Raw genomic sequence first — 288,358 nt, forward strand, 5'->3', positions numbered from 1 at the left:
AAAGATTGAAGGCAGAAGAAGAGGACATCAGAGGATGAGATGGCTGGATGACATCACTGAGGCAATGGACATGAACTAGGGCAAACTTTGGGAGATGGTTAAGGGACAGAGAGGCCTGGTGTGCTGTAGTCCATGGAGTCAGACATGACTAGGTGACTGAACAACAACAAACATTAGCCTGAGCAACTTGACAAGGGGAGAGTGTCTGACCAAATAAGAGCCAGTCACAGGTTCACCAGTGACCTGTGACCTGACATAGAAGACATGGAAGAATTGGCAGGAGAGCCAAAGCTGAAAGTTCCATGATGAAAATATTGCACAACAAAGTGGAAATTATAAATAAAGCGTGCAGAATCAGGAAGATGCCTCCTATGCCTCAGATTCCTCAGCTCCCAGCCTATCTGTAGCCTTATGATAGAAGTTGCTTTCTTTGTTTTGTTTTTTTCTGTTTGAAGAGGAAGCGCAATTAAAATTTGGCTTCTCACTCAAAGATGTATTAGCTGTGTGACCTTGGACAAAGTACTTAACCTCTCTGATCTTCAATTGCCTTGTCCGTAAAAAAGAGATCATAAAAGCATTTATCTCAGAAACTTGTGCTATGGATTCAGTGAGATGATGAAGTAGATAGTGCTGACTTTAAAAAATATGCACAACATAGACAGTTGTGAGTTAAGTTTTACTTCAGGCAAAACGAAAGCTATAGCCCAGGAGACAGCATTGCAGATAGCTCTGAGAAACTGCTCCAAAAAGGTAGAGGGAAGGTCAGTATATATATGTGATTTTGGTGAAAGCAGAATACATGTACTCAAGCACATTATTTTTTCATAAGGTTTCTGCTAGTCACAAGGAGCAGATGTCACCATGAAGGAATTTAGTGCTTTTCTAGATATGAGGAGATGCAAGAATTGGGCTCATAAAATCAGCTCCTGAAAATATCTAACTATCTGAAGACCTGTTCTGCCAGTTTCTCCAGAGAGCAGAAGGCCTCATTCTTCTCTCCACTCTGAACTCCCTTCAGGGGTGTTGAAGGTCAGCAGCTGCAGCAGCACCTGATTTAATCCTTCTAGAGGTAGATGGCGAGTGCCTGTGGCAAGTACCAATTTGTAGTTGACAATAGTGTTACTCTTCCACCGATATTGTCCTCATTAAGAACAACCAGCCTGGTGTAAAAGAGATTGTGACTGATTAACCCCACCCTTTGGGCTCCAATCTTTTGTGGAAAGAAAAAAGGCAGAGAAGTCTGCTCAACCCCCCAAACTAGGCATTATTCTCCAGTGCTTTCATCATAACATGGAAGAGGAAAGGTTTAGTCGTATGAAATTGTCAATGTTCAATTCAATGTTTTACAGACATCTTGGTCCATAAAAGTGGATTTCCATGTGGTTCAACCTCAAAAAAGGGAGAACCCCCTAAAAGCCAAGAGCCACAGGGATTACTGGACCCACACATTTCTCCCAGGAATTGGAATTGGGGCCTAATCAAGGTCTCTTCCCCAGGCCCCAGGAAGAGACTCCTGGAAATGTGTGTGCCCAGAATGATTTCAGAATCTACAGGGCTGTGACTGCCATGTCTCCTTTTCTTGTCCCTTCAGAATGGAAATGTTTCTCTTGGGCTCCCCCGTCCCATTTCACCACATATAGTGTACCTGTGGTGGCAGGTAGCTAGCTGCTTTGGTTCACAGATCTCTGAATCAAAACAAGTCAGTTCCATCTTCTCTGCTGACGAGAGTTCCAGGCATCACACAGGTATCTTGGGCTTGGAGCTTGAGCCAATGGCTTGCTTGCCTAGAGGAAAGTAGGTTCTACAAGTTGGGGTGGGTGGGTGATGGAGGGGAGCAGTATTGAATATATGATGACCAGAAGGGCAGACTAGGGTAGAGTATTTTATTGGTCATCAATGTCCCAGCCCCTTGAAGTTAGTCCTGGCCAGACAGCTTACTTTTAGCTAATGAAACGTGAGTGAAACTGACACGTCATTCTAGGCAGAAACTCTAAGAGCTAGTTTGTGCTTTGCCACATTCTTTCCTGCTGAAGTGACAACTACAACCAGACAGAAGAGGCTCCAGAAGCCTAGGTCCTGGAAAAATGAAAACATGTTCCCAAGCCATGACCAGTGGACCTCATGCAGGTAGCATGAGTGGGAAATAGACTTTGACCATTATAAGACCCTGGAATTTTGAAAGTGTGTGTTACTGCAATGTAGCGGGCCTATCCTGACTGATGAGATGGTACACAAAAGGTTTAGCACAGAACCTAGCTCAGAATAAGTGCCATCATGATTTTTCTTCTATCTCTTGAAAGCCAAGGGATCATATTATTAATAAAAGGCCTGGAGGCAGAAGGCATGATTTTGATTTGGTAAAGAATTTGACATAATGGAGTGAAGGGTACATGAAGGAGAGTAGTTATCAATGAACGTGAAAAAGGGGAGGCCAGATCATGGAGAACTTGGACTAGAAACCATATGTCTGGCTTAACTAGCATAGAGGATACAAAATAAAGTCACCTTTTAACATTCCAGTGACTCTCAGACCCCGTCTGCCCAGAACAGAAAGAGTGTCTTTCTTCACTTCTGAGACTTACCCCATAGTCTCCCCACTCACCCCAAGTTAAGTCTGAAATCTTCAGCAAGCATCCATTGGAGTTACTGTTATCTCACAAAGATCAGAAAAGTGAATCTGTCCACCAGAGGGAGGGCCTGGGTTTCCCTGCCTCACAGTCTCACTGCTGCAAACAGACTGGCCAAGAGGAAGCAGTGTGAAATCAACAATTGACAGAGCTCACTATACTAAAATGTAAACCTTCCAAATGACAACAGACACCATAAACAAACTAAAAACAAGCAATAGCCTGGGAGAAAATATTTGCAATTTATATAAGAGATAAGGGATTAGCATCCAGAATATATAAAGTATTCTAACCAATCAATAAGAAAAAGACAAATGGCCCAATAGAGCACTCGGCAAATGATAAAAAAAAAAGCAAAAACAAAAAACAGTTGATTTATGGAAAAGGAAATTCAAATGGCCAATAAACTTGAAGAATGTTCAATTTCAGTAGTAATCAAGGAAATAAAACATTAAACTACCATGAACTATATTTTACTCATCAGACTAGGGAAAAAAATTAAGTTTGATATTAAGTGTTAGTGAGGGTGTGTGGATATGGGACCTCTTGAATAACGTTCATGACAGTTCAAATTGGCACAACCACTTCAAAGGCCAACAAAGTTTTAGTCTCTCCCCCAGAGAAAATGTCTGCACGTGTGCACGAGAAGGCCTATGTTAGGTTGTTTACTGCAGTATAGTTTGGAAGAAGGAAAAACTGGAGAAAACCTAAATGTCCACCAACAAGGAATTAGCTAAATAAACTATAGCATGGCCATCCTATGAGGTACTGAGACAGGAAGGGGGCAGGGGCACAACCATTAAAAGAATGATATAGCCTGGAGACCATAAACTGATTGGAACTACATTGGCCCAAGATGGCAGGTGAATCAATTTCCATTAGACTTTGAGCCTCAGTATACGCTGAGCGCAGAAGAATTGATGCTTTTGAACTGTGGTGTTGGAGAAGACTCTTGAGAGTCCCTTGGACTGCAAGGAGATCCAACCAGTCCATCCTAAAAGAAATCAGTCCTGGGTGTTCATTGGAAGGACTGATGCTGAAGCTGAAACTCCAATATTTTGGCAACCTGATGCGAAGAGCTGACTCGTTTGAAAAGACTCTGATGTTGGGAAAGATTGAAGGCAGGAGGAGAAGAGGACAACAGAGGATGAGATGGTTGGATGGCATCACCAACTCAGTGGACATGAGTTTGAGTAAACTCCGGGAGTTGGTGATGGACAGGGAGGCCTGGCATGCTGTGGTTCATGGGGTTGCAGAGTCGGACACAACTGAGCGACTGAACTGAACTGATAATACTCCTTGTAACACATTAGCATGTTTTCCTTGGAAGGAAAGCTATGACAGACCTAGACAGCACAGTAAAAAGAAGAGACATCATTTTGCTGACAAAGTTCCGTGTAGTTAAAGCTGTGGTTTTTCCAGTAGTCATGTACGGATGTGAGAGTTGGACTGTAAAGAAGGCTGAGCACCAAAAAATTGATGCTTCTGGATTGTGGTGCTGGAGAAGACTCTTGAGAGTCCCTTGGTCTGCAAAGAGATCAAACCAGTCAATCCTAAAGGAAATCAACCCTGAATACTCACTGGAAGGACTTCTGCTAAAGTTGAAGCTCCATATTTTGGTCATCTGATGCGAAAAGCTGACTCACTGGAAAAGACCCTGGTGCTGGGAAAGATTGAAGGCAAAAGGAGAACGGAGTAGCAGAGGATGAGATGGTTGGATGGCATCACTGAGTCAGGGGACAAGAGTTTGAGCAAACTCCAGGAGATGGCGAAGGACAGGGAGCCTAGAAAGCTGCAGTCCATGGGGTCGCAAAAAGTTGGACACAACCAGTGAACAACAACAGCAACAAGCAAGCAAACTAAATGACAGACCATGACAGTTCCAAGGCCACCCATAAAAGTCACAAAGTGGGCGGCGGCCCAGTTCCCAGTAATCCCCACTCCTTCCCCAAGTAGCTGGAATACTCCTCTCACTCCTTAGCCTGTGAAATTACCCAGCCCAATAAAGCTGACAACCCCATACCCTATGGGGCCTCTCTTCCCTTCCAAGGTGGCTGGTACTCTGTCTAGGGAGTGTGTTTCCTCCCTGAGTAAACCTTTCACTTCACTATGTTTTGCTCTTGAATTCTTTCCTGTGAGAAACCAAGAACCCACACTTGGCGGCTGTCCCAGGGACTCAGATGTGACCTGGAATGTGACCATTTTCTCAAGCTGCACCCTCTTCCCCGCAACAGTACTCTGCGACCGGTTATGGGAATGAGATAAATATATGACGTAACATGAAAGGATGCTGTTGGGTGAATAAAACGAGTGGCAAAAATACATAAAGCAGGAAACTTTTTAATGTAGAGACAGGAATAAATACACATGATAATTTTTAATAGATATAAATGCATAAAATATCTGCGAGGGTGATTCAAAGGGGAATGAGTAGCAGCTGCGGGAAAGGCCATCGTGTGGTGGTGATGGGAAGGTGTAGACACACGGTGGTAATGGGAAGGCGTCAAAGGGGACTTGAACTTTATTGTCAATAGTTCTGTGTTTCTTATGGAAGAGAAAGAGCAGAAGGCATTTATGGACTGCTTGTGTGATTAACTGTGAATCATTTATAAAGGGAAAAACCAGCTATGTGGCTCGTGAACCCCCTCCCCAGTGGCATTCCCACTGGCAGAAAGACAGGAGGCAGGAGCACACATATCACCACCACTGACAGGCACTAATAATGGGTGTCTTCAGGTGCCTGTCTCGAGAAGGGGGTGAGGAACTGTGGAACCCTCAGGAGGTCACTGTGATAACTGCCACCACCACCATCTCAGTGCTTCAACACCACAGAAGTTAACTTCTCACTTAAGTCACAGCTCAGTGCACATGGGGAGCGGGGAGGGGAAGCTCTGTTCCACACAGGTGCTTGGCAACCCAGGCCCCTTTCATGTTGTGGTGCCTTGTCTTCCTCTGCAGTTGGCTGCTGACCCAAGAAACAGAGTGGAGGACTGCTCAGGAGACTTGTAGGGGTCAGGCCCGGAGTGACCATATCTCACATCCTACTGGCTGGAAATTAGTCATGTGGCCCCATCTGACTACTAGGGACAGTGACTGCAGCCATGAAATTAAAAGCTGCCTACTCCTTGGAAGGAAAGGTATGACAAACCTAGACAGCATATTGAAAAGCTGGTGTGCTACCATCCACGGGGTGGCAAAGAGTCCGCAGGGTCGCAAAGCGCTGCTCACGACTTAGCACCTGAACAGCAACAAAACTACTCGGGAAGCTGCAAACTGTAGGCTTGGTGATCACAGAGCAGTGTCTGCTTCACACCAGCTCCCGTTTACATAGATGTTTTGGGACACACCTTGGCCTGCCTCTGGCAATACTTCCCCCCACTCCCCTGCCCCTCCCACTGCCAGCTGAGGAGGGGTTTCCATCTCTGACCATCCTCTGAGTCTAGACACACCCTCTGCCCTCACCTCAATGTCTTGGCCCTGGAGAGAGGTCCCTCCCCAACCCCATGTCCAAATGCCCATCCTATTCTTAGTCCAGTGGGATGATGGGGTATACAGGTGAGCAGAGGAGACACATACAATATTTATGAACCCCATTCTTTGCCCCCCCCCCCCCCCCCGCCGTAGATGCATAGTATTTGCAACACCACTTAAGCACAGATTTCTGGTGAACCCACTTCATGCAATTAGAAGCTGCCCATAGCCCCAAGTGGTCACACTTTTCCTTCGAGTAAGAATTTGCTTGGAACATAGAAAGAAGGCAGTTGTGTTCTAAGTAGTAATATGAACTACCAAGCAACCCTGTCACATCCTTTGGTATTCAAGCTCCTTTCCGGTATTAGCCCACCACTTAGGTTGTAAGCAGTGACTGGAAGGAAAAGATAGAGCAACTACAGTTCCTCTTCTTCTCCGTACTTCCTGCTTCCTCAGTAGGCTCAGGGTGGATGGTGCTAGCAGAATGTGCATATCAAGAAGTAAATGAGAAGCAAAACCAGTTGAGTTTGTTTTGTGCAGCGTCCCTATTATTCTGGTAAGAAGAAATTCATCAGTCTACGGCCAAATATGTGTGTTGTTGTTCAGCTGTTGTTCAGTTGCTCAGTCATGTCCGACACTTTGGGACCCTATGGACTGCAGGACACCAGGCTTCCCTGTCCTTCACTCTCTCCTGGAGTTTGCTCAAAGTCCATTGAGTCAGTTATGCATCCAACCATCTCATCCTCTGTCACCCTGTTCTCCTCCTGCATCCAGTCTTTCCAGCATTAGGATCTCGTCCAGTGAGTCACCTCTCTACAACAGGTGGCCAAAGTATTGCAGCCTCAGCTTCAGCATCAGTCCATCCAATGAATATTCAGGATTGATTTCCTTTAGGGTTGACTGGTCTGATCTTGTTATCCAAGAGACTCTCAAGAGTTTTCTTCAGCACCACGGTTCAAAAGCATCAATTCTTCAGCGTTCAGCCTTCTTTATGGTCCAACTTTCACATCCATAAATGACTACTGGAAAAACCATAGCTTGGACTATATGGGCCTTTGCTGGCAAAGTGATGTCTTTGCTTTTTAATACACTGTCTAGGTTTGTTCATAGCTTTTCTTCCAAGCAGCAAGCGTCTTTTAATTTCATGACTGCACTCATTGTTCACAGTGATTTTGGAGCCCACGAAAATAAAATCTGTCACTTTTTCCCTGTCTATTTGCCATGAAGTGATGGGACCAGATGCCATGATCTTCATTTTTTGAATGTTGAGTTTTAAGCCAGCTTTTTCACTCTCTTCTTTCACCTTCATCAAGAGACTCTTTAGTTCCTCTTTGCTTTCTTCCGTTAAAGTGTTATCATCTGCATATCTGAGGTTGTTGATTCTGCCTATGAGTTAATGCTCTTATATATGCATTACAAAATATAAAGTAAAATTCATGCTAGTAACTTTAATTGTGTTATTTCTTTACCTAGAGCAGCATTAACTAGCAAATAAAAATATTAAAAGTCAAGAGAGATCCCACTGAAGAAAGAAAAAAGCTGTGTATTTTAATATTTTTTACTGCTCTTTCCCCCTGTTTTTGGAATAAGGGGCCCAGGTTTTCATTTTGCACTCACCCCTGCAAATTATTTTGCCAGCCCTAAGGGCAGAATTGTGCTTTGGGCCTCAAGACCCGGGAAAGTGTGTGCTCTGGGGGAGGCATTTGGGCTCACTTGCTTCTTGACCAGGTGGTCCAGCTCTTGCGTAATTTGACCCTGTCTCTGACTCTGGAGGTAGATTCCCCCACAGTTCAGATAGGCTTGAGCCAGTCTGCTCCAGTTCAGAGCCCAACTCTGCTACTTTTGCTGGCTGTGTGATCTCAGGCAAGTTACTTGATGTCTTTGTGCCAGCTCTTTCTTGAATGAGGATTATGATAGCAGTACTCACCTCAAAGAATTGTTGAGAAAGTTAGGCAAGTTAATACCAGCAACATGTTTGGTATAGCACATGGAACCTACAATTGAGACTCAGTTTATGTGAACTATTATTATTACACTGTTTTCCATGATTTTGCAAGCCCATGGAGGAAGTCTCTGGGTGCCCTCTCCTCCTGTGTCTTGGTGATGCTGAAAGATGGGACCAAACTCAGTCCCCGTGCTGAGGAAGTGGACTCACCAACAGGAAGTGGGCTTCTGGTCTGTGCATGTGGGATGTGCTGATGAGCTCTGAGCAAGGCTGTGAAGGCAGCAGTGGGCCTGGGGTGGTGTTTGGGGGCTGCCGGAGGTCGCTTGATCTCTCCATGTTTATCTCTAGGTCTGCCATAACAAAATACTACAAACTGGGTAGCTTATGGCAGAAATTTATTTTCTCAGAGTCTGGAGGCAAAATGTCTGAGACTAGGGAGTGGTGGGGTTGGTTTCTTCTGAGGCCTCTGTCTTTGTCTTCCCAACGGCTGTGTTCTCCCTGTGTTCACGTGGTCTTCCCTCTGTGTGCATCTGTGTTCAGATCCTCTCTTATAAAGACACCAGTCCACACTGGATTAGGGCTCATCTGGGGACTTTAGTTGACCTTAGTTACCCCTCTAAAGCTCTGGTTGCAAATACAGTCACATTCTGAGTTCCTGGGGGTCAGGATTTCAACACGTGGATTTGGTGAGGGACACAGTTTAGCCTGTAATAATGTCTGTGAATGCGTGGCGGTTCTGTGGGTCCCTCTCATCACGTGACTGCACACCTGTGGCCCTGTGTCAGTGTCTGTGTGTCTGTCTGAGTGTCTGTCCTTCAGAGACTGTCCGTGTGCCTCTGTGAGGCTGGGTCTTGGTGGGCCAGACCTGGTTGACTCTGATGGCATTCCTCATCAGCCTGCTGGTGTTGTGTGTCCTCCACGAGTTGGTCTGTACGTAATCTGTAGTTACAGAGTAGGTCTGTAATCCAGGGTGTCATAGGTCCGAGGGGCGGGGGTGAGGATGTGGGAGCTCCCGGGCGGGGAGCTGGATCTCCTCATCTCTGGGTCTCTGTGCAGGTGAGTTCTAATATGTGTGTGTGTGTGTGTTTGTGTGTCTGTATGTGTGTGTGTGGGTGTGGGTGTGTGTGTGTGGAATGCCTAGGGAACTAGATCTTCTCATCTCTGGGTCTCTGTGCAGGTGAGCCCTATCATGTGTGTGTGTGTTTGTGTGTCTGTGTGTGTGAGTGTGGGTGTGTGTGGAATGCCTAGGGAACTAGATCTTCTCATCTCTGGGTCTCTGTGCAGGTGAGTCCTATTATGTGTGTGTGTGTTTGTGTGTCTGTGTGTGTGAGTGTGTGTGTGTGTGGGTGTGGGTGTATGTGGAATGCCTGGGGAACTGGATCTTCTCACCTCTGGGTCTCTGTGCAGGTAAATCCTATGGCGCACACCTGTGTGTATGTGTGTCTGTGAATCTGAAATCTGACCAGGCATGCGGCTGGCAGGCAGGATTTGAAAGGAGGGCGGAAGGATCGTATTAATTTGAGATTTGGAAGAAGACAGTGTGTTTACAGAAGCGGGAGAACAGCGGGTTAAACATATGTTGGCGATCACGGTGAGACAACGGCAGCTGAGGCTGGGCTGGCTCCGGTGTGAATTCCGTGGCATGCTGGCGTCTTTAAAACTGTCACAAAACCAGACACGGAAGGGAACAGTGAGACTGAGCTGACTCCGTGGGGGGGGGGGCAGGGAGTAGGAAGCCGAGGCATCTGGGAGGTGGGGTCCCCGTGAGGCCACTTCATCTCCACCTCCACACCAGCCGCAGACGGAGGGTGAGGGATGGGGGTGGGGGCACTCACTCTCCCCCCACTGCTTTCTAGCTGAACGGAGTCTGCTCCTGGAGCCCTGGAGCCCTGGAGCGGGTGGGACCCTCCCATACAGAGCCCCCACTCAGGCCGTGCTGTGCTTTCCACTCCTCACTACAGGCCTGCAAGGGAGTAATGATTATTTCCATCTGAGAGCTAGGAACCTGTGTCCTGGAGAGACACAAGTCCTTGGTCAGGGCTTTAGGGACCAGAATCTGAACTGTTCAGTTCAGTTCAGTTCAGTCACTCAGTCGTGACTGACTTTGCAACCCCATGGACTGCAGCATACCAGGCCTCCCTGTCCATCACCAACTCCCAGAGCTGGCTCAAACTCATGTCCATCGAGTCAGTGATGCCATCCAATCATCTCATCCTCTGTCTTCCCCTCTCCTCCCACCTTCAATCTTTCCCAGCATCAGGGTTTTTTCCAATGAGTCAGTTCATCACATCAGGTGGCCAAAGTATTGGAGTTTCAGCTTCAGCATCAGTCCTTCCAATGAACTGAGATCTGTCTAATTGCTCCCAGAATTTCTGGATGGTGTTTTGTTAAGAAATAATGAATGAATGAATGAAGACATGCCTGAGAGAGAGAAAGGAGGGAGGGAGGAAGGGAGAAGGAAGGGAGGAAAGAAATGATAAAACAGTCCCTATACTTTGAGGTGGAATCCATGTCCAGGCGCTAGTTCATGCCTTGAAGGGCAGTAACCAACCCATATTTTCTCCATCACACCCATCAATCCTGTAATAAATGGGGTTAAGCACTTTGATCTATTCTTTTGGAAAAATCAGTAGCAGTCGAGACAGTGGACCCTGGTGTCTTCTTGCCCAGGGAGCAGCCTTTTTCTTGGGAAACAAACAGGAAGGAGACGGTCTGAACAGAGATTCTTTTGTTCCCCACCCTTCCCCCAACATGCAGTCACCAAGTGCCAGCCTTGGTTTCACTCAGCTGTGGCCCCGGGTTTGAGTATGAGCTCTGCCACACACTAGCCTGTTCGTTCTCCTCTCTCTCCTCTTCTTACCCTTCCACGCCCTCCTTTATTTCACTGAGCAGGCTTCATGCACAGGGCTCTCAGGTTTTCTCATCACCAGGGCTTTGAGGGACAAATGTGTCCCCTGGATGTACTGCCTGGGTCTTCCTCTTGATGGCTTGATTCCTTGTGTGATTTGTAATTGTCATCTGTACACTTACACTAAGCTTGTGTCCCGTGGGTGTGCCTCGTGCCCTGGGTGGTAGCTGTAGACCAATGGGAAGCTTGCCTCCACTGGGGATCCAAGGCTTTCTTCTGGCCCCAGGTGAGGTCATTTATTAATTTTCCAGGATGTCTCCACGGCTCCAGGCTTTCTACAGGAGCATGCTGCCGCCCTGGGCTCCCATTTCCTCTTCCACTCCTGACACAGGTGGAGGGCAAGGCTTTTTGCTTCTTTCACAGGCCAGTGGGCAGAAAATTTTCCCTATAAATTAAAAAAAAAGCAGTATTTAGGTGTAATTGCTTTACAGTGTTGTGTTAATTTCTGCTGTATGGAAAAGGGACTCAGTTATAGATATACATATTCTTTTCCATTGTGGTTTATTACAGGATGCTGTACAGTAGGACCTTGTTGTTTATCCACCCTATATATATAGTTTGCATCTGCAAATCTCAGACTCACAGTCCACCCCCACACCCTTGGTGACCACAAGTCTATTCTCTATGTCTGTGAGTCTGTCTCATAGGCAAGTTCATTTGTGTCCTATTTTAGATTCCACACACAAGTGATAATCATATGATATTTGTATTTCTCTTTCTGACTTCTTCGCTTAGTATGATAATCTCTAAGTATATGTGCATGCTCAGTCACTCAGTCGCTCAGTCATGGCTGACTCTTTGCGACCTCATGGACTATAGACCACCAGGCTCCTCTGTCCATAGGATTTCCCAGGCAAAAATACTGGAGTGGGTTGCCATTTCCTTCTTCAGGGGGTCCTCCAAACCCAGGGATCAAACCTTCATCTCCTGCATCACCTGTCTTGGCAAGTGGATTCTTTACCACTGAGCCACCTGGGAAATGCCCTGGCTCCACCCAAGTTTCTGCAAGTGGCTTTATTTCATTCTTTGTGATGGCTGGGTGATATTCCATTGTGTGTGGTGGGGGGTAGGGTGTGTGTGTGTGAGTGTCTGTGTGTAGGAGGGTGTGTGTGTGTGTGTGTGTGTGTGTGTGAGTGTGTGTGGGTGTGGGTGCAGGTGTGTGTGTGTGTGTATGTGTAGTGTATAAATATGTGTGGGGGGTGTGTGTGGGGGGGGAGGTGTGTGTGTGTGTGTATGTGTGGTGTATATATATATGTGGTGTGTGTGTGGGGGGGGTGTGTGTGTGTGAGTGTGTGTGTGGGGTGTGTGTGTGGGGGAGGTGTGTGTGGGGGGGGGGAGGTGTGTGTGTGTGTGTGGGGGTGTGGTGTATCTATCTATGTGGGGGTGGTGTGTGTGTGTGGTGTATATATATGTGTGTGTGGGGGTGTGTGTGTGTGTGTGGTGTATATATATGTGTGTAGGGAGGTGTGGGTGTGGGTGTGTGGGGGTGTATGTGTGGGGTGTGTGTGGGGGGGTGTGAGTGAGTGTGTGTGTGTGGGTGAGTGTGTGTGGGGGGGGTGTGGGTGAGTGTGTGTGTGGGTGTGTGTGGGGGGTGTGAGTGAGTGTGAGTGTGTGTGTGTGAGTGTGTGTGGGGGGTGTGAGTGAGTGTGTGTGTGGGTGTGTGTGGGGGGGTGTGTGTGTGTGGGGTGTGTGTGGGGGGGGTGTGTGAGTGTGTGTGGGGGGGTGTGAGTGAGTGTGTGTGTGGGTGTGTGTGTGGGGTGTGAGTGAGTGTGAGTGTGTGTGTGTGTGTGTGTGGGGGGGGTGTGAGTGTGTGTGTGTGTGTGAGTGTGTGTGTGTGGGGTGTGTGTGTGTGAGTGTGTGTGTGTGGGGGGTGTCTGTGGGGGGGAGGTATGTGTGTGTGGTGTATATATGTGTGTGTGTGTGTGTGTGTAGTGTATATATATGTGGTGTGTGTGTGTGTGGTGTATATATATATGTGGGGGGTGTGGTTGTGGGTGTGTGTGGGGTGTGTGTGGATGTGTGTGTGGGGTGTGTGTGTGGGGGGGGAGGTGTGTGTGTGGGTGTGGGTGTGTGGTGTATATATATATGTGGGGTGTGTGTGTGTGTGTGGTGTATATATATATGTGTGGGGAGGTGTGGGTGTATGTGTGGGGTGTGTGTGTGGGTGTGTGTGTGTGTGTGTGTGTGAGTATGTATGTGGGGGGTGTGAGTGAGTGTGTGTGTGGGTGTGTGGGGGGTGTGTGGGGGGGAGGTGTGTGTGTGTGTGTGTGTGTGTGTGTGTGTGTGTACACACCACATCCTCTTTATCCATTCGTCTCTCAGTGGACATTTAGGTTGTTTTGCTTCCATGTCCGCTACTGCAAACAGTGCTGCTCTGAGTGTAGAGGGGCACCTATAAGTTTTGATAGGTAGAGTTTCTGTCCTTGTTTACTTGTAAGTGTGGCCCTTTCTGATTTCCATGACAGTGTCTTCTTGGACCCATCATAATATGGAAATGACTTGGCAACTAGATCCTTTTTTCCTTTACAGTTCGCGTGTTTGAACTGTCATCATATGTTGCTTTATCTGTGGCTTGATTCTTCCACCACAAATTTCTTTGAGGGTAAAAGTTCCCTTCTAACCTTGGGCTTTGGTTCCAATCTACAAGTTTTGAGAAAAAGTGTTCTCCAGCTCAAGCAATCTAACAGTCGTTGCAATTTCATCTTTGATCTTCCCTGGATTTTTAAGTGCTTTGTTTACTTCCCAAGGTTTCTTTTCTCTTCTTTATCTTCTGTCAGTTCTAACAGACTTTTAGAGTGGATTCTAACTAGAAAAGACAACAATAACACTATATGCAAAACAGAAAGAGACACAGATGTACAGAACAGACTTTGGGGCTCTGTGGGAGAAGGCGAGGGTGGGATGTTCTGAGAGAATAGCATTGAAACAAGTATACTATCAAGGGTGAAACAGATCACCAGCCCAGGTTGGATGCATGAGACAAGTGCTCAGGGCTGGTGCACCGGGAAGACCCAGAGGGATGGGATGGGGAGGGAGGTGGGAGGGGGGATCGGGATGGGGAACACATGTAAATCCATGGCTGATTCTTGTCAATGTATGGCAAAAACCACTACAATATTGTAATTAGCCTCCAACTAATAAAAATAAATGAAAAAAGAAAGAAAGAAAGGACAACTAGAGAGACGTCTAGAGATGGTTTATTTAAGTTGAATGTTTAAATAAACTGACAGTGCCTGATGGTCAGTACACAAGATGGGAATCCAGTGGCCAAGCTGGAACCTCTGCTCCAGGCCTGACTTAGTCATGTCACTTGGGTGATCCAGCTCCGCAAAGGTCTCAGGACCTCTGGCTGTTCATCAGGAACTTGGTGACAGAGAGCCCTGGGCAGGGCGATCGTGGTATCTCTTTCTCTTAGCAAATACTTGCCTGTGGCTCCTGGCTTTATGGCAGTAGCTCAGTTCCTGCCCATTGTGTTCAGATGGCCCAAGGCTCCCACCAGCCCCTTCCGCAGGGAGCCCCTCAAACTCAGGTCCTGCTCACTATCCCAACCCCAAATTCCCTCTTTATCTAGTCCCTGGGGTCTCCTCTTTTACTGGCTTTGAACTCAGCTGGGCATTTACATTTTGGGGGGTTATAATATAGCAAGCATTTTAATGTGTGTAGAAAAGAAGAGGGGATTTTCCATATTGACCCAATGTATGACATTAACTAGAAGTTTCTGGCATGATTGACTTTGTATCTTTGAGCAAGACACTTAACTTCCCTGATACTGTCTTTCCATCTATAAAATAAGTATGTCCTATGATAGTAATATCTACAAAATGGGTTGTTATAAGAATTATGTGAGATGGGCATGTAAAGAATTAAGCATATATGGTGCCTAGAATATAGTCAATGTCCTATAAATGGTAGGTGTGATTATCATTTCTGCTCCCGTTTTACATATAAAGATCTTGAACTCGAAGAGATGAACTTGCCTGAAGTCACTCATCTGGTCAATGGATTAAACCTCAAATGTCTGAGTTTTGTCATCCCAGGAGCTAAGCGTATGAGTGAAGTGGCCTTTAGAATGACTGGTGACCAAGTCACCATCTGAATATACCCTCATAAGGGTCCCGCAGTGAAAACTGCCTAGCAGAAGACAGGCAGTCCCCCAGATTCATGAGCAAAGTAAACAATGGCTGTTATTGTGAGTCATTGTGTGGGGAACAGTGGTCACACAGCAGTAGACAGCATGAACACTGTCTTGTTGCTTACTAGGCACAGTTAAGTCCTGGGCAGACATCATGGCATCATTTGTTCATCTGTCCATTTACTCAAACAGAGGTTGAGTCTCGTCTATGCCACAGGCTCTTTGCTAGGCATGGAGGACTCAGTGGTAAATAAGACAGGCAAGATAGGATACAGACAAATAAATAAAAAAGGAAAATACCTGGTAGTGATAAATGCCAGGATGAAAATAAGGCTTAATGAGACAGAGTGACAGATGGAGTCTTTTCAACCTAAGCGATCGGGGAAGTTTCCTCGGAGGCATTTAAGGTAAGATGAAGGTCAGGAGGGAGTAAGAGCTGGCAGCAGAACATGCCAGGCAGAAAGAATTGCCAGTGGAACGGCCCTACAGTGGGAGTGAGCTTGGCATCCTTCAGAGGCTGGCATGGCCACAGTGCAGGGAATGTGGGAGCAAGAGGCAGGAGAGGAATGCCAAGAGGTGTGCAGGGGCATAGCATGCAGTGCTCTGTAGACCAAGGAGAAGATTTCAGATTTTCTTCCAAATGCAATGAGAAGGCACTGGTAGGTATTTTAGCAGGGTGATGTGTCAGTAAGAATCAGTTGATGATGCTGCAATAGCAAATAAACCCCCAGATCTCAGTGGCTTCCCACAATAGAAGTTTATTTTCTTCTTACATTTAGTCTATAGTGTGTCTACAGGATCTCATCTACTTGGCACCTTAGAAGCTCAGGCTGCCTCCCGTCTTGTGACTCCAGCATCTTGTAGCTTCAAGGTCAATGTGATGTCATCTACCCAGGGACAGGTAGAAGGAGAAGAAGGGATGGGAAAGGCACACCAGATACTTATCTCCCTTAACCTGAACTAGTATAAATCACTTTGCTCATATCCCATTGGCCAGAACTAGTCACATGACCAAGCTAACCATCAGGGAGGCTGGGAATGTGAAAAAGCATACAGATCTATCTAAGAGCTCCAAATATTCTCCACCACAGGTAGTAATTTATATTGCAAGTTGGCATTCTGGTTGCTACGAAAAAAATGTGAATCATGAGTAGTGGGGAGCCAAGCTATGGTTAGATTCTGAAATGGTAGATTAACTTCTTTCCCTTTGAACTTGTCACTTGTGGCCTTAAATGCTGAGCAAAGTTTACCTCCTTGAACAAAATATACACTAAAAATTGTGCCCTGTAGGAATGTTCAGATCAAAGCTGCAGTCTGGAGTGCAAACCCAAATGTTTAGCTCACACCAGTTAGGATGGCCATCATCAAAAATCTACAAATAACAAATGCTGGAGAGAGAGTGTCTCTGTGTGTGTGTGTGTGTGTGTGCATGTGTGTATGATGTGTGTGCATGTATGATCTGTGTAAAGTTGTTGTCTTTTGTAGTATTGTTCTGTATTGTGCTATTATTTCCTTCCCATTTATAAATATTAAGATGCCTTTTTAAAATGAAATGATGGTGACACTATCTACTTAAGAGGCAAAATAACTCTTTGTTGGTTTCCAAATTAGTTGTGGAATTTACCAATCCAGGACCCCAAATTCTGGGAATCAGGGCCTTCCTGATGAAACATTTGGAATTTGTTTTGGCTTTTTATTGGAGTATAGTTGATTTACAATGTTGTGTTAGTTTTAGGTGTACAGCAAGGTGAGTCAGTTTTATGTATATATTAAATATTTTTAGAGCCTTTTCTGTTAGAGTTTATTACAAGATATTGAATATAGTTCCCTTTGCTATATAGTAGGTCCTTGTTGCTTATCTGTTTTTATATAGTAGTGTGTATCTATTAATCCCAAACTTCTAATGTGTCCCATTTCCACCCCTCCCCCACTTTCCCCTTTGATAAACATACGTTTGTTTTCTAAGTCTGTGAATCTGTTTTGTAAATAAGTGTATTTGTGTTATTCTTTTAGATTCCACATGTAAGTTATATTATATATTTGTCTGTGCATATTTGGTATTGGTGTGCTTTCTGAATTGCCTGTGAGAATCTTTTATCATCATCCAATAAGGGAGATATTCAGAGTTGCCTGTGTGAGAAGCTGCTTGAGGCAACTTACCCCTTTTCATTCAAAGAGTCATCCTCAAAACTTTCAATTTGGGAGTCACAGTTGAAGTCACCTTGGTCTTCTTTTACGGTGATACGTTAATCTCATGTCACATGCCTCTCCATGGGTCACTTGACAGGCCTCTTCTTATAAAAACTGCCACCCAGTGTGAGGCCTTTCTTCTTAGGGCTCCCAGCGTGACTTCTGTGCTCACCACGTAGCTTAAACCTGAAGCCAGAGCTTTCCAGACTCTGCACTCACATTCATTAGGTCCAGCCATGTTCCTGGGATTCGGTAACAAACAGGCAGAAATGTAATTCTGCTTATCTGATGCCACATTGGCCTTACTTTTCTCATTTCCCCATTTGCATTTCTTGTCTCATTGACAAGCACTGGCCCATGAACTATATTTGGAGGCAGCAGGCCTGGGTGAACAACAGCAGCCAAGGTCCAGAGCCAAACACAGAGGTTCAGGAACCAGGATGCCAAGAGCCAAGGGCGACCACGTAGGCCAAGGGCAGGAGTCTGGGTGGCTACAGGAGGGTTGGACACATGTCTTGGGGATTGGTGACAGGCCACAGCAGGCCTACAGGGTGAGCTGGGGGGCTCAGTGAATGCTTGTCGGGCCCTGCAGGAGCTGGCAGGACTCCACACTCTTCTCCTGCCTTCCCTCCTGTGGCGGTCTCCAGGCAGACTGACCCCCTGGTCACCCACACACCAGACCTCCTTCTGCTATTTCTGTGCTCCCTGTCCTTTCTGCCCGGTACACCCCCTTTCTGTGCCCCGACCCCACCATTTCCTGCCTGGCCAACTTGTATGCCTCCTTCAAACGGAACACGCTCTGTCTTCTTCCACACAGATAGAAACTCGGCACACCGGTGAGGCACCTCCTTTACTGCCTTAGCCTTGAGGCTCACACAATAGATGTGAGATAGGAGAGAGGACCAGGGGGCAAAGATGGCTCCCAGGTTTCTGTCGGAACAACTGGAAAGGTAGTGTTTCCAGCAGTTGAGCCGGGAAGGGGCGGGTTGGGAAGCGACCGTCAGGGATGGGGTTTCAGATGTGGTACATTTGATTAAGATGGTAACTTTTTTTTTTTTTTTGCCAAGTCATGAGGCATGCAGGATCTTAGTTCCCCAACCAGAAATCAAACCCATGTCCCCTGCATTGGGAGCACAGAGTCCTAACCACTGGATTGCCAGGAAAGTCCCTAGATGTGGTCCATTTGAGATGCTTGCTAGGCCTTCAAGTGGTTATGTTGGATACCCTTTTGGATACACATGTTTGGAGTTCAGACAGCAGGGCCAGGTCTGGGACATAAATTTCAGCATCATCAGCATAAGGCTGATATTTACAGTCATTTTTTGCATGCACTTTATGTGGAATGTGGCTTCCAGAGGCCCTCAGCCTGGCACATCAGAGCCTTCCAGCTGGCCTTGGGCATCACTTAACCCCACTGTTGCCCCTCCATCCATGTGCCCTTCATAGCAGCTCCAGCAGCACCACTCCTCTGTATATGTCCATAGCTCTCCTTTTTCACCTGTCACTGATGGCTCCATATTCTTCAAAGACCAACACATCCATCTTTTTTCTTGCTACTTTTTTTTGAAGAATGAATATTTCTATTCTCACTGTTACAACAACACTTTGACTATGTGTATTGAAACCCTAGGGCAAATTACTTCATACTGCATTACTAATATAATACCTGTGTCATTGATAAACATTTTGAAATATTACCCAAGGTGTTTTCTCCTTTAGCATATCAACCTGAGCCTCTTTCCTCTTTAAAACATCTTCTCTGAGGCTCAATAGCTCAGAGAAGTAATACAAAACAAAATCAACAACAAACAAACAAAATAGCAAAAAAAAAAAAAAAAAGAATAAAAAATAAATAAAAAAGAATTAACTTCTTGATTTTGAGTTTTCACGTTTCACATTTAAAAAATCCATAGCATCAAGGGAATAAGAGAAAAAGCCACAAATTGGGGGAAAATATTTGCAGATGACAGGGCCTGACCCGTGGAAGTAGGTCAATAGATATGAGCCTGCCCTGTGCCCTAAGTTATTGGGTTCAGGGTAGACCTGACCATTATTGGGTCTTTCAGATTCCTGCCCTCCCACCCCCACTGCTGCCCTTACATTGGAATTGGGGCTTAGACATGCTTGTTCATGTCTGCAGGTCACTGGAACTAATATGATAACAGTTCAATTCAGGTCAGTCACTCAGTCATGTCTGACTCTTTGCAACCCCATGGACTGCAGCACGCCAGGCTTCCCTGTCCATCACCACCTCCTGAAGCTTGCTAAAACTCATGTCCATCAAGTCAGTAATGCCATCCAACCATCTCATCCTCTGTCATCCCCTTCTCCTGCCTTCAATCTCTCCCAGCATCAGGGTCTTTTCCAATGAGTCAGTTTTTCACATCAGGTGGCCAAAGTGTAGCATCAGTCCTTCCAATGAATATTCAGGACTGATCTCCTTTAGGATGGACTTATTTGATCTCCTTGCAGTCCCAGGGACTCTCGAGAGTCTCTCCAACACCACAGTTCAGAAGCATCAATTCTTCGGCACTCAGCTTTCTTTGCAGTCTAAATCTCACATCCATATGTAACTACTGGAAAAACCATAGCCTTGACTGGACGGACCTTTGTTGGCAAAGTAATGCCTCTGCTTTTTAATATGCTGTCTAGCTTGGTCATAACTTTCCTTACAAGGAGCAAGCGTCTTTTAATTTCATGGGTGCAGACACCATATGCAGTGATTTTGGAGCCCAAGAAAATAAAGTCTGTCACTGTTTCCATTGTTTCCCCACCTATTTGCCATAAAGTGATGGGACTGGATGTCATGATCTTCACTTTTTGAATGTTGAGTTTTAAGCCAGCTTTTTCACTCTCCTCTTCTAGTTTCATCAAGAGGCTCTTTAGTTCCTCTTCACTTTCTGCCATAAGGTTGGTGTCATCTGTGTATCTGAGGTTATTGATATTTCTCCCAGCAATCTAATATAATGTAATATACACAGGCTATATGGTAACATCACAGCAGCCTGAACAGGGAGGAGAGAAAAGATGAGAGGCAGACACAGGAAGAAGGAGTAACAGAAGGAAACATGACTCTGGAATTGCCTGCCTTGTCACTGCAGCCTTGAGAATCCCCATTTGTTTCATGACTTCTCTTTTTTGCCGAGGCTGGCTTTAGTGCATTTCTGTTACTGATGGCCAAATGGTTGTTGACCGGCAGTAACTGAATCCTCTCTAGACTGTGAGCCTTTCAAGGGCAACACTGCCTCTGTTCATCTCTCTAAATCCAGAAGCTGGCCAGGACTCCCAGTGAGGGATTGAAGGAACAACCATTATTTATAGAGTAGCAGGGCTCTGTCCATCAGAATGTTCTCCAGGGCTCTAGGAATCCTGTTGGAGAGTTTTGTACAGTAAAGTTACAAGCATTTGATTTGGAGTTTGGCTTCCAACCCTCCTACTTACTGCAATGTGACTTAGGAAGCCCGAGTTTCCACAGCTTTAACATGCAAATCCCAGTTCCTGGTTCACAGCCTCGATATTGGTATGGAGTGAAATAATTTCTGCAAAAGTACCTAGCCCCATGCCTGGCACAAAGGAAATGCCCTGTGAATGGAAACTGGCATGATGTATAACTGCTATCGAGAACTGACCTTATCCATTCAAGAAATATTTGTTGAGTACATGCTGTGCCCTGGAGCAGTGAAGACAGAGACAAGATCCTTGAGATGTGCGCTCTCATAAAGGTTACAGTCAAAAGAAAAGGAAGTGGCTTTTCTTCATTGCCTTCTGTGTTCCGGTGCTCCAGGTCAGGCTCCTCTTGATCAGGGAGGGTATTGAAAGACTCACACTTTGGATCTGTCATGATGCGGTGCCTCTGTGTAATGAAAGCAGTTCTGCACGTGGTTATGGTTTCTTAGTTTCAACAGCACCGTTTGTGGTTATGCCATGTTTATTTTTCACATCCTTCCAGTTAAACTCTTGTGAGAGACGTTTATACACCTGTCCCACAAATGTGTTCCTCCCACCTGCCTGTCTTCTGCTCCCACAAGCATCTGGGTTCAGTCTGAGAGTGCCGATCAGATTAAACACTGTGCAGATCAGGGGAGAGGTCTGTTTAGCTAGCGAGACTGGTAACTGAGGAGAGGTTACCCTCCCTCCCTCAAGGCCGAATCGATCCATTCTAGTTCCCACGGACCCATACCAGAGAACAGCCTTCGGAGCAATGATGTGTTCATTAACTGAAAGAACACTTAAGGAGGGCCAAAAAGGATAAAAGTGATCGGTGGTGATCTCAGGTTCAGGGTGCTGGCTACTTGGTCTCCGACCTGCATGGGCTTGGCTGGCAAGCAGATACTGCCAAGCTGTTCCTGGTACTCTGCTCAGCTCTCTCAGAATTAATACTTTTTGTGATATTGACCACCCTTAGGGATCTCATCACATCTGAAATACACTGACCATGTTGTTTCCCCTGACAATAAAGGTTATATATGTTCATTATTAAAATTAAAAAAAATCTTCATGGCCTTCCTCCCTAATAAGGAAACAGTGATTATTTTTATTTTATTTTTTCCTCAGCTTTTGTTGTTGTTCAGTCACTAAGTCATGTCCAACTCTTTGTGACCCCATGGACTGTAGCGCACCAGGCTTCCCTGTCCTTCACTGTCTCTTGGCGTTTGCTCAAACTCATGTCCATTGAATCAGTGATGCCATCCAACCAAACATGATAATTTGATAGATGTATATATTGTGCAGTGACTACCACAATTACCACAACGGCACATCTGTCACCTTATACGGTTATCATTTTGTGTCTGTGACATGAGAACTTATAAGGTCTACCCTCTTAGCATCTTTCTAGTATATAATACAGTATGGTTAACTGTAGTCACTATTCTATACATTAGATGCCTAGTACTTACTCATCTTACAACTAAAAGTTTAAATCCTCCTACCCTGCCCCTGGCAACAACCAATCCACTCTCTGTTTCTATGAAATGTCTTTTTATATTCCACCTATAAGTGAGCTCAGACAATACCTGTCTTTGTCTGTCTGACTTACTTCATTGAGCATGATATCCTCAAGTTTCATCCACGTTGTCACAGATGGTAGGATTTCCTTCATTTTATGGCTGAATAATATTCCATTTTACATATCTATGTCTATATCTATCTCATACTTTCTTTATCCATTTGTCCATCACAGGCATTTAGGCTTTTCCCATGTCCTGGCTCTTGTGGATAATGCTGCAATGAACATGGGAGTGCAGATAACCTCTTTGAGAACTTGTTTTCATGTCTTTTGGATATCTGTCCAGAAATGGGATTATGTGTAGCTCTCTTTTTAATTTTCTGAGGAATCTCCATATTGTTTGCCAACGGAATAGTGATTTTTATTGGCCAGGCAAAATGGGCAACCTCAATGACTGACAAAACCAGTTCCCTAGCTTCCTTTACAGTTAGGAATAGCCAAGTGACCCATTTCTGACCCTTTGGATCACAGCAGATCTGCTAGGGAGTTTCTGGGAAAGATTTTGCTATTCACCCCATCCCCCATCCTGCCATGAAAGAAGAGGCCACGACACCTGAGGCTGGAGGAGCCACTTTGTGCCCACGAGGCAACAAACATGAGTGTAAAAGATGACCACTTGAGGAGGTCTCAAAGCATGGAAGGACATGTGTTCTTTTTTTTTTTTAATTTTTAGCTGTGCTGGGTCTTTGCAGCGAGTGAGAGTTACTCTTCATTGCAACTCATGGGCTCCCTATTGCAAAGGCGTCCCTTGTTGCAGGCTCTACAGAGTAGGCTCAATAGTTGTGGCACATGGGCTTAGTTGCCCTGCAGCATTTGGAATCTTCCCGGACCAGGGATTGAACTCATGTCCCTGGCATTGGCAAGTGCATTCTTAATCACTGGGCCACCAGGGAAGTCTAGGACATGGATTCTTATTGTCTTCATTTTCCTGTAACAAGAAGACTGGAGGTAGATACTCCTGGCCAGTAAAAATAAATGCTTATTATTCAAGCTCCTGTTGGTTGGGTGTTCTATTTTTTGCACCCAGATTCCTAAATATGCCAAAATATAGACATACAGATGTTCCTTGACTTGTGGTTCAGCTTAACAATTTTTCAACTTTATGGTGATGCAAAAGTGATCTGCATTCAGTAGAAACCGTGGGCTTCCCAGGTAAAGAATATGCCTGCCAATGTAGGAGGAGCAGGAAATGCGGGTTCGATCCCTGGGTTGGGAAGATCCTCTGGAGTAGGAAATGGCAACCCACTTCAGTGTTCTTGCCTGGAAAATTCCATGGACAGAGGAATCTGGTGGGCTACAGTCTATGGGGTCACCAAGAGTCAGTCACAACTGAGCACACACTCATACAGTCATTCAGTAAAAACCGTACTTAAGATTTCAAATTTTGCTCTTGTTCCAGGCTAGTGACGTGTGGTAGGATACTCCCTTGTGATGCTAGGCAGTGGCAGTGAATCCCCACTCTGTCAGCCACTGGATCACAAGGGTAAACGACTAGTATACTTACAGCCATTCTATAATCATACAATGGTTCTGTTTTTCACTTTCCGTACAGTGTTCAGTAATTTACATGAGCTATTCAACAGTTTTTTTAAATAAAATGGGCTTTGTGTTAAATGATTTTGCCCAATTATAGACTAATGGAAGTGTTATGAGCACTTTAAGGTAGGCTGGGCTAAGTTTTGATGTTCGGTGATATATTAAATGCATTTTTGACTTATGATATTTTCAATTTATGGATTTAAAAATTTTTTTTTATTTTAAAAAAATATTTATCTATTTGACCGCGCTAGGTCTTAATGGTGGCACACGGGATCTTCGATCTTTGTTGTGGCACTCAGGTTTTTTAGCTTTCAAACTCTTAGTTGTGGCATGTAGGATCTAGTTCTCTAACCAGGGATAGAACCCAGACCCCCTGCATTGGGAGTGTGGAGTCTTAGCCTCTGGACCACCAGGGAAGTTCCTCAACTTATGGTGGATTTATCAGGGTGTTTTATGATGTACCCCATCATAAGACAAAGAAATCTGTATTTGTTTGTTTGTTTTGCTGCCCAGCTTGTGGGATCTTAGTTCCTTGATCAGGGATTGAACCACTGCCCACAGCAATGAAAGCGTGGAATCCAAACCACTGGACTGCCAGGGAATTGCCAAGGATGATCTGCAGACACAAAAAACAGAAGAGGAAAGTCTGTTCTTGCTCCAGATGCAGACACTGTTAAAGTTTGGGAGAGATTTTTCTAAGTATTGTTTGCATATATTAGTACATATAAATAATCACAAATACATATAAAATTAATGCACTCATAGAATAAATGCATTCTGTTTTATAACCTGCTTTTTTTATTAACAAAATACCATGGCTTATTTCTGTCAGTACTGCTTTTTTATTTTAGCAACTTAATCTTCTATTGCTACACATTTAGGATGTATCCAATATTTTCTCATTATAAGCAATGCTGAAACAATTATCCTTGAACATGCATTATTAGATATGGACAAAGGGTATGCACATAGTAAATGTTGATTTATCTATCTATTAAATGTTTATTGAAAGACTAGTATATATGGCACATTTATGCTTGATGAACAGGTACTTCGGTGAGGTTTTTAGTCTGGGGGGGGGGAGACTGACAGTTGAATAAGTAAACAGACTTGTTGTTTAGTTGCTAAGTCATGTCTGATTCTTTGCGACCACATGGACTATAACCCATCAGGCCCCTCTGTTCATGGGATTTCCCAGGCAAGAATACTGGAGTGGGTTGCCATTTCTTCCTCTGGGCGATCTTCCCGACCCAAAGATTAAACCTGTGTCTCCTGAATTGGCAGGTGGAGTCTTTACCACTGAGCCACAAGGGAAATCCAAACAACTAGTAAATAGTTACAAATTGTGATAAGTGACAAGCAGGAAATGAACTGATATGGTATGAAAACACTGGGGACCTAACTTGAGTAGATGACCAGTGAAGGCCTCCAAGGAGGTGACATTTAAGCTCAGAGTTTAAGGATGAGAAGAGCCTAGGAGGACTGCTCTAGGTGAAATCCCCCAGAGAAGAAAGAACTTTGATGTTTAAGGATCTAAAAGGCAATGGATGTGACTAGAACACCTGAGAAGGAGATGAAGGGGAGGCAAGGTCTAGACCAGATGAGATCATGTAGGTCATGTTGAAGTATTTGAATTTATTTTATGGAAACTCACTGGAGAGATTTAAGAGAGGGAGTGACTTGTTATATTTTATTGTTATTATTATTTAATGATCACTCTGGTTGCTATTTTCCTTTGTTTGGATGGAGTCAAAGCCAGATCAGTAAAAAGTTCATTGAAGTGGTCTAAGCAAGATAATATGATTTGGAGTGGAATATTAGAAATATGCAAATAGATCAGTGGATAGAAACAACACATTTATAAGCAGGCATTGCAGGTGGATTCTTTACCAGCTGAGCCATCAGGGAAGCTGAACTTATACTAGTGGCCCACAATTTTATGTACTGAAGTTTTACATTATATTTTAATATGTTAGAGCAGTATTTTTTACGGCTCTATGAAGTTTACTTTATATTTTATATTCATTAATAATGTTCTTATAATAATAATTTTAAATTATTATTTAGTTTTTAAAATTTCATAGACATTTTTCCATATTTATCAAGATTAGTTTTAAAATAATTTTGCTATGTTCCATTGCACCCTACCCCCAAAATCACATTGGTTCTTTGATTTGAATTACACTAAATATATAAGTTGAATTCGGGAAATATGTCATCTTTGCAATATTGAGACTTCCTGCTCAGGGATTTGTTATGTTTTTCTGTTACCTAAGAACTTAGTTTTAGGTCTTTCAGTAGGTTTTATAGTTTTCTTTCTTATGGGCCTTGACGCTTCTTGTTAAGGTATGCCAGGTATGTCATAGTATTCATTGCTAATGGAATATCTTTTTAAAAAGGCATACTTTATAAATGGAAATCACAGGTATTTAGTGTTGTGTTTAGGGGATCCTATAAGTAATACCTTTCTTCCTTTTCTGAATCTGGAAGAAACTGAGGCATAGGAGATAAAAATACTATGTTCATTACTGATAAACTTGACTGGAAAATGTAGCTTTTGACCTGTAGCCGAGTGGGCTTGCTGTATTTCCTCCTGAAATGGATAGATTTACCTCTATAGAAAGAGGTAGTTCTGGAAATAGTCCACTTACCACATGGTGGAGAGCACATGAAAATATTTTCTTTCTGCAGTCAGCCAAATCCAAAAAGAGAACTCATAAGCATCTATTCTTGTTCACTTCCTTCTCCCAAATTCACTAGTCAGGCTTCCTCTAGGGTGGAGAGAGGCCATGTCCAGTTCAGTTCAGTGGCTCAGTCGTGTCCGACTCTTTGTGACCCCTGACTGCAGCACGCCAGGCTTCCCTGTGCATCACCAACTCCCAGAGCCTGCTCAAACTCATGTCCATCAAATTGGTGATGCCATCCAATCATCTCATCCTCAGTCATCCCTTCTCCTCCTGCCCTCAATCCTGCCTAGCATCAGGGTCTTTTCAAATGAGTCAGTTCTTTGCGTCAGGTGGCCAAAGTATTGGAGTTTCAGCTTCAGCATCAGTCCTTCCAATGAACACCCAGGACTGATCTCCTTTAGGATGGACTGGTTGGATCTCCTTGCAGTCCAAGGGACTCTCAAGAGTCTTCTCCGACACCACAGTTCAAAAGCATCAATTCTTCAGCACTCAGCTTTCTTTGTGTCCAACTCTCACATCCATACACGACTACTGGAAAAATCACAGCTTTGACTAGACAGACCTTTGTTGGCAAAGTAGTGTCTCTGCTTTTTAATATGCTGTCTAGGGTGATGGTAGCTTTTCTTCCAGGGAGCAAGCATCTTTTAATTTCATGGCTACAGTCACCGTCTACAGTGATTTTGGAGCCCCCCCAAATAAAGTCTGTCACTGTTTCCATTGTTTCCCATCTATTTGCCATGAAGTGATGGGACCAGATTCCATGATCTTACTTATCTGAATGATGAGTTTTAAGTCAACTTTTTCACTCCCCTCTTTCACTTTCACCAAGAGGCTCTTTAGTTCTTCTTCACTTTCTGTCATAAGGGTGGTATCATCTGTATATCTGAGGTTATTGATATTTCTCCCTGCAATCTTGATTCCAATTTGTGCTTCATCCAGCCCAACATTTTGCATGATGTACTCTGCATATAAGTTAAATAAGCAGAGTGATCATATACAGCCTTGATGTACTCCTTTCCTGATTTAGAACCAGTCTGTTGTTCCATGTCTAGTTCTAACTGTTGCTTCTCGACCTGCATACAGATTTCTCAGGAGGCGGGTAAGGTGGTCTGGTATTCCCATCTCTTTAAGAATTTTCCACTGTTTGTTATGATCTACACAATCAAAGGCTTTGGTGTAGCTAATAAAGCCGAAGTAGATATTTTTCTGGAACACTCTTGCTTTCTCAATGATCTCAAGATCCAAAAGTGGATTTTGTCAATTTGATCTCTGGTTCCTCTGCCTTTTCTAAATCCAGCTTGACCATCTGGAACTTCACAGTTCACATACTGTTGAAGCCTGGCTTGGAGAATTTTGAGCATTACTTTGCTAGTGTGTGAGATGAGTGCAATTGTGTGGTAGTTTGAACATTCTTTGGCATTGCCTTTCTTTGGGATTGGAATAAAAACTGACCTTTTCCAGAGAGAGGCCATGAGTCTTTCTCTAATGGAAGTTTCTCTTTACGAAAAGAAGCCTTTTCCTTTAACATTTAGGAAGACCATTGATTTTGGTTTTTATCTTATAACTAGGCGCTTTACTAAAGTCTCTAAGCTTTTTAGTTGATTCCCTTCAATTTTTATGTTTAGGTATGTATTGACATCATGAACAAATAATGACAAGTTTGTCTTTTTCCATTATTTATATTTCTAATTTTTCTTATTGTATTGGCTTTGGTTTGTAGCAATTATAGTAGGCATTCTTGTTTTGTTTCTGACTAAAATGAGAATGCCATTTCACCATTAAATATGTTTAATGGTGACTTCTCATAAGTAAACTTTTTCATGTTAAGAAGCTTAAATATTCTTCCTAGTTTATTAAGGGGTTTTTAAAAAAATAAAATTAGAAGCTATTGGTGTTGAATTTATCAAATATTTTAAAAGTGTCTCTTCTGTTGATAATATCCTGTGATTTATTTTTCTTACCAATGAAATGAATTTACAGTCACTAATGTTGAATCATCCTTGTACTTTTGGAATAAATCTTGCCAATTATGGTGGATTTTGAGTTGTTTTAGAGCAAGCTGGATTCAGACTGCTAAAATTTTATTTAGTAGTTTTGCAACTACTATATACTTAAGCAGATTGGTCTATCTATAAGAGGAATGATTCACAGGTTAGAGATTAATTGGTGAACTTTGAAAAGGTGGTCCTGGCTGAGATGAGTTTGGGAAATACCAGGTTTGTTTACTCTTGGAGATCACATAGACCTTAATAATACTTACTGTGATACTTTAAAAGGTAGACTATATGTGGCATGCAGCACTTTCTCAAGTTATTTGACTGCAGAACCTCCTTTTCAAAAAAACATGTATTAAATTCTCTGGGGACTAGTGTTCTGAAACTTGCCTGTAATTCTCCTTTTTGGTATTATCTCTGTCAGTTTTGGTATCAGTTATGCTAAACTTGAGAAGTGAAATGGGAAACTTTTTTCTTCTGTGTAACAGTTTAAATAACATAGAGATTATTTGTCCCTTAATGGTTTGCTAGAACTTTCCTGTAAAACCATCTGAACCAGTGGCATTTCTGAGTGATAAAAATGCTTAGAATGCACACACTAGGAAGGCTTCCCCATAGGACATTTTCCTCAACAATCAGTTCTTCCGAACACCTTTTTCTTTTTTTTTTTAAAGGATCAAACAGCTATTTTAGAAAAGCCTAGAATGTGTGGAAATTAGACTTGAGACATTAGCAAATTGATACTAGTCAGTCCTGCATGGTCCTCACCTCTAACAAACAGCTTGCTGGCGCTGCCTCAGAGTGCCTCGCTGGGGCTGTGCGGGGCATTTTTGGTGAAGGGTGCAGAGCTGGCACCACGGACTAGCCACTCTAGCTGAAGGCCGAGCTCTGGATCCTTCTCCTCATCCAGTTCCATTTTATCTTCTGGCTTGTACCTTTTTCCAAGGACTGTAGGGCCATAGGTCAGCTTAAACTTTCAGATACTTCCCCTAAGCCAGCTCCACAGTCCTTGCTCTGGTCCTCTGTGGGTAGCATAAGAGGGAGACAGATATTGCTAGGAATTTGGGGTCAGTTTGAGAGGCCTGCATTGGTACTGGGGACTGCGGCCAGGCTAAGTTTGTGCTGGGTCAGCTGGGTGGTTGGGGTCTCCTGAACCAGAGTGAGCTGAGCTGAAAGATTGGCCTGGGGTCCCATAAAGCATAGGAGGGCTGAGTGTCCCTGCAAGACAGGGGTGGTGTGTGTGTGTGTGTGTGTGTGTGTGTGTGATGTGTAACATGTATCCCAGATTCCAAGAGGCTGGGCGTCCCTACAAGAGTTGTGTGGGTGTGTGTGGGGTGTGTGTGTGTCCCTGTCCCTGCAAGAGGCATGTGTGTGGGGTGCGTGTGGGTGTGTAACGTTTATCCCAGGTTCCAAGAGGCCTGGGGGCTTCCGGAAAAGCATAGGAGGGCTGGGTGTCCCTGCAAGAGGGTGTGTGTGTGTGTGTGTGTGTGTTCCTGTCCCTGCAAGAGGGGTGTGTGTGTGTGTATGTGTGTGTGTGTGTATCCGTGTGTCCCTGTCCCTGCAAGAGGCATGTGGGTGTGTGCGGGTGCGTGTGGGTGTGTAATGTTTATCCCAGGTTCCAAGAGGCCCGGGGGCTTCCAGGGATGTAAGGACTGGTGTAGGGTACAGTGCTATAGTGAGGCCTAGGAGAGCAGAGGGGACTGCGGGTCCCTGGAAGAGACCAGCTTGGGGGAGGGGAAAATCGGGGCCCAGGCTCCAAGAGGCCCGGGGCTCCCTGGGGTCTGGACTGCGCCGGGGGGCCGCTGCGGACTCTTTGAGAGGCCGGGTCGGCGGCGCCAGGGCCCTCCCCGGGCTAACGGGCCAGGCCGTGTGGGAGGCCGGCGGGGGAGGCGGGGTGCCGACCGGGCGGCGGCGCGGGCTCCGGACGCGAAGGCTCCCGCTCCCTCCTCCCGCCCGAGCCAGCCTCAGGCGCCCGGCGCCTCCCCCGGAGCCAGAGCCAGAGCCGGGAGGCCCGGAGCCCGGCCTGTCGCCGCGGCCCGCGGAGGGAGCCGCAGCCGCCGTTGTCGCCGCTGCAGCCGCCAGGCCGCGCCCCGCCCCTGCCGCCGCCGCCGCCGCCGCCGCCGCCGCTCCCCGGTGAGGCTCGCGCTCGAGCTGCCGGCCCCGCCACCTGGGCCCCGGGCCCGGCCCCTTCCGCGCCGCCCGGGCGATGAGAAGCTGCTTCTGCGTGAGACGGAGCCGGGACCCGCCACCGCCGCAGCCGCCGCCGCCGCCGCCGCCCCAGCGGGGAACAGTTAAGTGAGGGCGGGCGGGCCGGGCGCCGCGGAGGCTCAGCCGAGCCGGCCCTGCTCCTCCAGGGGACGGGCGGGCGGGCGCGGAACCCGGGCCGAGGGGCGGGCGGGCGGGCGGAGCCGGGCTGCGCCGAGGCCTTGCGGGCTCCGTGCCCGGCCAGCCGCGGGGACAGGCCCGGCGGCCTCTGCTCGGCCCTGCGCGCGCCGCGGCTTCGCGTCCTGGCTTGGCCTTGCCGCCGGTAGGCGGGAGGATAGCGAGGGGACCCGGGGGGCAAGCAGCGACCCCCTGGGCCGGGGCAGGTGAGGTCGCCGAGAGCCACGTCCGTCCAGTGAAAGGTGAGGCGGGCCACTTGTGCCGGGGCGCGGCGGCCACCTGCACAGACCTGGACCGTCGTTTCACTGGCGGGGCCCGGGGTCCACTCTCTGTGGTCACGTGGGTGCCAAGCAGATTGCACCTGAGCCTCGGGCATGATCTGCGGTCTCATCTGTGACCTGAGCAGAGCAGAGAGGACAGCCAAACTCCAGGGCACCTGTCTGCAGGGTGACGTGCTGGTGGAGGCACCCAGGACCCAGAGTACCATCCTTGAAGGGTGGTGAGCCTGTTGATGGTCACGGCATGGGGATTCCAGTGCCAGTGAGGCTCAGAGGCAGGGGCCAAGTGAAGAAGGCAGACCCATGAGCATCTTTGTCCTCTTTGTTACCAACACACAACTCTTGCTAGATCATCAGCCTTTCCCAGCCATTCAAAATGATTCTTGTATTCTCTACCCCTCCACAGCCTCTTCAGCCTGGCCCAGAGGAAGGCCCACTGGAGGGCAAAAAGGGAATGCCTGTTGCCCCTTCTCTGCTCCCTGCCCCCCACTCATGAACCAGCCCTGGCTCAGTTTGCTGCCACAAGCAGACAGCAAGCTGGAATCTCTTTAGAGGCCTTTGTCTCTGATGGTTCCTTCTCAATATAATCTCATTGTACATTTCTGGACAGCTGGCTGGATCTCATCTCATTTTAACAGGGCAAGAAAATCATATCAGCTGCACCAGAAAAACCTTAGAAAAGTTAGGAGATAAGCTCAGTGGAAGCCTAGACTAACTGAAAAACTCAGTGTACTCAGAAAGTTAGCGCAGGAGACAGGTGACACCTTTCTTGCTTGTGGGAAATTGAACTGGCTATTTCAAGATGTTGTGCCTTGCATAGAATATTTAAATGGGGCCTCTGAGAGATGGGCCCTCTTCTGGGACCTGGGCACCAAGACCTGTGCAAAGCAGTTGACATAGCAATTACTGGTTCACTTGAGCCCAGAATTACCTTCTCTAATCTGCATTTTTCATTCCTTCCTTCTAGCTTTTAGGCCAGACTCCTGATTTACCCTAAAGGCATTTCTCTGCTTTGCCTCCTTTCCACTGGTGAGCTTTTCCCCCATTTCTAGATGGAAGAGTACACCATGATTAAATGCAAGGATGTCAGAATTAGACCTCAGCTTATGCCTTGGCTCTCCTTATTGTGTGTTCTTACGCAAATTAGTGAACTTTTCTGAGCCTCAGTTTCCTCATCTGTAGAGTGAGGCTCATGATAGTATCTATCTCATAGGATAAGTAAGAAGTAAGAGAAATGTAAGAAGTAAGAGAAATGTAACAGAAGTGCTCAGCTCTGTGCCTGCCACAGGGCAAGTGGTCAGTAAAAATTAGTGGTTAGTATTCAGGGTTTGTTAACTGGTTAATCAGAAGAGTAGCTTCAGTATGTTTAGTGTGCTTCTCTGTTAGTGGTTGTTATTGAGGGCCACTAGGAAAGGATGGGCACAGAAGGCAATGGCACCCCACTCCAGGACTCTTGCCTGGAAAATCCCATGGATGGAGGAGCCTGGTAGGCTGTGGTCCATGGGGTCACTAAGAGTCGGACATGACTGAGCGACTTCACTTTCACTTTTCACTTTCACACATTGGAGAAGGCAATAGCAACCCACTCCTGTGTTTTTGCCTGGAGAATCCCAGGGATGGGGGAGCCTGGTGGGCTGTCATCTATGGGGTCGCAGAGAGTCGGACACGACTGAAGCGACTTAGCAGCAGCAGCAGCAGGAAAGGATGGGAGTAGAAAGAACACTGGACTTGGAATCTTGGGATATCTCCTGGAACCTAGGTAACCCTAGGCAAGTCATGGAACCTCCTGGGACCTTTCAGAATCGCCATTTGCTTATTTATTAAAGAGACCTAAACGTAAAACCTGTCCTGTAAGGCTGAACGAGCTAAGGTATGTGAATGTGTGCGACACTGTGGGGGGGGGGGGGGATCCTCACTAAATTTAAGTGGGATCTAACCCTAACCCCTAGTCAATTAACGAGGGGTCTAAGATCCTAGTTTTGTGGGTCTGCCATTTTGACAATTTGTTGTGGGTGGGAGGGGCTGGAAGAAAAACAATGGAAGAATATCTTGCCGTACATTTTACAAAACCACACGACCACATGAACACATTGTGATCTGCTCTCAGGGCCTTGGAAGGGGTGAGTGGGGGCTGGGGTGGGGCGTCTGAATCCAAGCGTCCTGGGCCCCGCTGCCACGGCAGGTTGAAAGTGCTCCCTGCCTCGTGCTCAGAGCGAGGTGTCCTTGCCACGCTGAAAAGCAATGGTGGTGCTGGAGTCAAGCATGGGAAATGTCAAAGGTGCTGTTACGACGACGAAGATAACAAACGACTGCACGGCTGGACGTGATGGGCTTCAAACACTGCGTTTAGTTGGCTGTGGCCAAGTGAGCAGGGTCTTGTTTGCTCGTTGGGTTGTGGGAGGGGAGGCCTGGGTTCCCTGAATGAGCTGCTTCTCTGCAGGCTGTCCTGGCTCCATCTGAGGCTCTCCCTGGCCTGCGGTGCCTGGCCCCACGGGCTCTCCTTGGCCTCCTGCTCTCTGGACCACCACTGGGAATTGTGGTTTCCCTGAGTTGTCTGCACTGTTTGCAGTGGAGTTGCCTGCCTCAGATCTCTTCTCCCCCGCTGCTTGGGAGGCAGGGTGTGCTTGACATTACCTCCTTGCTGGGGACATCCTGTGGGCAAGCGTTGGTTTACACGAGACACTTCTGGCGAGATGCAGAGCTTGTGTAGGCTGAAATGTGAGAGGCCTGTGGGCCCAGAGCCCAGGGGTCACATACTTGAGCTTTGTAGCTGTTCAGACTCCCCTGAAAACTGGAGGGCCATCTTGTTGGGCCTGTGGCTATGAGATTGTTCTACACATGCAGATTTTTTTTCAGGTACTGATCGGCCCAACACAATATTCAAAAGAATATCCTTTGATCCTTTATGAGAGAGAAATAAATGAATTCTTAATGAGCTAAATATCCCTAGAATGTTTATTGAAATGCAGATCCCAAAGCCTCAAACCCAGACTTTGAATCAGAGTATCTGGGGAAGGGGCCCCAGAATCTGCCTGTTGAACAAGAATCTTAGGTTGTACTTAATGCTTACTGAAATTTGAGGGCCACAGTTATAGATGCTTTTTAAAAATACAGTGAAACACACAAAATAAAATTTGCCATCCTAATTTGCTACCTAATGCATTGATGGCATTAAGTACATTCATGTTGTTGTACAACTAATGGCTGGAACTTTTTCATTTTGCAAAACTGAAACTCTGTACAGTTGACCCTTGAACAACATGCATATGAACTGCGCAGGTCCACTTACACATGGAATTTTTTCATTAATAACTGTTGCAGTACTACACTTTCCCCAGTGAGTTGAACCCCCAGTATGGGAGGGACCATGCATTTGGAGGCCCACCTATAAGGTATATTCAGGTTTCCAACGACTTGGAGAGTTGGTATTCCTAACTCCTGCATTGTTGAAGTGCCGTCTGTGCTCATTACGCAACTCCCATTTTCTCCTCCTCCAGCATCTGGCAACCACCATTCCACTTTCTATTAATTTGACCACTCTGAGTACCTCATACCTCATATAAACGGAATCATGTAGTATTTGTCTTTTTGTGACTATCTCATTTCACTTAGCATAACAACTTCAGTGTTCATCCACACTGTAGCATGTGTCAGAATTTCCTTCCTTTTTAGCAATAGTACTCCATTGTACATAAAGACCCCATTTTACTTACCCATTTATCTGTCTGTGGATACTTGGGTTACTTCCACCTTTTGGCTATCATGAATAATACTGCTGTGAACATAAACAAATATCTCTTCAATACTCTATATCCAGTTCTTTTGGGTATATATCCAGAAATGGAATTGCCAGATCATGTAGTCATTCTACTTTTAATTTTTTGAGGAATCACCATACCATTTTCCATAGTTGCTGCATCTACTTTTCCACCAAGAGTGCCCCAGGTTTCCAATTTTTCCACAGCCTCAGCTATACTAATTTTCTGGTTTTTGCTAGAAACCATCTGGAGAGCATGGCAACCCCTTCCAGTATTCTTGCATGGAGAATCCCCATGAACAGAGGAGACTGGTGGGCTATAGTTCATGGGGTCGCAAAGAGTCGGACTAAGTGACTAAGCGTAGCACAGTAACCGTCCTCATGGGTCTGAGATGATATCTCACTGTGGATTTGTTTTGCATTTCCCTAATGAGTAATGACACTGAACATCTTTTCAGATGCTTTTTGGACATCTGTATATCTCCCTTGGAGAAAAGCCTTTTCAAGTCCTTTCCCCCTTTTTTTCATTAAGTTATTTGCTTTTTGTTATTGCTCTGTTGTAGGAGTTCCTTATAGACTTGGATTTTAACCTCACATATATTCTGTTTGTTTGTTTTTCTTATTTTATTTTTGGCTGCACTGGGTCTTCATTGCTGCATGTAGACTTTCTCCAGTTTCAGTCTATGGACTTCTCATTTTGGTGCTTCTCTTGTTGCTGAGCACAGGGTCTAGAGCACAGGCTCAATAATCGTGATGCATGGGCTTAGTTGCCCCTTGGCATGTGGGATCTTAACAGACCAGGGATCAAACCCATATGCCCCATATTGCAAAGTGAAAAGTGAAAGTGAAAGTTGCTCAGTCGTGTTCAACTCTTTGCAACCCCATGGACTGTATAGTCCATGGAATTCTCCAGGCCAGAATACTGGAGTGGATAGCCTTTCCCTCCTCCAGGGGATCTTCCCAACCCAGGGATCAAACCCAGGTCTCTTGCATTGCAGGCAGATTCTTTACCAGCTGAATCACAAGAGAAGCCCAAGAATACTGGAGTGGGTAGCCTATCCCTTCTCCAGGGGATCTTCCCGATCCAGGAATTGAACCGGGATCTCCTGCATTGCAGTCAGATTCTTTACCAACTGAGCTGTCAGGGAAGCGCGCATTGCAAGGCAGATTCTTAACCACTGGACCACCGAGGAAGCCTGGATTTTTAACCTCTTATCAGATATATATGGTCTGCAAATATTTTCTCCCATTCTTTTGTTTCTTTTGATGGAAGTTCTACAAGTTCTTTATATACTTTAAAACCCTGTAAAGAAAATATTAGGCATTGTTCCAGTTTTATAGGAGTGGAAACTTAGGCCCAGTTCAGTTTGCCTGTCTGCGGTCACACAGCTGTGTCAGAGTTGCAGCTCAAGCCCTGGTTCCTCTGAGTCCAGAGCCCACACCTTTTCTATTTCTCTGCTTTACCACCCAGCCCTCCCCTGAGCTAACAGCGTAAAGAGGCCCTGCCAAGTCCACAGGAGGTGGCGATGGCTTGAGAAGTATTCAGCTTCAGGAGAGGAAATGGGAACCCAAGACTTGGGAATCTCCCTTCCGACTACTGGGGCGCTCCTTCCTATAGATCCTCATCATTACTCAGACCTTAGAGGGAGCAGAGAAGTATAGACAGGTTTTGAACGGTTTTGTCTGTTGAAGCATTTCATAAGCTTGTTTCAGAGCCCCTCTGCTACTCACAGTCTCCCAGACAGTCCGGCCCGTTCATGCCGCCGCTGTTGCCTCGTCTTCTACCCGCACTCCTCGCAGTCCTCTGCACCCTCTATCTTTCAGGAAAGCCAGCTCCCTGAGCGCACCCCCACCCCCTGCCCCAGCAGGAGGGGGTGTCCCCTTCATTTACGGTTCCTTTCTTCGAGGACATTTCCTCCAGCCCCGTGGGTGGTGGCCATGACTTATCTGTCGCCGTGCCATCCAGCACAGTGCCACTGCGCCCGAGCAATGCATTATCCAGTCTCTGCCCCAGCCCAGACCAATCAGAGCAGAACCTGGAGGGGAGCTGTAGTTTTTACAGACTTCACGGGGAGTCTTCATGGAGCCCCCTGCCAGGTCCTCATCCAGCCCACTCGCTGGATCTAAGACAGACCCACTTCTGGAACTGCCCAGAGTACCGAGGTCCCACCTCCCTTGCTTGGCAGGTGGCTCAGCCCTGGAGTTGCGGTGTTTGTCCTGCACCAGGCATCAGTGACCCCAGCGGGGCACTCTCACCATTGCTCCTACTGCTTTACGTGCCTCCTTAGTCCAATGGAACACAGACAGTTTTGAGAGAAGGACAGGGACTTCATTTATCCATCCTCCCATCCGTCCATCCATTTATCCGTAGTCTATTTATTGATGATGCAAATTTATTAAGTATTCACTATAGACTGGTACTATGATGGGCATATACCTTTGAATAGTGAATGCTCTGCTTGGGAAAGTGTTGTAACCTTCTGAGAGGCAAGACTGTGTTTCTTTGTGTGTGTGTGTGTGCATGCATGTGTGCCCATGTGCTAAGGTCATGTCCTCGGACAACATCAGGATTCTTAGTGACAGCATCTGTCTGGCTGGGCAGTGAGGAAGGTTTGGGGTGAATGGGAGATATGACCCAGAGTTTGAATGATGGGGTGGGTGCCATAGGGGAGGGACTGGGTGCTCTTGGGAAACCTGTGTTAGGGAGGGAAAGACTGAAGGACTTACTCTGAGGCTGTTTCCCATGGATTATGACCTTCAGGTTCCTTCTTCCCTTCCTCCCTCCCCACCTCAATTTCCTTCCTTCATCAAACATCCCATGAGTACCTACTGCCTTGTTCTCAGACTTTGGACTGTGGACCAGCTGTTTCAGCATCTACTGGGATCTTATTAGAAATGCAGCTTTTCAGGCACTGAGTCAGCATCTCGGGGAGTGGGTGTAGGACTCTGTTTTCATGAATTCTCTAGGTGACTCAAGCATGCTAGAGTTGGAGAACGTCGGGCTTCCCGTCTTCATCGCTGCTCCACACTCAGTACAAGAGCGTTCCACAAACATTTGTGGGCTGACTGTTGTGTACCACATCCTGTTCGGTACTAGGGATGTGGAGATGCCCCAGGGGGAGGATGGCGAGGTCAGCCAGGTTGAAGGTATCAATGGGACACGCAGGTGACAATAGCCAGCAGGGCACCAGATACACATATCTGAGTCTCAGGAGAAAAATCCCAGCCTTGGAGGTAATTTGGAAGTCATCAGCACACACAGATAGTATGATTATATGACCAAAGAAACTCTTAAGGCCCATGTGAAAGTCAAGATTGCGGGTGGTGATGAGGTGAGGTGTCTACTGACCTGAAGCCAGGTGTTCTGACAATTCTGGCCTCAGGGCCCATTTGTCCAATGTCGAGGTGACATGTTAGCATTTTTACTCAGCAGACACTTTGGCCATCAAGCTAAGACTGTGACTGTTTCCTGTCACTGAATATTAGGCAAATGGCTGGCTGGCTCTTGGGCCTCCTGGGATGGTTTCATTTGTAGGGCGTCTGCCTTCCATGGGGGTCCGCCTTCTGCCTTCTCTCCAGGGGGCACTATGGCACTGAGACCTGATGGGAGTGGGTAGGGACGACCTTCACCTGCAGTAACTGTGAGCAAGTTGGGGTGGGGCTCACAGTGTACTGGAGAATGCCCCCTCCTCCCCAGCACCAGGCTCCCTGGTTTTGCAGAGCTGGGCCTGTAGCGGCAGGCCTTTGGCCACAGCTGTGCTATAGAACTTGATCTGGATTTATTTTGGGAGAGTGTATATTGGGATCCAGCACTGCACTGTAATTCAGCTACCCAAACTCCAGGCCCACCTCACATGGTTTATGATAAATCTGTTTGGCTATCAAATGGTTAATGCCAGTCTAAGCAGAGGTCTGATGGGGTGGATGCATTTGTACACCAGATTCTTCTATTAGAAGTAACAGACTTTTACTGGAAAAAAAGGAAGTGCTCGCCATTGTTAATTCCCTGGCTGGAAAGTTCTTTGTGATCCAGAGGAGCTTAGGAAAATACTTGCTTTCATTCCCCAGTATCTTAGCAGCCTTCCCAGCAGCCTGTGGCCTGTTGCCACCAGATCGTACTCGACAGCATTTGTCAGAACAATTTGGTTTCTGACTGGTCATTCGGCTCAAATGTCCAGGCCACAGTACAGGAGGCACCAGGAGGCTATCCTGAGGTTACAGTGGCCGCCTCTCAGCCGGTGCGCTATCCCTATGGGTGGTGCTCAGAGCCGGCTGGCTGTTTGCCTGGGTGCCGCATGGACCCTGACCTCAGCCTGCAGTCTCCTGAGGAGGCAGGGCTCTGCATGCACCACGGCTGCCTGCGGAGGCCGGGTTTGGTTATTTGTGTGTGTTGTGGCTACATGGGTGAAGCCTAGCCACCGACTTCCTCCCCTGTCCTTCTGTCCCCCGCTTAAGATTTGTTAGCAGGAAGGAACCGGTAGTTATGGGGTAACAGAGACAAGCAGGGGTTCCTGCAGCCCACCGGCACCACCAAGCTGCTGGGAAGCAGGCAGAGAGCTGCCCCATGCCGGCCAGGGGCAGCTGCAGCTTTTCCTCAGGGAGCTTTGCTCTTTGGCCATTTCCCTCGGGGAGTGAAATATTTATGTACTGCTTTTCCCCAGCCCTGCAAGCTGGTAGATGTGGGCAGACAGTTTATGTCTTTTCTGCCCTTGACTTTGAATTTCAGACAATCCGATCACAAGTTCATACTTCTGTAGAGACTTAATTAACCCACTGGTTTTGTCATTTCAATTCCAGTAGCCCTATTTAACCTGCCCCGCCCCCCAATACTTTGATATTACTCTCCTCCAAAGCTGTGTGCGAGTCCCACCTTCAGACCTGGTGGGCAGCACAGGCTCTGCTTCTGAGCCGGTCTTCCTTCCTTGCCCTGGGTTCCTGCTGTGCCTCCTTTGAAGGCAGCATCCCCTGCCCCCCAGCAGTTGTTGCCTCCCCACAAAAGTGCTTTAAACTCCTCGGCTCACACCCTACCCTGCTGCTGGAAGGGCCTTGGTGGAGAGAGGTCTGAGCTCTGTTAGTTAGGTTTTGATTTCAGTACAGGAGTTGATAAAACGAGATAAACCCCAGGCTCACAGGGCCGGGGAAATTAAACAGAGATGATATCAAAGTTCCCCTGAGTTTTCAACTGTGATTCAGTAGCTTAGTTTTCTCCCAGACTGCGGCCGGGAGGCACGCCTTTGATTCTGAAACAATGTTCAGCATCAGTTAAGCCCAGCACTGCTGACTTTTAGGGATTAAGCACACTGTCGTAGTAATTCTTTGATCAGCTACAAGGGAGCCGTGTGCTGTCTGTGTGAAGGGACTTTATAGTTAAAGTTCATTTCTCTGTGAACCTGGGGTGACAGCCTTGGTGAGGTGCTGCCGTGCCCGGGGGCTGAGACCTCCCCCGGGCACTGTTTGCTGCACACGCAGGAAGCTCTTACCCAGTGTTGTTGGAGGGAACTCATTGAGCACAGCTGGAAAAAATCCTGCTGGCCTGGAAAACACACCTCACCCTAACTGGCCCCATCCAGTCCCTCAGTCCCAGGAAGTACCACACACACACACACACACACACACACACACACACTCTCTCTCTCTCTCTCTCATTCTCACACACACACTCTCTCTCTCTCATTCTCACACACACACACACACACACACACTCATCCACACACACACACACACACACACACTCTCTCTCTCTCTCATTCTCTCACACACACACACACACACACTCTCATACACACACACACACACTCTCTCTCTCTCTCATACACACACACACTCTCTCTCTCTCTCTCTCTCTCTCTCTCTCTCTCATTCTCTCTCACTCTTCATCCCAGTTCCTCAGTCCCAGGATGTACAACACACACACATACTCTCATCCTCTCGCTCGCTGTCTCTCTCTTTCTCCCCCTGCTTTGTGGAGAAATCCTCTTGGGACGGACACAGGCACAGCTGCCCAGACTGAGGCTCTGTAGCCCCCAGCCTTGGCGATGGTCCGAGTGAGGCTGGCTGCACGCGCGGGGTAGACAGGGACCGGACGCCCTGTGAGGTTACGCCAGGAGGACCAGGTCAAGGTCAGTGCTGCCGGGGTACTCTCTACTCTTCCGACCCCGCGCGATCAGAGGTGACTCCCGGGTGCTGCTACAGTGTCATTCCTTCCCCGACGTTTCCTGGAAATCCACTCAGCTTCAGGTTGGCTCCTCCCTAGAGTTCTCAGAAATCTCAGTCTTTGTTGTCTTGTCATCTAAAACACCGGGTGAACTTTCGGCTTTTCCTACAGAGACCCTCCTTGAAGCCACAGCTGAGGCAGTAGAAGTTTCCCGCTATCCCCTGCCCCCAACTCCGTTGGCCCTGCAACTTGCAGTTGATAGTGGAGGCCCCCACCACCCGTGTGCTGTTGATTGTGTTCACATCACCCCCTTCCCGCCTCTGCAGCACGCGGGTTTCCCTCATTAGGCCTAAATTTACCTCTGTCCTCCACAAACATGGCCTTAGCTCATTTTTATTGCTGTAAATTATTTATGAGGGAAATGTTGCATCTCGAAACTGAGGTGTGAGGAAAATTAATCCCATGTTACTTTTATCTCTCAATACTTTTCTCCCCCTCGCTTCATTTACTGGGTTACTGCTAGAGAAGGGAGAGCTTTGGCATTTTAAAATATAATTGGTTCTGAGAGCGCTTTCTTGATCAGGTATGGGATGGGAAGTCCGGTCTCTCTCTGCCCAGTGTGTGGAAAGTAGACCAGACTGGGGAGGGTCAGAGGCCCCTGGGGCTCTACCTTCTGCCAGCCCATGGCATCTGAGAACTCCAGGCCTCTGTTTCTTTCCTCTAAAATAGGGATTAATATGCTTCAGTCCCCTTCCTAGGTGTGGTGTGAGCATCCGTTGAGGAGCCGGAGAAAGCTTTTTTGGTAATTGCTGGGCACTGCTCAGATGCGGGGAGGTGTGTCGGTGCGTTCTGTGTGCAGCTAGAATTTGGAGCTGGAGGTGGATGCCGGGCTGGGCAAAGAGCTGAGGAGGACGCCCGTCGTTGCAAGCAGGCCTGGCATTTTCTGCTGCAGCCCAGTGTCAGCGTCTTGCGAGACAGGTTAATGGTGGTCTTAAACACCCCCCACTCCTCTGCCCCTCTCCCCAGGCAGCTCTGCTCTGCGCTCCCCCCGACTCACCCACCCCCATTAACGGCCTCTTCGCCCCTTCTCCGAGGCCTGGCCTGTGACCCGGGCAGCCGCAGTGCCATCCCTTCGGGCCGGAGGCTCCGCGCAGCCCGGGGAGCGCCGAGTGCTAGTTAATAAATGGCCTTTTGTGAGGAAGGTCAATTGAAGTGACGGTAGAGACGCTGTTAAGAGTAATTTGCAGTCAGAAAATATGTAATTCAGAGCAAGAAGCTCTGAGTGATTGCCTCTGCCATGGATATCTTGGGCGTTTCTCATTAAAAGCTTCCTTTGCTGGTGGTGGCGCTTTCTTCCGCCGCCCCAGCGAGGAGTCATTTGTCTGTATTTCACAAAGGCTGCTGGATCCCCCAGGGCACTGCCACTGGGGGGGTGTGTGTGTTGTGGGGGGTGGGGGGGAGGCGTGCATCTGAGATGCTCAGTGCTAATGCCCTGCCCGCCGCATCCTCCCAGCCTGCAGGCCCGCCGCCCGCTGCCCGCCGGCCGGCTCCTTTGTCTGCTCAGGAGGCCGCCCGCAGCCATCTTGGGGCCCAGTGCCCGGCTGCCCAGTGCATTGTGGGAGCAGCAGCGTCAGCACCACCACCCCCCGCCCCACCCCCGCAACTTGCACGCGCTGCAGATCAGAGGAGGCGGTTGGTACCTGGACCGGGATGCAGTGACCCGAGGACGGGGCATCGCTCAGCTAATAAAACATTTCTTATTTATTCCCATGCTCCCCGCCCCCCACCTCAGATAGTAGAGGCAGCACTATTTTAATAATAATAATAAAAAAACTTACCTCTCACGTTCTTTATTAAATTCACAGCATGATATTTTAGCACTGGCAGAATCGAGTGCCTTCTGTTAATGAGTTGTTAATTGCAAAGCATTTCGGTAACCAACAGCAGGTATACCAGTATTTTGCTAAGGGCAGTGATGTTATTTCCTTGTTAACCAAGAATACCGAGTTTTCCACGTGAAGTACTTTTTGATCAGTGGTTTGCTTTGGATTCCGCTGGTGCAGATAGTGAATTCTAAACCTTCCTGACTGGGGGCTTCCCTGCGGATTCATTCAGTAAATATTCACTTAGTGCCTACTGTGTGCAGGAAGCACTGAGCCCTGTGCTTTATGCAGATAAACTCTCCTGGTAAATGAGATCTGAAAATAGAAAACGATTCAGTGATGCAGTGTGATGTTCTGCCCCCCTGCCCTTTACTTCCAGATGCTTATTTTCAGTAGAATTAAGTAAAGCTTAACTTAGTTTGACTTTTGTCATAAACAGAAGCTGAGAGTGTGGCTGCTGCCAGGCGCCTCCTAGCCTTGATCAGGGAATTAGCTCCCTGGCACTGACGAGCCTGTTTCCGGAGCCTTTCGTGGGTTCCAGGGAATGCTGGTTACACAGTGACTTGCATACCGCCCTCTGGTTGTTTCTACCTAGGAGGCTGTAGTCCTTTTTAATGGCCTCTGCCTTTTCTGATTCTAGGCTGAGAACTTAAAATATTCCTACTGGCTGCCTAGTTAGACAAGAGTGTTTGGTTTGCTTTAGCAGCAGTAACCAGCCTTGAGAGATCTGACAGACCCACAGCCAGTGGAATGTAATCGCTGCAGAAGGAGGTAGAATTTAACTTGCTGTTTTCCACTGCTGGTCCTTTTAAAAAGCTCTAGAAGTTATTTACATAAGGTGTTACCATTTTATATGCTTTCTGCTACACTGCCACTCGAGCTGCCCAGACCCACTGCTCTCTATATTCTGCTGGTCTCCTCTGGTCACATCAGGAGGCAGGCAGCAGCAGAATAATAATTTCATTTCCCTCCCTTTCTCCCAGTGTCCAACAAGAATTACAGTCATTGTTAGTGTTTAGCTTTGAGTAAGTGTCCACATGACCCTAGGATTAAACACAACAAAGGGACCCACCAGTCCTCTTGGGAACAGCAGTAACCACGTTTCTGGCCGATTACACTGGACCTTTGTGTCCGTCACCCACCCTTCTCATCTGCTTTTCGTTGAGGGCCTACTGTGTGCCAGGGGACCTCTCCAGGCCCTTCGTTTCCGGGATTCCCTTAGTTCTCACAGCATCACTGCAGCTGTCAGCGTCCTGAACCTTTGCTTGCCTGCTCACCAGCTATAAGTCATGGAGCCTGGACTCCATTGCCTGCTGTGGCCTCCATGGCCAGAGCACTTTCCTCTATGTGTTCACAAAGCTCTGCCTCCGCAACAGCCCACCCTTGGATGTAGTCATGGCTGTGGATTTGGAGGACTGTTCTTCCGCCAGGAGATGCTGTGAGGGGGAGAGATGGAAGGTGTTGCTAGATTTAACCATGTCTGATTTATCCTTAGAGAAGCTGCTGGTGTCTGTGTGGAAGTCAGAAAGCAGGGCGGGAGAGTGTTCAAAACTAACTTGAGAAGAGCAGGGGCTGGAGGTGACTTGAATTCTTTTTTTTAAAAAATAGAATATTGGTTTATATATTTGGCTGTGCCAGGTCTTAGTTGGGGCACATGGGATCTTTGGTCTTTGTTGAAGCATGTGAACTCTTAGTTGTGGCATGCGGGATCTAGTTCCCTGACCAGGGATCAAATCCAGGCCCCCTAGCATTGGGAGCGCAGAGTTTTAGCCACTGAACCACCAGGGAAATCCCTACTTGAATTCTTAATCTGAGGAAAGGGTTGGGTAAAGCCAGGGCTCCCTTAGCTGGTCCAGGTATGTGAAGTTGAATTCAGGATATTTGCCCCAAGATTCTGGTTCTGTTTGAGACTCTGTATCGCTCACTTTAAATGCTCCATTAGAATTTTGTACTTTCTTTTTCCTTTTCGGAATCAGGAGGAAGCCACCATGCCTGAAGTCAAAGACCTTTCAGAAGCCTTGCCAGAGACGTCAATGGATCCCATCACAGGAGTCGGGGTGGTGGCTTCTCGGAACCGAGCCCCAACAGGCTACGACGTGGTGAGTCAATATTCACTGATTTGGCAAATATTTGTTTCCGGTGTTCAAGACCCTCTGAACCTTGTGTGTAAGATGTGTTTCTGCCTTCTAGGAACTTAAACAGGGAGGGAAAGCATCACCAACGGCAAGGTGCGGGAAGTGTCCTGGCTGGGGAGCAGATGACCTGAGCTCATCTGGGCTGTTGCTCAGCCTTAGCTGAGTCACTTGACCTCCGTGATGGTCACCTTCACATCTATAAAATTAAGGGGTTGGATTAGTTGACTTCCAGAGTCATTTCTAGCTGTGACATTTCATGAAAAGAATCCAAGCATCTGAAAGACCCTTGGTTGTCATACATTGTCTTGTATAAATGTTATAAATATGTTGACATGAGTTTATATAGCTTCTTACAGTTTACAAAGCAGTTTTTCACACCCATGAACTCAGCTGGCTCTCACAATTCCCTGGAGGCTGGGAGGGCCAGTTGCCTTCCGTCCACTGTGCTGATCAGGAGAACACAAGCTCCGAGAAGGGAAGTAATGGAGGCCCAGTGCTTAGGAGTGGTGAATCAGGTGACTCAGGTCCGGGGCTGTGATGACCGCATCACCACAGTTTAGTAGAGAATTGGCTTTGCTTTTCAGCACACTTCTGTGGTGGTGTTCAGTAGTACCAATGGCTTGAATTGATTATAGTGTTTTTTCAGTAGATAAATTCCAACTTGGTTGGGGCTTAAAATGTGCAGAGGAACTATTGGGAGGTTTTAGCTAACAGTGACTGTTGTCATGTGTTCTGAACTTCTAAGGTGGACTTAAAAATAAATTATTTCTTTATTTTTGGTTGTGCTCAATCTACATTTCCATGTGAAGGCTTGCTCTAGTTGTGGTGAGCAGGGACCACTATCTAGTTGTGGTGTGAGGGTGTCTCACTGTAGTGGCTTCTCTTGTAGCAGAGCTCAGGCTCTCGGGCACACGGGCTTCAGTCGTTGCGGTACATGGGCTTAGTTGCTCCGTGGCCTGTGGGATCTTCCTGGATCAGGGCTCGAACCTGTGTCTCCTGCATTGGCGGGTAGATTCTTTACCACTGAGCCACCAGGGAAGCCCCTAAAGTGGTCTTATTTTTCACTTTCCTTATTTTGTTTGACGACAGAGGATGAGATGGTTGGATGGCATCACCGGCTCAATGAACATGGGTTTGGGTGGACTCCGGGAGTTGGTGATGGACAGGGAGGCCTGGCATGCTACGGTTCATGGGGTTGCAAGGAGTCGGACATGACTGAGTGACTGAACTGAACTGATTTTGTTTGGGATGATGTTTTATTCTTGCTCATTGAAAATGTATACCCAGAATAAATAAAAGAATGTAAGTCTCATTCTTCAGCACTGAAAACCTGGCACAGTGATAAAATCAGTGTCTGATGTGAGGTGTGAGTTTGGGGGGGGATGCCATGCCCAGTCCAGAAGAAGCCCTAAGGCAGGGTTTCTCACCCTTGGCATTACTGACATCTTGGGCCAGATGTTCAGATAGTGGTAGCTGGCAGGGCGGTCCCATGCATGGCGGGGACAGCATCCCTGGCCTCTTGCCACTCGATGCAGATAGCCCCAGCCCCCAGGGTGTGCCAGCCAAGAATGTGTTCAGACTTGCACACGTCCCCAGGCAGAGGGGCAGGCAGGCAGAATCAGCCCCATGGTGAACAGTGCCTGTTGCGTCAGCCCATGCTGGCTCCCATGTGAGGAAGGGGGAGCCTGTTACAATTCTCCACATCACTTTCTCAGCTGCTGGAAAGCTTATAAACATTTTTAAAGTGAACGAACAGGGGAATTTTTTTTTTTTTTTAACAAAGATTGGAGCCTTACCTGCTGCCTGACTTCAAAGCACTGTTTGAGTGTATAACTTGCCATAAAATAGAGTCATTAGGTATGGCTTTGTGCCATAAAACTCTTGAGGGAGCTAATAAAAATGTTCCTGATTTGAGAAGCCCAAGTGTCTTTTGATGAATTAGATATGAAGCAGTGTGTCGTGAATCAGGGCGGGGGCTTGGTGCGTGCCTGTCTCCGGGAGGACCATCTCCAGGGTGACTCTCCGGGTGGGGGGCGGAAACCCCAGGTCTTCTGACTGTTCCCTCGTGTGGATCTGTGTCTTTAACATTCTGCGGGGCCCCTTCGGGGTCACCATGAATGCCGGGTGAGTGGGCGGCAGATGGCCTTTGATAGTCTGGTTTTCTGAAAGTCTTGGTGAGTCTGACAGGAGCAGAATCTATCCCTATCATTTTCTCCTAACGTCGAGCTCAGGGCAGAAGAGCGCGGTGTCAAATGAGTGAGATTAATAAGCACATTTCACGGTGGGGTTGCACCAGGCATCATTGTGAAAGGTGAGCAGGCCAGGAGGCTCCAGAGGGTCAGCTCGGCAATTACCCAGGCTCCTCACGCCGAGACCAAGTGTCCGAGCTCCTCCAGAAGCCCTTCTGGGGAGAGATGCGGGAGTCCTGTCTTTGTGCTGACCGCCAGACTCTTCTCAGACGAGCATCTGCTTCCTCAGAGGTCTGACCCTGAGTTCAAGGGGAATGGGGGAGGACACCCCCCCCTTCCCTTTATCCATAGTTTAGTGGGAGGTTGACATCCAAACTGTAGTGCCAGGCTTTTGACGGTGGCCGGGCTGCAGAGATGCCGAGACAGAAGTGCGATGGCGGAAGGAGGCTCTGCTGCGGACCTCGGCCGGGGCCTCTCCGGCATCTGCTGGAGGCTTAATCCCCCCGTGCGCTCAGAGCACGCTAAGTACCGTGACACGCAGACCTGAGAGTGGATGCCAGATGGACCGCTGACCCTCGGTGGCACAACCATTTTAAAATGAGCAGAGGCCCTGGTGCTGCTGGAAGTAAAAGATGCCAAGTGTTTGTTTATAAATATTGAATTTGACAACTTCTCTGCCGGTCAGGGGATGGTTCCTCAGGTAGGGGCTGGGGATCACTTGCTAAACTTCTCAGTTTACCGTCCCTGTTTCTGCAGCCGCCTCTGAAATAGCCTCCCCTCCCTGCTCGGCAGCCACAGGCTCAGATCTTGAACGTTGCTGCCAAGGCCCAGGTCCGTCCTCTGGCCCTTCCGTGCCTGGCCTCTGCCCCCTCCTGGCTGCCTTCATTCTCCCTGACGGCGGCGTTTAGAACTGCCAGGTGTGGGGGCCCAGCCAAACTGAGGCTTGGCCTCCGAGAGACTTGGAGTTTTTTTGGTCTTTTTCTTCACTGTGCTTTAAGAGCTCCTTCCTTCCCTTCCTGAGAAGCCCCACGTGTGAATGGGAGTCTTTGCGGCATGGTGACCCAGAAGTGACAGTTTATCACCTAGTTCAAGGACTGTTCCCAGACGCCTGGGGCGGGGGGGCTTCTTGAGCTTTGGCGGGTCTCAGTCCTCTGGAGAACCCCACACCCCGGATTCGTGCTGCAGTAGGTCTGGGGTGGGGCTGAGAGCTTGCATTCTAACCGATTGCCCGCTGATGTCGATGCTGCTGGTTCAGGAGACACATTTGAGAACTGCTAGTCTAAGTTAAGTCATTCTTAAATAATATGCACCTGTGCACCCCACAAGTCTAACTCAGGAAGTGCTGTGCTAGCTTTTCCCATTAATTTCTGACGTGTCCTGATTTAGAGTTTAGGGGTTTTTTAAAAATACAAATGAGATGGTACCATTTACACTCTCATAACTTAAAAAATTAATTGTGGACTTAGCTCGATATCAGTCTATATAGATGTATCACCTCCTCTCAATAATGGATATTTATTGTTTGGCTGTTTCCTAGGTGGTGCTAGCAGTAAAGAAGCTGCCTGCCAATACAGGAGATATAAGAGGAGTGGGTTCAATCCCTGGGTTGGGAAGATTCCCCTGGAGAAGGGCATGGCAACCCACTCCAGTATTCTTGCCTGGAGAATCTCCTGGACAGAAGAGCCTGGCGGGCTGCAGTCCATAGTGTTGCAAAGGGTTGGACAGGACTGAAGTGACTTAGCACACTTGCACACCAAAATTTGGCTAATAATTCAATATTGAAGAATATTGAATTTGTTCCCATTTTTGTTTTTAATGCAATAAACAATACCCTTATGTCTGTATTTTAGCATGGTCATTTAGTGCCATAGAATAATTTCATAGGTTGAAATTACTGGGTCAGAGTGTTCACATTTTAAACTTGATAAGTGTTGCCTATTGCCTTCTAGAAATGTTGTTATATTTTGTGTTTCTGTTCTCAGGCAAGTGTTGAGTAAAGTGAAATTTGGGGGCTGGGGGATGAATTGATAAAGCCCCCCTCCCTCCAGACTCTGTGTCCAGTTTCCCATCACCAGTAAATCCAGGCAGACCTCCAGGGGTGAGGGCCTGGGCAGTAAGCAGTAAGTGGTAGCCATGGGTCTTCTCCCTAAGAGCGTCCTCCTCTCAGACAACCAGAGAGAGGACAGATACCCAAATCCTTCAACTTGGCACACGTGTCTTCCAGTCACTTCCTTCTACCGTCTTCTCCTCCAACCTCATCAACCTCTAGTTTCTCACATTTGAAATAAGGAGCAACTTTGTACCATATTTCAAAATTCTTGTGTTCCCACCTTTTTGGATAAAATTTTTCTCATCCTTCAGAACCCAGTTTGAAAACTCCTTGGTGAGGCTTTTCCTGATGTTATGCGTTTATTGCTTCTCACTTAGGCTTCATAGGTGTTTGTTGACCCCCTACTATTGTGCAGAAGCCCCGGGAATTCCAGTATCCTGGGAGGGGTTCCATCATGTGAAAGGGGAAAGGTGAGATGAGGTAGTGGGGGTGGATAAGGCCAGGTCGCACCAGAGCATTATAAGCTACACAAAGGCACTGGCCATTGTTCTGAGGGTGGTAGGAGTCATTAAAGGACTGTAAGAAAAAGGTTCTTATATTTGTGTTTTTAAAAGTTCCCTTGATGTGTGCAGAAGGAGGAGTAATTGGAGGGCATAGATAATGAGTCAGGGGCTCAGTTTGTAGGGTCTGTGTTGGTGTAGGGTGAGAGGGCAGAAACCTAACCCAGCAACAATGGAGGGACATGGGAACATGGGGCCTGGGGACCTACATGCATATTCTTTCACAGAAGAAAAAATAGGCCGAATGTTGGGAGATGGGTGCAGAGGTGAAGAAAGGGAAGGACCAGAGTGACACGAGGGTGTCTTGCTGAGCAGCTGAGTGGATGCTGATGCTCTCTGTTGGGACAGGAACATAGACAACCAGGTAAATTGAGGGTGGAAGGGGACCGCTGGTTCAGTTTGGATACACTGAGCTTGAGGTGCTCGTGTGATATCTGGGCAGGGATGCTGAGCAGCCCTAGGTCTGAAGTTCGGGGAGATGTCTGAGTGTTATCACATGGCAGAGCCTGTGCCGTCACGGAGGTGGTCCTGTCACCTCAGACTTCTCGTCAGAGTCCGCTGCAGCATCACCGATTAGGGGAGGGGGGACGGAGGCACTCGCGGGGCTGGGGCTGAGCATCCGGAGAGGTGGATGAAAACTGGAGGAAAATGAGTATTTCTAGAAGAGGTGGTCAGTATTAGTCAAAGCTCTATAAGGGGTAAATAAAATGAGGCTGAACTGTTTCTTTTGGGCTCAATTACAAGAAGGTGCTTGTGAACTTGGTGGTAGGCTCAGAAGACTGCCAGCCAGTGGATTTGAAGGGTCCCCTGAAGTGGGAGGTGAGGGTACAGATGCCTTTAAAGAAGGGAGGGTGGCAGCTAGATGGTGCCTTGGGATCAGGAGTCTTCTTGCCTTTGTTTAAAGGTGGGCAGGTGTTGAGTGTGTTTAGTCGGTGATAGGAAGGAACCAGCAGTGAGGACCGTTGACGATACAGGAGAGCAGGGGGCTGTCTGAGGAAGCAAGGCCCCCGAGGAGCCGAGGACTTGGTGTCCAGAGACTGGTCAGAGAAAAGCCCAGGAAATCGTGTGTTTTTAAAGTGAATTAATTTTTGCCTCTGCTAGATCTCCTTTGCTGCCCGCCAGCTTTCTCTAGTTGCGGTGAGCGGGGGCTACTCTTCATTGTGGTGTGTGGGCTTCTCATTGCGGTGGCTTCTCTTGTTGGGGAACGCAGACTCTAGAGCACAGCCTCAGTAGTTGGGGTGCACGGGCTCAGTTGCCCCTTGGCAACTGAGTGTGGGATCTTCCCAGACTAGAGGTCGAACCTGTGTCTCCTGCTTAGGCAGGCAGACTCTTATTCAGTGGGCCACCAAAGGTGTCCCAGGAGGTTGTGTTTGTGTCATTTTTGCTCCTTCCCAGGGCTGCGAGCTGGGAAGCCAGGCTCCGTCGTGGCCTCTGACCACCAAGTGGGCCCCCGAGGGCTGTGCGTGGACAGGTCCTCCCCTGGGTCTTTACTTCCCATTTCTTCTGTGCTTCCTCTTCTCCCACTTCCTTTCTCTCAACACTCCCATTTATTTCTGGGACTGATTAGGCAGCAAAACATTTCTAATAAACTGCTGGACCTGAATAGTTTACTTATTTGAGATTTCCTAAATAATGGGAAATTATTAAAAGACTCCGATGCTTAAACTGCCAAATGAGAGGGGCTTCGGGGGTGCTAGGAGTGGTAGTTCCTGCTCTGGGCCTGTGGACTGTTGTCTAGGGCCATAGAAAAGGATGAGTTTAAAGTGACGGATGAGTTTAAACCTGTAAGGGAAGTTCAACCTACGAAAGTGGAGGGAAGAAAAAAAGTAATTTGCCAAGTGCTAAAGCTAATTCAAGCACATTGGTATCTTTATATACAGCTCAAGAAATTTTAAAAAATCAGTGAAAGACATGCGAAGATGGTCACGATATCTAACTAAAAACATATGGTAGCTATCAGGTAGAATCTATGGAACATAATCACACATCTGGCCTTAGCAGAACTGTCACGTGAGTCTCCAGAAAGCTGATGTTGTGGGGAGGCCCAGGCCAGGCAGGAGGACCACCCCACTCCTCGGGGCCAGAGAACAGGAGACCCGTGCCTTCCTCCCCACCCCTGAAGCTCTGGCTCCACGAAGCAGATGCAGAAGCAGGTGCGGCAGCCTCTTCCCACTGCCCCCAGCTCCTGCCCCACGTGGCTTCGCTGCCCAGAGCCTGCTCCCAAGGGCGGAAATGACCGCAGACCCAAGTCCCACCACATGCTGGCTCATTTTCAGAACCAGAGCTAGTTTTCATAAAAGGCTCCAGGTGTTCCTCCCTTTTGTTCTGTGGGAAAAGAACATGAAACTGAGATTCACTGAAAACACAGAAGGTGACCTTATGGCCAGCCCTTGGGCCCTTGTCTCCTGTGGCCTGGATTAGCCAGCTTCGGTAACAGCGTCGTCCCTGCACCTTCTTGGGTGCCCGGCAGAGCCCTGGCCAGTGGAGCCACACCAGGGGGCTGGGCAGGGCCACTTACGTGTGCGCATGCCTGGCTTCCAGGAGGGGTGTGCGAGGCGAGCATCGCTGCTGTCAGGATGACGCTCAGAGATCCTGGCTTAAGTTGCCTCCTCCTAGGCTGCTCTCCCCCACCAAGTATGCATTTTGGTTTTGACCCAAAGACTTTATTCTCGCTAATGACTGGTTCCATAGTGGGATCAGTGGGAAAGGAGAGCGGACCTGGGGGGCACTGCAGCGTGCTGGCACTCCATCCTGCTCACTGCAACCTCCTATTCACCATTTACAAAGGCTCCTGACAAAGAAGCCTCACTTAGTGGATTAATGGGAAAGAAGAGGGACTTGCCTTAATCTTTCTTTTATTTTTTTTCAGTCAAACTTTTAATTTTGAGATAATTAGATTCACATGCAGTTGTAAGACATACTACAGGGAGAGCTTGTTTTTAACCTGTTTCCCCTCAACAGTAATGTCTTGCAAACTCTGGTAGAGCATCAGAACCAGGATTTGGACAGGGATATGGTCAAAATACAGAACATTTCACTTCTAAAATGTACTACCTGGGTTTTATTTTTGTTCGGGTGTGCTGAGGCCAACAGATCAGCAGAACACTGCCATTGGAAGGAGAATTTATTCTCACAGTTCAAGAGGAGGGATCCATCCGCACCATGCAGGGCCATACAGGGAGGCACCGGGGGCTGGTCAGCAGGCAGAGGAAGGGAGGGACAGGCCTGGGCAAGAGCCTTCTTTGTGGTTTCTGTGGGGAAGGCAAGGCAAGGCAGCGTAAGCAGATTTAGGATTGTCTAGTTAAATAATTTCAGCTTGCTCTGGGCTTTAAGGGTGGCCTTAGCTATCAGATAGCTGGCCTTGGGGCAATTCAGGAAAGGGAGAGAGGGTTTCAGACTGAAGGAGGCCTGAGAAAAGAGGGCAGGTGGGCATATGGCCTCAGGATTGGTTGGTTTGCATATCAAATTGTGTTCTGTCTCTAGGAATTAACTAACTCCTCTTTAACCACTGACAACCACTAATTTGTTCTCCATTTCTATAATTTTGTCTTTTCAGCAATGTTATATGAATGGAATCATAGACTGTGTAATATTTTGCAAGTTTTTTGTTATGTTTTAAAAAACTCAGCATAACTCTCTGGAGATTTCATCTAGAAAATCTATTGCGTATGTCAATAGTTTGTTCCTTTTTATTGCTGCATAGATCTAATTGATACGACTGCAGTGCAAATTGTTTAACGATTTACCCATTGAAGGACATCTTGGTTGTTTATCCAATTTGGAGCTATCATGATTAAAGCTGCTATAAATGCTTGTGCACAGGTTTCTGTGTTAACATGCCCTTTCATTCCTCCGGGATAAATGCCTAGGAGTGTACTTGCTGGTCATATGGTAGTTGGATATTCAGTTTTTTAAGAAAATGCCAAACTGCTTTCCTGGGTGGCTGGTAACCTTTTACTTTTCTACCAGTTTTGCCACTTCTTTCCCAGCATCTTTTACTGTCAACATTTTTTGTTTTGTTTTGGTTTTAGCTATCCTGATAAGGTTGTGGTGATAACTCGTCTGGTTTTCATTTGTGTTCATCTAGTGACTAACGATGTTAGAGATCTTTTCCTGTGATTATTTGCCATCTGCATTTCTTACTCATTTTCTAATTGGATTGTTTGTTTTTTACTGTTGAGTTTTAAGAGTTCTTTGTATATTATAGATGTGAGTCTTGTTGTTTGGAAACATTTTCTTCTAGTTTTCGCTTGTCTTTTTATCTTATCAGGATCTTAGAGCAAAAGCTTTAAATTTTGATGAAATCCAGTTTATCAGTTTATCAATCATGTTTTTTGGTGTTGAGTCTTAGAACTCTCAGCCTTGCCCTGGATCCTGGAGATTTTATCTTCTATTTTTTCTACACGTTTTACATTTAAGTCTGTGTTAAATTTTGACTTCGTTTTTGTGTAAGGTGTTGGATCTAGGTCAGAGTTCTTATTTTCCTCAATGCATGAACAGCTGCTTCCGTACCGTTTGTTGAACGTTGAACTGCTTTTGAACCTTTATAAAAAAAATCAATCGGGCATATTCGTGTGACTCTCCATTCAGTTTTATTCTGTGTGTCTAGCCCTCTGCCAATACTACTCAGTATTGATTGTTGTAGCCTTATAGTAAGTTTTGAAATTGGGTAAAATGTTTTCTCCAACTTTATACTTCATTTAAGGTATTGTTTTTAGCTATTCAAGTTCCTTTGTCTTTCCATATAAATTTTAGAATAATCTTATTGGAATTTAGATGGGAATTAATATGTTAAAAGGGGCTGTGGACCAACAGGGAGGTGGTTCCCTATACCAACGACAAGCAGTGCTCAGACAACACCTGTACGTGCCCTGTAGTCGAACAGTTCTGACACTGTCTACCTGGAAAAAGCATCAGCGTCCACAGGTTAAGAGCTCAATCCCACAAGACTGCACCGCCCCCCAAACTTTGGTGCTGATCACCAGCCTAGATTGTCACCTGTGTGTCTAACCAATTGGCTGTAGTTCTGGGGTTCCAATGACCTCATTCCTAAGTTCAATTAATTTGCTAAAGTGACTTACAGAACTCAGAGAAACATTTTACTTACTAGGTCATTGGTTTATTATGAGAGGATATAACTCTGGAACAGCCAGATGGAAGAGTTTATAGAGGAAGGTATATGGAAAGGGTGAGGACCTTTCATGCTGTCTTTCCTAGCATGCAACTCTCCCCAAATCTCCTATGTTCACCAACCAGGAACCTCTCCGAACCTCATCCTTTTGGGTTTTTATGGATGTTTCCTTGCATGGGTATGACTGATTAAATTAATGCCCATTGGTAACTGATTGAACCTCTAGCCCCTCTCCCCTTCCTGGAAATCAAGGAATAGGACTAAAAGTTCCCACCCTTTATTCATGGTTGGTTTCCCAGGCAACCAGTCCCCACCTTTAGGTGCTTTCCAAAAGTTACCACAGTACCATTAACCCACTTGTGAAAAGGGACTTGTTATGAATCACAAGACACATACTTCACTTTTATGGCTCTGAAGTGACTGCAGGAACTAAGGAGAAGAGACCAAATATTCTCACAAGGGACTTCCCTGGCAGTCCGGTGGTTGAGACTCCATACTTACCCTGTAGGGGCCATGGATTTGATCCCTGGTTGCGGAACTAAGATCCTGCATGCTGCATGGCATGGCCACAATTTCTTTTTAAAATATGTGTTATAACAAAAGATGCTCCCGTTGCTCTTATTATTCAGGACATTCCAAAGGTTTGGGGAGCTGTGAGCCAGGAACTGTGGGTGAAGACCAAAGATGTATTTTTTATTATAAATCACATTATCACAACCTTAAATTTATACATAAATTTGAGGAGACTTCACATCTTTATTATGTTATGTCTTACAACTCATGAACATAGTATGTCTCTCCATTTATTTATTACTTTTAAAATTACTTTCAGCAGCATTTTGTAGATTCAAGCAGATAAGCTTTGTATGTGTTTTGGTTGATTTAAGCCTAAGTGCTTTATTTTTTTATTTTGAACAATTGTTAATGGAATTGTTAATTTTGATGTCCATGTGTTCATTGCTATTATACAGAAATATTGCAGTAAAACTGAGTTTTGTATGTTTGTTTTTGGTGAATTTTAAGACCTTGCTGAACTCACTTATTAGTGTATATTCCTTGGGATATCGCTGTAGACTATCACATCATCCTTTTTTCCTTTCTAGCTGGTATGTCTTTTATTTATCTTTCTTGCTTTGTTGTAATGTCTAGAACTTCTAGCACTATTTTGATAAGAGCGGTAAGAGTAGACATCTTTGCTTTATTCTTGATCATAGGGGGAAAGCATTCAGTCTTTCACCATTAAGTATGACATTAGCTGTGGGGTTTTATTTTTTATAGATGCTCTTTATCAAGTTGCGAAAGTTTCTTTTCCTGTTTTTCTAAGAATTTTTATTATGAATGGGTACTGAGTTTTGTCAAATGCCTTTTTTACATTGATTGATATATCATGTGATTTTTTTTTCCTTTAGCCTGTTAACATGGTGAATTACATTGATCTTTAAAGAATGAACCAGCCTTGCATCCCTTGAATAAGTCCCAATTAGTCATGGTGTATAATTATTTTTATTTATTGATGAATTTTCTTCCTAATATTTTGTTTAGGATTTTTGACTCTGTATTCATGAGGGATGTTTATCTGTAGTTTTCTTTTTGTACCATTTTTATCTGGTAATACTGGATTCATAAAATGAGTTGAAAAGTACTCTCTCCTCTTCCATTTTCTGGAAGAGATTATGTAGAGTTGGTGTTAATAAAATGTTATTGTTCAGTCACTCAGTTGTGTCCGACTCTTTGCGACCCCACGGGCTGCAGCAAGCCAGGCTTCCCTGTCCTTCATCAAGTTTGCTCAAACTCATGCCCGTTGAGTCGATGAAGCCATCCAGCCATCTCATCCTCTGTTGCCGCCTTTTCCTCCTGCTCTCAGTCTTTCCCAGCATTAGAGCCTTTTCCAGTGAGTTGGCTCCTCACATCGTTTCAGCTTTGGCTCAGCCTCTTCATTCCTTCCGCAGCTATTTTTCCACTCTTTTCCAGTAGCATATTGGGCACCTACCAACCTGGGGGGATTCATCTTTCAGTGTCATATCTTTTTGCCTTTTCATACTGTTCATGGGGTTCTCAAGGCAAGAATGCTGAAGTGGTTTGCTATTCCCTTCTCCAGTGGACCACGTTTTGTCAGAACTCTCCACCATGACCCGTCTGTCTTGGGTGGCCCTACATGGCATAGCTCATAGTTTCATTGAGTTACAGAAAGCTGTGATCCATGTGATCACTTTGGCTAGTTTTCTGTAATTGTGGTTTTCATTCCACCTACCCTCTGATGGATGAGGATAAGAGGCTTGGATAGGCTTTAAACATTAGGTCAAATTGTCTAGTGAGGTCTGGACCTGGAGATTCATTTTTTGACAGTTTTAAAATGATGAATTCTGTTTTCTTACTAGTCATAGGGCTATTCAAATAATGTATTTCATATTGGATAAGTTGTGATAGTTTGTGTTTTTCAAGGACTTGACCTATTTCATCCAAGTTACCAAATTTACGTGTGTAGAATTGTTCGTAGCATTCCTTTATTGTCCTTTTGATGTTTGCAAAGTCTATAATAATACTCTGTGTTTCTGATTTTAATAGTTTGTCTTCTCTCTTTCTTTCTTTGTCTTCCTAGATAGAAGTTTGTCAACTTTATTAACGTTTAAACCAATTTTTCTTTATTTCATTGTATTTTCTATATTGTTTTCAAATTCATTGATTTCTGCTTTTACCTTTATTATTCCTTTCCTTCTGCTTGCTTTGAGTTTATTTTGCTCTTTTTCTTGATTCTTGAGGTAGGAGCTTAGGTTATTGATTTAAGAGTCTTCCTCATTTCTAATATATGCATTTAGTGCTAAGAATTTCCCTCTCAGCACTGCTTAAGCTGTATCTCACATATTTTCATATGCTTTATGTTTGTTTTCATTCTCTCCAGTATGTTTTTTAAATTTCTCTTTACAGTTCTTTGACCCATGGATTATTTAGAATTGTGTTGTTTAGTTTCCAAGAATTTAGAGACTTTTGATAATCTTTCTGTTACTGATTTCTAGTTTGATTCCACTATGATTGGTGAACACGTGAATGATTTCAGTTCTTTTCAGTTTGTTGAGGTTTGTTTTCTAGCCCATGAAATGGCCCATTTTGGCATGTATTCATGGTTACTTGAAAAGACTGTGTAGTCTGTTACTGGGTGGAATTTTCTTTAAATATCAATTAGATCCTTTTGGTTGATAGTGCTGTTTGTGTTCCTCTGTATCCTTGCTGATTTTCTGTCCAGTTATTTTATTAATTTTTGAGAAAGGAAAGTCTCAAACTGCAATTTTGAAATTGTGATTTTTTTCCTTTCATTTGTATCAGTTTTTTTCTTATATTTTTCAGCATTGTTGTTTGGTGTACACTTACCATTTAGAATTGCTATGTCTTTTTGGTGTATTGAGCATTTTATCATTATATAATATCCCTTTCTGTCTGGTAATTTTCTTGGCTCTGAAGTCTGTTTTATCTGATATCCGTAGAGCTATTCCTGCTTCCTTTTTATTAAAGTTTTCATAATATATCTTTTTCTATACTTTTACTTTCAACTTGCCTATAGAATTAGGTTTGAAATAAGTTTCTTGTAGATGTCACATAATTGGATCAAAGGTTTAAATCCCCTTTGCCACTCTCTTTTATTGATATGGTAAGGCTTAAAGCTGCCATTTTATTTTTTATTCTCTAGGGTTTTTTTCCCCTGTCTTTTTCTCCTGACTTCCTGTGAGTTACTTGAACATTTTGTAGAATTTCATTTTTAGCTTATCTAAGTGTTTTTGGGTGTACTTCTCTGTATAGCATTTTTAGAGGTTACTCTAAGTATTTCATTTTGTTTGTGTGTATGTGTGTATCTTGTAACAGTCTCCTGGTGACATCTTTTTCCTGGTTTATATGAAATGTAGAACCTTTACTCTCTTTTATATCCTTTTATTATTATTGTTCAGTCACTAAGTCATGTCAGACTACTTGTGACCCCATGAACTGCAGCACACCAGGCTTCCCTGTCCATCACTATCTCCCTGAGCTTCCTCAAATTTATGTCTGTTGAGTCAGTGATGCCATCCAGCCGTCTCATCCTGTCTACCGCTTCTCCTCTTGCTGTCAGTTTTTCCCAGCATCAGAGTCTTTTCCGGTGAGTCAGCTCTTCACATCAGGTGGCCAAAGTATTGGAGCTTCAGCTTCAGCATCAGTCCTTCCAGGGAATATTCAGGGTTGATTTCCTTTAGGATTGACTGGTTTGATCTCCTTACAGTTTGAAAGCATCAGTTCTTCAGCACTCAGACTTCCTTATGGTCCAACTCTCACATCCATACATGACTACTTTTACTCTCCCTCATTTATAAATATGGCTATCTTAAATATTTCTTCTACATATATAAAGAACCATGTCAGCAGTGTTACAATTTTTGTTTCTAATTATCAAACATATTTTAAAAAATTCAAGAGGAGTGAAAAGTCTACTTCAATTGCTCATATTTTTGCTTGGCATATTTTTTCTTCCTACCCAGTGTTTCAGAGTTCCTTCTTTTACCATTTGTTTTCTGCTTAGTGAGTGTCCTTTAAGCCTTTGTTTTAGAGTATGTCTGCTGGAGACAGATTCATTTAGTTTTTCTTTATCTGAGAATGTCTCTATTTCTGTTCATTCCTGAAGGATATTTCACTGGATATAGGATTCTGGGTTGATAGTTCTTTTAGCACTTGAAAAAGGATATGCCGTTTCCTTCTGGCCACTATGATTACCAATGAGAAATCTGCAGTCATTCAAATTGTTCTTCCGCTTGTAAGCAAAGTGTCATTTTTTCTCCATTCTTCAAAAATTTTTCTTTGTCCTTATTTTTCAGAAGTTTGACTGTGATGTATCTTGGTGTGGATTTATTTGGATTTATTTATGTGGATTTATTCTGTTTGAAGTTTGCTTACCTTCTTGACTCTGTGGATTTATGCCTGTTGCTAAATTTAAGGAAGTTTTTAGACATTATTTTAAGTACTTTTTCAGCCTCACCCTCTTTCTTCTCTCCTGGAACTCTGATGGCAGGAATGTCATATCTTTTGTTACAGTCCCATGGGTTCCTGAAACTGTTCATTTTTTCTTCAGCCTATTTTCTCTCTGTTCCTTTTGGATAATTTCTATACTCTTTCTCAGTTCACTGATTCTTTCTTCTCTGTCTTCTATTCTGCTATTGAGCAGAATATTATATTGATTTCAGTTATTGTATGTTTCAGTCCTAAAATTTCATTTTGGTTCTTCTTTTATTTTCTATTTATTTATGAAACTTTATGTTTCTTTGCTGAGACTTTTTGTCTTTCCATCTGCTCCAAGCCTGTTCATCATTGATCCGTGGAGCATTTTCACAGTGGCTGCTTTAAAATTTTTTTCTGTTCATTCTGACATCTCTGTCATCCTGACTTTGGCATATTCATTTTTTTACTTGCATTCAGTTTGAGATCTTTCTGTTTCTTGGTGATTTTCTCTGATGAGTGAGTTTTGATAGGAAACTGGAAATTTGGGGTACTATGCTACATGACGGAGAAGGCGATGGCACCCCACTCCAGTACTCTTGCCTGGAAAATCCCATTGACGGAGGAGCCTGGTAGGCTGCAGTCCATGGGGTCGCTAAGAGTCAGACACAACTGAGCAACTTCACTTTCACTTTTCACTTTCATGCATTGGAGAAGGAAATGGCAACCCACTCCAGTGTTCTTGCCTGGAGAATCCCAGGGACGGGGGAGCCTGGTGGGCTGGCGTCTATGGGGCCACACAGAGTTGGATATGACTGAATGACTTAGCAGCGGCAGCAGCAGCATGCTACACGACTTCCGATTTTATTTAAACTATTTTACCTGGCTTCTTTTGGCACTGCTCTGATTCCTGATAGGAAGTAGTAGTCCAGTTTCTCCTCTTGGGGACACCTGAGGGCTCCTTGTTACTGCTGGATGGAGGTGGGGGTTCTAACTCCCTACTAGGCCTCGGGTAAACCTCCCTGGCAGGAGTTTCTCATTACAGCTCCCCCTGTGGCCTCCACTGACATCACAGGGCTGGGGAGGGGCCTTGGTGGATGGATGGAAGTCCTGGCTCCCTACTTGGCCTTCCCTGGCACCATCTTGAGGTGTGGGAATGTCTTGTTACAGCTTGGTGATCTTGGAAGTCTGGGCTCCCTACCTCGGTTTTGCTGGCATGAGTAGGGGTGGGGCCGCTGTATTTTACACGGTGTTTGGCTGGAATCTGTTACTGCCTGTAAGTGTCTGTCTTGCTAGGATGCCCCTCTGGCTAGAGAAAGCAGCTGGCAGGGGCGGGGGCATTTTTTGGTCTGTGTCTGTTGCTGTTTCCGGGTTGTGGGCTTCTTTAGCTCCCAAGTCAGGAATGTGTCAGGCAGAAGGAAACCCAGGAGCTCACCACCATGTTGTACCTTGGGTCCCGAGGTCCCTACCTGCTTGCATTCTTCTCTCACCTTTCAGAGTCCAATTATTGTTTGTTCCATATAATGTTCAGGGTTTTCAGTTGTACTTAGGAGGAATAGGGAAAGGTATATCCACCCCATACCCCTGGAAGTGGAAGTCCTGACTCGCTTTAATTTTGTGTTAATTCAGAGTTAACTAGAGAATCTGTTTATTTCTATGCCTGTCAGAAATCTTCCCCCTAAATTTATGATCCAGCCTTATATTACATATGTAGGCAAGATATACACTGTTGCACGCCTGTGAAATACCTGAGATAAGGGTCACTCATTAATGCCCACAAGACTCAAAATGCTTCAGGGCCACCTTTCTCAAGTTTTGTGGTCCACATTTACAGTGTTGAGAGGCTGTTTGTGTGAGGATGGTGTGTATCGGGAAGAGGAGATGTGGCTGGAGTTGAGAGCTGTGGGTGGTGAGCTGTGTTTTTGAAAGATCCAGATCACTGAAAGGGAGAGTTGGTACGATGTTTCCAGATAAGGGAGGTGAGACCTGGAGGGAGCGTCTGCACTGGTGCTTGAATCGGCAGACATCCAGGGACTCTAGCAACCAGTTATGTTAGGTAACTTGCTCATTATTTGTAAAGTATTGTTTTACCTTAATAACAGGCAACTATTGTTAACAGTTTGGTCTGTAACCTTCCAATTCTTTTTCTGTGAGTTTGCAAATACCTGTTTATATATAGAGAGAGGCTGTGTAGTCTAGTGGTCAGGAGCATAGACTCTAAGCTTCCAGCCTGGGTTCAGATCTTGGCTCCTCCACTTACTAGCTGAGTGACCTTGGTCAGGGTACTCTACCTCTTAGTGCCTCAGTTTCCTCATCTCTGAAGTGGGGATCAATAACAGAATTTTCCTCAGTTTAATCCTTTCCTGGTGCAGATTAAATGCGCTAATAATGTTCATAGAGTAGCCTGAAACAGTGCCTGAGCTATGTAGCTGTTAGTATGTTGTTGTTATTATTATTTATGTAAATGCTATACATAATATTCTTTGACTTTCCTCTTTCCTTAACAGTATGTATAAGAAATCTGTCCATGTCATGTCTGGGCAAATATATCAGTCTCATTTTTTCCAATGGCTGTTTTCCTGCTGGGTAGTAAGTAGCTTGTTAACCCCCTGCTCTGCAAATGAAAACTCAGTTTTTTTGTCTTTGTAAAGCAATGCTAAGTATCCTGGTACATACATCTCTAGGTATGAGCTGATGGATCGAAAGATATGTACATTTACAATTTTACCATCAGTAGTTACTATTAGTAGCTTTTCAAAAATACTTTACCAGTTTATCTATACTCCAGTACAATAAATGACTTACAAAAGTTTCCATTTACCCTCATCTTTATCATCATTGTTTATTATCAGTCTTCCTATTTTTATCTTTCCCAACTAGGAGTTTGTGTTATAAATTTGCAGTTCTGTAAATAAGGTTGAGCACCTTTTCATGTTTAGTGGCCATTTGTGCTTTTTCTATTAATTTCCTGTTTTTACAGTTGATTCATTTGGTTGGCTTTTTCTTATTGATTTATAGGAATCCCTCATATTTTCTGTTTATTAATTCTTTGTTATACTTGTTACATATAGTTTTCTCAGACTATCATTGTCTTTCGACTTTGTTTCTAGTATCAAACTTTGGTTGGTTCATCTTATTAGTTTTTCATTTTATGTAGTCACAACTATCAGGTTTTTTCTTTTTTAAAAAAAAAATTGGTTTATTTTTGGCTGCACTGGATCTTTCTTGCTGCATGCAGGCCTTCTCAAGTTGTGGTGAACAGAGGCTACTCTCTGAGAGAGTGCTCAGGCTTCTTATTGCCGTGACTTCTCTTGTCGTGGAGCATGGACTGTGGGCCCACTGGTCTCAGTAGTCGCAGCACGCAGGCTCGGTAGTTGTGGTTTGTGGGCTCTAGAGCTCAGGCTCAATAATTGTGGTGCATGGACTTACTTGCTCCATGCCATGCAGGATCTTCCCACAGGGATCAAACCCGTGTCCCCTGCGTTGGCAGGCAGACTCTTAACCACTGGACTACAGGGCAAGTCCTGAATTTTTGTCTTTTTGGACTTAATGGTTTATGATCTGTCTAGATGCTAAAACTAGTAGGTAGAAGTTTTAGGGGAAAAAAATGTATATTTACATAGTCTCGAAATATCCCTCACAAAATACTAATTACAAAAGAATACAAGTGGGGAAACCAAGCAGATACTACCTTAAGCAAGTCATATAAGTTAACATTACCAGTAACAAATCAATATCATGTTCTCTTGACATGGTTATAAAATATTACATATATAATAAATGTGAGAGGAGAGAAGAGAGAGAAGAGCAAATATGGTAAAATGTTAACATTTCAGGGAATCTGGGTAAAGGAAGGGTATGCAGGAATTTTTTATATTATTTTTGTAACAGCTCTAAATCTTACAAAATTAAAATTAAAGATACAAAGCACCTTCCTGTCCCAGGATTATAGAAATATTATCTTATGTTTTTTTTACTAATACTTATCTTCCCTTATTGATTTGGCTTTTTAAACATCCAGATTTTATTCTGGATAAGTGTAAGGTGTAAGGTGGAGTGTAACTTATTTTTTCCAGATGTGTAGCCACACTCTGAGCACCACCTTCTACCTATCTGATGTGCTGCTGTTGTAAGGTCCATCCTCCAGTGGGTTGTGCTTGAAAAGCTTGTTTCCTGACCCAGAGGTGGAACTCTTCTCCTTAGGGACAGGGCCCTTCTGCAAACAACACAGGATGTGAAGCAAACAAAAATATTACAGTCTCCTTCTGACCTCTGCTGACCCCCCAGCCAGACCACCAGGGTTGAGGTTATGGAGTAGGAGAGAGAGAGCTGCTCTGGTGGTTGGGGGGTGGGGGGTGGGGTGGGGGGTCCTGCAAGGAATGCTGGGTAGCCCTTGCCTATAGGGCTGGGATATGAGGTCCTTGTGCCTTGTTAGTAGGTTTAATAGCAGCTCCACTGCAGCAGGCCCAGGGCCAGAGATAATACCCCAGTTTGGTCAAATTATACCACTAACAGCAAACTGTGCCCTTAACATTCAACCCTGGCTTTTGTGCTTAAATCTAAACTACTGTATTATATCAGTATGGCAACACCTTGCTTCTAGCTGGAGGCCTGCAGCCATCAACTGATTTAGGAAGCGGTTTGTTGACCAGACTTGTCGCAGGATAGCATTTGTTGGAGTCCCAAAGAGGGGAATTTTCCAGACTGTTTCTAGGCTTGCTTCTGTTCCATTAATTTATCTAACCTATTCTACAGTAACACACTGGTTTATTATTGAAATTTTACAGTGTGTGGGTTTTTTTGAAGTCAGCAGTGCCCTGGTTTTCTAAAAATTTACATGAAATTCCTGTAACATAAAATTAACCATTTTAAAGTGAGCAGCTTAGAGGTGTTTCATGCAATCACAGTTTATGCAACCATCACCTCTGTCTAGTTCCAAAACATTCAGTCACCCCAAAAGGAAACCTTCTACCCCTGAAGAAGTCACTGCCTCCCATGTTCTGGTCTCTGGCGACCAGCACTGAGGTTCTGTCTCTATGGGTTTATCTATCCTGGGTGTTTAGTTTATTTGGAATCATATAAGTATGACATCTTTTTCTTTCACTCAGCATAAAGTTTGCAAGGTTTTCATAGCATGTGTGATATTTGATAGAGTGATTTCCTTCCTTTTTGGTCTCATTTTTCCAAAATTTTTGGTTATTACAACCTATGATCTTTTCTGAAAGGACTTGAGAATCAATTTGTCAGATTCCACAAAATATTATGTTTTCACTCTCAGTACAATTGTGCTGAGTTAAACGTTGATTTTAGAGGAATCCATATATTTATAATATTGAATTTTTCCATCTAGACACATGATTTACATTTCTCTTTATTTAGGTCTTATTTTATCAGTGTGTCCTTAAGTAAAGTTTGTGGTATTCCTCATGTGTCTTATCATTTCTAGAAGTGCTTTTCTTTGGTTTCTGTTACATATGGGTTATTTTCTAATACAGATTGTTGAGATACTTGATCCACTGCATACATCTAAAGTGTTCAGTTTGATGAATTTTGATGTAGGTATGTATACATTTGTGAAACCATCATCATGGTCAAGGTGATGAGCAGGTCAGCCAGTGCCCTAGACCATGCCCAGACCAATACTGATCTACTTCCCTTTAGTGGAGACTAGGTTGTGGTTTTTTTTGCAATTTTATGTAAATTCTTTTTGTTTTTTTTTTTTATCTGTCTCTTTTTCTCTCAGATTTTTTTTTTTTTTTTGGTCTGACTTTTTGCTCTCAGAATATTTATTCTGAGGTTCATTCATATTGTTGAGCATGTCAGTAGTTTTTATTTTCCTGTTAATGAGTAGTAAATACGTCATTGAATACTTACAGCTTGCTTGTTCCTGACTCTTGGGGTTTTTCCCAGTTTGGACTATTAAAAATTAAACTTCTGAACTTTCAGATACAAGTCTTTGTGTGCACATGTGCTTTCATTTCTCTTGGGTAAATGCCTAGGACTGGATGCTGGATTGAATGGTAGATGTATGTTTAAACTTTTAAGAAACTGCCAGACTATTTTCTAAGTTCTTATATCATTTTACATTCCTACCAGCAGGACATTAGAGTTCAGTTGTTTTTATATCCTTGTCAACACTTAATATTTTCATTCTTTTTAATTTTACTATTCTAGGGCATGTGTAGTAGCTTTAGATTATGGTTTTGGTTTGCATTTCTCTAATCACCAGTGATTTTCAGTATCTTACCTTGTACGTTTTTCCATTAGTATATCTTCTTTGGTGAAGTGTTTGCTCAAATTTTTTTTGCCTGTTTTCTTATTGGGCTGTTTGTCTCACTATTCAGTTTGAAGAGTTCTTTATATATTTGAAATGCAAGTCCTTTGTTGGATATATGTTTTACAAATAGTTTCTACCAGTCTCTAGATTACCTTTTCATTTTCTTCACAGTGTTTTTGAAACTTTTAAACTTTGATGAATTCAATTTATTAATTTTTTTTGTAGTTAGCATTTTGTATTACATTTAAGAAAACATTGCCAAGTTCAGATCAAGATTTTTCTTTATAATCCCTTCTAGAAGTTGTATGATTTTAGTTCTTAACATTTAGGTCAATGACTTCTTTCAAATTGATTTTTGAATGTGTTATAAGAATCAAGCGTCACTTTTACATATAGCTGTCAAATTGTTCTAGCACTCTTTTTTAAAAAATGATTTTCTTTTCTTCATTGAATTGCTTTGGCACTTTTGTCAAAAATCAGTTGATTTCATGTACAGGTATATCACTGGGCACTACTCTATTACTGACGATCCTTCAGTTCTGCCATCTTCCACCTCCTCTCCCTCCCCCAGTCAGTAACTCTTCTTGCCTCTTCACTTGATGCCAGCCCCTGTGTGCCAGCTCTTATACTGTACTACTGTACTTTTCAGGGTACTGTGCAGTAAGCTCTGAAATACTTTTTTCATTGTTTGTGTTTGTTTGTTTTTTATGTGTTATTTGTGTGAAAGTGTTATAAACCTATTACAGTACAGTGCTATATAGCTGATTTTGTTAGTTGAATACCTAGGCTAACTTAGTTGGACTTAACAAATGTTCACATGTAGGGAACTTGTTCACATGTAAGAAACTCACTGTCTACTTGTAAACATCTTATTTAATTCCATGTCATCAGAGAATAATTCAGTTTTATGGCCTAGCATGAGTCAGCAAGAGATGCGGGTTCCATCCCTGGGTGAGGAAGATTCCCTGGAGGAGGAAATGGCAACCCACTCCAGTATTCTTGCCTGGAGAATCCCATGGACAGAAAAGCCTGGTAGGATACAGTCCATGGAATTGCAAAGAGTCAGACATGACTGATCATGCATGCATACACATGAGTCAGCAGACTTTTTCTGTAAAGGTCCACATAGTAAATATTTTGAGTTTTGTGGGCCACATATGGTATCAGTTGCATACCGATTTGTTTAACCCTTTAAAAAACATAAAAACCATTTATAACTCACAGTCTGTACACAGTCTACAGTCTGGATTGACTTAAATGACCCCAAGCCTAAATGATGATCCATCTTGGTAAATGTTTCTTTTCTCCTGAAAGGAATGTAAATTCTGCTGTTGCTGCAGTTGACAAGTTTCTGATGATTATTAAAATTAAGTTTTTCATCTCTCCTTTTCTCTGGTACTCGGATTACATGTATGTAGACTACTTGATATTGTCCCAACTATACCTAGATGAACACATGGAAGAAAATAATACAGATATAATCAGAAATTAGAAGTAAGAAGAGAGGAGAGTTGTTAATTGAGAATCAATTCTGGCAAAACGCATAATAAACTTGGCAAATATAATAGTAAAAGAAAATATAATTATAAGCAGAACTTAGATGGCAAAGAGTAAAGTAAAAGTGTAAGGAGATTTGAAAATTATAAAAGAATTTGGTGCTTAGCTCTTATGTGTAGCCCTATACAGCTAAGATTGAAATTCTTGATGAGTTAAATCATTTCTACTGCTGTTTAAAAAGAAGGAATTTGATGTCAAACCCATATCAAGGAAAAAATTGGAAAAGTCATTATAAAATTATTTCCAACAAAAGCACTAGACTCAACTCTTTTTAAGGTAGCATTCTATAAAATTGTCAACCAAAGGTAATTCCCCCATTCTGCAAACCATCTTAAAACTTTGGAAAAAGATGGGAATCTTCTCTGTGTAGCGGAAAACTAATCTTTTAAAAATATATTTATCTTATGTTCAACAACCTCATTGAATTCTTTTATTGTTTCTACTTCCCCACCCTCTTTCTTGGCTGTTTCATGACCCTTTGGATTGTTTGGGGCTGATAAGTTTATGAGTTTTATGTGATAGGAATTACATGATTGCAGATTCTATGATGTTTGTGAAGAGGAGCAAATGAGAGGGGAGAGGTTAGCAAACGTCCAATAATTCTATTCTCCACTCTTTTTTCAGTCCTGCTGAATGGTCTCCCAGCGCCTCTCCCTAACTCCATTCTAACCTGTCATTCTCACCAGTGGAAATTTTCTGAAGATCAGATTACTCACCTGCTTAGAATTGTTCTCCAACCCTCCATTTTTAGATTCAAAGGCAAGTTCATTGATTTATTTACTACTGAATGAGTAGCTAACACTCAGGAGGTGTCTATGCAACAGGTGGACCTCACTGGAGTCTAAGACGTTTTTAGATTTGCCCCTTCCCTACCTTTCTAGCCCTCCTCCTGCCGTGGAACTCTTACTTAGTTCTCCAGACCTGCTGTTGCCATTTTTGCCTTTGTGCACACTCTCCGTTCCTCTCCCTGTGGTTTAGGTTTGGGCTCTGTGTTGTGATAGTGCCTTTGTTTTCTTCCATTGCAGCTCCTACCACTCTAGTCACAGAGGCGGCGAGCGTGCCTCTCCCTGCAGCCAGGGCCCCTGGAGGCCATACGAGGTGCCTTTCACCGGTCCTGCCTCCAGCACGGTGCTCGGGTGTCCGTGCTCCAGGAGGCATGCAGCAAGCCTTCATTGAGTTGCAGTCGCTGGCTCCTTCCTGATTGGCGTTTCTATGTCTGGGATATTGGATGCCAACCTCCAGCTAAGTTATGTTTGTGTTAAACATGAATTGAAATGCAATTACAGCTGGCAGTGTGGTTTGGGGGCTGAGTAATAGAGTAAATAAGAAGGGTGTCTTCGTCCCGAGCGCCAGTTCATCTCCTTTGCTTTCCTGCCTCCTGTCATTGAGCATGACTCATGAGCAGCACGAGTTCAGCTTGTCTCCTCTTGAATCCCATCACTTTCACTCTCCCTATCCTCCTTGCCTTGTGGGAGCTCTTGCAGGGCCCGTTTGTTAAAGCCAGTCAGAAGCCCACAAGCCAGGTCTTTGCAGTCTGGTTGGCCTCCGCGACTGGCTCCGTGGAGCCTGGGCAGAGGGGCCACTCAATAGCTCTTTCTTAATTTTTATTCTTCTTGACCTCATCTCAACTCTGGGTGCTGTTGACCAATTTCTTCCTTCCTTAATATATTCATTTTCTGAATATAGAACTAACACATGCTCACTGTAGCCAACTTGGAAGATACAGAAAAGTACAAGGGAAAAAAAAATGGCTCATAATCCTACCACTCGGAAGAAATATGCTGTTAACATTTTGAGGTGCGCCCTTTAGTTTTTTCTCCCTCTGTGTGTGTGTTAGCAATAATGGGATTCTATCATATATGCTCTTGGATAACTTGCTTATTATTGCATTGTATGTTTTTGTTATGCTATTGCAGTATTTTCTTGGGTCATTGAGTATTCTTCTGTAGCCCTTCTTTCCTGAAGCACTCTCATCCCTTAGATGTGATCTTATCTCTCTTCTCCCTTGTGTTTTCCCGATTTCCCCTTCACTTGGGGTCTCTGCCATGGTGCACACATGACCCAGCCTCCTTCACTGTGAGCCCTCCTTCAGTCTGGGGCCCAGCCACTTCCTTCCCCACCCGTCACCTGCGCCAGCTTCTCTCCTTAGCCAAGCCCACGTTTCCTGCCTGGCAGACAAGCCCATCCTTCATGAGCGGCTGACACACCCTGAATATTCCCAAATTCCGCTGTCTTCTGTGACCTCTCCCCTGCCCACCCAGGGCCCCAGCCCACAGCTGCCTCTGGCCTGAACTTCCTCCCAGGTGGAGGCCAGGTTCCTCCTGGGGCTCCTCTGCCCTCCCCCACCCCTCCCATACCCCATCTGGCAGTTTCTTGGGTTCTCCTTCTGCCTCATCTTTTGCATCATCCTTTTCTGTCTCTGCCTCCCCACAGCAGGTCCTCACCATTCTTGTTCCGGATGGTCTCTTCCAGGGGGACTCTAGTCCTTCCCTTCTCAGTGCCAGGTTTTCTCCTTTAAGCGTCACTCTTAGAATTCCAGCTCCTGCTCTGAGCTCCCCAGAGACTGTCCCTCCTACACGGGGCCAAGTCCTAACTCCTACACTTCCCCTGATACCCCAGTCCAGCCGTTCCTGTTCCTCCCACGCAGGCCTCTTATGACCCCGGTCCCTACCGTTCCTGCTCCTGTCTTTTCTGCGGCTGTGCTGTCCCTCTTCCCCTGCTCCATGCCCGGCTGTCGATGCTTTATGAGACCCCCACCTAAAGTTGCCTTGGGTTCTCCTCTCGCCCACCCCTCCCTGCATCCTGAATGTCCATGCTAAGTCTGTCTCTGTGCTAGGTGCTTCCATGGATAGTATTTACCTCCCAGAATGACCACATGAAGATACTATTATAATCTCACTTTACAAATAAGAAAACAATCTCAGAGAGCTCGAGGGCTCTTCCTAAGATCACACAACAGGTGTGGATGAGCCACAGTCAAACCCAGGGATCTCCTGCCTCTCAGCGTTGTGCGCTCCTGCTGATCCAGAGTATCTCCGGGCTTTCCTCCAAGGGAGGTTCCCCGTCTTACTCACGCTTGTAAACACTGAAGCTCGTGGTGCAATGCCTTGCTCACTGTAAGTGCTTAGTAAATATTTGCCAAAAGAAAAGTAAAGACTTGTGGCCCAAAGGGATGAATTGCAGCCGAGCGATGACTGTACCCACAGGTAGAAGTCTCTACTTAAAGCCAGGTCAGGCTGCGTACCCCAGGGCAGCAGAGGAGAGACCCAGAGCATCTCATACAATTTGAACACCAGTATTTACCGAGGAAGTGTTTTCTGTGTGCTAAGTGAAGTGAAAATGTTAGTCAGTCATGTCCGACTCTATGACCCCATGGACTATAGCCTGCTAGGCTCCTCTGTCTGTAGAATTTTCCAGGCAAGAATACTGGAGTGGGTAGCCATTCTCTTCTCCAGGGCATCTTCCCGACCCAGGGATCAGACCCGGGTCTCCCTCATTATAAGCATATTCCTTACCGTCTGAACCACCAGACTAGGTGCTGGGCAAAGCACATTACTGACACTTTAAATTATTACTGCAACTGCTTGAGATAGAACCTGTTGTCTCCATTTGCAGAGGTAGAAGCTGAGACTTAGAGAGGTCAAGGAACTCAGCCAAAGTCACACAGCTACTAAGCGACAGAGCCAGAGTTTGCATTCACATCTGTCCTGTACCATAGTCCATGGTTTTTTTAAAAATTAATTAATTTATTTTAATTGGAGGCTAATTACTTTACAACATTGTGGTGGTTTTTGCCATACATTGACATGGATCGGCCATGGGTGTACACGTGTCCCCCGTCCTGAGCCCCCTCCCCCCTGCCTCCCCACCCCACCCCTCAGGGTTGTCCCAGTGCACCAGCTTCGAGTGCCCTGTTCCATGCATTGAACTTGGACTGGTGATCTATTTCACATATGGTAATATACATGTTTCAATGCTATTCTCTCAAATCATCCCACCCTTGCCTTCTCCCACAGAGTCCAAAACTCTGTTCTTTATATCTGTGTCTCTTTTGCTGTCTTGCATATAGGGTCATTGTTACCGTCTTTTTAAATTTCACGCTGCTGCTGCTAAGTCACTTTAGTTGTGTCTCTTTGTGACTCCATAGACAGCAGCCCACAAGGCTTCTCTGTCCCGGGGATTCTCCAGGCAAGAATAGTGGAGTGGGTTGTCGTTTCCTTCTCCAAAGCATGCATTCATGCTAAGTTGCTTCAGTCATGTCCAACTCTGTGCGACCCCATGGACAGCAGCCCGCCAAGCTCCTCTGTCCAAGGGATTCTCCAGGCAAGATTATGGAAGTGGGTTGCCATTTCCTTCTCCATATATATGCATTAATATACTATATTGGTGTTTTTCTTTTTGACTTACTTCACTCTGTACAATGGGCTCCAGTTTCATCCACCTCATTAGAACTGATTCAAATGCATTCTTTTTAATAGCTGAGTAATATTCCATTGTGTATATGTACCATAGCTTTCTTATCCATTTGTCTGCTGATGGCATAGTCCATGTTTTAAGCTGCTGTGCTCTCCTGCTTCCTTGGCCTAGGAGAGAAGGTATTTGGTCTTATGAGGTCTAGGTGGTCAGCCTAGAGTCCAGCCAGAAAGGGACTTTGAAACGTTGTCCATGGTTAGCAGGGACAGAGAGGGTGGTCTTGAGGAGCTGAACTAGCCTTCAGCAGCAGCTTCTCTTTTCTTCTCTTTTCCTTCCTTCTCTGTCAGCAGACACATCCTCCATAATAAAGTTCTAACTCTCCTGATTCTGTGATAGAGGATCAGTGAGCCATGCCTTTCTTTAAATTAAAAACATCTTCATGATATTTTAAAAATAATAAAAACTCATTTCAGAAAATCCAAATCATGTAGAATTATATAAACCAAAGAGCGAAAATGCTACCTTTTCTTCCCCGTAGTCCCACGCATTTTATCAACAATTTGGAGATAGCCTGCTTGGGTTGTGTTTCCCTTCTGCAAGAAATCATATTTATTTTTAATTAAATAAGGAATACAAAAGCTTCTTATTTAAAAATATCAAACAGCACACAGCCAAAGCTCAAGCACCTTTTGACCCCACTCCTTATTTCTGTTCGTTGCCATCCTCAGTTTGGTTTTTCGTCCTTTCCCCCTTCATTTGCACATGTAAATAACTGTCAGAAATACAGCTTCATGGCTTGTTCTCTCAGTGTGACTTACATCACGCAGTGAGCTCTCACTTTGTCTCTGCCGAACGATGCACGTGTCATTTAGATCTTTCTGTATCAGCGTGTGTGTCTGACGGGTTCTCACTCTCCGGTCTGTGGTGTGTGCGTAGGCTGAGCACTCTGCTCAGGCAGCCGCCTCTCACTGCTCAGCTTCAGCTTCCTCCCAGTTTTTCACTAAACAGAGCCTCAGTAGAGGCCTCTTGTTTGGATCACCAGATTTAGCAAATAAGAATACGAGATACCCAGTTAAATGTAAAAACTTTGAAATTTTTTTAAAATTAGAAAAAAATGATTCATTGTTTACCTGAAATTCACATTTAAGTGGGTGTCTTATGTTTCCTCTGGCAACACTCCTCCTTATGCACATTTGCAAGTATTTAAAGGCCCTACTTCTTTGCTTTTAAAGTCTCTTGTCTGATTTTCTTAAATTAAAAATTGTGTTACAAGGCATTTCATATATGTACAAAAGTACAGAGAATAAAGGAGCAAATATCCATGTAATCACCATGCAGTTTTTCCAGGTCTTAATGTTTCACCAAGTTTATGTGTTTTTTTTTTTTAATAAAAGAAATAAAACATTATTGGTGCCTGTGCACATTTTAGGCCCACGTGTCCTTCCTAAGCCAGAGTAACCACTGAGTTCGGTGTTTATCATTCCTGTGTATTTGTTTCCACTTTTATATTGATGCTATCATCGTATAGAAAGCTTATCCTACTGTACATATTTTCAGCTTGCTTTTTTGCTTAACACTGTTTTTGAGATTTATCCTTGTGGGTACATGTAGCTCCAGTTCACGTGTTTTTAAAGCTCTGTGGATTTTTGTTGCGTGAATATACTGTGATGTAATTATTCACCCTTCTCTTGATGAGGATTTGCACTGCTGCCAATAATTTACTACTGTAAACGGTATTACAAGCAATACTTATGTCTTTATGCTAAGAATTTCTTCTCCAGGGAACAGTTTAGGAGTGGAATTGCTAGGTCGTTTCCCCCTTACCAAAGTTAGTAAGTGTGTTCTGCAAAGGGGCTGTGCCAGCTTTGTGCCCCACTCATTTTGGTCAGATAGTTATTATGGTTTAGTCAGTGGTTTACCACGAATGGTATAAAATTGTCATTTGAAATGTGTTCTTAGCCACTTCCCTGGTGGCTCAGTTGGTTAAAGAATCTACCTGCAGTGCAGGAGACTGGGTTTGATGCCTGGGTCCGGAAGATCCTCTGGAGAAAAAAATGGCAACCCGCTCCAGTATTCTTGCCTAGGAAATCTCATGGACAGAGGAGCCTGGTAGGCTACAGTCCATGGGGTTGCAAAGAATCAGACATGACTCAGTGGCTAAACCACCATCAGAGTGGCTGAACATTTTCTCATGTGCCTTTTACATGTTGTATGTTATTTTTCTTTTCTCTTCCTTTTTTTTCTTGTTGATTTGTAGACGTTCTTTGTTTATTTTGGACATTGTCAGCTCTGCATCGCTCACAGTATGAGACTTGTCTTTTCACTGTTTTGTGTGTATCAAAGTTTTTAGTTTTAGGTTAGTAAGTTTCAGTGAAACTATGAACCATGCCGTGTCGGGCCACCCAAGATGGACAGGTCATGTTGGAGAGTTCTGACAAAATGTGGTCCACTGGAGAAGGGAATGGTAAACCTCTTCAGTATTCTTGCCTTGAGAACCCCATGAATAGTATGAAAAGGCGAAGAGATATGACACTGAAAGATGAACTCCCCAGGTAAATAGGTGCCCAATATGCTCCTGGAGAAGAGTGGAGAAATAACTCCAGAAAGAATGAAGAGACAGAGCCAAAGTGAAAACAATGCCCAGCTGTGGATGTGGCTGGTGGTGGAAGTAAAGTCTGATGCTGTAAAGAGCACTATTGCATAGGAACCTGGAATGTTAGGTCCATGAATCAAGGTAAACTGGAAGTGGTCAAACAGGAGCTGGCAAGAGTGAACATAGACATTTTAGGAATCAGTGAACTAAAATGGATGGGAATGGGCGAATTTAATTCAGATGACCATTATATCTACTACTGTGGGCAAGAATCCTTTAAAAGGAATGGAGTAGCCCTCATAGTCAACAAAAGAGTCCAAAATGCAGTAGTACTTGGGCGCGATCTCAAAAATGACAGAATGATCTCTGTTCGTTTCCAAGGCAAACCATTCAATATCACAATAATCCAAGTCTATGCCCTAACCAGTAATGCTGAAAAAGCTGAAGTTGAATGGTTCTATGAAGACCTACAAGACCTACTAGAACTAACACCCAAAAAAGATGTCCTTTTCATCATAGGGGACTAGAATGCAAAAGTAGAAATCAAGAGATACCTGGAGTAACAGACAAAGTTGGCCTTGGAGTACAAAATGAAGCATGACAAAGGCTGATAGTTTTGCCAAGAGAATGCACTGGTCATGGCAAACACACTCTTCCAACAACACAAGAAAAGACTCTACGTATGGACATCACCAGATGATCAATACTGAAATCAGATTGATTATATTCTTTGCAGCCAAAGATGGAGAATCTCTATACAGTCAGCCAAAACAAGACCGGGAGCTGACTGTGGCTCAGATCATGAACTCCTTATTGCAAAATTCAGATTTAAATTGAAGAAAGTAGGGAAAACCCCTAGACCATTCAGGTATGACCCCAAATCAAATCCCTTACAATTATACAGTGGAAGTGACAAATAGATTCAAGGGATTAGATCTGATTCGGTGCCGAAAGAACTATGGATGGAGGTTCATGACATTGTACAGGAGACAGTGATCAAGACCATCCCCAAGAAAAAGAAATGCACAAAGGCAAAATGGTTGTCTGAGGAGGCCTTACAAATAGCTGAGAAAAGAAGAGAAGCTAAAGGCAAAGGAGAAAAGGAAAGATATACCCATTTGAATGCAGAGTTTCGTGATCGATGCAAAGAAATAGAGGAAAACAATAGATTGGGAGAGACTAGAGATCTCTTCAAGAAAATCAGAGATACCAAGGGAACATTTCATGCAAAGATGGGCACAATAATGAACAGAAATGGTATGGACCTAACAGAAGCGAAGATATTAAGAAGAGGTGGCAAGAATACACAGAAGAGCTGTACAAAAAAGATCTTCATGACCCGGATAACCAGGATGATGTGATCACTGAGCTAGACCTAGGCATCCTGGAGTGCAAAGTCAAGTGGGCCTTAGGAAGAAGCATCACTACAAACAAAGCTAGTGGAGGTGATGGAATTCCAGTTGAGCTATTTCAAATTCTAAAAGATGATGCAGTTAAAGTGCTTCACTCAATATGCCAGCAAACTTGGAAAACTCAGCAGTGGCCACAGGACTGGAAAAGGTCAGTTTTCATTCCAATCCCAAAGAAAGGCAATGCCAAAGAATGCTCAAACTACTGCACAATTGTACCCATCTCACATGCTAGTAAAGTAATGCTCAAATTCTCCAAGCCAGGCTTCAACAGTACATGAACTGTGAACTTCCAGATGTTCAAGCTGATTTTAGAAAAGGCAGAGGAACCAAAAATCAAATTGCCAACATCTCCTGAATCATAGGAAAAGCAAGAGAGTTCCAGAAAAAGATCTACTTCTGCTTTAATGGCCAAGCCAAAGCCTTTGACTATGTAGATCACAACAGACTATGGAAAATTCTTCAAGAGATGGAAATACCAGACCACCTTACCTGCCTCCTGAGTAATCTGTATGCAGGTCAGGAAGCAACAGTTAGAACTGGACATGGAGCAATAGACTGGTTCCAAATCAGGAAAGGAGTACATCAAGGCTGTATATTGTGACCCTGCTTATTTAACTTATATGCAGAGTGCATCATGTGACATGCTGGGCTGGTTGAAGCACAAGCTGGAATCAAGATTGCTGGGAGAAATATCAATAACCTCAGATATGCAGATGATACCATCCTTATGGCAGAGAGTGAAGAACTAAAGAGCCTCTTGGTGAAAGTGAAAGAGGAGAGTGAAAAAGTTGGCTTAAAGCTCAACATTCAGAAAACTAAGATCATGGCATCCAGTCCCATCACTTCATGGCAAACAGATGGGGAAACAGTGGATACAGTGACAGACTTTGTTTTCTTGAGCTCCAAAATCACTGTAGATGGTGACTGCAGCCATGAAATTAAAAGACTCTTGCTCCTTGGAAGAAAAGCTATGACCAACCTAGACAGCATATTAGGAAGCAGAAACATTACTTTGCCAACAAAGGTCCATCTAGTCAAAGCTATGGTTTTTCCAGTAGTCATGTATGGATGTGAGAGTTGGACTATAAAGAAATCTGAGCACCAAAAAATTGGTGCTTTTGAACTGTGGTGTTGGAAAACACTTTTAGAGTCCCTTGGACTGCAAGGAGATCAAACTAGTCCATCCTAAAGGAAATCAGTCCTGAATATTCATTGGAAGAACTGGTGCTGAAGCTGAAACTCCAGTACTTTGGCCACCTCATGTGAAGAACTGACTCATCTGAAAAGACCCTGATGCTGGGAAAGATTGAAGGCAGGAGGAGAAGGGGATGACAGAGGATGAGATGGTAGGATGGCATCACCAACTTGATGGACATGAGTTTGAGTAAGCTCCAGGAGTTGGGGACGGACAGGGAAGCCTGGCGTGCTGCAGTCCGTGGGGTCACAAAGAGTTGTACATACTTAGCAACTGAACTGAAGTGAAGATTCATCAGTCTTCTCTTTTATAGATTTTCTTATACACGTGTTCGTTTCTTTAATAATTCTATTAAAATTATAAAGATAGCTTACATCTTTTTTGAAAAGTTCTAAAGTTTTGCTTTTCACATGTAATCTTTAATCTATCCAGAATTTGATTTTTATGTGAGTCAGAGCTCTAATGAGTCTTTTATTCTACAGTGATTGTCACATGTCTGCATGCTGTTGTTGAGTAGTTCGTGCCTTGGCCCCTGGTGTGTCAGCGACAGCTCTGTCACAGACTGAGTGTTCGTGGCTAAGAGGGGCACACCCTCCACGTGGGTGCCCACCAGCCACGAGGAGACCCTGTGCCACTGATAACCCTCTCCAGGGGGCCTGTGGAGGAGGCCCAGGGCTGTGTCCTGGCCTGGCCATCTGGGGGTGGCAGAGGCAGAAACAGGGCTCCTGTTTTCCAGGGGTGTCTCCGGGGCCCTTTGCTTTCTCCCAGCCTCGGGAACCAGTCCTCTCTGCGCCTGCAGTAACCATGGCAGCTGGTCAGGGGTGGAACAAAGAGGGCCGTTCCGTGCAGCTCCGATGTGCTCCCTTCACTCCATGGCATTTTTCAGACTGTGTGTTCTTTTACTTGTTCACTGAGACATCTGGTCAATATCTGATTGTGTTCCACCAGCAGGGCCTTGGGCTGGGTACTCTGAAAAGCACCCAAGGAGTAAAGCAGGATCCTTACTTTAAGGAACAGAAGTAATCATAAAGAACTAACATTTTTGGAATATCTGCTACATGCCAGCTCTAAGGCCTTTTTCCAAAACACTGCTTTCTTGAAATATAATTAACCTACCATAAAACCCTCCCCCTTAATAGTGTATAGTTCAGTAGTTTTTTGTATATTCACAGAGTTGTGTAATCTTCAGTTTCAGAGTATTTTCATCACCCCAGAAAGAAATCTCAAACCCATTAGCAGTCACTCCCCATCTCCCCATGCCTCCAGCCCCTGGCAACCATGAATCTACTTTCTATCTGTGGATTTGCCTTTTCTGGACATTTCACATAAATGTACAGTATCCTTTCACTTGTCATAATGTTACCAAGGTTCATCAGTGTTGTAGCATGTGTCACGTCTTCATTCTCTTTTTATGGCCAAGTAATATTCCATGGTATGGATAGATCACATTTTGTTTATCTGTTCATCAGTTGATGGATATTTGGGTTGTTGCCACCTTTTGCCTCCAAAAACTCAAGTACTTTCCTCTGTCTTACAGTTTCCTTGATATTAGAGAAGGTTTGATGCACGAAGCTGTGAGAAGGGAAGATCCTGGAAGAAGAGAGTATAATCCTGGCTGGTGGGAGCAGGGAGACCTGGCAGTGGGCTCTGTCAGCCAGGTCCTGAGTCATGAAAGGGAACCATGGGGACAAAGCCAGGAGGTCGCCAGGTGCTTTCAGGGAAGGTGAACTTGAGGAGGGAGAGATGGGGTGTGAGTGGAGGGACCAGCCTGGAGGTGGAGGGAGCCATGGCAGGCTCGGGACGGAGCCATGCATTCATTTCTCTGGGTAAGAAATATCCGAACTTTTAGCTGAAGATTGCTGGCAGACTTGAGTCTCCATTCAGGATTCAAAACAATAAGATGATGCAAATCAGATCAGAACCAAAACCCAAGAGTTCCTGGGCTCATCACCAGATAAGTCAAAAGGCTCATTTCACTTTATCGTTTTTAGAAAGCACTTTGGTCACACCTCCTATTAGAGATCCAGAAGGATGTTGTATCCACACTGGTCTGAGTAAGGGTTTAAGTGGCTCCCTGGTTGGCCACTGTCTGACCTGGGCAAAGTGTGTGTTTCAGCAGTGAATGATCTCACACTTCAAGAGCCCTTTGAACGCAACTCTTATTTCTAGCGTCTGCCAGATATTTCCTTTGGAATGTCTGCAGAATTTCCTGGCCCTTTGACTGCTTTCTGTCTGCCAAGCACATCTTTGAATTGTGGGTGGGCTCTCTTAAAACACCAGGGTGTGAACGGGTTGACGAAACCCATGGTTAGCAGTCTTTCAATAGCTTCTCTTTGGGCAAGAGTACTTGATCCTGACATTGAAGGACCTCTGACTGTTTTAAGGATTTACTGCCAGCTTAGTTGGGGAGCTGATTTACAAAGTGTTTCTTAGGTTTAAATCCAGCAGATCGTTATTTCTCATTCCATCGAATGAAGTCTTTTAAATTGTTGTTTTTTCTTATTTTAATATTAAAATTTTTTGTTTTTCTTATTATGAAAATCATAAAAAGTTAAAAGGCACAAACTTCTAGTTATAAATAAGTGATGAGATGTCATGAACAGCACGGCAACCGTAGTTATATTTACTTGTGACTGTGTCACATATTTGAAACTTGCTCAGTGAGGGTAGGTCTTAGAAGACCTCATCACACACACACAATTCTCTAAGTACGTATCATGACAGATGGTAACTAGACTTACTGTGATCACTTCACAGTGTATAGAATATTGAATCTTATGCTGTATAACTGAAACTAATATTATGCTGTATGTCAGTTACACCTCAATAAAAATAAATTTAAAGCAATAACATTAAAGAATACCCATAATGTCAACTGTGCAGAACCAAACAGCAGTTTAATACGTTGCTTTGATTTGTTTAGATCCTTTCCTGTATAGCTAACTTTTAAAAACAAAATATAAGATTGTATTTTTAAAAAAATCATTGGAGTATGGTGGATTTACTGTGTTGTGTTAGTGTCAGATGTACAGAAAGTGAAACATTTATATATATATATATATATATGAGAAAAAGTGTTAGTTGCTCAGTTGTGTCCGACTCTTTCTGACCCCATGGATTATAGTCCACCAGGCTCCTCTGTCCATGGAATTCTCCAGGCAAAAATACTACAGTGGGTAGTCATTCCTTATCCAGGGTATCTTCCCTGCCCGATGATCGAACCCATGTCTCTCATGTCTTCTGCATTCGTAGGTGGTTACTTTATTGTCTGAGCTACCAGGGAAGCCCATATGTGTGTACACGTGTGTGTGTGTGTGTGTGTGTGTGTGTATCCATTCTTTTTCAGATTCTCTTCCCACATAGGTTATTTCAGAATATTGAGCAGAGTTCCCTGTGCTATAGTAGGTCCTTGTTAGTTGTCTCTTTTATATATAGTAGTTTGTATATGTTAATCCCAGTCTCCTAATTTATCACTTTCGCCACTTTTCCCCTTTCCCGTTGGTTTGATTTGCAGACCTGTGAGTCTGTTTTGTAAATAAGTTCATTTGTATCATTTTTTTTTATTCAATCCCAAGATTGTACTTTAGAAACCATTGTGTAACTTACTGTTTCCCTTCAACTTTCCTTGTCAGGAGATGTGTGTCCTCAGCATTGTTGGAAATGCTCCAGAGTCCTGAATTATAAGGACGTCCTTTGCTCATTAGAAGTATGTCATTCACTCCCCTCATTTGCCTCTACATTGTCGAGCTTCCTGCCTCCTACCAGTCCCCTCCTGCCAGACTTTGGCCCCAGAGCCCTCCCCTTGCCTCTGTGGCCCACCCGTCAGCCTCATCTTCCCCTCGCTGCACACAGCTCTGCCTCCAGGTCTCACAACAGCATCTTCCCATCATAGGAGTCAGCACTGAGGCCCCTCCTCAGAGAGGCCCTCCCTGGTCGCCTGTCCCCTGCCTGCCTTCCCTCAGTCACTGTCCCCCTTACTCTCCTTTAGATAAGACTCTTATTACTTCTAAAGTCATCTTACATATTTGTTTGTCTACCTGTTTGTTATGCATCTTCCCCCATCTGGAATGTCCCCTGCGGGGTCAGGGACCAAGTCCATCTTGTCCAGCCCTCTGTCCTCTGCACCTCGTCCACATCTGGCACCCAGAAGCTCAGTGTGAAGGGACAAGTGATGATCCACTCTTGTGCACAAAGCTGATGGTCCCCTCAGACTCTGTGCTCAGAAGTGAAGTTCCTTGGTCACGGGACATATATAGCTTTAAGGCTTTTAAGAGGCAGCACCAAGTTAATGGAATTTAATGCTCATTTCAGGAGTAACTGGTGTGTCCATGTCCCCCTTATATGGATTGTCTCATATGCTTTCTAGTACGAAGATCCCTGCTCCCCCGCTTAATATATTATGGACATAAATCTATACATATACATACTTTGTCCTTTCTGAGAACTGAATGTGTGTCCTTCAGTTCTGCATTGGTTCTGCACTGTTGACATTATGGGTATTTTTAATGTTATTGCTTTAAATTTATTTTTATTGAGGTATAACTGACAGGCAGCGTTATGTTAGTTTCAGTTATATAATATGTGTCCTATGTATGTCCATTATATAGACATTCCATAATTTATTTAGCCACAATCCTTTGGTTCCTCAATTTCCTCATCTATAAAATCAGCTAGTAACCGATTACTACAGTAACTCATATAGGGCTGTTGTGTTAAATGAGGTAACTTACACTAATGACTTGAGAATAAAATACTTGGGGCCAGTCCCGGCACCTAGAACGCACACAGTGAATGTGCGTTGTTGTTGGGATCCTCACAGAGTTAAGAACGCAGTGAATAGACTGGAGAGTTGGTTTGTCTGTGATGAGGGTGCAGTCTCTCACACAAGTCCCTGCATCTCTTCTCCGAGCAAGTGAACCCCAGTGTGTGCTCTTCCTGAGGCCTGCTGGCTGGGGTGCTCCCTGGTCCCCATGTGCCCACGTCCTCCACCCTCCCCTTGTGTGGGTGAGCTCGTGTTCCCGTGTCCTGCAAGCTGAAGAGCAGCGTTAGAACGCTGGGCCCTGTGTGAATGCACAGGACCTTTTAAAGTGTTCCAGTTAGTCTGTTTCCTTCTCTTCTCCTGTCATCACAGCAAAGCTCTCCAAACCCATGAGCTTCCAGAACTTCCTGAGCGCTGTCTTCTCTGCAGTGTTCAGGGGTGCCCCGTGGCATCGTCTCTACAGCATTCAGGGATGCCCTTTCCCTGTGGCACTGTTTTTAAGTGGCCTGGGTGGTTCTTTGTGTTTGGGTCAGAGAGGCCTGCCTGTGGCTTGTCACCTGTCCCCAAGGCAGGGCCCAGAGGGGCCCTGGTGTTGACCCGGAAGGTGGACCGTCCTTCCCTGGGCTGTGTGGGGGTGCTCTGCTTACTGGGTGCTGAGGGGGCAGAGTCAGAGGGCACAGAGCCCCACCTCTGCTCTGACCACAGAGTGACTTTGAGTGAGTTTATGGAAGTTCACCAAGCCTCATTTTCTCATCTGTACACTGAGGGGGAAGTAGTACCCTTTGCATCGGGTAGTTGGGAGGATTCGGTGAGACTCTGCACAGAAGCTGCCTGGACCAGAGCCCCGACAGCAGTGAGTACTCGGCCGGGATCCCTGCCCCTCCGCCTGTCCTCAAACCAGGAGGCTTTCCTGCAGTTAGGCTCAGGGGTTCCTTCCCGCGCTCCGTGGGCTCTCTGGGCTTCCTGAACACACGTTTCCTTCTGAGACCGCCTCGCGGTCGTGCAGAATGTGACCTCTGAGCTGGAGCCCGAGAAGGAAGGAAGCCAGGGGCCTGGGCTGCACGAGCCAGAGGCTGAGCCTGGACCAGGCAGGCCGCTGTACAAGGCTCCGTGTGGTTCTGCCAGGCTCGGGGGCCGCGGCCCCCCCACATGCTCCTGTCCCCTGGGCGGACTCGGCAGTGGAGAAGGCACGTGCAGCTTTCTTTGGTCGTTGACACACTCTGGGACTCACTAAGGAGATGGCCGGAGCCGGGTCACGCTGTGCCTGCAGGAACATCCCTGTGGTCCTCATAGTAACAGTTTCTCTCCAGGGAGTATCTCCCCCATCCCCCCAGCACTTTTGAGTTTTTAAAATTAAAATTCACTTTTCTTTTTTTAACAAAGTGATGCCCGCACAGTTAAATCAGAGAGTACTAAGGGACTTTAAAGAAGTACAGCCACTCCGGCCCTGTCTCTGCCTGCTCTCCCTGTTTCATTCCCCAGAGGCAGTTACTTTCAGCTCTTTTAGATTTTTTCACTTCTGGTACTTCATCTCCATATTTCTAAATAATGTGATTGTACTGTTTATTTCTTGACCTGCTATCCTGCACATGTAGTTTTCTCATGTTCTCTGCCCATCAGGCAGTATCACAGTTTTGGTACATGAGTGGGCAGTGTTTATAAAGCATAATGAGGCAGTCGTTGAGTACCACTGAATCAAGTGATGCACCAGGACTGGAGGTTCTTTCTTGTAACCTTTTCCTTTTCTTGGAATTAGTTCTTGACTTGGCTCTTTCATTTGCTTACTTGTCTAGATGCCTACCGATTTTTACGTGAGAATTTAAAGTTTTTCTTTAAAGTTTTCAAGTTAGTTACTAAGTTATGTTTTCTCGCAGAGCTTCACGCCTGTAAATGCTTGACATGTCTGTCACATGCCCGTCCACACCCCTTCCCAGGGTGCAGTCCACATTGCCTCCTCCCCCAGAGACAGCCTGCATCACTCTTCTTTCCATGACCTTCTCTCATTTCCTGAAGTCCAAGCCGTCCCCCGGCTGTCTTGTGTGGTGGCCTGTTCCTGGAGCTCTAGGTTGCTCTGTATCATTCAGTCCCCAGTCGTACTGGCGCATCTTCCTCTAGGCTCCCTAGAAAAGGCAGCGGGAGATGAACTTTGTAAGTCCTTGAACGTCTGCAAACATCTTCTTCTACCTTCATGCTTACTTGACGCTGGTTCAGGTGGAGAATTCCAGAAATCCTCAGAATTTTGAAGAGGTTGTTCACGCCTTAGTTTTCAGTGTTGCTGATGAGACGTTGGGTGCACTCTGATTCCGTTCCTCTGTACGTGGCCTGTTACTTCTCTCTGGAAGTTTTAAGGGCGGTTTTTTCATCCCAAAATTGATGGGATTCTCCATGGCAGTGCTTTGGGGTGGGACTTTTTTATTCACTGTGCTAGAACTCTCAGGACCTCTTTACTGTGGAGGCTCGCTCATCTTTTCTTCTATTTTTTATTTCCCTTTCTGGAAATTTCATTGTTGGATACTATATTGATTCTTCAGTTTTCTTAGTTTTTTTTTCCCATCTGTAGTTTCTCTCTTCACCTTTGTATTTTATTTTCTGGGAGATTTCCTCAATTTTTTCCTCCAGGGTTTTTTTTTTTTTAATTTTTAATTTTAGCTGTAAGTTTTTATGTCTAAACTCCTTGTGTTGTCTTAAATTTTTCCTTTTAAGACATTTTCCACAATATTCTATTCTTGTTTAAAAAAAAGTAAAAGTGTTAGTCGATCAGCTGTGTCCAACTCTTTGCAGCCCCATGGACTGTCCATGAAATTCTACAGGCAAGAATACTGGAGTGGGAAAGCCATTCCCTTCTCCAGGGGATCTTCCTGACTCAGGGGTCGAACCCGGGTCTCCTGCATTGCAGGCAGATTGTTTCCTGTCTGAGCCACCAAGGAAACCCAGTTCTTGCTTGGTGATGGCAATATCTTCACTTATCCCTCTGAAGATATTCATTACAGGTTTGGTTGTTTATTCTTTAGCTTTTGTTGTTTCCTCCTGTTTTCTGTGCTATTTTTAGGTTCCCTTTCTTCTAATAATTTGGACCCTGTCGTCATATTTGAGACTCCCCCCAGTGCCTGGTAATTCTTTGTTGTCAGTTAAGAGCCGAGCCCTAGCTCCTGGGGTCGGAGCCCTGTGGTAGGGGTGGGGCTCGTGCGCGCGGGAACTGGCTCTTGTAACCATAACCAGAGACCTCAGAGCCTGTGGATGCTGGTCTTCTCTCTGGTACTCTTTAATTTCTCCAGAGACTCATCCTTCAATTTGCAGCATTTAGGGGGTACACCTGGCTCCCAAGGGGCCAGAAGCAGGAAGGAGGGTAGGCCTGGAGGGGGCCGGGAAGGGCCCACCGTTCATCACTGTTCCACTCGGTGTGCAGACTTATTACCCTCTGCTCTGACTCTGGAGTTTTATTTCCTCCTTCACGTCCTTCCCCACCGAGCTGGTGTCCTGGAGCCCTGAGCCCATTTCTGCAGAAGATACTTCTGAAGCAGAGTGGGGACCTAGGAGTCTAACGGCTTTGTTCTGCCTGTCTCCAGTTCTAAGCTCACATCCCACCACCTGCAGGCCCTCCACCCTCACCGCAGTGGTGTCGGGCCCTGGGGTGTCAGTCCCCCCGCCTCTGCTGCGCCCTGGGCCTTCCACTTTCCACGTCTCCACGCGTCTGATGGCATCTGCCTCGGCTCTACTCCTCTCTTTCTCTTTATTTTAGTGGCTCCCTGCTGTCTCCACTTGGTTATCATTTCAGAAGAATATTGGTGGGCAGGAGAGGTAAACCCAGGTGTCCTGTCTGTCACTGACCACCCCTTCCTCTGCAGAGGCAGCTCCTGTGCTGGGAAGATGGGAAAAGGAGAGGGAGGGTATGAGCGTGTGCGTGTGTGTGCACGCGCATGTGAACCCCTATGACAGACACACCCGGGACACTGCAGCTAGCAGCAGCGTTGGGCATCCTCTGGTCGTTTTGGGAACACAACAGGTACAGATAAAACCGAAAAAATAAGTGGCCTCACTGTTGAAATGGGGGTTTGGCCTCTGAGTGGTGATTTTGAAGGGGACACATACACTCAGCTCAAGGGATTAAGTCCTGGAAATTTCATTTTTAAAGTTTGTATTACCTTACCCTAGTAGCTAGCAGGGTTACTTGGTTTTTCACGGTTTGCTGCAGACCTGCGGGCTGATTCGTCCGTTCACCCCTTTAGCCAGTTGCGGATGAGCCCATGTGTATCAGGCAGGATGCTGAGCACAGGGGATAAATGGCCATCGGACACTGTCCTTGTCTTGGCAGAGCTTTTGTCAGTGGCGGGACAGTAGAGCAGATAAAGGTCAGTCACACAAGTACATAGTCTGTGTTGAAGACCAGGTGTAGTCCCAGAGATGGGAAGGAACCCCAGGGACCAGAGGCTGGAGCTGAGCCCCCGTGTGACAATGCAGGGCTTCTCGAATCCTGATGTAGTATGATATCGCTTTAAAAGCATGCTTCACGTCGTCACATTTGCGTAAACCTGTCAGTTGGCTCTGGCTTCATGGGGTCCCGGGTGAGCACTGAGGCAGGTCTCATGCATTATCCCCTTTGTCCCCACAGTGCCCCCGAGAGAGGGGCTTGCTGAAGCCTGGGGTGTCAGGTTGGGGTCTGCTGTACCTAGAACCTTCTTCCTCCACACCTAGCCTGCCTCCCTGTCCCCACTCTCCCATCCTGGGACTCAAGACTGAGTTCATGGGGACAGAGTTTAGATGTGAACCTCTGCAGGGCACCCATGTAGCTACTGACCACATACTTTCCCCGTATGCTCAGTCACTTCAGTCGTGTCTGACTCCTTGTGACCCCGTGGACTGTAGCCCGCGAGGCTCCTCTGTCCATGGGATTCTCCAGGCAAGAACACTGGAGTGGGTTGCCGTTTCCTTCTCTGACTTACCTCATAGCTAGTCCAACTTGCCATGGGGAGAGTTTAGGTTGGGAAGCACCTTTACCTGCCTGGGTACTTCTCCTGCTCCAGGGAAGGCAAGCTGTGAAGGCCCAGCCTTGTTCCTCCAGGGCCACTTCCCTAGTCCTGCTGCGGAGCCAGCTCTGGGCTCCTCACGCCCCAAGCAGCCTTGGAGGTGGATCCAGCCCAGCCTGTGGGCCCCTGGCTGCAGGCACCTCTGTGCTGTGCACACCCACACCCACCCATGCACACCCCCACACACGGTTCTCTTCCTCTCACCTCCCTCCTCACCTCCCCTTGGCTGGGGTTGGAGGGCATTACACATATTCACTTCACCGCACATGGGTTGTGGCTCAGGGCAGAGCTGGGCCATGGTGGACCTTGTTGAATGGGTCTCAGGAGCAGGTTGGAGGCCTGTTAACTGCAGGGGCAGAGGGAGAGAAGGGGGCCCCTGAGGAAGGAGCAGGCCTGCTCCTGCTTCCCTCTCCCCTCTCTGCATTCCTGCACCGGCCTCTTCATCATACCAGGGTGTCTTCTCATTCAGGAAAGGGAAGATTCTAGCAGTGGGACAAGAGGAGGGAATCCTCATTTTCAAACCCTGGAAATGATGGCCTTGAATGAAGGGGCACACCACCCCACGGTGGAATTTCCAGTAGCCAGGAAAACCCTCCTGAACCCCCAGGCTTTTCCATGGAAGGCTGGACGCAGCTCTCTCTCTTCTGAGATACCGCAGCCTTTGCGTGTTCTGCAGACTCTCTGGTTTTTTTTAAAAAATTTATCAAAAATAATGCATTTATTATAGAGAAACCACATAGGCTCCCTTCTTTCTTTGTTCCCTTGGCATCTTGTCACATTTTAATGGTTCCGAAATTGCCATGCATCTGAGAAGTAGGTTTGTGCAATTTGACATGATATTTCTTTTTTTCCTAAAGGAGTGTGCTTTAAATCCACAGGTGATTCCCAAAGGCTACATCTTTGAACTGAGGAAATACAAGTACAGTTTGGGAAACAAAAATCTTTCAAACATGGAACCGATGGGAGAAAAGATCCTTGGTAGTAGAAGTTGGGGCCACTGCCTCAAATCTCAGGTTTTCTGAGGAACTTTATGTATGACCATTATGGGGCCAAGCGCGGACAAGGCCTGGTCTGTTCCGCCGTGTTCTTTCTGTGGGAGTGACATACTTGAACCAGCCTGTCCCGAGATTGTCGCCATACCCTTCCTCCTTCAGCTTTCAGGTCAAACATCTTTGCACATTCAGCATAAGGACCCTTCTTTTCGCTTTATGGCATTTATGAACTTAACAATTGTTTGGTGTGAAAGCAAGCTCTTTTCTTTTGCCAGCTGGCCTTTGGTCTTTTCAGGGGCTCTCTCGGAGAACGTGGCCGTGGGGGCTCTGGGACCCTCCTGGTGGAGTCGGCCCCCACACTCCCGGCTTCGCACGTGACAGCCTGAGCCGTGGGCCTGCTGTGCAGTGTGGACACGGGACAGGGCAGAATCAGGCCAGTTTTGTGTAAAGAACAGAGGCGCTTTCAGCAGTTTGTGAGGACAGCCTGGAGCTTGTCAGATCAAGGAAGGCTTCCATGGTCTTCCCTGGTGGCTCAGCTGGTAAACAATCTGCCTGCCAATACAGGAGACGCAAGAGATGTGGGTTCGATCCCTGGGTCAGGACGATACCCTGGAGAAGGAAATGGCAACCCACTCCAGTATTCTTGCCTGGAAAATTCCATGGACAAAGGAGCCTGGCTGGCGACAGTCCATGTGGTTGCAAAGAGTGGGACACAAATGAGCACACATGCCTCCCACAGTCTAATCTTCAGAAGGAGGAGCAGGGAGACCCCAGGGTGCACTGCAGGGGGCCGGCTGCAGAAGGTGCTGCTCCCCAAAGAGGAGCTGCTCCCAGGTCTTCCCAGAGTCCCGTCGGGGTGCAGCCAGGGTGTGGGAGGTCGATTACCCCTCTGACCTGTCGGTGCTGAGGGAAGAAGCAGCACAGAGCCTGATCGCCCCTATTGAGCATCGTGGAGAGAATAGGGAGAGCGTGTCCCGGCCAGCCGCCTTCTCTTCTCCCGTCTCCTCGTGAACTCTTCCCATTGACGGCCCCGGCCCCAGGGCCCAGGGCCCAGGTCCTGTAAGACTCACATCAAGGCTGGCTTCATCCTTGAACGCTTCTTGAAAGTGGAAGTGAAAAGTGTTAGTTGCTCAATCATGTCCGACTCTTTGTGATCCCAGGGATTATAGCCCGCCAGGCTCCTATGTCTATAGAATTCTCCAGGCGAGAATACAGGAATGGGTTGTCATTCCCTTTTGCAGAGAACTTCCCAACCCAGGGATCGAACCCAGGTCTCCCACATCGCAGGCAGATTCTTTACCACCGGAGCCACCAGGGGAGCCTTTAGGGGGAAATTTCTACAGCCATATACAAGAATATGGCTCCTCAGTGAGACTAGGAACAAGAGGCTGAGTCTTTTTTTATTTTCCTATCATGTTGGCTTTCAACCTTGAATTCCACTCACAGAACTTGTGCTGAAAAGAAACGGGGCTGGGCGAACCTCTCTGACCCCCTGCCCACCCCCGACGCCCAGTGACAGCAGCCCCTGGCCAGCCCAGTCAGTCCCGGAGCAGGAAGCCGCCCAGGCTCCTGGCAGGCGGTGCCCCCCTCAGCTGGCATTTCATGCCCCATTGGACTTCCCTCTGCACCCTGTACTGTCCCTGGAGTGACTGGTAATGAGCACCTTCATGTGCTGACTTCTCCAGTCCCTTCTTGGTCCATGACAAACAAAAGTTCCTCTTTTCTCATTAGAACCACTTTTGTCAGGCTGTCTTTAATCAATGACTTCCCCAGGGACAATATTTTTAGAAGTTGTATTTTTCACACTCTCCCTGGGCCCCTCTTGGAAAAATCTCTTCCCAGGGCCTGGTGAAGTGGACTAATGAGATGCCGCGTGAGCCTGGGCTGGAGTTAATTGGCGCAGGTACGGAAGCTCCTCACACCCGCCCTCCGTGGCCCCTGCCTCACCTGCGTCCTCTTCTCCGTCTCTTTGCTGCAGGTCGCGCAGACAGCAGATGGTGTGGATGCTGACCTCTGGAAAGACGGCTTATTTAAATCCAAGGTTACCCGATACCTGTGCTTCACAAGATCCTTTTCCAAAGAAAATGTAAGTCTAGTAGTGGCTTTCCGTTTGCTAAGTGAGGACAAGTCATTGCCATTTGTGTTTGAAATTCTGCTCACTTTTTTGGTGGTGGTTTTTCATCGCTGTGTTAATTTATCTGTGGTTTTAAGTAAACAGGGTAGGATCAGCAACCACTGCTGGGTTTCATTTATTAACAGTATTATTAACCACATACCCAAGTGTGTAGTGAATTCCATTAAAACCTGTTTTCCAGAGGAAACCCAGAGAAGATTTCTCTCACAGCTCTCATCCTGCCTGCCTTTCATCCGAGTAACAAATTGCAGGGTAGTATGATGTGAGCATCTTCCCGGGGAGCTGGCTTTAAAGCTGATCAGCAGAGGGGAGCAGAGCCAGAAGATGTCCCACGGTCACCCCTCCCCAAGACGTGGCTGTGTTGACTTTCTCCCCAGGTCTCTCTGCCACGTGACATTTCCTTTTTTCGGCGAGTAGGTATCCCCCACACATGCAGATTACTTTTACTGTGTTGTTTTAAATACTTAAGCCCATAAATTAGGAAATTTTAAAGGTACCTACTGAAGATGTTCTAATAAGTGGTTTATAAAAAAGAGAAGTGGCTCTTGTGAGTATCCTTTCCTTGTGAGGCCTGTCCTGGGCATTCTGCAAATATGCTGCCTCCATCCTCAGGCTCTTAAAGTAATAGCTTCTGATATCAGGGAGTTTGTGTGCTTGTCTGACACCTGTCTTCCCTAACCCTAATAGGGAGCAGTCAGATTTTCATTTTTAGGGGTGCCATTTTATTTTGGGCCTAAATGCAAAAAAAAAAAAAATCAGATGGGAAATATTTTTATTATTTTTATAAATCTTATGGCAACAATAAAATATGTTCATGAACAATAAAGAAAAAATAGGGTCAGACATCCCCAATCAGAAGTCTGGAAGGGGGAAAGGTCACCGTCTTTCTCTCCATCACAAGCCCCACAGCCCCGTGGTCCTGTCACAGTCCTCATGCCTCCCTGCAGCATTTTCTGACTGGGGACCGTCACATGGATCTGTGACCCACACTCTCGTCCAGCAGCCGTTCCTATTTGTTAAGTGTGTGTTAGGAAAATGATTTCTAACATACTCAGGGAGGACTTGTTGCTCTCATTTTTTCCCACTCATGATGAGAGTAATAAATGCTCACTGTAAAGGACAGAGCTCCTTATGGAGGAGGGAAGTTCCTGGCAGCTGGGCCCGTGGTGGGTCTGAGCAGGACCTTCAGGTCACAGTGCAGTGAGGAGACCCCAGGGGCAGGTCTGAATCGGGTCACAGTGCAGTGAGGAGACCCCAGGGGCAGGTCTGAATTGGGTCACAGTGCAGTGAGGAGACCCCAGGGGCAGGTCTGAATTGGGTCACAGTGCAGTGAGGAGACCCCAGGGGCAGGTCTGAATTGGGTCACAGTGCAGTGAGGAGACCCCAGGGGCAGGTCTGAGGTCGGGTCACAGAGCAGTGAGGAGACCCCAGGAGCAGGTCTGAATTGGGTCACAGTGCAGTGAGGAGACCCCAGGGGCAGGTCTGAATTGGGTCACAGTGCAGTGAGGAGACCCCAGGGGCAGGTCTGATTTGGGTCACAGTGCAGTGAGGAGACCCCAGGGGCAGGTCTGAGGTCGGGTCACAGAGCAGTGAGGAGACCCCAGGGGCAGGTCTGAATCGGGTCACAGTGCAGTGAGGAGACCCCAGGGGCAGGTCTGAGGTCGGGTCACAGAGCAGTGAGGAGACCCCAGGGGCAGGTCTGAATCGGGTCACAGTGCAGTGAGGAGACCCCAGGGGCAGGTCTGAGGTCGGGTCACAGAGCAGTGAGGAGACCCCAGGGGCAGGTCTGAATCGGGTCACAGTGCAGTGAGGAGACCCCAGGGGCAGGTCTGAGGTCGGGTCACAGAGCAGTGAGGAGACCCCAGGGGCAGTTCTGAGGTTGCATCACAGTGCAGTGAGGAGAGCCCAGGGGCAGGTCTGAATCGGGTCACAGTGCAGTGAGGAGAGCCCAGGGGCAGGTCTGAATCGGGTCACGGTGCAGTGAGGAGACCCCAGGAGCAGGTCTGAGGTTGGGTCATGGTGCAGTGAGGAGACCCCAGGGGCAGGTCTGAGGTTGGGTCACAGTGCACTGAGGAGACCGCAGGGGCAGGTCTGAGGTTGCATCACAGTGCAGTGAGGAGAGCCCAGGGGCAGGTCTGAATCGGGTCACAGTGCAGTGAGGAGAGCCCAGGGGCAGGTCTGAATTGGGTCACGGTGCAGTGAGGAGACCCCAGGGGCAGGTCTGAATTGGGTCACGGTGCAGTGAGGAGACCCCAGGGGCAGGTCTGAGGTTGGGTCACGGTGCAGTGAGGAGACCCCAGGGGCAGGTCTGAGGTTGGGTCACGGTGCAGTGAGGAGACCCCAGGGGCAGGTCTGAGGTCGGGTCACAGAGCAGTGAGGAGATCCCAGGGGCAGGTCTGAATTGGGTCACAGTGCAGTGAGGAGACCCCAGGGGCAGGTCTGAATTGGGTCACAGTGCAGTGAGGAGACCCCAGGGGCAGGTCTGAATTGGGTCACAGTGCAGTGAGGAGACCCCAGGGGCAGGTCTGAGGTCGGGTCACAGAGCAGTGAGGAGACCCCAGGAGCAGGTCTGAATTGGGTCACAGTGCAGTGAGGAGACCCCAGGGGCAGGTCTGAATTGGGTCACAGTGCAGTGAGGAGACCCCAGGGGCAGGTCTGAATTGGGTCACAGTGCAGTGAGGAGACCCCAGGGGCAGGTCTGAATTGGGTCACAGTGCAGTGAGGAGACCCCAGGGGCAGGTCTGAGGTCGGGTCACAGAGCAGTGAGGAGACCCCAGGAGCAGGTCTGAATTGGGTCACAGTGCAGTGAGGAGACCCCAGGGGCAGGTCTGAATTGGGTCACAGTGCAGTGAGGAGACCCCAGGGGCAGGTCTGAATTGGGTCACAGTGCAGTGAGGAGACCCCAGGGGCAGGTCTGAGGTCGGGTCACAGAGCAGTGAGGAGATCCCAGGGGCAGGTCTGAATCGGGTCACAGTGCAGTGAGGAGACCCCAGGGGCAGGTCTGAATTGGGTCACAGTGCAGTGAGGAGACCCCAGGGGCAGGTCTGAATTGGGTCACAGTGCAGTGAGGAGACCCCAGGAGCAGGTCTGAATTGGGTCACAGTGCAGTGAGGAGACCCCAGGGGCAGGTCTGAATCGGGTCACAGTGCAGTGAGGAGACCCCAGGGGCAGGTCTGAATTGGGTCACAGTGCAGTGAGGAGACCCCAGGGGCAGGTCTGAGGTTGGATCGCAGAGCAGTGAGGAGACCCCAGGGGCAGGTCTGAGGTTGGGTCGCAGAGCAGTGAGGAGACCCCAGGGGCAGGTCTGAATCGGGTCACAGTGCAGTGAGGAGACCCCAGGGGCAGGTCTGAATTGGGTCACAGTGCAGTGAGGAGACCCCAGGGGCAGGTCTGAGGTCGGGTCGCAGAGCAGTGAGGAGACCCCAGGGGCAGGTCTGAGGTCAGGTCACAGAGCAGTGAGGAGACCCCAGGAGAAGGTCTGAGGTTGGATCGCAGAGCAGTGAGGAGACCCCAGGGGCAGGTCTGAATCGGGTCACAGTGCAGTGAGGAGACCCCAGGGGCAGGTCTGAATCGGGTCACAGTGCAGTGAGGAGACCCCAGGGGCAGTCTGAATGCCAGGTCACCTTTCCAGATGTCAGGCCTGTGACGTTCGGGCAGTGCCCCTGGCTCCATCCCTCCATCCTGCGTCCATAAACACCTGTGGTGCTCTCTTGTCCCCTTTGCTCCTGGAGGTTACCCATACTCTTTGAAACTACCCATATTCTTAGCTTTTGTCACCTCTCTTCTGCCTCTGGCTGCCCCTTTCTGCAGGACGTCTGCGTGTTCACTGCCGCGCAGGGCTGCAGGACCAACTCCTGAGGCTTGAGCATCTCGTGTTCACACCCATGCTCTGCCCGGTGGTTTCACGTGTTCACTCTTGATCCCCACTCAGCCTCGGTACCTCCTGCTGAAGAGGAGACCGTATTTGCAGAGGGCAGCCACGATCTCACTGGCTGTTTCTGATTTCTGTTTTTGTTGCATTTCCTTCAAGGCTGTGGGTTGTTGGTACTCTCAGCCAGAAGAGCCCCTGATCCCTTGGAGCAGGGACAATAGCAAGTTAAAAAATGAAGTCACTGGGGCTTGTTTAGTGTCATGGGTAAGTGGATGGTAGAAAATACATCGATCTAATCATTTGTCGAACATTCAGGAGGTGTGTGTTGAGTGCCTGCTTTGTATCTCTTACTCTATGAGGGCCAGGCGGGCATGGTGAGGCGTGTGTGGGAGAGGGTGTAAGACCAGGACAAGGGCAGTGGGAGAATCCTCTGCCCCCCTTTTGAAGCAGTAAGGAAATTAGGTGCATTTTATTTTCAGAAAAAGAGTGAATGGGTCCTGTAGTGAGACGCGGAGGGAAGGCAGTTCAAAGGGGCGACAGGGGCCCCCTTGCCAGCCCAGGAGTAGAGCAGGAATGAGCCATATTTTAATCTGTTACAGCCAGTCTGTCCCAGCCCCACTGTCAGAGCCAAGACTTTGCATGGCATAATTTTTTACAACTGCAAAGGAGGGATGTAGAATCTCAAGACTGGACAGATTCTTAATTAGGCGACTTGAGACTCCCTGTGTAGGAGTTTGGGGAGACTCCTCTGGAACCTGAACTCCTTTCCCCCAATAATGCTGTTAACACAGAAACCTGGCTTTGGAGTGACATTGCTTCCTGGGGAAGGATCGAGATTAATTGCACTTTTCATGCCCTGTACTTTCTGCATTACCTGTAATAATAATGTACATAGATTAGGTAGGGAGGATATTAAACAGAAGGATTTATGAACATTTGAATATTAAGTTGGTTATCTGTGGCTACCTTAAATGCAAGGTTGTCAAAAATAATTACAGTATACTAGCAAATACTGGCTACCAGAGACAATATAAATACCCTGAGTCAGTGCATATTGGGCTTTTGGCATGAATCATTTGCTCAACAAGGATTGGGAATACGTTCTTCATATTTATGAGGAGGAAATGAAAGAGAGCACAGGATGGGGGAGGGGAGAGGAACAGGCAAAATTAATGGTGTCGCAGACCTACTGTATTAAACCCGGTGCAGCGGCAGCCCCGGGCACCGAGGGACCTCACTTGGGCTGCAGGAAGCTCTGACAGTGCAACCTCCCATTCCGTGTGCACAGGAGGGGGGTCTTCATGCCTCTTTTAATGGCTGCACCACTGATGTTCTGGCTTTATGATCAGGGACATTCGTAGAGTATGGAGGGTGAGGTCGCTAAGTGGTTTGCAGTTGACTTCTGTTAAAACCCAACTTGTCAGATAGAAGATGTTGGAGAAGGATATTGATGAATGCCCATCCATCTATAGGGCAGGGAAACATACCCAGCTGTTAATTTCTCAATGCAGAAAGCAGTGACGACATGGAAAAGCAACTGCCATGAAAAAAAAAAAGTATGATTAGATCAGACGATTCTGAAAGGAGCTGATGTTTGCGAGTTGGGTTAATGGTTCAAACCCTTTCTCCATGGTCAGAGATTTATTTCATGTTAGGGTTCCACTCTCCACTTGCTGTGCTGGCCTGTGCGTTGTTTTCCCGAGACCCAGCTACCTGAAATGTAATCATTTTAAATCCTCCGCAAATACCAGCTTTTGAAAGAGACGGCTTTCTGACCACAGTGCCGAGAAAACACTGGTCATAGTTTACACTCGACACTTTAACCTTCATGGCTAAATTTCAGGAATTTATTTCATTTGTGTACTTTTGGTTTATAATGCATTTATTAAATATACTTTTAATATTTTTGTTGGCATTATTTAGATTTGTCGTCCGAGCAAGTCCATTATGATTTCTGATTCTGAGTGGCCCGCCTGGTTGAAAATGTACCCCAAAATAGTAATTTATTCAGCAGTAATTATTGAGTACCTACTGTTTGCCAAGATCTATGCTAGGCTTGGATATATAGTAGTAGCAGAGATGGTTTTGGTCCTCGTGGTTCTTAAATCCTGGTGGGGAAGCAGATGCTAAATAAAAACCTCACAAACATGCCATTAGAAACTGATACGAAGGAAAGCTGAGAGTGCCAAGAGGGAACAAAGCGTAGAGTTGAGATGATAGGAGTCCCTGCTTGGCTTTCAGTGATGGTGCTGGCACGGGGCATGACGGGCGGGGCCACAGAGACTGAGGGCTGCGCCCTTCTCTGAGCAGGCCAGGCTTGACTCTCCCGCCGTGCAGGGCAAGGTGGTGGGGTCGTCTGGGAACACAGCACAAGTAAACCGCACGTGTGCTTATGGGGGTTTGGGCATTTCTGGAAGATGGGCATGCCAAGTGCGTTGTTAGCATCCTAACAGGAGAGATTTGGGATGGGAAGGCATCATTCTTTTTCTAACTGGCTCTAACTAGAGAAGGGGGGAGCTAAGTTGTAAATGACTCTGAAGATGTTAATGAAACCTCCGAGGTGGCCCCACTTTGTTTTAAGTTGTAGGGTAGATCTCTTTAGAGCTCGTTTCCAACTTGAAATGTGGGCTGCAAGTGCCAGCGCGTTTGCAGAGAATTCTCTCTCGCAATTATGGGACAGCGTGCCATCTTCGAAGATATTTTTGCTCTGGTTATGGAAAACTGTGCACTGTGGACCCCATGCACCACCACTAAGTAGAAGCTTTAAGAGGCCCCTGTGCATGTCATTTTGGAAGATGTGTAATATTAGGCAACAGGGCTTTTCCACTCTGTGTGAGTTTACGATTCGTGGGGTTTTACAGAACATATCTAGCCACTGAAATGTGTGTCAATATGCAGAGACCAGCGATCATTGGGGTGTGGTTGATTCTCTGTTAGAGATGCAGCTCCCCTGCCTCCCAGGGCAACAGCCACCCCGGGAATGTGCTCTTCTAAACCTGCTTCCCTGAGAGCTGATGCTCAGGGCTAAGGGGCCACGTGGTCCTGGGATGTGGGTGCACAGCTGCCCTCTGCTCGGTTACATCTCGGGCATCTCCTGGGCCACTTGTCCTGCAAACCAAGGACATGTCTGAGTGGCCTTGAGGTTCTGCAGATGAAATCCTTTCCTGGGGGCCACCAGAGTCCCCGTGTAGCCGCTGGGGATCATTAACTGGCACCTACTCTAATTAACCTGCTGTCGTAAAGCTGCATGAGTCGTTGTGTTAAATATGCGTTTTGAAGCCAGAATGGCAGATCCACCACAGGCGTGTTCAGATTAATCGTCTGTATCTCCTTTCTTCCCAAGAGCCATTTAGGGAACGTGTTAGTGGACATGAAGCTCATCGACATCAAGGACACTCTGCCTGTTGGCTTCATCCCGATTCAGGAAACGGTGGACACACGTGAGTCACCCTCTGGCCCTACTCACCACAGTGAGAGTTTTCTTCCTCCAGGTGTATGTGTAGACATTTTTATGTGCAGTTTGCTTCAGAAACATTTTAGGAGGGCTTACTGCGTGCCCACAAATAAACCCTGCTGCTTTTGACATGTGTCTGACTTGGCTCTACTTTGGCATGTTCTGGGTAGAGGTGTGGAAGTGAGCAGAACTCACCCTTTTCTCTGAGAATGGGGCTCCCTGCTGAATCAGTTCACTTGGGAAACCAGTTGTAGTTTGTCCTTAGCCCATCCTCCGGTGATGCTGACGCCAAGCTTCGCACAAGACCCAGAAGCAAAAGGAAAAAACCCAAAAGACGCTCAGGGAATACAAGTGCCCTGATGTCCCCACTTTTGGTTCTTGGAGTATAGGAAAAGTCAGAACCAGAAAGACTGCATGTTAGAGTCCTCAAGATCTGAAACTGAGGGAAGACCCTGAGCGCCAGGGAGCAGGAGTGAGTGGCTGACACGCCGGAAGCTTCTTCAGGACCGCGTGGCAGCCTGAGGTTCTTGTCGTGCGTGGCGTCAGTCACTAGACAGTGCTGGAAACCTCTGGGTGGCTGAGCCGCCTCAGTTTAATGTACGCCAACTAACTTGCTTTATTTTATATTACCTAGGACCAGTGTTAGGATAGCCACAAGAGTGATGTGGCAAATAAGAAACAAATCCAGAGGATCCTTCCTTTATGACACACGATCCATCATGAAACTTTGCATCTCACTTTTTGTCACACTTACTTTGTTTTTCCCATTTTAGACCTACTTTTTTGGGGGCGGGGGGGCCTGTTTTCCTGCAAACATTTCTTATAGATCAGACTTTCCGTATCTACATGGACCCCATATAGCTATTATTTTAATGAAACAAGTGGATTCCATGGGTAGCATACTTAAGCTGTCTTCGCTTTTGGACATTGGTCTACTTCTAGTTGTTTGTTATTAACATGTATTAGCTAATAATTTCACAGCAGTCAGTATTTAGTATGTGTTTACTATGTAGCCCCTGTCATAAATGTTATATATACCTGATCGCATTTCATCTTCAGAAGACCCCTGAAGATAGGTACCTATTTGGAGATAGGTATTATTAATACATACCCATTTCACATATGAGAAAAATGAGGTTCAGTAGCAACTTAAGGATTAAAGAACTTATCCAAGGTTAAACATGGAATGCAATGGAAAGAATACATGGAGGAACTATATAAGAAAGATCTTAATGAACCAGATTACCACAACGGTGTGGTTAATCACCCAGAGCCAGACACTCTGGAGTGCGAAGTCCAATGGGCCTTAAGAAACACTGCTGTTAGTATGGTACTGGCACAAAGACAGAAATATAGATCAATGGAACAGAATAGAAAGCCCAGAGATAAATCCACAAACCTATGGACACCTTATCTTCGACAAAGGAGGCAAGGATATACAATGGAAAAAAGACAACCTCTTTAACAAGTGGTGCTGGGAAAACTGGTCAACCACTTGTAAAAGAATGAAACTAGAACACTTTCTAACACCATACACAAAAATAAACTCAAAATGGATTAAAGATCTAAATGTAAGACCAGAAACTAGAAAACTCCTAGAGGAGAACATAGGTAAAACACTCTGACATAAATCACAGCAGGATCCTCTATGACCCACCTCCCAGAATATTGGAAATAAAAGCAAAAATAAACAAATGGGACCTAATGAAACTTAAAAGCTTTTGCACAACAAAGGAAACTATAAGTAAGGTGAAAAGACAGCCCTCAGATTGGGAGAAAATAATAGCAAATGAAGCAACAGACAAAGGATTAATCTCAAAAATATACAAGCAACTCCTGAAGCTCAATTCCAGAAAAATAAATGACCCAATCAAAAAATGGGCCAAAGAACTAAACAGACACTTCTCCAAAGAAGACATACAGATGGCTAACAAACATGAAAAGATGCTCAACATCACTCATTATTAGAGAAATGCAAATCAAAACCACAATGAGGTACCATTACACGCCAGTCAGGATGGCTGCTATCCAAAAGTTTACAAGCAATAAATGCTGGAGAGGGTGTGGAGAAAAGGGAACCCTCTTACACTGTTGGTGGGAATGCAAACTAGTACAGCCACTATGGAAAACAGTGTGGAGATTTCTTAAAAAACTGGGAATAGAACTGCCATATGACCCAGCAATCCCACTTCTGGGCATACACACTGAGGAAACCAGATCTGAAAGAGACACGTGCACCCCAATGTTCATTGCAGCACTGTTTATAATAGCCAGGACATGGAAGCAACCTAGATGCCCATCAGCAGATGAATGGATAAGGAAGCTGTGGTACATATACACCATGGAATATTACTCAGCCATTAAAAAGAATTCATTTGAATCAGTTCTAATGAGATGGATGAAACTGGAGCCCATTATACAGAGTAAAGTAAGCCAGAAAGATAAAGAACATTACAGCATACTAACACATACATATGGAATTCAGAAAGATGGTAATGATAACCCTATATGCAAAACAGAAAAAGAGACACAGATTTACAGAACAGACTTTTGGACTCTGTGGGAGAAGGCGAGGGTGGGATGTTTCGAAAGAACAGCTTGTATATTATCTATAGTGAAACAGATCACCAGCCCAGGTGGGATGCATGAGGCAAGTGCTCGGGCCTGGTGCACTGGGAAGACCCAGAGGAATCGGGTGGAGAGGGAGGTGGGAGGGGGGATCTGTATGGGGAATACATGTAACTCCATGGCTGATTCATGTCAATGTATGACAAAACCCACTGAAATGTTGTGAAGTAATTAGCCTCCAACTAATAAAAAATAAATGAAAAGAAAAAAAAAAAAGAAGCACTGCTGTTAATAAAGCTAGTAGATGCAATGAAATTCCAGCAGAACTATTCAAATCCCTAAAGGATGATGCCATCAAGATTTTGCATTCATTATGTCAGCAAATCTGGAAGACCCAGCAGTGGCCACAGGACTGGAAAAGGTCAATCCTCATCCCAATTCCCAAGAAGGGTAGTACCAAAGAAATGTGCTAACCATTGGACAATTGCACTCATCTGCCATGCTAGCAAGGTCATGCTTAAAATCTTGCATGCTCGGCTTCAGCACTATGCAAACCAAGAACTTTCAGATGTCCAAACTGGGTTTAGAGAAAGAAGAGGAACTAGAGATCAAATTGCCAGCATTCTCTGGATTATAGAGAAAGCAAGAGAATTTGAGAAAAACACCTATCTCTGTTTCATCAGCTACACTAAAGCCTTTGACTGTGTGGATCGTGACAAACTGTAGAAAGCTCTTAGAGAGATGGGAATACCAGCCCATCTTACCTGTCTCTGGGGAAACCTATATGCAGGTCAAGAAACAACAGTTAGAAACCTGTATGGGACAACTGATTAGCTTAAAGTCGAGAAAGGAGTACAACAGAGCTGTCTGCCGTCACCCTGTTTGTTTAACCTATACACTGAGCACATCATGAGAAATGCCAGGCTGGATGAGTTACAAGCTAGAATCAAGATAGGCAGAAGAAAAATCAACAACCTCAGATATGTGGATGATTCTACTGTAATGGCAGAAAGTGAAGAGGAACTAATGAGCCTCTCGATGAGGGTGAAGGAGGAGGGTGAAAGAGCTGGCTTAAGACTAAATATTAAAAAAAAAACAAAACCTAAGATCGTGAACATCTAGCCCAATTGCTACATGGCAAATAGGAGGGGAAAAGGTGGAAATAGTGACAGATTTCTTCTTCTTGGGATCCAAAATCATTGCGGATGGTGACTGCAGCCATAAAATCAGAAAACAATTGCTTCTTAGAGGAAAGCAATGACAAACCTAGACTGTGTGTTGAAAAGCACAGACATTACTGTGCCAGCAAAGGTCCATATAGTCAAGGCTGTGGTCTTCCCAGTGCTCACAGATGGTTGTGAGAACTGGACCGTAAAGAAGGCAAAATGCTGAAGAATTGATGCCTTTGAACTGTGATCCTGGAGAAGACTCCTGGGGCAGAAGGAGAAGTGGCATCAGAGGATGAGATGGTTGGACAGCATCACCAATGCAATGAACGTGAACTTGGGCAAACTCCAGGAGATGGTGAGGGACAGGGAGGCCAGGCGTGCTGCAGTCCATAGGGTCACAAAGAGTTGGACACGACTGGGTGACTGAACAACAACAACAGCAACACATCTAGAAGTAGGGAAGTAACTGGGTTACACACAGAAGCATGACTCTCCACGCTTTTAACCACAGTGCCACCCTGAAAACGCAGGGTGAATTCTGCTTTATATGTGTATACATACATATATATATATATATATATATATATATATTTGAGTTTTATATATTGATATATTTGAGTTTTATATATTGATATATTTGAGTTTGGGGATAACAGCTTTATTGAGGTATAATTCACATACCATACAATTGACCCATTTAAAGTTGCAGCTCAGTGGTTTTTAGTATATTCACAGTTGTGCAACCATCAGCACAATCAGTTTTAGAACATTTCATTACCCCCAAAGAAACTGCATACCCACTAGTAATCACTCTCCTTTTCTCCCTAGTCCTCACCTTTCTACCCTCTACCAGCCATAGGCAACCACTAATCTACTTGCCGTATAGATTTACCTATTCTAGACGTTTCATGTAAGTGAAATCACATTATCTGTAGTCTTTTGTGTCTGGCTTCCTTCACTTAGTATAATGTTTTCAAGGTAGGTTCATGTTGTAGCATGTCAGTACTCCATTCCTTTTTATTGCCAAGTAATACTCCATTATATGGATATAGCATTTTGCATATCCATTCAGTTGATGGATATTTGGGTTGTTTCATTTTGGATTATTGCCCTGAACACTGGATGCACAAGCTTTTGTGTGGGTGTATGTTTTCACTGCTCTTCGGCATACATCTAGGTATGGAATTGCTAGGTCATATGGTAACTCTATATTTAACTTTTTAAGGAACTGCCAAACTGTTCTCCAAAGGAGCTATATACCCTTTTGCATTCCAACCAGCAGGATTTGAAGGTTCTAGTTTCTCCTCATCTTCACCAACACTTGTTACTGTCTTTCTTTTTTATTCTAACCATCTTAGTGGGGATGCAGTGGTCTCATTGTGGTTTTGGTTTGTTTCCCTGTGGCTAGTGATGGTGAACACTTTTTCATATACTTATTATCCATTTGTATATTTTCTCTAGAGAAATGGCTATTCTAATTCTTTGCCTGTTTAAAATTGGTCTTTTTTATGATTGAGTAATAAGAATGTTTTTATATATTCTAGATGTAAGTCCTTTATCAGTTACATGATTTGAAAGAAATTTCTCCCATTCTGTGGGTTTTCATTTTCTTTTTTTAAATTAAGGTATAGTTGACATACATTCATTTCATTTTCTTAATACTGTCCTTTGAAACAGAAAAGTTTTTTATTTTGATGACATTCCATTTATGTATTATTTTGTTGTTGTTGTTCATGCTTTTGGAGTCATGCCTAAGAAACCATTGCAGATCCAAGGTCACCAAGATTTATGCCAATGTTTTCTTCTAAGAGTTTTATAGTTTTATCTCCTTCACTTAGGTCTTTGATCCATTTTGAGTTAATGCTTGTGAGTTGTTCAAGATAGGCGTTCAAATGCTTGTGAATAGTTCAAGATAGAAGTTCAGATTTATTCTTTTAAAAAATATATTTTTGTTGACGTATAGTTGATATACAACAGATTTATTCTTTTTTCCAGAATCATTTGTTGAGAAGACTATCCTTTCCCTCACTGAATTGTCTTAGTATCCTTGCTGAATATCAGTTGACTGTAAATGTGAAGGTTTGTTTCTAGACTCCGAGTTCTCTTCCTGTGATCTGTAGGTCTTAGGCCAAACCACAGACTTGATTATTGGAGTTTTGTAGCAGGTTTTGAAACCAAGAATCCTCCACCTTTGTTCTTCTTTTTCAAGCTATTTTGGCTATTCTGGGTCCCTCAAACTTCCACACCAATTCTAAAATTAGTCAATTTCTGCAAAGAAACTATCTGGGATTTTGATAAGGAATGGCGTTGAATCTGTAGGTCAGTTTGAGTATGTATAGATTTTGAATGATTTTCTTGTGATAAGTTTTCAAGTACTTGAGGTTACTGGGTCCTGGGTCCTCTACGTCTGCCCCCGACCTTCCTCTGCGAGCATCTTTCTCATCCTTAAGCACCAGTGCTTGACCCAGACCAAGCCACTCACTGTGCCCTTTTGTGCATCTCTCTTCCTTTTGTTCCTTTTAAAACGCTCCCTTCTGTTTGTTTATTTATGGCCGTGCTGGGTCTTTGTTGCAGCTCATGGGCTTTCTCTAGTTGTGGTGGCTTCTCTTGTTGCAGGGCGCAGGTTCTAGGGCACGTGGGCTTCAGGGGTTGTGGCTCGTGGGTTCCGCTGTTGCAGTTCCAGGCTGTTGCGCACGCACGGGCTTAGTTGTTCTGCGACCTGTGGAATCTTCCCAGACCAGGGATTGAACCCATGCCCCGCTGTGTTGGCAGGCAGATTTTTAACCACTGGACTGTGAGGGAAGTCCACTTGTGCTCCTTGCTTTTCTGATTCCACGGATCTGCTTTGTTGTTTTCCCTGCCTGAGATGCCCTTTCCCTCAACTCCGAGTGTCACACCTCATGCCTTTGTAGGGTGAGCTCTGATCTCTAGATTCAAGTGTAAAGCAGGCTCTCTTCTCTCCTAGTCAGCTACCGTGGGTGCGTGTCTCCTGCAGGCTCTGGGATACAGAGATGGCCCTAGGAAAAGGACCCACAAGGGGCTTAGTCCAGAGAGTGACTAATCAGCTGGTCAGGAGCCCTGTCTGCTTTCTCTACTACTCTTCAGCTGCTTGACACAGCACGTTTGTTGAAGGGAGGGAGGAAAGTAGGCAAATGTGAAGGACGGTGGTGGAAAGCCCATAGGGTTCTGGTTCTGAATGCCCGTCATTCCCTCTGTTAGCGCAGACTGCACTTGGCGTAGTGGGAGGAACTTGGACTCTGGAGTCAATCTCACCACCTAATGTGGAGTCTGGCTCTGCCACTTACAAATGAGGGACCCTGGGCAAATGACTTCACCTTCCTGGGCCTCAGTTTCCTCATCTGTAAAATGGGGCAGCACTGTCCACCTCATAATGTTGTTCTTAGCTTACATTATAGCCATTTACATGTTTTCTTTATGTCTTTGCTACTTATCTCTTTCTTGAAGGGCAAGATCTGTGGGTTTTTTGTTGTTGTTGTTGTTGTTTTGAGATCTATGTTTAATTCATCTTTGAATCACATAAGGTACCTGCCATACCCAGCTCAGAGGATGAGCTCAGTAAAGATAGGCTTTATTACACTCTGCTGTCAAATTAACTTCCAGAAACACCAGTTCACGTTGCCCCTGATGATACCGGCTTGTACCTGTTTTCCACAGGCCTGCTTTATATTTTTAATTTAGCTTTACTGTTCTCATTTTATTTAATTTTTACTTATTATTTATTAGCAATACTGAACATCTTCACAAGTTTTTGCTTGCTCTTTTTGCTTATATGAATGGTCTGCTTAAAAACTAAAATTGACTTGTAGACTTGCATTAATTTCCTACTTCTCCCTATGTTTTTCTTAGTTTTAAAATTTGCATTGTTGTTTGTTTTTGACAACTAAGTGCCTTAAAATGTCTCTATATTGATTTACTATAGAGTCAAGGGATTTCTCGTTCTGCATTTTCCTCTCAATTTGTTGAATCCGTTGAGCGAGGAGGCCCGACTGAGTCCTGGTCTAGCTACTGTACAGCCACGTGATCCTGGGAAGTCACCCCAGTGACTGGGGGTGTGTTGGTCACTACCCACATGGACAGTCTGAGGTTGGGTTCCGGCATCTCCAACAGGTGTCGTGTCCCACAAGGAAGGGTGACTGTAGAGTCACCTATTCATTTAGGGTCATCCAATCTGTGGTCAGCTCTGGGACATTTGAGAGCATTTAAGATCCTGACTTTTTTTAAAATCAGCCAGCAAGATGAGACTCCTGTAATTAATTTAAAATACGTTTTGTTGCAATCCATAAGGCACTTAAAAACTGGAAGACTGTTTGTTTTAGTAAAGTGCTGTGTCCTTTCTCTGTGTTCATTAGCATGACTGAACACATTTCTATTGACTCTGTATAATATGTTTACTTAAAGTCAGGCCTGTTTAAGCATGTGTAATTAGCAACTCCATCTCTTACCTCGAGTTTGCTGTAAATGGAAGAATGGGGCGAAGAGCAGCTGGCAAAGCAAGTACATATAAAATACCTGCATCTTGGTTTACTTTGAGGAAAGGTCTCACCTCCTTCACACTTTGAAAGGCCTGAGTTATTGGCTAATAGTTTTTAAAGCTGCAGGGTTGCTATGGACAGTCTCTCCTCAGTAACCCTTCCTGGCTTATTGGATCCCGTGTTCAGGGTCTAGATTCAGTATCCAGTTTTATTACTCAGAGCTCATACGTCTGATCAAGCGCTCGGTTTCCTCTCCTAGGAAAAGAACTCACAAAGTTTCTGAGTTTTCTTCTGGTAATCCCAAAACATCAGCACCTGAGTCTCATCTTCCCTTGGTAAAATCAAGATTAGCAGCAACGCAGCGCTTCCCTCTTGTGTCTTGCTGTCCGATGTAAATAAGCTTATTTCCTGCAACAGAACTGAAAGGCCTTGAAAATCAGTGCCAAGCACTGACACAGATCGCGTGCTCGAGGCTTCCTCACAGTATTATGATAAGAATGACCACGACTATTCTTTACTGAGCACTTACTGCATGCCGGGCACCGGGCTAAGTGAAGCATATGTGTCATCACATTTCATTCACCCCGTGTCCCTACAGTGTCAGGCTTCATTAACTCCCTTTTAGATGATGAAACCAACGCTCAGAGAAGTTAAGTCCCTTGCCGGAGATGAGGGTGCTGGAAAATGATGGAGTTGGAATTTTAACCCAGATCTGTCTGACCCATGTACTGAATGGCTGCAGTGGATTGAAACTCATCATGTGTGGTTTAAAAACCAAACATGAACAAACCAAAACCATGTGAGTGGTCACCCCTGGTGGTTGTTAGGCCACAACTCATTGCCCTAAGACTTGATAAATTAGAGAAAAGAATCACAGATATGTCTGTCCTTTCCTGTACTAGAGCCTGTTTCAGGGAGACCAAGTAGTTGAAGAATGAAAGATTTTTTTATATAGAAAAATTCCAACTAATAAATGCAGAAGGAATGACAGAGTTAGAAAATCGCCGTTTGACACCTTTAATGAAGTTACGGGTCTAGGCACGGTTGTCAGGGGATGAGAAGACCACCCTCGAGCAGGGTGTCAGGGACTTTATAACCAGGCCACTGGGCTGAGGGCAGCAGAAGCCACCGAGAGTGTCATCACGTTTCGTCCATCCCGTCACCCATCAGATGTACGTGCACCACCCGTGGAGTGCTCCTGCCTCTGCTGTCTAACCCGGGTAGAATTGAGCCTTTCACTCAGCCGTGTTACAGGAGGTACAGTGGGTGACCTGAGCGCTCCAGCCTGTGAGTGCCCTGAAGATGAAGGGAAGGTGGAGAGGTTACCACAGAACAACAGAGACATAACCACCGAACGCCATGCACAGACAGTGTCTGGATCTTGGTCCAGACAAACCGACAGCTAAATGACATTTTTGCAGTATTGGAGAAAACCTGAATGCAGACTAGTTGATGATATTAAGGAATCATTGTTTGTTAAGAATAATAACATCATAGTGGTTATGGTAAAAAAAGAAAAAATTAGCCTGCCCTGGATACCTTCTGAGATATTGGTGGGTGAAATGACATCGTGCTGGGGAGTCATTTTAAATCTCTGCAGAGCTGAAGAGGGCGGGGGAGGAGACAAGAGGGTTCCTCCATTGTTGACAGTATTGAATTGGGTTCATGGGAACACGTGGATTCAGCTTATTTCTTCTTTTCTTTATTGGGGGGAATGTTTGAAGATCTCTGTAATAAAAAGTGGAGAAGGTCCATGTAGTGAAATGTGTTAACGCTGGGGGCATCCGTGTGCTTGTGTCCGAGGGCTGGAGCAGCGAGCAGGTTGCAGTCGTGGATTTATCCCTGGCTCCTTCTGGCAGGGATGTGTGTGTGCTCCATAGGCCCCTTCCCGGCAGTGGGTGTCAGGGATCAGGCCCCGAACACAGAGCAGAGTGACCGAGACTAGCCACTGCGACCCTGCCCTGGGCCGGAGCAGTGGCGCCCCAGCCTTTCTGTCGGGCGTCTTGGACGACCAGTTACTTCCACCACTGGGAAGGGAACGTGACGGGAGGCGTGGTGTTGAGAATAGAGATGTGGGCACCTCTGGAAGACTCATGCCTTTTCTCGTGGTCCTTTCCTTCAGAGGAAGTGGCTTTTAGGAAGAAGAGGCTGTGCATTAAATTTATCCCGCGGGATTCAACCGAAGCGGCCATTTGTGACATTCGGATCATGGGCCGGACCAAGCAGGCCCCACCTCAGTACACGTTCATCGGGTAAGTCTCAGCAAGGCCAGGCTCGTCACTGCTGTCTGCCGAGCATGCTCAGGTCCCTCCCAGGGGCCAGGTCCGGAGACCTGTGTGACCCGCAGCCTCTTGGCCACCTACCTCTCGTGGGCCTCCAGTCAGCACTTTTCGCTGCCCTTCCTGCCCAGAAGGGCAGGACAGTCCAGGACACCACCCTCCTGACCTCTCCTCCTGTGTTCATGCCGCCTGCTCCATCTAGGGGGCTCTCCTTCCCCCCTCCTCCTGTGTGTTCATCCTCAGGCTCTCAGGGGTCTTTCCAAGATGCCTTGAGCCAAGGGGCTGCCTCCTTTCCGACCACTGGGCCTTGACTCTCTCCGCGGTTTATTCGCCCCATCACAGTTTAGGGAGCATCCCATTTGGTGCACAGGGCCAAAGCCCCTGGATATGGTGGTGAGTGAGGCAAAGAGCCTGCTCCCGTGGAGCTGGTGTTCAGAAAGGGAGAGACGAGCAACAGACAAGAAACCTATGGGTGAGACCATTTCAGCTGGTGAAGAAATGGGGGTGACTAGGAATGAGGGGTGTCTGCTCCCCAAGTGCAGAGGCGAGGTAGAGAGTCAGAAGGGGGATGAAGGGGTGCTGGCTATCCAAAAGATAACAGATGTTCACCCGTCAGGCCACTGAAATTCAGGTCTCTCAGATTAACAGTGTGGTAGATGGTTTTTGGCCTCTTGGCCACGTGCCATCTCCCTGGCTGGCTTTGCAAGCTTCTTGCCTGTCCCTGTGGGTCCCCAGGGATGCGTTCTCCTACTTGACTTTGGAGGTCAACTTCCTGGATCTTGCTCATTTGAGCCTAAACCCTCCTCTTTACTTGAAAGGCCATGGCCTTTCCTTGAAGGCTGCAAGATAGATAGATACAAAGATGGATAGATAGATATAGCCAGCTGTAGTGTTTGCTTGAAGCACTTGGGGAGCAGGTGTCACAGAAAGAGTTTATTTTCATCTTGGTGCACAACAGCTTGTTTGACTCTTCAGCTATAGAATCTGAATGCTCTTCTCTGAGATTTTGAGGTCCCTAAGAAGGACCCTTTCTACACACTCAAAACTCCCATTGTGCAACACGGTTTAAACTCATTATGTAAACAAGATTACTAGAGTAGAAAACAGTTAAGAAAATAACCATACTTCAGGTATCTTAGAAACAGCCACTTACATATAAATAGTAGAAACCAACAATTTAATAATTGCTACATCTATTATGTATATTCAGTTACTATGTGTATTCAGGTTTTTAAAATTACACCCTATACTCCTTTCAAAGATTCAATTTTTAACCAATTTAAGCAATTCTAAAGAATAGATTCTTACCATTTATGTCTTGGTAATCAAAACTAGAATCCTTTTCTTATATCATTTTGAGAAGATTGCTAAATAAAGTATATTTTTGTTTCATCTTGGGGCAAAAATTCTTTTCCAGAGAAATATAATTCCAGTGTTATTTGTAAGGAAAGAGATTTCAGTGTTCAGAACTCTTAAGTCACTTTTTCTTAAAAATGGGCATAGCCCTACAGGTTACTTTGCAAAGGTTTGGGGTTGTCGGCTGTGAGGGACAGAATCTTCAGACCAGGAGCAGCTCCTCCAAGGCCTGACTGTTGCCGTGACCAAGAGGTGGCAAAGTCAGTGCAGCTGATAAGAATCAACCACCTAATAAGACACAACTGGTTGAGATTAGTTCCTGCAGTGTACTGATATGGAAAAGCTGCCAGAAGAATCAACTGAGCAAATCTGTCCTCATTTTTTGGAGAGGTGACCTTCCTCTGCATCCCAAGATGCAGATCTATGGGGCAGCTGAGAAGTCAGAAGTTGGATGTGGCTGAGATAATCCGATTACAATTCCAAAGAGTAAACCTGTCTCATGGGCCCTTGACTGCGGGGGTATGGGGCGGGGCTGGGCGGGTGTGCCGGTCAAGTAACAGGAAGCCGGATGTGGCAGCTGTCAGCCCCTCCATCACCACCCTCAGTTGTGGTGGTTCATGGGGCACATGCCTGTCACTTTGTGGTGCAAAGATGTCTCCCAGACAGACGCTGAGAATGACGGGCAGTGAGGGGCCTTATCCTGGAGGAGGGTCAGGGCCTGGAGCTGCATGGGGCCCGTTCTCCGGACAGTTCAACATCAGGCACAGGCGGTCTGCCCTCTTGAAATGGATTATGGCACAAATACCCTCAATGAAATGACAAGAGTAAAAAGAAGTTTGCAGACCCAGAACCGAGAACACGTTGACAGCATATATGTAGGACGGCAGGCCCCAGGATGGAGGAAGATGACCACCACCCAACAGGCCTACCGGGTTCGGACAGTTGCCGTCACCTCAGGCTCTGAACCGTGACACCTTCATGGGCCAGAATCGACTCCCTGAGGTCTGAGGCCATGACCCTCTGAAATGAGGCAGTCTGCTTTGTTGCTCAGGTCATTTTATGCTAAACCGCCTCCATGAAGAATTTTCTTTTCTCTTAAAGGGAACTGAACAGCATGGGAATCTGGTACCGAATGGGCCGAGTACCACGAAGTCATGATGCGTCTCAGCCCACAACGCCTTCCCCGTCATCCGCTGCTTCCACCCCAGCCCCCAGCCTTCCCAGGTGAGGCACTGTCCTGTTGTGCATGTCCAGAGTCCTGTGGTCTTGGGTCCCGCTGCGTAACTTCTGAAACACCTCCACTTAGGATCTGCGGAAACACTGCAGGAATAATTTAATACCTTTAGAGGGGATTTTGCAAAACCCGTTAGAAATCTTCACATTACATGAATGTAAAAGCCATTCTGTGTTCTGTTGTGCATATTCTGTAGGCTTCTAAAATAGCAGAATATGCAACTTAAAATGGAGCTTATTATTCTAAGAGCTCATGGCTGCACACAGTCACGTGATCTGTAGCCATGCAGTTGGGAAGGCTACCGTGAAAGGTGGAGCTCCTTCTCTGCCTTGGCCAGCAACTCGTTTAACTCTGGGAGAGTTGGTAAGTAATTTTGTTCATTTCCATATTGTTTCTTTTCCCAAAGAGCTGCAGGCTAAGAAATAGGTAGTTTGAGTATGAGAGAATAGCGAGAAGTTTTTCAGGGGCTGTTCATTCTAATAGGTGTTTCCATAAAGAAACTTGGCTGAGCGGACTGGTCTCTGCACCTGATTTAACCTGATTTCCGTCGGAGCAGAAATCTGGTAATAACAGACTACCTGAGTAGTAGTCTCAACACTTTCTATCTGATCAAAAACCTCTGCCTCGTTAGCGGTAAATTATTTGAGGACAAGGAGCAAACAGCAGCGACAGACTGAACTTGAGAAAGGGGTCACAAAAGTAAGCGAGTGAGAAGTGGCGAGGCAGTGCCATTGGAGGTGGATGGAACATTAACGAGAAGGGACCTCAGGGCTTCCACATGGGCAAACAGGTGACAGAGTCGGGCAGGAACAGGACAGAGCTGTTACCGGGCACTTGCCCCTCCGCACGCCCCAAGGCCCACACCCTGCGCCCTGCAAGTCAGAAGAGAGGGTGGCATGGCTGGTCACCCGCGCCCTGTTCTCCGCTGAGCTTTCCCTGCCTTCGGGGGAACGAGCTTTCAGGAGCTGGCAGCTTGGAGGCCTGTCCCTCGGGACTTTTCCAGGCGACAGTCAGGTGTTTCTCGCTTGAAACAGGTTCACAAACTGAGAGTGGTGGTTAATCCTAACAACCCTGGCATCGCCTGAAACTTGAGAAGTACTTTTTAGCTTCACTTTGGAGTTAAGAGAGGTGAACAGCTTCCCAGAGCTTCCCAGAGTTGGGTCTTTGGTTTAGGAGTACGAGGCTCACGCAGCTCAGGTCAGCCCTTTGGAGTTCCTCTCTCACTGCCCCAAGCACCGTCACAGCTGTGATCACTGTCACCTGTGCCCAGGGTCGGCTCAGGCCCATCACCTGTGCCCGGGGTCGGCTCAGGCCCGTCACCTGTGCCCGGGGCGGCTCAGGCCCATCACCTGTGCCCTGGGTCAACTCGGGCCCATCATCTGTGCCCGGGGTCGGCTCGGACACATCACGTATGCTCGGGGTCGGCTCAGACCCATCGCCTCGGAGAGGTTACACCTGTTGACGTCATATGGTCTGGAAGGGCCTAGAAATAGGCGCCACCTCTGGGCAGGTTTAACTTTTTGTGAGATAAAGAGCTCCAGTTAAGGCAGGAGGAGCACCCTTCCCCCTGCCCAGAAGCTAGCCAGCCAGCACAGGAGTACAGTCACTGGGAACTGAAGCCAGGGACGCAGGAACACAGGCCACCGAGAGTCCTGCAGAACTGGAGGTAGCACACCAGGAGGAGCCTTATAAGGCTTGTGTATTTTATAACCTCTTGTTGTTCAGTTTATGGTTTAACAATGGCTGCAAGAAAATTGGATCAGTTTCGTTTTTACTTGCCAAATAAAGCAAATGTCAAAATAGTCAATATAAAATGTATTCTAATTTGACTGAGTTAAGTCAGCCAGGGTGCAGTAGGATAATTGAATGTTACGTTAACACTTCCCTTGTCTGTCCCTAAGCCCTCCTCTCATTGCGCAGTCATTTACAGGTGGCCCACATACCTATGAGCCTCCTAATTCAACAGGGTTTTCTTTTATGTTCTTCAGTTTTTGTATTGTTTTCCTATTGCATGTGTTTGATTTAAAAAAAAAAAATGAAATGCTGATAATTCAGATTACCCACTGAAGATTTGTGAAGTGATGAGTGTGTTCTTCCGTGCAGCTTCAGATCCTGTGATGTGTCCAGCAGAGGAACCTGGCAGCTTTCTCTCTGGTGGAGGGCTGTGGGGGACGCTTGTGTTCCTGCAGGGGGCCTGTAGGATGGAGGCCTCTGTGCCTGGTTCCCAGGAATGGGTCTTCTCTCTCTTGTCCCAAAGCCTCCAACTTAGAACCAACAGCCTGTTTTTCCTTTCCTATTTTGTGCTTCTGTGTCTTTGTTCATGTGGACACTTGTGCATCCAATATGTCTCCCATTCCCTGCCTCGGATGTCAGTTCAAATATTGCCTCTTGCAGGCAGCCTTCCCTGAATGCCCTGTGCCAGGCTCTGCCCTTGGAGCCTTCTCAGCCGTTACCCCTTCACTTTGTGATCATGTTGTAAACTCCTGGAAGGCAGGGACTGTTTCTAGTGCCCGTTACCTCCCTGAGCTCCGCCCAGGTTCAGACGCGTTTAGTTATGCAAGAAATGCCTCCCCAAAAGCCTAGGACCCCATGCTGCAGCCTCCCCAGCCCCACCCGCAGATGACTCGTGAGCCCCCGAAGACTCCTCAGGCTTTTCTGACTCAGAGGAAGACAAGCTGGTAGAAAACAGCATAGAAAATAGTGAAAGGAAAAAAAGACAAATTCCATCTCCAGTAAGCAAAGGTTCATTCCCTTTGGGTATATTTCTTTCAAGTTGTTTTCCTGTGTACTTTTTACATAGGTGCTATCATATCACAAAAAAGCAAGGCTGTGTTTCGCTGCTGCTTTCTCATGTGAAAGCACAAGCAATGCCTCAGCTGTGCTCTTTGTGTGGACGCAGGGATCGAGTTGCAAAGCCAGGGCTGCGGTGAGAGCGCGGTGAGGCAGCGCCCTCTACCGACAAAGTGTGGAGGAGTCTGGAGGACGAGCAGGCTGCTGGATGCAAGGGTGGTGGGCCATTTTCCCAAGTTCTCCTTTCCCTGGGGGCGGGAAGGAAGCCAGGGAGGGCCAGTAGCAGACCTTGTTGCCTCCGTGACCTTGAGTTTATATCACAGGAGCCAAAAGCGTGCTCTCTGCGTTCATTTCTTTTGTTGTTAACTCGTGTGTCAATTTCCCATCGTTTTTTGGAGAGCAGTCACCCCCCGTTGATTTCAGTCCAAAGGGGCAGTTGGCAAGATGGTGGGTCGCCACCTGAGGACCTCGAGGTCCTGGCAGGACTGCCTTCTTCCAGAGGCAGGTGCTGCCCCCCGGAATGCGTGCTTCCTGCCCGTTTCCTCCCTGTTGTTGCAGAGGATGCCAGCTGCAGGGCCAGACATGGTGGTGTCCTTTCAGGATGGGCAGGCCCCTCGGCTGTATCCGGCAAATGGGCAGAGTGTTTGAAGTTCATGGCAAGATCCAGGATAAGGTGTGTTGGCAGAGCTCCTCGTCCAGCAAATCTTTCTCTCACACGCACATCTCTCCACGCGTTTCTTGACAGTTTTACCCACGTGAGGAAGGGCGTGCCACTTCTACCCCGGGGGCCCGGAGCCTCTGTTTCTCCCTGGGCCCCAGTGCTGCCCAGTCCTCTGCCATCTGCTTCACAAACCTTGACCAGCAGGGTGGGCCTGAACATGGGCCATGGGCCTGATCCTACGTTCCCACCCGTTTCCCGGGCCGGCCTCAGTTTTTCGGGTCGGCCCGGCATGTGTGAGCAAACACTGGTGTCCCTGGGTCCCGGCCCTTCTGACCCTTCTCTGCTGCTGCCTCGGGATGGGTGTAGACAGAGCAAGCACCTTCCTTCCCCCTTCAGCCTGGGCAGCCCCCACCCTAGCCCTCATATGTGATTCTGCCAGGACAAGAAGTTTCAGCTTCTGCCAGTACCAAGGTCTGGAAAATCTCGGGGAGGCAGGAGGACTTGCAGCTGATGGAGCACCAGGTGCCCCAGCCTGTGGGAGAGGGAACGGTTCTGTGCCCTCCCAGGAAGGGCCCTGGTGGGCTGCTGCCCCCCCGGCTTGCCGAGCGGTAGAACCCGTAGCTTGATAAAGACATCAGAGGCATGCTTATCAAATGTGCAGATGACACGGAGTCATCAGGGAGAGCGGATGTGCTGAATGGCAGAATCGATACCGCACGTCTCTATAGTCAGAGCGTCCTGCCTTATCCGGGAGATGAAAGGTGATGGGTGAAAACGACAGGGCCCCCTGTGGTTCAAAACATCCAACTGCACGGGTGCCAAACTGAGGAAACCTGGCTTAGCCGCCGTCTGTGTGAACCGGGCACGGCCTTGGGTGCGTGGAATGAATGCAGCCTTACGCGCACAGTGGGACGGGTCACCTTGTAGAAGTTACACAAATCGAGCATTGAGCTTGAGTGTTAGAAATTGCTGAGTTTTGATCTGAGTTAAGATGGGGCAGCTGGCTTCAGATGTCCAAGTGGTTACTGTGTAGAAGGGGGTGTAGAAGTGCCTCCAGCTGGGGCTGGGGCATTGGGAGCCCCTGGAGGCAAAATTAGATCAGGTGGGCTGAGCTCACAAGGAGGTAGATTTGGGCTTAACCTTTTAAAGTCAAAAAAGAGAACTCACCAAGGGTGAAAACCCCGTGGTATTAAAGAAGCCAGCTTAAGAGGCCAAGTGCACCCAGTCGCTGGCAGGATTCAAACAGCAAATGGATTTTTCAGGCCTTCAGCAGTTCTTCTTTAGCCCATTAAGAAAGGTATCACACTCCCCGGCCCCGTCCTCAGGAATCCAGGTTCAGCTGGCCTGCACGCTAGGGCCGCAGACCCCTGGCCATGGGTGCCATGGGGTGCTCCAGTGGGCTCCTGACCGCGGGTCTGCTCACACCATGCTCAGTGCTTCCTCGCCCTCCGACCTGTGGCCCGCCCCCTTCAGCTCATGCGGAACCAGTGTCAGTGGCTTGGAGCTTGGGGCCCACGGGGTGGCAGCTGTGGCGCCCTCCCGGGGTCGGGACACAGAGCTCAGAGTGGTGCAGCCAGACCACACGGATCCAGCAGCTCCTCCTGCCCGTCCTGCTGGCTGGGGGTCCCCAGGGAGGAGCTGCCCCCCCCTACTCTGCTCCCCCAGGCCGTGGGCGGTCCTGTGACCCTCCACGGACACTGCCCCCATGCCCCCGGGAGGAAACGTCGTCTTCCCTCCTGGAGCCACAGGGTACAGCCTCCCGGGAGCCTCCCCCGTCAGGCGGGGGCTCAGCCTCCCTTATAATGTGCGCGGCGCTGCTCCGGGTTGTTCAGGAATCTTCCGGTGATTTGTCAGCTTCCAGCAAGTTGTCAGTCACAGGTTCCGAGTTATGTTTCTTAGTGACAGACATAATTGTACTTAACTTTTTGCGTGGATGTTATCAATCTGTGACAGATACTCTGGGAAATGGGGCATTTTGATTGCAGAAGATCTGTCACCCGCGTTTAGTCTTCCTCTCAGGGACACCGGGATTCAGTCACAACTTTTGCATGTCCATGTCAGGTTTTTGAGAACATAGATCCTCGCTGACCTCAGAAATGGTTCCGTCACTGCCATCCCGGGGCTGTCATCTGAAAGGTTAATGGCTCCTCCTAAAGGGGAAGCAGCATCCCGCTGCAGCGATCTAACATTCAGGCCGCGCACACCCAGGCTCATCCCCGCCACATCCGTTGTCAGGAGCCTGCGGGCTGCCGTGCTCCATCCTGGCCCCCTGGCCTACGCTTCCTATGGACGTAGGATCCACTGAGCCATTTGATCTACCCACAGAATAAGCTGACAGTGGGGACGGAGCCTTGCTCACCAGCTGCAGTCCTGCTGGCTTAAAATCCTCCGGCTGCCTTCTGATGGCTGCCTTCTGTCCATGTTTCATTATAAAGATGTTCTTGTATGGCTGTTGTGGCAAGACCACACCTGTAGTGGCAGGACTTGAACGGGACGCCCAGGGCTGCACAGGTCAGGGAGACTCTTTTCCCTTTCCTGCCGAGGTGCCTGCTCCCGCCCCAAGGGACAGCAGGCTTGGCAAGAAGACATTTGCCTATAAGGAGGCCTGGCAGTTTCACTTCTTTTGTAGCTTTACTAGGAGAATGCTTCCCTGGTGGCTCAGTGGGAAAGAATCCACCTGCCAATGCAAGAGTCACAGGTTCAATCCCTGGGTCGGGAAGATCCCCTGGAGACGGAAATCGCAGCCCGCTCCAGTATTCCTTCCTGGGAAATCCCACAGAGGAGCCTGGCAGGCTATGTATGGCCCACGGGGTCGCCAAAACTTGGACATGATTTAGCAACTAAAGAACAACAACCAAAGGAGAAAGCCCAGCCCAGAGGGTTGGAGGGAATTCATTTTCCAGTTGAAAGCTGTTGTGTAACAAGGGTTCATCATTTATGAGAAGGGTTACACGGGTCCCACATGAAGGTGAGATTAGAAGACAAGCCCAAGGACTGGTTCCGGTGACGTTCCCCCCCACCTCCTGATAGTAAGCAATTTAGGACATGGATTTTGAGCTCCACTTCCGCAGTAGCAACAGTTTGGGGGTGCGTGAGCCCAGCAAGGGCCTGTGGGACCATGCCCTTCTGCAGGGCGTGTCCAGGCACAACTGCGAATCTGGCTTTACTTAGGAGAACTAGACTTCCTTTTTGTTCACACGCACACCACACGCCTTTTTTGTTAAATCTGAAAATAGGACACACGTGTTTGTATCCTTCCTGCTGTGACCGTCCTTTGAAGATGGAGACGGTAATGTGGCTTTGCTGCCTCCTCCCCCTGCTCACGGGCACCCACCCACCCACCCACCCAGCTGAAAGTACCAGCCTCCAGGGGCATCCCAAAGAGGAGCCTGCTGGAGGGGGCGGAGCCAGAACACGAAATCAAACTTAGGCTCGAGGCTCCTGGGGCTCGGTATTAATTTCACCTGAATAGCACACACCTACATTCTTTGTCTGGATTTTAAGTCCTAGGTCGCCTCCCATCCTGTTGGGGTTTTCAAACACACACACATCCTCCCCCCCCCCCCCCCCCCCCACCAATCCGGAGACTTCCCTGGCGTCCTGTGGCTTGGTCTCACGTGAGTCAAGTCCATCTCCTCTTGGCTCCTGGATACATTGTCCTTATCCCCGGCCCATCTCTGCCCGGGCCATTGCGGTGTGCCTCGCCTCCTACCAGCCCCTACACCACTCCTCTGAAAGCGGCAGACTGGACTCCACAGAGTGTGGAGGCCTGGTCCTGTCCAGCCTCCAGGCCTGGCCTCGCCCTCGCCACTTCTGGAAGGTCTTCCTCCCCTCCGGTTGCCTGCACCCTGCAGTTTGGCATTTCACATTTCCCTGTCATTGCCATGTTTGTTTATATTTGGCCTTGTGACTAGATCTGCTGGCTTATTGATGACAGGGAGTCTCACACTCCTTTTTTTTTCCCTCCTTTAAAGCCTCAGAAAAGGCTAGTCACAGAAATAGAGATAACATTGCATCACCTGTATCAAAATTTACCCGGTACTTTAGGCTGCATCCTCTTCTTGGAGACTGTAAGTATTCAGTGGAAAATGGTGTGGCTCTAAAATGGTAAGGACCTTTGAACTCCAGATGCCTGGCGTATGGTGGCCGATGTTTACTGAATGTATGAAGTGAGCTAGTTAGACACAGAGGACCGGGTATCCTATGCATCTCCCCTTCTATCTCTCCAGCCAGCCCCCCAAGCGAGACTTATATTTGCATTCTCTGGGTGTCAGGCACTATTCAAGTGCATTACAAAGAAAAGCGTATCTAATCCTCATAACACTTCTTGAGTCGGGTACTGTTTTTTCCCTCCTTTTCAAGATGTGGAAACTAAGATCAGGGAGGTTAAATTCCTTTCCCAACATCATACAGCTACTAAGTGTCAGAGCTGGGATTTGAACCCAAGCATGGATGAGCTACCAACTCAACGGACATGGGTTTGAGCGAACTCCGGGAGATGGTGAAGGACAGGGAAGCCTGGCGTGTGGCAGCCCACGGGGTCGCAAAGAGTCGGACACAGCCTAGCGACTGAACAGCAGATGATCTCCCCTGGTTGGCAGACTGTCCTCTGGCCTGATGCTTGAGGTCACAGACTCCCTGGTGTGAAGCATGTCGCTGGGGAGCGAAGCAGGTGCTTTGAGGGTCCGGGGGTTGGGGTACAGCTTCTCCAGGCTCCTTCGAGGCCGCTGGAGAGAAGGACTTCCCAGAGCCTGTGGTGTGGGCGGCAGCCCATTGCGTTCACACTCTTCCCGGGAGACGTGTGGTTGTTGGCTGGGGGCCAGTCCTCTCGAGTTGTGATTGCTGCCTGAGGAGAACATGTGGGAGCCATACCTCAGCGGGTCCCTCGACCAGCTTCAAAGCCCTCGATTACGCAGGGTTACAAGCGGTTTGATTTATTCTGGTGATTATGAGAGTGGTGTGAAAGAGACCTGCAGAGCGAGGTTATTTGAATATCTTTGAAATGCTTGTGCCGCAAAGCCTGGACTGCCTTTATAACAATACCCAACTTAGTTTTGGTGTCAGAGTAATCCTGAAGGCGAAGTTTCATTAGAATACAGTTTGGTATTGTTAGATATGAATGATGAGTTTAGGCTGAGCGATACGCTTTTTGATATTAATTTTTAATATGGCTTCTTGGGAAGTCAGAGCTTCTGTTTAATGAAGAATTGACTAGTAGTCAATACAGCTCCCACCTCTGAGCAGGCCTTCTCTGTTTTCTCTCTCCCGAGTCAGGTTTTTGACAGGGTATTTGCTGCTTGTAAACGTGTGATTTTTGTGATCTTTGTGACTCTGTGAGTGTCTTACTTTCCTCGGTGGTTATGATGGTTACGCAGGCTTGCTGCTGTTGTCCCAGAAGGCAGGGTCATAAACGTGAAGCGATTCCCTCCCGGGTCTGCTGCTCAAATGTGCGAGGGCTCTCTGCACAGTGGGTTTAAGCTCGGGGGTTTGGAGAAAGGTCTTTTTCAGGATTATGAAAATAGTTTTCCATGTGTCAGAACAGATTTATCAGTTCACTTTAGGGTCAGTTCTGTGAACCAGCCCATTTAGAGGAGGATATTTTACCTTTTATCAGAGTGGAAGCTGACAGTCTATTTGCAGGTAGCTCTCTGGAATATTTCACCTGGGTCTGTCCGTGTAAATCCAGCCGCCGAACAAAGTAAAAATGAGTGTGAAGTGGAATTTCCTGGTATTTCACCACTCCTGCATGTGCTGCCCTCCCCCCACCACTATTCTATTTCAAGACAGGGTTTCAATGATTAATTTGGGTATTTAATAAAATTCTTTGCTTGTAGTAACTTTTCAAAGGCCTTTGGATTTCCTTGGGTGGGGCTTTTGCCCATGAGTAGGGTAGCATTCAACTTGAACTCCCTTCTGAGCAGCAGATGTTTTGTTTCCAGTTGAATAATAATATTAATAATTATCAGAATAAATACAATTATCACCACCATCATTATTATTTCAGCTACTTTTTTTTTTTGAGCGTCTTGTGCCAGGCATTGTGTAAACACTACATATTGTGTTTAATCGTTCTAATCTTTACAGCCATGCAGTGAGGTGAATAATCTGTTAAGATTATGGTGTCCTTATCTTAAGAGATGAGAAACCAAGGCTTGGAGACTTACTCCAGGGCAGAGGGTTAGGGTTGAGAGGAGCCAGGATCAGAGCCCAGGTCCCTGTCTTCAAGGAACCTGCCCTCCCTGCCTTCAGGGAGCCCCGAAGTTTAGAGTCCTCCCCAGCTCCGCGTCCCCTGCAGCCAGTGAGTGGTACAGCCAAGACCAAACCTAGCCCTCATTGCTCCCAGACCAGGGCCCACATTCCACCACCCAGTCAGTCATTGTTTCACTTTATTTTCCACAGCTTTTGACACTGAGTGGGCAAGAGGGGAAGAATGTGCCTGGGGTTCTTCACGAGGGTTTGTTTTCCGCCCCGGGCCCCTCCCCGTCCTCCCGGTGCCCTCACGCACGCGGGGCCTTTCATGAATCTGAGTTTTGGCAGGCTCTCTACTCTTGAATTTTGGAGAAGCGGATATTTTAGCAGGCTGGAAGAAGATGAAAAGCTCGCAGTGCCCATATGTTCCTTGTTTTTAAAAGCAAGGTCAGTGAGGTTTAGAGACTCTTTAAATATTTCAGTTTATAAGATGAGACTAGATCATCTGGAATGGACGTGCGGTGCCCTGAGTCCCCGGCTTGGTTTTTTCCTTAGTTTCTTCTGTAATGGAGGTAGGTGTTTTGGCATTTCAGGGTTCAAGTGTAATAAAGGTTAAATGTAGTGCATAAATACCATGATTTGGAATGTTGCTGCAGCTATGAAAGTTAGATTCCCCTCACCCTTTTTTCTCCCCACTCTTTTTTGCTTGTCGAGTAATCAGTGACTTGAAAAATAGCAGATTGGTCCAAGGATGGTAGTTTCAGAAACCAAAAACTCCCAAGTTTTAAGGGAGTACAGTCTTCGACGTTTTTCTAAGAAAGCATTTTCTCCATTCAACTAAACCTTCCCCAGTTGAGATTAGACATATGTCCCGAAATGTATGAATACTGTACTTTGAAATGCTACACAACCACCCATTTTTAGTTAAGACAGTGCCACCCTCTGCCTCCATTTTCTCTTGAATTTTGCAAAACAAATGACATGGTGGATGTTTTTCTTGATCCCAAGTTATTTATAGAAGCCCAGAATCCAAGCGACTGTCCAGCCCATCCCTCAAGATCCAGTGAGGGGGCCACTGGCATGATCTGTTGATGCTGGCAGGTGGGCAGGAGGGTCAGGTCTGGGACCAGGTCTCACCTCCCTGTGACCGTGTGCCTGGGAGGTGAGGTGCTGGTCACCGACCCAGGTGCAGGCGGAGGATGGCTATGGCCATAGCCTCAGTAGGACCTCCGCAGACCCAGAGCGGCGGGCCCTTGACCTTCATTGTTTTCCAGGGCCTGGCCTTCCCCCACCCCATGGAGGAAGCAGGAGCTCCATGCTGCCGGCATTTCCTGTCATTCCCTTCACTCTTCATACCTCTCCGATTCTAAATTTCAGAAGTAATTTGTCAGTCTAGAGGCGGGAGTCATTAATAACCATTATTTAGAACTGTCGAGTCTTCCTCTGTGTGTGTGTGTGTGTGTGTGTGTGAGTTAAGCATTCAAAAAATTGGCCTTGTTGGTGGCAAACAGGGCACCTCTATTGACAGATCAGGCACGCCCCACCCCTGCTGGCCTTTCTCAGGTCCGGTTATTCCAAGGCTGTCTTTAATCATCGAAAGGGTGGTGGCAGAGTAGTTAATGCACGTCCTCCTGGAATTCATTAGTATTATTACCAAAGACCGCGTTGTAAATTGTTAATTTTTTTTTTTAACTGCTTGGAAAAAATGTCTATTTCATTTTAATGTACTTAAAGAAAAAATTTCTTTTTCCTCTTCAAACATTTGAAACAGAATAGTTCGGAAGCCGGGACTTGGATCCCAGTGGGGGTGGGCTCTTGAGTGATTGCCCTCAATGATGCTGAAACTCTGTCACCAGCAGGTTGTGGGGTGCAGGTTGAGCCTCCAGACCGTCCAGCAGTGGTTACGGAGAGGATTCGGCATTCAGTGTCTGTTAATGCAGGCTGTTATTCTTTAACATTAAAATTCCACTAAAGGACTAATAATTACTGTTAATATCTTTCCGTGGAAACTTACAGTGAAGGAGCAATAGCAGAAACAGTATTTAAGGGAGAGCTGCCGGCATGAGAAGAATGCAAATAAGTGTTATTAGCCTAATGATTTTGCCGTCGCCATGGTTGTGCAGCAGCGCTGTTGTGAATGTGTCATCCGGCACCCGTGAATTTGGAAAGTGTGTCAAAACACAACTTCAATTAGTTTGCTCTAATTATGGCTCTGGAGAGTTTGTAACTACATCACTCCTCATTAAAAGAGATTTTCTTATATGGATTAATGTAATATACAAAGGAAAGTTTCAAAGTTCCCAACGCCATTTGCTCCCGCAAGGAGCAGGCTCCGAGGAGGCACTCTGGATCCCGGGTTTTCCGCTGCCCGCTCGGCTGGGTGGGGGGCTGGGCCCAGGGGGGTCGCATGGCCGGCTCTTCCGTTCCTGCCGGAAGTAGCCCCTGCCAACGGAGCTCTGGCCACACCCACGTCCACAAGAGGGTAACTGAACCCATCTCCAGCTTCTAGAAGAGAAGCGCTAATCGGAAACCATCAGGATGCCCGCCCCCACCCAAGCTCCTCTGTGGAGTCTGGAAGCAGAAAGATCTCCGGACCCACCGTGGTCAAGTACAGGGTGCGAAGTCAGCCTTTGGCCCCATTCCGGGAGCCTTGGGGGAGCTGGCACGGGAAAACGTGTCACTTTTGGTCACGCAGAAGCACGTGGTGCCTGCGAAATGTCTTAAGTCTTTTTCATAGAGTGAAAAACAAGACTTTAAGGAAATGCAATTCTCTGTCCAAACCGATAGGTCGCTATAAAGGCTATTGCTGAGCCACTGCCATCTCTAAAGAAAGAAACCAGATTCGCATTTTCTTGTCCCGTTCACCCCCCGGCCTTCACCAGCGGTGGTCCACAGTGGCCAGCTTGGCACAGCCCCCTGGTGCAGGGTCGGGTGGGGGTGGCGTGGGCGACAGCTCAGGGCCGCTTCCTCAGGCTCTGCTGCCCAGCCCTTCGTCCGGCTCCGGAGCAGCTGGCCGTAGTGGCAGAGTGATGTGCCGGCTTGGGGAGTCAGGGATGCATTTTGAACCCACAAGGTGAAGTTTAGAATGCTGCTTGAGGAGGCCTGGGTCTGTTGCCTCTCCCCTCCAATTTATTTGCAGGATGCAGAAAACCAACAGTGCAAAATGATGCAGCTTTAAATACATTTTTGTTAACCGTTAGGTGTCCTATTTGTTACTTTTGATGAATACAAGGTAGGTGTGTCTGTGTGTGTGTGTGAGATGAGTAACTCGGCCTTGAGACTACTCACAAGCAGTGTCATGTCCAGTAAGTTACATCATTTCTCTGAGCCTCAGTTTCCTTGTCTGTAAAATGGGGGTAAGAATAGCTTCTCTGCAGGGTTGCTGTGAGAGCCAATCGAGAAGACACATGGAGGGGCCGTGCTGGGCACACAGTGGGCACCCACGTGTGTGACTTTCTGGCTTGGTCCAGGGTTTGTTTCCGAGTTTCCTCTGGGCACAAGCAGCCAATCCTCTTAGACCTTTCTGTCGTCCCCATCCAGCCCCTTTCAGCCTTGATTGCCAGCATCCCCAGCGAGTTCCCAGAGCATCGGGCTGGTTACAGGCCTGCTCCCCTGCAGAGCTGTGCTCACAGGTGAGCAGCTGGGAAGGGGTTAAGATAGTAATTGTGTAAGTCTTCCAGGCTTTCTCCCAGTTCTGCGATAATTTGATGAAGAACTTCACCCTAATTAAATATTCAAATTAGGAATAAGTGTCAATATGGCTTCCCATTGCCTGGAATGATGATTAATTGTATTCAAAACTCTAGTGGCCCACTGTAATCTAAACTGAACCGTTGTTCTTGATTATTTCTGCACCACACTTGCCATGTTTTTGTTTTAAGATTTAAACTAGTAATTGATTTGCCATATGCCGTCGAGCTGCACATACTTTAAAGTTATGCGTTTAGGAACTTGGGGAGTTTGGAACTGAAATTTCCTAGTCTTGCAGAGGCAGCCCTTTTATTCCTGGTCCACTGCAGAGTGATTTGGTTGGAGGGTGCGTGTCTGTGCATGTGTCGGTTGTCGTCCATGAGGAAAACTCATTATATAGTCAAGTCAGTAGGTTGAAGTTATGTTGATCATGGCAGATGGGTTGCTTGAATGGAAAATGAACAAGTCTGCATTTATACTTTTGTGCTTCTGCCGTCTCGGTTAAAGCAACATGGCAGAGTGGAAAAAGCATGAACTCAAATCCTAGCCCAGTCAATTCCTTTAGCTTTGTGACCTTGGACAAGTTCCTTAACCTCTCTGAACCTTCTTTTTTCCTACTGGTAGAACCTCCCCTGGGTTGTGAAGATTAGAGGTGAGTGAGAAGCATGAAGAATAGTGCAAGTTTTCAGTAAGGGGTGACTGTCGCAGTCACAGGTGATTCCAGGAGCAAAGCCTTCGGTGGCCCCCATGCCTTGAGACGTGTGGAAACGATGTCCGTCTTCTCTCACTGCAGGAGTCTCTGTTGTCCCTCTCTTACTTTGTGACAGGTCTTAGGTCATTGTCTTGACTCTTGAGTTGCAGTTGCTGTTCCGTTGCTCCATCCTTCTCTCCCCCACCACATTCTTCCCACTGGGCAGGTAACACCATGACTCCCACGTAGATGGGTACTTCACAGGGCCTAGTCGAAGGCCTGGTGTGTGGTAGTTGCTGAACGAATGTTTGTTTTGTTTTATGCCATTGTTTTAAAATTGAAGCATGTAGCTTTATAGTTTTCTATTTGTGTATCTTGTGATATTTAGAATTTTTAACCGTTATAGAGGGGCTTCCCTGGTTTCTCAGGGGCTTCCCTTTTTACCAGGGGCTTCCCTGGTAAAGAATCCACCTCCACCTGCCAATGCAGGAGACTCAGGTTTGATCCCTGGAGAAGGAAATGGCAACCCACTCCAGTATTCTTCCCTGGAGAATTCCGCCCATGAAGCCTGATGGGCTGCAGTCCACAGGGTCGCAAAAGAGTCAGACGCGACTTAGCGACTAAGCACGCACATGCTTTATGATAGAGGGAATTTTTATATGTGCTTCAATTTACTTACAGATATATCTAAAGGGGAACGACGCGTCTTAATTGGGTTTGGGGTTTTTTTAATCATTTTTTAAAGACTTTATTTTTTAAAGAAGTTTTAGCTTTACAACAAAATAGGTACAGAGATTTCACGACCACATTTAGCTTCCTCCATGGTCAACATCACTCACCAGAATGGCTATTTCCTTTTTATTTTTAAAAGAGGAACCTACGCTGTCACATTGTAGTCACCATAGTTTACTTTAGGGTTCACTCTTGGTATTGTGCTTTCTTTCAGTTTGCACAAACGTATGATGACATATGTTAATCGTTATATTATCATAAATGGTGTTTTCACTGCCCTAAAAATTCTCTGTGCTCTTCCTGTTCATCTCTACTTGTGGCCCCTCTGGCAACTACTGGTCTTTTTCCCGTCTTCATAGTTTTGCCTTTTCCAGAATGTTGTAGAGTTGGAATCATACAGCATGTAGTCTTTTCAAATTGGCTTCTTTCATTTAGCAATAGGCACTTATCATTTAAAAAAAAAACTCTCAAGAGCCAAACACAGTGCTGGGACATACAGTAGGAGTTCAATTAAAAACCGGTGGTCTGTGTTGGTCACAGCATAGCAATTCTAGCACCTCCAGGTGCCTCTGGACCCCATGGTCTGTCTCCCCTTGGATGGCATCAATTTATTGGCTATATTTAGAATTAAGCTTCAGGTCTGGGCGTGGAAAGTTTGAGATGGTGAATTGTCATTGCAGAGGAAGTAGGTCCATTGTTTGGTTTTTGTAAAACCTCACTTGACTTCGCTGATGTCATTTACAAAAAGAAAGCAAAAGGTCTCATCATAAGAAAGGGTAGTAAACTTGGCACTCTCTGAAGTTGACTTCAAAATCAGAAAAAAAAAAATCACCCTGCCTAAAAATATTTTAGGGCTCAGGTCATTAAAATAGCTGACTCTATTTTAGTAGAACCTGGTTACAAGAGAATGCAGCATTTTCTCACCTCCCTGGGTCTGCACAGATCTGAATAGTAACGTAGGATCTCGGTCTGGAAGCACAGGGGACCTGGTGCAGAGAGTCTACCTGTGAAGTCTTGGAGGAGGCTGTGCATGCTGGCCAGGCCCTTCCAGCTGAAAATGATTCATTTTAATTACCTTCCTGGACGCTCCGTTACCTGAGCATATGGTCCTTAAGAAATCAGCTTCCCCAGACTGTCAGCGAGTGTGGGCAGTGGTCAGGGACCCTGGTTCTGACACCGCTGACCAGCCTTGGAGAGCGGACGCTCGAGAAGGTGCTTATTAAAGTGCCAGCAGGTGCGGCCAAGGCCCCCCTTCCTGTGACTCCCTGGCCCCGCTTGTGCCAGGTGTTTTATAAGAGCCTTTTTCTTCATTAAATGGCATTCATTAAGCACGTCCTTACACCTGGCACAGAAGCTGTGTGTCACAGATGACTTCTTCCCAGTGGTGTTTTGCAGGAATAAAGTGGAATTTCATTTAGCCGTTTGCTGTGTTTCTTTTCCCCCCACCCACCTTAACTCAGTGACTGTGGCTTTTGCATACTACATTCCTCCTCCATCCCTAACCCCATTCTGTGGCTTTCTTTTGCACGTTATCTCTGGTCCTTGTTCCCCAGCAGCCACGTTAGCACCAAGTGCCGTGCAGAACGTTTCTGTAGACCCTAGCTCTTGCAGAAATCCCCTATTGTCTGCCATCTTTGTTTTCTGATAAAAAGGAAAATAATTTCTCATTGAAAGAATTAACATAAAATATATGAAAAGCAAGTGGAAAAAATATTTGCTCTGACCTCAGACAGTGATTTGTGTCATCTACACCATGGGCATCATCCTGCCCCCCAGTCTTACCATGAGCCCAGGGTCATCACTGCTCTGAGCAGGCACGTCCTTCCAGGTCATTTTCATCCTGGGGCACGTGTGTATCTGTTCCCCATAGGAAGATGTCATTCTTAGAGCGGGTTTTGTATATGTCATTCGCCAATTTGGTTTTCGTTTTGTTCCCTTTTATTTCAACCTAACAACCATGTCTTTGAGATATGACCATGTTGACGTTCGTATAAAAACATCCAGCTCATTCCTTCTCCTTGGTCTGTCCCGCTAGCATTGTATGTACACTTTCCCAGTTCCCTGCTCTTACAGACACCACCCCAAGGATCCAGTTTCTGCATCTTGCTGTAGCCAAGATCACTCTCTGCATACAACCTGTGCCCAAGTTCCTCACTTAGCATCATGTCATAAACACCATCCCCCAGTTCTGCCCAGAAAACCTGTAAACATCATTTTAAGTCTGTAAAGTATTCTGACATCTCACAATGTTATTTCCAGTTTTTGAGTAGAGCATCGTAACTCAGAGCTGAATTTTGTAATTTGCCCCGTCAGGGTTCAGATCCAAGCTCTGCGCCCTCAGGCCAGCTGCTGAACCTTTCTGAGACCTCCTGTCCGATAGAGATGATCTCAGTGCCTAGTCGTAGGATTCAAGCAGGATCACATGATGCCTGTGCAGGGTACGCCCTGCGAAAATGTCAGTGAACGTTACTTTACTGTTTTTATCTTAAGTAAGTCATCTCTCATGTTTCAGATTGCTTCCTCGGGCGAGGTTTCCAGAGGGAGAGAATAGACACTGGTCTTTTTGTCCCGTTGCTTCCCCATTCTTCGGTTTTAATTTTGAATCACCTGCAGCATGTTTTAATGTATTTCTTTCAGGGAAAGGGACATGATCTTCTTTGTTGTCATGTTCACATATAAAAGACAACCTGGGATTCAGAAATGTTTCATCTGTTCAGCATTCTTTCCCTTCCTAACTCTGTGGCTCCCTAGCCTTCAGCATGTCGTGTAACAGGAAAGGTGTGAGGTCACCATCAGTGTTTGCTGGGATTCATCGTGGGTCTCTGTTTACTGCCCTTTCCGGAATACTGTGAACCCCATTGGCTTCTTTATCTAGGTCTTTTTTTCCTAAGATCAGGAAAGTGTTTTCAGCTTTGCTGAAATATACTAGGTGCACAATAGAGTGCACATATTTAAAGTATAACTTGATGAGCTTTGACATAGGTAGGTATACACCTGTGACACCATCACCAAAATCAGGATCGTGAATGTATCCACCACCCCCAAAAGTTTCTCTGTGCCCCTTTGTAATATATCCTCTCTCCTCAGCCAGCAACAGATCTTCTTTCTAACCCTATAGATTAATTTGCATTTTCTAGAATTTTATACAAGTGGAATCATACCATGTGGATTCTTTTTTGTCTTTCTTATTTTACTTCGCATCATCATCCTTAGATTATCCATCTTACAGGTATCACTAGTTCCTTTTTGACTGCTGAGTAGTATCCATCGTATGGCTGGGCCACAACATGTTTATCCAGTCACTTGTTCCTGGACATTTGGCTTGTTCTTAGCTTTTCACTTTTACATATAAAGCTGCCCAGTACATGTGTATTGGCATCTTTGTAAAGATATATGCTTTTGCTTCTCTTGAGTGAAAATCTATCCATGTAATGGCTGTCTTGTACCAAGGGTATGTTGAAGTTTTTAAGAAACTGCAGACAGTTTTCTGAGGTGGTTGTACCATTTTACATTCCTACTAACAGTGCATAGGCGTTCTAATTGCTCCTTATCTTTGTCTGCAATTGATATTGTTGGTCTGTTTAATTTTTGTTGTTCTAAAAGATGTGTAGTAACGTCTCATTGTGGTTTCATCACTAGTGATGCTGAATATTTTTTCATGTACTAATTAACCATTTGTGTACTTTTCTTTAGTGAAATGTCTGTTTAAATCATATGGTCTTTTTAGAACTGGCTTATTAGTCTTCTATTAGGCTGTAAGAGTTCTGCATATATCCTAGTTATAAGTCAGATGTGTGTTCACAGATATGTTCTTTAGGTCCTTAGCTAGCCTTTCAATTTCTGTAATAGCACCTTCTGAATAACAAGAGTTTTAAGTATTGGTGGAGTCCTGTATATCAACTGAAAATAGTTTGTGCTTTTTTGTGTCCTGTGTAAGAAGTCTTTGCCAAACCTAAGTTCACAAAGATTTTCTCCTGATTTTTCTTTGACAAGAGGCCACTCTACACCTGGCCAGTCGAGATGCATTTAAATAAAAAGTATCAAATCCTGGGCCTGGACTTAATAATTTACACCTTCCTCTTTTCTGGAATGGTTCTGTGAATCTCTTGGGTTTTTTTATGTATGTGTGTGGTGTGAGGTAAGTGTCAAGGTTTCTTTTTTTTTTTTTCTTTGCATGTGGCTATCCAGTTGTTCCAGCACCATTTGCTAAAAAGATTTCTATTTCCCCACTGAATTGTCTTGGCACCTTTGTTGAAAATCCATTGGTCATGTATGTGTAGGTCTGTTTTTGGACTCCCCATCTGCTCTATTGCTCTATATGTCTATGTTTATGCCAGTACCACACTGTCTTGATTACTGTAGCTTTACACTAAGTCTTGAAATCGGGATTTATTTAGCTCTGAGTCTCTGTATTGATTTTGCTTGGAATGTTGGCAGCCCTGTTGACTTCCATATTTTGTTGATTGTTGGTTGGTTGGATTTTAATCAGGCAAGCGCTCAACTTTTTTTGGGGGGGGAGGCGGTGTCACTTTTAGTTGTCCTGATTTCTTTCTAACACCTAGAATGTTCAGGTTGGTCTTTGTTCTCCATATTTATCATATTTTCCTCATCATGATCATCTTTGTTTTCTTTCTTTCTCTGCATTCTGGACACTCAAGGGGAGTGGGGATTTATCCATGATGCTGCTGATTTAGTTTTCAGGGGTTTTATTTCTTTATTATTTCTAATGCAGATAGCTTTTTCTGCATCCTACAGTAAACTTTTTTCCCAGAGGGTAATGTTCTTTTTCTCTGGCTATGTGACACTTTTTTTTTTACAGGCCCTCACAAGGAGATGTGTTTGTAGACTGGGTATTGGCCAAAGGACAGGCTGTGTGCGTGCCTCATTCCCTCCCCTCATCTCTCCTGGGCACTCATGATTTGAATGATTCATCTTGCGAATCTTCATTACTTTTCTCTATTCTCGTTAGCTTTTGTAGATCCTTGGTGACTGGAGGCTAGCTGGAGCTATCACTGGCCCTACAAGTCATGTAGTCCTGGTGTGTTTTTAAGACATGTATCATTTTATCCTCCTAGTTTGAATTTTTTTTTTCATTAAGTACTTTCAACTAACAGTTCTTTATACCAGTGAAAGTGAGTGAGCAAATGGTATTTCTCGTTGTGGAGGAGATTGTTATTGTTGTTCAGTCACTCAGTTGTGTCCAGCTCTTTGCGACCCTATGGATGCAGCACGCCAGGCTTCCCTGTCCCTCTCTCTCCCAGAGTTTGCTCAAACTTACGTCCACTGGGGGAAATGCTGTTTAAAAATCTAGAGTAGCCTGTCATTCTGACTCAGGAGGCTTAGGTCTGGGGAACATTCTGATCCAGAGGTTGTACAACCAGACCTCTGCCTCCGCCCGACTGGCTGGATGTTGAGTCTTCTGTAGAGTTAAGGTTAACACATTATCCCCTATTAGTAGTTTTCAAACCTTTTGGTCTAGGACTTTTGTTTGTTTTGATGTGGACCATTTTTAAAGCTTATTGAACTTGTTACAATATTGCTTCTGTTCTTTATGTTCTGGGGTTTTGGTGTTTTTTTTTTTTTTTTGGTCTTGAGGCATGTGGAATCTTGGCTCCCCGATGAGGGATCAGATCTGCACCCCCTGCACTGGAAGGTGAAGTCTTAACCATTGGACTGCCAAAGAAGTCCCAAGGTCTTAAAAACTGAGGATTCCTTCTTGCTGGGGAAAAACAAGTTAAGAATTAAGACTAAGTTTTGTTTATGTAGGTTATATTTATCTATATTTATTGTTATCATTATTTAGTTGCTATGTCATGTCTGACTCTTTTGCAACTTGATGCACTGTAATCCACCAGGCTCCTCTGTCTATGGGATTCTCCAGGCAAGAATACTGGAGTGGGTTGCCATTTCCTTCTCCAGGGGATCTTCCCAACCCAGAGATCGAACCTGCATCTCCTGCATTGCAGGCAGATTCTTTACCACTGAGTCACCAGAGAAGCCTTGTCTATCTTTACCTTATAAAAATTAAAATTCAGAAAAATGTAAAACATGAGACTACCTATGCAAACATCAGAGTGAAGATAGCCTCATGAATCACACAGCTTCTGTAAGTTTTTTCTGCCTACTTGTGAGGATGGAAAAGGAAATGGCAACCCACTCTGGTACTCTTGCCTGGAAAGTCCCATGGATGGAGAAGCCTGGTAGGCTACAGTCCATGGAGTCACAAAGAGTCGGACTCAACTGAGCAACTTCACTTTCACTTTGTAGGATGAGTGAGGGGAAAAGACCAGTGATGTCATATTATTATGAAAGTAGCGGTGACCCGATGGACTCCCAGAGTCTGAGGAGCCTCTTGAGATCCCCAGAGCACACTCAGAAAACTGCTGTTGGAAGGCAGTCTTAGTTTAAAACGCAGCAGAAAACAATGGCAGTTGTGATTTTAACACCACAGAGTGCGTTGGTTGCAAGGGTGCGTGTCAGGGCTGGGACATAAAAGTAACATCCATCTCTAACCACGGGGCCACCTCTGCCATTCCAGCAGCCTCCAGCCCCTCGGTGCCGCCCTCTGATGGTCTGAGCGGAGAGCGGGCATCGTGGCTGCCTGGGCAGGGCCATCTTCATTACATGTGGCCACTGGGTTCAGAAGATTAATAGCAACATTTTAAAAATTCACACAGACCTGGAATCAGCACGAGAAAATACAGATTTAAATTAACAAGGAAAAAGCAGAATCCCATCAAAGGAAATAAATCGTACTGGCAACTATTGTCACATAATAAAATGTATTCTATAACTGAAGGGCTTTTATATGGAGCTGTCTGCGGGTTAGTGGCCATGTTAATTGAATAAGGTGCCAAAGACTGACTTGGGGGAGAAAAATGAAATTTCTCTCAGCCTCTATTTAGCAGGAGCTGTTGTCAGCAGCACGTGCGATACTCACCTATTTGTTACAGAACATCCAGGGCCCCTGAAGATGGACATGATGGCTCTCGGGGTGCGCCCAGTCTCCTCTGGGCTGTCCCAGGGGCAGGGGCAGGGGCGGAGAGCTTAGTAAAGCTCCCCTAGGATTCAGGGGCTGTTCTAGTTGGAATTCTCCAGTGACTGAACAGATTTTTGGAATCATGATCCATCATTTGAGTCAAGAGGCAGAAATTCTTGGCCTCTAATGGTCAGTACCCTGTGCCAAACTGCTGGGGATGATAGGTGCCCCCCGAGACAGAGCCATTTGTTCTAGGGTTTACTTCTCTTTGGTCTGCTGGTAATCTTTATGAATGCACTTAAAATAAAAAATATAATCCTCTAGATCAACACAGAGTGGTCTGGAGGGATCACAGAGTGATCAACAACGTTGAAATGATGCCAAGTGAAACTGGGGTCCACGGGCACCCCAGCCAGCTTCGTGTTCACCTGAGCGTTTAGTGCCATGATCTATTGAAGTGTCTGGCTCTTTCTTTCTTTCTTTTCTTCTTTCCTTTCCTTTCTTTCTTTCTTTCCTCCTCCAGTAACCCCCAGTGTCATAAGTTGGGCATTACTTCAATCTCATTAGACAATCAGGTTATGGAAAATAAGCCAAAGAGTGTTGGGTTAACTGATTACAATTCCAAGTGTAAAAATAAGGGTTTTATATTTTTTTTCTCAGTAGATGGCTATGGTAATGGGCATGGGCCCAGGCTATTAGTCTTCTAAAATATTTCAAGTAACTAAAACATTTTATCAGTTGGCTGTACAATAATTTTTTAAGTAGTCCCCTATTTGATCTCTAATTTAACTCAAGTTTTTCAGCTTTATAAGCAGTGCCATGATGAATATAATTCTTGTTTGCATAAAAATATTCATGAATCAGAAATAGTCACATTTTCCAAATTGTTAACCAACCTAGCCCCAGGGTTGAAAAGACGAGTGGGAAGCCCTCCCCAGTGATCTCAAATTGCAGGTCAGAGTTAGATTCATTCATTCTTTCAGCAGCATTGGGTGATCTTGTCGGGTTCTCCCTGATGCTTTTTTAAATGCCCGCTGTGTGCCAGCCACTGTTGTAGACACTGAGGATGTGGTAGAAAGCGCCACTGAGATCATGTTCTGGTGGCATATAAGCAAATCAGCAATCCTACAGAGCTGGAAGGGCTGTGCAGAAAGAGGGAGGTGATGAGGGGAGAGCCACAAGTGGAGGCGGGAGTGGGGGGCTTCCCCAGCAGGGCCTCATACAGGAGGAAACAGCAAGTGCAAAGCCCCAAAGCAGGAATGAGAGTGGGGAGGGGAGGACCAAAGGCAGCGGGTGAGGCTGCAGGATGTGAGTGCCGGGACCACCACCAAGACCAGGGCAGAGAGGAGGGATGGGCCTGGAGAACTGGCAGGGCCTGGCAACCATGGGCAGAGCGGGGCTCAGCTTTCCTTCTAGTGCAGGGGGAAGGTACAAATACACTGTCATAGTCCTTTACTGAGGCCCTCGTGACAGTGATAGCCGCTCAGTCGTATCTGACTCTTTGCGACCCCGTGGACTGTAGCCCCTCAGATTCCTCTATCCATGGGATACTCCAGGCCAGAATACTGGAGTGGGTAGCCATGTCCTTCTCCAGGGGATCTTCCCATCCAGGGGTGGAACCCAGGTCTCCCGTACTGCAGGCAGATTCTTTTCCCTCTGAGCCACCAGGGGAGTCCCGAGGCCCTCATGAGTGGGACTTAATGCCAGGGAAGCAGGAAGGGGAAGAATCAAGATAGAAGTTGTGCTCCCCTGTGCTCAGTGCATCCTGGTTCTGTGCTGTTGGCTCTGCCTGCGTCTGTGCACTGGGGGGCAGCCCGCCCATGCTGAAGGGCACCCAGCTCCTGCTGCTGGCGCTGGGATTTGAACCTGTGTCGGCTGGACATCCGGGTAGGTAGTCTTCACCAGCACACCTGCTCTGCCTTTCCAGGGAGATGGTTGGGCCCTTGGTTGTCCACGTCTGTATGTAGCTCTTCCCTTGTTACTGGGTTAGACTGACTGTGACCAGTCGTCAGGGTCACTGAGCTAGTAAGTGGCATAGAGGTTGGGTCCCTGGCACCATCGCTTTCCCAGGTGGACCCCAGTTTCCTGGTTGAATGATCTCAGCCTGTGTACGGATGGTAAAGATGGTCCATCAGGGTGACTCTGAGATGCTGATGGTGACCCCCAGGGGACTCGTGGACCTTGTCGTAAATTCTAGCTCCCTCTCTGTCGGCTTTGCCTTGGAGGGCCTATAAGTGATTGTTTCTACCTAAAAAGCTTGCTGAGAGGATCTGGCAGGTGATGTCCATGGAGGAACCCAACCCAGTGCCTGGCAGGTGGGCGCCCACCAGACACAGAGGAGTTAAGACATGTTGCGCTCTGAGGTTCAGCTGACCACTGGGCCAGTCCTGCCCATCCTCACTTCCAGGCTGATCTGACACCAAGCCCCTGGGTCACTCCCCCTTCATTCAATTTAAACCTCGGGTGCCCTGTCCCCTCAGCCCGAACTGTCCACTCTCATTAACAGGAGACCCTGATGTGCCTCCTGTCCCCATGTCCCTTCCTCCCCATGTCCAGTAACCAGAGAAGTGATGATGCCAAAGCAGCTGTTTGTTGTGTGGGGTCCCCTCCCTTCAGCCCTCTCTGGCCGGGGGTCTTCCTGCTGCTCTACACCCCCCCACCCCATCAGCCACCAGAGCTGAAGCTTTTGGTGACTTGGCTTCAGTTGGACAGATTCCTGTTGAGCAATTAGCCTCTAAAAGAATCAGGCCTGTGACTTGAATTCTCTTGGAATTTCCCACCTAACTGCATCAGCCCCACGTTGTCTGTCTGTCTGTCGTATAGTGATCAGAACCTTTTCTTTCCTTTTTTTCCCTTGTGAATTCCTGGTCACTGCCATCACTGACTTCTTACGTCTGACTTGTTTTCCTCTGTAGTGATGGGGAGTGGGGTGTGTGGTGTATTGGGTCTCCTAGAGACCCCTGAGTCTAACTGAGCAAGCCCACAGGCAGAAATGCAATAGCGGAGGCAGCAGCAGTTCCTGTCCAAAAAGACACAGGGGTTTTAGTGGAGTCGGTTCAGCACTCTTAATTGTTCAGTGATCGTCTGCCCTGGGGAAGAACCTGTCCTAGAAAATGGGGTACCAACTTGATGAGAGTTGGCCCTGCCCTTGAGGTGAGAGAGGACATACAGGCACCCATTCCTGCCCGGGACGAGCCCAGGAAGGGCTTTTATCAAACGAGGATGCTCAGATGGAGTCTCGAAGGACCAACAGGAGTTTGGAGAGGAGGTGAGGAGCAGGTGGAGACCGTAGGAGGAGGGAGCAGAGTGGATGAAGGATCAGGCTAAGGTGGACCCAGAGAATCACAAGACTTTCACGCTTCCTGGTGGAGGCAGGAGTGACAGGAGTGTCTGGAGAGGGGACTAGTGTGTGAGGATGGCTCAGACCAGGGCACAGGTGGCGGTCAGGCTGCCCAGGGAAAGTGTGTGGAGCGAGAAGAGAGCTATACCAGAACCCTTGCCAACAGCAGCCCACAAAGTGGAGGAGGAGCCAGCCGGGGCCAGCTGCGAGGGAGGAAGAGAACCAGGTCCCAGGGTGCGAGCAGAGGGGAAGGGAGATGCGGTCTGCAGGGTGCGGTCAGCCAGGCAAGACCTGATGCCGTCGAAAGGCAGGAAGGTTTGGACGGGGACGTCCTCGTGGATGATGGGGCAGCTGTGGAGCCAGGCAGCTTGGTTCTCTGATCTACGCTTCTTAAGTTCCATGGGTCATAGAATCCCCCTGGAACTGTCCGTTTAGAGGATCACAGCAGGAGATTTGGGTGGGAAGCACTGAGTCTGCACACAGTAGGTGCTGCCTAACTGCTTGCAGTTCCATGATCATCCCCATTTTCCCGTCTACAGTACATCTCAGTACATCACTTTCCCACAGGGAGGTAATCTTTTAAAGTTGTTCAGCTTAAAAAAACCCTTCAGGATAAAGGTAGAACTTGTACAAGGACCTGCGTGCAGTGACCCTAAAGTGCTGTCTCCAGCCGAGTCCCCCACCGTCCCCCAGGCCTTCAGGCCCTAGCCAGCCCACCTCCTTCCAAGCTCCCCCCCTCCACCGGCCACACCTCCTGCTGCTTAGGAGTTACCCCAGAGCCCCTCCTTGCCCACCATCCCCAGCTCCCAGGGGGAACAGCACTTCCTGGGGGAGCCCGGAGAGTCTTCCTGTTCACGCCACATCAGCCACGGCTCCTATAACCTGGTGGACCTGTTCCTGTCTCCTCCTACAGGGTTCAGTTCAGTCCAGTCGCTCAGTCATGTCTGACTCTTTGCAACCCTGTAGACTGCAGCATGCCAGGCCTCCCTGTCCATCACCAACTCCTGCAGTTTACTCAAACTCATGTCCATTGAGTCAGTGATGCCTTCCAACCATCTCATCCTCTGTCGTCCCCTTCTCCTCTTGCCTTCAATCTTTCCCAGCATCACGGTCTTTTCAAACGAGTCAGCTCTTCACATCAGGTGGCCAAGGCATTGGAGTTTCAGCTTCAACATCAGTCCTTCCAATGAATATTCAGGACTGATTTCCTTTAGGATGGACTGGTTGGATCTCCTTGCAGTCCAAGGGACTCTCAAGAGTCTTCTCCAATACCACAGTTCAAAAGCATCCATTCTTTGGCGCTCAGCTTTCTTTATAGCCCAACTCTCACGTCCATAACATGACTACTGGAAAAACCATAGCCTTGACGAGACGACCTTTGTTGTCAAAGTAATGTCTCTGCTTTTTAATATGCTGTCTAGGTTGGTCATAACTTTCCTTCCAAGGAGTAAGCGTCTTTTAATTTCATGGCTGCGGTCACCATCTGCAGTGGGGGAGCTCTGCAAAAGCAGGGCCCCGTGTGTTCTGCCACCCTGAGTCCCCCCTCCCCAGGTCTGGGTTGACTGGGCCAGGGCTCCCTTGGCCATCTCTGACAGCTGTCTAGCTGATCTTGCTCTGTCTTCTCAGCCAAAGAGGAGGCTCCCCCTACATGCTGTCACCCAGGTCGGCCTGTCGTCTGAGGTTCCGCCAACACCTGCCTCCTCTGCAAGCCTGCTGGAGTGCTGCCGTACTGTGCCAGCATTTTGTGTCCTTAGTTAGGTGGGGCATACCTTCTTAGGGCTTTCGGGGCTCAGCGGTCTCAGGGCATGGCAGTGCTGAAGCTCAGTTCTTCCCCGGCTCCTGGAAAAGCCCTCGGGGTACAGTGGGTGCAGCGCTGGCACGTGGGGCACACCACAAGTGTGCAGCCAGTGCATCACACAGGCCCCCGTTCTGGAGGACCCCACTCTGGGTTCAAGGCTCTGCTATTGCCATCTTGAAATGCTTAAAGATATTCCACCCAGGTCCCCACGTTTTCACTCTACACCAGGCTGGGTTCCTCCTTGCAGGGCTGGTATGCAGAGCCAGGAGAGAACCTGGGGATCTGCAGACCCCGAGGCCCCCACTCAGGGCCGGCCGACCCTCTCCACAGGGCTGCCTGTCATTGTTTTAGCTCTGCTCAACCACAACCACAGTCAGTAATTTATTCTTCTGTTTGCTCAGCTCTGCTGACTGAGTGCTGCGGTCGGAGGCATCGATCACCTGCTTCAACCCTCTGCAGCTCTCCTTCCCCTCCCAGGGTTCCCAAAGCAGCCCATCCTCAGAGTCACTGCTGGCCTGGTTCCAGGGATTTCTGGGCTCCACCCCCTACCCTGCCTCAGGCCTCTGAGCAGACTCCCCAGGTTGGGGAGCTGAGTCTGTTGTTAGCGAGCTCCCAGGTGTCTCGAGTACTGCCTCTGTGCTCCGGTGGGCAGAATAGAGTTCGAGAAGCTTCATCCAAGCAGATAGATCCCAAAGCCCATAGTGTGGCTTCTGGCACCCTTTCCAGTCTGGCTGTGGCTTTGTTTCCCACTCTAGCCCTGCAGCAAAGTGGCCCCCTGACTGCCTGTACGTAGGTTAGGTCCTGTCTCCTGTAACCCACATCCAACTCGGAGGGGCTGTCACCGGAAGCCCTGTGCCCCCGCTTTCAGGCTGAGTGCACAGATTTTATCCTCCTTGGAGCACATTTCCTGGTGCACCCCAGTTTGTTCCAGCCCCTCTGTCCCCTGTAGCCTGGAGCTCCTTGTGGGAAGAGCTCGCCTCTGTGTCCCCCTTTCATCAGGAAGGAGTCGGCAGTGCAAGTTTACAGCACACACATCCCAGTGCCCTGTGGACACTCCCCTCACGTGATGTGTCACTGGTCCCCCCGCACCCAGCAAGGCCCCACCGCCTGCTCCAGCGGCCGGCCCAATGGCACCGGTGTTCACCATCAGGGCTCACCCCACAGTTCAGCCACCTCACTTACAGCCCGTGGCTCTCCTCCTGGACCTGTGGGAACAGGCCCCACCCAGAGAGCCTGCCTCCCAGAGCTGTTCTAGAAGACTATGTGTTTGTTGTATAAAAAGGGCCGCGTGTGGAACGTCAGCTTCCTTTATTTGATCTGTACCCTCCGTCCCAGTCTCTCCTGTTTGGGGAACTACTATGTGCCTGGAGCTCAAGCCGCTGAGCAACTTCAGACTGGCCCCAGTCGTACCATGAAGGGGTGAAGGTCTGTGTCCCGCAGACCTGTTGGTTTTAAGTGTCTTTCCTATTATCGTTGTCTTGTCTTCTCAGCATTCATTAAAAGGCAGCTGATCACACCAAATGGATTATGTGCTTTGAACGAGGACACACTCAGGCTCTGGGCATTGTGAGCCTTAATGGCCAACACCTGCGCCATAAAAGACGCACTGGGTCAATTGATGGTGCTTTCTGAGCATCTGCTGTGTGCTCCCACCTGAGGGGGACGTGTGCCGCTCACAGCAGTTCAGAGGAGCATGCTATTCTGATTCTCAGTGGGCCTCGTTTCCTGGGCTCACCTGGTAATAACCCCTAACATCTTCCTTCACCAAGTGCTTCCCGGGACAGGCATGGAAGCCACTGGGTGGATAACGGGACCAAGACGACGGGACAAACTGAGGCTTGTGTTCAGAGCTGAGCATCCTGGTCCCCTTGGCGTGCTTTGCCCAGTGAGCAGAGATCAGGGTTAAGTCACCCACCTCCTCCAGGCACCTGAGACATCACGTAAGGCTTGGGAAACCCTTTCTTCCTCCTGGATGTCCTTCCCCGTAGGGAAAAGGTAGCTGCCGATGTCCAGAACCTTCTCAACTCCTTGGGGATCTCGAGCTGCTTGGGTAGACGGAGGCCTGCTGTGCTGTGTGCTGTGGGCTGATGGTGGCGCCTGTGCTTTCTGAGCCTCGGGGACTGCACCATGCTCCCAGTAACCTCCTTTTTTCTCCTCTGTCCTCCTCAGGCACATCTCTCTCACGCTCCCCGCTACCTTCCGAGGCAGGAACAGCACTCGGGCTGACTATGAATACCAGCACTCCAATCTCTATGCCATCTCAGGTAGGTGGGCCCCACCAAGGGCCAGCGAGCACCTCTGTGTCCCGGGCACCGCCCGCCGCTGTGCATCTCGCTGGTCGCTCTCCCCCTGCAAGGGGCCTGCTCCCCGCAGGGCCCAGGCCTCCCCTTTCCTCCGTGTCGCCGCAGCACGTAGTGACGGGCCAGATCCTCAGCATGTTTTGAAACTAATGATGAAAAACAGTGTGTGGGTTTCGCAAGCTTGAAGGGAGGTTTCTGGAGAATAGTGACCACATTGTTCACCTGCCAGGTCCAAGCCAGGTTCCCCACAGGGACCGGGGACCGTGCAGACCCAAGGCCCATTGCCGCCTGCCCTCCTGTCCACGTCTGTCCTCACCTCTCATTTCTCAAGACCAGGTTTGCGACCAGAGGGTACACAGGCGGCCTCCCCCCAACCCACCACCCCCACCTTTGTCATATGAGTCTGTGATTTCCGAACTCGACCTTGAAATGGATAGTGTTACCTTGGCAGGAACTTCATCAGTCCCAGTTTTCTTTTTCACCTTCACCCAGAGAGGGAAAAACTTACAAAGCCTTATTACGGAATTGAGATTCATTAGGTGGCAGGCAGTGCAGGTGACTTGCTAAGAGTTGAGGAAACCCACGAACTTGACTCCGATTATACGGGGGCCTCCAGTCGGGGGCCTTGGTGTATCGGGGGAAATGGCACATTGGTGCCACTTACCAGAGCATGCCCCTAATGGTGAGTGACATTTTGAACACAGGAACATGGCATTCATTCATGTACCATAATGAACCGGTTATTTGAAAGGTAATCTTTTTTTCTAAAAATTGCAACTTCAGGGTACTAAATAGATGAACTAGAACAATGGTATAATTCGTGTCAGTATTAGTTTTTCTTGTTATGATCGCTCCCTAATAGGTTTGGAAGGATAAGCAAAGGCCAGTTGTTCCATTTCTGGGTGGCACTCCTGCCGGGAAAGGGGAGTGACACGGAGGTCCCCACAGCCCTCGTCCTGGCCCCATGCCAGCAGCCGAGTCCCCAAGGGGAGCAGGCACGTGTTGTCTGAGAGCAGCGTCTCCAGGGAGAATTTCTTCTGTGCTCTGGCTATTTCAGCAGAGGCGACAAGGAGCATAACAAGTGTGGAAAGATGACCTATTTTGTAGAAAAGCTGACTATTTCCCCAGATGCTTAGTGGCAGAGTGGTGCAAAACAGGCCTGTGAAATCCAGCGGGGTGAAATCCCGCTCTGAATGCACATATAGGCGGCTCAACCAAAGCAGATGCCTTTTCCCCGCTCCAGCTTGCAAATCTTTTTCCAGCCACAGGGTCTGGCTGCCCCCACCTCACCTGGGCGCTCTGATGGCTTCCCCAGCTGTTGACATTTCTGCAGAGAAGGGCCCACGGAGTGAAATCTCTGGTTTGGCAGGAATGTTCCTGTCTGCCCCTGGACCACTGCTTCCTCGCCCCGCAGCTTTGATGAGGTGTTGTCTGGGTTCATTTCAGCTGTTAGTTTAGCAGTACCGGGGTAACAGCCTCAAGACACAGGGGAAACCATTCAGGAACTTCCTGTTACATTTATGTAAGTGGCAGTCAATTGGATTTTATCTTCCAAACAGAGGTAGTTTAGGCCGCAACCCACAGCAGCAGGCAGCTCGGGCCTCCTCAGCGGCTGCAGGCCCCAAATTGCTCCGCCAGGGTCCAGGATTGCTTCATTGTGAGGCTGCCAGGCATGCCCCGCAGGGCCCGCTGGCTCCGTAAGGCCTGCAAGCTCAGCACTGGGCAACCGTGGTGCAGCTGGGAAGCCTGCCCGCCTGCCCGCCCACCAGCAGCCTGCCTGCGAGCCGATCTGGCTAGGGGGAAGCAGAGACACCCTCCCCCCTGTCACCCCCCGTTCCAACAGTGTTTGGCACCGAATGGCACGTCTCAGTTTGGTATTGCGAAGTTAGGGTTTCAAAGGTTTATTCCAGAAACAGTCATGGTAACGGGTGCCCCAGGCCCAGCCCGTGCCCGGTGCCTGCTGCCATGATGGCTGGGGCCCTGCTGGTAATGGATTGAGCCACCACGCTGTTCTCCTTCCAAACCAGCCCTGCACACGTTCGCTGCAGACCTCAGGCCCTGAGCCTTTGGTTCAAACTCCTGGTCTGCTCTGGCTCTTTCCTGAAAACACTTGATTACCGCTCCCTTCATTTGCAGTCCCTTCTTAAGATAAGTAGATTTCCAAACAAGGTAATTAGAAATTTGAAAAGCAGCCCACGTTTCATTTGTACATGAGGTTATTAAAGTAATATTTACTTTTGCGTATTTTCCCAAGGGCGTACTGTTACGATCTCCCCTCTATACTTTCACTGAGACAGTTCATCTGTGTCCTGCCTGCAGTGGAGTGACACTGCTGGGCAGGTCTGGTGCGGACCATGTGTAGCTCTGTCCCCGGCACACAGAGGTGCTCCTGAAACACTGAGAGGAAGGGAGGGAGGAAGAAAAGCTTTTAGCCCATGTCTACCTTGCCCAGAAATACCCTTTATGACATCTCAGGGAGGCGATCATCCTAAATGCTATTTGAGCCCTCCAGCACCTGGGGCCACCACCTCTGAGCAGCCCAGCCCATCTCCGCAAGGTCCTCCTGTGTTCAGCCATGCTGTCTCGCTGTACATTCATATCTGCCCAGTCATTTGGGGTACCACACATCCCATCAGCGATGCGTGCCAACTATTCTCCACCATCCAGCCCATGGGTAGCTCTCTCCTGCCCACAGAATTGGGGTAAGGAACTTCTACAGCCTCTGTACTAAAATCCTGAGATGCTTGCTCCTTTCTCTGCCAGCTATTACCCTCATCAGAATGGCCACAAAGCACAACTTTGATCCTCACACTTCCTCTTCCAGGAATTTCCTCTGGAAAATGCTTACAGATGTGCAAAAAAAGATTTATCCGCAAGGGCGAGCACTGCTGCTTTTTAAATGTAATAATTCAAAAAAAGAGGTGGGGGGTGGATATCCTAAATGTCTAAAACAAAGGCAAGTCGGTTAAATTATGAAACCTCCATACAGTGGCCTTAACTTCTCAAGCATCAAACAAATTTTTTATTTAGATAAAAAGGTGTGCGTGAATACTGCTAAGTGACAACCAGAGTGTGCAGTGTGATCTCATTTTAAGGGATATATCCACAGACCTGGAAATGTATACACCAAGATGTTCACAGTGGTTTTCACTGGGTTTTCCAGCTCTTCTTTTTGTTTCTTTGCAGTGTCTCACTTTTCTATGATAACACATGTTACTCCCATAATAAGAAAAAATACAGGCTTGGGGTTAATTCAGCACACTCTTGGGAAGCTTCCCAAGTGGGCATCGTCTTTTCTGAGGGCTCACAAGCCTTCCTCTGAGTGCTTCACCAGGACTTCCCTATGACTCAGATGGTAAAGAATCTGCCTGCAATTCAGGAGAACCTGGGTTCAATCCTTGGGTTGGAAAGATCCCCTGGAGAAGGGAATGGTAATGCACTCCAGTTTTCTTGCCTGGAGAATCAGTCCCATGCAGCAGAGGAGCCTGGTGGGCTACAATCCATGGGATCACAGAGTCAGACACGACTGAGCAACTAACACTCTCACTGACTCATACTATGCTTTCGAATTCTAATGGAAATCACTCCCAGATCACAGATCAATAGCTTCTTATTGTCCCTTTTTATGGACATGATTGTTTTCTGTTGTTCAGCCCCCTGGACCCTCCTGTCCACTGATGTTCCTCAGAGATCACTGGCCATCTTCTGCATCTGCATCTTCTGGCCCTCCAGTCCCCACCTGAGCCCGAAAGCACCTGGACGTGCCTGCTGTCACCTCACCTTTCTTGCTCCTCAAATCCCCCATCACCATGTTATTCACTCTCTAGGGTTTGAGGATGGTTTTCCTTGAAAGAGTAGATGAAGTAAAATGGTGGGTGCCTGGTGTGGCCCACTCTGTAACCCACCTATATTAGGGTCGGCAAACCACTTTTTAAACTGGTCTCACTTGTGATCAGGATCCGCTGGCAGGCGCATACTTTCCTGATGGTGTTCTCACTGCTGTGTCTCCCTCGGTTAGATGCCCTTGAGGTCTTGTCCCCCGGGAGGACACTCTTCAAGGCCGTGTTGATTTCTCTACATTCTGTCCCAGAGCCCCAGTTCCTGAGTTTCCTTATCAGAACTTCTAGTGACTTAGTTTTCTTTTAAAGAACATCTTCTTGCTCCTGAAAATCTTTTACTTTGGTCCCAGGTGATGGTGTCCTCCCCTCCCCCCTTTTTTTTCTTATCATTTTTTTTTTAGATGTTTATAGATGTCTGAGCACTCATTCATTTCTCTTCCACTTATTCGAGAAAGATTTAAGATAACTCTGAAAACACATGTAGCAAAGTGAAAATGGAAGGGGAAGAGCAGAAGTGAATGAAAATACGGGATAGCAGAGTAGGGTGCAGCCGTGGGTGAAGTTTTGCTTTCATGAAGGGGAGATTCCAGGTTTGGCCTGGAGTCAGCAGTCTTTTTATAGACAACATAGAAACAAGCCAGTTGTTTGGGAAGAACGTTAGCTATTCCCTTTATGAATTCTTCATTATAGAGAGGCCCTGCAAGGTGCTGGAAACAACAGAAGAGTTGCTTTTCAGTGAGCTTGATAAGTATAGATTGTGACATACTCATGTTTGAAACCCTAAATGTTCGGAAGTTGGATGCAGTGATTTTTTTTTTTTAAACTATGCCGAGTCTTCACTGCTGCACACCCACTTTCTCTAGTTGATCAGGGGCTACTCTAGTTGCCGTTCCCAGGCTTCTCATTACAGTGGCTCCTCTTGTTGCAGAGGACGGGCTCTAGGGCACACAGACTTCAGTCATCATGGTGCAAGTGCCCAGTGGCTCCGAGGCACGTGGGGTCTTCCCTGACCAGGGATCGAACCAGTGTCCCGTGCATGGGCGGGGGAGTTCTTAATCACTGGGCCACCAGGGAAGCCCGCATGAGATGTTTCTTAAGAAATGTCCTTGTGCTGGGCATCAGACCAGGGGCTGGAGACCTGGGGGGATCAGGAAAGAGGAGCTCCCCGACATCCTGTCCACCTTGAAGCCTTCCTGTGCTGGAGGTCCCTATAACCGGCAGCTCAGTTCAGAGACCCCAGGATTGTTTTTCCCAACCTAGGAATGTCCCAACCAGTTTCATCAGGTTTTACTTCATGAACAGGGAAACGACACTGTAACGTTCTTTTGTTTTTGTGGTGGTTATAAACCGATTCATAGATCCACGTGAAGAATTTTTTCCCCAAAGAACTTATTTTTCTCCCTTTTGAAAAAATCAACATAGTCATATAAAATAGTAAAATAAAGCAGATGCATATTAAAACCAGCATGTAATAAAGCCAAAGCTCTCCAACTCAGACAGCCCACAGTTTCAGGGTGAGCCACACGCAGAAATGCGTGGAGGCCATGCGGTGCGGGGAAGCACCTTTTAGCGCCTGACAGCTTCATCTGTCCATCAGCACCAGGCCAACCACGTAATGTATTTTGCACGTCATCACTGTTGAGAGTGAAAGGGACATGGAGCTGCCCCAGGACAGAGCCAGAGAACCCCAGCTGACCTGGCCAATTGGGGGTGTGGTCACCCTGCCTTGAGTTTTTCTGGGTTTTTCAGGGTTTTTTTTTTTTTTTTTCTCTTTTTGGTTTTCTTTTTGATTGCTGGAAAAGCCAGCTTATTGCCCTCCACAGCTGTTCCCTCTTAAAAACCAGTCCGTTTTCAAGATGTTTGACATCAGGAAGCATTGAGCATGGACAAACCCGAGTCCATCAGCAGGCAGTGTAGCCATGACCCTCATTCAGAGAGAAGGGGGATTTTACCTGAAACACAGAACCCCGTACCAGCTGTGTGACTCTGACATCAGACCAGGAAAGCGCAAAGCAATTAAAAATAATTAATGATTTCTGAATATCAGCCTTCTCCATGCAGTTTTAATCTAGTCCTCATTTAAATTGGAAGACGGACATTTAATTATCAGTATTATGAAATTCATGATTTATATATTTCACCCAACTGGATAAAATTTCTGCCACCGGCTCTTCATCTTATTATGAAAAGAAAAAGAATCTGTGTGTTTTTACAATGTGATCCTTTAAAAACTCATCTATAGCATACCAAACAATTACGAATGTATTTTCCTTTCATTTTTAGTGATTGCATTATTTCTGTCTTCTAATTAGAAGAAAATTTCACCAGGAAAGTCAGAAATAAACTTGATACTTTAATGGCCATAAAGCAATGCCAGGTGGGAAAACGACCAGAAGACTAAAACAATCGGGCTCATGAGAAATGAGAAATGCCCTTCTTTTCTGTGTAAGGGGTTCTGACCGACAGCCGTCCACGTGCCATGTTTATGCTGCAGAGTTTGCGTGTGTTTTGTGTGTGTTTTGTGTGTGTGTGTGTGTGGCTCCGCTTTCCCCACGTGTGTGGGTGAGTGCCAGCCTGCGGGTGGGTTCACAACCTCAAAGCTGAGGAAGGGCCGCCAGCTTCCAGCTGGAGCCCCAGAGTAAATGCTGGTCACCCTTCTGCGTTCACAGGCACCTCTGCGGCCTGTGAATTAATGGACATGTTCTTGCGGCTTCTGTGGCCTTGAACTTCAGACCTCCCCCTGCCTGCCCCCCACCACTGCCAGCCTCTTTTCCTGTATCCTCCACTGAGGATTTCAGACTCACCTAGGACTGCTTGGAGTGGTGGGGGGTGAGCCGGAGGGAGGGGAGGCAGGGAACCAAGGGAGGAACATGGCTTTGACGCGGCCGTAGATAATAGCACATGGGGAAGATTCCTCAGTGGAGTGAAAAAAAAAAAATTTATAATGTGTTCGAATCAAGGAGGAAATAAGTCATTTTAAAGGCATATAAATTTTTATCATCCCCTCTAACAGCCGTGGCGTCCCTTGTCTATCCATCTCTTCCTGCCCCGACAACAAAACCAAGCACAAAGGGAACTTGGAGAAGAGAAGGCAGAACTGAACGGGCGCGGGCGGGGACTTGCTCGCGCCGTGTATCTGTACATCCTGATGCAAAGGTGCTGGTGACAGGTGGCCAGGTTTGCTCTGTACACAAGCATGTGTGTGCTGTCAGGCACTCACACGCTGCCTTGTTGCGATTGATGAATTGCCTGCTTTCTTGATTAAACCTTCCGTCACTTAAGAAACAAAAAGCCTGTGTTTAGATGGCAGAGTGGGACACGTCAAAAAAATCTGTCTCCTTTACCTTTGTGCAGATGTTGGGCACAGACTGTAACATGTATTATTAAAATGAATGTGGCATTTACTGTGCATTATTCCTTTCCTGGGAGAAAGGACTGTAAATTATATGCTAATAATAAGCTTTAACCCTTTCGAAATGCAAAAGATTTAAGAGTGCAAATATTCATGTACGCCTGGCTAATTGGACGTGCTTTCATATACCCAACCGTGGTTGCTGTGTCACCGGAGTTAATGAACTGCGTGTGCGGGCGGACACCCAGGGCGCTTGGGGAGCTCTTGCCTCCTGGAGGGGCTCTGCTCTGCAGGCGCCTCTGCTAGGATTTTGCAGAGAGAGACCCTGAAACCCCTCGGCTGGGCTCTGGGTCAGCCTGCTGACAGATGAGGTCCAGAGCCTTGTCCAGTTCCCCCAGCGCATCTTCTGGACCCGAGTGTCAGGCGTGGTCCTCTGTGCTCTGCGTCCCCGCCTGCAGGGCCGGCTGGGCTCGGGCCTGGCAGTACCAGCTGTTGGTGCTCACACCTCCTTGACCTGGCTTATCAGTCCCCAGTCCAGTTGCCCAGGTGGCAGACTGACGTCCCTGAAGCACGCCTCGTCAGATCACGTTCACGCCAGCCCCAGCCCACTGCCGACTGCATTCACGCGTACCTCTCCTGCCCAGAGTGGGGGCTGTTGACGGCCAGTCTCTACCTGTCCGGAGTCTCTTCGTCCGGGCCCCTCCCAGCCTAGGTGACTCCCGGTGTCCTCACCATTGTGGCTTTCTGTGCACCGTCCCTGCCGGTCCTGTGGCCCGACGGCCCCTCGGTCTCCTCTGCTGACCCACCCTTGAAGGCCTGCTTCCACACGGCCTCTGCCACGAGCTTTGTCTGATTCCCTCCCAGTTGGGGCACTGGTTCCCTCCCCCTCGGCTGTGTGTTGGGGCGATTTCACCTGTGAGCACGCTCAGACGGCGGAGGCTGTGTTTAGAAGAGAGGATGGAGCCTGTCTTCACTCCTTTTTGAGTCATTCAGGATGTTATTAAAGGCGGAGAGAAAAGAACGACTGTTCACTTCTCTCTTCATTCAGCAGACAGCGCTGCCGTGTGCCAGGCCCTGTGTTCCCTCTTCCAGGGCAGCGGGAAGGTTCAGCATGTGACTGACGGGGCATTTGGGGTCAGAAGCGCATGCGGCCATCGCACAGAGCCGCCGTGAATGGCCGCACAGGTTGTGCACTGAACAACCCACACAGTTGGTTCCCAGGTAGAGCTGTGCAAGGGCCCTGAGTTATGTGACCCTGGGCAAGTCACTTGATGCTAGTTATTCACCCTTCCCTGGTGGCTCAGATGGTAAAGAATCTGCCCACAATGCAGGAGACCTGGGTTCGATCTCTGGGTCAGGAAGCGCCCCTGGAGAAGGAAATGGCAGCCCACTCCAGTATTCTTGCCTGGAGAATCCCCAAGGACAGAGAAGCCTGGCAGTTACAGTCCACGGGGTCGCAAAGAGCCGGGCACGACTGAGTGACTAACACTTTCACTTTTGAGATAATGCAGTAACTGCCTGTTGCCCTCCCAGTTGTTGTTACGAGGGTCCAGGTGTGTAAGAGTATTTCATAAATCTGGAAGCAGTGCAGGAATGTCACTCCTCTCGTTGCTCATCTCTCCTGCTGGAGCTCAGAGGTTTGTTGAGAATCATCACCCAGAGGACACTGGCTCACCTTCTCAGTCCTGCGCTCCATTGTGTGATTTTATACAGAAGATTTCTTCTCAGCAGTCGGCGTGCTCTGCGTGCTCAGGGAAGACATCTTCCTGGGGCCAGAGAAACTTGCGGTAAAGGCTCTGGCGGGGCTCAGCTGGGCACCACCCAGAAAGGAGACGTCCTGTCACATGTGGTCACTTAGACGTGGGCTCTTTCATGTGGCCAGCGGCCCACAAGCCCTTTCTCGGGAAAGTGACAGGGTGCTGTTGTGGGGGCAGGAAGGGAAGACGCGTTTGGCAGAGTGAGCCAGCAACCTCCATAAAATCTTCCAACGTGCCTCTGGTTTTTTGGAGGAAAAGTGCTTGCGGCGGGAGTTTGGGGTGAGGGGTGGGTGTGCTGCTTTCGTCTCCCAAGTTTTCATTTCTGCTTTTCCTGTGCTCCCCCGGCAGGAGAAAGTTAAGACTTTTTCCAGTTTCGTCATGGTGAAAAATAAAAATATAATGAGGTGACAGATACTTGAGTGTTCTTAAAAGATGGCCACCCCCTGCTGTGCCTTCATTCTCCATATTTTTCTTTCAAGCGTGGCAGAGAGTAGGCGGCGTTGGTTTAATGGGCCACTTCCCCCTTCCTCTTAAATCCTGGAGTGAGGCAGCTGAGAGGCGGTGGGAAGAGCCCAGACAGGAGCCAGAAGGCTGGGTACAGTGAAGTTTCTGCCACTCACCAGCCCAGTGACGTCAGGCATGGCATCAAACCTTTCTGGACCTGATGCCCCGGTCTCTCGACATCAGTAATTGCAATAAAAATGTTAATTATTCAAGTGTAGCAATAGTTCAGCTCATGTTTTTTGGAAGCATCCTCTGTGTCGGCCATTATCTGGCACCTAGGGGAGCAGCGATAACACCTCCAGGGGCTAGGGCCGTGTGGGAAGGAGCTCGTGTGGTTTTCTCATTGGGATACCTGAAACATTACCAGCAAATGCGAACTTACTGCCTCCATGCTTCAGAGAAATTCCATCCAAACACTGTCTTGACCATAAAGGTCCCACACATGGACAGAGAAAAACCATCTCTCTGACACCTTTCTCTCCGCATGTGTATCTTCTTTGTCTAGTTTTTAAGCAGAAATATGTCTCCATTTCCCCATCATAATTCACTTCCTGGCAGGCAGCATGACTGTGGTCCTTTCTGAAGGCCTAGCCAGAGAAAGGGCTACCCAGGTGGCGCTAGTGGTAAAGAATCCTCCCACCCAAGCAGGAAAATCTGTGACCCAGGTTCCATCCATGGGTTAGGAAGATCCCCTGGAGAAGGAAATAGCAACCCACTCCAGTATTCTAACCTGGAGAATTCCTTGGACAGAGGAGCCTGCTGTCCATAGGGTCGCAAAGAGTCGGACACAACTGAAGGGACTTAGCATGCAGCCAGAGAAATGCGGAAAACAAATGGAAGACACTCAATCTCAGCTCTTCATCTGCTCTTAGCACGTCTTCAGAGGTTTTCTCTGGAGTGGGTGAAGTCATTGGGGTTACCAAACACTCCTGTCTAGGGGCAGCTTGTATCAAACTAGCCTTTTGTTTCTCTTTATACCTCTGTCTGTCTCTGTCTTGCAGTAACAGACTATCAGCTGAGAGGGAAAAAATGATATAATTAAGGTAACTTCTTTAAGCACATTTCAGGAGCTGAAGTTGTTTTTGCTTTTATTAAAATGGATCACTTTAATTTATTTTAATAAATCTAACCTTCCTCTAGACTTACCGTGTACAAAACTCTGTAGTAAGGCCTTCCCATGCATTTTGTTACTTAATCCCAGCAAATCCTTACCAAGAACCTTACAGAAAACCTTCGGGGTTTGTACTGTTACTGCTATGATCTCTGTTTTACAGATAGAGCAGTCAGTGTTGCTGAGTCCCCATGTTCAAGCCGTGCTCAAGGCCTTAGAGAATAAATACCTGTAATAATAATGAAAGTGAAAGTGCACGTTGCTCGGTGGTGTCTGACTGAGCACAGTCCATGGACTTCTCCAGGCCAGAATACTGGCGTGGGTAGCCTTTCCCTTCTCCAGGGGATCTTCCCAACCCAGGGATCAAACCCAGGTCTCCTGCATTGCAGGGGGATTCTGTACATTAATATGACAATAATAATAATAAATATTGTGCAGGTGGAGAAATTGAGGTTTGAGAGTGGTTTACCCATAGTTAGCAGTGCTAGTCAGCGGAAGGGCTGACATTCAAGCCCGTCCAGCCCCTAAGCTCCCTGCCACTACCCTGGGGACCACTCCTTCTAGCTGGGGACCCTGTCCCTCCCTGTGTCAAGAAGTTGGAAGGACACACACACCCAGAGTGGCTCACATGAGGACTCGGTCTCAGTGTTGCTTAATCTCAGGTGGCCCCTGGACCATCGTCTCTGGGACCTCATCATAGTGAGGCCTTCCATGCTTGACTGATGATGCCCTCCCCCACCCCCGCATCCTTAGGGCACCTCCAGGGGTAAGTGTGGCTCCTGCTGGACAGAACAGTGCAGAGCTGAGCACACAGCCCCTCTTGTAAAGCTGAGTGGCATTAGGCAAGAGCCTTCACCTTTCTGGGCCTTAGTTTCCTCATCTGTCAAATGGGAACAGCAGTGGTTTGCAGTGAGGGTTAGAAACGAGCCTGGCACATAGTGCTGTGGGGTGTCCTTATGATCGTAATTATCCCACAGCTTTTCCCTCTGCCCCTTCTCAGATCCCTTCCAGACCAGCAAGGGCAATATTCCAGATGCTTCAAGGAACCTCCCCGCCATCAGCAGGCAAGGCTACTGCTGGTCCTGCTGTTGGAAACCTCTGTCTGGGGTTGGGGGAGCTCTGGACACCTGGGTGTCCCCTTGCCATGGTCTTCCATCAGCCCTGTGGTGACAGTGGCCTTCTCCTGTCTTCCCCGACCCCAGCTCTCTGAGCCCTGTCCACGGCAGGGCTCCTGTGTGAACGGACACTCACCGTAGTGCCACCTGCTCTGAAGCTTCACCCTCCAGGTTGGGCTTCCTAAGGTGCCAGCCTCTCCCGAGGTGACTGAGCCGTCCCGGACCCTGTGTGACCCCGTGTGCTCCTGGTCCCAGCTCCCCTCCTGCCGGCTCCACTGCCTGAGTTCTGCCGCCCGTGCGGCCCCGCTCCCAGGCTGCAGCCTGGCTGACCTACCTCAGTAGTCCTCAGAGATCAGCTGCCAGCTGGGCGTCTGTAGACTCCTGATGACTTAGTGAGCAATGATGGGGGTGTTGGTAGAACTTGGGGAGTGGCTGGACGGCTGCACAGGAACCCATGATGAAACGGGAAGTTTTCTCTGTCCCCCACACAGGACGTCAGGATGGGTGCTTTTAACTGCTGGCCTCAGGACCAGAGAGTTCTGATCTGTTCTGTAGCAACGAAACCACCTTTCCCGTGGACAGAATCCCTGCATCCATCCGTTGTCATGCATTTGGCGGCCGTGTCCTGAATACCCAGTACTTTTTTTCCCCATCTGTTTATAAATGGCCAGTGATGGTCTTAACCTGTTTATGTTTAAAGAACAGACTTCATTGCTCCAGCCTAGAGTTGGGATGGGGTGTATTTATCACATGTCCCAGAGAACGCGGGGCCCTCAGTCCTCAGATTTGTCTTTTGATTGTCTCCGAGACAATGAGTGATGCAGAGCTCTCAGCCAAGGTTGAGATCCTTTGTTAGCGAGCGGTTTCTCGCGCCTGGCTTGTTTTATAGCGTGAACGATCTGATGATCCACCGGCGAGGTGACATCCATAATTTTGAATGAGAGAGCAAAGCTTGCCTCGTCGGCCCTAAGCATCGCTCCTGGTGACACGCTTAGAAGTACTTAATCGCTTGCTACCTGGAGGCAATAAACGCACCCATCTTTCTGTTCCATTGCCTCCTGTGTTTACCTTAAATATGCCCTGGGCTAACAGAATGCCAGTGTCAGTCTTGTCAGAGGGTCCCTTGGCTTGTGAATTACACAGCCGCCTCTCACCGTTCTTCCGGCCAGAGGTGGTTGGGCCTCTCGTAGGCCCAGCACGGGCACCTTCTTTGGCGATAAACCTCTTGGCTGTTGATGCTGCCTGTAAACTTTGCCGTCTGATTGGTTTTCCCAGTTCTGAGAAGGGTGACCTGTTCTTGGTTGTAACGTCTCGTTCAGTGCTCAGTTCTCCACTGGAGTCCACGGTCTGTCCTGGGAGGTTAGGACCACAAGTCTCACACCCAGGCAGCCCAGCCTGCGGGAGGTGCTCTGAGATCCTCATTGTTGGATTGATTCTTGAGACCCACCCTTTGTATCCGCCCTCTCCAGCTTCATGACTTTGGACAGTTTATGTAACCTTTCAGTCATTTCCTCTTCTAAAACTTGAGGATTAGGGATAATGTATGTGAAGTGCTTTGTACTGAGCGGGCCCCCCAGAAGTGGTAGCTCGAGTGACTGTCATAGACCCTGGCATTTCCAGGGAGCATGGGTCATATTTCCCCCTGAAGTAGGACCCCCACCCCCACCCCACCTAAAATACAGTTAAGAGGGGGCTTAGGTCCACTAAGGCAGGGCCGGAGGGGGACTCACAGGCTGGAGCCTGCCCAGGTCAGCCTGAGCCTCCACCCTAGTTTAGCAATCTGTAATTGCTTGAGATACAAGTTTGTTAGTGGGTGAAACAGTTTTAAAGAAAACTTCTCAGCATTTAAATCAGCCTCCGGTTTCCTCCTTCCCTTCTCCTTGAATCATCTCTGAACTGAGAAAGGAGCATTACCTGTTCTCAGCACTCGAAACAGTTTGACTCCTTTCTTCTTTGTCTTTTGGCTTTCTTTCCTGCCCCTCCCATCCCAGGACCCTTGCCCCAGAGCCCTTACAGACCTGTGAGCCGAGGCTTGGTCTCAAGATTTGTTGAGAGTCCCACCACCCACCGGGCACATCCTGAAGGCTCCCTCATGTTCCAGGGCAGCCACTGGGCCAGTGGGACTACAAGGCCTGTGCCGAAGGCTGGCTGGGCAGCCACGGGACACACCGTGCACTGAAGACCATCTTTCTTGGGGTTTGGGAGAGTCGTTTAAGCAACTTTCTGAGACATTCCCATCTTAGGAAAGGATGCCAGACTGTCTGTCAATGCTGAGGGATTGCTCCTTTCTTCAGACTACTTTTTTAAAAAGATATTGTACCTTTTATTTGGATTTAATGAGGACAGGCATTTTAATCAGAGGTTAGTCATTTATTTTTGCAAACTATTGTTTTGATTCATCATTTTTGCAGATAATTAAATGGTTCAGTTGGCACAGTGTGTGTACTTTATTAAACAGGTAATTTTGGGGGGGAAGAAAGAGAGAGATGCTGTTTTTTGGATCACTGCACAAGAATTGCTTTTATCTTCATCTCTGAGCATAGTTTCTGGTTGTGTTGCCAGAAGGCTCTCTCAGCTTCAAGTGTTTGGTGTCCTCTCTGGTTTGGGGGGTGCTTGCCCTGGGATGACTGGGGTATAAACTGCTATGCCCTTTGAACTGGGAGATGAAGAAATCCTGTGCTATTACCTTTCAGAAAGTCTCCAAGGTTTTAATTGGATTGGGGGAGAAGAGCCTACAAGTTATGAACTTTGCAGAGCAGCAGTTCTTATGCTAAAAACAGATTAATTGTAGCCCTCGCAGGGGGTGGAGTTTAAAAGTCAATTACTACTTGTCCTATTATAATTTATACACCTAAGATTTGAAAAAGTCTGTCACTTGGTGCAAAAATGAAAAGGTTACGTGTACTAGTGTGAGTATTCCCGTGACTTTTCATTTGTAAATGCTTTAGCTACACGCATCTGTATGTAGGCAGCTTGTAGGTGCAGAGCTCCGATATTATTGCAGCTTAGAGCAGGGTTCCTCAGGAAGAGTAACCTTTAAGATTTCATTCTTTGAATCCATAATGGCTTGGAACTTAGTCCTTTGTCTGGCAATTCACTCCATTTGTAGGCACCTTGGCAGCCCCAGCTAGGGCCTTGGGGACACTCCACTCCTGGGTCACGAACCAGTAAGAGATGGCCCTTTAGGGGTCAATTTTTTAAAAACAACAAATTGCTTGCGAGGTTTGCTCTCTTTGATTTTTCCATGTTTGCATCCTGAATCAGTTCACTTACTCATTAAAAGGATTTATTTTAGGCGGACCAATTAAAACTTTGGAAGCTAATTTTTTGCTGAGCAGCGCAGACCTCAGGAAGCACGGTTTATCACAGGGCTTCCGCCCTTTTCCACCAGGAGCTGTCTGACGGCACTGCCATCCCCAGCGCTCAGAGCACAGACCATCGGCCCCTCACGGGTGGGTGGCTCCTGGCCTCCATTGTTTCCTGGGGAAACCACAAGTCTGAGAAGCCCAACCCAGCCCGGGAGTGGCTCGCAGGATTTGTTTGCTTGCACAAATCCCACAGTTTAATTTTTTTTAATAGGAAGCTGCTGTGTAGTTTGGATATTTAAACAGTTATTAACCGAATGACAATTAACAGATTGCATAGACAGATTTTCTTTTGAAAACCTCTGAAATTGAGTACAGTTTGCAAAACTATCACGGCCTAGTAATGACAATGAATTTTGATTTCCCGGAACTGATATTAGACTCCTTATTAAACTATGTGCATCTGCTTTTAATTTACTCCAAATAATTGGAAAATGCAATGAAGCTTTCCAATTAAAGCACGGCTTTATGCTGTTTAATAATACCCCCATAATATTATAGCTTATGAAGTGACAGGTGAGTTGGTGTATGAATAAAACATAAAGGCAGCAATAAGGGACAGAAAACCGGAGACAGTTGTGGGGATTTTAAATGCTGGATGTAATTTGCATATATTAATCTCTTCTTTTCAGCCTTATCAGGCGTTCTTCAGTATTTGAAGTTAAAATAGCGTTGACAGGCGGGAGTACGCTTAGTTTTTTCAAGGATTTATTACTTGTATAATTTCTGATCTTTAATAAGCAGATATGACTGATCCTCATAGTTCTATAGAAATCGGTTAATTGTTCCAGATGGCGTGTACTGATTATGCAAAATTACTTTTCACACCATTTTTTTTGTGATGGAGTTTGGAGTAAAATTAAATTTTTTATAGCCTTCTTATCATGCTGTTTTACAGTGGTTTTTCCACAGAAGTTGAATTTAATCTACTATATTACATTGACCAGCACAGTTATTCTAATGTAGCATTTTGTGATTTGACAAAGAATAATAGAACATATTGCTCATTGTTCATTACTGTGTCCCTAATAAAAAGGAGCTCCTGTGTATAGAACATAGCTGTTATTTATGAAGAATGCCTAATTCATACAGTTAAAAATGCAAAATTGTACTATGCAGTAGTTCCTTGTAAGGAGAGAGTATCTGAGAAAAGCAAATGGAACTAGGCTTGTTGCTACAGATTTTACATGCTAGAAGAGGGATCTTTTTTTTAATGACCAGAGAGTTTAAATTGTGCTACTTTCTTCATCTGTGAGGTGGGGAAAGAAAAGGCTAGATAATCTAATTCTATTGATATTAAGAGAGGTGTTACCGGTTGACTTGTCTTGCTTTACATAATCCCAGAAGCCTTTCATAATTGAATAGCGTTTATAAAAGGTGGTTATACTTTGATATAAAGTATCAGGAAAAAACAAGCCTCAAAGACAGTTCATCTCTAATGTTTTCCAAAGCGTCAGTTTTTGCAAAGCATCTTGTGCTGCTGGTGTCAGATCCAAGTCCAGGCTGTGCGTTTTACCAGGTGACATTAATCTAGGCTTATCCTTGTCCAGGTTCTCGGATAACATTCTCTCTACAGTTCAGCTGGTAGCGGGAGACGACCCAGCAGGTGCACCCCAAAATGGGATTGTAGGGCTGTTATCGTGATGCAGGGAGAGATCCAGTTTTCTTTCCTTTGGGAGAACTCCTCCCAAAAGCAGAGGGAAGGAGGGTAGGTTTTTCTGTTGCGTGAGAAGAATCCTGTTTGGGTGTGTATATTTTAAATACAGTGCAGAAAGAAGTAACCTGTTTCTGTGTGCATAATCTGAACTTGTTTTCAAGGGACCACTGTGTTTCTGAAACATTTCTGTTTCAGGTAGAGTTGAATCCCTCGTGCAGAGAGACTCACAGATCTTTCTGTGGCCCAACTGCTCCATCCAGGTAGTTCGTTTAGTTCTTTGCGTCATCACCCCCTGCCCATAGCAGTCTTCCCGCAGGCCTCGAGAATGCTTCCTTGTTTGAACAGACTTGAGGCGGATTTGCATCTGTTTAAAAGGTTCAATTCCTTTAGCCCTGGGGGAATCAAACTTCTTTTAAAAATATATATTTTTTTCTGCTAGCAACACTGATTGCTGTTCACAGTGCCCCGTCCCCCCCTTCCCCCCCAATCCCCGAGTAGAAGCAAGACTTCATTGATGCCTCTCTGGCAGGTTCGAGGGGACCAGACAAACAGGTTGCAGACTTCAGAGGTCGTCTATCCAGCTGTGTCTGCTGAGGGTGGGACTTGGGATGCAGGGCAGGGGTACTCTCGGGGTGTGAGCTCTCCAGAGGGCCCAGAAAAACAGATTCAGTTAGATGCCCACATGTTACCATTGCCAGTATTGTGTAGATTGTACTGTTTTCTAGTCTTCAAAATATTTTCAGTTAAGTTCTACTTTGTATCTAGTCTGGTCTTGAAAGAAGTTAAATAGGAAGGTAAATATATTTGGCTGCCTGCAGTACTGGAATTACTAATTAGACCAAATATAAGGAAATGCAATTCAGAGCCCAGAGCACTTTCAATAAGCCATACTAACTGAATTCTCTATTCTCTTTACCTCCAGAGTACTTAAAAAACCTGAAACCTTTCACCTACCCTCTTTTGTAAACTCAAGATACATTTTTGTGAAAATGAAAATTATATGAAAAAGAGCATGCATAAATCAGACATGATTAAAAATATTTGTTCTAATGCAGTGATAATGTGGTAGTAATGCTTTCATCAGTATAGCTTAAGGCTATATTAAGTGGACAGACTTTATATGGATTCTCTAATTTTAATCTTCAAAATGCTATCTAATGTCTCATTAAGACTTGCATATAATGTATCTTAAGTACAGTCATTAAATATAGTTTAGGGAGATTTATGTTCAGATATTGCTTAAAGATGTTTTAATAGGCCCATTTACTCTGATGATATTAATGAGCTCTTAATACAGACTAAGCTTCTAAAACTAGTTGTAAAGACTCCAGCCTGAACACAACAACTTGGAATTAAAGCCAGGTTTGCACGAGAGCCCGCATGTTCGCCCCACTGACACGCAGGGTCAGGGCCACCCCTCTGCGGAGCCTTGAGCTTTGGAAAAAGAGTCTCCCTTGCCGTGGTCTGGCTGCTGACCCAGATGCCTCCTTCCTTCTGCCAGCCCTGAGTACAGGCCCAAACCGTGTGCAGGACACATGCTAATCTGGCCAGATTGTTCGTCTCCAAGGTCATCTGAGCGGCAGCATCGCCCTTGGTGGTATCGTTGGGGCACGGGAGGGTTAAAGGGGCTTTGCTGTGCTTCCCCCGTAAGCATCTGCCAGGTAAGGTGTGCACAGTCTGGCGACATCGTGGGAACAGCTTCGACCTGCCATAAGCAAACTGTAAAAGGTCGCGTGGGTGTGCTTTCATCACAGACATTCATAGTGACTGAAATACATGTATTAAAGTGTCGTGCAGATTCAGAATTGGAAAGAAAAGCCCAGACCACCAGGAGTCTCTACGCGTCCACTCTTGTGTACAGTCACCCCACCCCACCTTCCGCCACCAGGCCCTGCTTTTAAACATGTCACACACAAAAATAATCTCCATGTTTGTGTTTCCTTTTCTTTCAGAAAAAATACTGAAAAGCATTTTTTGTTTGTTTCAATTATTTTAGGGGAGAAAAAAAAAAAAAAACCTTTGAATTCAGAGACTTTTCTAATTACTAAATTGGTTTGTTATAAAAAGATAATAGCAAATTTCTTTTTTTCATAATTGGACATCTCTTCCCTGTAGGCTAATGCGTGCACAGCCCGTGCATGCACAATAAGTTGTGCTTTTGAAAAGCCATAACTAGCTAATAACAGCTACAGTGTCATCAGAGAGTAATGGTGTGCTGATTAGCATAATTAATGACAAATGGTGGTGCGGAATTGGTGGATTGGTTTAGCGGATGATGAATGCGGGCGAGGCCTGGGCTGGGGCCTGCCAACTAGGCCTCGCTGGCTGTCAGCCCTTCTGTTCTTGCCGAGGCAGCCCTCATTAGTCACGATGGGAGGTGCCAGTTCGTATTCCGTTTGGAGCACAGAAAACTTAATAATCCAAGCGAATGTGGCTTCCCCTCTCTCCAGTGTATTCACTCACAAAACTCTCTCCTCGCTCGTTCCCACTGTGGGCTGACCCATGAAGACACAGCTCCTTTGAGAGGCTGCTATGATCCTAGAAGGGGAACAAAAGGTAATGCAGTAGAGAGACACGCGTGTGGCCTGGTCCTCCCTTGACCACAGATGAATTACTCCTGTTTGGAGGACTTCTGCTTGTGACTCTGTTTATCTGGGTATTTATAAGGGGAAAAGAAATGAACTCAGTAAGCTATACATTCCATCCTGAAATAAGACTAGCACATTTATCTTTGACTTGATTAATCAGACCTAATTTGCATTCTCAAATGAGACTGATAAAAATGGATTTACCTTTTAACCTTTAGAGGGGAGAAAAAGTATTTCTCTGCAAGATTTCCAGGGCTATCTTTCCTTAACCGATAAGAAGCAACGCCTTTATCAATAAAGATGAAAATCCTTAATTTGCGTTAGTGAATGAGACTAATTATTATATAGTTAATTAGCATCTGGAAATGAGGATTATCTTAATTACAAAGCACAATTTCCCTAATAGCTACAAAACTGTAAGTTTGATCCGTGTGGAAATTGGTAACTATTATTATGTAATTAGTGATAACATTAATAGTACAGAGTATTTAGACATCATTTGCATATGCAAATGTAATTTACCTGAGCCAAACAAGTGGACCATTAATGATTAAAGCATGATAGAGCTGAGCGAAAGTTCAAGATAGCTGAATAGTATCCATTATGCAGAGTATCTAAATAATTGTCATAGAGTAGATAAGGACCTTTTATATTTAGATGCTCAGAATGGTTTTTGTTTTAAAAAGAATTAGGACCAGAAAGATTAAACACAAGGCTTCACTGCTTATGGAAATAGCTGGCCACATAGCCATCTCCTTGACTTTGCTTTCCCCATGCTTCCCAATGTCCCTTGAACCTTAGATGTACTTGCCCTATATATTTTAACATTTCTGAATATTGGCTTTGTCTTACAATTGATGCGTACTCCTAAAGCACTTTTACACACACATGAGCGTAGTGAATTATGAAGTTGATGGTGCAGCTTACAGTTCTTAAGGGAGTATTCAGAGCTCTCTGAATTTTATCTGTGTGGCCCTGGAGTCGTCTCCCTGTTCAGAGCTGCTGCCTTATCTGCATCTCCTCTGGTGCCCAGCCGCTCCCTCTCTCAGTCTGTAGCAGTGTTTGCCAGAAGATGGTGTGTGTGCCCGTGAGGAAGTGAGATGTGGATGGCCGTTAAGATGTGTTTATTTCAACTGTAATAGCATATCAGCAGATGGTATTGTTGAGAATAAGATTAAAGCAAGTGCAGTCAACAAACAACCCCCCAAACCACCGTGGCTTACCATACCACCATTTTGCATGCCACTCAAGTCCCAGGTTGGGGAGTGCAGGTTGATGGGGGTCCTGCTTCATTTATCATCTCTTCTTGGAACCCGGGCTGAAGGAGCAGCTCCCATCTTCCAAGACATGCTGTTCTTGGAGCAGAGAGCAAGGGCAGGAGACCTGGAAAAGACACCCAGTGGCTCTAAAGTAGCTGGTCTGACATCAGAAGCCTCTGGACAAGGCATCCAGTCCAGTCAGGTCCGGGTGCAGGGTGCCTGCTCTTCACCAGGAGACCCTGACCTCCCACCTCTCATGGGGAAGTGGGATCACACACCCAGGAATGGTGACTTTGTGGGGTTTTAAAAAAGTAGTTCAGAAAAAAAAAGTTTTTTAATGAAATAACATTTTTTTAATTTTAAAAAATTTTAAGTGAGTTTTCAGATGTACAGAAAAATATAAAGTCAATTATACATAGAAAAAGCACAAGTGAACCTGAGACGCAGGATAGTTTCCTGACGTGTGGGAAACATCGGCCTCGAGTGTCTGTTGCTTGTCTTCAGCTTGGCAGGAGCTTGCATTCTCCTGGGAAGGTTGGGGAGTCGCTCAGGGCTTTGCACAGCTGTCCCAGTGTGGTGGAAATAGCACTGCCCTCTGGGATTTAAGGCTCGTTCTGACCGCTTCCAAACCTGAGAAAGCCGCTTCCTTTCCCAGCTGCAGAATGAGGCTTTGGGGCCAGGTGGTCCCTGTAGCTGCTTAGCCCTCCCACCACCCCTTCAGAGCACCTGTTGAGATGAGAGCCTGCTCCTCGCGGGGGCTAGAACAGAGGTGCTCCAGAAGGTTGTGCCCCAGGGCTGATGCGACTCAGTGGTTCCTGTAAGAACCTAGAAAAAAGTTCGTTGCTAGACAGAACAGTTTATGATAGCTGTTCTGGTATCCATGTCTGATATTTTTTTAAAATAAAAAACAGATACAAACTTTTCCGATTTATAAAAGTAGAAAAATTGGAAAATATATAAGCGCATACGGAAAAGCATACGGAAGAAGATAAAGATCATTCATAATCCCATTATCCAGAGAAACAATTAGTTTAAGGTGTACACCATGTATTTGTTCTTGTTTATAAGTTGCTAAGTGAGTCTGAGTCTTTGCTACCCCGTGGACTGTAGCCCATCTGTCTGTGATCTGTCTGTGGAATTTCCCAGGCAAGAATACTAGAGTGGGTTGCCATTTCCTTCTCCAGGGCCTCTTCCCAACCCAGGGATCAAACCCAAGTCTCCTGCGTTGGCAGGCAGATTCTTTACCACTGAGCCACCAGGGAAGCCTTTATATACCATATATACTTATATATAAAAGTATATTTCTACCTAAATTGTCCATTATGGGGTTTTTTGGTTAGATTTATTGAGGTGTAATTTACATACAGTAAAATTCACCCTTAACTTTATTGTGTATTTCTTAAAATTATAATGTGTACAGTTAATGAATTTTGACAAATACCAAATCACGTGATAAATGTCATATATCTATCACCAGAAGTAAGGTAGGAAATTTTCCCATTACCCCCCAGAGTTCTCTTGTTCCTGTTTCCAGTCATTGCGTGAACCACCCCCAAGTCCCTGGCAGTCACGTATGTTTCATGTACAATAATGGAATTTTACAGTATTGTAGTTTCATGTGTCACCTGGTGTAATGTTTTTGAGATTCGTCCACGTTGTTGAATGTATCAGCAGCTCCTCTTTATTCCTGAGAATGTCCACTCCTTTTGACTCATCATTTGGGCTCATTGAACAATTGCACAACTTTCCTCCTGAATCCAGCGCACGTTTTCTGGCCAGTCCTCAGTGGCTGGATACGTCCATCATCTTCACTTCTCAGAGTAGAACTTTGATGAGCATTCCTTTAGACAGATCTTTGTTCCTTAGGGCAAGTGTGCATTTTTAAACATTTCGATGTGTAATGGCAGATTGCCCACCAAAATGGTTGAATCCCTCTACACATCCACGTTAGCCAAAGAGGCTTTCGTGCCCTGAAACCTTACCAACTGGCTGCTGTCTCCCAAACTCCTTAACAGTCTGAAAGTTGGGATAGTGAGGGGTAGTTCCCTCCAGCCCTTTCCTGGGCCAGCCATCCCTCTTTTCTGTTGAAGTCCAGTTTTTGCTTATGGAGCTGCAGCATCTCTTTGAGGAACAGTCTTTTTTCGACTCTCACCTTACTACTGCCTTTTTTCAGTTTGTGATTTGACCTTTAATTCTCCTTTTCTTTTTTTTGTTGTGCCTTTGCCATCACATTTTTAAAATGCCTTTTCCATCTTATCATATATTCTGGTACCTTCCTTTTTTTTTAACATTTAAATCTAAATTTCTTCTATAAATTGTTCTGATATTTAACATAAGGATCTAATTATGTTATCTCAAATTATTTACCTTTGTCCCATCTCTACTACCCTGGGTCAGGAAGACTCCCTGGAGAAGGGAATGGCTACCCACTCCAGTATTCTTACCTGGGGAATCCCAAGGACAGCGAAGCCTGACAGGTATAGCCCATAGGTTCACAAAGATTCAGACATGACTGAGTGACTTAACATTTAACAGCACTACTTATTAAATCTTTTTTTACCAACTCATTTGAAAACAATCTTACATTAACCTCCTGTTATCTACTATGATATATTTTGTGGCTTATATCCTGTTTCACTGGCCTGGATACATATTCTAATGAGTAGATCACACCACTAAGTATTATACATGTGTATGTTTTGATATCTTGTCTTATTATTCTTTATAGTTGATTTTCAGAATGTTTCTGGTAATTCTAGCTCAATTTTTTATCCAGTTGAAATTTGGAATCACTTTACGGTCCAATGAAAATACTTTCAAGGTTTTAAGAAAATATAAAAATTACAACTTAATGTTGCGAGAATGATCATCTTTAAAATACTTGATTGTTCCTTCTAGAAATATAACATGACTCTCCATCCATTCAAATGTTCCTTTATATCACGCAGTAAAGTATTATAGTTTTTTTCCTGATGATCTAATTCCTAGGTTTTAAATTTGTTGTTATTATTGCTTTGCCCGTGATGTTTTAACTGAGGATTGCTTATATATGTTTTAAAAACTACTGTTGGTTACTGTTTTTAGATTTTTTTTCCTTTTTAAAATGTATTTATTTATTTTGACTGTGCTGGGCTCCGTTGCTGCTCGCGGGCTTTCTTGAGTTGCAGCGAGCAGGGGCTGCTACTTTTCGTCGAGGTTTACGGGCTCTAGAGCATGGGATCAGTCGTTGTGGCACATGGGTTTAGTTGCTTTTTGGCATGTGGGGCCTGCCCAAATCAGGGATCAAACCCGAGCCCGGGTCCCCTGGTTTGGCACGCAGATTCCTAGCCACGGGACCATCAGGGAAGTCCCTACTATTGGTTTCTGAATATTCATTTTGTGGCTGGCCCCCTCTCTGGTTGTTTGTTAGTTCTGGTAGTTTCCAATCCATCACCTGGGTTTTCTCGGTAGACAACAGTGCCATCTGCAGATACGATTTTGTCTCTTTGATAACATTGGTACCACATTTCTTTTTCTTGCTTTATATTATTGGCCAGAACATCAAGAACAGCAAATGATAATGGCGGTAGCTTACATTCTTATTTGGTTCCCAACCTCAGAGAAGATGTTTCTAGTGTCCCACAGTCAAGGCTAAGGTAGGCTAGTAATTTAGGAGAGAGACTTTGATTATGCTAAAGGAATAATTCTTCCTTTTCTATATTCCTGGGTTTTTTTTTTTTTAATTCAGACACCAATTTCTTATGAAAATAACTTCAGAAACTATCAATGTATTATTATATTCATTCTCACTTAATTTATTGATATGAATCATTTTATTTTGATGATTATCATTTAGAAAATTATCACTGTATTTTGTACTAAATCTTACTTTAATACGGTGCACTATTTATGGTACTAGATTTGAGCTGCCGTTATTTAAGTTAGGATTTTGATATATTTTATATATGTGAAGTTGGATGTAATGCTTATTATGATATTGTTTTTGTGTGACTTAAAAATTGTTTTTTTTCCAAATATATTTTAAAAAATATTTTAATTTCTTTTCTTGGGGGGAAAGAAAATGAAAAAAAAAATCCCTGTAAAAACTAAACTGACTTAGAAGCATTTGGGGGAGCTAAGGGTGCTTTGGGAAAAAGGACACAATTTCAGTTTCTTTCACAAATGATAGATTTTTTTTCAATTTACAGTTTTTTTCATTTACGTTTTCTTTGAGAAAAATCAGGGCTCTTCACATAAGTGGTAAAGTTTAGTAGTACAAAATTGTGCCTAAGAGTTTATTTTAATTTTAAAAGTAATATGCCCATGGTCATATATATCACTATTGGGCTTATTTTTGCCTTTTTTCTTAGTTATCCTTACTAAGGGCTTGTTTTATTCATCTTTCAAGCAGCCAGTTTTTTATTTTTTTAATAAAGGCATTAGGCTTTTGCTTTATATTTCATTGTTTACTTTTATTAGTTCCTTTCTTTTGGCTTATTCTGGGATTTTTGTAGCTTCTTGGTTTGGACCATCACCTTATTTGTTTTCAATTCTTAATGATTTTCAGTAAAAAGTATTCAAAGCTATATAAATATTCTTGTGTGTTACTTTGATGGCAGTCTCATATATAGTACTCATAAATACATAATAATTTTAGTTTTGATTGCCTCTTTGACTCAAGTGGTTAGAAAACTTTTTTTCTGAGTGAGTGTGATTTTATTGAATTAATTTCTAATTTTACTGGATGGTGGTCAGAGAATGTGACCTCTATAATTTTTTTCACATAATTGGATCTTTCTTTGTCTTCTAGCACGTGATCAGTTTTAGTAAATGTTCTGTCGACACTTGAAGCTACGTCTTCTTCCTGTGAGGCACAGTGTTTCACACACACTCTACCATTCTTTGGTCAAGTAGGAGGATGGGTCCATATCCATGTGCACGTATACATTTATTCATCATATTTGACCCAAGATGGAAACCCTTATTGTTTTTTAAATTTATGATTGTGTTGTTATCATTTTGATCATCGACTTTGTTTGTTTCAACATAATGTTATTCAGGCCATGAAGGTTCATGATTGTGTGTTTCGTTGTCGTTCAGTCACTAAGGCGTGTCTGACTCTTTGCGACCCCATGAACTGCAGCACGCCAGGCTTCCCTGTCCTTCACTATCTCTCAGAGTTTGCTCAGACTCTTTGTCCATTGAGCCAGTGATACCATCCAACCATCTAATCCTCTCTCACTCACTTCTCCTCTTGCCCTCAATCTTTCCCAGCATCAGGGTCTTTTGCAGTGAGTAGACTCTTTGCATCAGGTGACCAAAGTATTGGAGCTTCAGCTTCAGCATCAGTCCTTCCAGTGAATATTCAGGGTTGATTTCCTTTGGGATTGACTGGTTTGATCTCCTTGCAGTCCAAGGGATTCACGAGAGTCTTCTCCAGCCCCACAGTTCGAAACCATCAATTCTTCAGCACTTAGCCTTCTTTACGGTCCAACTCTCACATCTGTACATGACTACTGGAAAAACCATAGCTTTAACTATATGGACCTTTGTCGGCAGAGATGTCTCTGCTTTTTAATATGCTAAGTTTGTCATAGCTTTTCTTCCAAGAAGCAAGCATCTTTTAACTTCATGGCTGCAGTCACCATCCGCAGTGATTTTGGAGCCCAAGAAAATGAAATCTATCACTGTGTCCATTGTTTCCCCACCTATTTTCCATGAAGTGATGGGACCAGATTCCATTATCTTCGCCTTTTGAATGTTTAGTTTTAAGCCAGCTTTTTCCACTCTCCCCTTTCACCTTCATCAAGACGCTCTTTAGTTCCTCTTCACTTTCTGCCCTTAATGTTGTATCATGTGCATATCTGAGGTTGTTGATATTTCTACTGGCACTCTTGATTCCAGCTTGTGCTTCATCCAGCCCCGAATTTCACATGATGTGTGTTTTACCTTTCATCAAAATAAAATTCCACCTTTTTGTTCCATTTGTGTTTGGGGCCTCAAGTTCTATAATGTTCTTGCCCAGTGTTGGCTCTCGAGCGATCTGCAGGGGCCCTGTAGCTGTGGGCTCTGTCACCCCTCCCTCTGCTCTGGCTGAGTGAGGCTCCACGGGGTGCTGCCCACACGGGCCTTGCTTGGGGCTTCCTCCCGCCGCAGAGAGCCTTCCTCCCGCCGCAGAGAGCCTTCCTGTCCCCTCCACATCTTCACCAGCCCCCGCCGTGCACTCCAGCCCCAGTTGTTCCCAGAGAGCATTCATCCGTGGTGACCCCCCTGCCCTCTGGTTCCTTCTGCAAGCGCATCCCACCCGCCTTGGTACCTGTGCGCGAGCACAGTCTCTCAGTTGCCCTTTGCGTGCACATCAGCTGTGCTGCATGGGCTTGGTCCACTCCCGGAGGACAGGAGCTCTGCTCTATGAGTCTCCCAGCCCTGGCACGTGGTACCCAGTTCAGCCCTGCTCAGTCTGTCTTTGCCACATAGTTCCCTTGTTACCGAAGGGGCTGATTGCTACTAGTGGACTGCTTTGTTCTTAGAGGGCATCATGAAACACCAGCTATTTCACCTTTCAGAAATTACTCTAAGACCCTTGCTCCAAAACTTTGATCATCGGCAGTGCTGTGTAAGCCATGCACGTTCCCTTTCAATACTCCAGTGACACACACATAAGATCACTAGGCTTTGGAGACCCCCGCCATCCTCCCTGCCGCTCTCACTTGGACTCCCAAGGCTCCCCGCACCCGTGTCAGACTTGGGCCATGAGTATTCAGGAGGCTGTGTGCTCGTTCAACAAGCAGTTACTCAGAAACCCCTGGCCGGGGTGTGGGGGTGGGGGTGGCATTCAGCCTGGGGGCCAGGTGTGGTTGATGACACGTACAGTGTCTGACAGAGCCTGCCGCCAATGAGTGGGTGCTCAGAGTGTGGCCACCCACACACATATTGCTGTAACCCGGCCAGAAATGTTCAGATCAGACTGTGGGGATCAGACGTGTGCATCAGCTTGTGGAGATGTCACTGAAGAAGGCCCATAGCGCCGCATCCACGGAGCGAGCCTGGTGGGCGGGGACAGCCGCAGAGAGCCACGGCCCTGCTCCCTCAGGTCATGAGACTGACAGACAGCACGGCCTCCCTGGTTTCCTGTCACTAGTGTGGTTTCGGATGAGAGTAGATATGCCCAGGTGCCTCCTCGCTAAGACTTATTCCCACAGGAAGGCAGAGGCTCATCCTTCATGGTTAAGAGTAAGGACGGCCTATAATTGGGGCAGATTTAGGCACTTGGTATCTTTCCTGTCCAGAGACCCCAGAAATTCCTGAACCTGGAAGGGGCTGGCCTAGGCCCAGGAAACCCTGAGCCCCGTGGGGAGCTATACCCAGGCTGAGGTGGCTGCTATATCATCATTCACGCTGAGAAGGGTCCGCCCTTGTTCTCCCCGGACCAGCCTTCCCACAGAGGAGCGCGTGGCATGCTTCAGCTTGGTTTCGGGAATAACTGCTTTCACCACAGGGATTTATTAAACTGTTATTCCCATCTTATACATGAGAAACAGAGGTCCAGAGAGGTCAGCGGGTTTTTCCCAAGGTCACACAGTAAGTCATGACCATGCACCTGGGTGTGTCCGTGGTGCCTTCTGCAGAATTCTGTCCCGGCTCTTGACCATCTCCTCTTGGTTCCAAGTTTCTTCCTCGTTTCCTGGCCTGGATGCTCTGTGGGGAGGTGCTTGGCCTCATCAGTCTTTGTACCCTCAGCCTCCTGATGCATACAGCGCCTAAGTTGACTCTGAGGGCTCTGAGGTCAAGTTCACATCGCCGCTGGACGCCCCCCCCCCAGCCCCGCAGCACAGCAGGGGCAGAGCAGCACAGGGCAGCCACCCGGTGCTGAGCGCTGCGGGTTTACCCGCCCCGTGCAGCGCCAGGACCCCGGCCCTGCCTGGGAAGGAAGGCCTGGCTCCCAGGGAGCTGCTGGGGAAATTCCATCTTCTCTCATTAGGCAGTGTAACTGATGGCCTGCTGAGCTTGCAGTTCTGTCCAGGGACTGGTGGGCCCTCCTGTGGGCTCTCAGAGCAGCCTGGGAAGCCGGCCCCGTCGGGGTAGCACAGATGGCAAGCCCAAACGACAAAGTAAACTCCAATATGTCTTGGAGACATTGTCAGCCTGCAGCTTATTTGTCATGTCACAGCGGCCTCGTGGAGCAGGGACCCCCTCCGCCCCCCGCCCACCGCACCCCGTCCAGCTCCCTTCCTGTGTGGGGATTATTTACAGGAAACTGATTTTTGGTAGGGTTGGGGGTAGAGCACAGAGACGTTTCCACAACAGACGTTGGTCATTTTCCTTCATGTCTGGGAGGTGAATAATAACCACAAAAGCAAATACCAGGCATTGATGAAGTGTCAGCCCCTGTTCTGGGTGCTTTAACAAAACCGTTTCTCTACTCGAAGCAGCCCTAAGGGGCATAGGTATCCTTAATCCCAGCTCACAGATGCAGAAGTGAAAGCTCAGAGAGGTTAGTTAACTTACCCACAGTCACACAGCTCAGGCAGGCTGGGTCCACAGCTACTCTTAACCTCCGCACCCTAGCGTCCAGTGTGTGGTGGAGGCTGAGAGGGCCCTGGCCCCTTACTCAGGGCCGGGACTGCTGGTCACTGCTTCGGGGCCCCAGGGACACCCTGGGGGCCTGTGGGTGCCGACCAGCTGCTCCCCTCAGCCTGAAACCAGACACGAAGGCAGGACATCCAGGCCGTCAGGTCTTCCTCCCCCAGTGACCAGGCCCCCGGGTGACAGCCGTGGCAGGGCCGGGCGGAGACGTCTGCTCCAGCCCAGGTTGTGGCCCGGCTCCTCCGTGGTCACATCTTTGCATCGCTGGAAGAGCAGGGGTCAGAGGAGGATCAGGGGGCCTGGGCCCAAGCCTCCCCCAGCTCCGCCCTTCACCCCAAACCATGATCAGGAGGCGGGCCATCTGGGCCTCAGTTTCCTCAGCTATGGAAACAGAAATGGAGGCATGAAAAACCTCCTCAGAGAAGACGGTGGTGATTCAGTGAGATACATGCCCTGGCCCACAGCGGGAGCAGTAAGTGGACACAGTGAGGAGGGGACACCCCCGAGGGGTGGCTGTATCCACAGACCCCGCGGTGCTCTGAGGAGGAGCCCTGGGTGCCAGGCCGTAGCAGGACTCCCAGAGTGGGGTTCGGTCAAACCACATCCCCAACCCCACAGGCAGCAGGAGTTCAAACATCCTGGGGGTGCAGGAAAAAGAGTGAGAGGGGGCCAGTGTAGCTCCAGGTCTGACGGCCCTCGTCCCTGCCTTGCAGAGGCATAAAGAGAAAACCCCTCAGGGCCAGGCTGGGTACCCAGAATGTGTTTCCCTCACAACGACTTATTTATCTTTCCGATTGAGCTTTAAAGATGCCCCAGAACACACAGCCTCTGGTCACAGGTGAGCAGTGAAAAGCCAGGTAGAATGCAAAGAGCCGATTCGGTGAACCGTGATGGGGCGAGAGCTGTGTGCCCAGTCTGTATGTAATTCCAGGCCGGTTGGCTGATGAGGACCGGCGGCGATGAGTCACACGCTGTACCCTCTTACTGCAGGTGACAGTTGGAGGAAAAGCCCGTTCCCAGCAGCCCGGGTGCACACAGAAGCAGGGGCAGCTGGTGAAAGCCCTCTTCAGGCATTCAAAACGAGGTGCCTTTTTTCCCCTTTGGAAGACGGAGGAAGGAGAGAGGTTGCCGAGTAGCCTGGAGGGTCTTCTCGCTGTGTGTGCCCTTACGCACAGGGTGTGCACGAGCACGTCCGTGTGGCCCACACACGCGCGCCAGGTGCACACCGACACACAGCCAGGGCTCTCGGGTAGAGTTTGCATTGGGCCCGCTGTTGGGTGTCGGCCTTTCAGCCAGTGGTTTATGAAACCCAGAAGGGCCGCTCCGCAGCGGTCATTCTGCTCGATTCTGGGCCGTAAACGGCGGAGAAGGCAGCCCAGGCAGGGGCTCTCCTCCAGGGACACGTGCACACCCAGTCCCGTCTCCTGTCTGTGTCGTCAGCATCACCAGTCCTGCCACCATGCAGACCTGGCGTGAGGGTTCTCAGGGCCCCAAGCGGGCAGAGTGAGAGAGAGGAAACCAGTGTCTTTTGTGCCATCAGGGAAACTCTAAGCCAGGAGGCAACACGGTGAAACCAGGGGACAGAGTCAGACGTGCGAGCCCGTGGCTCTGATCTGGCGCCACCCGTTAGCACCTTCCCTCGGTCCCTTCGGCAGTTTGAAACCATCTCGCTGTACCAAGGCCTTGCCCTTCAGCTTTTACTTTCAAACTTCAAAGATTACTTTTGAAATAGTTTTTCCAATGAAATTCCAGAGGTTTTACACATGTGTGAAAGGAGGAGCTTGGCTATTAAAACGTGTTTGCTCTGCCCGTCGGTCCTCTTAACTACAAAGGTTCCGAGACCGCCCCCACTTTGTTCCCTTAAATGTTAAACCAGCTTCCTCACCGCCACGTGGTGTTTCGCCCCAGCCTCTTCCTGGCGTCCCCAGACTGGTTTCTGTTCAGCTGGAGCCTCACAGGGCAAAATTGATCATTTTCTTTTTTTTTTGTTTTTATTACTGGAAGAATTATTTTGTGTTTGGGCACTGTTCACAGCTCACTGCCATGAAGCCCGGTCTGCGTAACTGAGACAGCTCTGGTGTCCAGTGTTGGGCAGAACGGGTGGTGGCCCTGGCTGCAGTTCAAAGCACTTCCCATCTGAGAGTGGGAGTAAGTTTTCGGTGGGTGGAATGTGGGCATGGTTGATTTTAACCCCTGCGTGTCTTTAGCCCCACAGAGACCCAACTAAATAATTGAGGTGAGGGTGAATTTCTCTGTCCCTGATGCCCACATCTTGTGTTTTTGCTGTCATGGGTGATTCTAGAACAGTAAACTTTGATAGGCCACCGTAAACATCTCTTCCGAATACAGTAATCAGACCACGGATGTTTTCAGGGAATGGCTCCCTGAAAGATATTCCCCAGATTTAAAAACAGCTTTTTAGCCCATAATTTCTCCCACAAAAGCCTAGCAATGTAAAAGTGAAACGTTTTGTTGAGCCTGTAGAACTAACGATTCTATAAATAAAAGTTGACATCATTTATAAAGTTTTAAAAATAAATTTTGTCATTTAAATAAATTCCTCTGTATATTACATCACCGTTCGTAATAATTTTAACTGTGGGTTTTATTTATGTAGAAAAGAATTGGGCCAAGACCCAGGCTTTTGCTGATCAGGCTGTTGGTGTACTTGGCCCAGGTTCCCATCTCGCCCCTTCCCACGCCCCAGATTAGGATGTTCAAAGCGATGGTGTGAATCCAAAGAGCCTCAGAGGGACTTCTGAGGCAGCCCAGTGGATAGGCCTTGGTCCTTTGCTGAGGGGGCCAGAGTTCTGTCCCTGGCCGGGGAACTAAGATCCAGCAAGCCACACAGCACGGCCAAAGAAGGAAAGACAGCTTCGGAGCCCCAGGGGCTGCTATCATGAAGCCTCCTTGGACTAGGAAGCTTCCTCTACTCCAGGGTATTAGGTCAGGGGTGTTATTTTCTTTTCTTTCTTTCTTTCTTTTTTTTTTTTGAGGCCAGTTTCGTCTGCAGCGAGTTGTTCCTCCTCGGCCCTCAAACCTGGTAATGAGGCTTCACCAACAGCTACGTCTGCCCAGAGCCCCCTCTCTGACACCCCCTTGTAAAACTCAGAAGAGACAGAAAGGCCTCTGAAAATTCTCAAGCCGCCTTTAGTCTCGGAGGTGTTCCCAGGTCCCTGCTTTCTCCGGAACCACCTGGAGAATCTGTACTTTCTGCGAATGTCCTCACACCGCAGGGCAGCCAGCTCTTCGCTGTCACCCAGGATCCCCCTCTATCCCTTGGCGAGCTGGCCTCATGTGCGCGGCGCCCTGGCACGCCCTGCCCCACCTCCCATCCCACTCTGTGACTGACCCTGCGCTCCGCCTCCCACCCCAGCGATGCCCCTTCACACTCATCCCTTTTTGACTCCCCTTTCCCTTCCAGCACCAGCAGTTGGCACTTGGTTGGGGTCAATTTTTTTAACCTAAAGAAAGTTACTGCTTTTGCAGGAGAGAAGCGGGGAGTAGCCCAGTTGGGCTGAGATTCAGGTGCGGAGTATCTGATGGGCTTCCTTGCTGACCAGATGCCCCCACTCATGAAATCCCAGCAGTGCCCTAGCAAAATGACCAGTTGCTTCACATCACAGCCTGCAGGGTTTCCGCCGATAGCAGATACCATGAGTCCGAGCCTTGAGGACCAGGTACCGAGGGGGAGGCTGTTTCAGGGGCAAGGACAGGTCCCTCTCCGCTTCCCATCACACCACAGATGACCTCGGAAACAGGGGGGTGTCGCCTCTCGCTCCAGAGGGGAGAAGGGGTGTGCTGGAGGGGCACCCCTTGCCCCTGGCCACCGAAGGCTTTACAGGCAGAACCGTTAAAGCCACCTGGTGTTTTCACAACCCTCCGTGTAAATGAAATCACAGCTTGGTGCTTGTCCAACAGCCTGGACGGCATCAAACTGCGAGCCCCAACCGGCGGACGCCAGTTCGCTCTCCGCCAAAAACTAAACAATAAAAAGAAGCAAAAGAGGTGTGCTTTCAAAGTGCGTCTGTCAGAAGACGATTTGGAAACTCTTTCACAATAAGGACTGAAGTATGAAAGCGAAAGTCGCTCAGTTGTGTCCAGTTCTTTGTGACCCGCATGGACTGTATAGCTGTTCTGGCCATGGAATTCTCCAGGCCAGAATACTGGAGTGGGTAGCCTTTTCCCTTCTCCAAGGGATCTTCCCAGCCCAGGGATCAAACCCAGGTCCCCCGCCTTGCAGGCAGATTCTTTATCAGCTGAGCCACCAGGGAAGCCACTCCCCCACCACCCCTCCCCGAGCAGACTGTTAATGACCTGTGTCCCCAGGGCCCTGAATTTTCTCTCACTGAAAGGCGGCCTTTGACTTTGGATTCAGGGTCTCTTCCAGGCCTCTGCTCAAATGGTTCTTCCACTGACCCAATAAATGATTACATAGCAGTCAGGAGACCTGTATGCAACACTCAACTTTGTTACTGGCCTGCTGGTCACACTGAGCAAGCCAGTAACCCTCTCTGAGCCCGGTGTCATCCTGGTGAAACTGCGCCAGGGTCAGCCTCACGGGCACAGGGTGGAGACTTAGGCTAAAGGAAATCCTGGGCATGGGGCCCAGAGGCCAGTTACGAGGCCCTGCGGGCGTCCACCTGGAGCTGCTCAGACTCTAGTGAGTGCTCCCTGGCCTGGCCCAGCTGCCCTCCCCACTGGCCTAGAGCTGTGCCCACCTGCAGGATTTCTGTTTCCCCTGTGGGGTCTGGTCTTTTTTTTTAAGTTCATGTAATATTCACCCTTCCCTGGGGCTTTAAAGAAATGTATTTTTAAGAACAGGCCCCTGGTTTCCTACTGACCTGCATTTCTTCGTGTTTTTTTTTTTTTTAATTTTATTTATTTTGGGCTGTGGTGGGTCTTTGTTGCTACACAGGTCTTTTCTCTAGTTGCAGAGAGCAGGAGCTCCTCTCTAGTTGCCATGTGCAGGCTACTCGTTGCAGTGGCTTCTCTCGTCGAGGAGCACCGGCTCTAGGGCGTGAGAGCCGCATCCTTTGTGGCCCGCAGGCTCAGTCCTTGCAGCTCCCTGGCTCCAGAGCACAGGCTCAGTCGTTGTGGCGCACGCACAGACTTAATTGCTTCACAGCATGGGGGGGGGTCTTCCCTGACCTGCGATGGAAGCCTCGCCTCCGCACTGGCAGGCCGATTCCTTACCACTGAGTCGCCGGGAACCTGCGTTTCCTGATGATTGCCTGCTCCCGGCCTGCAGTTTTTCCTCCCCCGTTATTACCTCCACAGCCCTGAAGTCCTCCAGTGGAGGCATCGCTTAGGTGTGTCTTTTTGAGCCCTTTGTGGCTTTCACACTTTGTCCTGACAAAAAGACTCCTTTAAAAACTCCAGGGCAGATTTTCAAGCTCCTGGAAGTCCTCAAGAGAAGCCCAGAGAGGCTGAAGGAGGAAGCTTGAGTCCCGTGCAAGTGAGAGCCGAGTTCCTCGGCTTCAGAGTGTGCCGAGTTCACTTTGAGTGAGGTAGGCTGAGAAAAGCCTTCGGTCTGGATTTCAGAACGACAGCCACAAGTGACATGAATCTTTTTCCAGCTATTGAAGGTAAAAGCCGTAGAAACCCTGAGTGCTCAGAAATCTGAGTACAGAGACAGAGAAACCAAGGACCGTCCTGGGTTCCTTCTTGCTTGTGAGTTTGAGAGGCTCAGTCCACAGAGGGTCTGGACCAAAGAGATGCCCAGGGTTAGACTCCTGCTGCTGCTGCTGCTAAGCTGCTTCAGTCGTGTCCGACTCTGTGCGACCCCGTAGATGGCAGCCCACCAGGCTCCCCCGTCCCTGGGATTTTCCAGGCAAGAACACTGGAGTGGGCTGCCATTTCCTTCTACAGCATGGCAAATAATCTCCTTCATGGATCACAGCCTTGTCGTGGCAAAGGGACTTGGTAACACAGTGAAGCTATGAGCCATCCTAAAGGAAAATCAACCCTGAATATTCATTGGAAGGACTGATGCTGAAGCTCCAATACTTTGGCCACCTGACACGAACAGCCGACTCACTGGAAAAGACCCTGGTGCTGGGAAAGAGTGAAGGCAAAAGGAGAAGAGGGTGGCAGAGAATGAGATGGTTACATAAAATCACTGACTCAATGGACATAAGTTTGAGCAAACTCTAGGAGACAGTGAAAGAGAAGCCTGGCGTGCTGCAGTCCATGGGGTGACAAAGAGTGGGACACAACTGATCGACTGAACAACAACGTAGCGAATAATCCATTAGTGACGAGAGTCTCTGATTATACTTTGGCACTGGTGTTACTTGACACCAGATTTTACAGGAGTGTCAAGAGCCTGGTCTTCTGAGCTAAATGTGGGTGATGGTGCTACCTTCCCCTTTCAACTAGAAGCAGGACTCCCTTGCCTCTCAAAGACATAGGACAGGGTGATGCCATCTGCCTTGCAGGGTTGTGACAACTTTCTCCAAGTCTCCGCTGTGGCCAGTGCTGCCCACCCCACCCCCTGACACCGTTGGTCCTTATGGATAACGGAAAGCCTTGCTCGTGCAGAAAAGCTTCACAGGGCTGCACCCACGAGACCCTCAGCGCAGCGCTGTCTGGCTCTGAGCCCAGAGAGGAGCCACTCCTGTTGCTGTTGTCCCTAGGTTCCTGAGGTGATCTCTGGGGGTTTGGGGATAGGAAGCTGCAGTTTTAATGAGCACCCCAGGCCATTCTGAGACACCTGAAATTCTGAGAACCTGCTGTTGGAGAGTCTGGAGTCTGGGGCCAGCTCTGAAGACACCACCTTTGAAGTCCGCCTTCCCTGTCACCCCTCCCCCCCACTGTCTGGACCAGTACGTTGCCCACAGGGGCGCACTTTGTCTTCTTGCAGGATGTGGTTTGCTCTTTAGAGAGTGCACGTGGCCAGGAGCATGAGCTGGCTTCCTGAGTGGAGTGCCCTGGGTGAGCAGCAGTGTCCCTGGCGGTCGGGATCATCTGCCTGGACCTCTCCATCAGGGCTCCTGTGAAAACCAAGTGTTTCCTGCCTGGGGCATCCATGATCTCACAGAGCTCAGTCAGCTGCTCTGGAAGTTGCCTGCCTGTGTCTCTGAGGACCCCCTGGCACTCCCCCAAATAAATCTGTGGTACCCCACGCAGCTTCTAAACCTGGATGAGTTCCATCAAATCACGATTGCTTGTGTGACTCCGCTCCGAAACTGCCCTGACGGGGCATAAAGAAGCCCTGCTCGCCACGTGGGACCAGCGCTCACTGCAAAATGAGGCAGGACCTGGGCAGAGGTGCCCTGGGGTCTTAGGCAACCTGGACCTGAGCTCTGGCTCTGTGGCCACCTTGCTGTGAAAATCATGAGACCCTGACCCACGTATCTTCACCTGGAAAAGGAGTCCTTTCCACAAACAGACCACCAACTTACTGGCTTGGGTCTTTCCCATGTGTCCTTTGACTTGTTTATCCTTAGAGTCCTAACACCCGTTTCAGCTCCCACCAGCTGTATTTTCAGCTGTCCCACTAGGTGCCCCGGATGGTCCACTTTTGCTGCGCTTCCTGTGATTTTAATTATAATAATAATACATAATCTCATGGGATTGTCATGAGAAATCAGTCGACACACAGAAAGCACCCAGACCAGGGCCTGGCAAAGGGCAGTTCAGCTGAGATCGAGCCGCCGCCACCTCTGGATGTAAAAGATTTTGGACTCACGGTGGGTAGGGACCGTGGGATTTAAAGGTATAAGAGAAGGAGCCGGGTCCTGTGGCTCTAGGTGACCCCCAGGTGGGGGTGAGGGTTGGGGGGTGGTAGAGCCCTTCCCCAGGATTAGGGACATGAAACAGGAAGCTCTCGCAAGGCAAGAGGGAACCAGATCCATCCTTGCTCCCTTCTCTTTCGGAGGAGGGCAGGACAATGCCTGCGGCCTCCACCGTGGTCCCCTCGTGGGCTCAGCCACGTGCAGCGAGCAATTCCCGCCCACAGGCAGCGCTGAATCTCTTCAGGGATTGCTGTCTCCTATCTGTGAATCACACTGCTGGGGAGTAGTTTGCATAGATTCCCAAGTTTGTAATTAAAACAATTGAGAAACAGTTTTCACTATATATTTTTTAAAAAATGCATAGCTGAACAGGAAATGTCTTTTAAGCAGATGTTGTGCTATGAGCCCCATAGAAATATTATCTTCTCATCAGCCCTGCACGGTTATCTCAAGGCTCGAAAGAAACCAAGGGAACATCTTTTCTCCTAACCCAGCATTTCTTTAGCGCCTAATATCATTTCACATTTAAAGGTGACAGCAATATCTTTAACTTTTTTCTATTGGATTAATAACATTTAATGTTCAAAGCAATAAAGTGAAATGTTTTTGTGAGGGTTCCTTATATCACTAGCAGAAAAGTCAAGTTTAAAAAAAAAAAAAAAAAGACCATACACACAAAGTGCAACAGACATCGAGAGCCATAAACTTGAAAGGGAGCGCGGGCGTGGAGGTGGTTTCGCAGAGTCGGCGGGCATGGGTGTGCAAGGCCTGCCCCGCCTAGCGCCTGGAGGGACTTGTGCACTTGGAGTGCTTGGCACCCTCGCCCACTCCCCCAGCCATTCATCTCCCCCCCCCGGCAGCAGAATATGACAATGTTAGCATTTTTCATTTCCCTGACGTTACCATTAATAAAGCAATGATCCAAAAGGGGCTTTGCTGACTCTGTTCTTTATGCTTCCATCACTCACGACTAGATAATTTCACACAGGATCGTTTTAAAATTAAATGACGATAAAAACGCTCTGCTGTTCTGTGTTCACCAGTTCATAGAAGTCTATCAAGTCATTAATGTGTCATGACAAACTGCTCGATGGATACAAGAGTAATTAATTATTTGAATAAATAACAAGTTGAACTTGGGGCTTTGAACCACAATGACACGACGCATACCATTAAGGGTGTCTTGGAACCTTTTCAGGGCGCCGGTCTGAAGAGTTAAAACGCAGGCCAGGGTATTTGGAAATGATGAAAAACAATTTCGTAAACACAGGGTAACGTTTTAACGGGGAGAAAGCCAAATGTGTCACATTGCTGTGCCCACACAGAGTTCGGTGTTAAAAAGTTCTCTGTCTGCGGCCGTTTCAAGATACCACTTCATCAGTGATGATTTCAGAGAACAATTATACAGATTTTCATAATCACCATTAATCTCTGCATATTTTTCAAGATAATTACAGCAATTATTATTTAGATTTCTCTTTCTACGTGCCCATTGTAGAAAGGAACAAGTGCTTATTATACCGGATAGTTCAAAGAACCTTGGATTAAAATTCTTTGTCATCTCTGCACTCATTATTTCAACTCATGTTGTCTCTGAAAGTTCATCAGCTCTAGAAATGAGCGCAGTATGAGCAGGGCTCTATTATTAAACCTTAAGGTTGAGCTCAAACCGTGGTGAATTGTTCGTCTGTGGGACTGCTGGGTTCGGTTAGAATTACTGTCAGGTAGAGGGAGACGCCCCTGACAGATGCAGTCGGAGACGGGCGGCAGCCTCACACCCAGCTTCTGTGATCGACTTACAAAGTGAGCTCACAACCAGTATTCAGAGAGTACATTTCTCTGACATGCCCTTTAAAGGTTAATATTAAATCTGAAATCTGAGCACTTGGTGGCATAGTACTTCAGAGACACTCCCCAGTATTCCAGATGAAAGCAGGTGTCAGCCTAGGCGTCAGGTTTGTCTCTGGCTGCTCCTTTTTCTGAAATTACCGTGGTCCAGGGAGCTTGTCCACCGGAGCTGAGTTTGGGCCCTGTGATATACAGCTCTCTTGAGAAGCATTTCCAGGGAAGAGCCCCTTGAATGTCCCGCTGGTTGGAAAGGCGCCTCTGGGCAAGTCGACGGGCATGCCTGTGCCCCATCCCTGCTACGGGGGGCAATTTTGTCATCTCCTGTCATTGCACATCTCCGTGGACACCAGCAGCCTGCCCACCTCAGCCAGAAGCTGCAAGTCTGGCTACGTGATGGGGGAAGAAGGCCACGCCTTCGATTTTGAACTGAGAAGTCCAGTGTTTGAGAAAAATGCAAGACAGAGAAATAGGGTTTTTTTTTTCTCTTCGAATTAAGTTTTATTATAAAGTTATGACCTGGTTCAAAGGCACACGGCAGTGCAGTCTTACTTAAACAGGTTGGATTTCGATTGCTGCGAGACTTCCTGCATCATTTGGTCCGTGTCTGTCTGTCACTGTGCCTGGGCTTTTGGAATCACCCAGCAGCTTGGGGAGGATGAAACTTGGGGCCTCCCGGGGTAGCTGCCCCTTCAGGGCTCAGGCCCTGGCTCCAGGGTGCTCATCCTGAGTTCTCCCATCCATTCAGGGGTGCCCAGACCCTGGTGAATGTAATCCCGCTACTCAAGATCAGAAGATCTCTGTGCTGCAGGGCCAGAGGATCACGTTTTGTTCCATTTTCCTTTAACCTGTGGGCAGTCACTTACCAAATCTTAAAATGTATAGCATATACCTTTCCAGCTGTGTGATGCTCTAACCTGTTATCTTATTGTTAAAGTACTTGGGCAAATAAACAGTTAATTAATTAACAGCTTACACATTGATCATGGTATCAGAAGAAAAGGAATTAGAATGTCCCTTTTCCTAGAGTTCTGGAGAATTCCCATCTGGAAACACAGCTTCCTGCGGGAACGCCAGCCTTCCCTCGTTTATCTGGGGTTGCCGCGTCCTTGCAGGCCCCGGGCTAGCAGGGAGCTCGTGATCTGGGGAAAGGCACTGGGGCAGGTAACAGGAGCAGAGCAGTAGTGGGAGCAAGGCCCCTGACTCCAACGAGTGACAGCTCAGGAGGTGACCCAGAGGGTAACCTTCAGCTGGTTTGGGGGTTCACGGGCAGGAGTGGGCTCTCCCGGCCGAGCACAGAGCAAGGAGATGGGTGTATGGCAGACAGAAGGCCTGGCTTGGTCAGAAGTGGTAAGCAGGTTACAGTAACTAGATCTCAAGGTGTACGGAACCGGCGGGGGAGACTGCAAAGCTAGATTGGGGTCAGCTTGCCAGGGCCTGGGCTAAGACCTTTGGATATCAACCTTTAAACTTGAGGAAACAACTAAAGAGTTCAAATAAAGGAGTAACACAAGGAATCCTGCACTGAAAACCAACTCCGAAGATCCCTGGGCTGGATGTGTCTGTCTTGGCGGCGAGTTGTCTCCCTGGGGCCAGTGCTCAGAAGACTTTGTGGGGACCCTCCCCCGACCCCCACCCTGTGCTGGCTGCTTCACAGCTTCCACTCGGCGTACCTTCCATCCACATGCTCGCCCTTCCTGATTGCGGCTTTCTGCTCCTATCCTTCCCTGACTGCTTCATGCCACGTAGGGAAGTGTCCCCATTTCTGCACCAGCTTTGTGGCCCTGACCTGGCCCCTCCCTTCTGGGCCCTTCGCAGAGCAGGGGTGATGACACTCATGGGTCCGTGCAGCGGCTTCGTTGGTTGGTGTGCAGTCGCCAGGTCGCGTCCGACTCTTTGCGACCCCAGGGACTGCAGCACCCCAGGCCTCCCTGTCACTCACCACCTCCTGAAGTTTGCCCAAGTTCATGTCCATTGAATTGATGATGCCGTCCAACCATGGACATGTGTGTGTGTGTCCCTGAAACTGTCGCCTGGACAGGCACCCCAGGGCAGTGCTCCCCTGAGCATGGGTCAGTGCTGGACAACCCGGACACCTTCTCTCTGCCCTTTAACCCCAGGAGAGGGGAGGCCTCTGGTCCAGAACTTACTATAACCCTTCGTGATTGTTGCTCTTGAGAAGGCTTTTTGCATAGAATCTAGAGGAAGGGTAGAGAAATCAGCTGTTACCTACAGTGGGCTAGCCTGGGTGGATTTCGTCCATTGTGTCTTCTGAGGTTTAAATCCAGGTCTCCAGTCACCAGTGCATATTTAATACTTAGGATGATTCTTATCGTTTAGTGAGACTGAAGAAGGTCAAGGCTGGGATGATTTTTGACATCATCTCGTGGCCCAAAGCTGTGCAGACCTCGCTGCACACTAGAGTTACCTGGGAGCTTTCAAGGCTGACCGATGCCCGGAGTCCACCCCCTCAGACCACGTAAATCAGAACCTCCAAGGGAGAAAGAGCAGCAGTGGCAATAATTTTTTAAAGTTGCCAAGTGAGCGCCAGCCAGGTGGCTGATGTAGGCCCAAGCCGTTCGCTCACAGATGAGGACGCTGAGACCAGACTGGCCCCATGTGGGCCCCCTGACTCCACGGCCAGCTCTCTTCACTCTTATTTATTCTTGGTGTATCGTATCAGAAAGTCCACCATGTGGGTGTGACTCAGCCATGGTGAAATTTTGCTGGTTGAAGTGTTGTTTGCCAGGTTTCTTCACCAGTGAAGTTTCTATTTTTCCTTTCGTAATTAACGTGTACTTTGTGGGAAATACTTCAAGACTGTGTAAACAGCTCATTCCAGATTTTCACCTCCTAGTTTCAGCATCTGTTGGTTTTGTCACTCCATCCTTCCTGCAGTATTTCTTAGTTGGCGTTTTATGATAAGGAAGAGTTTTCTCTTGTCCCCAGTTTGTGTATACTGATGTGGACTAATGGATTCGTATTTATTCTTACCATTCTTTATTTGATTTGCTCATCACTGTGATGGGAGGCCTGACCTTCTGCTGTTTTTCCCTCATTCTTTGAGAATGTCTTTACTTGATGCAACAAGATGTTGCATGTTCCTTCCCTACCCAGCACTCAATCAGCCACTTCTCCAAAGAGCCCCGTTTCTTTTAGAGAAGAATCCTGGAATCCCAAATCGGGGCACTGGGCATTCTTATCACTTTCAAGGTGCCATTGCTTCTCTGGCCCCAGGAGATAGAAATGTATTATGTATGTGTGTGTTGGGGCACATGTACATACATGTAAATGTACATATGTACATGCATAAACATATCTACATGTGTTTATGTCGGTACCCGATTTTCTTCTTTTGAAGTATAGCTGATTTACAGTGGTGTGCTAACTTCTACTCTATAGCAGAGTGACTCCGTTCAGTTCAGTCGCATCCAACTCTTTGTGACCCCACGGACTGCAGCACGCCAGGCTTCCCTGTCCATCACCAACTCCCGGACCTTGCTCAAACTCATGTCCATTGAGTCAGTGATGCCAGCCAACCATCTCACCCTCTGTTGTCCCCTTTTCCTGCTGCCTTCAATCTTTCCCAGCACCAGGGTCTTTCCAGTGAGTCAGTTCTGCTCAACAGGTGGTGAAAGTATTGGAGCTTCAGCCTCAGCATCAGTCCTTCCAGTGAATATTCAGGACTGACTCAGTTATACACATGTATTCATTCTTTTTTTTTTTTTAATTGTTTCCCACTATGGTTTATACAAGGAGATTGGATACAGTTCCCTGTGCTGTACAGTAGGACCTTGTTGTTTATCCGTTCTAAATGCAGTAGTCTACATCTAGTAACCCCAAACTCCCAGTCCATCCCTCTTTCTCTGCCTCTTGGCAACCACAAGTCTGTTATCTATATGGTGAAATACTGTGTTCAGTTGCTCAGTTGTGCCCAACTCTTTGTGATCGCACGGACTGTAGCTCGCCAGGCTCCCCCGTACATGGAATTTTCCAGGCAAGACTACTGGAGCGGATTGCCATTTCCTCCTCCAGGAGATCTTCCCAACCCAAGGATCGAACCCATGTCTCTTACATCTCCTGCATTGGCAGGTGGATTCTTTACCACTGTGCCACCTGGAAACCCACAATGAAATACCATTCAGCCATATTTCAGGCATATGAAATATTGCCATTTGCAGCAGCATAGATGCAACTAGAGATTATCATACTAAGTAAAGTAAGTCAGACAGAGAAAGACAAATACTGTTATGACTTCACTTATACGTGGGATCTAAAATGTGGCACAAATGAACCTATATACAAAGCCAAAGCAGACTCACAGACACGTATCTGCTTATTAAAACCAGGTTACTACTGACACATCTAGTTTCAGAGTACATTCTCATCTTCTTCCCATCATTTTGCCAACTTCTCTACCTCAGCCTGCACATTAACAGTCAGCATCCTTCAGTGTTCCATGCTGGGCCCACCTATCCTCAGTAATCATGATGCTGGTAACACCCAAACACTCGCTTAGGTCTCACTCCTGTCCTTGTATCTGGGTGGTCCTCACCAACCAGCCTTGCATTCCTGGCGCTTGTTTCCCCACCAGTGTTGGCCAGTGTCTTCCCTTGGATGTCTCACACGCCCTTCAGACCTCACACATCCAAAATGGGACCCTTCAGCTCACCCTGCGCTTCCTGCCCCCGCGCCCACATCCCGCCCAGCACCCTTTCTCCCAGCTGTTTGAGGCAGAACCTCAGAAGCACCCTTGACTCCTCTGCTCTTGTTCCTCATAGCCCATCACCGAATCTCTTGATGCGCCATCTAAATACCCTCCCTCTGTCTCCTGCCCTCTGTTCTCACTGTCGCAGCCCTAGCCCAGGCCCCCAGCACCCCTTGATTTACTGTCAGAACCTCCTCCAGGTGGTCCCGCCTCCAGCCTTACCCTTATCACCGCATGGGAGACGTCCTCTCCAGCTCAGAACCCTTCAGTGGCTCCCCAGGGGCCTCCCGGGGACGTTCAGGCCACTGTAAGTGGCAGTCAGGGCTGCTTGTGAGCTGGCCCTCTGTCGTCTCCACCCTTACTTCTGTGCAGCTGTAACAAAGACTGGGATAGTCTGTAGCCACCCCGACACAAGTTCTCTGACAGGTGGGAAAAGCAAATTGCAGAACAGTCAGTTATGCTGTGACGCTATTTTTGTTAAAAACACCATTGAAAAAAGGAAAAGGTGAAAGTGTTAGTCGCTTCAGTCATGAAGTCTTTGCAACCCCATGGACTGTAGTCTGCAGGGCTCCTCTCTCCATGGAATTCTCCAGGCAAGAACACTGGTGTAGGTAGCCATTCCCTTCTCCAGGGGATCTTCCTGATCCAGGGATTGAACCTGGGTCTCCTGCATTAGCAGCCAGATTCTTTACTGTCTGAGCCACCACGGAAGCCTGTACCCAAAAAAGATGCTACATTTCTTCTTGACATGCAAGCTCATAGGTGAACACAGGAAAAGGAGGGACTGCAAGAGCCGTGTGCAGACCACTACCCCGGCTGTCCCCAAAGGACAGGGCTCTGGAGTCAAGGGGCATTTTCACATGACTGGACTGTTGGGAGTTGCTTCTTCAGAAAACATTCATTTATTGAGAGGTTGAAAAAAAAAAAAAACTTAAAAATATACATGAGTTGGTTTTGAGATGGTGAAAAGAGCCCGGGAAAACAAGGTGCATCTCCTGCGCTGGGCTAGGTCCGACCCTGCCCAGGTCTGTGCCGCCCCCGTCGAGGCTTGGCCTCAGTCGCAAGACAGTGGCTGTGGGTTGACGAGCTCAGTGTAGACCTCGCCCGCCTCCCTGAGCAGCGTGCTTGCTCCTGGTGGCGGTGCTGGCCCCTCGGTTCTGCCTCTTGTTCTGCGCTCACAGAGCTCCTCTTGTTGCTCTCGAGCTCATGGAGGAGTCTTTGCACGTGGGCACCGGGGAAGCAGATGTGAACACATGGTGATAGTGACCCTGCCCGGGAGCCCCTCAGCGAGCCACGGGGGAAAGTGTCGCTTAACTGGATTTTATCTTTACTTCGAGGGAAATGTAGCTGGTCCCTGCCCAAGCCTTGAAGTACTTACGGAGTTTTATAGTTCCCTGGTGGCTCAGACGGTAAAGCTCCTGCCTACAGTGCGGGAGACCCATGTTCAATCCCTGGGTCGGGAAGATCTCCTGGAGATGGAAATGGCAGCCCACTCCAGTATTCTCGCCTGGAAAATCCCATGGACAGAGGAGCCTGGTAGGCTGCAGTCCATGGGGTCACAAAGAGTCGGACACAACTGAGCAACTTCACTTTTCACTTTCTGCAGCCAGGTGAGGGTGTCCTCCTTCATGTATTTAGAGTCTGCGGTGGGTGTGTGGGCGTGGCAGCCACCCACAGCCCAGCTCCGTGGGCTCTGACCGCCCAGCAGAGACCCTTGAGGGTCCTCCCGCACGGCCCTTGGGGGTGCTGCTCAGAACGGTGGGGCAGGAGGGCCCCCAGACTCCTCCCAGGATGTGGGGACGGGGAAGGGTGACATAGGCTGCAGGACTAAAGTGACAGTTACTGTCAGGTGCTCTGCGTTTGGAAGGTGGGGGCAGAGATATGGGGGGGGGGCCTTCCTAATCACCCACACAAAATAAAACCTCAGAGACCATTCATTTGTGGTGTGAAGGGATCTTTATTTGAAAAGTGCAGTATTTCTGACTGACCTGGTAAAATTGGCCTCCTGACACCCAGGGGCAGTTCTCTGCTCTTGGCTTTGGGGCTCTTTCCAGGGGACGTTTAGCACCTGGACCAGCAAGGGCCTTGCTCTCACAGGGAGCTTGACCTGTGACCGTAGGGACAGCAGATGCCAGGAGAGCCATGGTCAGGGCACCCAGGGAGGCTCTCCCGGGCAGGCTTTGCCTCTGCACCCCCAAAAGCCTTTGGCCTCAGATTATATAATTGAATGTGGATGCAGTTGTGTTTTTATGTAAAAGCAGAGAGAAAGACAGAAAGGTCTATCTTGGAGGGGCTTTTCCATCTAGCGCAGGGGTGATGATAGTTGACTGAGGACTTAGTTTGTACCTGGGGCTTTATGCTTTTAACCTCATTTGAACTTTGCAGACGTCCAGGTATGACTTCCTTCCTTCTGCAGTTGAGGAAGCAGGCTCAGAGAGATGCCACACTTGTCCCGAGTCAGAGGTGGGCGGTGGGGTGCCTGCCACAGATCCCTGGCCCCTTCCCAGCAGTGTACTGCGGCTTGGGCGTGCCTGTCCCCCTCCACGAGGACAGGTGCCTCCTTCCTGCCACGGAGCCGCCTCGTGCGTGGGACTTGGGAGGCTCTGGTCGTAGCCAATAAAGCACCGCTTTTGGCTTACGAGTAACATGGCTAAACCGATTGCTGTGGGGATCCAGAAGAAAGTTGTTGGCCATGTGTAAACTCAATTGGAATGTCACCTAGCAGACAGCGCTGGGGCGTCCACAAATATCTTCCAAGGAATTTCCCCAAAGTGAAATCACAGAGAAAGCAGAACGGGCTTGACTGTTTTAGTTTGCAAATGAGTTTTGAGAAATGGCCCTGAGATCTTGAGTTGTTGGCATTTTTCCCATCACAGACTGTAAAGGACTTTTGAAACGCCCCAGGAAAGGGGGGGAAGAAAGGGCCGGGTTGCTGATTATTTACAGCTCCGAGCCCCAAGCAGGTACCAGAATTAAAGGCCTCCCACCAGTCCAACTGCATGTAATTTTATTGTGAAAATGACTGCCTGCCAATAAGTCACGTTGTTCACCCTCATCTCTGCGAGGACTTCTGAGGAACACAACTGAGCTCACTTAACACCACTTGGCAGCCATAAGCAGACGACAGTTGAGATGCTGGTGATGGGGTCTTTTTAAAAATTTTACAACTTCACCATTATTGTCCAGTCGCTAAGTCATGTCTGACTCTTTGCGACCCTCTGGACTGCAGCATGCCAGATTTCCCTGTCCTTTATCACCTCCCAGAGTTTGCTCACATTGTTGTCCATAGATTCGGTGATGCCATCCAACCATCTCATCCTCTGTCGCCCCCTTCTCCTCCTGCCTTCAGTCTTTCCCAGCATAAGGGTCACATTTTCACCATATGACTTTATGAATCCTTGGATCGAGTGTGCTGGAATTAATTCATGTGTCGATTGGAGTATTTCCTCTTTGAGGAAGGTATCTGCTGGTCCAGCTCCCAAAGGCTGGTCAGCAGCGGGTTTGTGTTGAGCCTGCAGAAGTCCAAAGGTGTGTGTTTAGAAGCGAGAATGAAGGGAAGGCACTGAGGGATTGCCTTGGCAAGTAAAATTATAGTTCCCATACGCAGGAGCTATGGCCCTCTCCTGTTGCCAGGCAGAGTTCCCGCAGATTCATGGCAGAGGTGTCTGTGCAAACAGGAATCCAATTTATGTCCGAACAGAAACGACATGCAAATCGGACTTCTTCCCCCAAGGAAAGCCAAGGCAGGTAGCATGGTCAGTTGGAAAATAAATAAATAAATAAATCCCTCCCCCTTTCCTTCTTTAGAAGAGGGAGTGGTATTAATATAGTAGCAGATTAGAGCTTTATTTGTTTAAACCTTGCAGATTCTGTAAGCATTCACAATCCTCTTGACTTGTAGTGCCTGATTGTAAAAAGAACAGTTGAATGAGCTCATTGTTCCCTGGTTTTTTTCTGTAATGTATTTTACAAACACTCCGGTGACAGGCCTGACACGCTGATTTCTATGTACCCGCACTTCAGTTTGGGATTACAGCATTAATAACAGAGTTCCATGCATCATGCCATTTTTAAGCATGATCGTTATGATAAAGGGCATATACTTAATTACAGGCCTGCTTAATTACAGCTCTGTTGAAGCTCGTTTGTTTAGGAGAATGCTAATTGCGCTACGGAGCCCACGGCACATCCTTGCTTTCATCTGCTATGTGCCGCTCGGTGCCGAGGATCAGCATTTTGTTAAAACTGCCACCAAAAATAAAATTGAAAAAGAGGAAAAGGGGGAGGGGGAGAAGGAAGAAGATGAAGAAAGCACTCGTCCTAGTCCTGAAAGGCGGCCTGCCCGGCGCGGGGCTGTGGGCCTGCACAGAAGCCCGTGTCTGCCGTGCGCCCCTTTCCACCCTCACGGCCCCTCCCGGGACAGATGCCGTGTGGTCCCCGCTTTACAGGCAGGGCGGCCAAGGCCCAGAGAGGTGAGACAGCCACACATCTGCTGCACATCCTCCCCGCCACAAGCACGGCATTGCCACTGCCAGCTGGGCACCTGGGCTCAAGTCCTGGCCCCGTCAAACTCCCTTACTCCTCAGGCTCGGGTTCCTTAAATGTTAACTTGCCCGTGATCATCACGGAGGTGACGTTATTTGGTGCATGCTGGCTCCCTCGTGTGTGGTCAGTAAATGCGGTTTCCTTTCCTTCGCACTCTCTCTGGCCTGAATTTGGGCAGGGGAGAAGTTCTGCTACATCCAGGGTTTCAGGGGGCCAAGGGACCTGGACAGTGGACCCCCTGGGCCCCGGAAGCTCCACCTTTGGTGCCGGTGAGCAAAGGACAGACCTCTGTGTCCTGGTTCAGGGTTGTATCCGCGGATCGGTCAGGCTGTGTCTGTGTGAGAACCGTGTGCAAGCCCAGGCTGCCTGGGAGGGCTGGGGGGCGGGGGCGGATGAACAAACGTGTACCCGCTGAGCAGTGGCTCTGTGGGGGCTGCCCCTCGGCCCCTCCACCACATGTCCCCCTGACTGGGACCCGGCAGTGGTTGAAGGCTAGGAGGAGGAGTGGGATGAGGCCAGAGCACCAGAGCGCAGTAAGGAAGGACACGTGCTCCCCCATGAGGAGCACGGACGATGATTTATGAGATCTTTTGGAACATGTTAAAAATGAGTGCCATTGATTTTAAGAATTATGTCTCACAAGCCTCTAGATATCTTAAAATATGGAAAAGCTGCCCAGATAGGGAGAATAGAAATGGATGTCCTAGAATTAGAAGGGGATTTAGCAGTCCCACAGATCAGCTTTTCTACCGACACACAACATCCCTCTCTAACCCCCTGACAAGTGGCCATGTGTCTGGAACTTTTTCAGCCGGTGCTGTGTGTCCTTCCTGCTGGCTTCTCCAGAGGAGGACAAGGTCTCCCCTGGAAATCGTGCCCTGACGCCAGCCCCTCTTCTTGTGACAGCTCTCAGAACACGTGCATACACTTGACCATGTTCACCTCCAAGACTTATCTGGTGATGGTGGGTGTTCAGTTACTCAGTCGTATCCGACTCTGTGTGGCCCCATAGACTGTAGTCCACCAGGCTCTTCTGCCCATGGGATTTCCCAGGCCAGAATACTGGAGTGGATTGTCATTTCCTTCTCCAGGGCCTCTTCCCGACCCAGGAATCAAACCTGCGTCTCCTACATTGCCAGGCAGGTTCTTTACCACTGAGCCACCAGGGAAGCCCCTCTTCTGTCTGGACCAGAACCCATCTAGCTGCACTTCTTCCCGCATGTGGGACCCTGGACTCTCAGGTGCCCCCTAGAGCAGCAGGTCTGACGACTTCCTCTCCTTCCCTCCTGTGGGCTGGCCTCGGGTCCCTCACCAGGCTGTCCAGGACGTCGCTCTGAGACTGCAGTCCCAGCACGGAACTCCTCCCTTGAGCCCAGAACAGACCCAGGTGGTGATTGCCCCTCCCTGGCATGGGGAGAGCTGCACTGTCGTTTACGATGGCAGCTCCCAACTTCTAAACAGTCAGGTCACGCTGTTGACTTGTTCCACTACGGACAAATCTTTTTTTTTTCTGTGTCTTCTGCTGTTATTCTAGCATGAACATCTCTTTCATTCCATCTGACGCAGTTGGCATTTTGGACCTAAGGTACAGGTCTTAACACTGACCTTTAACAAATTCCATCTATTAAATGTAGCCCATGACCCTGACTTTTTGAGATCTCTATTGGATTTCTCTCCCTTATCCAGTCTGTGGGCTGTCCCCATCGGCCGCATATCGGATATGCCTACTCTGCGTGCCTTCACTGAAGTAATTGATAACGCCCCGGGCACCCTCCAGAGGGGTTGCTTGAGGTCAGTGTCAATCTATTAATCAGCTTCTTGAACATCTAGTCCAACCAGTTATGGATTCTCTTACCCTTAACATTGTCCCAGCCATACTTATCTGTCTTGTCCATTTGGATAATGTGAGAAATCTGTCAAATGCGTTGTTCAAATCTGCCTTCTTTTCAGCCTACCATAGTCTTGGCTATACTAGATTTTTTTTTTTTTAATAAATGAAACTTGGTTGGCAGACCATCTGTTCAGCAGACTCTCAGCGGCTCCTGGGGACCTGGCTCCCCTTTTCAGGGAGTCCTAGCATGTCACCCCAGAGGCTGGTCCTCTCGAGGCAGCGCTCGTGCATTCAGCGGCTTCTGCCCCCAGGACCCTGTGGATTCACTTTCTTTTCCTCCAAGACTGCTCAAGTCTGTTATCTCGAAGAATGCAAGGAGTGTCTGGCTATGCCCATCTTCCCGTCCTGAACTCTTAAGATGAAGTGGAAACTTATCCCCAGATTCTCATCTTTCTGTCCCTCCCCCTCAAGGTCGGATTAGGTCCACGTGGTTCTCCACAGCGGCTCCTCTGCTGCTCAACCCCGTCAGGAGGCCACCGGCCCCCTGTGCTGAGGGCCACCCTCGTGCTGCCTCTTGCTTCTCAGTCTTGGGAATGCATCCTCCCTTCTGTCCAGACATCTCCCAGGCTGGAGCCCCATTACAGGGGATGCCGAGCTCCCCAGGCACCCGCTGTGCTGGGACAGGAGGGCAGAGCTGACTCAGACGTGGACGGCTGGAGGCCCACGGCCAGCAGAGGAGACGCGGCCATAGCCAGGCACCCGGGGGGCAGCAGGGCTTCGAACACAGCGTCCTGCAGGAGAGCACGCTGAGCTGACCCCAGAGGAATGGCGGAGGGGCGGGGGTGGACATCGGGTGAAGGGGAGGGGCAGGGAGCACCCCTCCTTGGCATCCCCGTCTCTTCCCTTCCAGCCTCATGCTGGGCAAGGGTCACCACCCTCTCTCACTTCTGCCCAGGGCTCCCCAGGCCTCTCATTTCCTGTGGTAATCCGGCCCTTGCAGGTCAGCGTACCATGTTTTCAGAACATAAGTTCACGGAACAAACGTTGACATTTTGCTTGGAAACAGATGTCACCAGCGAGAAGGGCGATCTTCATCATATCTTTCCAGAACCCCCAGATGCTATGATGGTCTTTCAGCACCAAAGGCAGAAAGCCCAGTGAATGACCAAACAGGGTTCCCAGCCCAGGAATGTAGCCAGGACAGGTGACCACAGGGGCTTTGAGAGTGTGAAGGAGAGGTAAGGTAGGCTGTGGTTTCCAGCGTCTGATATGGGGTGGGCAGGGTGTGGGCTGTGGCTTCATGCTGAGGGGACTGACTGTGGAGAGAAGTGTGGATCCAGAAGACAGTGGTGGGTGTGACTTGGGGCTGTTGGCACACATAGTCACCTCCTGGCTGGTAAGTCTGATGGGAAAGAGCTGGTCGAAGGGCCTGCTGGACACTTGGCAAGTGTGTGGTATTATCAAAACCGTGAAAGGCCCTGGTGTGGAAGCAGGTTTGCTGTCAGAAACAGCAAGTATCCCTCATAGAAGGGCCAGAGATTAGAGTCACTGCTTCCACCTGTGTGGCCCCCAACCCCCTGTCTGTGAGTGATCAGAAATGCTGCCAGTGTGGTGTGCCCACCGGCCAGTGTGGCATCAGGAAGCAGCTGGGGTCAGAGTGCCACGTGGGGTGAGCCTTGACTTCCAGCCATGGTGGGTGGATGGTGGCAGCCACAGGGAAGGGAGCTTGGCCCTTCCCTTGGGTTCTGGGTGGGCCTTGTCCTGTCTCTTCTAGAAGGCATCACAGCCTTTCAGGGATCATCTGTTCAGGGCCGTTATATTCCCAGCTGTAAATGTGCGCGCATGGCTGTGTCACTTCAGCCGTGTCCAACTCTTTGTGACCCCGTGGACTGTAACCCACCAGGCTCCCCCGCCCATGGGATTCTCCAGGCAAGAATCCTGGAGTGGGTTGCCATTCCCTTCTCTATGCTTGTAGAATGCGTGTAGGTGCTCAGATTTCCTTAGTATATTTGTGTATATGATGTCCTGCGTAAGGTGACTGTGGGCTCCCTGCTCCTTCCTGGGGAGGTGTCACGCTGTCCCCAGTGCTTAGCTGGGTCTCCAGGCAGAGAGGGCAGGTCCCTGGGGCCTCTGTGATGCGAGGTCTCTGGCCACAGATGTCTCTGTCTGAGCCCCGTGGCCCACGCAGCCCTCCCAGGAAAGGAGGGGGTGTCCCATGCTGTGGTGGGGCTGGCCATACTAGTTCCTTTTCATACTTCCCAGAGGAGGCTCCATTTTTTTCCTGCCCAGAAATGATGAAAGTAGCTTAAAATGAGACATTTGGCTCATCTTGTTGATCAGAGAGGATTTGTCCCCAAATTCTTTTCTTACTTCCTTTTCTTCTTTCTGCTTCTGCAACTCTTTATTTATTAGGACTTAAAAAAAAACAACATTGTCCACCACCAGTGTCCCAGAGAAGGCCCCCCGCCAGCCCCCCCCACGAGATGACAAGGAAAGCAGAGACCTTCATTCCCAGGGAACTAACTCATCGCTCCACCTCTTTCCGTGACCACAACTCACCAGAAAACTGCGAGGCCCCCCACGCCGTGCCTGTGGCTGGGCCTGGCAATGCCAGTCTGGCTTCTGCTCAGGGCTGATGGGGGCACTGAGCCCCGGGAGAAGCCCCTGCCCACCTCCCCAGCCTGTGGCCGCCCAGCCTTCACGCTAGGAACGCCCATGTCACGCTCTGTACAGGGTGACCTGTTCCCCCAGGTGCCAAGGTTTCCTCATGGACGTCAGAATCCCTCATCCCGGGAGTAGGGGGATGCAGCCCCAGGGCGTGGCTTGGCGGCGATGATGACCTGGGCACACGGTGGATGCGGGGCTGCAGGAAAGGATCTGAGCCCCTGACCCCTACCTTCCCCATTTTCCTTTCTGGGAGCCCATTCCCACCGCTTCTGTGTCCTCTGAACACCGAGCAGACAGTTGAGCCTCCATCCAGCCCTGAAAGACCAGGAGCCAGCAGTGATGGCCACATAGCCCCGTCCACCGAGCTCATAGGGACAGCTCACACCAACTCCTGCGCAGGCCACACCGCCCTCCTTTTAAACCCAAGCACACCCAAGGTTGTGGCCAGGGTTCAACCCAGTCTCTCTGACTCCAGAACCACTCTTTCCCCCCCAACCTGGGCCTTTCCTGTGAGCCTGACGGCCTGGCCGTGATCAGGGCTCGGCCAGGAGGGCACCTCATGAACAGAGTCACTGCCCACCTCCGCCCCGAGCACCCGGCCTTGTCCCTTCACCCCATTCGCCTCTGTCCTGCCCCCAGCCCCTCAGTGGCCCCCCCCCATTCACTGCTGGGACCCTGGGTGGGCTCTGGACCATCCCTGCTCTCAGCTCCTGTCTGCACTTCCCGCCGGGTGTCTGCCTCACTCACCAGGTGTGTGTCGTGGGAGCATGGATGGTACCTGGGCACACGTCCCCCTTGGCCCCGCTACCTGTGCCCATGTCAGCCGGCTCCAGCCTCTGACCGGCCTGTACTGTCCATGTCAATAGCTCAAGTTACTGAATGTCAGTGGATCTGCAGTGCCATTTATTTTCACTTGTTTTTTTTCCCCTCTTCTTTTGCAGCCATGGATGGTGTGCCTTTTATGATTTCAGAGAAGTTTTCTTGTGTTCCAGAAAGTGTAAGTTTCTTGCATGATCACCCTCCCCTTCAGCTTCCTTCACCCCTAGCCTAAGCCCTCTCTTCACAGCACTGCAGGGCCATCCTGGCAGCCCCCAAACCCCTCCCCTGCCAGAATCATCCATCGCTGCCCTTGTGCCCCACCCCACTCCCCACCACCAGAAGCTCAAGAGAGCAGGACTGTATAGATGTTCGTAGAAGGTGCTTGATAAGTGAGAGAAAAGAAGGGGTGAGGGTGGGGAGGGAGCAAGACAGATGAACAGACACACTCAGACGCAGACACAGCCGAGGTTTCTTGATTCAGATGTGATGGTGAATTTTTCTGAACCTTGCTGGCTGTAAATGTTCCTGGTTTCCAGCTCACCTTGTTAATTTCCGCTCTTCTTTATTTAACATTGACAACGTTTAGCAGAAAGCAAGCTGCTAACCCTTTCCCATTGAGCAGAAAGCAAGCTGCTAACCCTTTCCCATTGTCATTGCCGCATCCTGTGACGACCACATTCTCCACTCGATGAGTCGCAGGCATCTGAACAGGAGGGCTGGGCCTGCCCTCGCAGGCTGCTCTGCCTGGCAGCTGTGGATCTGCCGCCCACAGCAGGCCAGCACAGACCCCCACGGTACACAAGAGGGAACCGAAGCCATGCTGGGCCCCCAAGCTGTCTTTAGTGACAGAGGGACTGAGTGAACTAGCCAGGCCTGAAGGCCGGACCCCAGACCTTGAGAGGCACCCGGCATGCACGGCCTTGCAGGGCCCGCCTGCCACCGCTGTGCCCTGCCACCGGCGGTGCCTGCACCCCTCAGCAGTGCAGGCCTAGTCTGAGGGCTCAGTAGACTTGTTCCTGGATTTTTTTCAAATCCTTGCTGCAGAAGTTTGCTCTTGAGTAGTTAATAAACACGACAGCCCTGGTTTGGGCACCAGCTCAGAGTCCTTCAAGCAAAAGTGTTTTTCTTGGATCCAGCTTAAAACCACCCAGCTTGCGATCTGACCTGCCCTGGAGTTTCCATTTTCATGAAATATAATAGGCCTCCTCTGAACCCTTCTGTTAAGCAGCTTAATCTTGGGAAAAAAAGAAAAAAACGCGCCCGTGATGTTGACACGCAGAGCCTGTGTAACTTCAGCCGACCACTCACTCCACTTGGCTGTGTTGCCATGGAGACGCTGGCTCCTCTCCCGCCCGCGCCGTTGGAGAGGCCATTCTGTCCTGCGCTGAGGCTCCAAGCGGGCAAGTTTAGTGGGGCAGTTACAGCCTAATGATACAACAGCTGGACCGCCGCTGGAACCCCGGGCCGCGCAGGCAGGCGGCCCATGCTCGCGCCGCTCGGGCTGGCAGCAGGAGAAAGCCAAACTGTTTTGTGGCCGCTGGCAGTGCAGCTCCAGGAGCCGAGAGCCTAATCCGGTGGCCCTGTCCCAAGTCCGGGCTCTGCCGACTCAGCAAGTGCTCAGGCAGGCGGACGCGGGCCAAGTACAGCGCTTCCCCCTTGCTTCTCTCTCTGATCTCCCCGCAGCCCGGCCTGGTCAGCCAGGAGGGGCCCGCCCGCGATGCTTTGTAACCAGAGAGGAGGTTGATGGAGGGATTAACCTGTCCTGCTACATCCCGCCCAGAGGCGGAGGTGCTGAGCCCCGTCAGAATCCAGGTCCCGGGGCTCGGAGCCGGCCTCTTTCTACCACCCCTTGCAGGGAATCCACCCGCCCCGGCCCGGCTCAGGCTCCAGCTCTTGCCCCCTGCCTGTGGGCTGCAGTTCAAAACCACGAAGGCCTCCAGGGATTTTGTCTGACTCTCAGGTTTCACCTGTTCACCCCCAGCTGCTGGCCCCGAGGGGGTGGGGGGGCTACCTCGGGAATACAGACCATGGGGATCCCAGAGGGGACCTAGGCCAGGGACCTCAGAGACAGGGCTCCCTTGGCCCCTCACTGTGTGTTTCAGCCCAGGCTTCTCTGGGCCTCCAGCTGATTCTCGTTGCCGTGTGTGTTTAATTTTTTATGCTGTCTGTGGAAAAGCCAGCATTTTCAAAGAAGAAAGGTCCCCATCTCTATGAAGTTTTAGAAACAAACACCCCATTAAAATGGTGTTATTATTTCCCACCACCGTTGATTTCTCAAACGACCATTGATGGGCAGTTGGTTAGTTCGTTCACCTGCTATTTTAAATGACCTCGAATTCCCTCCAACCCCTTCCCTGATGCTGAGGAGTCCCAGGCAAGAGATGGGCTGCCTGCCTCCCCAGAGTTCCTTAGACCCGTTCCAGCCCACAGGCGGGGGCGGTCAGGGCAGTGTAGAGAAGCCATGGGCACCTCCATCCCGCTGGCTGCAGAAAGAGCACGCTCGCCTTTTCGGGGGGTGGGGGGCAGTCAGAGAGGGACAAGAGGCAGCAGTTATTGGTGACAGTGACGGCCTTTCAGGAGAGCTGTGGCCGCCCCCCACCCCCGACCTGGGTGCCTAAGCAGGAGTCCCCACCAGAAGGGACCCGGTGGCAGCCAGGTTTTCTGAGTCTGCTCCTGGTCCGTTTACACTCATGCAGCACTGTGGGGTCACGCTGACAGTTTCTGTGGGAAAGGAGTGGAAAAAACACCAGATCACAGTGGGGTTTGAAGTGTCGCAGTTGTGAAGAAAAGCAAATGTGAAGCAGCACTTTTTCCAGCCATGTAAAAGGATGACTTGATGTATTTTCAGATGCAGCCCTTTGATCTCCTGGGAATCACCATCAAATCTCTGGCAGAAATTGAAAAAGAGGTAAGCAAGCTCCCCAGAATGGGGCAGGGGGAGGCCCGGGTCCTTGCTGGCCGGCCCAGCATCTCCATTCCACATTGAGGGTGTGTTCCAGGGACAAGAAGGGACTCCATGGCCTCTGAGAAAGACGCTTTCACTCAAGTTTACTTCTTAGAAAAAAGAAACTCACTTTTTAATGTGTGTATTACTTAAAGTAATGACAGAAGGTTTTACATGATAACACACAACAGTCAACACTGCTTCATTGTGTTAAAAAAAAAAGTCTCAGCGTAAAGAAGGTAGAGGTTGGGGCCAGGGCTCAGAGTTGCCTCTTCCTCCTTCAGCTTTATTATTTGCCTCCAGTAGGGGTTTGAGGAAATGTCCGCGCTGTTTCATGATTTAGAGGAAGGATCAGGACACATTCCATTGTGCTTGATAAAGCAAAACCCCACTTGGCAGCCTGGTTAGAAAGAGTTTGGATGTTTTCCTAATAAAAAGAGATCCCAGGATTTGGAAGCACATGTGACGCCTCTGAGGAAAGAGAGTGGCGATAACGGAACGAAACTGGGGGTCCGCTCTCCCGGTGGTCTCCCCACTTCCGTCAGACAGCGCCGGCGTGCGTGTCGTCTTCCGTGTGGGGACGGCTGTTAAGCGGTCACATGCTTGCAGCCAGCTCTCCTCGGAGAGGGACATTTGTCTCAGAGATGGAAATGGTAGAACCATTTCAATATTCTCAGCTCCTCTGGGTTTTCTCTCGTGTACCCAGCTAGCAGAAGCAGGTTGCATTATTGAAAGATGGCTGAAATCAAGGAAAATTGAATCAATATAGTACAACAAATTTCTAAACCTGTCACAGCAAAAACAAGACAAAAAAGTCCCCCTTTGTCTTGGGTTTTCAGTAAATCGTAAAACCCAAGCTGACTGTCATCTGTAGATTTTGGGAGGGGTAGAATAATGACCAGCTGCCACAGCAGAAGAACACACATGGGTGGAGCCCCAGATCAGCCCTGGCTGAAAGTGAGGTGACAGCTCCCACCCAGAGACTGCCTTTGTGTGGGGTCCCCACAGGGTGGCGCCGGCGAGCGTGTCTGGAGACCTGCTCTGGTCGCAGGCTGTGAAGCAGGGAGCTGGCCTGTGACCTTTCAGGATGACAAGGTCACACAGACTTTAAGGGGTGGGCGTGGGGGGACCAGGGGTCTGCCCCTTCTCTGCTTAAAGCTAGGGTAGCAGGAAAACCTGTCTCATGAACACTAAAGGGACAGGTGTGAAAAACATCATAGCAAGTGCCCGTCATTGTGGGCTGGTGGGGGTGGGTGGCCCGTGCAGGAGATGGGCAGCTGTGAACATCACCCCCTCTCTCCCCACCCGTCCTCCCGGGCTGTAGCCAGAGCCCCGTTTATTTAAGTACCTGCCACATGCTCAGCTCTGGGCCTGGACTTTACCTGCATTGTCACTGATTCTCACCCCGGGCTGACCAGGTGACAACATCCCTCCCCATTTTGCGGGGCAGAACTTGAGGCTCAGAGAGGTGCAGTTATCTGCCCAAGATGGGAGGGAGATCTCGCACGTCACGCTTCAGACGCCCTCCCTTATGACGTAAAGTCCGTGGCCCCCTGTCCTCAGGCTGGTGGGGACAGTGGTACCAGGGAGGCCCGTCAACCTGGGTCCTGACCCCACCCAGGCCTTGAGGTGACCGGGACAGGATGAAATAGGAGAGAGCCCAGTGCACAGAGCCAGGGCCCGTGGTAGAAACCACCATCAGTTCTCTTAACACTCTTCCCATGGAAGGACCAAAAATGCGTCTGTTTAGAGTACGGTGTGCTGATGTCGGGTGCTCTGAGCAGAGCCTGGCGGGGGTAGCGTCCTCAGCTTCTCCATGTAACCTTTCTGAGCCTCAGTTTCCTCTTCTGTAAAACCAGGAGAGTATTAATGAAAATGCCCCGTAGCATTTATGGGTGTCACTGAGACGGTCACGGAAATGGCTCAGAGCCGCACTTGCTGTGGCAGCTGCCCAGTTAGGTGTCAGCTCAGTTCCGTCGCTCGGTCGTGTCCGACTCTTTGCGACCCCATGAGTCGCAGCACGCCAGGCCTCCCTGTCCATCACCAGCTCCTGGAATTTACTCAAACCCATGTCCATTGAGTCGGTGATGCCATCCAACCATCTCATCCTCTGTTGTCCCCTTCTCCTCCCGCCTTCAATCTTTCCCAGCATCAGGGTCTTTTCAGTGAGTCAGTTCTTCACATCAGGTGGCCAACGTATTGGAGCTTCAGCTTCAGCATCAGTCCTTCCAATGAACATTCAGGACTGATCTCCTTTAGGATGGACGGGTTGGATCTCCTTGCAGTCCAAGGGCCTCTCAAGAGTCTTCTTCAACACCACAGTTCAAAAGCATCAATTTTTCGGCGCTCAGCTTTCTTTATAGCCCAACTCTCACATCCATACATGACTACTGAAAAACCATAGCCTTGACTAGACGGACCTTTGTTGGCAAAGTAATGTCTCTGCTTTTTAATATGCTGTCTAGGTTGGTCATAACTTTTCTTCCAAGGAGCAAGTGTCATGGTTGTGGGCGGTGGTTTTTTATTTATTTTTGGCCGCGCAGGGTCTTCATTGCTGCACATGGGCTGTCTCGAGTTGCGGCAGGCCAGGGCTCCCCTCTCGCTGTGGAGCACAGGCTTGTTACCGCGCTGGCTTCTCTTGTTTCGGAGCTCGGGCTCTAGGACGCGTGGGCTTCAGTAGTTGCGGCACACAGTCTTAGTTGCCCCAAGGCACGTGGAACCCTTCAGGACCAGGGATCAAACCCACGGCCCCTACATTGGAAGGCGGACCACCAGGCAGGTCCAGTGGTGTCGTGGTCATTGTCACCACCACCCCCCTGGTCCACAGGAAGCGGGGCGAGTTGGTGCTAGTCCGCCCCATTGCAGTCTGACGTGCTGCCCTCTGGCTGCGGCAGAGCAGAGAGCGCCGGTGGACCACACCCGGCTTCCTTCCTTGTTTTCAGTGATGGGTTAAAAGCATAGGTCTGTGTTCTCTTGTTGAAGGACTTTAAAGTGGAGTTACAGAAAATGTAGAGAAATGGGGAGAGGTTAGACATGCTCAATAGGCTGGGAAACCATCACAGACATCCCCACCGTCAGGGATGCTGTGGGGGTTGTCATTTAATCTGAGGATTTAGAAGTTACTTCCACCAGCCGTCCGCGTGCACGTAATGGTGATTATTAGCATGTTGACATTCACACACTCCTTCCGCAACATCAGCAAGTGTTCTCCATAAATAAACTGGAGAATTTGCCCCCTCAGCCTCTGAACTCAGCATAGCTCCTGGAGTTGGAGACAGAGGAGGTGCTGAGCCCACGGCTCCCTGGCCCCGCCCTGGGGCTCCATGGGCTGGCCCTGAGTGCCTGGGGGACCCCATGCTCAGGGTGATTTTACCTCTTTTCATGCACACCTGGTCTGGCTGTCATTCGGAAGCGAGGGGCATTGCTTGGGGAGGATCCTTGGGGCAGCAGGAGCTCGGCTGGGGCTTGTTTGCTCTTGTTCACACCGTCTAGCCGAGCGCCCTCCCCCAAGAAGTCAGGAGACTGCGTTTGGGTTCGGGGTGACTATGACCTACACTGTCCCCTTGCTCATCCTGAACACCACCCTCCCCTGCCCCAGATCTCGCCCGGGATTCGCCAGCAGCAGGGAGAGCCTGGCGTCTGTGGGGGCTGCCTTGTGAGGGGCAGGCTCTCCCCTCCCCTATCCCTCCATGCCCCCGGCGGGAGGTGGTGTCACCCCGGCTCACAGCAGAAACGTGGGCCCCGGGCAGTCCCGGCTATGGAGGAAGTGGGAGTGCTCGCCCGAGGCAGCTGTCCAAGGGTGGCGTGGGCTTGCTCGCTCCCCTCCAGCTTTACCGTCACCCACCCTGCCCTGCCTGGGGGCTGCTCTGTCACCACCATTTGGCCTCAGGGACAAGTCACCCCCTGAACCAGCCCCATCGCTCTGTCGGTCTTGAGCTTGGTGATTTGGGACCAGAGAGGACACCTGTCTGCAGGTGCCCCCCGCCCCCAGAGCAGGGACCCACCGGACCCCAGCCTGCCACACCCAGGAGTGACAAGTGCAGGGAGACTGGGTGTCAGCCCCCCACAGTGGGTGACAGTGCACCCCCCGCCCCACTAGCCCCAGAATCCGACCACCCCGAGGAGAAGCTGCCACCTGGCCCCGCCGGCAGGAAGGTGGCACGAGGCTCGCTGGCAGTGTGGCCCAGAGCCCTCCGCCGCGTGGTGTGTAGACACCGATGTTTGTGGACTGTGCCGGCCGTGGAGACACAGCATAGTGGAGGGACACAGTTATCGAGTCCGGCCCCCCTGCCCAGGTCGCATGCCAAATCCACCACCTATGCTGGACCCTGGCGCAGGTCCCCTGGCCTCCCCATCCTCGGGGGTGGAGTGCAGGCCCATGCAGGCGCCCACAGGAGGCCCCCTCAGGTGTGGTGACACCAGGCTACGTTTCATGAATGGCCCCCAAGCAAGGTCACGATTATAGAGTCAGTGGCCCTGCCACCCGCCACATTTGGGGGGAAGTGCTTCAGGTGCTCGCAGGTGGTGTGGGCTGTTGAAGTAAACGAAGCCGAGGTGAGTAAACCAGTTCCCACTTTGAAGGCTGTCACTCTCCAGGCTCCAGCAGCCACAGCCCATGCTGTCCACGTCCACCTCGGCTCGGGGCAGGGGCTTTGCCACGTAAATTACCCCCAAGGCAGGAGAGCATGTTTTTGCTCAACCCCTCTGGGCCACGGGAGGTGACCAGGGAGCAGCCAGCGGCAGCTGTCGGGGTGCGCAGGGGGCGGGGGCGTTGCAGGGACTCCTCCTGGCCCTGATCTGGCCCCCGTGCCCCAGGCAGCAGTCGCTGGGCTCTGCAGGAGGGCCGCGGGGGTCCCCGGAGGGCTGCATCCAGTGAGAAGCCCCTGCCGTCCTCCCTGTTGCCCAGACAAAAGGTCTCTCCGTTCAAGAGTCGGGAAAAGTGTAATTTCGCAGCCGACCCGGTGATGAAGCGTCTTCTCTCAGCGCCAGGAGATGGGCATATAAATATTCTCTGTCTCTGCCGCTCTTTATTTCCCTTGTAAGCAGGCGCCCCATCCCTCCCTCTGATGGATGCCCCCTCGCAGCCAGCCCGGGAGCTCCCCAGCTCCTCAGTTCAGCAGCGATTCCCCGGTCTCCTTGCCTCTCCCGTAGCCTGTTCATCCTCCCCCCACCCCACCCGCCCCAGCCCCACCTCCCTCACTCACCGCCCTGTCCCTTGTGGCCCAGAGACAGTGGCCTCGACCACAGATTCCATGCCGTGTGCACAACACCGCAAACCTCTTAAAAATAGGAGCCAAGCGTTCCTGTGACTGAAAGGGCAACCCAAGAGCCTCCCAGCCCCATACACAAAGCCGTTCTCCACCGTGGCTGCCGCCCTCCCGTGGAAGAGACCACAGCGTTCACCCCCCTTCAGTGGGCACCCCACTCAGAAACGTGGCGAGGAGCATCATCATTAGCCCAGCACACTCCCTGGTGGAGCAGACGGCCTCCATTTTCACTTGACTTTAAGGCTGAAAGACAAGAGAGAGTCTAATTAATAAAGGGACGATCTGATATTAATCACTCCCTTAAAATTGACAAGGGAGGCAGTCCATTTAACCACTTAATGGCTTCAGGTTTTTATGGGCTGCTGTTTGCAGAGGTATTTAATGAAGAAGTTATAAATCCAAAGGAGCTTAAAATTTTAATTTTATACCTAAATATTTTCCTTGTTCTCATCTTTGTAGTCAGTCCTCCAGAGTGTAGTCACGTGGAATGTTCCTTAAATGAACATATTTGCTAACTGGCGCAATTTCAGTTTTTAAAACATTGGTTCCAGCAATTAGGCATTTTTTTTTTCAGTTCCCAAATGACTAGAGAAATTCGTCTTGATTATAATTGCTCTTAGCCACGCATATCTAATTTGTGTCTTTTTAAGTGTTAATTAGTAAACAGTTTGAGCTGACATCTTTATGTGTTTGTGTGTTGAAAAATGGGGCTTATTGCTTATTTAGCTTGGGGCCAATTCCACTCACATTTACGTCACGACATTGAGGTGAAATTAATGGAAACACATTTGGCATCGCGAGGTAAAAAGAATTTTTGGAACCAACTTGTGGACGTCCACTTTGCATGGACTTCTGCAAGCACTTCCAATATATGAGATTAGAATGGATTTGGGAGCTGCATGTGCAGGGAGAAAGGGAGGCAGAAGATTTTTGTATCAGTAATGAAATGGCAGAGTCCCAATTTTATAAAAGCAAAATGTTCATATCCCAGCGCAATTGTTCATTCTTCCTACTTTTGGAAAGCTTTCATTGTGCATATTAATGTTAGAAGGAGAATTTTGCAGAGGGCGATGTCACAATGCGTGATCACTTTGCACCATCTAGTGGTCAGGTCTCAAACTGCAACAGGAAATAAGGTGTCCTTTATCTGTGAGATTTCAACGTTTTCATCCCCCAGCATCTTTTTTTTTCTTTTTCAGTCAGGAAGCTGATATGTTTGGGGAAAGAAATTTGCCTACTTCATTTATTAAATAAAAGTTAGTTAATTAGATAGACGTTAACCTTTCTTATCTATTGTTCTCCCCCTTTTTAAATATTGTTTTCAAAGACCCAGGCCTTGTTCACTCACGCCACTGAATTCTTACAGAGCTATCACACTAAGCTGAGATCATTTCAGCCAAAAACAAAGGAACCTAATGAATCGGTTCAATGGATAGCCATTCCAGAGGCGTAAAAGAAGGGTTGTTGTTTTTCAGTCACTAACTCGAGTCCAACGCTTTGCAACCCCATGGACCACAGCAACGCCTGGCCTCTCTGTCCCTCACCATCTCCTGGAGCTTGCCCAAGTTCACGTCCATTGAATCGGTGATGCCATCCAACCATCTCGTTTTCTGCCACCCTCTTCTCCTTTTGCCTTCAATCTTTCCCAGAATCAGGGTCTTTTCAATTTGAAATGGGAAGTTGCTTGGGGACCTGCATATCATGGACTCTTCAGGAGTCTGACCACAGCTTGGGAACCACAGTTTGGTGCCACAGACAAGACTAGTTCTCACCCCATAAAATGTGGCAGCCATCGTGGGCAGTTTATCATCTTCAGTATCTACCCTTCCAATCAGAATCAATTTTTTTAACATTCAGTGTTTTCTTTCCAAGTGCAAAGGTCATACCTGTTTTTTAAAATGCAAACACAACAGAAACATGAAAAAAGATGAGAGTCCCCCATGGTCCACTCCTGGGAGAGAGAGACATGCACAGGTCAAACAAGCATCACAGGTGTTCAATACTGGACATGACGTTCCTGTATCTTGCTTTCGCACCGACCAGTATATCTTGCACAACCTTCCATGTCATCACACGCAGATCTGCCCCATTCTTTTTAATGACTACATGTGGTTCCCTTTTATGATTGTGTCGTAATTTATTTAAGCAATCCACTATTGATTGACTCTTGAGTTTCCAATTATTCACTATTACACTGCTGCAGTATATTTCCTTGTACATGTCTTTGCTCCCCTGGGTCTTTCTTTAGAAGAATGCATGGTATTACCATTTTGCTTTCCAAAAAGAGAGTGCCCTTTTAAACCCCCCTGCCCCGCCCCATCCTGTGGTGTGTGAGGGGGGTACCTGTTTCCCGCACCCTCACTATAAACATCACTGGTATTTACAGGTGGACATCTTTTCATATATTTATCAGCCATTTGTACTTCTTTTGTGAATCTCTTCTGTGTGTGCCCTTTGCCCAGATTTTTCTATTGGCTTATTTAGTTTTTTCATTCATTTTTGAGTTTTTATGTGCTTTGTAACAACCTTCTTTCTGTCTTATGTTCAAACACACACACTTTAACCAGTGGCTTTTCACCTTGTTTAGAGATGTGTTTTTCTATACAATAGTTCTTAATTTTTCATGGGCAATTTTGACTTTGTTTTAATGTTTTGTTTTTGGCTTCATGTCGTACTTAAGATTATAAAAAATATTCACTCCTATTTTCTCATACCCTTTTGTGTTTTAATATCTTACATTATTAAATAGTTTTCAAATACTTGATCCATCTGAAGTTTATTAGAAGGTAAAAACTAGAACCAGCTTTGTTTTATCCTAAATCGTTAACCAGTTTTCTTATCATTGTTTACTTTCTTCAGTAGTTTTAAGTGTTACTCTTATTGTATAGTTCCATCTGTAAGTGAATCACTTTTTCTTGACTCTCATCTCTGTTCTTTTTGTATGATTACCACACTGCTTTGATTCTGATAGCTTTATAATAAACTTTAATATACGATAAGGTTAGTTCTTCCTTCTCCCCCCACCCCAGATTTTTCTAATTATAGTCACGTGATTATTTTTCCAGCTGAACTTTAGACTCTTTTTGGGGGGGGAGAAACTCCACTCTAGATGTTTATTGTAATTGCACTAAGCATGTAGGTTAATAGAAGGACGTTTGGTGAAGAGTCTCCACCTGGGGCTTTGTGTCTGTCGCTCAGCAGGGTAGAAAGGTGTTTTTTGCAGAGAGTCTGCACACTTCTTTGTAGGTTATTGCTAAGTGTTTGGTGTTTTTGTGGTTCTCATGAGTAGGCTCTTTTTTTCCATTGTATTTCCTGTCATTCTTTGTATCAAGGAGCCGTTGACATTTGTATTTTATTTTAGGGGCTGGCTCTCTCACTGACTTCTACTTCTGATGGTTTTCAGTTCCTTTTCTTTGGTTACGCAGGCCAGCGTTAATGTTGTCTGCAAATGCCAACACTGCTGCCTCCTGCCCCCTTCCTGAAACTTCAGCCAGCATTGCGGCCAGAACCATCAGGTCACTGGGCCTCCTTGTCTGAACGGAAGTTTCTAGTTTAGATACTCACCCATAATGCTGCATTTTGGCTTTCTATATATAGGCATCATTTTTTTTTTATCATGTTAAAGAATTAGCCATCTATTTCTATTTTCCTAAGTGTTTTTATCAGGATTGGATGGTAGCTTTTGATAAATGTCTTTTAATCATCCATTGAGATGATCATATTTTTTTCTCTGTGGGCATATTAATATGGTAGATTATATTAATAGAGTTCCTAGTTTTGAGAGTCTGAGTCCCCTCCCCCACCACCCTCTCTGGTTCTACCAGCAGCAGTTCTATCTGCCGCTTCTATCCAAGCGGCAGCCTCCGTCTGGGTCTCCAGGTTGCTCAGCAGCCCAGGGCGTTCATCATACAGATGAGGGAGCCAGGCTGAGCCCTTGGAAATGAACCTGAGGCAGAGCCAGTGTTTGACAGACAGAATTATCTACCCTGGACACCGTCATGAGTTAACACCTGGCTCATGCAGAATAGAAGTCAAGGTGAATTATTTGGTCTTTTGAAAGTTCATCCTAAAAGGGCTTTTCTGTCCTTTCCTTATGGTTTGGGGAACTCTCATCCCGCAAGTTTTAAAGTAATACCCCCTACACCCCAGGGACTTCCCTGGCAGCCCAATGGTTAAGACTCTGTGCTTCCACTGCAGGGGGGCGTGAGTTTGATCCCTGGTCAGGGAAATAAGATCCCACATGCTGCACGATGTGGCCAAAAAAATAGTTAATACCCCCCCAAAAATAGTAACACCCCCCAAACTGAACTCTTACAAGGTTGCCTGACATGTAGGTAAAAAATGAGCATAAAGATGACAAATGGGGAGGGCATCTTCCTGTAGTGATCACACAGCTTCTTTTTCACTCAGAAATCAGTGTCAGAAAGCACCATTGTTCCAAGTATTTTCCACAAATAACCTGGGAGAGGGAAAATACAAATGCCCATTTTTTAGGTGATATTTAGATGAATTCTGAATTGCTGATTCACTGAGGGGGCTAGCCCCATGGCTGTTTGTTGACGCAGAACCGGTGTTTCTTCTGCCACAAAGCTATCTGTCAGCCCCCAGCCTTGCCCAGAGTCTCACGCAGACGACGCTGGTTGACACACAGGTGCCTGCCAGGCCCCCAGCCCCAAAGCACAGGAGGGGCCTGGAGAAGCAGAGTTTGTTAATACTCACGCAGAGATCTAAGTCCCACCGTAGAATGCGCATTCCCCCATTTTCCTTAAAATGCCTGGCCTTCTCAGTCTGTATTTCGTTTTCCTACTTTTAAGCATCATGGGTACAAGAAATATTTCTTGCTTACCCTGTCCCCATCAGTCCACACAAAATGCAGTCACGGTGATAAAACGGCAGAACACTCTGGTTGGGTGATTTATAGGGAGTGGTGGTGACTGCGGCAAATTGGAAAACCATGTGTCTCTAAAGGAGGCAGCCTCCATTCCCCTGTGTGAGGCTCATGATCGAGGTGTGAGAGTCAAGGTACGGAGTTGCCATAGCCCCCCCCCTTTTATTTTCATAAAATCTGAAAAATGTTGGCATTTTATGCCGTCTCTCAACTTTTCCACATTTATGACTATTTTAAAACAACACACAGGCCAGCAGCACTTGAGCCTCCAGCTTGCACGTGTCTGAGCATGAAGATACAAACACAGATCACATCTATACTTATACGTTCACCATTCACGGCCAGGGTCGGGGGCGGTGGTGGCGATGTGGGTGAACCCTGGGATCAGCACTTTGCCTCCATGAGTTAAACACCCCAGGAAAGGGGCCTTCACACCATCAGCCCAGAGGCCATGGGAATTCAGAGGACCCAAGGCTGGACCGACACACCACTGCTTCCACGAAAGACTGAGAACCCAGATGACCTCCCCATTGTCTGAGAACTGAGTCCCTAAGCTAGCTGTCTGCTCTGCATTGAGCTGCCCCTCACTCATCCATCCATCCATCCATCCATCCATCCATCCATCCCTCTCTCTGTCTATCCATCCACTCATCCATCCACCCACTCACCTCTCACATCCTGTACCATCTGTCCATCCATCCATCATTCGTTCATTCATTCATCTCTTCTGGGCCACAGCCTCTACCAGACTCTGAAGCTACAGAAATGGCTGAGCCCCTACCCCGATCTTGCACTTAAGGAGGAAATGGACAGTGATGTGGGGCCCTGGAGGCCAGTAATTAATCATCCCCGGAGGAGGACAAATGTCCCAGGGGGTGTAGCCTTCCCAAAGGCACCAAGGTGTGGTGCTTGGAGGAAGGGGGGGTGGGGGGTGGGATCTGTGAAGCCATGCATGGGGACAGGTGTGTGCAGGAAGCTTCCACACTTCACTCCTGGGTGGGAACATAGGAGGCACTTCTCCACTCTATGCTCCATTGGATCCTAGGTGGAGATGCTCCTGAGCAAGGCTGCCCTGCCCTGAGTGAGGGGCTGTCCCAGCCCTGAGCCCAGGGCAGCAGGCCCTGTAGGGGGAAGTGGGTGCCACCATCCCCTCCCGGAGTCCCAGGCCTGGAGCAGGAAAGGGAAGGGGGGGTGCCCCGGAGTCAGAAGACGTAGGGGCTGACTCTGCACATGGTCTTAGTCACCCTGCAGCCACGCCGGGCATGGTGCCCAGACTGACGTGGTCCCTGCTTCCGGAGCAGGGGCGTCTCAGAGGGGTGCTTTTCCAGCCCCTCATTTAGGGTGAGACGGAGCAGCAGGACTGGGTGGGGCTCCGGGTTTCTGACTCTGGGGTTGCTGCTTGCGGGTTAGCACAGGGGAACCCTAACGGAATGCAGAAGAGGCTTCCCAGAAGGTTCACACCGACCCGCCTGCTTCCCAACCCTGTGGCCTCACTCAGGCCAGTCACCTGTCATCAGAAGAGTGGTGGTACCAGCTTCACTGGCAGAGAGGATCCTGTCCGGGACCCTGACTGGGGACCCGGCAGCTCCTGCCCCTCCCGTGCCCTCACTAGTGACCACAGGGCTCGTGGGCTGTAATCCAGGAGCCCTGACCTCCAGGCCCAGCTGTGGACTCTCAGCAACTGAGGGGTGAACAAGGCACTCCCCAGTTCTGGGGTATTCTAGAACCCCTTCCAGGGCTGGGGGGGCCCGTCCTGGCTGCCCCACGTCCCCTGAGCCCAGTCTGCATGTGACAGTCCCTTCCGGGAGCCGTTTTAGAGCCCTTCAACGGGCTTGTCAGCCTGGGGCCTTCCCCTCTCACCCAGGCTTTCAGTTGTCTCTCTGGAACTGTAATCCAAGTGTGAGACGAGACTCCTGTGGGAAATGGGGAGACCCGGACTCACCCCTGGGCCTCTGGTCCTCCCTGGCCCTTTCCACAGCTCGAAGGAGTTGGACGTGTATTCACATCAGCTGGACAGGCCCTCCCGGCACACAGAGGCCTGCGTCGTGGGCCGTGGGGGCCCTCAGGGCCCGCTGCTCACAGGGGCACCTGCCCCTTCCCTCCCCTGGGGAGGGGGCGAGATCCAACAACCAGGCTTCTGGAAAGAGGACGTGGGAGGACGTGAGCCCTCGTATAGGAAGAGGAAGCTTCCAGAGCTGGAATTCCCCGAGGGTCTGAACCAGGCACCGAGCACAGCAGGTGTCACGGCCTGGCCCGCGGGGCTGGGCAGGTGCCAGGACAGGCTCCAGGAGAGGCCGGCTGGGGGACAGTGGGGCCACTGCTCAGAACTCACCCACGGCCACGTGCCCCGGGGACCCTCACAGCTGTGGCTCCAGCCCCAAACCAGACTTGGAGTTGGCCGGCGTCTTGTTCCTTCACTGCCCCAGCCTGTCTTCACCCAGCCAGGCCCCCGAGGAAGGCCTGCCCCTGCCACCATCCTTCCAGGCCCTTCTGTGACCCCACCTGCCTCCCCATCTCAGAAGCCCACCCGTGTAAGTGGTGAGTACAGACCCCTGTCCTGAGGCCGGGTCCCTGCCCCTGGCACCCTCAGGGCCTCATCCAGCCCCTGGGGCCCTTGGGAGGTCTGATCCTCCCCTGAGCCTCAGCTCCCACGTCTCAAAATTCAGGTCCTAAAACAGCCCCTCACTGCCGTTTCTCGTCCGGCCTCTCGTCCATGTGATGGTTAGGAGACCCAGGGAGGGAGGCGGGGAGGGTACATGCTTGCCTTACTTCTCTGCTCTCCATTTTATTTAGTGAAAGGTCCCAGGTAGTGGTTCTCTGCCTGCCTAACCATTGACATCACTTTAATGCTTTTAAGAAAGCACTGATGCCTGCTCCGCCCGCTGGTTAAACCAGAACCACCCTCACCCCGCCCGCTGCCAGGCAGGGCCCAGGTTCAAACCCTTGTCTCTCTGATACAACCCTTGACTCTGATGGAGGACTAGGTTTTCACTTTAAAGGCGCTTTCACGCCAGTTGTCTGGGGTGATTCTCACGTCTCCGAGAGTGGATGCGGGCTTGCTCTCCCTTCCCCGTCCCTTTCTGCCTCGAGGCTGAGGCTCGAGTGCCTTTGCCTCCACGGTGTGGCCTCCCAAGGCCAGGATGTCAGCCTCACTGGGACAAAAACTCTTGGAACCTGGAAATTGAGTGCCACGGCTTAAGAGTTGTCATGATGGCCCGTGTCCACCAGAGGGCGCTGTGGCCGGGGCGCTGCTCCACGGGGGTCTCAGCTCTGTGAACCAAAATGCTTTTTAATTGAAAAATTTTTTTAATTCAAAAAGGATTTGCTGTTTGTTCGCGAGTGCAGGTCCTCCTTATGCAGGAGACTTAATGTCTTGAGTAAACAGATCCGGGCCCAAATCCACCTTCAAAGGTACTCACTGTTTGCCCAAGGGAGCGAAAGGGCTTCCAGAAGCAGCCTAGTCTCTTGGGCAAACACTTGGGGCCAGCCCGTCCCCGGCAGGGGACAGCGTCTGTGGGAAGGGTTATCCGCGGCCTAAGGGGGATTATGGCGGGAGGACATATGTTGAAATTTCATTTGGGGAGTTAAGAGAAAACAAGAGGTGGGGGAGCGGTGCTTTTCTCCAGCCAAGATGACCTAAAAAGGGAAAAATCTCAAGGGCAGGGGCGGGGCGGCCGTGGGGGTGGGGTGCAGGCCGTGCAGCGGGTCCCTGGCCCTCTCTGGGGTCAGAAGGCGGTGGCATACTCGGCCCTGAGTCAGGAGAAGGCAGCTGTGTACCCCTGATTTCCCCCCCCAACACATGCCCACACCCCTTCACCCCAGAGAGTGAAAGAAACAGGAATTTATCTTTGAAGGCCCTTCTACACCACCAGCCCGCCCCCCTCCACCCAGGGACCCTGTCCCTTCCTGGCCACAAAGACCGGCCTCCCGACCCCACCCCCCCCACCCCGACCAAGGCACTTCCACCCCAGCCCGCCCGCCCCACCTTGTCCCCACCACCCCATGCCCTCAGAAAGTACCCTTTCAGGGCCTACCCCTGGCAGCATCCAGGTCTCTGGGCCTGGCCCCCGGACGGACCTCTGGCTGTGGACGTTTGGGGGCCCGTGCCTCCATCCTCTTTCACGCACCCTCTGTGGCCGGCCGGCCCCCAGCAAACTGAGGCGGCTTCCCTGCCCTGAGCGCTCCTGGCACCTGGGAGCCGGGCACAACAGGTGCTGAGAGTGGAGGTGACCCAGCCCACAGCTGGAGCTGGGCTGGCTCCCTCTCCTAAGTGCCTCACCTCGGCTGTACCCCAGGCAAGGCCTCAGAGCAGCCCAAGTGAAGCCCCTCCCCACAGCCCCCCATTCCCTCCTCAGCGCCCCCTTCAGCCCTAAAGTCTCTGGCCCTTCCTCTCTGCCCCTCCCGTCCACTCCCGCGTCCCGCTGGTGGGGCCACAGAACCGACCCGCAACCTCGGGTCACCGGGGAGCTGGCCCACCCCCCGGACCAACTGAGGCAGGACCTGTGTGTGTTAAAGGCTGAGCAGCCTGCTGCTTCCAGCTGGGTGCCACCCGCTGTCCACCCCTGAGGAGAGACCGCACTCTGCTGTCCACGTCGGCACCGCCCTGGAGCCTTCGCCCACCCAGCACTGCCCCTGCTGAGGTCAGCACGTGACTTTAGTGACCCTGTCCCCCGCCCCAGCCAGTGCAGCTCAGGCCAACTGCTGCCTCCCGGACCCTGGGTCCACTGCCAGGGCTGGTGTCCTGCCTTCCTGGCCCCAAGCGCCAGGCCCATCCTCTGTCTTCTGACCCTCACGCTTTCCTCCAAACATCTCCGCACTGTAACTCCAGATACCCGCTCCCCCAAAGGCTCCCACTTCACCCCTTCACTCCTGGTTCATCCCCGTCTCTCCAGCTGGGCAGGCGGCACCCCCGAGTACTCCTCAGGGCCCACCCTTGGCCACTGGCAGAAATGCCCTCACTTCTCTCCCCCACGCTGCTCTCTTCCTGTATTGCCCACTTGGGTTAAAAGCACCGGAGTGCCGGCGTCCATCCCCTGCCCTCTGTAGGGCTCGCTCGTGACCCAGAGCCCAGCGCGGGTGGGAGGCGGATTGTTTCCTGCTGTGATGCTCCTGAGCAGCCACCAGGTGGCGGCATTGTCCCAAACTTTGCCTAAAGTCCCCCTGGTCTGAGGCTGCCTGCTCCTCCAGCTTCCTGCAGCCCGAGCGCCCAGACCATGGCCGGAGCCCAGGTCATTAGCGGGAAAGTGGGGCCGCATTGATGTCTTCCCTTACATAGCCGACAAATGTACAGTGAGTGCTTGCCTGGTGCCGGGGCGGGCGGGCCCTTAACCTGCTGCGCCTCATCCCACCGTCAAAGAGGGCCCCGGGAGTAGAGATGGTCGCCTCCACCTTCTTGATTGAAGTATAAATGGCAATATTAGCTTCAGGTGTACAACATGTTTTGATATTTGTATATATTGCAAAACAATTATCATAATAAATATAGTTACCATCTTTTATCTTACACAGTAACAACTGTTTTCTTTTGATGAGAATTTTTAAAATTTAGCAACTATCAAAATATGCATTGCAGTATTGATATCTATGTTCACCACACTGTACGGTATATCCTCAGGACTTAACCACTCCGTAACTGGAAGTCTGGGCCTTTTCACCCCTGCACCCATTTCACCCACCCCGCCTCTGGCGTCTGCTCTGTCCAGTAAGCTTGGCCTTGCTGTTATATTCTAGGTTCCACATATAACTGAGATCACAGGGTGTTTGCCTTTCTCTTTGTCTGACTGACTGCATTTAGCACGACGCCCTCAAGATCCATCCATGTTGTTAGAAATGCCAAGATTTCATTCTTTTTTTATTCTTTAAGTTTTTCTACTGAGTATAGTTGATTTACAATGTTGTGTTAGTTTCAGGTGTGCAACAAAGCAGTTCAGTGTTTTACACAGACACACACACGTATATATATGTATGTACACACACACACACACACACACATATATATGCCCTCAGATTATTTTCCCTTATAGGTCATTATAAAATATTGAGTATAGTTCTCTGTGCTATACAGTAGGTCTTGCTGGTTATCTGTTTTATATATAGTAGTGTATATTTGTCAGTCCCCGACTCCTAATTTATCCCTGCACCCTGCTTTACCACATGTCTCTTTTCTGTCTGTGGGTCTATTTCTGTTCTGTATACTAAGTTCATTTGTATCCCTTCTTTGAGATTCCACATATAAGTGATATTCATGATGTTTGTTTTTGCCTGATGTACTTCATTTAGTATGATAATCTCTAGATCCATCCATATTGCTGCGGATGGCATTATTTCTTTTTATAGTTGAGTAGCATTCCGTTGTGTATATATAGGCAAAATTACTGGAGTGGGTTGCCGTTCCCTTCTCCAGGGGATCTTCCCAACCCAGGGGTCTAACCCAGGTCTCCTGCATTTGTAGATAGATTCTTTACCATCTGAGCCGCCAGGTAAGCCCATATATATGTGTGTGTGTGTGTGTGTGTGTGTGTGTGTGTGTACACACATATATATGTGTGTGTGTGTGTATATATATATACACACCACATTTTCTTTATTCATTCCTCTGTTGATGGACATGTAGGTTGTTTCCACTCCTGGTTATTATATAGAGTGCTGCAGGGAACACTGGGATGGTGCATGTGTTGTTTCAAATGATGATTTTCTCCAGATATAAACCCAGGAGTGGGATTGCAGGATCATATGGTAACTCTATTCTTAGTTTTTTAAGGACCCTTCATTATGTTCTCCATAACGGCTGCACCAATTTCCATTCCCACCAGCGCTGTAGGAGAGTTCCTTTTTCTCCACACCCTCGCCAGCATTTATTATTTATAGACTTTCTGATGATGGTCATTCTGACCAGTGTGAGGTGATACCTCATTGTAATTTTGATCTGCATTTCTGTATTAGCAGTGTCGAGCATCTTTCTCTGTGCCTTTTGGCCATCTGTATGTCTTCTTTAGAGGAATGTCTATTTAGATCTTCTGCCCATTTTTTGATTGGGCCACTTTTTGTTTTTTTATATTGAGCTGTATGAGCTGTTTGTGTTAATATATTTTGGAGATTAATACCTTGTTGGTCACATCATGTACAAATATCTTCTCCAATTCAATAGGTTGTTTGTGGTTTCCTTTGCTGTGCAAATGCTTTTGAGTTTAATTAGGTCCCATTTGTTTTCTGTTTGTTGGTTGGTTTGTTTTTATTTCCATCCCTCTAGGAGACAGATCCAAAAAGAGATTGGTACAATTTATGTCAGAGAGTGTTCTGCCTAGGTTTTCCTCTCAGAGTTTTATAGTATCTTGTGTTCACATTTAGGTCTTTAATCCACTTTGAGTTTATTTTTTGTGTATGATGTTAGAGAATGTTCTAATTGTATTCTTTTACATGTAGCTGTCCAGTTTTCCCAGCACCACTTATTGAAGAGACTGTCTTTTCTCTATTGTATGTTCTTTTTTCCTTTGTTGTTGATTAATTGACCATAATTGTGTGGGTTTGTTTCTAGGCTTCCTATCCTGTTCCATTGATCTGTATTTCTGTTTTTATGCCAGTACCATACTGTTTTAATTACTGTAGCTTTGTGGTGTAGCCTGAAGTCAAGGAGTCTGATTCCTCCAGCTTCATTTTTCTTTCTCAAGGTTGTTTTGGCTATTCAGAGTCTTCGTGTTTCCATACAAATTAGAAAAAATTTTTTGTTCTAGTTCTGTGTAAAATTCCATTGGCAATTTGATAGGGATTGCATTGAATCTGTAGACTTTCTTGAGTAATATCGTCATTTAACAATATTGATTCTTCCAATCCAAGAATGTGGTGTAGCTTTCCATCTATCTGTGTCATCTTCCATTTTTCATCAGCATCTTACAGTTTTTGGACTCTAGATCTTTTGTCTCCTTAGGTGGGTTTATTCCTAGGTATTTTATTCTTTTTTGATGCAGTGGTAGATAGGATTTTTCTTAATTTCTCTTGCTGATATTTCATTTTTAGTATATAGAAATGCAACAGATTTCTGCATGTAAATTTTGTACCCTGCAACTTTACTGAATTCATTGATGAGCTCTAGTAGTCTTCTGTTAGTGTTTTTAGGATTTTCTATTAGTATGTATAGTATCATGTCATCAAAATAGTGACAGCTTTACTTCTTTTTTTCCAATTTGGATTCCCTTTCTTTTTATTCTCTGATTAATTACCATGCCTCAGACTTCCAAAACTATGTTGAATAAAAGTGGCGAGAGTGGACATCCTTGTCTTATTCCTGATTTTAGAGGAAATGCTTTCAGCTTTTCACCATTGAATATGATGTTTTAATAACTGTGGGTTTGTCATACATGTCCTTAATTTTATTGACAGTAGGTTCCCTTTATGCCCACTTTCTGGAAAATTTTTACCATAAATCAATATTGAATTTTATCAAAAGCTTTTTCTGCATCTATTGAGATGATCATATGGATTTTACTCTTCAGTTTGTTAATGTGATGTATCACATTGATTGATTTACAGTCTTTTTTTAAATGGCATTATTTAAAAGATATTTATTTCCCGGAATAAACCCACTTGATCATGGTATATGATCCTTTTAATGTATTGTTGGATTCAGTTTGCTAGTAGTTTGTTGAGGATTTTTGCATCAATGGTCATCAGTGATATTAGCCTGTAATTTTTTGTGGTATTTTTGTCTGATTTAGGTACAAGGATGATGGTGGCTTCATAGAACGAGTTTGGGAGTGTTCCCTCTTCTGCAATATTTTGGAATAATTTGAGAAGGACAGGTATCAACCCTTCTCTCAGTGTGTGATAGGATTCACCTGTGAAGCCATCTGATCCTGAACTTCTGTTTGTTGGGAGTTTTATAATCAGAGATTCAATTTCAGTGCTTGTAGTTGGTCTGTTCAGATTTTCTTCCTGTCTCAGTCTTGGGAGATGTACCTTTCTAAAAATTTGTCCTTTTCTTCTAGACTGTCCGATTTTATTGGCATAGAGTTGCCTGTAGTGGCCGCTCATGGTCCTTTGTATTTCTATGGTGTCCCCTTGTAACTTCTCCTTTTTCGTTTCTGATTTTATTGATTTGGACCCTCTGCCTTTTTTTTTCCATGATGATTCTGGCTGAAGGTTTATCCATTTTGCTTTTTTTTTTCCCCCAAAGAACCAGATCTTAGTTTTATTGAAGATTTCATGTTTTTTTAATGTCTGAGGAATATTCTATGTATGTACCACATTTTCTTTATCCATTCATCCATCAATGGACACTTAGGTCGTTTCTGTATCTTGACTTGTGAATAATGCTACAGTGAACACAGGGTTCCCTTTTCTCCACATCCTCACCCACACTTGTTATTTCTTAATAACAAGAAATTATTAAGGAGATGAGCTCACTGAGGTTCAGAGGCAAAAAGATCTAGTTGAGGTCACCCTGCAGTGTCAAGCCCTTCCCTCCCCACCCCTTCTGCTTGCGGGGAGCAGAGTCCCGTCACTGCTGTCCCCTGGCCCCTGTGGCTGCTCACCTCTGCCACTGACACCAGACGGCTGGGCCCGCCCGGACCTCGCCCCCGCACCCCGCGCCAGCCGCCCCTCTCTGCGGGTCAGTCTGTGGGCCCTCAGCAGGCGGCCGAGGACGCAGTGCTGGCTGCCTCGTTCTCCCCACCCTTTCCCCCAGGAGGAAGAGTCTTCTGCTCCCCCTCATTGCCAAGTGGCCCCCAAAGCCCCTCAGCTGTGCTCCCTCAGCTCTGCACGGCCCCCGGAAGGGCCTTGTAGCCGCAGGCAGCTCACTTTGGGGCTCGGGGCCATTTGGAGCCCACAGCTGCGGCACCTTACAGGGTGGGCACCCAGTGCTCACCCCCCCACCCTCCTGGGACGGTTCCACGTCATCCTGCTGGCTCCCCCAGCTGGGTCCCTGAGAGGGCAGCTTCAGGCAGAGGCTGAGTTCAGCCAGGTGGTTGGACTCTGCTCTGCTTTATGTAAGGAAGCCCTTTCTTAATGGCAATTCTAGTGCTGAAAGGTTTTTTTAAATATTATTTTAAATGTTTAATGACCACTGATCTAAGCAACTCATTCCTAAGACCCAGGGTCCCGCAGGGTTGCCCCCCGTGGTGTCCAGGCCCTTCTCACAGGCCTGTCTGCCCGGCGGACGCTCCCCACCTGCACCCCCTCTTCTTGCCTGGCATACCTACCCCACATTCAGGTGTAGAAATCCCCCTTGGCCTTCAGGGTGAACCACAGGTGTCTCCTCTTCTCTGAATTTCCACCAGACTCGGAGCCCACCATCTATCATTTCCGTGACCCAGGTCAGGTGGGTAGGCTTGGGTCTCCAGCATGAGAACTGAGCCCAGGTTCAGGCCAGCAGCGGGGCAGGCCGGGCCCAGGTCCACTCCACTGGTCCTGCCATGGCCCAGGCTCTCATCGCTTCCTACGAACGGGTCCTGGGAGCCCAGGGAGGAAGGCACGGGGGCGTGGGCAGTGGCAGGCCCCGGGGGGCTCCCCAAGCCTGCAGGCTACAGCCTGCCTGCCCGGCCAGGGCTGGGGTGGAGCCCAGGGCCATCCCCCCCCCATCCATGAGACTCCTCCCGCAGCGGGAGCAGGGGGCACCATCTGCCGGGTGGTGGGAAGGCGCGGCACTCAGCCTGGGACGCAAGCTGCTGCTGAGGGCTCACATCGCCGGGGGAGGGGTGTGCAAGGGTCCAGTCGTCAGAAACGAGCCAGCCACCACCCAGCACCAGAGGTGTGCCCCCTCCCCCGTGCACACACGTGCACAGCCCACGCCTGCGGCACGTGGGCACGTGCCAAGGGCAGCCCTCCGGCATCCTCGGGGCCTCCACCCGGCTTGTCTGCGACCGTGGGCTGGTTCTCTCCGGTGTCCCCTGCCCTGACTGCGCTTCTCTTCCCCCCAACCTCCCGCAGTATGAGTACAGCTTCCGCACGGAGCAGAGTGCCGCCGCCAGGCTCCCGCCCAGCCCCACCCGATGCCAGCAGATCCCCCAGTCCTGAGAGAGACGACACAGCGCCCAGACTACTGAGCGCCCCCTCGCCCGGCCCCTCCCGCCGCCCATCCACACTGCCCTGCTCGGCGCTCCTGGGAGACTGGGCAGCTGAGCTGTTGCCTCCTCGGTCATCAGTCATCAGCTTGCCCGACGTGATGCCGCCCCCCACCCCGGGGATGCGCTTCCTTAATCTCCACTAACCTGTGTGTGCTGTAGTGACCAGCGGCTCCTCCCGCATCTGTGTGATGACCAGTAGTCCTCCGACCACCCCTTCCCTCCACGGGAGCCATCTGAGGGCCCTGGACAGTCGTCTGGCCGCCCGGTGATGCCACCGGCTCCCTGCCCTCCCGACTCTGCCACCACGAAGCTACTGCCTCCTCCCAGAAGACCCTGAGGGGCTGGTGGCCGGGCACAGGGCACCCTCCCCCGCCCCCCCGAACTGATGGATCGCCCCCTGGAACAGGTCTCTCACACCAGGGGCATCGAGTGCCCAAGAACTTCACGGGGACCCTAAGGAAACACGGAGCACGCGGCCGGTGCTGCCCGAGTGGACCTGGGCCTGGCTCGCTGCCCGCCGTGGATACCCCCTGACTCACCCCTCAGCTCACACACTGGACGCCCTGAGGATGGGGGCCAGCCATCCCTGAGCCACTGGCCCAGAGAGGCCTTGCCTCCCGGGCGAGGCGGCCGAGTGGCTGGGTGCTCGCGTTGGACGTGAACTTTGCCGCCAGGTCCCTGTGCTCAGCCTCCTCACCGTCATCCCCACAAAGGGCTCATCTCTGCAGTGCTCACGTGCCAACAACAGCTCCAACTGCCCGGCCCCGCGCCCCAACCATCATCACGTGGGTAAAGAGGCTCTGTGAGCCGGTGCCCAAGGCCGTGGACACACCGTCGCCAGACTGAAGCCAGAACTGACCTTTCTGCCACGAGTGCCAGTGACCGTGCTATCACTCCCCACAGTGCTGGCCACCCAGCCCAGCTCCCCACCCAGGCACCGGGGCCGCTGTCCTCCCTGGAGGCCCGGGCCTCCCCCAGTGGCTGCCTTGTCTGGCCGTGGGACTCTGTCCTAAATTCCCAGAACCTGGTATCTCATACCTTGGAGGTGGGGGGCGGGGGACACCAGATAGTTGGAGCATTGGACATGAGCTTTGACACGTGTCTGGCGTAAGAAAGCAGCCTAGGAGAGGCCCTGCCCAGCTGGGGACAGTGCCCCCGCTCCCTGCAGTTCTTCAAAGACACCGGGGTGGCTGGGGTGCAGTCAGGAGGGGCAGCCTCTGGCTGAGACACGGGGCCAGGGCAAGACATACCTCACTCAGCCGGCCTCAGCTCCACCATCTCCAGACCCTCCGCCTTCCCCCGCGGCTGCCCCTTGATCTTTTCATTCCGATACCTCTCCTCTCTGTCCCCGAGACCTGAGGATGTCCTGGCAGGGCCGGCCTTCCTTGGAACCCTCCAGGGCCCAGGAGGCACAGGTGGAAATTCCTCGGGCAGACCTTTGAGATGGGTGCTTGCCCAGGACCGAGCCGATGACCTGGCCTCAGATGTACCCACTGAAATGAGCTGGTTGTTCCTGGGAGTCGGGGGTGGGGTGGGGGGAGCCCCGAGGGGCCCAGAGAACCTGCGTTTGCTGCTGCGTCTGCTGCTGCTGCCAGGATGGTGGAGCTGGTCCACAACCAAGAGCGGGGGTGACCCCTGTGCTCACCTCTGTCTGGCCACACTGGCTCCATCCTTCTCTCTCTCCTCACACCCTGGCTGTGGGGTCATCCCACCAGGTAACACCCGCGGCCTTCCTCCGCTGAGAAGCAGGCGTTTCGGCTCCATGGGCCCGAGGAGGTCCAGAGACGGTCACGTGAGATTCCCTGTCAGGGAGCAAGAGGGCCGTGGTGGGGTCCCCCCCCACCCCTCACCAGCCGCGCCCCCACCAGCCCCCGGCCACCCCCAGGCCAGGCAGAGCAAGGCAGACCCAGGGCCGCCAGGAGAGGGCAGACCTGCGTGGGCTTGGCCAGCTGGCCAGGCCTCCCCCAGCAGGCAGCCTCAGCGCAGGGTCTAACAAGTGACGGTGGACGGCACCATGATGGCAGCTGAAGAGAACGCAGCGACAGTGTTGGAGAAGCCGGCGGCTCTTAGGTGGCTCCTGACCTCTTGTCTCTTTCCTTCTGAGGCGGGGTGCCCTCCCGCCCCGCGCGGAGGTGAGGTTCTCTCCCCGGGAACCGAGCCCCCTCTTCCCCCTTCCTTTCTGGGACGGTGCTTTTCTCCGCGAACCCTCTGGCCACGAGGGGCGGGGAGGCAGGGCTTCTCTCAGAAACACGAAGGGCAGTGGCCTCCACCCTTCCCGGAAGGACTCCCCAGAGCACAGCATCCCCCACTGCCGCCTCCTCCGTCCCCCCAAAATTCTAAGCCTGTCTCCACAGGCCTAGAAAACGGCACAACGGCGGTAAGGAGCAAGCAGCCGGCCACAGGTTCACTTGTAAATTTATAACAAGGTTTATCCACCACCCCCGAGTCCAGAAACTGACTCTGGCCACGACCTTCCCTCAGAGGGATGGTCAGGACGGCGGGAGGCGAGGACCAACATGTCTGAAGCACCTACTCCTTGCCGGGCACGCGGCCGGCACTTGAAGCACATTTTCTTCTGTTGCTCCCATTCCCTCCCCCACCCCAAAAAAAAACCACACCAATACCCCGAAGCGGATGCTGGTTTCAGATGAAGATGCTGAGACGTGTCCGCAGGCACAGAGCCGGCGAGCGGCAGAGGCGGCCCGGGCCCCACTCTGTCCCGTCATGAGCGCCTGCCTCCGGGCCAGTAACGGGCCTGCGGGTGTGACAATGTCTCACCGAGCCCGGGGCAAGGCCGGGTCCAGTCCCCAGGGCTGCCGGCTGCCCCTCACTGTCCACAGGGATCCCAGCCCGCAGCTCCCTAGAGCCAGTCGGCGGGCCTGAAGGTGAGCGTGAAAACCGAGCTCACCTCCCCAGGGCCTGGAGGGGCCGGGCGCCCGCCCGCTCCCACCGCAGCTGCCCGCCCCCCACGGGGCGGCTGGCCGTCCTCACCTGTTGGACCCTGCCGGCCCGGCCTGTCACCACCAGGAACCAGGCCCCGGGCAGGCGGCCGGCTGCGCTAGGTTAGGAACAACGTTGTACTGCGTGTATTTATTTGAGGTGACTCTAGTACTTGGCAAAGGGAAGTTTCACTGTGTGATTGTCTTCTTAATATAATTTGTTAAATAAACGTTTGTTTTAACCTTTTCCCTGCTCGCTGCTGTCTCTGAGGCATGGAGACCGGGTTCCCTCCAGCTCATTCCGGCTGCTGGCCGGGCCGGCACCACCCTGGCCTTCCAGCCTTCTAGAGAGAGCTGGTGGGTTTCCTTGCCCCGTTTGGATGAGCCGGTGACAAACCAGAAGGATCCAGGAGGAGCAGCGGCCCTCAGGAATGCTCCTGGAGGGAGAAAAATGCCGGTTTCCATAAAAGCATGTGAAGTGCATGTGTGTTAATGTGTCTCCAGCAAGGAATGCAGAGGGCGCTTTCATCTCCAGCTCGCCCCGAGCCTTGTCTGTGCCGGGGCGAGGCCGTCTGGCTGCCGGAGCGGGGGTCATGCGACCACACAGCTTCAGTACCACTGGTTTTGTCCTGTCCCCTCACTCACCTGCTGGCAAGATGCTGCCCCAAACGCCCGGGGGTGGGGGGGCTGCCAGCCCCAGACACGCACGGGCTCTCTTATGGGACACGACTGGTCAGGTTACACCGTCAGAGCTCTTTGCCTCCTTTATAAAGTGACCTTAGTGGCTCAGAATCTGCCTGCAATGTAGTTCGATCCCTGAGGTCGGGAAAGATCCCCCAGAGAAGGGAATGGCAACCCACTCCAGTGTTCTTGCCTGGGAAATCCCACAGAGGAGTCTGATGGGCTACAGTTCATGGGGTCGCAAAGGGTCAGACACGACTGAGCAACTAACACACTTACTTGTGCATTTTGGGGCCAGACACCTGGGTCCGAGCCATCTCCACCTCCAGGCCTATTAACACCAGGCTTGGGTGACCCTTAGCTATCATCTCACTAGAACCGTGAAAATCCCCCAAAAGGTAATGGCATCTCCAGCCCAGGCCCCCATGTCCGGCATCCCCTCGAGTCTTTGTCCCACAGTGGGAGAGGGAGAACAGCCCAGAGAATTCCATGAGAAACCCATGAACCCATGACATGGAGTTCAGAGTTGACTTCAGATTCCAGCGCTGCCCCTTCCTGAGCACGTAGCTCGTAGCACCTGTCTAAAGGGGCTGTGCCGCCCTAGGCAGCCTCCCCTGGGAGGACGGAATGAGGACGCTCGCAGGGCAGTTAGCATGGAGACCGAGGGACCTGCCAGAGCTATCTTTGGGGCCTGGTTCTGTGTTGCCGCCCACCAGATGTGCCAGGTACCTCCCAATGCTGCGTCTCCCAGGAAGTTCCAAGTGGTGGCCTTTGACACCCAGGACACAGAACCTGTTTCCAGGGGGGGGCCTTCAGCACGGCTCAGGAGTGCCTCGGGAGAAGGCTCTGGGCAGCAAGAAACTAAAGTCCACACACAACAACCTGGACCAAGGCGGGCTTTGTGTTCAGACCCGGAGACACTCGGAGCCCAAAGCAGGATGCAGCCGAGCCTCTGAGGGGCCAGAGCCAGGCGGCATCTCTCTGCCCTCTGTCTTGACACCTGCTTGCTTCTTGTTCTCTCACACCCTGGCCCTCCCTCTCGCCTGTTCTGTGCACCAGCATACTTGGCACATGCACGCTCACACGGCCCTCCAGGTTTCCACATCCTCAGTTCATCAGACCCAGAGACAAGAGTCCCAGGACAGGCTGTGATTGGCTGCCTGGGTCAGGTGACCCCTCCTGCTCCTGGCTGCTCTGGCCCTGGTGGGAGGGGGACTGTGTGACCCCAAAGTGCCTGGAACAGGTGTAGGTTTAGACCCTTGAGAAGCATCTGCTACGGAGGGGGGAAGACTGTGGGCAGAGGGGTGGGACGCCTCCCCGGGCTGATGGCCACCACTGTGACCAGGGGGGTGGAGCACCATTCATCCATCCACACATCTGCCCAGCTGTCCAAGCCATGTTATATATCCACATGCAGGCCCCAAGCTGGGCACTGCGGGCCCAGTGACTGGCACCACGGAGCTCCTTGTCTTGTGGTGCTGATGGTCTAGCCCATCCCACTCCACCCGCCCCCCCTCCCACTCACACACACTCACACACACACACCCCAGCCATGTCTCTCCTACTCCCCGCTTCCTAAAACCCGGCTCCCTGAGCCTGACTTCACCTCTCTCCCCGACTGCTGCCCACTCCTGGCAGCTGGGAGCCAGTGGGTCTTTATGCTTAGGTCTGTCATGGCCAGTCTGCTTGATCTCCAGCCGCACGGCCCCAGCAACAAACTCCACGTGGACATTTCACCTCAACCAAAGCACATCCCGAGCTGAGTGTGCCGCCTTCCCCCAGGCCCCACACTGCCCACCTTCTGCTCACGTCCCCATCTCTGGAGCAGCCCTACCATCTCTCACCAGAGCCACCCACACCCCCACCTGGAGCCGCCTGTGATCACCCCATTTCCAGCTGGGCAGTTCTCACATCTAAACCTGCTTTCAAACTCAGCCCCTATTTTCCTTGCTGCTCCTTCTTAAGTTCTGGCCTCAACACCTTCTGGCCTCAACACCTTCGGCCCCTAACCATTCCCCCTGCCCCTGCCTCCCCTGTCTTGCCATCTCTTCCATTGTCCTCACGGCTAGGACCCAATAGTGCTCCTCCACTCCCCATGCGTCACCCCCCCACACCCTGAGAATGAAATCCGAGTCCCCAGGTCTCCGTAGCCCACTGTTCTAGGTCTGCCCCCACCTCCCATCCCAGCCTCACTTGCCACTAATCCCTCTACTGAATTATTCCTGCTTTCTCAAACCTTCCTGGTGGCTCAGAGGTAAAGCTTCTGCCTGCAATGCGGGAGACCCGGGTTTGATCCCTGGGTCAGGAAGATTCCCTGGAGAAGGAAATGGCAACCCACTCCAGTACTCTTGCCTGGAAAATTCCCTGGCTACAATCCATGGGGTCGCAAAGAGTCAGACACGACTGAGCAACTTCACTTTTGCTTTCCTCAAACCTAAGATCTCCTTCCTTGCCTTTGCATATGCTATTCCCTCTGCCCAGAATGCTTTTCTCGCAATTTCTCCTGCCTGCTAAACTCTGTTCATCCTTCAAGACTTGCTCATTCGTCTCCTCTGTGATGTCCTTTCTTGACCCCCTTCAAACCACTGAACACCTTTCATTTAAAAGCCATTGATCTATTGGTGGTATTGGAGCCATCTGATCCTCTTATTGAGTTATCTGCTCCTGGAAAAAAGGGTATATGGTCCCATTTATTACACTTCCTTCCCAGGTACACATATACTCTGAGCACCTAATACAAGCCCAGAGGAATAGCAGGCATGAGCAGATGCTCTTTGAATGAGTTTCCTGAAGTGGGTGCAGAGACAGGTGGACTGAACTCAATTGCTGAGGAGCCCAAGAAGAATAGGCCCCAGTGGCACTTGCTGTGAGTCTTGTGACCACCCCAGGGACCATGATGAATAGCACTGGGCTTCCACAGACAAGTCTATGCTGGCTTCAAAGACACCAGAGACAAGGGTGAGAGCTGGGCCCTCACCTGGCTCATTTCTGAAGCTACAGCGCCTAACACGATCAATGATGGTGGTGGGGTTGGGGCAGGAAGGTGGACTGCCATGGGCTGCTGTTTCTCTCCCTTGAGCCCAACTCAGGGGGGTGTCAGAGAAAGAGACAGGAAGACTAGGGGATCACAGGACCCAGCACTAAAACTAGGAGGGGCTTGGTGAACACCAGGCCAGAGGGAAAGACAGCCAGTGCTACAGATGTGAGATGGCGCAGGGAGGCAGTTTTCTGGCTTTGCTCATTCATCTGTCTCCCACCCTCCCACATTGCCCTGGCTGGGTCATTGCCATCCTTTCCCTATCCCTTCACTATTTCATCCTTTTGCCATCAAAACAACAGCTGGGCTAGACACCTCTCTTCTCCCCACACCTTGGGTCAGGTAAATGCAACTAGAGACACAGATCTCAGGAAAGGTGGTTCGGGGGCATAGGTCTTAGACACTGACGATCTGAATCCCCTGATGGGGGAGGACACACAGGCAGGGCACAGGCTGGAACCCCAAAATACATCAATCCCTCTATAACCCTCTTATCCTTCTCTGGAGGGAGCTCAAGGCTTTGCAACCTTGATTGCTCATTAGAATCAAGTGAAGAGTTTTTAAACCTTCTTGTGCCCAGATCATAGTTGCAGGATACAAAAATCAACATACAAAAATCAGTTGTGTTTCAGCACACTAATAATGAATTATCAGAAAGGGAATTAAGAAAACAATTCAGCCTATAATTGCATCAAAGACAATAAAACATCTAGGAATAAATTTTAACCAAGGAGGTGAAAGGACTGTATTTTGAGAACTGCAAGACACTGAAGAAAGAAATCAAAGACACAAATAAATGGAAAGATACCCCATGCTCATGAATTAGAAGAATTAATATTCCTAATGCCCATATTCTCTAAAGCAATCTACAGATTCAATACAATCTCTATCAAAATTCCAAGGGCATTTTCACAGAGAATAATCCTAAAATTTGTATGGAACCACAAAAGGTATCAAATAGCCAAAGCATCGTTTAGAAAAAAAAGAGCAAAGCTGGAGGCATCATGCTCCCTGATGTCAAACTATTGATATATTTCAAAGCTTTATTAACCAAAACAGTATGGAATTGGCACAAAAACAGACACATAGATCCATGGAACAGACAGCCCATTAATAAACCCACACACTTATGGTCAGTTAATCTACAACAAAGGAGATAAGAATATACAATGGAGAAAAGACAGTCTCTTCAGTAAGTGGTGCTGAGAAAACTGGACAGCTACATGTAAAAGAATGAAATTAGAGTATTTCCTCATATCATATACAAAAATAAACTCAAATGAGATCTAACAGTAAGACCTGAAACCATAAAACTCCTAAAAGAGAACCTAGGCAGAACATTCTTTGACATAAATCATAGCAATATCTTTTTGGGATCGAAGGTCAAAAACAAAAATAAACAAATGGGACCTAATTAAACTTAAAAGCTTTTGCACAGCAAATAAAACCATCAACAAAATGAAAAGGCAACCTGCAGAATGGGGGAAAATATTTGCAAATCATATGATTGACAAGGGATTAATATCCAACATACATGAACTGTTCATATAACTTAATAGCAAAAAACAAACAACCCAATCAAAAAATGGGCAGAAGACCTGAAAATTTTTCCAAAGAATACATTCACATGGCCAACAGACATGTGAAAAGATGCTCAACATCATAATCATGAGGGAAACACTAATCAAAACCACGAGCTGTCACCTCACACCTGTCAAAATGGCTGTCATCAAAAAGTCTACAAATAACAAATGTTGCTGAGGATGTGGAAAAATCCGTAAACTGGTGCAGCCACTATGGAAAACAGTATAAAGTTTCCTTTGAAAACTAAAAACTAGAGCTGCCATATGATCCAGCTATCCCACTGCTGGGTATTTACCTGAAGAAAATGAAAAACCTAATTCAAAAAGATAATTTCATCCCAATGTTTATAGCAGCATTATTTATAATAGCCAAGATATGGAAGCAACCTAAGTGCCCAACAACTGATAAATGGATAAAGAAGATGTATGTGTGTGTGTGTATATACATATATAATGGAATGTTACTCTGTCATTTGCTACAATACGGATGGACCTAAAGAGTATCATGCTTAGTGAAATAAATCAGATAAGAAATACAGATACTCTATGTTATCATTTGCATGTGTAATCTAAAAAAATAAAGCAAAGAAATGAATATAACAAAACAGAAACAGACTTATAGAGAACAAACTAGTGGTTACCAGTGTGGAGAAGGAAATGGAGAGGGGTGAGATGAGGTTATGGGATTAAGAGACACACACTACTTTGGATAAAATAAATAAGCAACAAGGATACACAGTACAGGGACTGCCATTCTATTGTAATAACTTTAATTGAGAATAATCTATAAAAACACTGAATCACTGTTATACACCTGAAACTAATGTAATATTGTAAATCCACTATACTTCAATTTAAAAAAAAAACAAGATAAAAAGGGCAGCCATCATCATCATCATTTTACAGATGAAGAAACCAAGTCTTCAAACAGGTTAGTGATTGCCTAAGAACATAAACTGATAAATGGTGGATTTAAAATGGGAACACAGAGGGCTTCCCTGGTGGTCCAATGGTTAAGAATCTGCTTTGAAATGCAAGGGACACCAGTTCAATCCCTGGTCCAGGAAGATCCCATATGCCACAGAGCAACTAAGCCCATGCGCCCAACTACTGCGCCCACACACCGCAACTGCTGCAGCCTGTGGGTCTACAGCCTGAGCCCCGCAGCGACAAAGTCACTGGATGAGAAGCCCGTGCACAACAGGGAGTGGCCCCATGCGCCCGTGCACACAGTGAGGACCCACCAGTCAAACAGTCGATCCATTCATTTTAAAAATAAATAAAGTGGGGACACAGAGCTAACTTTTTAATACATTCTCTCATTTGTAAGCACTTTGCAGTGTGTTATTGATAGGTAAATCACCACCACCACCACAATGAACCTAATGCATATTATAGAGAACGGTAATTGCCAGAGATGGGGGTGGGGGCTGGGCAAAATGGGTGAAGGGGGTCAAGAGATACAAACTTCCAGTTATAAGTTCTAGGGATGTAAATGACTGCATGGTAACTGCAGTTATTAATATTGTATTGCACATCTGAAAGGTGTTGAAAGAGTAGATCATAAAAGTCCTCATTATGAGAAAAAAAAGTTTAACTCTGTATGATGGCAGATGACTTCCCAGGTGGCATAGTGGTGAAGAATCTGCCTGCAAAGCAGGAGGCACAGGAGATGCGGGCTTGATCCCAGACTTGGGAAGATCCCCTGGAGGAGGAAATGGCAACCCATTCCAGTACTCTTGCCTGAAAAATTCCAGGGACAGAGGAGCCTGGTGGGCTACAGTCCATGGGGCAACAAAGAGTTAGATATGACTGAGCACCCATGCACCATAGGATATATAATAACAGATGTTAAACAGACTTCTTATGGTCATTTTGCAATATATACAAATATTGAATTGTTATATTGTACACCTGAAATTAATATATGTCAATTACTGAAATCAGATTGATTATATTCTTTGCAGCTAAAGATGGAGAAGCTCTATACAGTCTGCAAAAACAAGACTGGGAACTGACTGCGGCTCAGATCATGAACTCCCTATTACAAAATTCAGGCTTAAGTTGAAGAATGTAGGGAAAACCACCAGGCCATTCAGGTATGACCTAAATCAAATCCCTTATTATTGTACAGTGGAAGTGACAAACAGATTCAAGGGATTAGATCTGATAGAGTGCCTGAAGGACTATGGATGGAGGTTTGTGACATTGTACAAGAGGTGGTGATCAAAACCATCCCCAAGAAAAAGAAATGCAAAAAGGAAAAATAGATATCTGAGGAGTCCTTACAAATAGATGAGAGAAGAGAAGTGAAAACCAAAGGAGAAAAGGAAAGATATACCCATCTGAATGTGGAGTTCCCAAGAATAGCAAAGAGAGATAAGAAAGCCTTCCTAAGTGAACAATGCAAAGAAATAGAGGAAAATAATAGAAAGGAAATAGAGATCTCTTTAAGAAAGTAGAGATACCAACTGAACACTTCATGCAAAGATGGGCAGAATAAGGGAGAGAACCAGTATGGACCTAACAGAAGCAGAAGATATTAAGAAGAGGTGGCAAGAATACACAGAAGAACTATACAAAAAATATCTTAATAACCCGGATAACCACAATGGTATGATCACTCACCTAGAACCAGACATCTTGGAGTGTGAAGTCAAGTGGGCCTTAGGAAGCATCACTATGAACAAAGCTAGTGGGGGTGATAGAATTCCAGCTGAGCTATTTCAAATACTAAAAGATGCTGTTAAAGTGCTGCACTCAACATGCCAGCAAATTTGGAAAACTCAGCAGTGGCCACAGGACTGGAAAAGGTCAGTTTTCATTCCAATCCCAAAGAAAGGCAATGCCAAAGAATGTTGAAACTACCACAAAATTGCCCTCATTTCACATGCTAGCAAGGTAATACTTGAAATCCTTCAACCTAGGCTTCAATAGTATGTGAACCAAGAACTTCCAGATGTACAAGCTGGATGTAGAAAAGGCAGAGGAACCAGAGATCAAATTGCCAACATCCTTTCTATCATAGAACAAACAAGAGAATTCCAGAAAAACATCTATTTCTGCTTCATTGACTATGTTAAAGCCTTTGACTATGTGGATCACAACCAACTGTGGAAAATTCAAGAGATGGTAAGAGTAGACCACCTTACCTGCCTCCTGCGAAACCTGTATGCAGGCCAAGAAGCAATAGTTAGAACTGGACATGAAACAACAGACTGGTTCAAAATTAGGAAAGGTGTATATCAAGGCTGTATATTGTCACCCTGCTTATTTAACATATGCAGAGTACATCATGCAAAATGCCAGACTAGATGAAGCGCAAGCTGGAATCAAGATTGCAGGGAGAAATATCAATAACCTCGGGTATGCAAGTGACACCACCCTTGATGAAGGTGAAAGAGGAGAGTGAAACAGCTGCCTTAAAACTCAACATTCAAAGAACTAAGATCATGGCATCCAGTCCCATTACTTCCTGGCAGATAGATGGGCAAACAATGAAAACAGTGACAGGTTTTATTTTCTTGGGCTCCAAAATCACTGCAGACAGTGACTGCAGCCATGAAATTAAAAGACACTTGCTCCTTGGAAGAAAAGCTATGACAAACTTAGACAGCATTTTAAAAAGCAGATACATTACTTTGCCGACAAAGGTCTATATAGACAAAGCTATGGTTTTTCCAGTAGTTATGTATAGATGTGAGAGTTGGACCACAAAGAAGGCTGAGCACTGAAGAATGGATGCTTTTGAACTGTGGTGTTGGAGAAGACTCTTGAGAGTCCCTTGGACTGCAACAAGATCAAACCAGTCAATCATAAAGGAAATCAACCCTAAATAGTCATTGGAAGGACTGATGCTAAAACTCCAATACTTTGGCCACCTGATGCAAAGAGCTGACTCATTCGAAAATACCCTGATGCTTGGAAAGATTGAAGGCAGGAGGAGAAGGGGATGACAGAGGATGAGATGGTTGGATGGCATCACCGACTCGATGGACATGAGTTTGAGCAAGCTCTGGGAGCTGGTCATGCAGCTGGCGTACTCCATGGGGTCGCAAAGAGTCGGACACGACTGAGTGACTGAACAACAATGGCCACCTCAGTAAAAAGAAATATTAAATTTAATTTTTGAAGTTATTAATATAGTCCAATTATCAACCTTTTCCTTTCTGCACCTTAAGAATCTTTGCCCATCCTCTCCAGTCCTTTAAAAATGACTTTTGTTTCCCACTAGTCCCATCGCTTGGAGAGGAGTCCTGGAAAATGGTAGAAGAAAGGTTTCGGAGGAGACAAGGTGGGTGCTGGGCTCTGAAGGGGATGCACTGGGATGAAGGATGTTCCAAGTAAGGGGCAAACAAATGGGGGGGTTGCCTCTGGTCACGCAGCCCCCGCACACGTTTACAGAGGACCACCGCAATCCACTTTGTGTGTGACACCACAGTCCGTGGGCTCAGACTCCCCCTGCCTTCATAGGTTGTGCCTATGCGGAAACCAGGCTGCACAAGGACAGGTCAACCAGAGGGAGCTCAGGGCGTCCAACCAGGGTACTCCCAGAGCCCGTGCCGAGCCTGAAGGCAGCTGGGATTCCATGCACCAGGTGTCCTGTCCCGTTTGGGGATGACTCCTGAGGTTTGATGGACCCAGCTCAGCACCCAGCTCTGGCACCTGCCCTGAACGCAAGCCTGGGGCTCTGAGAAAACTGCCAGCAACCACCAGGGCTTTCTCGGGGAGGACCTGAAGTGAGACTCTTAAGATGCTTGGTACACGGTGTGGCCTAGTGCTGGCTACCACCCACAAAGGGCATTGGGCCCCAGGGAGGCCAAGAAAGGCCCATTTGGGGTAGGCAGGAAGGGGGAGAGATGCTCTTAGGAGACCGCAGCCCACCCCAGATCTATCCACCCAGTGTGGGGGCCCCTGGCCTGGGTGCCCCATCAGTGTTTCCTGGCTGGATCTTGCCAGAAAATTTCTAAGAGCTCCGTGTTTGGAATTTGCTTCCAGCACCACCTCACCCATCAGCACTTCCTGCTCAGGTAGAGGGCCGCTGTGGGCCCCCCAGTACCCCACCCGACGGAGGGGAGGGGACAGCCTTTGGTTGCTTCCAGGGAGCAGGCCCTCCGCAGGGAGGCACTCCCCCACTTTGAATCCCATTTCCCAGTCGAGGGAACCTGGGAGGTCTCTTGCCCCTTTCTCCTGCCTGTTTTCCCCTCTGTAAAAACAGGGCTCATTGCATCCTAGACCTCCCTTTCCGGGTCCGTGCAAAGCACGAGGCCCCTCTCCGCCCGCAGCCCCAGTCCGGCCACGCGAGGGCACTCTGCCGCGCCAGGCCCGGCGCCGGCCCTCGCTGGGCGCTGCGGGGGACCCGGCTCTGCGTGCTGGCGGCTCACCCACCGTTCGGAAAAGAAAGCAGAGCTCCGAGAACCCCTCTGACAGTTCGGAAAACGAATCCATCGCCTCCGCACTGCCGGCATTTGTTTGGATGGAGGCCAGCCCGCCGCGCGAGCCCCTCCGCGTCGCTCGGAGGTCCCACCCCAGCCGCTCCCCGCCGGTTTTCGGAGGGCGGCCCACGTGGGCTCTGGACCGCCGCGAGCGGGTAACCAGCCCCGCTCGCCAAGCTCGGAATCCGGATCAGCTGGAGGGACCCAAAGCCTCCGGCTCCGCCCTCCCCCAGTGGCTTGGACCACATCCTAGAGACTAAACTCGAAGCCTCGACTTCCACACACATAAATTGGGAAAGACAACAGTCCCTACTGTGAAAGTTGCTGAGAAAGTTAAAGGAGATGGGTCGCTGTCGTCTAGGCCTTAGACAAACCACCTGCATCTTTCTGAGCCTCAGTTTCCCCCGCCGCAAAATGGGGAGAATAAAAGTCTTCACCTCCCAGGGTCACTGAACAGGCCAGATTGCAGCAGCCACTTGGCACCCCCTGAGCTTTCGGGCAATGGAGCCATGGGGTGGTTGGGAAAGCTCTGCAGAGACACTGAGTTCACAGCTCATGCCAGCGCCCCAGAACCCCATGGGGTTGTCTGTGAGGAACAGGACCCCCAGTTTGGGAGCTGCTGGCTTACAGCATGGCTGATGAGCCCTCACTTCCCTGGCTCAGATGGGGGGCTCACTGTGCAGCCCACACAGGCGGGTGGGCGGGGGGCTGGGAGGCAGGGCCCCCCACTCCTCCTGGCTGGTCTTCAGGGCCCTCTCTGGTCGAGTCACCAGGCAAAAACACGCGGCTTTGACACCATCCAGAAAATGAAAATGTCTCCGGCATCTAATCCTTCCCTTTCTTTTGGCAACTTAAATCTCCCTGAAACATAACCGAGATACCAGACGCAGTGTGAGCGTTCATGATGGAGCCGGCCTCCTCCCGGAAAGCCGGCCTCGGGGACCTTGTGCCGCAGAGCAACGCCTCCGGTCAGGCTCAACCTCACCAGGTAGGTGATGACCCCTGACCTCCCCAGCCCACATCACGACATGCCTCCACACCGGCCTTGACCTGACGGGCACCCTCAAGCCCTGACTTCCTTCCCAGTCAAGGGCTGCTACCCACCCCCGTCCACCCACCCCCCAAATATTTGGAATGGTCTTTGACTGAAATGAGATTAATCCTCAGTTCCCTGACAGTGTCTTTGGGCATGTGTTTTTATAACCTCCCTTTCAAATGAGAACCATTTGTCGTGGGGAAGCTGGGGAGGCCCAGCCCTAACTGCTGGGCCAGACATCATCGGCACCTGATTGAATGTCAAGGACAGTGCGAGGGGGCAGGGCCGAGGTGACGGCAGGCTATAAGCAGCGATGACCTGTCCTTTGCTGGTTCCCGGCCCAAACGGGTGTCCTAGGTCTGAGGATCCTGGCTCCAACCCAGTCTCTCCTACCCGCCAGCCAAATACCCTTGAACTGAGAGCCTTTAGCCTTTGCCTCTAGGAGCCTTACTCTCCTCATCTGTAAAATCGGAGAGTTGGGCTTCCTCAGTGGTGCTAGTGGTAAAGAATCTGCCTGTCAAAGCAGGAGACGCAAAAGATGAAAGAGCTGCAGGTTCGATCCCTGAGTTGGGAAGATCCCCTGGAGGAGGGCATGGCAACTCACTCCAGTATTCTTTCCTGGAGAATCCCATGGACAGAGGAGCCTGGAGGGCTACAGTCCGGGGCGTCACAAAGACACAACTAAAGTAACTTAGCACGCACGCACGCTGGGCCCAACCCAGTGCCTGATATACAATAGATCTTCAATGTCCAAAGAGGCTTTTGGTGGGGAGGCAAAGTAGCCCATGCTGGGGTCTTCCGGGGGATTTCAAATGTCTGTCCTACGTGTGACTCAAGTCTATTCCCTTTCCAGGCTCACCCTAAGTGAGGGGGACACCCTTGCATAGAACTTGAGTGGCTAGCACTTGAATACGGAGAGGGTCGAGTTTATAGGTGCCACCACACAGTCTCTTTAATTAACTCTCAGCCCTCTGTCGGTGGCCTCCCTGCTCAGCACAATCTCCCCCATACCCCCACCGCCACCCCAGGTCCTGTTTGAAGTTGGCAAACCCCCACCCGCTTCCTGCCGCCCCAGCTTGCTGAACCAACTACAGACCCTTGGGGCTCAGCTGGGAGGAATTTATTGGTGGAGAATTTCAATCATGGGTTCTTGGCTCAAACTTGTTGCTTCCCCCACCCCCAAAGTCTCCCCAGCAGTGTGATATTCATGGAACTGAGCCTTAAAGGAGGGACTTCTGACGATCTCAGAATTCCACCTGGGCGGGTCGGAGAGTTCACAGCCCCTCGTCACTTGGAGGAAGGGAACGCAGAGGAGCAAGGATGCAGGTTCCCAAGACAATGCAGAGGTACCGGAATTTGCTCACCTTCCAGAGCTGCTTAGAAACACCAATCCCACCTTCACTAGCATCCCCTCCCCAGCACTGCGGCAGGTGTCTGGATCTCTGAGGTGTGAGGCTTCCCCCCCTCCTCTTAAGTTGGTCTCGGGGCTGGGCGAAAATGGGGGAATCCAAATGGAGATCCCTGAACGGCAGACCTGGACACCAAAGCCACGGAGATGTGTCATTTTTCTGAAGCCGTGTGCCTCTGCCTCCCCAGAGGCCTTCCCTGGGCGGTTTCCAGACCAAGGAGCCCACGCCCTTCCCCGGGAGCCGAGCCAAGAAGGTCCTGGGACTGAGGGCCCCATGTGCCGCTCATTTTCCAACCCCTCTGGGCAGGGCTGCCTCCGCTCCATGCCTCGGAGAGATCTTTGCAATGATGGATAATCCGTGGCCCCGACGGCCCTGGGGAGAAAAAAAAACATCTTTTGCAGTTTCGTGTAAAGCCTCCCACTTCTCGCTTAATAAGTGCTGAAAGCGGCACAAACAGAGGGACCCCGGGCTTGCCATGACTAACAAGATGACCACATCAGGCAGAGCCGAGCTGGGGGAGAGGACCGCGCCGGCCGGCCGCCCGGCTTCCCGGAGCGAGGTGTCCGATTCCCGATTCCCTCCCGGGACGCTCTGCCAACAGTGCTTTGAAGCCGTGCCTAGGAGCCGGGAGCTGGGAGGCACGGAGCGGAGGGGGGATCGGGCTGGTCCTCCCTCCCGCCTCCCGCGGGATGGGCACAGATCGCCCGAGATAAAGGAACCGCAGCCTCCTCCAACTTGTGCTGAGTCGCTCTTTTCAAAAGCCCTTTCAGATGGTTCCACTTCTCCGCGCGCTTTGTTGAAAGATGTAAAAATTTCAAACCACCACAGAGTAAACATTTCAAAACTCGCTCTTTGCAAAAATCAGTCACATTTTCCAAAAAAAAAAAAAAAAATCCCTTGAATTCCATCTCTCCACGCACCACCACTCCCCCCGCCTGCCCCCCCATCCCTTCTTCTGCGCTCTTTGGATTCGAGTGTTTTTCATTAATTTAGAAGCAGTCCAGGTAAAGCTGGTGTTTGCGAGCTGGTGTTTTACGGGCGGGAAGTAGCTTTGTTATTTAGGAGATGTTTTAGATAAGTCAATGTCTTGTCAAAATCAAGCAGGTTTTCTTTATTAGGGTGAAATCGTAATGAACTCATCTGCTTCTAATATTTATAAAGAGAAGAGAGGCCATTAATTCTACTGCTTGTGAATAAAACCATCTGTGATTTCTTTCCATTTGATGGGTTTTGGTTTTAATATACATTTTTCACAAATAAGCGCAGAGATTTTTTGGTGAAAATGTCACATTCAGGATCTCATAAAGAAAGAATGCAAAGAGAGGAAAACGAAATGTTTTGTTAGCTAAGTAATTTCTCACCTTGCAGAGTGGGGAACATTTGAGCCAACTTTAGCACATTTGGGTGATGGAATCGCCCGTTCAACGCTAATGCAATCCATGACATGTTACAAGGCGAACCGCGTCCGTTTTGAAGTTTGTTTTCCTTCGGGAATTACACAGTTCGTTTAACCTAATCTGTCCTGACACTTGAATTATAATATTATGAGCTTCTTCAGGGAAGTAAAACAGTAGTTGCCTGCTTAAAAGCAAAGCAGAAGTTAATAAAGTGGGCAAAATGTCAAGGAAAGGAGCTAATCGAATCACAGTGTCGTTCTCTAGAGAAAATACAGTCAAGTTGTATTTTTTTTCCAGTCGAAATCTTGGACGCCTAATGACACATTTCTGTCCAGGAAGAAATTTGAACTCTAAAACCAAACTTGATTAAACCCCAAACTGCAAGACCTTGCCCACTGGGGACCGCTCGGGGACTTTGACTTCTGGGTGTCAGAGCTTAATTAAAATATTCATCCAGCTGCTCTCCCCTTGCCAAGAGGACCCAGAGGAATTAAACCAATAAGCCTAATTCTATTAGTTCACCTGCCTGTGTACACAGAGATGCGGAAGACCATTTACAGGTTCAGAAAAAAAGAAAAAGCACCAGACCCACCCTGCACGCTCAGCATCAGTGAAACGGTCCCCTAGACAGAGTCCCACGTGATATTCAGGAGTCTCAGTTCCCGGCTCCAAACACACATGACAAGTTAAAAATTCTCTTCCAAGAAAATGAAAATGCCAAGTAAGACACTGATTTGTCACTGATTTGTGTGTGTGTTATGATTTATGTATCATCTATAATAACATCTAACATTTACTGAATTCCCTGTGCCGCTGGACTGACCCTGTCCCTTTCACATCTCAAGGAAATCGTCAGTTCCCCTTTGCAAAGTAAATACTGTTATTCCCCCCACTCGACAGATGAGGAAACTGAGGCTCCTCAGAGAGACAAGTAGCTTGAAGCCCAGAATTCCCAGACCACAGTCTGAGTACTTAACCTCGAATATAATGATGGCTTCCCTGACATTTTGATCTGTTTCAAATTTTAATGATTTTGTATCCACCCTACACACACACACAGTGCAAATTTCGGAAAGTAGGGAAGCTGTAAAGAGGAAGGTCAACCCCGCTGTTATCCTTCCTCAGTCCCACCCCCAAAGCAGTCACTTTGGACCATTTCTAGTGTTTCCTTCCGGAGTCGAGGCTTATTCCAACAGTTATGCATATATTTCCCTTAAAAAAAAAAACAACATACACGGAGCATACCAGATACACAATTCTGCAGCTTTTTTCCATTTTCTAATACATCTTGGAGGGTCCTCCATCTTATCCCTTTTAAGACTGCATGTTATAGCACAGAGAACTATATTCAGTATCTTGTGATAGCCTAGAGTGGACAAGAATCTGAAAAGAATATATACACACACACACACACACGTGTATAACGGAATTACTTTGCTACACCTGAAACTAACACAACATTGTAAATTACACGTCAATAAAAAATAAAATTTTATTAAAAAAAAAAAAAGACCACACACCATTCTATTCAGGAGAGGTGGTAGATGGACCCGTATGAGATTATCAATATTCAACCATTTTTGACCATCAGAAATGGCAGCTTAACATGGTTCTGCCTAATATCATACTTTTTTTTTTTTACCCAATCTCCAGTAATGGATGTGTAGGTGGTTTCCCCAACTTGGCACCTACAAACAGTGCTGTGTTGAATATCCCTTCATACACTAACAGGTACCATCTACAGGGCAGACTCCTAGAAGTGCCACTACCTGGGAAGAGGGGAAGTCAGGTCACACCCCTTGGCCCAAAGTCTAAAATGAAGCAGTCACCCTGGCCAAATTCGGAAGCCCCTGTTATCACTACGTTTGTAATCCCCACAGCTTAACTAGAGATGACCACCCCCCCCACACACACACACAACCTCACAGCTCCAGCCTCAGGATCCCCTAGATCACTGTGAAAATAAATGTTTTCCACCAAACACAGACTCCCTCCCTGCTGGCTGCATTTGTCAGCCAGGGAATGAGACATTTCCCCGTGATCAATACAAATGGAATAGAGATCCAGCCTGGGCAGCCGCAAGATGTGGTTTTTTAATAAGGAGACCTCCGGAGGATATTGCATTCCTATGACAACAGCCGGCAGACCTTGATTTTTAGTGTCAGAACCTGTTTAACGCGAAGGTCTGTGGCTGGGGCCTGGCCGAGCACTGCGTGGGTTGTCTGAGGCTGGAATCAGGCTGATCCTCCAAGGCTGTGGTGGAGACCAGCCGCCACCCCTGCGGGCCACCTGTTCACAAAGGCGGCTGCGTCTACCAGCTGGGCGGCCGTGGAGGTGGCGTGGCTGTCTGGCCAGAGGTGATCTACAGCCACGGACTGGGTTATTTACAGCTCGCCTGTGGTCCCCGACACCTGGGCGACTTTTGGATGACGGCAGCTTGCCTTATACAGAATTGGTACCTGAGCAGAGGTGGCAGCAAATGTGAGCAACTCGATCGACCGTCTTTTTCTTTTTATAAACTCACTGGTAACAAACAGAGCAAGTCAAAGAGACACCCCGAGTTGGTTGCTATTTGAAAAGACTTGAGAAAGAACAGCTACGAACTGTCCAGGACAAAGTAGGATGTTCTAAAAACACAATCCTTGCCCAAATAACCTAGATGCCTCTGAGGTTTCTCTCTCGATTCTCCAGCCTCTTTTAGAATTATCTACTAATACAGACCAGGGCCGAGGATGACAGCACACACAGAACAGCTGGTGCTTAAGGGAGATGGGATCGGCAGTGCTTTATTCCAAGGATTTGATAGTTTAAGTTATTATTGTTGTTATGTGTGTGCAATAAATCATGTTTTAAAGTATCTGTTAATAGAGTGTTTTATTCTTTAAAAATAATAATTTTTTTTTCTTTCAAGTGGATGGGTTGTTTCTTGAAGCTGAAACTCTCAGATTTTATGAAGAGATGTGACAATCAGTAAGAATGTGTCAATAAATTTTTCCACTGGGAAAAAATTTCCACCCGATTTTATCACCTAGAAAAGGTCTTGTCCTTTTTAAAAATTAGAAGGCAAAGAAGAAACAGAGCCTTAGCTAGTATGGCTTAAAATACTTGGTTTGAATTTAAGTAAATGTATTTAGTCCTTTGGCTTTTTTAACCACTGAATTCGCATTTAGGAATTTTAAATACCGTGATGGGTGCTCTTGAGTTTCAAACAGCAACTCTCAAAGCAGCATCTGCCAAAGCTCTTGAAAACCAGGGCACGGTGGTCCCCCAAGGAGGGTCTTAGAGGATGATTACAACATTCCTTTGTGTGACACAAATAACAGCCTGCTCGTGGACACTCTCGGACCCTCTGCTGAAAGTAACCGGCAGGGCCGTGGCTTAAAACTAATCTTGTCCGCGGCTCCTGGCAAGAGGTCAGGAGGCGAGTCTTTCAGAAAATGATCTCCGGCAAGATCTGAAGGGCTCCGGGAATATAACAAGTTGTAAGAGGGAGGGGGAATGGGGGGGAGAGAGAGAGAAGGGAAAAGAATGAAAGCAAAATGAGATTTTTACAATTAAGTATACTTTTTTTTTTCCATTTAGTTAATTTCCAGCCGCTCACGTTTATTGCACATTAATTATGCATACAGCTTTTGTGCGACTTAAAAACGTGAAGACTGTGATCCTTATCCTTTTATGGAGGATCCGGCTGCCACGCTGGAGGCCCCACCAGAGAAGCTTCAGGTCAGACGGGGCAGGGGTTGCCGACAGCCAGCGGCCCGAACTAGCCGGTACCCTCCAATCCCCCGCCTGGCTTTCACAAAAGTGATTCCTACGGTTGGGGGGAGTGGTGACCGAGGGCCCCAGAGGGTCTGAATCAAGGGAAAGGATCCCAAGCAAGCCCCTCTTGGCTTGGCTTGACCAGTATTTATGTTCAAAGCCACTGGCCAGGCCTGGGGCTAAAACAATGTCACAAACAAGAAGTGTTGGGGTCTATTTCCTTCCTCCAAGTACCCATCCCACACGCCAAAGGAAGCCGAGGAGGCAGCAGGCATAACCTGGTGGGAGACTGTCCCCCAGTCCCGCCTGACCCCAACCTCCGTGCTCCCACCAGCGGCCTCAGGAAGGTTCTGGCAGATGGCCCTCGGCCAGAAAGCTGTGTGACACCAAACAGCCATAGCCTCTCTGCACCCTCCTATCAGAAGCTGTGCACAGGACTCTGGATGCTGGCAGGCCACAAACAGGAGACCCCCAGAGCCCAGGCAGAGACGGGCATTCATCACTTAGTACATTCACTTGTGGGGAGGGCCCAGGAGCCCCTTCACCAGCTGGTCAGACCTAGGCCAAGAGCATAGATCCAAGGCCCCTACTCAAGGAGAGGGAGACCCTTGGGGACTGAAAGTTGCCACGTTGGGCCAGGACCCCCAGGCTCTTCTCAGAGTGGGGCTCCCTGCATCCTCAGAAGCTGCACTTCCCCCCGTAGCCTGAGGTCAGCTGTCAGGTCACCCCAAGGAACCCATCCTAAGCCAGTGGGGCAGAGCCGTCCCCCTACTTCCTGCACAGGTTCTGAGCAGACAGCCTGGGGTCCCCAGCACAGGCCCACCCTGATTGCTGGGCAGCTTGGGTAACGGGGCTTCCCTCCTTCTGATCCCAGATTCCTCATCTGAAAGTGGGGATCAGACGAGACAGAATCACCCTAGGGTCAGGTGGAATGGCCTCCAGAGCACCCACCCCCACGAGAGCACCCAGGGAACGGGGCACTCAGAGCAGCCCCAGGGTGAGCGTGGAGCCCCCATTTCACAGACGAGGAAGCTGAGGCTTTCGGGGAAGGAAGGCACCACCTGCCCACTGCAGTCTTCAGCCCAGCTGCGTGACAAGCTCCAAGAGTCCTCCTCCAGGGTCCCCCCGGCCTCTGCTCATGAGGGGCTGGAACCCCCACCCCTTCTCCACCCACTGCATCGGAGGGGAGACGAGAGAAAACACACCCAGCCCCTCGCTCCCTCCCTCGGACAGCTCTTGCGCCGGGTTTGCCAAGGGGTGTCACAGCCTGCACGGGCTCTCGTCCCCGTTCCCTGCGAGTACAACCACACAGCAGCACCCCCCGCCCCGCAGTGCTGGCCTGGGGAACAAAAGCAGCCCAGCCAGAGGCCCACAAGCCTGGCCGGGCAGCGAGCAGCTCCCACCGCAGCCAGACCTCAGGAGGTCAAGGCCGGGTTCCAGGACAGGCGCCCGCAGGCCACGCTGGCCCCCGACCCGTGCTCGGGAGTGGGGCTTTGGGCCTGGGCGGCCTCCTCCTCCGTTGTTTTAATAACAACTGCTCTCTCCTGGGATAAACTGGCAGCGATCCTTCCTGCCCTTCTCTCCCAGCATCACCACCCCGTTCAGCAGGGACTCTGTGACAAACTTTAAAATAAAATTGTCATCATAAAGAAGTCAACCGCGCGTACTAATAAACAACACACTTAACATTTATTACTCTGCCTTCTGACAAACTAAAATGTGAAAACATGCCAAAATTCGGGTTTCATAAAACAATTTTTCATCAAGTTCTTTCCTCTGACAAAATGCCTCTGTTTCATTCCTGGCTGGCGGGACTCACTTCAAATGCAGCAGCGTTTCCAGAAACGGGTCTCGGGTCTGACGCTCCCGAAGCCATCCCTGGCTTTCTGAGACTTTATCTGATTGACCACGTTCTGGGCTTTGTTAACGAGCACCGACGGGGGGCAGAGGGCACCATGCTTCTGACGCAGAACCTTACAAAGCCGCCGGTCACAGGTACCGCAATTTCACCATTTTATTGTGGTAAAATACACAATAACTAGCCATATTCCTAACCATTTTTAAATGTGCCATTCAGTGGCATTAAGTACCTCCACACGTCGTACAACCATCACCCCATCCATCTCCAAAACCCCTTTCACCTTGCAAAACAAATTCTGTCCCTATTAAACAGCTCCCCACTTCCCCCTGCGACCCCCTTTCTATTCAATGAATCTGACTGCCCCACATACCTCACATAAATGACATGGTCCAGTTATCATCGCTTTGTGACTGGCTTATTGCACTGAGCTAATGACCTCCAGGTTCCTTCAGGTCGTAGCCTGTGTCAGGATTTCCTTCCTCTTTAAGGCTGAATACTATTCCATCAGCTGCCACCCAAACTCTCTTAAGCTCACAAAGGTACAGGTATAAGATGCTCCCCCTCGGCTGGGGAGGGCAAGGGGCCTCACAGTGTCCGAGGAGGCATCATATGGCGCTATAATCCTAGCTCAGTTTTGATGGCCCCAAGGGAGTTGGAGATCTGGGGATACCCCGGTCAGCCCAGGTCTTCGAGATTCAAACGGCTCCAGTCTGCCTACCAGGCAAACCCCGACTCTCCCCCCACGCCCCCCTCCTCTGGGCAAGGACGGAACGGGGAGAACAGAGCCCTCCCCGTACTCAGGGGATAAGGGGGTGCTGCAAGGATGGGCTCTAGCCAGGAAGGAAGGAAATCGACAGACACCTCCAAAGTACTCACAGCCCACCCCCGCTCTGCTCTCATAGAACTCACGGGCTTTGTTACCAGAATGCCACCCCTTCCTCCGCCAGCTGCCCCCGAGATTGACACCAAGGGGAGCTTTTAAAATAACAACACTCTGCTGGGCCTTTTGTTTTTTTTCTGAGGTACCAGACCTTGTGTTTTAACTAATTATCAAAATTCCTCCCTCTCAAATTACAGTTAATTTTCTTCACATGGTAATGCTGTTATGGTTACAGAGGAAAATGTCCTTATTCTTAGAAAAAGCACCCTGAAGTATTTAGGGATGGCACACAGAATTTAGTCTCAAACTTGTAGCAAGAAATTACAGATATAGGTATGTGTATACATAGATTTCCCTGGTCGCTCAGATGGTAAAGAATCTGCCTGCAATGTGGGAGACCTGGGTTCGATCCCTGAGTTGGGAAGATCCCCTGGAGCAGGGCAAGGCAACCAACTCCTAATATTCTTTCCTGGAGAATTCCATGGAGAAGAGGAGCCTGGCAGGAGGGCCTGGCCCGGTGGCCATGGGGGTCACAGAGTCGGACGTGACTGAGCGACCAAGCATACAGCACATACATAGAAAAAGCGAGTACAGTAAAATGCTCATGTGTGTTGAATCTAGGAAGTGGGTATATCAGCATTCCTTGGACTGCTCTCTCAATTTTTCTGTGTATTTATAAAAAAAAAAGTCTGTGTTTGAATATATATTTGTAACAAAAAAAAAACAACCTAATCAGAAAATGAGCAAAGACCTAAACAGACATTTCTTTAAAAAAGACCTACAGATGACCAAAGAGCACATGAACCATGCTCACCATTGCTAATTCTTAGAGGCATGTAAATCAAAACTACAAGGTACCACCTCACACTGGTCAGAATACCTATCATTTTTAAATCTACAAGTAACAAATGCTAGAGAGGGTATGGAGAAAAGGGAACCCTAGTATGCTACAGGAGTATAAATGAGTGCAGCTGCTATGGAACACAGTATGAAGATTCCTCAAAAAATTAAAAATAGAATTGCCATGTGACCCAGCACTCCCACTCCTAGGCATATATCCGGACAAAACTATAATTCAAAGAGATACATGCACCCCAGTGTTCACTGCAGCACTGTTTACAATAGCCGAGACATGGAAACAGCCTAAATGTCCATCAGCAGATGAATCGACAAAGAAGATGTGGTGTGTGTGTGTATATGAGTGTGTGTATATATATATATACATATACACACAATGGAATACTACTCAGCCAGAACAAAGAACGAAGTGCCATTTGTAGCAACGTGGATAGAACTACAGATTCTCATATTAAGTGAAGTCAGACAGAGAAAGTCAAATACCATATGATATCATTTATATGTGGAATCTAAAATATGACACAAATGAGCATATCTAGGAAACAGAAACATACTCACAAGACAGAGAACAGCTTGTAGTTGCCAAGGGAGGAGGGCTGGAGGAGGGATGGATTGGGAGTCTGAGATTAACAGATGCAAACTATTATGTACGGGATGGAGAAACGAGGTCCTACTGTGGAGCAGAGGGAACTATATTCACTATCCTATGACAAACCATGTACGTGTATGCACAACTGAATCACTTTGCTGTACACCAGAAAATTAACACACGGTAAATCAACTATACTATCAATATAAATACAACTATTTTACACGGTAAATCAATAAATTTTTAAGTTGGGGAGAAGCCCTTCGCTCTCATCTTGCCCTTCCCTTTATTGTCCATGCATCCTCTTACCACAAATGTGACCCAGGGGTCCAAGAGGGCGTGTCAGTGATGGAACATGGGAAGAACAGCCTGCCAGAGGCTCAAGCAGGGGTACGCCATTCTCTGGCTCCTAATGGAGGCATCACGTGGCTCAGCCCAAAAACTGCGGGTCCAGGTGGGAGCAGGAGGCATCTGGACCACCACTACTCCGGTATCCTTAGGGACCCACTGGGACCCCAGGAGGGCTGTCACCCAACAGTGACAGCTCTGTCCCCAGCCCTGGCTCAGGAACCCTGGGGCATCCGTGATCTGCCGTAGATCGTGTGGCCCAGAACCCATTGCTAGTCAGAATTAGAACCACCTCTCCCCCCCCACCCTGATGAGGACAGGAACCACATCCATTTCCCTGGCCACTGTGCCCCCAGCACCAGCCCAGGGCCTGGCACAAAGCTGGGGCCTGGCAGGGTGAGTTAAGGCTTCCAACTGAGGTTCTCTCTTCACAAGTTAGGCGAACCTTAAGGTCCTTCCTCGCAGACAGCTGACCACAGAGGTCAGGGGTTGGGCACACCTGCCCCGTCTTCCTGGCAGCAGCAGCTGAGGGCAAGCAGTCAGTCACTGGGCCTGGGGAGCTCTCATGGGAGAACCTCAAGGGCAGGTGGCTGGGATCCACGCAGGGGGAAGGCAGCAGGCCACCAGGCCAGGGACAGTTCTGACCCTGGAGTCCAGGTGAACCTCTCCAGAGTCCCTTTGAAAGCAGGACCTCTCTCACGGGAAGGCCCTGGGAAGGGACAGTCTATCTGTCCGCTCACCATCTGCCACTCGGAAAGGGGGCTTCCCTCCCTGAAGAGGAGAAAACCCCTGAAGAGGGTGCTTTCCTTTAACCAGAGATCAAAGACAAGTTCCCCTGGGCTGGGGGTCCTGTATCTCTCCTCCCACTCCAGGGTTCCTGACTCTCGGCTCCCCACTTCCAGAGCCACTGCCTGGGGCCACCTCTGGACGCCTGTGGGGTGGGGGGCAGGACCTCAGAGCTGGGGTCTTGCTAACTTTATGGCTGTGGTCTTACTGAAAGTCCAGGCACAGGTAAGAAGTGAGGACAGGGCCGGGCACCTGGAAAACTGGTGCGTCGCGGGGGCCCGAGGACCAGCTCAGGCTCACACCCTTCCAGGAAGGCCAGTGATTAAGAGCTGAGGGGTGGGGTAACAAGTCTGGTCCCATCCTGCCTCTGACTGGCAGGCCACCTAACTCGGAGCACACAGGATCATGCTTCTCAAATGCTTGGTTGGTCCCCGGAGGACAGCGCTTAGTAAGCAACCAGGGTTATCTTTGCCGGCACTGTTCTTACTGACCCGGGTTCACTCCCCATGCCTGCGTGCCCCGTGGCTGCTGAGGTTGGCTAAGATGCATCCTAGGTGAGTTTTTTCACTGGGGGCCAGCGGACCTGGCGTGACGGGCACATAGGTCTGAATATGGAGGCTAGGGCACAGCCTGTGGCCTGGGCCAGCACCCCCACTCCAGGCCCAGCCACCTCCCTGCCCTTCCCAGGAGGTGGGATGGCCTGTGTTCCCCGCAGCCAGAGGCCAGAGACTTTGGCCTCCTCTGCCATGAAAGAGCGAAACCACCGCAGGGTTCAAAAGGAAAAGAGGAAAACCTGGTAACTCGACCCAGACGGTCCATCCGCTTTATCAAAGCTGAGTACAGGGAGCAGCATTCCCACCAGGAGAGGCTGCGGCCTCATTAGGGACGATGAAAAAGCTTGGCCGCAATGCACATCCCGGAGACAATTAGGCCTTGTCTCCCTACCTTCAAAGGCAATCTGTGTGTGTGTGTACACGCGCGTGCACATCTTTTGCATTCTGTTTCTCTCTCCCTCCTTTCCGCCTACCCTCTCACCCCTCCCAGCACTAAGTGACTCGGAATGTCATTAAAGACCCATCCTCAGCCAACTGGGTATCCACAGATGTTCAAGACCCAAAAAGAATTCCCCCCAAAGACCCTGCTTTCATGGAACTGGCCCAAGACACTGCCCCCAGACACCCAACTCAGCCAAAAGGCGGGCGCGGTGCTATCATTTCCATGCGTTACTCCTCCTGAACGCCAGCTCTCCCATCCGAGACACAGAATGCAAACTATTCCCCTAGAGCAACTCCCACTCCGGTTTCCGGATGCCTCTCTCCTAGCAGCAACAGTCTGAGCCCCGAAGACTCTTCTCCAAATCCTGGCAAGCACCTCCCCACCCCTTCCCCTGGAATGTTCCTTACCCACTGGCAGGAATCCGAAGCCGGGACACTAACACATTCCTTCGTGCACGGACACTGCCTTAGACCGAGAGGCATCCCGCTGTCAGGAGGCAAGGACTTGTTTTGGGATTGCCACCCTGAAACTGCCCGGTTCTGCCAAGGCCACCGCCCGCCGCCCAGGCCCTGGCACCGTGGAAGTTTCCTGTAACCAACAACGCCACTTGTGAGATGCCGATTCTGACATCAGGCAATTATTTGAGGCGATCAGCGTGTTGCTTTCAGTGAGAAGGCAAATTCTAGATACTTGTTTTTGTCATAACACCGGAGGAAGCGGGCGCAATATTTGCGAAATTAGAAACAGCCGTGGGTCTCGGGCCCTCGCTGATGGCACCCAGGTATTAATCCATTAAAGGAATCAAAAGAGCTTAAATAAAAGTCTGAAGCCTGCAATATACATGTCCATGAACAAGCAGTAAAACTTCCTGAAAAGGTGATTTCAAAGCCATATTGCCCACGCTTGGCAAATTGCATATTTAATTATTTTGTCATTCCCTCTCTCTCCTCTAATCTTTGGGGAAAATGCCTTCAGACATATGAAACCAGTTAGGATAATTAAGCTATGATGGAATTAGGTGTCGGCTGATTCCTCAGGAAGATGGCATACTCTAACCTGGTATGAGATGTGTGCAGGCCCCAAAAGGCAGTAACGTTGGTAATGCCTGCCTTTCTATAGAAAGATCAAAGGTCTTTTGCCCCTTTCAAGATGTCTGTAGAATTTGTTTCCCAATTATCCCACATTTGCGCACTGGGACATCCTAGTTAACTCTTTGATAGCACCTCTAGAATTGGGCCATAATTGACATCAAGCCGCACCTCGAGGCTCCAGGCTTGGGGCCAAGATTCCCCTCTGAGGTCTATGATCCCAGAGGGAAGAGGAGGTATGGGAACTGGAAAGGGGGTGCTGGCTGAGGTTTGGGTCCCTTAGGTTTCAGCCAGCATCTTTGCTCAGGAAAGCAGGACTCACCCCATGGTTCAGACTTAGCGGATGGGGTGTAGGTGAAATCCCCTGGCTCTCATTTGGATGTGAATTGGGACTAGGATTTTGTCTGCAAAATTTTGCCATCTTAAAAGCAGAGACTGACTGCCTTTAAATACTGTTCTCAAAAAGAAATTCACTGAATACATTATTTTCCTGTGTTGGAATATTTTTCCTGGTCCGGGAAGATGTTTAAAAAAAAAAAAAGAAAGAAAGAAAAAGCCATCAAATATTTGGAAAAAGTGAGAAAAAATCCAAGATTTGATGTTTTAGTTACGGCCTCTTGAAACTAAATGTGACTAGGATAGCACGACAAGGTAGAAAGTCAGATGTCAAAAATGTTAACAAAAATCGAATATAAAAGATTTTTTTTCTCATGTGTGTTTTACTTGCTTTTCATCTGTTTCCTTTTTTTCATGTTCTGTTGCTCTTTCTCGACTCTGCAAATATTTTTTCCTGATTGCCTCATTCAGATAATGTCTTTAACATCTATGTGTTAGCTTGAGAGAGAGAGAATGGGAAACAAAAAGATTAAGTCTCTTCATATGCAAAGGCAGCAGCCCTTTTGAAAATAATTTTTGGAAAAGGACCTCAACAATTTGAAAAATGGAACATCATTGATCCCGAGAACTGTATTCCAAGAGCTGCTCCGAGAACTTTTGCTGGTATTTTGTTTTTTTCTTTCATTTTATATCTGGAAGAAAAAAAAAATCCACCTGTGTTCCAGCAAGTTTTAAATTGAGGAGATGAGCTTCCAGAAACATCAGAAGGAGAAGTTTGCCTGGCACAGTCGGCTATTTTCCATATTCGTCAAGAGAAACCAGAGACCACAGAAACAGTCTGCTCGGCACCGCCATATCCTCCACTAACGACAAACTCAAGACCGCCCCATTTCCCAGTAAATAATTCCCCTTGAGAGGGAGCCCTCCCAGCCTCCTCCTGAAATAAATACCGGAAGAAAAATATCGCAAGAAAACACATTTTCTGTTCTTTGCAACAGTAAAAGAGTAATTATGGCTTCTGGCGTCTCCAAATTGTGAGAGCGGTGCCTCCAGCCCAGGGTCCTGCTGCCAGAGAAGAGCCTAGAAGATTCTCCCCAGAAGGGAACAGCAGCCCCAACTGGGGAAGGGGGGCCCTGGGTAGAGTTTCCAGATTTTAACAAAAAATACGGGATACAGGATTTAATTGGAATTTCAGGTAAATAAGGAATCGCTTTTTTTCAGTATAAGTATGCCCCAAGTATTGCACTGGACATACTTATACTAGAAAATTATCCCTTGTTATCTGAAATTCCAGTGGTGTCCAACTCTGTGACCCCATGGACTGTAGCCCTCCTGGCTCCTCTGTCCATGGAATTCCCCAGGCAAAAATACTGCAGTGGGTTGCCATTCCCTCCTCCAGGGGATCTTCCCAATCTAGGGACTAACCCCAAGTCTCCTACAATGCAGGCGGATTCTTTACCGTCTGAGCCACCGAAGCAGCCCAGTATTTAATTGGAATTTCAGGTAAACAAGGAATAGCTTTTTTTCAGTATAAGGATGTTCCAAATATTGCACTGGACAAAGTTACTCTAGAAAATTATCCCTTGTTGTCTGAAATTCCAGTCAGATGGAGAGTCCTATATTTGATCCCACAACCCCGGCCCAGAGTTCTAGAAGGGGTCGAGGAAGCTAAGCAGGGACATCCTAGTTTTCCACTCAGAAGCAGAACCAAAGCCATCAAGAAAACAGCGCTTCGGGTTGGGCTAGAACAACGCTTGGCCACCGTCGTGTGGCCGTGACCCCAGAGACCTGTCCCATCCTATCGCTGCACCCAGGTTTCCACGTCACGGGTTGGGGGTTGGGGTGAGGTTTGCAGCAAGGAAGGAGGCTGACCGGCTCAGCTCAGCCCTGAGCCCGGCTTTCCAGGATCTCTCCTGTCCCCAGCGTCAGAGGCCCTGGTCCAAGGGAGGAAGCGCCAGGCTGGGTCACCCTATGAGCAGACAGAGCCTGTGCTTAGGGCACCAGCTGAACACAAGACACCTACAGGTTTCAGCTGAATTGTTTTAAAACACCAAAATGTTCATTGTGGGGAGAACTGGGACATTGTAGGCCTTCCTAACCCTTACTGAACAGTTTTGTACTTTGACAGTTTATTTTCATGAGCTACAGTTTGGGGTGGGGGTGGCGCATCATGATGTTTGGGGAGGGGGTGCTTTGGCCACTAAAGGTTTCGCCTTCTAGGACCGGCTGTCCCCAGCCTGAGTGGGCTGAGACATGAGATGCCCCAGAACCCTGACTGTTCAGCGAGCTTGGAGGGGTGGCTTCAGGGGCTCCCATTTAAAACTTGAGAGCCTAGACGCTGGGCCTGCTGGAACAGTGGAGCGTCAGACCCACAGGCAGGGCTGGGAGAGGGCGGTGGGTTCGTTCAAACCTGTCCTGCAGGAGGGGAGTCCTTGGGGCTAACTTTCCGAGTTCTCTCTGGCCCCCACAAGCTGTTCGGAGCTGCTGTCCCGTTTCTTACAGCTCCTCAGAGCCTGACCACTCCCCTCAGCCAGTTCTTCCTCCTATCCCCCCTAATTCTCTCCTGCTGTAGAAGCCCTATCTGGTTCGGCTGGGCCTCCAGGGAGTCAGAGAACAGCTGGTCAGCATCTGGTGCTCGCCATTAGCCGGGGCCCCCGCCCCCTGGGCCTTCCGCTCCCCGGGAGGAATAATCCCGCTTCCTCTAACCTTTTGGCTGGGCCCCGTGCTCCGGGCCTTTCATCATGTCCATCGTGGCCTCTGAAGCCGCTCCAGGCTCCCTGGCCCTCCTAAGGCTTCTGCTCGGCCGGGCCAGGCGAACCGGCAGGGGTCGGGGCAGGGGGTGAACGAGCTGATCTCCTCCTGGCAGAGAGCGGCAGGGGCAGCCACGTCCAGGGAAAGGGGGCGGAGGTCAGGGCCCCGCCAGGTCCTCCCACTGCCGGGCGAGTCTCGGCTTGTCTGGAAACTGGGGTGCCTGGGGGAGCCTGCGCTTCCCTTTAAGGTTTGGCGGGAGGGTGCCTGCAGGTGATCTTGGTAGGGTCCTCTGCTACTAGTCCCAAATGCTCTGGCTCCACTGGGCGACTTCAGGTCAGTAAGCTCATTGCTGAAACCTGAGCTTCCTCACACACAAAGGGGTAGTTAAGGCCCCAGAGACAAACTCGCCCCCTACTCACCTCCGCACGCTTGGCCCTGGCCCATAGTGAGAGCTCAGAACCTGCAGGGGTCGGGGCAGCACCCACGGGTGCTGTGCCCAGTGATGGGATCATCATCAATACCTTCCCAGACTAGAAAAGTGCCGATCCCAAGGCTCAGCTGGCCCAGGCCCAGCTCTGCGTCCCCGGATCCCAGGACCGTGGGATGCTGCCCGGCCCCCGGCTGAAAAGGAGGGACCTGCGAGCACAGCTGAATTCAGTGTTCTTCCTCGGGGCTTCCAGAAAGAGTGGGGCTATCTCCTCTTTCCAGAAGCTTCTGTGACCTTCAACATGGGGTCTCGGCTGAATCTCGCAGCCCATCTCCCTGGCGTGGGTGGCTTCCCTGAGCCGGGGCCAGCGTGCCCCAAGCCGTATGGACAGACCTGGGGGCATGTCCCTACCACATCACCATGGAAGCGACCCAGAAATGCCAGTGGTTAAGTGTCCAGAAGCAACGTCTCTGACTTAAAGACAAGTGCGTCACCCCGGCCTTTGGTCCTCCGAGGCACCTTATCCCAAAAGGGGCTGCAGATCTGTCAGACCCCCCCCCCATCTGCTTGCCCCCTCCCCCCCAGGAGTGTGGAATCCTCTGTGACTCTCCAGCTCACATCGAGGTTAAGAAAGAGCCACTGGCCGCATCACCAGCTGCCTTAGCCACAGGGCCTCATATCTGCCCATTAGCCAGCACACACCTCGCGATTAATTTGGTGATCATGACTTGGAAAGAACCCTGGAGACCAGAGACATATTTATTAAATGCAAACTTCTAATTATTTCTTGGAACACTGATGAAAACTACTCCTTAAGTAATCTTTTTTTTTTTTTTGGCTGGTGACTGAGCTGCCATGTAGTTTTCTAGCAATTATTTTTAACATCCCGAAAATTGCCCTGAAGATATGCAAAACACATTTCCTACGAATCGCGCTTGAGAAGCGAGCAGCACTTTTCTCTCCATTTCAGTTATTAAGAAAACGGGAAGTCAAATTTATTGATAATCACACTTCCACGGCAGAGCCTAATGGGGGCAAGTGCCCCCACAGCGAACAAGGAGAGAACACCAAGAAATCAACCAAAGAACGCGTCTTTGTGTGTCTGCCATGACTGCCAAGGGACACGGGTTTCCGGAGCGGAATCCTCCCCAGGGTCAGGGGGCACCAGGCTCTGGGAGTGGCTCGGATGGAGTCCAGGGCCGAGAGAACTTACCTGCCGGGGTCCGAGGGGCAGGGCGGTCTCGGGAGCTGGCGATGCCAGGGCCGGCCCAGGAGGTACGGCTGTATGGAGGCTCTCTGTGGACAGGTGCATGGGCCCATCTCTCTCCCAGGCTACCTGCGGTTTAGTGAAGGTTTATTAGAAGTCCACGCAATCTCATGAAGCACCTGCAGGCCATAAAACCTCACATGTGTGAGGCCTTGAGGAAATTAACGGCTCCTCCCTGGGGGTGCATATTTTGTGAAGATGTTTATTACAGATGAAGTGCTCCTGGGGTGGAACATTAACAAGTTGTAGAGTGATAAAAGGATTTTTATCCTTTTTCAGTGACAGAAGTAGGAAGAAGGCTTTAACGGAATCTATAAAAGACCCACTTCCTAATGAATTTTCTTAACTCTTTATTAATAGGGTCGGCTGAGTGGAGTCAGGGTCTTTGGACTGTTGGACCGCTGGATGAGGGGGGTGGGGCCGAATGGGGACCGCGGGGCCTGGATACTGGACCGAGGATACCCAAGAAGGATGCAGGTTGGAATTCCAGGCACGGAAGGCCAGCCGAGCCCAGGCGCATGGGGAAAGCTTTCTGCCCCAGGAAACTCATTTGGAGGCCCCTCCAGGTGATGGGGTGAATTGGGCCAAAAAGCAGGTTCCAAGCACCTCTTTTTAACCCCCTGTTCCCCACTCCGGCCTGCAGACCATTACCGAGATGAAAGCCCAGAGAATGCCTTTGGACCACGACTGCGGGATCTAATTGAATTATATGAACGCAGTTAAACGCCTGCTTCAGAGAGGCAGGGCTTGCTTTCAAGACTGGATGCTTCAGGAGTTAATGGGCTATTTGAACAATATAGGCCAAGAGCCGAACACAGGTGGGCTGTGTTAATAACTTTATTTAGACCCGCTTTTTTTTTTTCCCTTTGAGGCGCACAAGCCTTCCATTAATGCATTCATTAGAGTTTATGGCCGGGCTCTGGTTTTCTCCTAATGACACTGTCCAGACCCAGCTCCCCGGCTAATTGAGGCCAGCTGCCCGGCTGCCCCGCCCCGGCCTCAGGACCCAGTGTCACCAGGATTAGCCACTGGGGCTGGAGCTGGACTCGGCCTGAGCCAGGCTGGGGATGACAGCCGTTCGGGAAGGGAAACCTGCTACTCTCCCCAGCCCGCCACCACTGCAGATGCAGGGGAGGAGGGGTCAAGGGAACCTGTGTGTCTGGACACCCTCCAGCCCCACCCAGGCACAGCGAAGGAGCCCAGATGGGTGGGCTCCCATCCCCACATCGCCTCATCATGGCCTGTGCCGCCTCCACTCCCATCTACTCCTGGGCCTCCTCCCCACCGCAGTCACACTTGACGATCCCTGAGACCAACCTGATGCCGTCGGGCCCTCTGAGCAACCTGCTACAGCTCCCCACCGCCCTCTGAGGCAAGTTTAGATGTGTCTGCATTCACAACCTTCTTGTTGCCTTCAGTCTCATCTCTCATCCCTCCTCCACTGTGTGGACCATCAGCCAGGAATGCCTCCCTCTATCCCCTATGGACCCCCCCCATCCTGAGTCCTCAATCCTGCTGGAGTCAATTTAAATGCAACCTCCTCCAGGAAGCCTTCTTTTTTCTGCTTGGATCAGAATCCCATGAATATACATAGGTTTTGTCATTGCCCACCTCCCCCCACTATAGCATGAACATCCTGAGAGGATATATGTTCATTACTTTTACTAAAGTAACTATAACACACTAGTGGGTCCCACTTGTCATGCGTTTGTTTTATGCCAGGTGCTTTACAAGCTTCAACTCATGAAATCTCCATAGCACCCTGGGAAATACATTTTATTGGCCCATTTTACAGATGAGGAAACTGAGGATCGAGGGCAGGAAGTTACTTGCTCAAGAATACTCAGTTCTCCCATTCACCAGCTGGGTGACCTCACTTCACCTCCCCAGTGACAGCAGCTATGTCATGAGATTGTAGGAGCATGTACTGAAATTGGTTCAGACAAGTTCCCAAGAACTGTTTGTTAAATTTTCAAGAATTAACTTTGTGGGCTGGTCATTAAAAACAGCCTTTGTTAAAAATTAAATTAGGTAAACTTACAATTAAATATGTGATATTGAAATAAATACTCCAAATCTGTCAATTCCTATAAAATTACATTTTATTATCATCAATGCCCTGGAGGTTGTCTGGGTCTGTTGCATCTGTGGTGTAAATCCCACATAGGGATGTGTTATTGCCTGTCTCTTCCAGTTCCACATCCCATGACATCATGTGGGTCACCTAAAGTCAACCACAGTTGGAGTATTTACACCAGGGACATTGGCAAACTCTACAAATCAGGTTTGTATGCTTTTTCTCTGGAGAACTGGTGGCAAGACCTGTATCAGCACACCACTGGATTATAGAGAAGAGTCAATAAAGAAATCACTCTGAGCACAGTGCCTGCTACCTAAGTGCTCAATTAAAGTTCATTTAGATGAAGATTGGGCATCCCAGGTAGCTCAGCAGTAAAGAATCCTCCTGCAATGCAGGAGACACAGGTTCAATCCCTGGGTTGGGTAGATCCCCTGGAAAGGAAATGGCAACCCACTCCTGTATTTTTGCCTGGGGAGTCCCACGGACAGAGGAGCCTGGCTACAGTCCATGGGGTCACATGAGTGGGGCAGAACTTAGCAACTAAGCCACCACCTCAGTGAAGAGCATGAGTGGCGAAGACAACAAGGATGTCATGCTCCCCGGGCTCCAAGCCCAAAACTATCCAGGGCAGGATGCTCTGCTGAGTTTTAGACCCCCTGGCCCCAACTTCCCAGATACCCCCACCAAGATGCCCCAGAGCCCCTTGGACTTGATACCCTCAGAACAGAATCTCCCCTCTGGGACTCCCCAGCTCAATGAATGGCGTTTTACCCCTGAATGGCCAGACCAGCAGCCTGACCATCGGTCTTGGCTCCCCCCGACTCCCTCCCCTACAACCAACCCTTCACCACTACCCCTTAGCTGCACTGGGGTAACTTGTCCACACTGGCTGCCAGTCTCACTCCTTCCAGGATGTGCCCCTCCCAACCAGCAACCTGACTATCCATAAGCATAAATCCAACCACTCAGCTGACTGACTGACTCCAGGAAAAGATCCAAGCTCCTTGCCATCATCCAAGACATCCCCCACCCCTAGCCTGCTGCTGTAGTCTACTGGTTCTAAGCCTCATCTCCTGCCACCCTCCTCAAGTTTGCTCTGTTCCCAGCAATGCCAAACTGTTTGAAGTTATTGAACACATGCTTCTAGATGGTGTTCTAGTACTGGGACCACAAGAGTGAACAAGACAAAGTTCCCATTCTCTTGAAACTCCCATTCTAACTAGCAAAAAAAAAGGTTAAAAATCATATGTATATATCATATCACACATTATGATATATACATAAATATGTATGTATACATATACATGTGTATGTGCATGTGTATAAAATCAGGTGACTTTATAAGCTCAGAGGAAAATGAAGCCAGGTAAGGACAGAGAGTAACTGAGAGTTTGATACAGGGGTCAAGGACAGCCTCACCAGTTGGTGACATTTGGGCAGAGACTGGGGGAGAATGAAGGTGGGGGTCTCCAGGCAGAGGGAGCCGGCAGTGCAGAGGCCTGAGCTGGCACTGTTTGGGCTCTCCAAGAAACAGCCGTGGTTAGAACAGAGTGATCAAGTAAATTCAGAGAATCACTGAGGTCAGGTCACATCAGGTCTTGTTTGTGTCAAGGACTTTAGGATTTATCCAAAAGTGAAAGTCAAAGTCACTCAGTCATGTCCCACTCTTTGCAACCCCATGGGCTATACATAGTCCGTGGAATTCTCCAGGCCAGAATACTGGAGTGGGTAGCCTTTCCCTTCTCCAGGGGATCTTCCCAACCTAGGGATTGAACCCAGGTTCCCCACATTACAGGCAGATTCTTTACCAGCTGAGCCCCGAGGGAAGCCCTGGGATTTATCTGGAGTAAGCTAAAAAACCATCAGTGAATTTTCAGCCAAGGAGGGACATGACACGCTAGGAGGCAGGTACTGCAGTCGTCCTGAGAAGAGATGACAGAGTTGTACTGGTTCTTCCCTTTGGGTCTTGGTTCCCTGTGTCCCCTTAGCATGGATAGCCTCTTCTCCTCATCATGCAAGACAAATTCCAGGGCCACCTTCTCCAGGAAGCCTCTTTGATCTCTCTTCCTGGGTTGGGTCAGGTGGCCCTTCCTGGGGGTCCCACAATGCCACTCATGACCTCCTGACTGCAATTACATCACTGTGTATAAGATGTGTTTACTCACCTGTTTCCCCAATAGCCAAACAGCACTTTGAGTACAGGGGCTGAGATTCTTGCCCCCAGGATCAGCATATGACCAGGCACAAAGGAGATGCTCAGCAAACATGTGTGGACATGAACTAAAAGACACAATAACATTAACACAGTGAATGCCATTCAACAGGAACTCGAGGAATACCTGTCAAAGGGAAGTGTCTACAGGGTGCCAGAGATTCTGCACTGAAGAAAACAACCTACCCTCTTGAATCTCCTGCTCTAGTTCCTGAGGAATTTCGAGAAGTTAGGTGTGGCCAGAGGGATTGACCCCTGGGTCGGGAAGATCCCTTGGAGAAGGAAATGGCAACCCACTCCAGTATTCTTGTCTGGAAAATCCCATGGACAGAGAAGCCTGTAGTCCAGAAGGCTGAAGTTCACAGGGTAGCCAGAGCTGGACACTACTGGGCATAGCACAGCTAGAATATAAGAGAGAGAGAGAGAGTGGTGACAGACGGTGCAGAGGTCAATCATACTGCAGCCTGAATGTTCAAGCTGAAGGGTTTTTGCTTAACTTGTAGTCAATGAGAAGCTGTTGAAAACATATGGCATAGTTAAATTTCAGTTTTAGAAAGATGACACTAAAATGGCACCAGGCCCAGATGGTTTTATGCACTCTCACAAAGAATGGATAATTCACCTGCAATTAATACTTTCCTGAGATTAGGAAAAGGTGAAAAGGCTTGTTTATAATAGGAAAGTATGGAAAGTTTCACTTATAATTCTATGAAGCAATCAAAAATTTAATGCCATAACCCAACAAAGACAGTTCTGTAAGCCCTACAGACCAATCTATCAAAGAGAATCTAGTAGAATATAAAAGAATAATACACTGTGATTAAATAGCAACTATTCCAGGAATGCAAGTCCAAGAATACGTAGTTAACACCAAGAAAAACTATGTAAATAAGCCAGTACATTCAGTGCCCATTTAAATATTTTGCAGACTTTGTACTTAGGTGTCAAACAGGAGCAGCAGACAGATGAACCAGCCCAGGTTGTTGACAGCATGCCTGTGATGACGGCTAGGCTACAACTTTGTCCAGGAGTTCTCCTCCTTCTGTCTCAGTGACATGCTTACATGCCCTTTTCTTTGTGGCCACCTCCAGATGTTTAAAGTGGTGCTCAGCATCACTAAGCCACATCTGAGGTTATTGGTGATTCCCAGACCACACACTATAACCCATCCATTCCAAATAATCATGACATATCAGTGAGCTAAAAGGAAGTATAGATACTGGAAAAGAAAGTATCACCATTCTTCAAATGAAGATGCTGTTTGCCTATAAAACCCAAGACAATGAAATAAAAAATTACTAGCGCTAAAAAGAGAGTTTGGTAAAATAGCTAGTTTGTTGTTGCTGTTTAGTCACTTAAGTTGTGTCTAACTCTTATGCGACCCCATGGATTTAGGCCACCAAGCTCCTCGGTCCATGGGATTTCCCAGGCAAGAATACTGGAGTGGGTTACCATTTCCTTCTTCAGATCTTCCTGACCCAGGGATTGAACCTGAGTCTCCTGCAACAGGTTCTTTACCGCTGAGACACCAGGGAAACCAATAGTTAGATGATTAGAAAGAAATAACTTTTCTATACTTCAGTAGCAAGTAGTTAAAATATATAATGAGGAAAATCCCATTTATAAAAACCATTAAAAAGTACCAAATGCCTAGAACTAAGCACAACCAAAAATGTATTAGGACCTATACAAACGAAACTTAAGAATTTCCTTGAGAGACACAGAGGAACTTTTAACTAGCTGGGCAACAAGGCATTTTATTGTATAGAAAGATGGAGTGCTGTAAAAATCTATAAAATACCTACCTTTTTTGAAGTAATCTGCATATGTAACACAAACAAAAAGTCAATGGGATTTTATTTTTCAGATTAAATGATTCTAAAGTTCATCTGGATATGCAAGCATATTAGAATCACCAAGAAAGTTTTGAAAAGAATGATTAATGAGGAGGGTTTGCTTGTAAGATTACAAAACATATTATAAAACTACAGTAATTAAATCAGGGAGATACCAGCAGAGGGAGAGACAAGCATTCCAGTGAGACAGATCCAAAGACAATAGGAATTAATTACAGCAAAAGACAATTCAAATCAATAAGGAAATAATGGAATTTTTAATAAATGATCAGAGACATTAGAAGAAACACTGAGAAAAAAGTAAAGTTACACCCCTACCTTAAGTGAAAATAAATTTCAGATAGATTAATGATTTAAGTTTTTAGAAGGGAATTTATTTTTTTGATTACCAGAATAAACAACTGGTGAATATGTTTATAACCTTGAGGATAGGGAATACCTTTCTAATTTGGCTTCCAAAGATAAAAAACAAAATTTACTCTTACTAAATAAATTACAAAATAGTTTGGTATAGCAAAGTATTCCAAATGAGCAAAATATAAAAGACACCTGTAAATTGGAGGGAGGAGGCTATTTGCTAGATATATGACAGAAAGAAGTGAGCATATTTACACATGCATATGAGCTTCCTAGGAGGCTCAGTGGTAAAAAGAATCTACCTGTCAAACAGGAGGCCCAGAAGACTTGGGTTCCATCTCTGGGTCAGGAAGACCCCTTGGAGGAGAAAATGGAACCCATTCCAGTATTCTTGCCTGGGAAATCCCACGGACAGAGAAGTCTGGTGGGCTACAGTCCACGGGGTGACAAAGAGTCAGATATGACTGAGCAACTAAACACTCATGCATACGCATTTACCTATAAGAATCCCTCACAAATCTAGAAATATTTTAGAGACAATTCACAAAAGAATAAATGAAAGTGGTCTGTAAATGTAAGAAAAGGTACCCAACCTCACCAATACCCAGAAAAAGGCAAATTAGTACAGCATCAAGATAGAAGGTTTGGCTTATCAGACTGGTCAAGATTCAAATGAATGATAATACTGGGTACTGGTGAGGCTGCAGGAAAAATCGATTGGTCAGCCTTCCAGAAGAGGCAGCCTACACTGACAGCCTCTAAAATATACATGGGGCTTCCCTGGACTTCCCAGGTGAAGCTAGTAGTAAAGAACACACCTGCCAATGCAGGAGACCTAAGAGATGCAGCTTTGATCCCTGGGTCGGGAAGATTCCCTGGAGGAGGGCATGGCAACCCACTCCAGTGCTCTTGCCTGGAGAATTCCATGGACAGAGGAGCCTGGTAGACCATGGTCTGTAGCATCACAAAGAGTTGGACATGACTGAAAAGACTTAGCATACAGACTTAGCATACAGCACGCATACAGAGGCTTCTCTGGTGACTGGGTGGTAAAGAATGCACCTGTCAATGCAGGAAACATGGGCTCAATGCCTGGTCCAGAAACTAAGAGCCCACATGCGGAGGGCAACTAAGCAGCTATGTCCACCTGCCTCAGCTACCGAAGCCCGTGCACCCTAGAGCCCGTGCTCCAAAACAAGAGAAACCACCTCAAGGAGAAGCCCGCGAACGGCAATGAAGCATAGCCCTCGCCCATCACAACTAGAGAAAGCCCGCACACGGCAACGAATAGCCCATGTGCTCCAATGAAGACCCAGTGCGGCCAAAAATACGTTTATATATATATATATATATATATATATATATATATGTACATTATGTTTTATTTAACATTTCTGCTTCTAGGACTTAGTTAGGAAGATGGACAAGTTCCATACACAAGCATATTCAAGGAGGCACTGTTAGTAAATATGTGACAAAGTGGATACAGCTAAAAGTCTACAAGATGGATAAATTTTTGCACAACCATCTTAAGTAGCCTTAAAAAGAATGAGGGATACACAAAAATAAACTCAAAATGGATTAAAGATCTAAATGTAAGACCAGAAACTATAAAACTCCTAGAGGAGAACATAGGCAAAACACTCTCCGACATAAATCACAGCAGGATCCTCTATGACCCACATCCCAGAATTTCAGAAATAAAAGCAAAAATAAACAAATGGGACCTAATGAAACTTAAAAGCTTTTGCACAACAAAGGAAACTATAAGCAAGGTGAAAAGACAGCCCTCAGATTGGGAGAAAATAATAGCAAATGAAGCAACAGACAAAGGATTAATCTCAAAAATATACAAGCAACTCCTCCAGCTCAACTCCAGAAAAATAAATGACCCAATCAAAAAATGGGCCAAAGAACTCAACAGACATTTCTCCAAGGAAGACATACAGATGGCTAACAAACACATGAAAAGATGCTCAACATCACTCATTATCAGAGAAATGCAAATCAAAACCACAATGAGGTACCATTATACGCCAGTCAGGATGGCTGCTATCCAAAAGTCTACAAGCAATAAATGCTGGAGAGGGTGTAGAGAAAAGGGAACCCTCTTACACTGTTGGTGGGAATGCAAATTAGTACAGCCACTATGGAAAACAGTGTGGAGATTTCTTAAAAAGCTGGAAATAGAACTGCCGTATGACCCAGCAATCCCACTTCTGGGCATACACACCAAGGAAACCAGATCTGAAAGAGCCACATGCACCCCAATGTTCATCGCAGCACTGTTTCTAATAGCCAGGACATGGAAGCAACCCAGATGCCCATCAGCAGACGAATGGATGAGGAAGCTGTGGTACATATACACCATGGAATATTACTCAGCCATTAAAAAGAATTCATTTGAATCAGTTCTAATGAGATGGATGAAACTGGAGCCCATTATACAGAGCAAAGTAAGCCAGAAAGATAAAGACCATTACAGTATACTAACACATATATATGGACTTTAGAAAGATGGTAACGATAACCCTATATGCAAAACAGAAAAAGAGACTCAGATGTATGGAACAGACTTGTGGACTCTGGGAGAAGGCGAGGGTGGGATGTTTCAGGAGAACAGCATTGAAACATGTATATTATCTAGGGTGAAACAGATCACCAGCCCAGGTTGGGTACATGAGACAAGTGCTCGGGTCTGGTGCACTGGGAAGACCCAGAGGGATTGGGTGGAGAGGGAGGTGGGAGGGGGGACTGGGATGGGGAATACATGTAAATCCATGGCTAATTCATATCAATGTATAACAAAAACTACTGTAATGATGTAAAGTAATTAGCCTCCAACTAATAAAAATTAAAAAAATAATAATAAAAAAAATAAAAAGAAAAAAAAAAAAAAAAAAAAAGAATGAGGGAAACCTTGGTGTGCTGATGTGGAACCATCTCCAGAACTGTGGATAAATAAGTAACTAAGTAAGTGCCAAACTATTTATAGCATGTTTATAGTTATGGGGGAAAAAAACACATATTTACATGTACATGCATAAAAATTCTAAAAACATGCCCTCCCAAAACTGTTAACAGTGGATGGTATGGGGAATATAGCTATTTGTACTTTTAATATTTTTATCTTGTGATTTTTTTTATTTAAAAAAATAAAACAAGAAAGTCATGGTAAATACGTGTATGTGCTCTCACATGGGAGAGCTGCCAAAAATTAGCAGGTTACTAAGTAGTATAAATAACAAGATACCATCTTTTAAAAGAAAGAAAGAAATACGTGTGTATGCATGTGTGTTTGTGCGTGTGTTTTGTTTCTGGCTTAGTTATTGTTTCATCTCATTATTGTGTGTGTTTTATTCTGGACGCAAAATTGGGGCTTAACATTTGTTGGATAGTCTAAATGTACATTGCTAGAAGATACATGTTGATATCTTACATGGTGCTGGTCCCTCAGTAATAAGGTTATGAATGATTTTTTATTTTCTTCTATTTGTCATTTTTCTTTAAAGTTTCTTTAATAAATAGATTTGGGCTTATTACTGTCATTACCTTTTTGATTAAAAAAATAAAAGCTAATCATTACCCTACAAAATGGGCTGGTCAGTGGTTGAGGTCTGGTGACCTTGTGGAAGACAGATGAGAAGGGCCGGTCTGCCCAGGGCACACACCTACTGAAGCCCCCCACCCACCAGCATTCCCTTCCCCAACATCCTGGTTTCCATCCCAAATGAGCATCAGTTGCACCCGGAAGCTTATTAAAAATAGTTATTGCTCAGTCTCAGCTTAGACCAGCCTGAGCTGGTGAGTGAGCCCACTCACCAAGGTGGCCGAGGGCACTCCAGTCTGGAGCCCCCAGAGCCCCATTTGTGCCGGGGCATGGAGCAGCCCACAGATCAGGGCTTAACCACGATGCCCTGGGTTCAAGGCTGCTCATGATCTGGCCTCAGTTTATAGCCCCGCCCGAAGTCATATGGCACTTGAAAAAAGTGAAGTGAAAGTGAAGTCGCTCAGTCATGTCCGACTCTTTGCAACCCCATGGACTGGAGCCTACCAGGCTTCTCCTTCCATGGGATTTTCCAGGCAAGAGTACCAGAGTGGGTTGCCATTTCCTTCTCCAGGGGATCTTCCCGACCCAGGGATCGAACCTAGGTCTCCCACACTGCAGGCAGAGGCTTTACCCTCTGAGTCACCAGGGAAGCCCCATATGGCAACTGCTTCCCTTAAATCGCATTCCCCTCCATGCCCCACTAAAGCTCTCACTCTTCCTAGAACAGACCTGACCCCTTTTCCCCTTTGCCCTATTGCACATACAGCTCCCTTAACTGAAATGCCCCCTCTTTGCCTTCCGGCTCCTTCCTACCCATGGAAGCCAATTCTGGACACCCATTCAGAGACACCCCGCATTAACAAGTGGGGTCTGGATGCTTTTTGCTCACTCCTGCCCTGGAGAAGGCCTTGCCCAGCAAGGCCCAGGGGACGCAAGGGCAGGGAGGGGCTGGTATGGAACAGCTCTGGGCCCTGAGCCATGGGGATGAGAAAGGAATGATGCTCGGAGCCTGGTGGGGAGTAGAGAGACAAACAGATAGGGGGGCCCTCCGGGGCTGGGTCGGGCCCGCTTGGAACCCCTGTGAGCTTCAGCTCCCTGTCCCTGTCCCTGAGGCGGGTCTTGCTGCCAGTCCTCTGGGCTTTGCCCACAGCACCGAGCATCACTGGGGACACCCAGCCAGGCCCTCCAGCCCCTCCTCAGGCATCCCCTCCCTGGCCTTTCTCACCACCCATTCTAATCCAACAAGCTCCCATTCCCGAGGCAGTGGGGACCTTCTCGGGGGAAGTCCCCTTAACACTTCAGGGCCCTAAACGGAAGTCTCCCCACTGTGGGGCCCACCTGGCCTGCAGTGACCAGGTGAGGTCTGCCTCCAGCCCCTCCATCAGAGGCTCCTTTTCTCTCTCCGTGCGCCCTCGGCCTTTAACCTCTCAGGTCTCTCCACACTGGAAAGGAAGTCCTGGGACTTCCCTGGCTGTCCAGTGGTTAAGACACCATGCTTCCACTGCAGGGGGCACAGGTTCAATACCCGGTTTGGGCACCAATGCCTTGCATGTCATGGCCAAAAAAAGAAAAACAACAAAGTCCTTTGAATCCCTCCCCCAGTAGCCACACCTTCACACTGCTCCATTGCACAGGCAAGCTTCTCAGAAGGGTCCTGAGCATCCCAGCCACACCTTCGCCCCACCCCTCCACCAAAGCCCTGCTCTCCCAGCCTCCTGTTCCAGGTGCGTCTCCACCCCATGTCAGCGCCTCCTTCCAGCCTTCCTCAGAGACTCGGCCTTCCCTGGGGTTCCCTCCCCCTCTGCACTCTGGTCCCCCCGCCCCCCAACTCCCTTCACGGGGAATGGCCATTTCGTTCTTTGCTGAATCCTGGACACCTGGAACAGTGCCTGGCACAGCTGATGAGGGAGTGAGTGAACGAGGGAGAGAGGTCAGAGCTCATTGTGGGGCAGGGGGGCCGAGAGGATCCAAACAGGACTGGGCGAGAAAGGCCACTGTGGCCAGCAGAGTGGGTATCATTGTGCCAACAGGGACTCCAGTGAGGCTGGAGAAGTTGGTGACTGAGGGTAAAGATCACTGAATCAAACAGTGCTGATTCCAACCCTGACCCTGACTCCTGGGCCTCTGTTTTCTCATCTGTAAAGTGGGTCTAATACCTACCTGGAAGGTATTTGTGGGGATTAAGCAAACACAAGACACAACTTGCCTCTGTCTAGGGCTTGCTGTAAGGGGCCTGGGTTTAGCTTCTTTTCACCACAAGCCTACAATTAGTCAAGACTATTGTCCCCATTTTTAAGAATATTTATTTATTTATTTGGGTGGGTCTCAGTGCCGTGCACCAACTTTGTTGCCCCACGGCCTGTGGGATCTTATTTTTACTGATTAGGGATCGAACCCATGTCCCCTGCATTGGAAGGTGGATTCTTAACCACTGAACCACCAGGGAAGTCCCCATTGTCCCCATTTTTCAGATGCGGAAGCCAAGGCTAGAGAGGTTAAGTGGTTTGCCCAGGGTGGCAGGGCTCAAAGGCAAGGGGCTTCAGATTTGAACCCAACAGTGTGACCCCAGAGCCAATATTCCAAGCAGAGCAAAGCAGCAAGGGTGCCCACCCAGCTCGGGGCTTACTGTCTGGGGTTGCCCAGACATGGAGGCCCAAGGAGACAGTGAGGAAGCCCGTGACCCTGAAGGCTTTTGGCTAAAAAGTAAGGATGCACCAGGCTAGAGGAGAAACAACAGGGAGTCATACACTTGCGGTTGGGAGTTGGAATGCGAGCCACAGGGAGCCAGAGCAGGTTCTTAGTGAGGGAAGCCCTGCAGCAGCAGTAGGCAGGGTGGGTGGAAGGCACTGTGCCCCTGGAGCCGAAGTTTACACTCTAAGAAGACAAGGATCGAGCTTGGCTCGTTTGCCACTTGTCCCTCTGTGCCCTAGGCAAACTAGGGCAGATGGATGATGTAGAATAGTAGGCAAACTGTTGATAGATGGATGAATGGATGGATGGATGGGTGGATGAATGATGGATGGATGGATGGATGGATGGGTGGATGGATGGATGGATGGGTGGATGGATGGATGGATGGGTGGATGAATGGATGGATGGATGGGTGGATGAATGAATGGATGGATGAATAGAGGGATGGATGGATGGGTGGATGGGTGAATGGATGAATAGGGTTGCTATATTAAGAGAGATTCTACCCATCAACCCAACAAGTTTTATTCTGGGAATTGTCCTACAGACAAACCACCTGATGATGTGTGTATAAGGTTCTTCCACACATCTTTGTTAAAAATAACAAAAGATGGGCCACAATCAAAACATCTGTCACAGGGGACTGGTTAAATTAACCCAAGCACCTGCACAATGGAATACTGGGCAGCTGGAAAAAGGAGAGGACCCTTCACATCAACATGGAAAGACCTCCAGGACGTAGCATTAGTAAGTGAAAGAGCAAGGCAGAGATTTTGGTGCACAGCGTTTTGTTTTGTTTGTACCTTGTAATCATACCTAAACATATATGCACATAAAGAAACTCAAGAGGAGTACCCTGTGGGAGTGGACATGGTGACTTCTCTATTCTGTTTATAAATAACTGAGCTATGTGAGCTGTGATGTACTGTATATACAGGGATCTCCCTGGTGGTCCAGGGTTAAGACTCCATGCTTCCAATGCAGGGGATATGGGTCTGATCCCTGGTCTGGGAACAAAGATTCTGTATGTCTCAAGGTGCAGCCAAAAGAAAAAAAGTAACAAACATGTATATATTTTGGCCACATTGAATGGCATGTAGGATCTCAGTTCCCTGACCAGGGATCAAACCTATGCCCCCTTGCATTAGAAGAATGGAGTCTTAACCACTGAACCACCAGGGAAGTCCCATGTATTTTAAATAATTAAATTTAAAATATTTTGTTATGGATTCCAGGGAGAGGCAGGGTCTGGGAGAAGACTAGCCGAGCTGTTGAGTCTGGCCTGGGGGAGCCGAAGCCGGGGTCATGCATCACTGGGTGCACCATGGTTGCCCCTCGGGCCCCTACTGGGGGTGGCAGGGACCACACCCCTTCCCCGGGCAGAGTGATGTGTGCACCTTATGTGTAGCTGAGGAAACTGAGGCACAGAGAAAGTGAATCATCTGCTTGCTTGGTTCCTAGCCTGGTAGGAAGTAAAACCAGTACAGGAGCCCCTGTTTCAAACTCGGGGTTGCCCATCTGCTTCGTTCATTCATTCATCCATTCATTAGATACAGTAAGTTCCTTACATGCAAACAAGCTCCGTTCCGAGAGCATGTTTGTAAGTCCAACGATGTCAGCCTAGGTACCCAGCTAACACAATAGGCTTTATAGTACTGTACTGTAATAGGCTTATAATACTTTTCATACAAATGCTACATGAAAAAAAATAAAGAAAAAAGTTTTAATCTTACAGTACCTTGAAAAGTACAACAAAAGAACAACAGCTGGCATACAGGGGCTGGCATCGTGTGAACAGGCAAGAGTTACTACTGACTGGAGCAGGGAGAGGAGGTGGGAGACGGTAGAACTGAAGGATCGTCAGCAATAGATGGAGGGCCAGCTGCAATGTCACTCTGTCCATGGGATCCTCCAGGCAAGAATACTGGAGTGGGTTGCTAGGCCCTCCTCCAGGGGATCTTCCCTGGGTTGCAACGAGTAGGACATGACTGAAGCGACTTAGCATGCAGGCACTGACGCTGACGACACAGATTCTCGTTCCTTGTTGGAACCAGATGCACAATTGCATCTTTGAAAGTTCACAACTTGAAGGTTCATATGTAGCGGACTTCCTGTATTCCCTAAGTCGCTGCTGTCTTGTCAGGCTCTGGGCTGGGTGCCGGGGGATTCATATGTGATCAGAGGAGGCCTGGGAGGGACACGGTGAGCTGGGACATGAAGGACAAAACGGAATCCACAAACGGGAGGCTGGACAGAGAGACCCGCACAGGTGAAGATGGGGAGGTGTGGGGGGGGGGGCTGCTGAGAGTGCAACATGTGGCCTCACCCCCATTCCCCTCCAGATACAGCCTCCAAGCAGAGCTGGAGATCTGCCCGGACCGGGTGGGCCGGGGGCAGGGACGTGGCAGGAGAAAGGGAAGAGCTGGGTGGTGGGAGGCCAGAGTGGGGAGGGGGCAGCAGCTGCCGTCTCTGGCTGGGCGATGGGCAGGCTGATAGCAGCGGTGTTGGGCCAGCCTCAGGGCTCACTGCATCTTCCTCGAGAAGTTCCTTATCGGCAGGATGCGCCGTTGCCAGGGAGCCCGCTTCAGGCCCCGCTCTAGCCGTTGCTGGGAGGATTATCAGCAAGATTTGAGTCTTTTTAATTAAATCTGAGCTGAATGCAATTCTGCTCCCGCCTGCCCGGAGAAGCCCATTCAGTATCCTGTTGACGACGCTGATAGCTTTGTCTCGCGAGCCCTGCTATCAGGGTACCTATCTGGTCCCAAGGCGCAGGCGTCCCTGTCCCCAGCCTGACAACTGCTGGCACCTGTGGGGATGGCTTTTAAAGCTGAGAGGAGGGCTGGCCCAGGCCTGGTTTTCTGGCATGGCTCTGGTCTCTGCGGAGGCTCCCAGGCCAGCACCCAGCAGGTTCATGCCCCAGGGGCCTGCACCTTCCACTCGGTGACAGTGTTGTACCTGACTGTGGATTTCTCAGTCTGCAACCATAAAAGGAAGGCTCTAGGATCATTCCCATTTTACAGATGAGAAAACAGAGCCCCAAGGGGAGTTACTTACCCAGGTCCACACAGCTAGGAAGTGGCAGAAGCAGGATTTGAACCTAGATCCTTCTGACTCTCAAGTCTTCACCATTAATTGTTGCATCTAGGAGCTTGAGAGGCCAGCCTGGGCTTCCCCGGCCACCCCAGCCTTCCTCCCGCCAAGCCTTCTTGGGCTCCACGCAGAAGCCCCTACCACCAGGACTCAGGACACCGACAGTGTTCACAGCCCATGTTGTCTGGGTGGTCACTGAGTGCCCAGCACCCTTCCTCACCGTCTCATGGGCAGGGGGCGGGGGTGGCAGCTTCAGCTTCTAACCCACTTCTCGATGCAGAAACAGATCATCTGGGTGGAGTGAGTCACTTGCCCAACATCACAAAGCCAGGAAGGGTCCTGCCCGCTCTTTCGCATCTCTAGCTGGCATTCCCAGCTTCACTCCTCCCCCAAGGAGGCAAGCATGTGCCTGGCACAGCCTGGGAGCTGCAGGCAAGTCAGGGTCGGGGCTCAGGGGTTCGGAGTTGGTTCATGCGGTGGCCAGAGGATAAAATTAACTCAATAAATAACATGGGCACGCGGGGAGGGGAGTGTTCTTTTTAGAAAACCCAGCAGCTCCCGGCACCCACGCCTGTGTGCTGAGTTTATAGAGCTAAGTTTTAATTGCAGGCCCCACACCCTGGCTGTAGCCGCCCTGCAGAGGAGGATGTGTGTTCTTTTTAATTAAATCTGTCTGTTATCACGGCAGATTGTGATGAAAGGAGGTCCATTAGCGGTGCATCGGCTGCCGGGAAACCTCTCGCTGCACTGGACGCATGGCCCTGAGAAATCCCCGATGGGGCCAGATTCCCTGACCTTTCCCCCTGTCCACACTGTGCCACCAGGGAGAAGCTCTGGACAAGCCGCCTGACACACAGCCCTACTACCCTCCAGAAGGCAACTGCCATCCAGAGCTCTTGCCAGCAAGCCTCAAGCCCTCATGCCAGAAACTGGAAGGACCTGGGCTCTGGGGTCAGAGAAACCTGGGCCACTGCTTTGCTGCATGACCCTAGGAGGGCAACTTCACCTCTTTGGTCTTGGGGGTGACAGGCAGTTCACATAAGTGGGCCCATCCTAGAGGGGAAGCTATGGGCTCTTAGCACAATGCTGGACTTCCCTTTGTCTCAATGGTAAAGAATCCACCTGCCAACGCAGAGGACACAGGTTCAATCCCTGGTCCGGGAAGATTCCACATGCTGCAGAGCAATCAAGTTCGCATGCCACAACTATGAAGCCCATGTGCTGCAGCCACGGAAACCCTTAAACCCTAGAGCCCACGCTCCACAACAAGAAGCCCCCGAAATGAGAAGCCCATGCACTGCATTGAAGAGCAGCCCCCACTTGCCACAACTAGAGAAAAGCCCAAATGCAACAACGAAAACCCAGTACAGCCAAAAATAAACAACTAATTAATTTTTTAAAGAAGAGCAGAATCCTATTGACCACACACAGCACCTCAAGGAGTAGTTGTTGTTGTTTAGTCACTCAGTCATCTCTGACTCTGCAACCCCATGGTCTGCAGCACGCCAGGCTTCCCTGTCCCTCACCATCTCCCGGAGTTTGCTCAAACCCATGTCCATTGAGTCAGTGATGCCACCCAACCACCCATCCTTCATCATCCCCTTCTCGTGCTTTCAACCTTTACCAGCATCAGGGTCTTTTCTAACGAGTCGGCTCTTCGCATTGGGTGGCCAAAGTATTGAAGCTTCAGCTTCAGCATCAGTCCTTCCAATGAATATTCAGGGTTGATTTCCTTTAGGACTGACTGGTTTAATCTCCTTGCAGTCCAAGGGACTCTCAAAAGTCTTCTCCAGCACCACAGTTTGAAAGCATCAATTCTTCAACACTCAGTTTTCTTTATGGTCCAACTCTCACATCCATTCATGACTACTGGAAAAACCATAGCTTTGACTAGATGGACCTTTGTTGGCAAAGTAATATCTCTGCTTTTAGGCTATCATTATTCCTCTTATACAGACTGGGAAACTGAGGCTCAGAAACAACTTACCATGGGTCACTATGACTGAGCTAGGATTTGGATGGATCACTGAGAGTTTGCCCACCTAGAAAGTGAAGCCAGTGATCCTCAACTGGGAATGGGGGCTTTAGATAAGACAGTGAAGGGCATGAAGTCTCAGTGAATGATGGCTGTTTTTATTTGAACTTTGTATTTTAAGTAGCAGAGGGGCTATTAGCCTGATTATCCACATGAGGAAACTGAGGCTTTGGCCCTCATCACCCATTGTATACCCACCCCAAGATCACCGCACACCTGGACATCCCAGCAGTCTCCTTATCAGGGTTCCTGCTCTGATTTCATGCCTTTCAAATCCTGTCCCCTCTGGGTACCCAGAGCAATCTCTCATTCTATCATTAGAATAATGTATATTTGATTTTTCTTACTTGAGTATAAAATAAAATCAGGATAAACATGTGTTCAAAAGAGTATAAAAAGAAAATTTAAATCACCTGTAATTCAATACTCTTATCTATTTGGGGCAGTTTCTTTCTGACATCTTCCTGTTTGCTCATTCATTCACTGAGTAAGTATTTGGTAAGCTCCTACTCTGTGCCAAGCCCTGTGCACAGTGATGGAGAAACAGACCAACCTGGTCCCTGCCTTCAGTGAGTCCAACATAACGGGAGGAGGCCCATATTAAATAGGGAAACACATCTATGATACTGAACCTCAGGTGCAAAATGTGCTGTACCATAACATTAGAAGGATTATACTCCATGACCAAGTGGGATTTATTCCTGGAATGCAAGGATAGTTCAACATATGAAAATTGATCCGTGTAATATATCACATTAATAGAAGGAAGGGGAAAAACACCCACGTGATTAAAAAAAAAAAAAAGCCATGATCATCTCAGCCAATGCAGAAAAAGCATTTGACAAAACTCAATACCCTTTGTGATATTTTAAAGTAAATACACACAACAAACTGGGAACAGAAGGTAACTCCTAACCATAATAAAAGCCATACATGAAAAACCTACAGAAACGTCATACTTAATGGTGCAAGATTAAAAGACTTTTCCTCCAAGATCAGGAACAAGGCACAGAAGTCTGCTTTGCCACTTCTGTGCAACATAGTATTGAAAGTTCTAACCACAGAAATTAGGGGGAAAAGGGAAATTGAAGGCATCCCATTGGAAATAAAAGAGTAAAATTACATCTGCTCACAGATAACATAAGCTTATATGTAGAAAACTCTAAAATTCCACAAAAATCATGGGTAGAACTAACAAATTCAACTAAGTAGGAGGATACAAAGTAAACACACAAAAATTAGCTGCAATTCTGTACACTAACAATGGACAACATAAAAGGAAAATTAAGAAAACAATTCCACGTACAACGGCATCCAAAAAATAAATAAAATACTTAGAAAGTAACTTAACCAAGGAGGTGAAAGATTTGTACAATAAAAACTATAAAACATTTCTGAAAGGAAATTAAGACAAATAAATGAAAAGACACACTATGTTCATGGGTTGGAAGAACGAACATTTCTGAGATATTAATGCTACCCAAGATAATCTATATACTTACTGCAATCCATACCAAAATTATTATCTCAATAATTTTTTGCAAAAGTAAAAATTAAAATTAAAAAAAGACTCATCCCAAAATTTATACAGAATGTCAAGGGACCCCAAATAGCCAAAACAATTCTGACAAAGAGGAACAAAATTCAGGTCACACTTCCTAATTTCAAAACTTACTATTATACAAAGTTACATGAATAAAAACCGTGTGGTACTGGCATAAATACAGACATACAGACAAGTACAATAGAATATAGAGTCCAGAAATAAATCTTAACATGTATAGTCAAACAATTTTTTATAAGAATGTCAAGACTAATCAATGGAGAAGAGACAATCTTTTCAACAAATGGTTCTGGAAAAATTAGATATCCACATGCAAAAGAATGAAGTTGGACCCTTACCTAACACCATGTACAAACATTAACTCAAAATAGATCCATGACCTAAACATACAGCCTAAAATTATAAAACTCTCAGAAGAAAACACAGGACAAAAGCTTCACAACATTGCCAGTGATATCTTGGATATGACACCAAAGGCAAAGACAACAAAAAGAAAAGAAAAGACAAGTTGGACTTCCAACAAAGTTATAATTTTTTTATGCATCAAAAGATACCATAAAGAGAGTAAAAATGCAACCCATTTAATGGAAAGAAATATTTGCAAATCAAATATCCAATAAAGGGTTAATATCCAGAACATATAGAAAACTCCTAAAACTTAACAATGACAAAATTCAACAAATAATCCAATTCAAAAGTGGGCAAAAGATTTAAATAGATATAGGTAGATAAGACTTAAAGATAGATAAAACTTAATAGATAAGACATAAAGAAGATATATAAATGGTCAATAAGCACATGAAAAGATGCTCAACATCACTGATCAATAGGGAAATGCAAATCAAAACTACAATGAGATATCATTTCATATCATTAAGATGACTATTATGAAAATAAATAATAGGTGTTGGTGAGTATGTGACGAAATCAGAACCCATATGCACTGTTCTTGGGAATGCAAAATGGTTCAGCCACAATGGAAAATAGTATGGTAGTACCTCAAAAAATTAAAAGTATAATTACCAAATGATTCAGCAATTCCACTTTTGGGTAAATACTCAAAGGAATTTAAAGCAAGGTGGCTATGGAGGGGAGACAAAGTCATAATCCTATTTAATACAAATTTTGAATTTTGTTCCACATGCCTCTCATAACTGAAAAATAGACAACATTCAAGAAATAAATAATATGCCTTTCAAATATTACAGTTTTAAAATTTCTCTTTGGGCTAGAGATTCATTATCTATTTACCTGGGCTCAAATCCTAACCCCATCACTTCCTGACTGTGTGACCTTAGCAAGCGAGCTCATCTCTTGGTACCTTGGGCTACTCATTCATATGATTCAGAGGATAGCAACCTTGTGAGATGTGAGAATAACATGTATGAAGGTGCCCAGTGCATAATGGGTGCTCAGCTCTTCCCACCAGAGCTCAGCCTGGGTTCCCTTATTCCCGCCTCACCTTACCACCTTAACAGTGGCTTTAGCCAGGGTCATCTCTTTCCCTGGGGTGGCCCTGACCAGCTCTGGCCCCAGGCATGACTAGGAAGTCCCCTCCCCATGGGGCAGGGGACTGGAAACGGTGGCCTCTGGGGCTCGAGTCCCGCAGCCCCTATCCATCTCCTGCCAGCCGGCTGGCACATCTGAGACCCATGTGTGTGCTCTCCCAGCCAGGGGTTTGGGTTCCTTGTTTTATGGCTTCCTAATCCGCACTTGGCAGAAAGGAAGTCGTGGGTCCACCCAGCCATGTGGAGAGTGGCCGGAGGATCCACACAGGAAAGATTCATGGACCATCAAACGGGTCTTGTGCCTCCCAGGCCGCCCCAGCCCTTCCCATGGAGATAAATCACAGCCAGAGGAGGAAGATAAAAGGTACAGGATCGCAGGGTCCCATGTTATGAGAAAAAACATGCAGAGGGGGACTATTCCCTGGACTCCTGCAGAGCTGGGCTGGTGACATCCCAGGGGCTCCTGAGACCTGCCCCCCATAGGCCTTCCCCAGACCCAAAGGGCTGAGCTTCCTGGGCATTCAATTTGTGCAGTGACACAGAACCTCGTACTTAGAAGGGCCCTGTAATTGGCTTGCTGATCTGCTGTATCTTGAAATTCTTAATTTTTGAGCAAAGGGCTCCACATTTTCACTTTGCAGTGGGCCCTGAAAATTATATAACTGGTTCTGCCTGTCCAGGAGCAGCTTTGGGCACCTGGTGCCCCACACCCTCTCTGGTGGGTGCTTACCCAGCACAACTTGCACACCTCCAACGATGGGTAACTCACTTCCTCCTGATGGGATGGCCCACTGAGTCTGCTGAGAGGCAGCTAAAATTCAGAGGTCTTACATCACTGTTGTTGAGGAAAGGCTCCTAGTCTCCCGGTCCTGGAAACCCCCGGCTATGACCTGGGGCATGTTAATGAGCCTCAGTTTCTTTGTCTGAGAATGAAGTTAATAATAAGACTATAATTAGAAAAATGAGAATTCAATGAGAGCTTGCATAGGCAGCACCTGACACAAACTGCTTTGCACACACACACACACACACACACACACACCCGCACACACAGCCAGAGGCTCCCCTCTAAGGTCAGAGTTTCACCTGGGCTCCACCCATTAGGTACCTTGTTCTCTGCTGCCATCTGCTGGCTTGAATAGGGCACTGCATCACAGGTGGCGCCGCTGGACTCCAAGCTTCATTTGATAAATAATTGAAAGATAATCGAATCCTTCTCTAGCTCTTCACTGAAGACCTGCCTTAAATTTTCTGATGAACATAAAAGACAAGGACTTTGTCCTCCTGGAACTGGTATTCTTGTGGAAGAGATGGATAACAAGCAAGAAAAACAATCATTTGATTTCCACCAGTGAGAATTACAACAAAAAGGATAAACAAAAACAGAGGCCGGGGAACGGCGCGGGTGCGCTCTCGTGGAGCCCGGAGAACAAAGTCCATTTGGAGGCCGGGTCAGAAGGGCCGCAGGCTAAAAAACTGTCTGGGGGCTGTTTGTCTGGTCAGCCCGGCTTCCCAGCCCCACTCCCCCCACTTCCGCTGTAACTTTGGGCAACTTCCGCCCTTGACCCAGGCCCTAGTTTACCGATCTGGAAAATGGGGAGAATCACAGGCGTGCCTCAAAATAGTGCTGTTGTGAGGAATCAGTGAGATCCTGGAGGGGAAATACAGTTTGAACTGTATTATTTTGTTTCATTATAGTCTTATTGTTGTTAATATTTGCTCAGCATTTTTCAGAGCCCCTTCATAAATCGCCCTTTGAATCCTTAGAAATACCTTGCTCGGTAGATACTGTGATTACTCCGTATTTACAGATGAGAAAATCGCGGCCCAGGAGATAAAGCGGCTTTTTCAAAGACACAGAGTACAGTAGCAGCTGAGGGCTCGGATAAGTGAAGGTTCGGGGACCAGCACGTATCAGCAGGAAGGCTGAGGTTCTTGCTCTTTTTCAGACTCACAGCTCCCTCCCACTCAAAGTCACCTCTATCCATCCTTCCAGTTCTCACCTACCTGAGGAGAGATGATAAGAGTAGAGGGAAGGGCTTCTCTCATGACCACAGCCATGGCGGTGGCCAGCAGACCCTGGGCTCCTGACTCCACTCTCCAGGAAAACATTATCTAACGACCACAAGTCTCCCATGCCATGCAGACACAGGCGTTCCTGTAACCATGGAACTTAGTCGTTCACCCTAAGCAGGTCCTGTCTGCACCCTGTCTGACCCCAGGTATGCTGCCTGTTTCTCTCTGGCCTCAGTTTTCTCACCCTTATAGTAGGAAGAATAAGTAGGGTCCTTGGGAGGTTCATGAAATAACAGAGTGGAAGTGTTGTGTAAACTGTGAAGTGCGGTGCACACAGGGCCCCAGCCATCGCTGCTTTTCTCCAAGCCCCCATGTTCAAGACTTTTCATGCATTTTTCTCTTTTCATTCTCACAACAAGCCTATAAGTGACCAACTCGTCATCCTGGTTTGCCTGGAATTTTCCAGGCTCGAGCACTGAATGACCTGCATCCCAAGAAGCACTCAGCTTTGAGCAAACCTGTAAGGTGGAGAACGTTGTCTCCATTTTCCAGGGGAGGAAACTGAAACTCAGAGTCCTGGGCCCTGGTGCTCCCCTGTAGCTCAGCTGGTAAAGAATCTGCCTGCAATGCAAGAGACCTCGCTTCAATCCCTGGGTCAGGAAGATCCCCTGGAGAAGGGATGGGCTACCCACTCCAGTATTCTTGGGCTTCCCTTGTGGCTCAGACGGTAAAGAATCTGCTCGCTATGTGGGATACCTGGGTTTGATCCCTGGGTTGGGAAGATCCCTTGGAGGAGGGCTTGGCACAACCCATTCCAGTATTCTGGCCTGGAGAATCCCCATGGACAGAGGAGCCTGGTGGGCTTCAGTCTATGGGGTCACAAAGAGTCAGAAGCGACTAAGCACAGCACAGCACAGAAGCCCGGGGTCCCACAACCAGAAAGGGGCCCGGGTCTGTGGGCTCCAGAGCTGTCCTCTGGCTGAGGTGTCTGGCTGGTCCTCGTGGACAGTGGGAGCCATGGAAGGTTCAGGGCAGTGGCAGGCACATGCTTGAGAGCTCACAGCCCACCCAGACAGTCCTGGGCCATGCAGCCATTGAGATGTCAACCAGCGGTACACTTCAGAGGAGGACAATCTGAATGAACAGCAAAACACCCTGTTACCCTCCCTTCCATGTTTAGGTTTCGACTTTGAAGACACAAATGCCTCAAATAAGTTCAACATGGACTCCAGGCCCAAGAGACTCGGGCCCCAATTGCTTCCAAATGGGCCTGAAGATTCATCTCCCAGAACCCGTGGTCAGGCACACATGGTTTCAGATGCCTGAGGATCCCGGGCAGAGTAGGAAGGGGCTGCGTGCGTTCCTGGAAGCCCAGGCCTTGGAGTGGGAAAGCTTGGGCTCAGGGTTGACAGCTGGGCAAACCCCAAGTCTGAGTTCTATTGTCAGTTGCCGTTTACTGGGTGATCACTGAGTAAGCCCGTAGAAGTCTCTGAACTCTAGCTGTGTTTTTATCCCCATTTTACAGATGGATAAGTGAAGGCTGAGAGGGAACATGCCTTGCCCCAGGTCACCTAGTGGGACGTGCCGGAGCCAGATCACACCCAGGATTCAACAGCCCCCCCAAGCCCCATAGTTGGCCTGCATGTCCCACCTCCTGTATGCCCCGGGTATCTCTGCCCTCTATGTCCTGGTTGGCTCACCTGGAAGCTGGGAGTAAAAGTCCATACCTCCTAGTGTGTTGAGAAGACTCAGAAAGATTTGGTTTGCAGGGTACTCGGGAAGGACTGAGATCATGGCAATGAAATGATTGACAGTTGTGGTTATCACTGATCTCCAATGAAGGGGCTTTTTGGGTTCAAATACACAATCTTCTCCTGTACTTTTGCTGCCAGTGTGTCCACAACACCCGGAAAGGGGGCCAACCCTTATGTCCGACAATCCTGAGATGGGCACCTCCTCCTCCTCGGCCGCTTTAGGTACGGGAACGCAGACCAGAGCAAAGGACCTTCAGCGGTTAGGAGGTGGGGGTGGGGTTTGAATTCAGGCAAATTGGGTCTACACTCCGAGTTTGCTTCCACAGGATGGAGGCTCCCATAGGTAGCTGGGACCCCCTGGACAGGGCCAGGGCCGGGGATGCCTGGCTTTGGTGGGGAGCAGGAAGCCAGAGAGCTCTGCCGGGGCCCCCAGGGCGCCATGGGCACCCAGGTTGGCCCACTGTTATGTGTCCTAGCTTCCAATCTGTCTCCTCTGTAAAGTAGGAGGCGAAGCCCCAGAGGAAATGAAATCAGGGTGCGGGGATGGAGGATGGGCGGGTGGGGATGGGGAAGGAACCGCAGTAGATCGAGTTGCCAGGGCAACCTCGCTGAAGAGGTGACGCTGGTACTGAGTCCTGGAGGTTGGAATGGGCTAGTCTTGTGAAGAACTGGAGACAGCACAGCTGCTCGCCAAGCCAGCCTCAATTTCCCCATCCGTAAAGGACAAAGGGTGGAGCTGCTGCTGCCCTTGCAGAAACTAAAGTGAAGCAGAACCCCAGGCAGCTCTGACTCCTGGGATCCAGGCAAAGCTCAGAGGAGGGACTTCCCTGGTGGTCCAGTGGCTAAGACTCTGAGCTCCCAATAGAGGGGGCCCGGGTTTGATCCCTGGTCTGGGAGTTAGATCCCGAATGCCAACACAATGATCAAAGGTCCCCAGTGCAGCCAAATAAATATTAAGAAAAGACAAAAACAAAAAACTCAGAGGAATGAGGGAACCCTGGGAGCTGGGGAACAGGGAGCTGGAAGAGTTGACCAGAAAGCCTGAGGGGCCTGACCCACAGTGCTGAAATCCCCCCCTGGAGGGGCAGAGATGGGCTGTCAGGACAGGACGGAGGCCCCGGGCTGGGAAGGGGGAGGGACCACAGATGGGAAGCAGGTGGGGGGCAGCGGGTGGGAGGCAGGAGACAGATGAGGCCTGGATGGGGAGGAAGCGGAGAACAAGATGAGAGATAAGATTTCAAAGGCGCGTCAGACAGTGGCAGGGGCGGAATATAAGCAGCAGTGCCTGGACCCGGGAGGGCTGGGGTAGGGTGGGCGAGGAGGGCTGAGGGACCCGAGGAGGGGAGCGGAGGACCAGGCTCCCCCGGAGCCCTGTCCACACCGCTGTGTCTCCCAGGACCGTCACCTGTGTCTCCACAACTACCCGCTGTGTCCTGGACTGTCTATGTGATATACACGCTCTTCAGGGGCAAGCTTGGTACCCACTGTTGCCAGCATCCCCGGCCACGGTCTGATCCCATCCCCGTCCCTATTGGAATCCCTGTAGCTCTGGCCACGCCCTTGCCTGGGGACAGCACCCAAGCTCCAGGTGGGTCCCTGTGTGGTGGGAAGACAAATCCAGGCCCCAGACTCCCTGGGCAGCCCACAATGTGGGGACTCCTGCAGCCCCCACATTTCAGAATCAGATGGGCCCCAAAGTGGGGGTCTGAAAGAGCACTGGAGAAACCCGTACGGAGCTGAGTCCCTGGAGCACCTAGAAGAACCTGGATGAGCTGAATGTATCTCCACACCCTGCCCCCATTCCCGCCTCCTGTTTACACCTTGGCCAAGATGGCCTGCAGGTAGCTCTGGGGACACAGAGGCATGGGGATCCTGCAGTAGCCCCTGACATGCAGACATCAGCCCAAAGTGTCCCCCCCACCACTCCGCACCACGGGGGTTGGCACCTGGCAGCCGGGTTGACACCCAGCCCCACCTGGCCCTGCTGGGGGCCCTCGGCAAGTTGTTTGGCTCTCAGGTGTGAATGGGTCGATGGAGGAACCTGCATCCCATGGTCAGTGCTAGGAGCCAAGGAGGGCATGGCACACAGTACAACCTTGTTGCCTTGGCATATGATGCCCTGCCATCTCCATGACTCTAATGGGAGTGATGGCGTCTGAAGGACCCACCTGGAGGGTAAGACCTGGAGGCATCCCAGAGGCATTGCCCAGGGGAGGAGGCAGCTTCAGAAGCTAGGGCAGAAGGGGGAGCCAAGGAGGTTTCCTGATGGAATGGATTGGGAGGCGATGAGAAAGCAAGAGGCAGGAGGGACTCCCCTGTGTAGAGACGGGGCTGGGTGGGTGGAGGCTGACCTGTCACTTCTTGCACTGAGGGCAGCAGGCAGGTGCAGTGGAGGATGGGGCTGCGTGGTGGATGACGATCTCCAGTGGCTGCAGAAATGTCACGGAGTGAGGACAGCTCGGGGTCTCACCGTGGAGGGGCTGTCACCCCTTCGCTCCTGCACAGGTCGGGGAGAGCAGCCCTGCACCGCAGGGGTTGGAGTCTGATCGCCCAGAGGGGCAGAAGTGAGAGGTGCAAAGCCAAGGCTGGGCCAGGTGGGCAGAGCCAGCAGGTAGGCATGGGGGTGGGGAGGAACCAAGGAATGGGCTCCAAGTGCTCCCTTAAAAGTCCTGGGACCCCTGAGGCCAGTGCGGGTGGTCTCTCTGCAGCCTCTGACATCAGGGCCCATGGAGCAACATTAGGAACCTGGAATCAGACAGGTCCAAGTTTGAATCCAGCCCCCCAACTTCCAGTGGGCAACCCAGTTGGAGACATCTCTGGGTAAAAATGTCTAGTGATATTGAACTTGGAGGTTTACATCCTCCCCTTTCTGTACATTAGAAAGTAGAAAGTGAAGTCGCTCAGTCGTGTCCAACTCTCTGCGACCCCGTGGACTGTAGCCCACCAGGCTCCTCCATCCATGGGATTCTCCAGGCAAGAATACTGGAGTGGGTTGCCATTTCCTTCTCCAGGAGATCTTCCCGACACAGGGATCAAACCCAGGTCTCCCGCATTGCAGGCAGATGCTTTAACCTCTGAGAGGAAACCCAAATTCACTTTTGTAAATAACTTTACCTTGGCTAATGTCTTTCAGACACATATTCCTCATCTGTCATTCTGCTAAACACTTGCCATGAATAATCTGGTTTAATTTAATCTCTATCCTAATTAACCTTTTCCAGTTGACTCCTGGGCCAGTGATTGCCACTGGGCCAGTTGGCCACTCAGAGTCTTCTAGTTTGTGATAATAGAAACATCATTAGAATACACACAAAATCTAAACTTCTAACCTCCAGAGCCACGCTGCCCAGCGCTAGCCAATAGCCACATATAGCCACTGAGCACTTGTCGTCCAGCCAGGAACAATGACACAAGTGACCAGTATAAAATACACACCAGATTACAAATACATATATGAATGAGAGACATAAACGAGCTCATTAATTTTTATATCGACTGTGTGTTGAACATTTTGGATATATCAGATTAAATAATTTCTTTAATATTTGTTTACTTTTGGGTGCATCAGCTCTTCTCTGTGGCACGCAGGCTTTGTTGCTGTGGGTGGCTTCTGTCTCTGGAGCCTAGGCTCCAGAGCGCATAGGCTCAGAAATTGTGGTGCTCAGGCTCAGTTCCCTATTGCATGTGGAATCTTATTTCCCCAACCAGGGATCAAACCTGTCTCCTGCATTGGAAGGTGGCTTCTTAACTACTGGACCACCAAGAAAATACCTAAAGAATATTTTGTTAAGATTAACTTCACCTATTTCTGTTTTAATACAACTCCTAGAAAAATTTGTTGCCTGTATTTTATTTATTTCTACTGGACAGCACTGCTCCAGAGCAACCGAAGTAGCCACAATTATCATCAAATCACGAAAGTTCCAAGCTCTGGTTTACGTCTCTGGATGTCTTTTCTGACTTCCCAGGGGGGCCCTCCCCACTGGTTCTAACTGTGCAGGACCCAGAGTTGGTTCTGTGTCGGCATCAGAAACCAGCCAGGCTCTGAGGCTTGACCCAAGGTCTCCCCAAAGGTCACAACACAACCCATAACAGCCACAACCACACATTCTTTCTGTAAGGTTCCCTCACAGGAGACCCAGAGGGTCAGGCTCAAGGCTGATTCATTCTCATCCCAGGTCGCAGCCCCAGTGTCACCTCCTTGGAGATGCTATCTGGACACCCTTGAGCACTTTGGATGCCCAGGGCCAGTGGAACAATGCCTCACTCAGGTTGGGCAAACCTCAGCTCACCTGCTGTGGGATTTCCCTCCACACTCTGCACAGTGGAAATCAACTCAGAGCCCACATATTTGCAACCCAAACATCCAGGAAGAGATAATGCCTGGTCGGGTGAACCAGTAACCAGCGAATGCAGTAAACCTTTGAGCAATGGGGGACTGGTGTGGTGGACAAACCTTTCCCCTTCTTGCCACTGATCCTATAGGACTGAGCAGACATTGTCCCCAGATGGCCGAGGTCAGCTTGATGACAGACCCTCACACTGGCTCCCCCTCCTCCCTGATTCACTCTGCAGCCCTCACCCCTCCCTGGGATCGGACTCCCCGTAAAGTATTGAGTTGGCCAAAAAGTTTGGGTTTTTCCCAAAGAGCTTAAAAACCCAAAAGAACTTTTTGGCCAACACAATACTTGTACAGATGACTTCATCTCAGTCCCAGCTTGCTGGGGAGCCCAGGCTAAGATGGAGGGCAGCCTGGCTGCCTGCTCCCAGCCCCTGTTTCTCCTAAATCACATCTTTTACGCTCTTGATGATCGTGTTCATTTTGTTTGCTTGACTTGTGTTTTCCTCTCTGCCCAACTAGACTGAAGGCTCAATGGGGGTTCCATCCTCAATACCTGAAACTGAGCCAAGGGCATACTTGGTGCTTGATTGAAAGGAATGGCCCTGACCAAGCCTGACTGTCCTCTTTGAGCTCGTTTGACTGGGAAGCCCAGGCTCTGCGTGTATCCGATGGGTCAGGCATGTTGAGAACAGAACACCTAGTAAGCTGGTAGGTCTTCATCCTGGGGACAGATGATGCTGCTCCTCTGAGAAATAGGATCTTACCTTCTGGATCCACCCAGAGGGAACCTTGCCCTTGAAGGTGATGGCAGTCAACAAAGAAGCACATGTTGAAAGCCACCAGTCAGACAGCGTTTGGAACAGTTCTGGGAACACATAATCCTCCCCTGGAGACTTGATGGCCTTGAGCTTCTAAGTCACCTGGGATAATAGGAAGTTTCTCCAAGGTCCAGAGAGCAGCCGGGGGAAGCTGATGACATGGACTTCCTTTGGCAAAATGGCGAAGGCTGTCATTCACCAGCCTCACGGGGAGTGGGGTGGGGAACAAGTGAGGAGCACCTGATATATGCACTGTCTTCATGTTCTTTATTCTTTCCACTTACGATACTGAACCCTCATTGTCAGACCTAAGACACAAGCCCTGTTCCTCTCGCACAGACCATGTCCACTCCAAGGAAGTGTGTCTAGATCAGGGGTCCTCTATGAGGGCAATGTTAGCCGCCCCACCCCCAGGGCATGTTTGGCCACGTCCAGAGGCATTTTGGGTGGTCAGAGCCGGAGGGAGGATGTGCTGGCAGCTAGTCGGTAGAAGCCAGGAAGCTTGATCCTTCAGAGCAGGGACAGCCCCTCACATGAAGAATTAATCAGTCCCAAATGTCAGTAGAGCTCAGTTGAGAAACCCTGAGTTGGAGGATGCAGGGTGCGTATGGAACATGCCTGAGCCTCCTGCTGCATGGGACGGTGTGGCAACGGGACCCCAGCCGACTGGGTCTGAGGCCTGGATCCTCTCTGAGTGGCTGTGCATCCTTGGGCAAGTGAAGCTCCCCCTCTGAGCCTCAGCCACCTTGACTAGATAATCGGGAAGACAACACCCATCGCTATAAGTTGCAGAAAGATTAAATGAGATAATATTTAGAAGGGGTCAACTAGTTCTTTGTGAAAAGAGCTCATGGAATGGGGGCTGTGCTGGGTTGAACAGTCCCCACCTCACCCCCATTCATGTCCAACCAGAATCTCAACCCGTGACTTTATTTGGAAATAAGGCTTCCCAAGTGTCACAGTAGTAAAGAACCCGCCTGCCAATGCAAGAGACTCAGGTTTGATCCCTGAATCAGGAAGATTCCCCTGGAGAAGGAAATGGCAACCCACTCCAGTATTCTGGCCTGGGAAATCCCAAGAACAGAGGAGCCTCTTGGGTTATAGTCTGGGCTCACAAACAGTTCCACATGACTGAGCAGAAACTGCAAAGGTCTTTGCAGTTAAACTATGATGAGGTCACGCTGAATTAGGGTGGGGCCAGAATCCAATGACTGATGTCCTTGTAAAAGAAAGGAGGACACATTCAGACATGTGGGCACTAGGGAGACGCCTTCGGAGAGAGACCAGATGGAGACAGAGGTGGAGATCGGAGTGATGCAGCTACAAGCCACGGAGCACCAAGGGTCGTGGCTGCCCCTCACTCCAGGAGAGAGCCTGGAGCAGGTCTCGCTGGAGCTGTGGGAGGAACCAACCCCACTGGCACCTTGACTTCAGACCTCGGGCTTCCTGAAACTGTGAGAGAATAAATTTTGGCTATCTTAAGCCCTTAAGTGTGTGGCTCTATTTTACAGCAGCTCCAGAAAATTCACCCGGGGCCACAGCCATCCTGCGGCTGTGACCGACGTTACCTGGAGGGGACAGCTCCAGTGCACACAGAGGTCTCACCCCCCTGAGGGCACCTGCATGCAACTGGAAGGCCCAGGCTGAGTCTGGAGTGGGAAGGTTTTCTCCACGGATGGGGAGAGTGTATCTCTAGACATCCAGTCATGTCTGGGAGTCACTGGCGGTCCACAATGTATACCATCAGTGCCACCTGTGCGCACCAACCCAGAGTGGACATACAAGGTGGTGATGGCTGGTGCCTAGCGTGATGTGTGTATCAGCACAACTCGCCACATGTGTCCAAGGAAAGGCGGACAAATTTGGAGGATGCAGACAGAGCCCGTGGCACACTCGTGTGTGCACACGGTGGGAATACCAGGTGCGGCCCACCCACTGCGCCCCCCACACACCAACCGTCTTGAGGACACAGGACGGTCTGCGGCACCCAGGCGCATGCGCAGCCAGCTGTGGCTATCTGCGGCATGGGAGGATGTCTGCCCGTGGAGATGGCTCCGAGGAACTCGGAGTAGCTATGGCACATGGAAAGCAGAGAAGGAGGAAAATCCATTTGGGGCCAAGAGCTCTGTCTGAACTTTGTCCTTTTCTCAAGCAAAAGAAAATATTATTTCACCCTCTAAAGAACCACACATAATAACAGGCGAAATGTCAAGACCAATGTTGATATAAACCCCCAAGGAAAACAAACATCTCTGTACCTTCTCCGCGGCCTCCCCACCTCACCCTGCTCAGCTAGTTTAAACAGATCTAGCGGTGGGCAGAGGGGAGGCGGGGGAGAGCCGGGCTGGTTAGGAGCTGCGAGGGAAACAGGGTCTCTCCGGGACCAGGAGCTGTCTGGGCGAGCCTGGCCTGAGGGGACACACAGACCAGACCAGCCATTAAGAAGTCATCCTGATTCCAAGTCCTGGTGTCCCTCGCTGGCTGTGTGATCTTGGGCAAGTAGCCTGACCTCTCTGAACCTGAGGTTCCTCTTTGGCAAATGGAGAGGATGGCATGGGATCATGCAGTAGGGCACCAAGGATGCTGTTTTATGGTCATTACCCTCTGGCAGGCCAAGTGTCTCCTGGAGTTGTCACCAGGGAGACGCCCAAGGCAGCATGAAAAACCATGTCCTGACCACCTAGTAGGTGCCAGCACCACTGAAGCAGCCCTACGGCAATCACTCATTGAATCCATGCAGCAATCCCCATGTGGAGATGACCATCAAGCTGCAAGAGGCAGAACAGGTTTGGAGAGGTGAAGGGACTTAACTAAAGTCACACAGCTGGGAAGAGGTGTTGAAATCTCAAGCCAGATCTGCTTGGCTCCAAGAACCCAGGCAGGGCTCAACCATGAAGCTGAAAGGCCGAGTTCTAGCCCCAGAATTTGTGGAACTCTCTGCACCCCAGGATGTATGTTGTGGGGTGTTGGCTTTTACTGCCCAAGAGATCCTCCCCCGCTAAGTTTGGCTCTGGATTGAAACCTCAATTCACCAGCCTCTGCCTGTTGGTCCTCTAAGCCCCACCCAGGTGATCTTCTAAACATTCAGTCTAGCTTTTCTTTTTATTTGCTTTTCTGAATTGGAAGCAATCTGACAAATATTCATTGAGCTCTTTCTCTATGCCAGACCCTGGGCTGAGCACTAAGGACCCAGAGTTAAATTCTCCCTGAGCCCAACCCTTGAGAAACTCCCCATCCAGTAGGGGTGGGGTGGGGTGAGGGAGACAGACAGATGTAACAAGACTATTACAGTATATACTAAATACTCACTTTCATGGTGACCGTATAACCCTTAATAAGACCGTAGAGAAGGGGCACCTGAGACATCTAGGAGGGTCAAAGGGAAGTCTGAGAGAAGACTTGAAAAGGAACAGTAGTTTGCCTGGAGGATCAGAGAGGAAGAGTGTTCAAGACAGAGAGAATAGCGCATGTAAAATTGTGGGGACAGCAAAGCCTCAAGAGATGGGGATTGGCATGCAGAGTGTGGAGACTGGCAAGAAAGGATATTGAGCTGATCCGAGATGCCCCAACGAGAAAGCAGGGTAGAGAGGCTGTCAGGGGCCACGTCATGGGAAGTTTTATTGAGGTGGGTTTTATTTCAAGAACAACAGGGAGCCATTGAAGGGACATAACCAGATCAAATTTGCATTGGAGAAAAATGACTCTGTGTACAGTGGGGAGAAGGCTTCCCCGGTGGCTCAGTGGTAAAGAATCTACCTGCCAATGCAGGACACGTAGGTTCGATCCCGAGGTCAGGAAGATCCCCTGCAGAAGGAAATGGTGACCCACTTTAGTGTGCTTGTCTGGGAAATCCCATGGACAGAGGAGCCTGGTGGGCTACAGTCCATGGGGTCTCAAAGAATCAGACACGACTCATGACTAAACAACAACAACAGTGGGGAGACGAGTTCGGAGGAGCAGGGCTGGAGATGGGAGAGAAGTGAGGAGGCAAGAGAATACAGCAGCCTGAATGAGGATGGTGGGCTGGGGGATGTGAAGGAAGATGGGGAAAGAGAATGTACAGGAGATGGAAATGACAGGACCTGGTACCCAACCTGGAGCAGGAGTGACTAGAGGAGAAGAAGGATCTACCGGATGCTCCGATTTCACACCTGGGTAGAGGCTGACGATGAGGCCCCCTGGTGAAATGGGCAGCCCCGGGGAAAGCCCACTAGGTTTTCTAGTGGGGATGTGCTGAGTCAGCAGGGCCAGCGGGATGTCCCAGCGAAGACAGCAGGGCACCAGGAGGCAGTTGGCTCTGTGGGTAGGAGCGAAGCCGGAACTGGGGGTGCAGGTTTGGACAGCATCTCAGTGGTCCTGGGAGCTGAGGTCCCCCAGTGAGGGTGGGCCATGCTGGGAAAGCTGTGGGTGCACCAACATGCAGGAGAGGGAGCAAAGGGAGAGATGCCAAGAAGTAGCTGGAGAAGCGGCAGTGGTGAACCAGAGGAGAGAGAGGCTAAGGGTGTAAGACGAAGACGAAAACCTGGACAAGTGGACCGGATGACCGAGGGGTCAGAGGCAGTCTCACCCAGAGCCATTTCAGGGGAGACATGGGAGTGGAGTGCCGAGAGGTGAGGGGTGGATGGGGGTGAAGAGGCGGACATACAGGAGGCCATACACTGGTCTTGCAAAAGCTTGGCCAGAGATGCAAACTGAGACCAAAGACGGTCTAGCTAGCAGGAGCCTCCAGGTCAAGGGAGGGTTTTTATTTCAAACTGGGCCAGTTGAAGAGCTGCTGGAGTTTGAGTCACGGGAGCTGATGGGTTACTGGAGGCAAGGGGGTCCCTGCGGAGAAGACCAGGGTTGAGGTCTGGAGGCCATGGTAGGGGAGAGGGGTCCTGCCTTGAGACTGAGGGACAGAAGTGATGAGCTGGAGGGTCAACCTGGAGCAGGCAGAGAGAGAAGAGGCGTGACACCAGGCTGGGGGCGCTCATCAAGAGCAGGCCGAGGACTCCAGCAGGGCTGGAGAGGCCGGGGCTTCCGGACACAGCCTGATCTGGGTTGGGCGTCCCAGTCCTGTCACCCACCAGCAATGCAACCCCACGGTACACCCCCCCAACACACACTGCTGTTCCCTCTTCCCTGAGACCTGGGTAGCAGCCGTCCCTGCCCCACGGGAACACAGGCACGAAAGGCATTCAGCCACGGGACCCGGCGAGCGGAGGACCTGGATAAATGTGAGCGAATAAGAATAATAAATAATGCGGAGCCATCGAGGGGTTTTGAAGCCGGGAAGTGACAAGGTCAAATCTGTATTTTAGAAAGACCCCGCTGGAGGAGGAGGTAGCCTTGGGGAGAAACTAAAAGGTCGTGCACTTCTCGAGGTATTTCTCTGAAGTCTGTGGGAAGTTTGTAGTGTCAGGTTAAGGATTTTATTGGTTCCATGTTTGGTTTTTGATTCGGCTGCTTCCTCGGATCCTCACACGTCGGATGCTGGTCTTACTGGCGGGGCTGCTGAGTTGGGTCTATCTGGGGCTCTGAGTTGTATTTCAGGGATGAAATGAAGGGGCAGGAAAAGTAAATACAGAAAAATAAATAACGAGGAGGGTGGGTTTGGGGGAGGGGGAGCTCGGTGGTCCCCCCCATTCAGAGGATGCCGTGGCAGGGTGAGGGGTGCCGGCCCAACCCGGAAGGGGCCGGGGAGGTGACTCCTCATGAAATTCCTGGTCGGCACCCAGGGATGACCTGCCGCCGGGATTCACATGGGTCAGCCACCCTCACACCCCTCACAGCCTCGTCAGGAAAAGCTTCCATTTAGGATCAGCACGGACCCATCTTGTAGGAGGCTCCTGGGCCCACACTGAGCCCCGGGGGGTTAGCACTGGGTGAGACGGAGCAGAAACAACGGCATCCGCAGCGGCTGTTATTGCGTTCTCACTTGTCACCCGGCCGCACGGCTCTCTGATGAGACGGACGCTGATATCTGTCCCATGACACCGAGGAGACGGGGGCTCGGGGAACGCTGTTTGCCAGAGGGCTGGGCCTGGATTTGAGCCCCTTGGAGGAGACGCCCACCCTCTTTTCCATCCTGCTCCAGGGACCCCGGCCTGTGTGGACCCCTCCGCGGTGCCTCCCCCATGAAGCCCCAGGGAGGCTATTTTTTTCTCTGCCAGTCACTCGGGCACAAAATAGAAAGAGCCCAGGGGAGCGGGCGGCCTCCCCTTCCAGCACCATGCTAGCCTGCTGTGTGACCTTGGGCAAGTGCCTTCCCTCTCTGAACCTTGGCGGCCTCCTCCTCAGCCCAGGCTGACTTGGCATCCTGTCTTGGTGGGGGCCGGGGGGGGGGTGTGAAGGTCTCCCTGGCTCCCGCCTGCCTTGGGCCCAGCACATAGTAGGCGCTCCACAGAGGCCCAACCCTCTTCCAGGGCTTCCCTGTCAGGGGCGATTATGTCCATGGAATCCACACTGTGAAAATAAACATGAACTCAAGTGGCCCCGGTCTCCGTGGCAGCCAAGGGGAAGCTCGGTCCCCAGCCTGGGTCTGTTCTGGGCAAGAACAAAAGTTTCCCTGTGAAGTTGCCCCCACCCCCGCTTCCCTTCTGGAGCCAGCTGGGATATGAGGACAGGCGGGGGGAGGGGGCCCGGCCAAGAGCAGCCCAAGAGCCCAGCTGCCTGTCAAAACCCAGCCTCCCTCCCCCGCCCAAGCCCATCCCAACACACACCTCCCCTGGGGGGGTTCAGGTAGGTGAAGGGCCCCCAAACTCAGGAGCCCTAGGGGCAGAAAGCTGGGTCTGGTGGAGGATTTGAGGAAGAGAAGGTTCCCAGGGGTGGTCCTGGGGACAGAATGTGTGACACTCTAGAGCCCAAGGATGCAGGTGGGAGAAGCTGCACCCTTGCATCCCTGCCTGGTTATTCTTGCACCAAGCGCCATCCGGTCCGTGCCTCTCACAGCCCTTCGCCCCCCACCCCAGCCTCCCAGCTCAGAGCCTCTCCAACCAGGGGAAATGGCCAGTCCTGGAGGACCCGGCCGAACCAGCACAGAACCTGGCATCAGGGAGAGATGGCACAGATTCTGGCTCCATCCTAACCTGCGGTGAGACCTTGGGCGGGGATGGTGCTCTCTGAACCCCCATCTCTGCCTCTGCATCACAGAATGGACTGGGGCCGAGCGGCAGCCGCATCCAAGTTCAGTGACATGCCTCTGCTCAGCAGCTGCTGTGACCACCGGGGACCAGGCAGTGTCGTGAGGTGGACGTGGAGCTCACCCACTGGGGATTCGGACGTGTGACATGTGACAGCCTGGGGGAACATGGGAGCGGGATGCCAGGAGGAGCAGAGGGCCCCGGAGAGAGGAGAAGAGCCAGGCTCAACCCAGGGCCGGAGGAGCAGAGGGTGGCTTGGACAGGATGTGGCTACTGTGAGTCTCCGTATGGCAATCCTAACATCCACGTGAACACAGCTCTCCTAACAATGGGATTGCTCCCCGAGGTGGGGTAAGAACTGTGTGGAAGGAAGCTTCACTTCATTCACTCTGCTCCTTCCTGGGCCCAAGCAGCGCTGCTGCAGGGCCCCCGAGCCAAACAAAAGCCAGAGGAACAACCTCCCCTTCCCTTCCCAGGTCATCAGGGCGCGCTAAGTCCACAGGGAGCAGCACGTCTGCGTGGTCGGGGGCCACGGGGGCGGACTTTGCCCAGCAGG

The 288,358-nt window shown here is 48.4% G+C and overlaps 1 protein-coding gene across 5 annotated transcripts; it reads left to right on the forward strand.

Annotated features, from left to right (window-relative positions):
• The first annotated feature begins 29,954 nt into the window (after positions 1-29,954).
• On the forward strand, positions 29,955-220,531 carry MVB12B (multivesicular body subunit 12B). 5 transcript variants are annotated; one of them, XM_070453021.1, is made up of 10 exons: positions 29,960-30,791; positions 44,932-45,054; positions 90,174-90,281; positions 97,544-97,640; positions 108,007-108,136; positions 110,621-110,743; positions 139,793-139,887; positions 193,312-193,367; positions 196,038-196,097; positions 217,209-220,531. In XM_070453021.1, the coding sequence occupies exons 1-10, from the start codon at positions 30,708-30,710 to the stop codon at positions 217,293-217,295; spliced, it is 963 nt and encodes a 320-aa protein (XP_070309122.1). In that variant the 5' UTR covers positions 29,960-30,707; the 3' UTR covers positions 217,296-220,531. The 5 variants fall into 5 exon arrangements, with proteins under 5 accessions (XP_070309118.1, XP_070309128.1, XP_070309122.1 ...); XM_070453017.1 differs by lacking the exons at positions 193,312-193,367; positions 196,038-196,097; positions 217,209-220,531 and adding an exon at positions 146,776-166,433 and having other exon boundaries at positions 29,955-30,791; XM_070453027.1 differs by lacking the exons at positions 193,312-193,367; positions 196,038-196,097; positions 217,209-220,531 and adding an exon at positions 143,577-145,803 and having other exon boundaries at positions 29,957-30,791.
• The last annotated feature ends 67,827 nt before the right edge of the window (positions 220,532-288,358 follow it).

Source organism: Odocoileus virginianus, chromosome 2 (assembly GCF_023699985.2).
Source record: "Odocoileus virginianus isolate 20LAN1187 ecotype Illinois chromosome 2, Ovbor_1.2, whole genome shotgun sequence".
In the NCBI taxonomy this organism is placed as follows: Eukaryota; Metazoa; Chordata; class Mammalia; order Artiodactyla; family Cervidae; genus Odocoileus; species Odocoileus virginianus.

Bases quoted from the DNA above. Each gene is read 5' to 3' on its own strand.
- MVB12B (XM_070453017.1), top strand. From the start codon at position 30,708: ATGAGAAGCTGCTTCTGCGTGAGACGGAGCCGGGACCCGCCACCGCCG. The intron at 108,137-110,620 runs GTAAGTCTCAGC...TTTCTCTTAAAG, and splicing joins CCTCAGTACACGTTCATCGG to GGAACTGAACAGCATGGGAA. The intron at 110,744-139,792 runs GTGAGGCACTGT...TGTCCTCCTCAG, and splicing joins CCAGCCCCCAGCCTTCCCAG to GCACATCTCTCTCACGCTCC.